Source organism: Serinus canaria, chromosome Z (genome assembly GCF_022539315.1).
Source record: "Serinus canaria isolate serCan28SL12 chromosome Z, serCan2020, whole genome shotgun sequence".
In the NCBI taxonomy this organism is placed as follows: domain Eukaryota; kingdom Metazoa; phylum Chordata; class Aves; order Passeriformes; family Fringillidae; genus Serinus; species Serinus canaria.
The window spans coordinates 13,432,569-13,720,926 of NC_066343.1; the positions used below are offsets into that span (position 1 = coordinate 13,432,569).

Sequence of the window (288,358 nt, forward strand, 5' to 3'; positions counted from 1 at the left end):
GATCCTGGCGTAATCAGTTTCCTGAGAAGTCTGCAGGAAAGACAATGCATTTTGGGGTGGTGGGGTAGTGGGGGGGAATGCTTTTTTGGGCAAGCATTACTCACTGGAAGTAACTATTCTTAGCTAAGAATCAAGACAGCCCTGTGAATTCAATCCTGATTTGGGCAAGCCATTCTTCTCTGTCCTTGGTGATTCCAGCTCTTTGTCCAGTGCTTTCCTACAAAATTCAGTTCCCTGCTTTTGTGCTGCTAGAACCTTTACAAAAAGTAAAGACATAGGGAAGGGCACCTCTTCTTTCTCTTCTCAGTTCTGCTTGTTTTCTCCTTCTCTTCCCCTGCTTCACTGACATGCGATGTTTCCAGTTTTCTTGCTTCCTTTTCTTGTTTTCTTCCTCCTCTTTTCTCTGGGTGCTTTCAGCTCTTCAGAACAAACTCTGCAGTGCACAGCTATTTGTATTGCAGTGAGATCTGATGCACTCTATCATTCCATCAAATTGAGAAGACAACCCTTCCACCTTCCACCCTTCCACCCTTCCATGTTTCTGTAGGTCTCACTAAAAGCCCTTCAGTGAGACCTACAGAAACATGGATTTATAGTCTGAATCTTTGTTGGAAGGCAAATTTAGTTTTTTTTAAAAGAAACTGCTTTTTCCAGTTTTCTGCTGATTACAGCAGAAATACGTAAATTCTAGACATGTTATGCTTGGTTTTCTTCCACATTTAAAATTTGATTGGAAACCCAGAGAGGAAAATAATAGAACATGAAACACTTTATTTGAGAGCTTAAAACTCTAACTAGATCCAGCACAGTCTTAAGTCCTAAAACTATGTATTTTTATTATTTCATGGGTTTAAATAGTAAACAATTTATTATATATATCCTAAACGAAAACTTCTAAGGTAGTATGTGAATTTAATCACAATAAATAAATTGAATAACACATCACAAGATCTTTTATTGATTTCTAGTTTCTAGAGCTCTCCTTCCACTGGCTTTCATGGAATTATTCGTGGGGAAAAATATATTGAATACTCCAACTTACTTTTTTTTGTTAACAATCTGTTCAATACAGTAACTTATGTACTCATATAGAATCTGACAACAGGTTGTCTTTAAATTTGCCTATTCTAGGCAAAATTATAATTTTTACTTAGTAGATCAAGCCAAGTATTCTTTGATGGTTCTTCTGATAATGCCTGTCCTTCAGCACAGTAATAATCAATGATTTAACGCTGTCATATTTTAATCACTCATCACTGACAGGAGTTTATGCAGTGTGTTATGAAAGACCTAGCAGCAAGGAAGACATTGTTTTGTGAACACCCAGAATAGAAAAAAAGAGCCAAACCCAAAATAAACATCATGTGTGGCACTGAATTTGATGTTAACTCATCTTTTCTGCATCAAAGAATCAGCATGAGATGAGGAATGGGAAAATCTTGTTACTGGCCAGCTCTGAATGAGTGCTATCCCAGCAGACTTGTGGCTCTTTCTGTCTCCAAGAGACTTTAAAATTAAAGAACCAGAGGAGAACTGAAGTTAAACATTCCCACCACTTTCCTGCATTCTGAAAAGGGATTTTCTACAGGGTTGATTAACTGGATTTTCCTTAAACTCTTTAACTCCAATAAAGAGACTAGTTTGGGTTTTTCCCTCTTTCTTTGTTCCACACAAAGATTTTTGATAGAGGAAATATCACTGGGTTCTCTGGCTGAAAGAGAAGCAACTGGGCATTTGTTTGCACATCCTCTCAGTTTCTGTCCTCGATTCCTCTCAAGACCCCTCTCATAAACCCTCCTGAAGCAGACAAAAGGCAAGTGCTACACACTCTTTACTCAGTGTCAGGTGAGGAGGGTCGCTGGCCACAGGGAAAGACTGAACACATATTCCTCATCTACACAGAAACTAGCACAAGCTTCCAATATCTGGACTAAGACAGATTAGCTGTGGCAGCTTGAATGACCAGAGCCTGCAGCTAAACGTGTGTGTTGCATTCTCTCCCTGGAAAATGGAATTATTAAAACTTTCTCCAAAATCAAACCCGCTTTTCTGCAGAAATGAGATCCTGTCTCTGAGAAGGAAAGAAAAAAGTGTCTCTGGTCATTTAGCTGGGCAGAAGCTTTCCCACATCTCCGTCCCTTGCTGCAATTTCTGCGTGCCCTCACTGGTACAATGCACAGTCTGTGTCTTGCAGGTCAGTATGACTTCTGAGGACACTGTGTTCACAGTGGTATTCCTGTCTATTTCCAAAAAGACCTGTAATTCCTCACCCAGGCTGGTCTGAAATATCTATAAATTAGGGAGCCATTAAAAAAAAACCAAACACATAATTCTTTTAAAAACAAAATAAAAGATTTTTATAGGCACTTTATTTTTACAGCATCTGTTCTGAGGCTGAGCTTGCTTTTCACCGGAAAATTCAGTTTAATCTGGAACTCTGATTTGGTTTATTTATTCTTTTGACTCCTTCTGAAGTCACAGCAGTAATCAGTAGCACTGCAGTTTCAGTTCCTTAAAGAAAATAGGTAAAGCACAGACTGGCAGGGACTGATGATTTGCAATTACTTTATTCAGTTTAGTTACTCTGAGAAGATTCCTTTTCATGTAAACAGACATCAGAGGTCCTGATTTATCTGAAACCCACTATGAAATCTCCTTTGAATTCAGAGAACACTGCTGCAAACATGACCTCCCCTGTGTTTCTGATACTATCACTATCACCAACAAAATGGATATTACGGGCTATTCTTCCCAGACTCAGCTCTGAGCTGTACTACTAGAAGCAATATCACTGTATTTATTTATGCTTCATGTTCCCTGGATCTTTTCCCTGTTTCATCCATGGGAAAATTATTAATGACGTTGGCAATCTTGGAAACAAAAGATAAAGTGCTTCTCTTGATACAAACATAAAAGGTGACAAGCCTTGCCTCAGTGGCATCAGTGCTTGTGAAGATGCTTTCTCCAAAATAATGAGCTGTCAAAGCTTCACTGCAATTTGCATTCGTGTTAGTAGTGAAGAAATCCAGTGGTTTGGTTTTTTTCCCTTCCTGAATGACAGTGTTAAATTGTTACTTTTGCTTACTGAGTGTGAAAATTTACTGAAATGACAGTAAAGTGGGAAAAGTAAACAGCATTTTTTCAGGTCACAACAGCACTTGGATATACTGTTAGTGTACATTAACAATTAAATTGCAGATATAAAATGAGAAAAGTGTGTCACACTTTACTCTCTGTAGCCTCCCTTGAAACCAACACACTCCTGAACCTCCAGAATAAGCTGTTGCTTTGTGGGCGAACGAGTGTAGTACCACACCTTGTGAGGGCTGTTGTCTAGTGATCGTTCATGTCATGGGGAAAGACTTTGCTCTCTTTTTTTATCCTCAGGGTGGTAGAATTTATTTAGAAACTGATTTTTAAATACATTTGAATAACCACAGACTTTTGAAAACAATGTCCAGGTATCTTACATGACTGCAGCTGCCCCTCTGTAGTGCTGTATACTTCCTTTCACCTTACACGTCTGAAGCATTACTGTCATCAAACACCACAGAGACAACAGGCAGTATGATTGAAATGTAATTAATTTCTGGATCTTTACCTTCCCTTTTATTCTAAGCATTGCTTTTTTCCAAATTTACTCCAAGATCAACACGCTTTTCAATTACAGTGAGCATTTGCCTGTTATAAACTTCTGCATGAAATAATGACATTCAGCAGCAGTACAAGACATTACAGGTCTATGTTCCTGTCCTGTTGAAGTGTGGAAAATGAGACTTTGCTAGACATTACAACCTTAAGATCACCCTAATAAAGGATTTCAATATTGAGGAGAAGCAGTATGACACAGCATCTAGTGAATATTGGGCTTGTTATGCTTGCCATGGTCTTCACATGTACACAGTACAAAATGCTCTCCAAGGGCAAAACAAATTTTGGGTCTGCTTCTGTGCCTGTGTGGAAGGAAGATACCTGCAGGCACTCCTCAGGGCATGCTGCAGTGGTTTTGTGGGAGGGAAGATGCTCTGTCCAAGCATCAGCAGGAGGGGTGACACCAGGGTGCCAATTCAGAAGCAGGGCTGGAAATCAGTCTTCTCTTCTCTGGATATCTGCATGCTGGGCCTATCAGTGAAATCCACCTTGTCTACAACGATGTCATTTACAGCTGCCTCCTCTAAGATGGCCAGGCAGTAGAAGAAGCTAATCTGCAGCTCCAGGTCTATAGAGACAGGAAGGTGACAGGTCTGTGGCGTGTTCATTTCATGTCAGTGCTGCTGTGGAACTGTGAGCAACACAAAAATCCCTGCCTGTAACAGAGACTGCCAACAACTCCAGGGACTCCTGGGTCCAATATGCTCTTGGAAATCCTGCAACTCTAGAAGTATGCAAGGCAAGGCTGCTGTAGCACTGCCTCCAGCATTAGCCTAAAAATGGTATGTAGAGAGTGAAAAGATGAAAAAGTGTTCAGAAAGATGCCAGCTCTTCCAAGACAACCTTGATAGACTAACACACTTGAATACAGGTAAGCGCCTGATGGCCTTTGAGTAAGTCTGAGTGGTTTTTTTAAATCCACATATCCTTGAAAAGTAATTTTTTTAAAACTCGGCCCAAAGGAAAAACTGAGTCTGTTCAGCACAGGTGCAGTGCCAGGCATTGGATTCACTGTCACTGAAGACAATGCCAGTTAAAGTCAGCCTAAGAACAAAGTCCTGATTTGGACAGACTCATCCTCTGGGCTCCCTGCTGAGAACAAACTGAAAGTTAAGCAGGACCTTTGAAGTCCGTGGAAAGCAGCCATGAAATCTAACGCTGTGCTGCATGTGTTGAACACATCTTGTGAACTTGGGCAGCTTTGGGTGAACTTAGACCCTTCTCTGAGATGGAAGATAAAATAATACTAACAGCCAGACAAATCCTGGGTTCAGGATTTGGCCCTCAGGGAGCTTTGGCTGTTTCCTCCAGCACCATTGTGACTGCAGCTGCAAGGCTGGTAGATGTAACAGCAAACTTGGATGCTACTGGCACCATCAATAGCAGAATTCAGCAGCACTGATCATCCCTGAGTTTCGGCTTAAACCCAGAGGGACCTGAGTTACATGGGTTTTGCTGAGGTAGAGAAGCCTAGCTGAATTAAAGGGGCTACAAAAGAGCTGGAGAGGGGATTTTGACAAGGACATAGAATGACAGGAGGAGGGATAGAAGCTTCAAAATACCAGAGGGCAGTGCTGGATGGGATATTGGGAGGAAATCCTTGACTGTGAGGGTAATGAAGCCCTGGCACAGGTTGCCCAGAGAGGCTGTGGCTGCTCCATCCCTGGAAACTCTCAAGGCCACGCTGGATGAGGCTTGGAGCAGCCTGATCTGGTAGAAAGTGTGGAAAGGGGTGGAATGAGATCGTCTTCAAGGTCCCTTCTGACACAAACCATTCTGTGATTCACACCAGGATACAGCAGTCACATCTTCAGTTACAGACTAGGAACTACCCGACACAGACTTTTTCTACCTTTTCTGTCACAATTCAAACACAGAAAAACTGAAAAAAAAACCCAAACAGAAATTAGATCCAATCTGTGGTCTGTACTTGTTTTTACAAAGGAAATTCACTAGGCAATGTTTTTTTCTAATTATATTTTGAAAGCAAAGTTGAGCTACCTCTTTTCACATAAAACAACTATTTATTTATCCTGTACTTAAAAGGCAGCTGTACCATTTTACTTATTCTTCCCTCGCACAGGGCTTACAGATTACAGCATTTTCTTCCAGCTCTTTTACCTGAAGATGATTCCTGACACCAAATGCAGTTTCAAAATACTGTACCTATCACCTTCCTCCAGAGTGTGTAACACTGTTACACATCTTTGTGTGATAGAAAGTTTAGCTCCTGATGCTACTTCTACTTGTGCCTAAGAGTTTTGCCAAACATAAAGAATTCCATTTCCACTATTTTAGGTACACAATCAAGTAAACAGAATGGGCTGATGTTTCCACTACTTTAGTTATGCAACTCGAATTAGCAAAAAATCTGATCTAGTACCAACGCATGAACTACAAGTGAAACTGAACTACAGAAAATCCCGGCGCTTTAGCTCAGCTCGATGCAAAGTCAAGTTACACTGAACAACTTCCCCAAGAAGTGTCACCTGGTGCCCAGCCTGCAGTGCCCATACACGGACCACAGCATTAAGACCCAAAACAAACACTCTGAAAGCCATTAGAGTTTTTTTTCTGTTTGCCTTTTTTTTTTCTTTCTCCCTTAACGACCTTTTCTTGATATGCAAAGCATGTCCTGGACCCCCCTCCTGCTCTCGGCTTCGCGACTTATCGCTGCGTATGGCTTCGGGCTAACAACTTCGCTTGTGCCACCGAGCTCTTGTCTTTCCACAGAGAGGACGCTTCTCCCCGGCCACCCCGGGGCTAAAGGAGGGAGGGTACGAAGAGCGACGCCGGCGGCCCCGGGGTCCGAGCGCTTCTCCCTCGGTCAGAATCTTCCTGCTGAGACCCCTGCCCGGCTCCGACGCCCGTCCCCCGACCCTTCCCCGCAGCGTCCCCGGGGCCCTGCCCTGCCCTCCGCCTTCTCGCCGTGTCCCCAGCGCCTTACCAGGCTCCGCCGGGGGAACTCGCCCAGCACGATGCTGACCACCGGGATGCGCAGCGCCGCCGAGATGAAGTCCAGCTCCAGCATCTCCCCACGGCTCTGCGGGAAGGCGAGGATGGCTGAGACCCCCTGCACCACCACGGTGTGGCACAAACTCTGCAGGAAGGAGACGGGGTCGTTGCTCCACGAGGCGCTGGCTGAAGAGAAGGGGAAGAGGGGCAGGTCGCCCAGCCCCGCCTCGATCGCCATCACCACCTCCAGGGACAGGTTGTACGGCAGCAGTCCGGGCACCCCGTTCAGGTTGGCCACGGCCAGCAGCAGCGCGTCCCGCGGCGAGGGGGGCGGCCGCCGCTGTCCCCCGCCGCCCCCCGCCAGCCGGCCCCGCGGCCCCTCGGGGCGCCCGCCCGACGCCTCCCCGGGCCAGGCGGCGGCGGCGGGGGCGGACCGCGGCTGCAGGTGGGTGGCCCCCACTCGCACCGTGTGCCCGATGCGCCGCAGGATCTGGCAGGGCTGCGGGTGGGACGCGGAGCCGGGCACCGCCGCCAGCACAAGGGCGCAGGGCGGCAGCAGCAGCAGGCACGCCCGGCCCAGGACCCCGCGCACCCCCGGCCGACACATGGCCGGGAGCCCCCCGCCGCCGCCTCCCCCGGCCCCGCCGCCCGCATCAAGCGCCCCGCGGGCGGGCGACAGCGGCATCAGCCGCGGCGGGCGAGCCCCGCACAGAGCCGCCCCCGCCGCCGCCCATGGGGCCGCCGCCGCCTCGCCCCCGCCCCGGGGCTGCGGGGAGGCTCAGCCCTCGGACCGCCCCCCTCGGTTCTGCGGGGCCGGGGACGCACCCGACCCCCGCGGCTCGCCCCGCCGGCAGTGGGATGCTGCCCTGCCCGGTTCCCCCAGGCCGGCCGCTCCTCCGCAGCCCGGGCGGGCTCTACGCGGTTCAGTTCCGCGCTCCCCGCTCCGAGCCCGCCGGCGCGTCCCTGCCCGGCTCCCCGCCGCTGCTCCGCGCTCCCGGCTCCGCTCCCCGCCTCGCAGCGTCTCCGCCCTGTAATCCCGACCCGGCTCCCTGCGCCAGCCCCCTGCCCTTGTCCCCCCGCAGCCCTCGGAGCGCTCCTCGCCGGCTCCGGAGCCGGGCAAAGTTGCCGGTGCGGCTGCGGGCGGTCGCTGGGCTGCGCTGCGCTCCCGCCGGGAGGGACGGCGAGCGCCGGCCCCGCTCGGCTCCTCCCCGGGCCGCCCAGGGGAGGAAGGGGCTTGAGGCGGCCGCCCCTTTGCACCGCCGGGAGAGCGTCCCGGGACGGCCCCGACGGAGCCCTCGGTCCGGTGCTGCCTCGGGGCACTCTCCTCACCCCGCCCGAGCGGCGGAGCAGTGACCCGAGGGCTGCGAACCGAAGGTGGGGCTTCGGTTCCCCTCGGATGGAGGGGGAGCTGTGTCTACCACTGCCGCTTGTGGAAAGCAGCGCTGGCAGTGCCCAGTGCCTTCCCGTGCGCTGCTGCTTCAAAGGAAACCCTTTTCCGACACGTGGGACCCGAGATCCTGATTCGGCAAACATGGGGCAGTGCCTAACATGGCTTTTAGGACAGAACACCCTTGTCCTAAGAGAAAACAGAGCAGAGCTGAAATGGGCGCTTGTGTCCGCGTCTGAAAGGATCTGGGGAAATTCCCGTCCTTGTCTTAGTTCTGGCAGATGGGTTTAATCCTGGGCTGTCGGAGCCGTGCTGACCCCAGGTCTGAGACTCTAATACTGTGCTTGGGTCATTGACACGTTGCACTCCTGTGGTGGACCGCCGGGATCTCAGAGGAATCCCTCTCCGCAGCCATGCTGGCTGTCGAGGGAAATCATCTCACGGGTCTCCTCGGCAGCGAGGTGTGGCTGCCGGCTTGAGTACCCCTGGATGTATTTTCTGCCCGTGGGTCTCCTGTCCTCTTTCCCTGTTTGAGTCCCGGCTGCAGTGCAGTGTCCTGCTATCCTGCATGGGAGGGTGGTTTGGGACATTCACTCCTGGAGTGTTTAGAAGTCTTTTGGCAGCTCCTCCAGCAGTTTACCCTGACCTAGTGTTTTAACTAAAGACCTTCTCTGAATATTAACTTTCTTTCCCCTTTCTTTGAGGTTTATCTTCAGAGATATTTATGAAGAAAAAGAAAATAATAGAATCACAGAATGGTTGGGGTTGTAAAGGACCTTTAAAGGCCATCTACTCAAACCCTCCTGGCACAAGGGGAACATCTTCAAATAGATCGGGTGCTCAGAGCCCCATTCAGCCTGACCATGACTGTTCCCAGGGATAGAGCAGTTACCACATCTCTGGATGACCTATGAAAATGTTTTACTACCCTTGCTGAAAAACTCTGTTGTCCTCCCCTGGTTTTTCTTCCATTGGTATACACAAAATCTGGATAGAAATATACACTTCCTATCATGCTGCATAAAAGAGGAGGTCACTGCCCCCCAGTATGCCTGAACTGTGTGTTTTCTGATTTAAAGTCATCTTTCTTGAGCGGGGGTCACCAGAGGTGTACAAAGTCTTCAAAGCAAGGTCTTACCCAGGTCTTGGGCAGTTGTGCTGCTGTGTCTTTGTCTCTAAGTCCTTTTCCCCATCATGTCCTTATCCCCAGCATGCTGACATCACACCTGCCTGCTGTTGCCTTCCCAGCGCCCTGCAAAGCTTAGTGCTTCTCTCACACTGCTCTCTCTAAATTGGTACAAGGTTGCAAAATTGGTTCCCAGCATGGAAAATACAGATGGCAGCACGGTGGTCTGCAGGCCGAGAGTGCACCATGTTCCACCTGTAGAGGTGAGCTGATAGTGTGTCTAATAGTTTGCAACAATTTCCTATTTCCCCTTTTCTTTTTCCTTTTTTTATCTTCTAGTCTTGTAATCACATTTTTATTTCTTGTCTGGTCAGCCTGGCTTCTTCCTGTCACTTTACCTTGTTTTCTTTGAAGGAATGGATGGATTGTGTTAACACAGGTGTTCCAAGTCTCCTCTGTTAGCAATGAAGAATTATTGGCTGGAGAATTGGCTTTGGGTGTAGTAAATCTCACACAGTGTGTAGAAAACTTGTCTTTTTTCCTGAGCTACAGGAGTTACCTTTCAGGTAGTGAGAAAGAGATCATTTGAGATTTGTGTAGCTCCAGAAGTGTTGTCTTTATTTGCATCCTGCTTGTCAGGTTGGAACAAAAATAACTGGTAAGCACATAAATTTCCTGATGTGTAGCTAGATAATTACTAGTTTTCAAATGAGAATTATTTTTATAAGAAATGGTGACTCTTCTGTGTCCTAAATTGTCATTCATTTAAAGCTTCATTATACGAGTAAACCTTTCTCTGGCTTTTGGTCACTAATTTAAAAAAGCACATGCTTCAGGAAAGGTAATCATCCTTATTATTGAAAGAACTCTGAAAATTACACTAGAAATCAATTAATAAAGTGAAACAATCCAGTGTATATTTTTTTCTTGTTTGCTTGCCATTTCTCTAATGAGTTTTTATTTTGTTTAAGTTTTGTTTTGTTTTATTGGGTTTTTTTTTTTTTTTGCTTGTTGGTTTTTCATTTGTGAATAATTTATGACCAGAATGTGATATAATTTTTTCTGGTCATCCGTGCTGCTCTGGGGATTATGGCTGTAAAGAATTTGTGCTCTGGATTCAGTTTTGAGCAAGTCATAGCAAGTTGTCACTGTTAGAAACCTGAACTGTACAGAGTGGTCAAACTTTTATTTGTAATGGTTGTGACTCAAATGGCTCTACATCTTCAAAGTATCTTTTCAGCTTGATTATTTATAGCAATAAATAAATTATGGTTTTGTTTTCTCTGACATTCGTGTTTATTTTTACTCTTTGATCAAATATTTCTGTTAATAAAATTCTTTGCAATGTGCCTGATATAACAAAGTGCTTGAACACAGGCTTTGTTTTTCAGAAGACATTAAGTAGTCCTTAAGTACTGCTGTGTGAGAGGCTGGAATATTTCCAGAAAGCGCCGTGAGAAAGGATATAAATGCCACCAAAGTTATATATTTGGAAAATTGTGTCATTATTTTTTCGGCTTTTTTTTTTTTTCATAAATATTCATGGGCAAAAGAGCACAATTGTTTTGGTCTTATAAAATAGTTGGATACTGCCGTCAGTTGCACCCTGCTTTTTAGAAGTACTGCAGTCCCTCTTCCAGCGCCAAATGAAATACAGAGTATAATTTTTGACAGAGTTGTTGACTTTTTTCAGCTTCATGCTGAGGATTGGCTGCCTTCAACACACCTCCCTCATTTTTGCCTTCTCACAGTAGTTGCTGTCACAGAAATGTCCATTCTGCTCTTTTTGTTTGTTTTTCTTTTTTTTTTTTTTTCTGTTAGTTATTCAACTGAAACAAGACCAGGCAGACCCAGGCAAGTGGATTCACCTCCTCTGAGCTGGTTGTCACCCTGTGTAACCATGAGCAGAGCAGTGCTGGTGACATTGATTGCTGGAGAACTGCGGCCACAGAATTTATCCATCCTTGATCTGTGTCTGAGCATCACAGTTGGAGCTGGTGAAAGCCCTTCAGCAGCAAAAAATGCAGCAGGGAAATGTGATTAAAATCACCACTCGTATTTCTCTTGCTGCTCTTTCCGCTTGCTTGGCTCACTGTCATTTCTTTGAAGTAGGGTTGGTTTGTTTGCTTTCTGGGCTGCAGAACATTTGTCCTGTGTGTATCACAGCGACCTTCTACAAAGCTTTTTTCCTCTGAGCAACGGGGTTTCTTTGGAAATAGGTTATCACAGTCCTTCTGTCCGGCTCTGTGTTCTCCTGCTCCCGTTGCTGAAAAAAAAACCCCAAGGCCTTGCAGAGCGTGACATTACTTAAATTCATGTTCATCTGCCTCTTTTTTGGTGGTTCACGTCTTCTAAAAGGCCCAAGTCACAAGCTGAGATGTAGGACACCTCACACTGTCTCTTTAGCCTTGGAGTGGGTGAGAGACTTATTTTGGGTCAGCCTGGAAGGATTCCCCCCCACCCCTTTTCATAATCATAGTTAGAAAATGAGAGGAAAAAATAAACTGTTCAAATAAAGTTAATCCTTTCATTTATTAGGAATGGAGTATTTTGTTTCTATTTAGATGTTCCAATTTATCTAAATGCAGTTTCCAAGATTTCAAAATGCTATGTTTTTCATTTGAATTGCCACTGGAAGGGAAAAAAACAGTAATCTGGATGTTCTTTACTTTCTGTCATCTACACTCTTCCACCAGCCAGGAAAAATAAATTTGCAAACACTTTCAGCTATCTAAAACTGCATTAAGGATATTGAGTGTTATGTTTGAAAACCTTCACGTTGCTGTGGTGGATCATCAGTGCACTGACTGCTCCAGCCTTCCTGTGGGATGGATGCTGATCCCTGAAGGAGTCAGGGAAGGGCTGAGGCTTACAGCGTGCAGCGCATGCTGTGCTCATTCTGTGTTATCTCTGCAGATGGAGATCTGCATGGCTGACATCACCAAAGGCTGAGCTGGCTGTGGGGGGACGTCCTGTGAAGAACAGAACAAGGCTGTGCAACTGAAAATTTGAAGGACAGCACAGCCAAAAAGTGACTTTTGCCTGTCTCTTAAAGTTCTCATCCCTGCATATGCTAATAATCTTCCTGAGCTAAGTGCTACCAGATATGTGAGTAAACTGCTCAGCTGTCCACCCTGATCCTGCTGTTTGTAGGATAGAGGAGGGGTTAAGTTTGAGCTGTAATCAGGAGGGTAGAAATTTCACCTAGCTAGGAGGGGGCCCCAAAACAAACCAGATGGAGGCAGATGACTGGTTACTCTGCTCTCCCTTCTCTCAGGGGAGGACACCTTCTTGGTAAGCTTCTGTGTAGGGTTACTATTAGCCAGCTTAATACAGTATTATGGTTCTTATTAGAGTTCTCTCACAGCTGGGATGTTAATCCATGGCAATTCTGAATCTGCTGCTTCAGTTCTTTCAGTAAACTGTACTATTTGTGAATCTGTGATCATGACTGTTCCTACTGAACGTGACCAGGCTGATGGTGCAGAATTGCTTTTAGCCAGAACTGAAGCCCAGGCACACCCAGCCCCACTGATCTGCAAGGGGGTTTATTTTCTGCCAAAATTCATACGCTTAGCACTTAATGCCTGCAAATATCCTTCTGTGGGCAGGCCTGGTGTCAAATTCAAGCAACTACTTTGAAGTCAAATGGATTTTCACCAGTGCGGGCTGTGTGCAGCTTTACTGCCTTACAAGAGAGGGTGAGACAGTTCTTGCTACCTGAAAAAAAAACTTCCACTTAGTTTATTTTGGCAGTGTAAATCCAGACAGAATGATCCTGTCAGAGGATGCTCAAGAAGTGAGTGAGGAAAGCAGGCAGTCAACCACGTTGTCTCTGTGGTCCCTTTTGGCTAGAAGAACAGCAGGGAACCTTGTAACATTGACAGGAAGGGACACAGAGCTCACCACCCCCTCTGGCTTTGATAGTCTCCTCTCTAAATCTAATGCTACCATGAAAGACCTCAATACATTCCAAGTACTCATAAGTTAAAAAAAAAACCAAAACAAAACAAAAACCAAAAACAAACAAAAAAAAACCCCTCTAAACAAAAAATCCCAAAACTCTGAATGTCCTTAGTACTCAGTCACAGCTTCATTCTCTCACTGGGACTGACTGCAGGTGCCTAAAGGAGACAGAGATGTACTCTGTGAGCCCTGTTTCCACTGCCAGGATGAGGGAGAAGTGTTCAGCTGCATGTGACAGCACCGTTCTCTCTGTCAGTGTGAGTGATCCAGTCGATTGTTTTTATTGCTCTCTGTCCAAGCTGGCAGTGTATATTTTTCTAAACATCTAGCTGTAAAACCCTCTTGAGATCCCCACTTGCCACACATTTTGTTCATGCTGTGTGTTTTGTGTTTGACACTTAGTCATGTTTTCCTCCTTGCCAGTCATTTTTAATACTCCCTCTTGTTCTCCTCTTGGAGATGCATTAATCCCAGCCAGAGGAACAAGTAGAAGAGAAGCCACTATAGTGACTTGGTTGATTAGTAAGCATCTGGCTTAGTACCTTGATCCTCCACGTGAAGTTTCTGTCTGTGCCTTTAGTTATTTTTACTTTTGAATCTATTCCATTCTGTCATATCTTATGTCTTGTTTATTCATGTGACAGTGATGGAAGCAGCTCCAGTAGACAGGATTGGTCACAGCAAGGTTTACAGCATCGTGGGGGGTGGCACAGAGAGTCTTTAGAAGGTCCTGGTCTTAGGCAGGTGGTGATCTGGGAACCCAGGAGATGCTTGGATATAAAGGCTCTCTCTTGGGTCTTGGAGTCTTGTGGAACCAACTGTACAGGAAAGAGCTGTCTGGATATTCCAGACCTGAAGGTAAAGCAAAGACCAGGCCAGAGCCCTGCCGAGGCAGAACCAGCTCTATGCCAGAAAGGTGCTATCCCCAGTATCCATGGTGAGCTGTTTAATAAGGAAACTCATCCCCACTGCTCATTCCCTGAGCTGGCACACCCTGGCCAAGGGCATGGAACTGGTTCCTGGAGTGGTGTGCTCATGTGGTTGTGTCTTTGCTGTGAGCACATCAATTCTTTACCTGATTTTTTTTCAGCAGGCAGGCTCTCAGAAAAAGATTGCTTCTCCAATTTTTTTTTCCAGTAGGAGATCCCCTATCATGGCCCTGCTCAGGACATCCCTCATGAAAACAGGATGCCATTCCATGGAAAAACAGTATGACATTCCAGGACCAGACTGGATTTAATGCAGCTTTCCCTGTATGTTTTTCATTCTTTATTTCAAGATGACAGTTTTAGTGCTTGTGAAAATTCAGGGAGGTGGGAAGGGAAAAATAAAAAATCTGTTTGAAGTCAGTGTCAAAATTGTTACCAGCATCAATGTCATTTGAGTAGTGAGGTCAGACAAATACCTCACAGAGCAAACATGGAATTTTGAAAAAAATATCAATGCTGCTTTGCTGGCACCATGGTGCCTCTGCATTATATCTCCCCCCTGCTCCGAATTCTGTGGCAAATATAAAATTATTATAGGCTGTGTGCAACCCTTGCACTGCTCTGGTTGGCTTCAAAAGGCTTCAAAAGGCTTCAAACCTCTTTATTGAGTGTTTACTTGGTGTAAACACTCAATAAAGATGAATAAAGACTGTTTAACTTTCAGGGAAAGGCTTCAATATACACAAGGCTGGGAGGGCACCCCACTGCTGCATCACTCTGGCAGGATCACAGCCTTCTTACTGTTTGTCCCCTTCTGGTCCCTCTGGCTTAGAGGTGGGGGTAAACGAGGGGGGAATGGTAAAAAATCACAAGGGCTTATCAAAGTTGAAATATGAGTGGTGGAAAAAAACAGGAAAAGATGGAACAAGCAAGCTAAGGGAAAGACCACAACAGCACATATTTAAGAAATAATTTACCCAATTTGTCCAGCTAAACAATTCTGTCAAGTGTACTGAGGGCTGCAAAATTGGCAAATTGCTTCATCTCCTTGGAGAAACATAGAGGCAACGTGGGCTTAACCCTTCTGTTTGCTGCTTTAGAAACTGACTTTGTCAACCCTTCCTCAAAACACCTGGGGTGACTTTACTGAAATTACTGGCTTTAACGAAGATTTCTGGTATAAGCAAAAATGGATTTGGGCAGGAGTCAGCCTCATTCTTGGAAGTCTGCAGGCTCTCTTGTGCCTCTGGGCACTGTCTGGAGCTGTGCAGCAGAAAATGCAGCTTGCCAGGGGTGCCACCTGCAAAGAAATGTCAGTCCCTGTGAGGATCTGAACCTCGAGCAGAGCTCTCTCCCAGCCTCCCAACAGCAGAAAACACCTCCTTGAATCCAGTGTGTCCATTCTAGCCTCCAGCCAAATGTGGTACCCACACCTGTGGATTGAGTCCAATATGGTTATGATGTTGAGGAGCAGGCTGCTGATCTCTTCAATAACTTGCTGTGTCTGCTGTGGTCTAGAGTACACCTAAATCCCCTTCAAGGTGGTATCAGAAAAGCATACATGACAAAGAAAATGTCTTAGAAGGGCAAATAGTTCGGAAGTCTGGAAGGATTAGGCTCACATAGGAGATTATGCTGGCAGAAGGAAAATGTGTAAAATGCTGACACATGAGATAAAGTACAAGTGAGAGTGGCACTCACCCAAGGTTGTGGTTTTAGGAGGAAATAAATGAACTGGATATGTGGCTTTTGTTCCAAGGAGCCTTTAAATAATGTGAGGCTGGATGCTCTCCTGGTAAGGTGGTGCAGGAGAAGCAACCAGACATGTAAATATGACAAATGGTTTCTGTCATACTCCAGAAGCAACCTGAGAACTGAAGAATTTACAGAGGCTATCTGATGAAAACAGAGCCTGATCTTTATAAAGTCTGTTTTGGAAAACACAAGTCCCCTTTAACAACACACTCACAGAATTTCCAGGCACAAACACTGGTGTCAGATTATTCCTGTTGTGCAAATGTGCTCTCTCGGAGCAAGCTCGGGTATTTTTAAAGTGGTGCTGGATAGCAGAGGATGGGTAGATCATGTGAAAAGAAAGAATAGAGACAGCTCAGGATTTATGATTCAATCCTGGGCTCTGAAATTGTGAGAGTGCTTTCCAGCTCCTTTATACATTCTGTGAGTCCTTTCTGAGTTTCCATTTCTTGCTGTCAAACGCAGAGCCCAGCACTCCTCTGGCCCATCACAGGGAGGCACATGGGTGTCACTGGGAATCAAACACGTCTGAGAAAAAAAATCACCACTTTTGCAGCACCAGAGAATCTTGAAGCCAACATCCTCTTGGCAATTTAAGCATCTGAGAGCTCTGTGATGAAGAGGAAGGAAGTCAAGGTTTTTCTCTCTTGTTTGCAAACCTGAAGAAAAGCTAAATGTCAGCTGTAGCTCATAGATGGAGATGATAATATGTGAATCTCCAGAAAAACCCCCAGAGCGTCAGAAATGAAGGCATAATCATAACATATTGAACTTACATTTTTGTGTGTGTTTATCAGAACCTTGGGTGTCCCTATCCCTTGACAACAAAGGGCTGTGGAAAAAACCTGCATTTTTGCTTTTCATTAGAGGTACTGAAAAGGAAGATAAAACAGTCCCTGCTCATTGCAGGGAGATTGAACCACATGACATTTAAAGGTCCTTTCCAACCCAAACTAATCTGTGGTTCTGTAATTATTAAATAAGGCTCCTCAGTGAGCTCACCCTTTTGTCTTCTGTATTTTAAAAGGATTTTTATGTGAGAAGTTGGTTGGGTGGGTAAGACCATGGGCAGTTTAGATGCCAGACCTCCGGAAGGAAGCAGTTTTCCTGGTCGTTTCCGCAGCAGAGCTGCTTCTGTAACTGAGCTGAGAGTGAATCAGCTACATGCCTCCAGGAATAAAGAGATTGCAGACTACTGGTACCCTGAGCTTAGCTGCTTCTCTCACTTCTAGAGAAGCAAAATTATGGTCAGTCCTTGCTGTGTTTTATCCCCAGCTGGCAGCCACAGCCACACAGCTCCTTGCTCACTCCCAGCCCTGTTGGATGGGAAGGAGGGTCAGGGTAGGGAAATCCCCCAACACCTCAAGGACTGAGATGAGAGCTGTTTAATAATTGAAACCAGGACAGTGCCCACCCCTTATGCACCATTTAGGTCACGCCGGGTCTCACACTTCCTATTGCACTGTTAACTTTTTGATCTTTTGATAGATTTTCTCACAGCTATCTTTCCCTTAGTCTATGGACCATCTCTATAAAAGTACACTGAGTTTATTTTTAAAATGCCTGGAATATTTAATTCTCACTCAAGTTTATTTAATCTACTGTAATTAAAATATTGCCACTCCATCCTGAAAATCCAAGATTAAGATGCAGAGTTTGTACAGTAAGTGGATAATCAGGGACTTCTTTTTTCTCTTAGTGGCCCCAGTTTGATGTTATTCCTGTGTAAACTTGTGTTTGTAGCACATTTAATGCTATTTTACACAAAGCAAAATTCACACTTAGCACACTTATTTCAGATTAAGGTAAGTCTAGCTTTGGCAGACTGAATGCAACAACTTGTAATTTTCAGGCTGAAAACCAGTCCTAACCACAGTAAATCATGGGAAAAGTGACAAACATCAGGGTTTAAATATATGCAATATGAAGCTTGGACAAAATTTTTAGCTTTTCGAGCTAAGGCAACACTTTCAGCACTCTTATCAGCCACAGGAATGAAATTATACAACTTTCCAATTATTTTTAAAATCCTCCTTTATGCCCAGAGCAGTGTGCAGTTTTAGCATGACAATCACATAGGCACAATAAATAAAGCACTGTAAAAAACCCCCAGTACTTTATTACTTCACTTGGTGTAGTTGTTAAATCCCTCTCATCTTCAACAGCCCTCAAATCTACCAATGCCCATTTCTGTGATGTTCCCCGAGCACAAAGGTTGTGAGTGCCCTGCTTATTTTGGTTTCAAAATTAAAAATACCAGGATTTTTGCTACAGCACAGTGCCAAAAAAAAAAAAAAAAAAAAAAAATTTACAGGAGTCAAGGCTAGGCTGCTCCATGTTTTTCAATTTAAGTTGTACCATATTTGGCATTTAATTTAATTTAAAATTAATTTAAAAATGTATGTACCTGCAGAGAGACTCGCAAAACACATACAAAACCCCAGACCTGGGTTTCTCTTGGCCAGGTTGTGACCCAACAGGTGCCACCAGCATGTGGGAGAAGACTGATTTTGAGTAGCACTTGTGGGTCACAGGAAGAGTTGGAGCATGCAAAGGCAACCAGGACCCAGAGTGGGGAAGGTAAATGCAGACATCCCATTAGTGCAGTTCTGAGTCAACTCCATCTCCACAATTACAGAAAAAAAAAAAAAAAAAAAACCAAACAAACAACAAAAAAAAAAAAAAAAAACCAAAAAAAACCCCAAAAAACCCCAGAATGTTAAAAATATGCCTGCAAAGTGCATTTTAAAACTGCCTGTGGTCTCAATGTAAGCAGCACTTAATTTCAGAGATGGAAACATTTCACACAGTCAGCCCTCCCCCATGCACTTTTTAGGCTATTGCTTCTGGCTGAGGCTGTTAGAGCAAGAAATAAGAATTTACTCAGGAAGGAAGCAAATGATTTGAGATAGGCTCATGTGCTGGTAACACCAAGGTTTGATCCCTGTGTGGGGGATTCCCTGAAGGGTTGGCCCCACTGGTCCCCATGGGTCCCTCCTAACTCAGAACATGCTGTGGTTTAGACCTCGCCCTTGGGAAGGTGCAGCAGGCTTCAAGGGCAGGAGAGGTGGTGTGTGCTGGTGGACTGTCACCTGCTGATGTCAGCCCCAATGCCATTTGCTGCAGCACTTGTCCAGTTTGGCCACAGCTCCTTCCTCATCAGCGTGATTTGGCTCAGGTCCCCAGCTGGGGAGTGGCAGAGATGGGCACTGCCAGGTGCCAGTCTGGTGATGGATGTACAGCTGGTGCAGGAAGACAATTCTCACTCAGAATCAACCCCACTGAGGCAGGCACCAGGGTTCCCTGTCCTCTCCAATTACCCACCAAGTACAGCCTGGTCCCTGTGCAAAATCAATCTCACAGATGGGTTTGTCTTTGCCTGAGGCAGGAATAACCCAGGCTGCTTTCCCCAGCATATTTTTAATGTGTGCTGCAGGAGCTTTATCCCTTTCTACCTTACATAAAAGTTTTGACTGGGCAGGAAACCAGCAGAGTCCTTTACTCAGTTTTCATAAAAAGATTCAGACTCCCAACAAAGGCCAAATCCTGCTGAATTTGTGCACTGCTTGCCCCCAGCAAATTGACCTCAGTGGGAGCAGGGGTGGAGCGAGGCACCACTCAACAGGAGCAATCAGTCTGTCAGTGACATTAACAGCTAGCCACCTGGGCATTGGCTCCTCAATTATTGGCAGAAGCATTTTTATAGCTGACAAAGGCTGAAGTGAAAGAAAAATTTTGGAGTCTGTTCAGATTGCAGATCGTATTTAAGTGCTCAGGGTCTCCTACCTCAGAGTTTTTCTGCAGGCAGCAGGAAACTCCTTGGGAACATCACTTGGGGAGATATTATTTTAGCTGCTGAATTTCAATATGAATGGGAAAGATGTTCTAGATTCTTAGAGGCATTTTTGCCGTGGAGGAGGCATCTTTAATTGCAAGCTGAATTATTTCCCACATGCACACAAGTTGTTCATGAACTGAACCTGAATAAATATCTAAGGATGACAGCACAGCTATAATATAGCCATACACATTAGTTAAATATCCCAAAGTCCCCAGCTGTTGGGAGTACCTCTTATGGATCTGTAAGCTGGCAGTGCACAGCTGCTTGGTTTGGCTAGGAGTCGAAGTAAGGGAAAAGACAAATGCAGGAATTTACCCACTAAAGAAATAATGATTAAAAAAGGAGTATCTGATTTGACTTGGATAAAATATCCATCTGATGATGAATCATAAATATTTTGGGGTGGAGAAAAGTGAGCTCAGGAAATCCAATATTCAACAGCCTCAAGACAAATTGACATGATCTGAGTCTACCAAAAATAACAGGTGGTTTCTTCAACTAGTATTTTGAGAAAGCATTTGTTTTGTTTTGGTTTGATTTTTGTTTTGTTTTATTTTTTAACTAAGATACTGGTTTGTTTGTCCAAGTGTGGATTCAGTTGTGTGTAGCAGAGTTCTTGTACTCCAGCCAAGTGAATTATGTGTATTTTGTCCCTTGAAATTACTTACAAATGTAAGTTTATTTGTCTTGGGTTTGCTTTGTTCTTCAGAAGAAGAAGAAGAAAAAAGAAGAAAAGATATCAAGAAGAAAAAATTCCATAAGGACACTAGACTTCTTTGAATACATTTTTAAAAAGTAAGTATTTAATCAGTTCAGATGTGATCAGAATCCTAAACAATATTGATTAGTTGGAAACTGCACAATTGTGTCCTGTGTTCTTAGAGTGGGAAGAAGAAGCTAACATTTCCTTAGTCTCCCTGCTAAATTCCCTCCTGGTTAATTAAATGAATAAGTTCTAACTCAAATCCGTGTCTTCCAGTCATAGTTTTGCAATTAGTAGAATAAGAAAGTTGTCCTGAGCCCTGTGTACCTGATGAAACCTACCACGAATTTGAATTCTGTCCAGCAGCTACTTACAATAAACTCCTTTTGGTAGATCTTCAAGCTGAGACTGCATCTGACCAACTTTTTTGGGCAACGACAAATTTTCCAGAAAGAAACATAAGCCGATGGCAGAGAATAAAAGAAACAAGATTCACTAAGGCTGCCATGAGTTATTCACTGATGACTAATAATAATTTAAAACCCTCAGAATTATTTGTCTGGATGTGCTGTCCCTGCCTTGCTAGCAACCCACAGCTGATAAGGAGCACTGCAAGCTTCTCAAGGAGCTGAACCTGTCTACAGGAAGAAGTTGAATCTCTTTAGCCTGATACAGGAATCGTTAGTTACAGTGGTGCCAAACACCCACGGAAACAATCATAATCCAAAATAAGCACTCTTCAGACTAAAATATGAATGCTTTTATGCAGTGCTCCAGACTGGCTTAAATAAGTCCTTTAGGGAAAAAAAAAATCACATTTTTGTTTAAAACAGTACTATTTGTTCCTTGTTCAATGTTTATATTCTTTTGTGAGCTAATCCACAAAACTCGAGGTTGTGATGAAAATGGCCATGTTGACAGCATTTTAAACAAAGACAGAACTACATTTTTCAGGGAAGTTATATATTGTATTTTCTGTGTGGAAAAAGGTCAAATTCTAGGCTGGTCATGAGCCAGAGATTGCTGTAAAAGGTGTTACTCAAAGGAAACCAAGAGGAGAGTGTGATCATTGTGTCTTTGTGAGCAGCAGATTGAATACTGAAGAGTCAAGGAAAGCAAAGAGTGTGACTGAGCTTATTCTGTGTGTTTAAAGTTAGCTTGGATACAGATGAATCATATGTTAATGGAATACTAGACCTAAATGAGTTTTAGAATACAAAGCCAAAAAGCATTCAGTAGAAACCAGGTTCCCTTTGACTGTTCCAGCAAGAAGTCATCAGCTGTGGGAGGAATAAGCATATGAGTGTAGTAATGCTTTAATCACACTGAACACATTAAATTATCTCAGCTGAAGGCCTTGTCATCCAACCACATAACTCGTACTAGCAGCAGGGTCCTGGCAGAATTAGGCAAAGTGGGGAGAGTCCATGATGGCTTATTTGCTGCTCTCCTGTGGTCCATGTGGTCCCACAGATTCATGGCATCTGCTGGGGACCGGGTAGTTTTAAATATTAGAACCCTCCAAATGGTATTCATACCCTAAATTAAGGGGAGGAAGAGCAAACATTGAGTTCTGCTGGTACCATGCCAGGGAAGCATATAATGTAGAACATTCTGCAGAGGACTGCCATAAAATCAGTGAGCATTTGCTGCTAAAAAGTTGTCAAAATACTCCTGTAAAAATAGACTTACTGTGAATAATGAAAAATACAGGTGAAAAGTGTATTCAGCTAATGAATGAACAGAAAGCCAAATGAATTAGAAGTGCTTTAAATGCCATTTTTCTTTTTGTTAGATAAGGAGCAGGTTTCTCACTCAATCAACAATTATAAATAAGGTGGAGATTTATTTTTATGTCCACGTGAGGATCAGGAGTTTAGAAAAGATAATAGTCTTTTGTTAGGGATTCAGAAGATTCTCAAAAGCTTTAGAAGCAGCTTGTTTCCAAAAGACTGCAAGTTTTCCTAGAGCAGACATTACTGGAAAGAAGTGGCATTTGCGGGGAGGCTCCAGACTCTGCTGGGGGCTTCTGTTGCACTTGAAAACTCACAGTGATGGGGATAAAGATTTTAAAGGGCGAGAGTTTGCAAGTGCTGCAAACCATGATGACCTTGAACCAATCCTGTGATGGCAATTAAGGGAAAAGTTGCTCTTAGGTCATCCCTTTTCTAATTGGAATGGCTTCCTTGAGGAAGGGCCATGGAGTTCCTGGTAAATGCACAGCTTTCTGATTTAATCAGCCTGATGTTTCGATGGGTGCCCATGTGGCTCAAAGGAAGGTCAGGTGAAAAATCCCACAAATCTGAAAGAGTAAAAAAATTTACTCATCCTCTGGTCTGTTTTTCTTCACACAGAACTAGAATAGACTGTTTTGCTCCCTGCTGGTGGCTATGCCTTTGTCTCCTGCTGCTAAGTCCTACAGGAGAAGAGAGAGCTCCAGAGAGGCTTTTTTGAGGCCATTTGGTGCCTTAAGGGGACCTGCGAGAAAGGTGGAAGCTGGCTTTTTAGTAGGACCTGTAGTGCTAGGACAAGAGCTAATGTTTTTGATCTAAGCCAGGCGAGATTGTTTATGAAGAGAATGGAGAAACACTGGCACAAGTTGCCCAGAGAGCTGATTCCATGCCTGGAAACCTTCTGGGTCTGGTTGGACAGGGGTCTGAGAAACCCGGTCTGCTTGTAGATGTGCTTACCCATGGCAGAGGGCTTGGATGAGATGACCATTAAAAGTCCCTTCCAGTCCAAACTCTTCCATAATTCTTCTCTGTTGACAGTTTTTTGCATCTAGATGTCTGAATGTGACATGTAGATTTTGCAGTTCAGCGGTGGAAATAAGAACAGTGGTATGAGCGAGTGAGTGAGCGAGCCAATCAATCAATCAATCAATCACTGGTTTCACAGGCATTTCAGAATATTGCCTTGTTTTTACCCCACCTCAGATAACTCAGTAACTCCCTGGGGGTGGGCAATTATTTTCTCACTTTATAGAAAGTATGTTGAAGCACAGTAGAGGCTTGCTGCAGCTGAGCTTGTCAGAGAGTTGTGTCCTTTCCTTGTTTCGTTCTCTCTCTTGCCTTGTTCTGTCACTGTCTGCATCTCCACACCCTGAGATCTTTCAGCACTTTGTCTAAAAACTTTCTGCCCCCTCCAAGCTCCATCAGCAGTCACCCCTCAGACAGTAATGTTTCTTTTTCTGTCCTTTCTGTAATTCATACATCCATTTTCTAGTGCGCTGCAAACCTTGAGCGAACTAGTAATCCTACTCCAAGTGACATGAGAGCGAAGTTGCACAGATCAGTATGTGCACAGTGGAATTTTTCAGCTCTGTGAGGTACACCTGAAAAGTTCTGGAGTATTTCTGTGTCTGAAATACACCACACAAATTATATTTGCAGTCTACTAACACATTGTGTTAGCCATAAAAGATATATGAGCAAAATCGATCCCAAGTTTATTGCCTCACAAAATGGCAAAAGATTTGATTCCTGATGTAAATGTTATTTATTTCTAGCCTATTCTGGGACCTGGTTAGGCTTATCTAAGCAATTTTCCCATGCTGTCTCAGAGTCTTCTTAAAACTCCAGTACTTTTCCTTTGCCTCACTGCCTCTCTTTTTATTTAATGATCTTCACAACACAGAAACCAATGGGAAAATTGCATGCCTTGAATGTATTTCTCCCACTCCTTATTTTCAAGCAGAAACTGCTTGAGAGGGTATTCCTTGTGCTGGGTTATTCAAGGGACTGAGGATCAAATTCCCCAAGGTGCCTTGAGTTACTTGTGCAGCTCTGACATCCCCAGAGACTGTCACCTAGTCATGATTGCTAGGACTGAAATGAGAGTCTCAGAAACAGCTTTCTAATGTCCCCAGAAGACTTTGTTTTCCCTCATTTTCATGACAACAACTGATGACTGATGGTTGTCAGTATTGGGGTGATGAACATATTTTTCTTCATTATAGAGAGGCAATAGTGGATATTGGGTTATTTAATAGGAGCAGGCCTATTTAATTGGCAAATTAATTAGAGGAATCATGACTCTGCAGGAACTTGACTTATAAGGTTTGTACTTTAGTAGCAAGAAAGGAGCTGCAAATGCTGACATTAGATGTTGCACTTACTTTGTGAGTGTAGGGTTTGTCATGAGAACAGAAAGCCTTGAGCCAAGAGATTGCAATCAGAATTTACACACCTGGGAGTGTGATGAGGCAACACTTTGAATTTACTGTTAAGTACATAAACTCTAAGAAAACTTCACATCTTTTCACAACAGCTTCTGAATTGGATAGAACCTTTTCCAACTGCTAAAAGATTTTTACTTAAAAGTGAGCTTTCAGACACTCAGATGAAAAAATGTCAATATTAATGTCTGGAATTTCATAACAGAAAAATGTTTTAAGACATCAGAACATCAGAGCTCCTGGGATTTAGTACACTGAAGATTTGAGATTTTTAGTTTGGGGGGTTTTGGTTGGCATTTTTTTTAAACTAATATGTTTTCTATTTAATTTATGGCACTTTGTGGAAGTATTTCCCAGTTATGAAAGGTTTGCAGTGGATTCATATTATAATACTTTATTTTTATCTTTTTATGTTCCAGACCTGATAATTTCACTTTCCTGTCTTCGAGTTTAGTGTTAGTGTAGCTAAGGGATAACATTCAGCCTCTAATCTAAAAAGGGGAATCCCCCCCAGGAGTTCAAGAATCAAGGTGGAACACTGAGAAAGCAGAAGTTTGTAATCATAAAGGGAATGAAATACAAAAAAAAAAAAAAAAAGAGAGTGAGAAAAAAAGGTGAGAATATAACCAGTTAAGAAAGCTGCAATACTGATATTTTTTACCCTAAGCTTGAAGACTGCAGATACTTGTGGGCAACAGAAAACTATGAAATGCAAAACAATTTTATCTAGACAACCCTGATTCCTTTTTTTTAGCTGAGGTGTTTGGTTGTAGCGACAAGGAAAGAGCAGCAGATGCTGCATTTCTGACTTTAGGAAGGAAACAAGTACTGGTGAAGGGCACAGTGACCATGTCAAGACCAGGAGTTTTAGCTCCTGGAGCCAGAGGAGTGAAAGGAGGGCAAAACCATTCCACTTCTGAGAAAAAACAGAAAACTTGCAAATCCCCAAGATACGTTTTGGTTGGCTTGGGTTTTTTGTTTGTCTGGGGTTTCCTTTTTTTGTTTAGACTTGTCTTATGTCCTACTCCTGTCCAACCTATATGCTTTAGTTCTTCTCTAACCACCTGCACAGGCACTGCTGGCAGAATTCAGGTTTGATGGGTAGATTAGATTTGCTCAGAACTGCAGTCAGGAATCTTCTAAATATACACCTTGTATAAGTTTAGGGCTTTTTGAGAGTTAGGTTCACTTTGTAATTTGAGTAAATTTAGCTCTTACAGAGCCTGAAATAGAGAGGATTATGTCTATTTCATAGGCAAGAAATACCATCAAAGCTGATTTGATCATGGCTAGGACCCGAAGCCTCAGCTCACTCCGGTGATTATCCTTGTCACAAGGATAATGAATATGGAAAATGAATAGTCCTGTGGGCTTCAATCACCCTCTAATCCCACCCCAAGGGAGGAGGTGTGCAGAGGAAGGGTTTTCAAAACCTTAAGTTTTGAACTGTAGCCTACTCCTCTATATAGAGTATGGGGTTTTATCCCCTTATAAAATTGTTTCAGCTATTTTAATCATCATGATAGTGCATTATGAAGTGGGATTTCTTTTCCAGTCTGAGGTGAACTTTTAAAGAGACACTCATATAATTTTGTTGATTTTTATTTCTCTCTGTTTTTTTTTTTTTTTAATAATATGAGAGGATTCCTGAATTATTCTCTTCTAAACAACAAAACAAGGAAGTTTGGAAATTTATTATGTTGTAATTTCCATAGATCTTTATTTAACTATTTGGCCTTCATCTGAACTCTGTTCTCTTGGGAATTGTGAATGAGCGGGATATGGATTCTTATTTCCTTTTGTCAACAGGGATGACAAAAGGTAGTAATTTCTTCCATCTGTAGGTGTGGAAATCATCATAATCCTCTAGCTTCTGCTAGTTCAACACTATTAACCATCAGATGACAGAAACTAATAAACTAGTTTTATTTGTTTGTAACAAATACAAGAGTTTCTGAACAGGGCTTCCTCCTCAATAGAACTTTCTGAATAAGGGAAGCTGGTTTATGCTTCTTTGCATGGAGTCCTTTTAATCTGTTGAGAGAAACACTTTTGTGGGAAGAACTGAGCTTGTTTTAAGGGTGAAGCTTGCAGCTTAGAATGCTCATAGTGAAAAAGGGTACTTACAATGGTCTGTGGTAATTACCTGAAGATCTAATTTTATTTGGGTCTCCTGACACTAACTTAGCATGGTTTTGCATCCACATAAATCATTGTAGATTGCTTTCATTCCAGGTTTTCTTTGTGGGCTCCATAAATATTAAGTAACAGAGTGAACTTTGCCATCCAAGTTTTTTGTGCTTTTGCAAATTATATTAAACCTACTACTGCTGATCCCTTGCTTGTCCTTCTTTAAGTCACTTGAACCACTCACTTGCAACAGATGCAAACAAAATGTGAGGCTCATTTAACTGTGCTTTAGTGGATGTCATGAACATGAAGCTCTTTCAGAACATTTATCATTGGCATTAAGCTTTTGAAGAACTATGATTATGATTGTGTCTGAGAGACACCAGGGTCTTCAAAGAAAATCAGAAAGTGCTTAGAGAATATTATATTCACCATGAGGTTTTGTCCATAATCTGTTATAATGCCTTCAGAGGTAATCACTATCATTTTCCTTCTTCTTGAGAATTCTAAGGAAAGTTCTAATTCCTAGTTTTTGCAACAGCTCCAGCTTGTAGGACAAACCCCAAATCTCATTCACTTTTCAGTATTTTCCATTTCCTCCATATAATGCCCTGTTCTAAGAAAGTCTCATCCCAGAGTCTTCTTCCCACCCTTCTTTCCTGCACGTTGGGTCTGGATTTGGCACTGCAGGAGGAGTCTGCCTATTAATACTCAGACCAAGTTCTTCAAACACTCTGTCAGCTCTCTACTGCTTCCTCTGGGGAGGATCTGCCAGGTGGTGATTTCCCAGGTCTGTTCTGGGGGAGGAAATCCTAACGGCTACTGCACAGAATTCTTCTAATATCCATGTGTCTCAAGTAATCTGGTTTTTTCTCTGATATTTTGCCTCGTGGGGCATTGGCAAATGGAGGGAAAGGATTCTGATCTCTGAGCATCGGCTCTTCCCTGAAGGTTGTACTCAGGCAGACACTTTTGCTCTTCATGATGGATCATGTTTCAGGATCTCTATTATACATAAAATCTATCATAAAACAGGCTCTGAAAGGTTTTAGTGGGTTTTGTTGTGGTATTTTTTTAATAGTCTATGTTAGTTTAGTTTATTTTATCTAAATAATGCAAAGCATTATTTAAAGATAACTTTAAGGTAATTTTTGAAGGTGAGAAAGGTGACAGCATCCTGACATGCTGTTGTCAAGGACAGCTCAGTTCCTTTCATTAATCCAGAGCAAGAGAAAGCAGGATCATCCTGCAAATACACAGCCAAAGTTGATGCATTACAACCCTATGACTCACCAGCTTCCTTTTCCTTCTCGAAACTGAATTTTGCATTGAAATCCTTTTAGAATAAAATTCCTGTAGGCAATGAATGAGGGTGTTCTTCATCAATCTGTGATGGGTGGGATTTAGTGGAGCCCTAACTCCAGACAGTCATTCCTTGCAGACTCAAGTCTGACTCATGGTTCATCGCTGCTTCTTGGTTTTTCCTCTTGTGTCTTGATTCGCCACTTTTTTTCCTTTGATGGGTAAATGAATATGTCAATGAAGAAACAAATCCAGTCTCTCTCTCTCATTGAAAAAGAGATTTGTGGCTGAGGGTCTAGGGAGTAAAATAAGAACTGAGGATTAGTGACTGGTTAACCTGAAGGTCCAATTTTCCAACTCTGAATACTGAGCTATTTCAGAAAATGAGGTAATATTGATGTATCTGATGTGGGACACACTAAAATGGAGAGTTCAAAATTACTAATTGATTTTGAAGAATTGGATCTTTGCTGAAAAGGCCAGCATCTTAGGGCCTAAAAAAACCAACAAAATCCAACCAACCAAAAAAAAGCCACACCAAACAAACAAAACCAACCGACCCAAGAAAAAAAAAAAACAACAAAAAAACACCCCAAACCAAACAAACCCAAAAAAACCCCCAAAAAAACCCCAAAAACCCAAACCAAACCAAGTGAAACAAACCCAAACCCAAAAATCTAAACTAAACCATCAAACAAAAAAACCCATACCCCAAAAAAGCCCTAAAAACATACAAACCAAGAAAAAAAAACCCAACCAAACAAAACCATAAACAACCAAAACTGCACAAACCCAAAAAAGCAAAAGAAAAAAAATGAAAAAAGAAAAAAAGAAAAGAAAAAAGAAAAATAAGATTTTAACTTTCCCATTGTACAGCACACTGACACATCTAGATTTTTTTAATTTTTTTTTTTTTTTTTTTTTTTTTTTACAAACAGACAAGAACAAGTTTAAAAATTCAGAATAAGCATGTGGAGTTTTTGTAGCCAGAGATGGGGTTGACTGCTTGCCTGTGGTAGCAGTGCAAAAGGGATGGACACCAGGGGAACGGCATGCTCTGCAACTGGAGAGGCAGGGAGGGCACTCCTGCTTTTTTGTTCAGAGTCAGGACCGAGGATTGCTCTGTCTGCTGTGATTAACTGAGTGAAATAAATGGTTCTGTGGCAAAGCGGAAACCCTCTGGGCAGTGCTGAGGTTTGCCCTGTGCCATAGGTGATCTTGAATGTGAGACAGCAGGTGAAAAGCAACTCTCAGATAATTTAGAGGATGATGACCTGTTGCATTCACCATACTAAAAACTGCTTGTAAATCAAAATGCCCCCACAGTAGATTTAATGGTCTGACATCCTTGTCTTCATTCTCAGTGTTTTGTCCTTTAATGTGTTGCCATAATTCATGGAATTATGTGAGAAAGGCATTGCAGACATCAGGTGTTACCCAAACTAGTGTTTCTTCCACAAGAAGCATGCTGCCTTGCCTACTAAAGTCCCCAGAAATGGTACTGCCTGAGTGTGCTGAGCACAAGCCTGGTGGCAAAATGATGGAAAAGCGCTGTAAATCTGTATTTTTCCATCATGAATTATTCATGGCTGTTACTCAAGTCACAAACAGGAAACTCATGTAAAAAGTCAGCTTGACACAGGCGTTCATTTATGAAGAGAGCTCAGTCATGTGAAGGTTTGCCATATGGTCCCCACCAGGAGAAGCAGAGATCCAGAGCCATATTTTCTCCTGGTGTACACAGGCCTGGATACACTGACTTTAATGAAGCTGCAGTTCACATGAACTCACAGTTTGCCCTCTTTCCTTTGAGAGGTTTTGTTGTTGTTTTTTCTCTACTGACCATTTTTTCTTCTTTGATTGGTTAGAATGTGGTTAAACTCAGGCTCATAATGTTTCCCCTACAATTGTTGTGGTTTTTTTTTCTCTCTCTCTTCTAATCCATTACAGGGATATTTAATGAAAGATGCTGAATATTTTGTGCTTGGCTTGATATTCAAGAGGATTAATATGTTTAAACAATGATAAGAAAAGGGGCTTGAAATTATTACTAATATGGTAGTAAAGGCTACTATAACATGTTCAGATTAGGAGGGACTTGTTTCAGAGGACAAAATATCTTTTAAATTAGCAGTTCCTGTACTAAAAATGAGCAGTAAGTTATGACAGTGGGTTCTCTTTGCCTCCCTCCTAATCTTCCAGCACTGCCTGGTGCCATGAGTTTATTTTTTAGAGGATGCTCCACTTCTGTACTTTCTCCCTGACACAGGTTTCCTGCTCTTTGTCACTTAAGCACTGTGAGGACAGGGAGGCTTTTTGGGGCAAATGAAGAGTTTCTCTCATCACCCCACAAAGGTGGGCAGTGGGCAGCGTGCTGAAAGCTCTGGCTGCAGGAGCCCTCCATGACGAGTCAGTGCTGCCTGGACCCAGACTGTGCCTCCAAAAGCCAGAGTATTCAGATTGTGTGAAGATTAGTGAATTGTAGCAATTTATGGAAGGCCTCATAATTTGGAGATGGAGATGCAATTATTAATAATAATAATAATAATAATAATAATAATAATAATAATAATATAATAATAATAATAATAATAGTAATAATAATAATAATAGTAATAATAATAATAATAATAATAATAATAATAATTTAACTTTCTTGGAATGTAATGGGACAATTCCACACATTTTTTTATAGCAAAAGACTGAAATTCCTTAGTTAGTCCTTAGTTAAACAGGAAGGGACATTAAAGAATAAGATGCATCTAAATGCATTGACTTGTGTGATGATGCACTACCATTTTTCCTGAGCTGCTGGTTGGACAAGACAGCCAATAGCCAGCCAAATATATTTTAAACCATATCAGGTACACAATTGCCAGGATGCTGATTTGCAAAGCAGACAAAAACTAGTACACATAAGAAAAATCTATGTTGTCTTTGAGTGCACCTTTTTAGTGTCAAACATTTGTGTCTGTTCTGCTCTTAGCAAGCAGTGGGCTTTAAGAGGAAGGTTTAAGATAAATAGAATGATTCTCACTGATAAGGTACTTTCTCTGAAGCACATCCAGGAAGGATTTTTGAGATGAGAAAAGCAGAACCACATGCAAACATGAGTCCTTGTTAGTGCTGCAGCCTTGTGCTGTGCCAAGTGTAGGAAGAGGCTGCAGGTGAGAAGGATGAAGAACTGAACTGCGTAAACCCCAGCTTTGATGCTGGCACCTGGAGAAGGTGAGACCAAAATGAATGGAGTCCTGGGGAGGGCTTTAAATATCCTGGAGGGATTTAAAAGAGGGGTGGATGTGGCCCTTGGGGACATGGTTCAGAGGCAGGCTGGGCATTGCTGAATTCACAGTTGGACTCAGTGATCTGAGAGGTCATTTCCAACCCCAGTGACTCTGGAATTCTGAGAGTTCTCAGCATTCTCTGTGGTTCAAATTGAACCTGCCATGCAGCACAGACGAGCAGGAAGGGCTGTGTGCAGGAGGGTTTGCTCCACTTGTGTGACGAGCAGGAGGCTCTCACAGGTGGTGGAGCTTCCCCAGGTCCCAGGTGATCAGTGGATCTGGGCAGGCCAAGTAAAAGAAAGAAAAGGATCAAAACTGGCATTAGTGAGGAACTGTCTGAGACTATTCCTGGCAGATCCATACAGATCCCTGAAGGGGAAAGCAAGGAGATATTTCAGATCTTGTAACCCTGTCAACATCAGCAGCAGGTTAAGGAAAACATGGAATAACAGACCTGTAGGTAGCTGCCACACTGCTCTGGTTTAACTGATGCCTCATACAGCTGGCACACCATCCATGCCAGGAAAACCTGACTTCTCTTGTTATGTGACACTTTGCAATCCTGAAACAACAGCAGTTTTGAAAATTTGCCTACAATTCCAGTTTTACTTTTCTTGTTTCTTTTTCATTCTTGAATAATGTAGCTAACCTAATAATTCCATTTTCCCTCCCAGAAAAAGTATTTATCTGGATGTGCAGTAATTCAATATTGTTTTTGCATCTTGCACAGCTTTACTATTAAAGTAGAAAGGTGGATTTCTTTTCCTCCTTGCTTGAATAGCATACCATTATCCTGATCAATTTTAGTAAAATCTAAATAAGTGGGGCCTGAAATAACCAGTTACATCTTTGTTCCTGATGTCTGAACTGGCTGAGAACATCATGGTTAGAAAATAAGTGAATTCCTCACAATAAAGCAGTGAAATCTGGTTCCTATACAGTATCTACCTGTGAAATCTGATTCCTATACAGTATTTTAGCCAGATGGATCTCTCTTTTCTTCTTTGACTACAAAAAAGATTTCCACAGTGCTGAGGTCTCGTTACTTCCTTTAGGCTCTTGATCTGACTTGGGCAGCTGTAAGGATTTGGAAATGAGGGCTCTGTACTTCCCTGGTGTGACAGGGAACCTCTTTTGTTTCCATGCCTCCCCTGTCATGATCCTGCTCCACCACCTGATCCAGGCTGGTAGGAAAGTGAGCTCTGCCACTCTGCTTGCCAATCAAACATCTCCATTTGTGGGGGAGGGTAAATCCAGGATCTGCTTGGAAAATATACTCTAATGCAAATTAAATACGACTTGTTTGAAGTTCCATGGCAGTATCTAAACTGATGGAAATGTTGCACATCATGCCTGTGTGGGTAATTCTGGGTCCAGCTTGCTATGAGCAATTGGAAGCATATGGTGACAGCTTTTGTGTCAGAGTTTTACTTAGGAATCAGAAATCACAGCAAAAGTTAACGAGGAACCTCAATTCACATCCAGATTTGGACCTAAATTTTGTGTCTGCTGTTTCCCTGCCCTATTTTCTTAATAGACAACCAAGTAAAATGAAACTGAACCATAAATCCTGGTTCTCTGGGACATCTGTTATTAGAATCAAATGCCATTCCTATACTTTAAAATGCTTTCCTATACCTAATATATCAAGTGTACCTGGACTGAAGAAAACTCTTCTGTGTTCATAACAAATCAAATGGGAAAACAGCAATGCAGTATATACTCAGTCATGAGCAGGTGAAACAAAGTGTGATGGCAATACATGAAAGAATAAACCAGAATACACGAAATAAATAAAACATCAAATTCTGACATTCAGAGAGAAAACAGTGGAAATTATTTGTCACCTTCTCCGTGCTGCGAAAGGTCAAATGCCAGACTGGGCACAAGACAGAGACTGGTGTTATTTGAAGGAAACCAAGAAGAGAGTGTGGCCATATGTTTTTATGGCCTGCAAATTGAAGACTCTGAAGACTCAAGGAAAGGAAAGATTGTGATTCAGCTGATGTTCTGGTAAAGCTAACTAAGGCCATGGTGGTTTAGGGAGTTTTCTGGTGGTATTTACTGGAAGCTTTCCAAGGCAAATGCCTTGGTTAAGCTCACCAACTTCTGACCACTGATGTGCTGCTTCTTTCAGATTTCATGCTGAGGCAAAGACACAATAGAAGCATCTCATATTTTAGAGTCTATTTAAGTAAACACCCTGCACATGGGTGACTTAAGTGGAAAAGCTGGACTGTGAATTTACAGCACAGTTCTGCATGTAAAATAGAACTTCCTGTATTCTTTCAGCCTGATCCTTCAGGCAAAATGAAAACTAAAAAATGTGGTGCAGCTTGTTTCCCTTGTTTCAGAGCCCCCAGTCTCATGAATGAGATTTTGAGTGAATACACAGATTTACTGCCTTTATTTCCTCACCCTTTTGGCTACAGACACAAAAAAACCTCATACTGTTCATTTCAGATATGCTCTTTGTAGATCTTGGCTAGATTTGTCTTGCTTTGGACTTTTTTCTGGACTAAAGTGGAAGAGTTGAGATACACCTTCCATGTGGAAAACTTTCCTTCTTCAATTCCCATGATTTTCATGAAGATCTTGAATGAGGTATGGGATTGTTAACCACAAGAGTCAGGCAAAGATGTGTTTCTAGAAATGCACTAGGAATGGGAACATATATTTTCATGTGGCTAATATGTCAGGAGCTGAAACAGCCAGAGGCCGCTGGCCTGAGCAAATGAGCAGTGACTCATGGATGTTCACTGACATTTGTCATAATGTGAACAGACTTCTTAGGAATCCTTATGGTAAAAAATCATCCAGTTTAAAGAAAATGAAGATGGAACTAACACCTGCTATAACCCATGCCATTGGCTAACTGCAGTCCTATAAGGAAATTCTGCAGTGCTTTGACAGGAATAAAAAAAAATATATACTCCCACAACAGACATAATATGTCTCTGTCTTACTGCTCATATCAACCCAGGAACCAAAGATAACTTCTGAAATCATAGGAGAAAAGGAATTTCTCATCACTTTGGCTTCACCTTTGATGTTTCAGTCTCATAATATTTCCCTGTCATAGTACTGGGATGTAGTAATGGTTGTAATGATCAGTTAAGGCTGATAAATACGCAGACCTCCGGATGAAAAGCACCCATAATCCTGAAACCAAATAAACTCACCACCAGAACCAGGGTCCACTTCTGGTTTTCTGACCTTCTGATCCCTAGTAGGAGTTTGTCTCATAAATGTAATTTTGATAACACAAGGTAGCTCTTGCTTCTGTTACAGCTGCAGGTTGTTAAACTCACCCATTTTAGCTCAGCAAGCAGCCAAAGCTTTGCTAGAAAGCCTTTCTGAGCAGCTCTGCTCTCAAAACAGATACAGTGGCTGGCCTTTTAACTGCTTTGAAGAAAAGCTGGAAGTTACCCATTCTCCGAGAATTATTTTGGTATTGGGGCTCCTTCCTTTGGGGTAGGAGACTGAGAGCGCTGAAAACCAAGATTTTTCTGAAGCTTACTTACATTTTTTTGTTGAAATGAAAAGGATATGAAAAGTAGCCTAATTTGTGAGCTTTCTAGTGTTGGTTGGGTTGTTTTTTCTTTTTTCTTTTTTTTTTTTTGCTTATTGAGAAGAAGCTTAGCTGTGGATTTTGAGAACTTTTTGAGAGGGTTTAGTCTTTCCAGTTTCTGCAGCATGAAAATGCAGATGGTGTGAAAGATTCTCTCTTTTTCTCTTACGTTCCACCAAGCCTAAATGTAGTTTCTGTTTGCTTTGAATTTCAAATATGGATACCATGAAAAAAGTACTTCTTTTGTTTTTGTCTTTCAGAAATCTTTGTCTTTCAAGACAAATAACTTTGTCTTGAACTGGCAGGCCCAGAAACCCACAGAAAACTTGAAGTGGCAGAAGTGAAACCAGCAGGAAGCCATATCCCTTCTTCTTTAATTTTCATCCCTTCATCATGCACCTGAGGATGTCACCTCACCTCCATGTGTTCTGTATGGTGACAGGTTAAAACAGAAGAGGAGCCTTGCTCTTTGTAAAGGTAAAGTTTTGCAGGACTGGAGATGGATGGCAGGAGACAAGGCATTTTTCTCCTCACCTTGCACTCCTCTCTCCCTTCCCATGGTTTTTGTGGACACAGTATTGAAGAGCTGAAGAGTTCACATAGGGGCAGGCAGCTGAGAGGCTGAGATGTGCTGAGCAACCTTGTGTGTAGCTCCTCCTGACCTCCTGCAGCTGCCCCTCTGCTGCTTTCCCTGTGTTTTGGCTCAGTGAGCAGTTTTAAGGGCTCGGCTTTGTTGTTCTCCTGTGAAATGCTCTGACATGTTGAACTGCTGCCCCATTCCCCAGGTTCATGGGAAGGAAGTGCTGGTGCTTCCTATCACCACACTGAACAGATAAACAGGAACAATAAAAGCAAGAGGGGACAATGGCCACGTTCACTTCAGGCAGGCTTTGTTCTGAGCATCATCAATTAGAGTGACTTATCCAGGAACGGCTTGTGCAGGCTCCTGCTGCTCCAAAGGCTCTGGCACCATTTGTAAATTTCTGGAGATTGAAAATATCCCATCAGAACATGTCTTTTCCTCTCCGCTTTAGGATATGACCTTTTGGCTCAGTGTGGTCCCTGATAGCAGCATCAATCCTGCCACCTTCAAAACAGCTGTTTCAAGGAGCATAAATAAAAGCTGGTCTCTTAGATTTAGTTATTTTGTCTATGTGCATGTTTTGTAAGGAGGATAATAAATAAATAAATAAATCTGGACATATAATATCTGAATGTCTTGTACAGTGATTACATGATTAAAATTCTCTCAGAATATCTGTCTGCATTTCTGACTTGCACAATGCAGCCTTAATGGCTTCTAAGTGCTGAATTTTGTCACAGATGAAACGAACACAAGAAGTGCAAAGCTTGTTAACATGAGCCAAGCCTGCCATTTATCTGATATTTTCAGCACACTGAATGTGAATGTCAGTTTTGCTGCCATTATGGAACTTATTTTAGACATATCAAGTGCCAATTTTCTTTCAGATCATGAAGAAAGGCCACAGAACAGGAATTTAGTTTTTCTGTTGATAAAGCTCCTTTAGATTGTCATAAAAAGTAGCTGCAACAAAGCAAGGCTGCTTGCTGCACACAATGCAGTAAATAGCAGTTCTGTCACAAATGACAGAATTAGAAACCAATTCCTGCTGATGCTTCCTATCTGTGCACCGAAGTGTAATTGGATCAAAGTGCTGGGGGCCATGGGGAAGTAGAGATACACAATATTGTGACAGGCTACTGAGTCTGGGGTCTGTGTTAAGGCGACTGGGATGAGGAGAACCAGGAGAAGACGGGGATGAACACAGGATTTTCATGCAGGTGTGGGACAGAGACCAAGTGTCCTTCTGCTTCAGTAGCGCAGGAGTACTCTCTGTGTAAAAAAATCATGGATTCCTGCTTGTTTTTGGATTGGACATTTATTTACCTTTTTGTCCTGCACCTGGTGCAGCACAGAGAGGGTGCAGGATGAGTGTTTGGGTACCTGTCTCTGAAAGTGACAGTATCAACCCACACAATGTACTCCAGACACTTCTCTTGCTGGTTTTGGTGGTGGAAGATCAGGACATCATTACTCTGGTGCTGTGGCTTTTTAAATCCAGGTCCTAGGAGAATTGCCAGGAGAATTTAGAACCCTGAGAGTGTTTCAGATGCAATGGCTAGAAGGTAGTTTTTACTCTTGGTAGTATAACTCAGGAAGCTGGCCTGGTAAATGACATCTTTGATCATTTCCTCTCTCTCAAATTTGTCTTCACTCTCTGGATCTGCTTGTGTGTCTGTGTGTACACTCCCATGCAGGTGGCTGAGGTTTGAATTGCCATCCAGTGGGAAGGATGTGTGAGCAGAAGGTGGAAAAGTGGAGCTGAGCTCAGCATAGCAACAACACAAACTACAGGTTGGTATTGACAGCTTCAGTAGGATTTTGAAGAGTAAGGAGGAAGAGAGATGTTCCATAAGGACTGAAATTCCTGCTCCCTGGGAACCTGCCTGAAGTTTTGTCTTGAGCTTTCCTTTTGAGTCTCAGGTGCAAAGAATATTTCAGTTTTTTGAATTCAACAGAAAAAAAAAAAAAAAAAAAAAAAAAAAAAAAAAAAAAAAAAAATTGGAGCTGAGCATAGAGGAACCACAAAGAACCAAATAAACAAAAACTACTCCAGAGACCAAACCAACTTCAGACCCTGCTAGTTTGATCATTCCTAAACTCTCTGCAGCCTTCCACGGGCTGTGCCTGAAGCCCTAAAGTTGCTCCATAAATGATAAGACCAGGTCTAATTTAAAGCTTTTTATTGACAGGGTACTCAGTTTGCTGTGTGCAAGAGAAAAACAAAATGTGATTGATTCCTGACACAGTGCTGTGGGGCATTCACATGAACTGCACCGTGGAGCCTGATGCAAAATTAGGGCCTGTCAACCTATTTGCTGTCTTATTCTGGAAAGGTGCTGCAAGTGATGTCATGAGGGTCAATTGCAGCAGGGAGATAATGTCTTGTTTAAAGACTGAAATGATAAAATGGAAATGTTGTGCCTATCCAGGTGGTGTGGGGCTGGGAAGGGCTGTGAGCATGATGGGTAATGGGTTTAAAATTAAATATGATTTTGATTAATTGCAGAAAGTGCATGGTATCAGCAAGATGAAATCTAGTAAGAGCAAATGCAATGTACTGTTCTAAATTGAAAGAAAAAAAAAGTGAACAAAGAAAAGTTGGGTGACAGAGATGCAGAGATCACAGACTGAGTCTGTATCAGCTGTGCTGTTGGGGACGATGGAGGAGGGGAAGGCACTTTTAATTACAATATCTCCTCAAAGGAAGATCAGACGTTGGATGGAGAAGGAAATAATGCCTGGGCACCAGTGAGGCCAGGGCCAGGCTCTGTGTCCCAGTGCAGGCTCAGGAGTGCAGGAATAGTTTTTGCAAACTGGAGGAGGGAGCACGAGGAGTGAGGACAGATTTATGGAACTGTGAGGGCCTGTGAGGGAAGGTTGAATGAATTAGCTCCGTTCACCTTAGCAATATAAGGCTGAAGAGAGATGAAGAGTAGCTGTTTTTGAGAACTAAAATACTCACATAAGGGACAGCAATAAACCATTCTGCATGACCTCTGCTTGGGGAAAGTTAAAAGAATCTTCCAGCTTAAAAGAAAAAAAAAATCAAGTAAGAGGCTGGGTGAATTTTTTTATGCTAAGGATGGGTGATCAATAAAAGGAGCTACCTAGGAAAGTTAAGAAATATATTTTTCTGGATGCTTTAAGGAAAAATAAGAGTAATATTTTGTAGATACTTAGAGTCTAAAATTACCAAATTATACCTCAGGAGAGAGAGAGAAGGGACTACCTGGAAATAGAAATCCTCTCCTGCAGAAATCTAGGGATCAGGGCAGTAGAAGCTGAGTGTACAGATCCACAGCCTCTGTCCTTCTGAAAGGACGTTTGCATTTCAAGAAGTCTTCTAGCTTTTCTGTAGACAGAGTGTATCAGTCACACGCTAAGGAATATTTTCCTGTATTAAGTGAGAATTCAGGTAGCCAGAAACACATAGTAGAGGCTTTCAGAAGTAATAAAGTAATGAAAATGTCGACATATAAACATGATAGATACAGCTTTAAAAGTCAATTATTTTCTTTTTCATTAGGAAATTGCTGATGTTTACAATGGGGGTAGTAGGCAAGACAGCCTGTAAAAGGCAGTTTGTATCCATCACATTTTTTATATTCTTGCATTTCTTCAAAGACTTGTCAAAATAAGATGTATTCAATCTTTTGGCAGCTGTGCTCTTCCACTCTCTGCATTATCTGCAATATTTTCATGCAGAGAAAGCTTTACTTTTCCCTTTTGGTGGTTTACAAGTCTGCTTTAATAGATCACAAATAATATATGGATTTTTAAACCCTGAAAGATGTTCTTGGCTTGAGGCAAAGGGTTGCAGTTGGATAACTTCTCTGAAATCCCTTCCAGTCCTACTTTTTCACTGATTCTATGTTTATCTTTTCATGACTCAAACATAAGAAATTCAGATAATATTCCTAAGCATGGGGTTTACAGTAGAGATGTATTGGTATTTTCATGTGCCACATGGTGGGATTTTAGGCCTAAATGGAGAAAAAGACAGGGGAAATGTTGCTTTTCTTCTGATTACCAAAAAAAAAAAAAAAAAAAAAAGAAAAGGTGACAGGAGAAAGTAAAGCAACTCTATTAAGGTTTACATTATAGGGGAGAGGAAAATTACTTCTGCAACAGTGCCTCAGGATACATGGGGGCTGGAGACTCCTGTTTTCACTGAACCTTTTCTTTTTTCCTTTTCGAAAAGTTATTAACTGTTAATCAGAAGGAGTAAACAACATGAACTCCTTGAGCACTACTTCCATGAAGGGCTCCTCTTTCAGTAGAAGGGTGTAACGGTTGAATTAGTTTTAAAAAAATTACATTTTGGATCTCTTTAAATGTACAGTTGTTTAATTTTCTTATTTAACTTGGTAGTGACAGTGAAGAGACAAGGTGTCAGAAATGGTTTCTGCTCTGCTTTTTTTGAAAGCTGAATTTCCTCTGTGAACTTTCCAGGCAAAAGCTCTAATTTCAGAAGAACTTCGGATTTCTACCATGCTGACAGAGGAAGCATTTGATCTTCTATTAGTTAAATCAGAACTTTTCATCTTCTTCTAAAGGCAGATTTAAAAGATCTTCTCTTTTGTTAAATAGGAAAGAGCTGTGAAAAAGAGAAATTTTATCTCTTGGCAGCCTCCTTGAAAACAATGACCTTTTTTGTTCCTTTCATGGAGTTAAGTAGCCTTTCCTACATTTTCAGGCAGGGAGGAGCCCCTGGACTTTTACACTTTCCTATACAAAAGGAAATGAGTGTGTTGGCAAATGTACATCTTTCTGGGGGAGTACCTGGAATACAGACAGGAAAGTGGTAATGTCTAGAGAAAGTGAAATTATCTCGCTGGTCTCTGCACCTTTTTCCTAACCAGAGATCTTCTGCAGACTCAGACAATTGTGCAAGTCATCATAGAAGGTTTTGTATGGACATTTTTATATGGATGGTCCCCTTAGCATAGGGACTTATATGAAAAAAAGAGAATTCAATTTATTTACTATTAATAATACCAATCCTTTTCTTTTATTTTAGCCCACAAGTTTTTTTATCTTTTGAAATCCTTGGATCATCATATTTTTATTTTAGGACAAAATGAGAAATTGGTGTGGTGTGCAAAGATGTTTGTTCTTTCTAAACAAAGGAAAATTGAGCTAAAATCCCTGAAATTATTTCCCAACAATCTCCCTGCTCGCTTATGTTAGCAGGAGTGTATGGATTTGTTATTTTATGGTTATTTTGTGGATCACTCTTCGATGCTTTCCTCCCCACTGTGGGTCTTGCACGTTCTCACCAACAGAGAGGCTCTGCCTGTGGCACAGCCTGGCTGCAGGAAGGGCACAGCTCCATCAAGCAGCTCAGAACAGAATTGTCTGGGGCATAATAAGAGGTTTTCTCCTTTGTCAAAGGGTGTCTGTGCCCAGCAGTCACTCCTGCAGCCCATAACCCTGAGCTGACACCTTCCAGTAGCCACAGAGAAGAATTTGGTTTTTTTTTTTTTGTGTTCTCTGCTTTATGGTGTGCCAAGACCCAGAGCACTTCCTTATCTTCCTGAGTTACTGTCCTCAATCCCAGCCAGGCCAAAGCAAATCTAATTACATAATTAAAAATAACAAACCCCTCTATTTGCAACAAATTCAGACACAGCTGTGTCTGCACGGCAGGCTCTTAGAAGGTAAAATAGAGCTCAGGATCAGGATTTATTAATTCCAATCTTTGCTATTAGGGCTCAGACTGAGGAAGTGGGTTGCTGAGTAGCTGAGCAACAGAGAAACACATATTCATAAATTATTCTATTTGCAAGGTCGTGCAGATACATTCATTAATACAGCAAGGGACATTGTGGCAAGAGATGCAGGAATCTTAGAAGTCATGTTTAAGAAGGATGGAAAAGACAAAAATAAATTGGTAACAAACTCATTCTTTTCTGTAGTTCACTTACGGACGGTCTGTAGTAGCATTTTTTTTTTCTTTGATAGTTCTTAGCTATTTTCCTCTGTTTTTTGTTTGCTTGTTTGTTCTTTATACTTGCATGTCACGAAGCTTTCGTCAAAAGACTGTTTTTTCTGGTTCATTGTCAAACAAAGCAAAAGAATAAGTTTGCCTTATCCCATCAATCTCTTAATGTTTTTAAGAACAGCAAGCACTTTTCTTGACAGTTTTAATAAAAGGTAAATGTTTCTTCAGTTGTTTAAATAGTGGGCATGTGGGGGGCGGTTGAGTAATTGAAGTGTGACAGCAAAAAGAAGCATCAGCTAAAAATTCAGCAGTTAGACCTTTATCTGCCCCAAATACACTTTGGATGAAGAGAAGAATGGTATTAAGTTGATACATTCTACCCTGAAAACCTAAAATTAAAAAAAAAAAATAGTGAAAACATAAACCCAAAGATGCAACTGTGAGAATTTTTTTTCTGATTGTGACAATGAAAGAAATACAACAGAAAATTCAATTCAAAATGGTCTTTTAATAGAGGGAAATATTTTGCTTCTTTTGGTCTTATTTCTGATTTTTCTCCTAGCTGAACTTTTCTACAGCAAGTGCTGGGTATAAATTAGCAAAATGCCTGATAATAATAGGTACAGCAAAGTAGTGTTCACACACTGACACTGCAGCTAACATTGGATTAGAAGGTTAAATCAATAAAATTTGAAAGGCGCAATTAAAAGGGAAATTTCCTCTTTAGCTGCTGTTGTGAAGGCATCATGTGAGGTGGAAAGTAGTAAGACAAAATGAAGGTCTGGTCTGACCATGGATCCATGCTTAAGAGAGAAAAAGGAGTACACTACTGTTCTTGCTTTGATATACACAAAAATAAATGTGGCTATTTTGTTATTCTCATAAATCAGTAATGGAATTTCACATCCCTCTTTTTACACTAGATATCCTTTTTGGAGAATCAAGTGCCATAAATCTGCACCATAATAATGAAAGGAATCAGTCCCTTTATTGGCTTGTAAAGAACTTTAAAGATATCCGTGATCTACCTGCGTTCAGGAAATTATGAGTGAATTCTGCTGAGACAGGGATTATTAGACAAGAAGGCCACTGATCTGCCACAGAGGAAAAAAAGAAAAGAAAAAAAGCTGGGGCTTTCCCAAAAGATATCCTGGAAGGAGCATAAAGGGTCTGCTGACAATATTAGCAGGATGCTAAAGAATTCCTGCAATTAATGGTGTTTCTTCCGCTCTCTTGGAGTGCAAGCAGCAGCTGTGGCTCTGCTCACAGGAATTCTGGGCACTGCAGCAGTGAATTCCAGGGCAGGGCTGCCAGCCCAAAGGCAGCACAAACACAAACTGAGTTTTCCTGTCAAGTCCAGGAGCCACCAGCTCCCAAAGCAGCTGTGTCAGTGACACCAGCAGGTACAGCTGAAAGAACTTCAGCCCTGGCAGTGACCTTCAGAAAAGATTAAAGGCCTCTCAGGAGCCCAGACGCTCCTGCCTTGGCATCCAAGCCCCTGTCAGGATAAAATCCAGCTCTAGCTGACCTAATTAGAGGACTAAAGTCTCGTCCTTTTGTTGGAAATAATATAACTTCAAAAAATTTTTAAATTTTGTTTCTCTAGTCAGGCTTGGTTTGCCTTTGCCTTGGGGAAAGGAATCTTAATGTATTTTTTTAAGGATTGTTGCACCACTCAAGGAACGTGACCTTAACATCTCAACAGACTGGGAATAGCCCAATAGATACCAAAAAAGATAACGACAATCCACAAAAGATCAAGGACTATCAGAAAACATCAGTGAATAGCTACCCCATCTACACTGCCCCCTGGCACACCTGGAGGCACCTGGTCTGGAAAAGGCTGATAAGGAAATCAAGGAATGTGAACTAATTAATATCAGAGGTGAAGAAATCCGGGTCCAACAGGAAACCAAATACAAAGAAATTCTCAACTTGGGACCAATGAACATTAAACCAATGATTTTCTACGATGAAATAAAGTTTGGAAAAAATCTAGTAAAACTTATGTGTGTATGGAATGTTCTCTGTGGCACATCCTGGACAGAATAAGTTAATGCCTGGCTCTATAACACTTCAAATACAGTGTTACAGGGTTTTTTGTTTTCTTCCCGAGTTTCGGTGACGCATTGAGATACCAGATTTAGTAGTGGTTTATGGTTTCATTCTGATTTCATTTCTCTTGTGGAGTGAAGCACCCATGTGAAAGCAAGAAGATAAGTGGCATGCCTGAAAGATGAACTGTTATTTCCCAAATTTAGGACTGAAGCTGCATACACAGTGCTCTGAAATCAGTTGGCTATGGAATGCTGCACCTAATTGAGGGAAAATAAGCACACCTGCCTGGGGCCTGATTATTTAACGATAGCTGCTGGCCTGAGATGTCCTAGGGACCAATTAGAAGACTAATTATAGTCTTTCCCTGACCCCTTGAATTTTCATGGACAAGCACATTTAAATCAATAGGTGTTAGGATTCATGATGGACAAGGCATCTGCCTTCCTGTTCCTATCTTCCTGTTCTTTCCTGCACTTCACAGCTGCTGTTTTTTGAAGTAAACAAACAAAACCCACTTGTTTTTTCCATCTCAAAAGGTATAACCTTATATCTTGTAAGATTAGTTTTACCAGTCCATACAGATGGGAGTTTTGTCACACATGTAATCCAGCGGGCCCCACCAGCCTTGAAGGGTACGAATTTAACACATTTATTTCCTTCTGTGTGGGAAGCATAAAAAACATAAAAAACAATCCATAATAATCATAAATGAGCCTTCCCCAGGGCTCTAATGAGTAGAAACTGCTCTTTGTTTTACGCAGATGTCAAAAGAGCTAATATAGCAAATTACTAGAATAGGCATGTATAATAGAATTTTCATAGTCTGTTTACCTGTCTAATTGAATAAATGGATAAATCCAGACTGAACATTTTGTAACCTGTCTTTGCCAAACTGCTGCTGGGAATAATCATCTGCACTTTATGTATGCTATGTGGTTTAGCCTCTTAAAATATGGTAAAAGGCTTGAGGTCAGGGGCTGAAAATAAAGAAATAATACTACTTTTGCGATTTGAAAATGATAAGAGAACATGACTGAAGAAAAAAGGGAATTAGCATTAATAGTTTGAACCTTCTAGGTAGATGGAGCTATTAATTCTGACATTGTAACTGATGCACTGTTTATAAAGTTTTCTTTGTTTATGTTCTGATGGACTATATTCAGCAAGAGCTATCATCCAAAATAATTTTCTATTTGTCTTTCTCTTTGCTGTTGTTTTTTTGGTGTCAGAGGCAGTGTGCTTGAATATTTGAGACTCTTTGTGTTTAATCTGAGAAAGCTGCATACGCTTCTTGGAAGACATGGCAAAACAGTGTGATGATTCAAATTCAACTGCTTTTGAGGTAACAGCTCATTTTTCTGACCACTGTACCATGTTTAGAGAAGAACAAAGGACAAAGCACTATGTGAAAACACAATGTATGAGTGCCATATGTGTTTCTTCAGCACAGTTATTAAAGCAACAATTATTTTTCTATCTAGGTCTCAAAAATAATATAAACCAGAGTGTTCTATGGAGGGCCACAGGTGAGGAGGAAGCATGGGACCTCCTGATCAGTTCCTCTTGGAGAGATCTTCTGAATAATTCCACAAAGCAGTGCTTTAGAACTGGATTACAATACAGTGTGACTGGGTACCAAAGTGCTCTGACTGTCCTGAATATTACTGTCTTGTTTGTGCAGAACAAAGACAGGCTGTTGGTTTGCATGCTGTGAGGGGTGACCTGGTCAGAGCTGAAAACGTAACCTTTCTCCAGCCCTCTCCTTCCCTCACCAAAGGGTTTACAGCTCCATATCCCGCCACTTTGGGGAGGCACCTGATCCTCACCTACTGATCTCCTGCTGGTTCCACCTCCTCAGCTTCGGGCTGGGGATGGATGGGTCCCCAAGGACACTGTAACTTCATCCTGGTGTTCAGCCTTTGCATTCATTACAAAAAACAGCCATATGTGGATTTATGGAAGAGAGTGAGCTCTCCTAAATTCCTTACTTTGACTTGCACTGTAGACTATTATCACAGCCATTAGTCTCATACCATCAAAAGGGTGAGATAACAGATGAGCTGGATTTTGTCTAATCTGCCTTCAAAGTAATGAGGAATAATGACACTGAAAAGAAAATTCTGCAGAGGATCTGCAGAGCAGTCTCAGCTTGAAATTGCTTGAGAAACTCATGCCCTAAAGCCTAACTGGCTACAAGGACTTCCCCAGCAAGCAGCCCCACTCTGTTCCAGGTAATTATTAAGTTACTTTTGGTTCAGTGATTAAAATCAGATTTCCCTGGTGAAAACAGGAGAGGGTTAAAACCTGCTGAGATATCTTCCTGTGTCATGGGGCAATGTGCCAGGATGTGGAGTCAGCACTGTGGTGGGAGGGCATCTTCAGGAGCCTGTGTGGCATCCAGGGTCGCTTGGACCTGCAGCATCCTCTGGTGTCACAGCTCTGAAGTCTGCCCCACCTCTGCTTTGTTGAAACCTGCAGCAGGATGACTGGGATTCAGGAAAGTGAGGCTCCAGCGTGTCATTTCTGCCGCAGTATTAAGACGGTGACAAATATGTTTTACAGAGCCAGCCGGGAGATTGAAGATGGTTTGAAAGTCATGAACAGAACATTAGGCTGAGTAAATAATGAAGTTGCTCTCCTACCTATACTAAATTGCAATCTTTTCAAGGTACACAGAAGGACTTTAACATTCATGTTTCTGGAGTTATAGTTTCCAGATGTTAAGAACTGAAACACAAACGATATTTCATTTGCTCTTGACCTTTCAAAAGTCTTATTAGACATCTGGTATGCTCTGCCTATCAAGTGTAGAAGAATAAAGTTGTCCAGCTAACACCATTGCAAAATGCAATAACTGTTGAAATTTTTTATTTCTCCTTTTTTTTTTTTTTTTCAGATAATTGGTTGCAGTGCCATCATGTTTCTGTTGCTTTGAAGCAGAAAGTTATCCAGCATTCACCTACAGACTTCACAGGATGAAGACTCCTTCATGTTGCTTATTCTCACAGGCCACATCTATTTTCACTTACACAACTGAGCTCACAGAATGTTTGTTGTTATGTCTCTTTATGCTTCTTTTCAAGGGCATTTTTATGTAATGCTTTTTTCCTCTTTTACTAAGGTTTAAAAATGTCAATTTTTAAAGAGGAGATATCTTTTCTCAAAAGAGAAAACTCTTCTCTTTTCATCAAGGGAGAGGAACAGAGGATTTGTCAGATATTTGATGATTTGCAAGATATCATTCAGTATCTGCAAGGCGCTAGTGACCTCTGATGTAGATGTAAGAACACACTAGATATTTTTACAAGTAAGTAAGTAAAAGCTTAAGCTATGACTTTATCGTGGGAACTTAACCCCTAACACTTCAAAATCCTTTGTTACTAACAACATGCTTGCTTTTCCTAAGTGAAGCTTATCTTTGTCCTTGGGACAATCAAGTCCTTATTTTCATTCCCTTATGCTCTCCTCCCATCCAAACGGATTTCTTTTTCTACTGTTTGTGATGCATCTTAGAAATGCTTCTTGCTCTGACATGGTGAAACAGTTTCTGGCTGCTGCTGCTGCTGCAATCTGCACGAGAGAGGATTTTGTGGTGGTGGTGATGTTTTTGCAACACCAGCAGATGGAAAGGAAGCTGCATTCACAAAACACTTTGAGCTGCATAATGGCTCTTGAAAGCCAAAGGAGGGTGAGGAAGGGAGGGCACTCTGAGTGCTCTGGAGGGGCACATGATGTCTCTGCCAAATGTCATGCTGTAGAGAGGTGCCAGCTGAGCAGGGGTCCGAGGAGTGAGTGCCTGTGGGACTCACTCTGCTGGTGCTGGCTGCTCTCCTCACCCCACTGTGCTCCAGCTGTGGCACTGAGTCCACTGAACTACTCAGCGTGTCTGTGAGCCCCAGCTCATCCTTCTCCTGGTGCTGCTGGTGGTGCTGGGAGGAGATTTGTGCCCTTTCTCCCTGTGCTGGGGCAGAAATGGATAGAAGAGATGAGGCTGCTGTCTTTCTCTCTGTATGCAGGCAGTGAAATTGCTGTCTTGCTCTATACACTCAGTGGAAGAGAGCTATGACTCATTTCAAATCACAGTCCTTGAAGCGGAAGAAATAGAGTTTTTCCATGATGGCTTCTTTGTCTTAATTCTTTCCTTTTTACTTGAAGAGTCTGAGAGTAATATGGACAGTCAGATGTTTCACCATCTGCATAATGAGAGGAAGGGAGAAGGGTACAGGGCTTTTTTACCTGTGGGGTTATTTCTCTGGTTTTGCTGTAGAAGCAGAGCTCTACTTAAGATTCTGTGCTTGCACAAGGTTTCCTTCCCTCTGGAGGAAACTGGACTCAGAATGGTATCCTTAGTGAGACAGACTTTCCCACACTATGTACAGATGGGTAATCTCTCCCTCTTTTAGAGTTTTCAGGCATATTCTGAAAAACCAGCCTTTCCTGCTTTCCTGATTAAGACCAGGAAACCAAACTTGCAGGTCACGAAAGTAAAACTATGAGAAAATTTGAGATATCTTTGAACAGGGTTGGTTTTCAACCTCCACAAACAAAGCTGTTTTTGCACATGGTAAATTCAAACTTTCCTTGTGTAGATACTCTGGTCTGGCTTGAGAAATGTCTTTGTTGCAAAGTGCTTTTGATTTGCAAAGGCCCTCATCTCTTTGCCTTGATGCTGGTTCTTTATTCCTTCCTTCTTTTATTTCTATATCCTTCTCCTCTTCCTGCCTCCCTCCCTCCTTTGCCACTTTTTCCCTTCTCCCTTTCTTTGTTGCATTAGCAGATGTTTCAATAATCAATAGATCAAATCCAATTCTTGTAAGAGCTGTGGTAGGTTTTCTCTTAGAGTAACTAGTGCCTCTTCAAAAGCTGGAATTGGACTTTCTCCATTTTGTATTTTGGGAACAGTGGACAACATTGCTGGTGTAATGGGTACTTCATTTTCACGTCACTTTTCTATTTCTTCATTAGAACTTATTTCTCAGGTGAATTTTGAATCTCCCTTCCCAACTGAAGCTTTTCTTTGAATCCATTTTGTTCTTTGAATCCAATCCACCATCAATGAATACCAGATTAATCACACAGAAATCAGCAGTGCCATGGTGACACGCTTGGAATAGATGGTGTCATGGGTCTGTCTGGGATAGAGTTAATTTTCTTATTATTAGTACCTGGTGCAATGCTGGTGTTGGGTTTCATACGAGAATAATGTTGATAACACGCTGCTGTTTTGGTTGCTGCTAAGAAGTACTCACCTTAAGTCAGAATCATTTCAGTTTCCCTGCCCTGCCAGTGAAGAAGTGCACAAGAAGCTGGGAGGGAATGTGGCCAGGAGAGCTGAACTGGCCTTAGGGATATTGCATACCACAGAATGTCATGTTCAGGGTACAAAAGGGAGGGAGTTGGCTGGCAACTGCTGATCACTGCTTGAAGATATTGTGGGCATTGGTTAGTGGGTGGTGAGCAATTGTATTGTGCATCACTTTTTTCTCTTGGGTTTTGTCTCCCTCTCTCTTTCCCTTTCTCCCAACCTTTTATTTTTTAATTAATTTTTGTTGTTATTATTATTATTGTGGTTGTTTTTATTTTTTTTTTACCACCATATTCTTATTTCCCGCCCCCCAGTTATTAAGGTATTGTTATCTTAATGCACAGTTTGTGGACATGAGTTCCTTCTGTGGTTTCCCTGCAAGCTGATGTATTTAATATGCTTCTGGGGAGTCTTTTCCACTTCCTGCTCTTCACACTTTCATCTCACTGTGCTCACATATATCACACCTATGGGTCTTGTGTACAGCACCTTATCATAATGTGTGGTGCAGGGGCCATATTTTAGCACCTTTGGCTTGGAAAAAGAGTACATGATTTCAACTGTTGTCTTGCGTTCATTCTTTAATCTTAATTTGGTTTTAACCTTTAAAATGCAGAAGCAGTGGGCTCCATTCTGCTCATGAGTACAAGGGAAGCAGCGTCTATGTCTGCTACTCCTTTCTTCATTGTTTCATGGATGTGGTTGAGAATCTCCATCACAGTCTGGGTCAAGAATACAAGAGGACTGTAGACTACCTAAATATTTGATGAAGAGAGGCCTCCCTCCTTTTAATTACTGCCCACCATACTAGTGTCTCTGCAGATGTGCAGGTCTCTGCACTGATGCACCCTTCATGTTTGTGACAATTCCAGGGCAGTTTCTCCCAGGCTCTGTGTATTCCCTGCCTCACCCAAGTGCAGGTTCTCACTGGTTTGACAGTGGGTCTTCCTGCAGTGACCTGGAGGAGAGCAGCTGTGTGCACAGCATGTCACCCCTGGCGCCAGCTGTACTGCCTTCTGCCCACCGAAGGACTGGAAAAACGCCAAGCAATTTTAACTTTTAATAAGACAAACCTGTGGCTTGTGGGTTCAATACAGGGCTTAGAAGCTGCAGTGGTTGTTTGCCCTCAGGGCTCTGTCCTACTTGCTCCAACACACGTTTCTGATTTCTCACTTTAGCAGCTGTTTGTACCTGGAGGGGTGTTAACAAAGCCCTTGTTGCAGATGATATCTTGAAATGGCTGTTGAATTGCAGTAAATAGTAGTAAATGGAGGTTACCTGTTTGGAAAATTTGTACATAGCCAAATGCTCAGTGAAGGAAATAAACACTTGTGTTTAAGAAAAGTGAGCCAAACTCTCATTTTAAGGCTGAAGACAGCCACATTTTGTCTATATTCGTGATAGACACAGTATTGATTTTTTGCCTATCCCCATTTTGGTTTTTGTTTTAATATTTAGCCAGGAAAATTTACTATCCTGAATATTTTTATTAAGAGTGTGCCTCTGGTACTCTGCTGTGCCTCTGAGATTTACAAATACTGCAGAACTCCAGCTGGGTACCTCAGGCTGATCTTGCACTTCCCATTCACTTATTTGACATAACATCAATATCAGATAGCATTAGGGTCCTCCCAGTAAATGTCTTGATTCTCAATTTTATTGAAACTAAGACATGGAAAATATTCTGGTGAATGGCTTATACAGGGTTTGGACAAGCAATCATCTGTGCAGTTATGAGCAGTCACTGCATCACTGATCCAAGTGAACACTGAGCTGCTCAAGTGACCTCCTTTAGAGCAGAGGCAGAAGTGTCACAGCATAACAGGTACACGCTCCCCTGGGATGTGGGAGTCTTGGAACAAATCCTCTTCTGCCTGATTCAGCAGGGTTGGCTCAGAAGTGTCACACATCATTAGTGACTGCCTTAAGTGGCATGTGAAGAACTAGGGAGCAAAACTTTCCAAAAATCTCAGGGCAGGGCTGTTCCAGGATAGGTCAAACAGACATTGGAAGTATAATTGCAAACTAGTTTTTCCATTCTTGTGGAGAGTCCTACTGGCTGCTGAGTTATTTTTTCAGTTTCAGGTCCAGCAGGTGTGTGACACTTCAGCAGACAAACTGAAACAAGCTATTTGCAGAGAACTGTAAATTAGGTTTATGATCTTACTCTTCTTGGAGGCTGCAAAAAGAATGCAAGGAAAGTTCTTTGCTTTTGTAGCAACTTGCACGACTTGGTTTCTTTATTTTACATATTAGTCTAAAAATCAGTGTTGTAGGGTTACACCATCCTTCTCTGATTTTATAAATTTGGTCTTTTACTTCTTAAATACGTAAAAAATTTTCTTTTTTACATGCGTGTTTTTTATTTCTGAAAAAAATATTAATCAAATTTGAATTAAAAATATTTAAGTGACTTAAGACAACTAATGCCTTCGCAAAATTAATGGAAGGCATGAACATTGATGTGCATCAGTGCATGATTTTTACCATATTTTTACTCATACAAGTGCAATAGATTTTGCATTGTGTATCTACAAAAAATTTGTTTGCATTTGCCAAGCACTTTGCCTGTAAGGAACATATGTGTTGTCATAAATAGAACAATGTTAATGACTTGGAAATAAAGAATGTAATTGCTGCTGTACATCCATGTGAAAGATCAGAGAATATGAAAGATAAAATTGTGACATCTCAGCATCTTTTCTGCATGGCTGTCAGCTGAAGAATTTTAAACCTTGTTGCTGTACACAGAAAAGAGTGAAATCTTGCCAGTTTTGTTGCCTTTGCTGTATCTCTTTTTTCTGCCTGCAGATACCTGGGTGACAAGAATCTTCCATCCCAGCACCTTAAGGTAGCTCTAAATTTGATAAAAATGAGGGGAGAACATAAATTCTTTAATCTTACATATGGTATCTCTTCATAGAAGTGAGAAAATGAAAGTTAAGCAATTAATCATTTCAGATTTCTATGGGAAAAAAGCATTTGAGGCAAACAGGTATTTTCTAAAGACTTCTGTGAAAGCTGTCTTGTAGGAAACACCTCTAATGAGCTAGGAAATGGAGTGAGACATGGCATGAGAATAATTGCAAGGAATTCTAGTGGACTTATTTGCTGCTATTTTATGCAACCCTTTTTCCCAATTTAAACTGGTCACTGGTTTCATATTTGCCTTTGAAATCATTGCCCTATATATGACTTCTAAACTGGCATATGCAATGTGTCTAAATGCACTTCAAAACATTGGGATCATTTTTGTTTGCCAGAGAAAATGTTCCTGTATCAAGTGCTGAATTACCCTAGTGATTTCTGAGTATCCCTTCCTCTTTTCTTTTTTTTTTTTTTGCATTTCTTCTTTCTTTGCCGTGAGCCAAGTCCATCTCTGATGTCACAAGGTTTAATCAGTGGAGTTATTCAGCATACTGTACTGAATTAGTCCCTGATAAGCTTAGATCCTGCTGGTATCCAGTTCTTCATGGTTTTCCTGTGCTGTCCTTGTTAAGGTAATTGCCAGGCTTGACCACGTGTGTAAAGGATGATTTGCCCTCACAGATATGCCAGAACAGCAGTTCAGCACTGATTGAATTTGTCATGGTCTGGTGTTTGGTGTCTTCCTGGCTGCACTCCTCAGAACTGAAGAGTAGAAAATTTATTGAGAAGAAGAGTTAAAACTGACTGAAATATTACATCAGGTCAGGACAGGGCTGCCTGCTGTGAGGGGACCAAGACCAGGTCAGTGTAGGTAGATTTTTGTGGAGGTAGATTTGAAATAAGGCGTTTCTGAATATTACCAGGAAGTGAAGTCTTCCCAGGGGAGAAAGAACAGTCCTTTCTTTTGGGCTATGTTGATTCACTAGGTAAGTTCTCATCACAATACAGAAGTCTTCAAGGACTCTAAGAGAAGAAGATTTCCCACAGATTTGCAGCAGGAAATTAAGAGGTTTCTTCCTTCAGCTCTCTTTTCTGTCCTCTTCCAGAGACCATCACTTTCAGACCAAAACCAGTAAAAAAACCTGGAATATCAGTAATCACAGATGGCTTGGCAAAGAGAAAAGCATGGACTTTAACTTAGGAAGTGTGTGGTGTAGCAAGGGTATAATTGCAATTGTTTTCAGACTGACCAGGTGGAAATTTTTGTGGTTTGGTGTTTTTTTGGTTTCTTTCTTTCTTTTTTTTTTTTTTAAGATATTGTTTCACTTAGCTGAAAAGAGTTAAACAAAATATTTAGACACTGGCATCCTTATCTCTCACCATAGCTGCCTTTCTGGGAGCAGTTTCAGGAGGATATATTGAGCCTGGGTGCAAAGGGAGTTTCAGGGACAGCGGTTGAAGTGGGAGGAGAGTGTATTTCCTGTCCTGTCACAGTGGAAAGCTCAGGATAGTTTCTTCTTGTCCAGTTTTACTCCACTAAATCCCTTGAAAACTGTGTTAGCAGACCTGACCTTGGGCTTAACCAAAGCAGTAGAAATCTGTGTCCCCTGCCAGCGTCCAGGGTGATGGATGTGCTACAGCAGGGTCAGCTGATGTGCGGGAGTGGTGTCCTCCTGCACACCAACATCTCTGCTACTTGGATATTTACTTCCCCTGATTTTCTCACAGTAGTTAATTTTAGGCTGAATGGTGAGTACTTTTAACCCTTTATATGCAGAGAAATTAACTGCCAGTCGAATAAGAAAGTAATGCATCTAGGTTGAAATAAAATAATCTTAATCTAACCAAAGTCCTAGTGATGTAGACATTATTCCTAGGGTGTTTTATGTTACCTAGTTGAATTGGTGAAAAGTATTTTTGCACAGCAGAACCCACCAAAAGGAACTGAAAAGTCCCCGGACCATTTTTTTGTATCACTTCTGGCTGTTATTCTGACCCAACATCCTGAGAATGTTTTTATGAGAGACATTGTGGAGTCCAAGCATCAGGTATACCTAATCCATGGAGGACCTGCAGAGGGTATGTAATGAGACACAGACTTCTTTGTGCCCCATTCACCATTAGCACATGGCCAGTGGGGCTAATCAAAATTACACTTGCTGAAAAACACAGATTCATTCTTCAGCATTTTTTATTTTTAATTCCAGTGCTCACCTACTTATAACAAGTGGAGCAGAGTTCTTCGTGCCATTAGAATTTAAAGTCTGGTAATAAGTAGGTAGTTTCAGAAAAAAAAAAAAAAAAAAAGATTGTCTAGTGAGAAATGCATCTGGTGAGAAATGCAGCAGGTGAAACTATATTTACCAGGGCCCATACTTAGCTCTAATCTTGCTTGCTGATTCCTTAATAATCCAGTGAGGGTTGTGGATAGTAGGAGCCCCACAGAGTGGGACCATTCCTTCCTTCTGAGAGCTCTGGAAGTCTTAGCCGGGCTGTCAGAAATCCCCGGCATCCACCCCAGTCCACACCTTGCTGGTACAAAGGCTGCATCATGTATGAGCTGTTGTTTCTTTCCTAAAATTTACCCCAATCTTCCCAAATCTTCTCTACACATATTCCATAAATCTGAATTCATGACAGTTTCACTAATTTGCCACCAAGGCTGCCCATGTAAGGGAATATCCCCATCCAGAATATGGATATGTTGGACTGAAGCCACTAGCTCTTCATCTGAGAGCAGGAAGTTACAGATTTGCAGGTTGATGCTTGATTGAGTAATGCTCTGGGAAATGCAGGCGTGAGTCACTCAGAACATGACACTTGTAAGAAGGAAAATATGGAACAAAGGATGTGTTGCATATTTTAATACTCAATGAAGGGTTAAAGTGAATGGACCTTGTAACATTTGGTGGGTTATATTTTTTTCTTTTCTTTTCTTTTTTCCTTTTATTTGCTGCCTCCTAAAAAGTAATTTTATTTCATTACAAGCCTTGATTTCTCTAGGCGTGCATTTTGGTGAATCATGAACTATGGTGCTTGCTGTACTTCACTTGTTTTTCCTAACGTTCCAAAAACACTCTGAATTGTTTGAGCACAGCTCTTACAAACTGCAGCTATTTAAAGATTAGGTGTTTTCAGAAAAGAATTCAGTAGTTGTTGGAAGCTTTGTGCTTTTGAAGGTCTGGCTCTTCCCTTTCCCAGCCCATTGTTTTGAGCAATTCTGCTGTCATCTTACATGCAGTATGAATTCTGGACTTTGACTACCCTTGGAATAAAATTTTAACTTAATGAGTATTACATACACAATATGAAGGCTTTGAGACACTGCCATCACAACCAAAATCCTACTGTGTGTGGCCCTGCTTAGGCACAGGGAAGCAGAGCCAAACAAAGAACACATAAGGGATTTTTGATGTTATGTGTCAGAATTAACACAGCATTTGCCAGACAATGTGAACATTAAGCAGGTTCCATTGCTTTAGTGGAGACTGAAAATGATGTAAGTTTCCAGAAGCAGTTAGAATTTTGCTGAATGCTAGCATGTGTTTAGATTTTTGTGGCATTGAATGGCTTCTGTGAATGTGATGGCCCAATTGAAAGTGTCAGAATGTGTAATTCTGCAAAGGTGCTGTGACTTGAAATTAGAGCATTCATGGACAGATATCAGATGTAAAGAATAATGGAGATGTCCACAAATATAATGATAAACTTTACTTACATATTTCAGCAATAAAAATATTGGATTTTTTGTTTCTCATTTGAAAAAAGAATAAAATCTGTCCATTTCTCTCTGACTTTGGTCTTTCATTTCTTTTAGACCCAGAATAATAATATCTTATGGTACTAATCCCTGTACAGAAATCAGGAATACAACTTTTCCTTGGAAAGGTGTCTGAAGGAAGCTCACACTCCAGGTCCTGTATATTGACAGCTATTGATAGCTGGTTTTGAGCAGCTGGTGGCTTTGTTGAAACACACTGCTACTTTCCTCTGCCTTACAGAGCAGAGCAGGAGCAGGCTGAGCCAGCTCCTGAAGGGAAAGGAGCGGGGCTACCCCCAGCATTTTCACCCTTTCAGGTGCCTCCTGCTCCCCGAACCCGTGCTGCTACAGATGCAGGTTCTCTGCACTGGTTTTATCTGGAATCATGTTAGTTTTCTTCCCAAGGTCTGGTGTGGGCTGTGTTTTGGATGTGTGCTGAACACAGCATTGAAAACATGGGAATGTTTTTGTTATTGCCCAGCAGTGCTTACCCAGTGCCAGGGCCCTGTCTGTCCCTCCCTCATGTTGTTCCTTCAGACAGGAGGCTGGGGGTGGACAAGGAGCTGGGGAACACAGCTGGGACACCTGATCCCAGCTGAACAGAGATATTCCAGAAGGCATCATGCTCAGCATGGGGTGCTGTGGGGAGGAGGAGGAAGAGGTTTATGTTCAGAGAGGCAGCATCTGTCTTCCCAAGTCCCTGCTGCCAGAGCCCTGCTTTCCTGGTGGTGAATGAGCATCTGCCTGTCCATACAAAGTGGTGAATGAACCCCTTGCCCTGCTTTGCTTGTGCACACAGTTTTTGCTGTAGTTATTTAACTGTCTTTATCTCAGCCTGTGATTTTCCTCACTTTCACCCTTCCAGTTCTCTCCCCCCACCCCACTGCCATGGCGGGAGAGAGTGAGTTGAGGCCGAGTTGCCCTGTGGGGTGAAATCAGATAACCTCTGAACTTGCCCTACAGGCAATGCAAAGCTTCATAAATCTCTTCTGGGTCTCCCTCAGAACCTAAACAGATGCTCTGAAAGGCTCTAGGGCACAGTGGAAAAGATGTTTCTCAGGCATTCAAAAGGAATTGTAGAATTGCTTGAGGGAGTGGTGAGCACAAAGCTGCATCTGGAGCTCTCTCTTCACAGGAGGTCATGGATTGGGATGAGGAGCTTGAGGACTTGGAATTTATGGAAAACAATTCATTTTATTTTACATCTTTTATAAAATAAAAGATGAAAATAAATATAAAATAAATATTTTCTCTTTCTGAAAGTAATCTTGATTCCCTTAGACTGCTTTGTGATGCTGTGTCAGAGTAGTCTGTGTATCATGAAATACTAAAGTGTTTAGCTTCCAGGATGTTCAGCACATTCAAATTTTATTATCTTCATTTTAGAGGTGAGGCATAACAGGATCAAAACTGGAGAGTATTAAAAACAGATTCTTGGTCAATCAAGTTCATGAGCCAAAATGTGAGGCAGCATCCACCAGTTCACAAACAAAGAAACAAACCCATAAAAACCAAAAAGCAAACAAAAAGAGAGAAAACCCAATATAAATTTGACAGTTTTTCCCCATTGGATCAATTTGTCTCACAGTTTTATGATAACCTGTAGTGCTGACCTCTGCAGCAGATGAAAGTGACTCTGCATTTATCTTTACGTAACACTGCTACTATTCCTAATTTTGGAAAGTCAGATAGTGATTGCACAGAAGCTGACAGGGAAGGGTTTATACAAAAATTATGATCTTTTGATTAAAACAGAATAACTTCCATACATGAAGAGGGAAGAAATTAACATTCTGACACTTCATAGCCCATATCTGACAGTGCAAGCCTCACTGGTAATTAAAAAATGTGTGTCCCTCCTGAGCTGTTCCATGTAGTGATTCAAATCTGGGTAAAACACTAGATAGCAATATTAGAGCAAATTTGTGTAAAAAACCAACCAACCAACCAAAAAAAAAACTCCAAGAACCCAAACCCCAAAGAAACACAATAAACAATTGCACAAACAACCTCAAAAACAACGACAAAAAAACAACCAACAAAAAGTCAAAACACCAGAGCAAACTTTCAAGAAGAATCCCTAACAGACAAATTTCTGATGTTTTTTATTGCAGGACTAGATGCTCCCATGCAGTTATCTGTAGATAAGAACATTTTCAAGGATACACCACACACACTGCGCTTCAGAGAATCAGAAAAGGATGAATGCTAACCATTTCCAAGATGTAATTTAAGTTTAAAAAAAAAAAAGCGCATTTTGTGTGCAGCTTTCACAACAGTAATGTGTTTGTTTTTTCAGTGTTCCTTAGATGTGCTCCAGCTACCAGCAGTGCCATAAACACTGCAAACTTGGGGAAGGGTTTTTGTGTTCAGTCAGGGTCTGTCATAGCAAGCAGATGTTTGAGATGTTGGCATGCAGGAGGGTATCACTGCCCTTGGTCCCATCACTTCTTTTTCTGTAGTTGCACGATTTAGTCTTGGGGATATTTGATGTAGAAATGCAGATAAGAACAACATAGGGCAAGCACAACTGACCCTTTCTGACAGCCAGCGATGGCACAGCAGCTGATGAGAGGAGGTTCTGTTTAAGCAGTCAGCAGCCTCTTAAAAAGAGCAAAGTTGACATTTCTGTGCTCAGCTAGGGTGGCTCCTGTTAGAAGCTGAAAGTGGAACATAACATAATCCATTATGGATGGATGTTTGAGAAAAGAGTTGTTCTCAGCATAGATATACTTTGAACCAAGCAGTCTTGGGAGGCTCCTGCATCCAGAGGGATGACTGACTCTGCAGAAGACAGGCACAAAGCCTGTGGCAGCATAACAGAAGTATTAACTGAAAGGCATTGCATTAACCTTGTTTTTTTTGATGGGCATAAAAGATAAGGTCAAACAGAAAAAAAACAAAAATGAGAAGAGATCAGAAATGAGCAAAGGTTCAAACAATGGAATGAAAGACAACCTCATTTTACAATTAAAAATCTTTTTCAAAGAAACCAAAATGAGACAGCAGTCAGACATGCCAGTCTTTCAACTCAGAACTTTGTTCCTGGAAAGGCATATTCCTTATGGAGAGGAGCTGCAGACCCTCTCCCACCACGGGTTATAGGACCCCAGGTGTGCACTCTTCCTGCTGGAGCAGCACCTCAGGTGGTTGTATTTTCTCTCTCAAGACCTTAATACACCGTACCACACAAAGAGTTTACAGAATGCTCTGAGGAAAATAAATGAGGAGCAAAGGAAATTTTGTCAAACTTTTCCATACACATATCGGCAAGTCAGCTGCAATTGCAAGCAAGAGAGAAAGCAGAAGTAGGAATGCCATTCTCTTTCCTGCCACAAGTTTCACTTTTTGTCTCCCCAGTTCTTATCCTGGTATTGGATGTGGGGCAGAGGAGGAGGTTGCTGCTCTCAGAAGTGGATGGTTTGATCTCAAACAGGTAAGGTAACAGGAACAGCCTAAGGCTGCTGCTGTATTGGACAGTGGGCTGAGACAATGAGACACACTTGGGCTGTCTAGAGATGGTCATCCTGTTTAATGCAGGAACCAGCAGAAGCTTGGAAGCTTTTTTGGAGATCTACAGCCTTTCCTCAAGAAGAAAGGGAGGTGTTGTTGCAGGCAGACATTTGGGAATGCAACAGGTATTTACTCTGAAGCAAGACTGTTATCCAGAACATTTCAAAATTAGCATGTTTTAAGTCAAGTTATGGGATCTGTTCCAAAATATCAATAAATAATTTGCAACAGAAAGGTTAGAGTAATCTCATTTTGGGTGCTTAGTGTTGTGTTTACTGACAGCACAGATTTAGCCTGTTTATCTAGGCAGTATATAAATAGTTTTTAGATCACACACACAAATCTTTTTATAACGAAAAAGTTTTAGAACAGAGGAAGAAAATCTAAAAACTGCACGTGTGATTTTCCTCAAACTGCAGGAACTCATGCAGTCCAGTCAAACTCTTCCCTCTTACCTTTTTATCTCTGTATCAATCTTGTCATGAAGGTGTCTGCAGCTTAATGAGTGTCAGAGTTAAGGCCTCAGGCAAGGAAAACAAGTCCTGCATAAAAATATTGGTTTATCTCCTAGATAATTTCTAGGTGTGCTAAACTAGTCATGAGCCAGTCACTTCATGAAAGCTAAAAAATAATTTATATTTGGCTCTTCTGACTATTCCTGATGCTCTACAGAGAAGGAGCATGATTAGCATTTTGCATTATCAGGTCCAAATGCTGTTAGTTGATGGTATCAGACCACCTTCCTCCTCCTCCTCTCAAGGTGCCAAAGGCATTGTAATCAGTTTACTGCTGACAAATTTCTTTAATTGATCAAACTAGCCCTTGGTGGTGGGGATGGAGGTGGTGGAACAGAAATTATTTCTTATGCCAAATTTGGAAAAACTTCCATTAGCAAGCAAAGTGTGTCAGCCACTCAGTTATCCAAGTACAACCCATATACAGGCAGATCTAGGAATTCCTGGAATTATTATCTGTTCTGATTAAGCTGGAACCACAAGGCTTGAACTTCAAGAGTGTTTGAAAATCTTAGACAGTGTCTTGCTTGGGAAATTGGTGAAGCTGGGAGAAGGTTTCTCTTATGCTGTTTCCAACTTGTTTAATTTTCACCATGGAACTCTGATGGGCTCCTGTGGAGAAATCCTCAAAGAAAAAGTTCAGCAAGGACAGATTTCCATGTGAGCAATTCCTCACCAGAAACAAACTGCAGCCCCAGGAGCAGGGACAGGGAGGGAGCCTGGTGTGCTGCCCTGAGAGAGGAAGGAAACAAGGGATGGAGTGGCACAGAGGTGTTGTGGCCATGCTGTGTTTAATACGTTGGAAATTAAGCCAAAGGAAGAGCCCAGCTGGTGCTTGAAAACCGAACTTTGCTTTATTAACTTGAAAATTCACACTGCTTTTCCAGCCAGGTGGCATTTACTGCTCTGCCATTCGTTAATGAAGACAAACCTGTGCCTGCTTCACAGATGTGGCCAAAGTCACTCAGGCTCCACCTGATCATGGAATGGCACTAGCTGGAAATTAAATGACTCTTTTATGACTCTTTCCTATGATTTGTGCCTCTGACAGCATCAGAGCACACCCAGGTGAAACTAAGCTTAATGAAGGGTGAAGTTAAGCTTAGTGAACAGAGTTTAGTTAGTCATTGGCCTCAGTACTTGTAGTGCTAACAGAGTAAGTGCATTTAGCAACAGCAATTTGGAACCTGCATAATCTGTTGCTTCAGTAAACCCCACTACTCTTGAATCAGCAATTGTGCAAGTCCTTACTGAGTGAAATCTGACTTACAGTGCCAAATTGGTCATAATCAGAAATGCAGCCCAGCCGTACCCAGCCACTCTGATCTCTGAGTACCAGCTGGAACGCAATTGGGTTTATTTTCTGCCAATTTTCATCCTCTAGTGCAACAGAAAAAAAAAAGTGTAGTCAGCAGGATTGCCATGAATGAACTGCAGCAAAAATATAACTGTCATAATTCTGAGACGGAATAGAATGGGCCCAAAAATTTTGGGAAAATGAGCATAAAGTGCTAGATAGAAAGTAGATGGAAAACTATAAAAGTGTGTAAAAAGTTTCGGAAAAAATGGCAAAAGAATTATTTGCACAGTATTAGAGACTAACTTGTTTTGTGCACAAAAGAAAACCAAAGTGTACTGTCTCCCCTCAAAAATTCCAGATTTAGAACATTCTGCTTTGAAATCCAAAACTGAAGTTTTGAAGACATTACTGACTTTTGAAAGAAAGTACTAAGAAAAGCTCAGTACATGAGTAGATCTCCTCACAAGTGAAACCCAAAACCTAAAAACAGGGAATGAGGAACTTGAAAAGGTATTGTCTGCAGCTGAAAACTGAGAAAAACAGCTGCAGGAAAAATTAGGCCTCTTACTGAACCTGTTGCCATTCTGGGTTCAGCTAAAGAAAACCAAAAACTGGAAAACTGTGCCCACCCCAAAATATGGCACAGGGACCCCTGGCATGGTGCTGATAATGATGAGATTGAGGAAGGTTCTGATTGCCCCAGTACCCATAATTTCCATCCCCATGAGGCTGAAGCAAGCTGTTTTAAACTCCCTTGTTGACACAAGGGCACAGATGCAGTAATTACTATAAAGCAGCAGACAACCTTAACAAAAAGGCTGGTCACCAAAAAGTGAAAACTGCAGGAATTGATAGAATTTTAAAGAATGGCTCACTGCAAACATGTCCTAATGGCTCCCTCCCTCTCCTAATGGTGATCAGAAATTAGCCAGTGCTGAAATATTGGTTGGAGCCACTAAAACCTGCATTTTAGGGTACCACTTGTTGTATGACAAAACCTGGAAATTCCTCAATGGTCAGTCTGGAGTTTTGCTGGACGAGGTGGAGGAGAAACAGGATCTTTCTATCTGGAACAACTGAGGAACAAAGTAATGGGATCTTACTTAATTAATGATGCCACTAAATTTCATCAAACACAGGTCACATTCTGATGTGAATATTTAGTATACCAGTTTGTTGTCAACAACACATGCTTAGCAGCAGCACCTTCACTACATTTGCAAAGCACTCCTTAACTCTGACAACCTTCAAACCATCCCTGGTTGATCATAACCAACCATTTGGCCAAGAAAGAAGTAGAAATTTAGTTCTGCTTTTCTCCAGCCAAGAATTCCAGTCTCACACACACGAGGAAGAAGGACATTGGTGTTTTGCAGATGTTGCATAATCCAACATCAAATGACTCACAGACCCAGTTAGCATCAAACTGATTTGTTGCAGGCACTCGATTGTGTTTCCAGAAGAGTTAATATAAAATACTTGCTCAGACCCCCAAAAGCTCCTGGTGCTCCTCTGATGTCATTAGCAGGGTGTCAGAACTGACAACAGCTTTCTGGCCCATGTTTGCTTCTGGATCTGCACCCAGGCATACAGTGGCAACTGATTTGGTGTCTTTGCTTGTTCCCAGCACTATCTCCAGAACTTTCCATCACTTCAGTTACAGAAACCTTTGCTTCCACACCTGGCAGAAGCTGTGATCTTCTCTGCGTCAAAGACAGTAAGGTTACAAAAAAGCAGAATATTAATATATGTAATTGGTCAGGATGACTCACAGTTCCATACACTTTCTAGGTCCATTACATCTTGTTCTTTGGATAATATTTCAGAAGTGCATATTTCTACCCATCAGCTTTCCATCAAGGCCTGGTGTGAAATGAATGTGATCTATTGCATTAGTTTTTCATTAAAATGCACTGCAAGAGATCAATTCATGGAGTATCAATATTTGCCCAAGGTAGAACATTTGGGCATGGAAAGATACCCAGGCTTGGTGGAAGAACTGGAGCTGAAATCGACAAAGAAAGTTTTCAATATTTGTGCATCCTAATATGTTAATTGGTGCTTATTAGTGCAGGCTGTTCAGCACAGGGACTGTTTTCTAAAGTTTAAGTTTCACTGAAATGCAGTTCCAGGTGGTATGCTTCCATCAACCCAAGATTCAGGGTCTCAACAGGATTCTTGGAGTATTTGATGAAAAGTCTACGCAGCATGAGTCACCCCTACCTTTTCTGATAACTACGCCTTTTTGTTCTCATTCTGATTTTCTGTTGTGTGCCTCAATCTTCTGCCTAAAGGTAGAGAGTGGCTTAATGGAAGCAATAACTTCCAAGGAGAGACAGAAAATTTGTTTTCCTTTTGATAGCCCTGACACTTATTGTCAGCATGCTGTGCAAAAAAAGGAAAAGGGGATTTTGTACTCAGAACTGAATTAATCTTGAGACTACCTTCTCTGTTGTAAGAAGTTTGATATAAATTAAATCAGGCCTTATGGATGATGGATTCAGGCTAGCTTAAAAGAATTTATATTGCCCTGTAGAGATAGATATCGATTGCTGCATGTTTCTCCAGAAACTTATGGATAACAAGGAGAGGAGAGAAAGGCTGGTCTCCCATGGTACTATTGTTCAAAGATACATAGAACTTGAAAAATTTTGTTGAAAGATAAAACTGATGCAGCAGATCACTGATATATTCACCCTTTTAAAATCAGGAATGTCCACTTTACAAAAAATTCCCTCCTGCTCAGTAGAGAACAAGGTGAAGTCAGGGTAGGAATAAACAGAGAAATGTTTCTAAACTTGTTGCCATTGGAAATTCACTTTATGAACTGTTTGTGTTTCTTTACTACAGAATCTTCAAAGTCATTGGAGGAGAGTGAAGTGAGCCAGGGAAGGCCCTCAGAAAAGGAGCAGTACCTGCAAAATCTGTGGCAGAACATTTTAAGATGGATCTACAGCTTGTGTTGTTTTCAGAGGGAATCTGTCTCTTGCAGCTGGTAGGAAGAAATTAATGTGGCACAGAGCAAGGGGCTCTGCTGTTTGTAGTGTAAGGCACCATGGGGCCACATAAAAATTTAGGAAAGAGACACCCACATGCTTTCCAGATTATCTACAGATTAGTGGGCCCAGAGCTGACTGGATCTTGCCCTTCTTAGTCTGAATGCTGTCTGTCTTCCTGGTCCTTGCAGGACCTTTGTGATTCAGAGTCACAGATAACCTTTCAGAGTGACCAGTTTGACACAATAAACCTGCTCATTTTAAACATGAACTTTCACAACCACAGGTTCACAGTGTGCTTTAGATTAAGTCTGAGAACACTGATGACCACAGACTCACAAACAGTGCAGTTTACTGATTGCTATAACAGAACAGGATTCAGAAATTGCTATTCATGAGCACGCTAGTTACCATGGAGTAAAGTTTACCTGATAGGCATCCTTATGGGGAGAGAAGGGCACAGCCTGTAGCTGAGTATAGAGGGGTGGCACACTTCCCCTCTGAAATTACACTTCTGTTATCTCCTTTTAAGGTGAGGGAAAGGTAAAGTTGATGCCATTTCATGTTCAGGGTTTGAGTGACTTCAGTCATATGTGCAAAGCACGTACAGGTTTTACTTCATTAGAGTATGCAGAGCATGAAAAGCAATATGTAATTTTGAGTTAATGAAGCAAAGTTCAACTTTTGTTCATGGTTGGGCCCTTCCTTGGCTTAGCTCCCTTTGGCTACATTGCTTTAAACAGAGCATGACCACAACACCTCTGTGCCACTCCATCCCTTGTTTCCTGCTTCTCTCAGGGCAGCACCAAGCTCCCTCAGTGTCCCTGCTCCTGGGGCTGCAGACGTCTTGTTTCTGGTGAATTATTGCCCACACAGAAGCTTCTCCTTGCTTTTTCTTTCAGTCTTTCTCCGCAATCTGAAGTGGCACACATACTTTTTCTGCCCCAAATTGCCAGCACTTGACAACAGCTACCCTTGAGATGGAGGTTTTTGACAGTTCTGAGGTTAGAGGCATTCTTCTGCCAGCTGAAGATCACAACTCCTTTACTATATAGGGGGGGACAATTGTATTGGTCAAAATAGGATTTTTATTCTTGACATAGTCAAAAAAAATGAAAGGCTGAAGAAGAAGAAAGTGACAAGAACAATTGCCACTTCCATCTGTTCCAGTTATGGTGAAATACTGCACTTACAGCTGTTACTGAGTATGTCTCTTGCTATCTTAACTTTTACTGTATTTACTGACTCTGGTACACTCACTATCTTCTAGTCATTCCTGAGATTTAATTCCTCAAAGACATTCTCATCCTGAAACAAAAAGTTACAGTTTTAACTAAAGTATTTTGTAGCTGCTTTCTCATACTTGGACCCCCTGTGTTTTATTTTCCCAACCAGATCAGTAAAGAACTAAGAGGCTCTAAAATTTTCAGTTTGCACTTACAGAAGTCTTTATGGCTCTGATATTACAGGTAATGATGGGTCTTATGTATCTTTACGACATAGCAGTCATAAAACTAAAAGTCATCACAGTATTTGAGATGAGCTTTTAATTGTGCCCATAACTCACTGAAAATTCCTCACTAGCTAGCCAGCATGTTGTTCAGGTCAAACATAAAATTTGTGTTTGCTAGCTGGGAGAACAGAGATAGCTTAGGACTAAAGTTGTGTTTTATTTTGTTTCTCCTAGCTAGATTTAAAACAAAAGAAAGCTGAAAGGTTTCAATTACAGGTTTTATGAACTTACCTGTACAGGTAATATCTCAGGGATAATACTGAGGTCCTATAGATCCCAGTAACTTTTCTGCTTCTCTGTTGCTGCCAAGTAACCCTTTTCATATTTCCTCTAGCGCATATTTCCTCCCTCCTTCTCTCTAGAGGGAGACCACACCATATTCTTGGCAGGTTAGGACAAGCTAATGTCTTCAACCTGAGAACGTTGCTTTTCCAAGTAATTTTTTTTAAACTCTAGCACTTACATCCTTCACTATTTTGCCCATCCTGGTTTAAATAGCCTCCTTCCAAGACCATTAATTTTCAAGCAGACCTAAGTTCCTACACCTCCCTAGAATACTTAAGCATTCATACAAATGTATGCAAACCTATCCTTAACATAGCCAGGAGAGTTTCTAATTAACTCCGACCAAATTATCTTCCTTTTCTCTTAATGGCTTCTTAAAGAATGATTTCCTGAATAGTGAAAGAACTTAGTCTTTCTGAGAGGCCATTAAAGACAAACTACAGAAAAAGACAGATGTTTGCAAAGCCTAAATATTCCTTCTGCTGGACTGCAGAGGTCCTGCGTTGTTTTGCCTTTTAAACTTTCCAGTACCACGGCTTAGCTTTTACAGCTCCTCATTTAGTGTGGAACCGAAGGACATTTCCAGGGTAACTGAGTCTAGCATTATGAATTTCCCAGAGGCATTCGTGTGGATGCCGTTAACAGATGGTGATTCAAGACTGAAGCACTTGAGTAACCCAGCTGGTCTTCAGAAAACAGGAGGAGGAGGGAGGATGGAATGGTTTCTGGCCATCCCAGGCATCATCTTGTCACCTGCATCAGCCGTACTTGTGGCCATGGCTAATGGGAGTCACCTTGTCTTTAGTTTCTAAGTGTCTTCACCATGAGAAAAGTTGTTTGCCAGAAAGGTGGCTGTGGGAAGTGGTCCCTGTGATGTGGGAGGTCAGTTTAGGAGGTGCCACTTTCTCAAAAGCACACCAAAACTTCACAGAATTCCACAAAAACTATGGGGAGCGCTCAGTAAGCAGGAATGCAAGTGTTTTACTTCCAGGAAGTTATTGGGTTAAAATATTTGCCATCTCAGACTGAATATTTTTTGTCAATTTAAAATAATTCTTTTCCTGTGGCAATTGCTTAAATTCTTGTTGCATACAAGCCTATCTGAAAACCAACAAACAAAAAAGCTATCATATCTCAGTGTGCACAAACATACCTGAAAGAGGACAGTGGGAAAGAACTTTGATCTTTGATCACAATTATATAATTATATACATTTACCACTAGGAAAAATTACTATTTTTATAAACACTTTATTTTCTTCTTCTATCCTTTTAGTCTATTTCTGTACTCTTGACTTTTCTACACATAATCTATCCTGTGTAAAGCAGGTCTGCTCATCCCAGACTTCAGACTATTAGACTCTTTACAGGGAATTGCAATCAAGACAGGCAGCACACTTAAAAACCTCAGAAAGTACCAGATGGATGAAAAATACACTGCGTTTTACCACTGTTCTTCGTTCCTTCTGAAACAAGGGAACTTGCTTGTGAGCAGCTGCATCTATTTCAGAATCTCCTTCCCTTTCTGGTACATTCTTTCCTTTTCCTGTATCATAGAGTAATTGAGGTGGGAAGGCAGCACTGCAGAACATCTGCTGAACCCTGCAAACCAAAGAGAGGAGGAGCAGATTTCTCAGTCATGTCTGGTTGGGTTTTGAATATCTACAAGGATGGAAACTCTACACACCCTGTTCCACTATTTGTCCACTCTCCCTGTAATAAAAGTGTAGTTTTTTTTTTTTCCTTAAAATTTAGAAATGGAATTTTCTGTATTTCAATTTACATCTATGATGGAATAACACTGATGAAAGCAGAAATGGGTAAATTCTGAATGCAAGAATTAGAATCCCTTTTGTTAAATTATTAAAGAGAAAGACACAAAATCTTTCTTCACATAAGTTTGATTGGTTTGCAGTTATTTATGTACGAATAGGGGAGTGGCATTCCTCACTTACCAGGTAGTTAAAAGTATCTGGTTGAAAAAGCAAATACTCAGGTGGACTCACAGGAATTTGAATTAAAACTATGACTTGTTCAGGGTGTAGGCACAAGCTTTTAGATAGGAAGAAATTTCTTTTGTAATTTTTAAAGTTTTTTATTGGTTGTCCCCTTTTTTTTCCAGCATAAGGAGTAGTCTTTTTAAATTTTGATTTTATTTTATTGTTATGGCTTTTTTACCTTTTCCATTTTCTTTCTTTTCCTTTTCTTCTCTCTTATGATTCTCTGGAGAAGTTTGAAGAGCATGTATTTGAAAGGCAGCTTTCATCAGGTAGCAAAATTCAAGAGTCTGAGCTATTTAATAGGAAAAATATGTTTTATTTTTCCCTCTCCACAGGATTAGGAAAGGAGCACCATGCTACTCTCATTTGTCTAGAAAATGAGAGCTGCACAGGCCCATGTCCTGCTGCATCTTCATGGGGAGCTGGAAACAGCTAGGAGCAGATAGGGATTGTTTTCTGCAGCTGGTGTGCCTGCAGAAAACAATCCCTATCTGTCCTTGGCTTCTTCAGTCCTCCCTGTTTGTAGGGAAAGAAGAGGATATGAGCTGCTCTAAGAGCAAATAGTGATATTTGCTTCCTGAGGAGCAAGGCCACAGATGTGCACCCCTGTGAGAGTTCTGCAGTGTCCCACGAGCGGGGCAGTCTCCTCTGCCCCCCTGCTCCCCTCATTGCAGGAGTCAGGCAGGTTCTCGCTGCCCCTTGCCGAACACTTGCAAATTGCAGCATTTTCGAGACCTCTTTCTTTGTTTTTGGGTGGGCTGCAAGGGAGGCTGCAGAAAGTCAGCTGCATTTTCACACCTGCATCTTTCCTAGGACTAAGAATTACATTTGCATGCAGCTCACCTGCTTGAAAAGGATACAGGTGCTTGTTGTCATAACCATGTTTCTGTGTAGCCACAAGTCTTTTCTGCATAAGTATCTATTTTTTCCTGATTCCTCCTGTGCTGAGCTCACCCAGGCACTGGGTGGGGTGCCAACCTCCTCACAGGGCTCTGCAGAATGTCGAGTGAACAGGCTCTCCTGACACAGCCCAGGTGCCAATTTCAGTTCCTAAAATCTGTTTTTGTGCCCCGTTTCATCCAGGAGCATTCTGTTCTCTTCTAACTGGGTATTCTTTTTCCACAGGAATTTGGTGATGAGACTGGTGTAGAAGTGGATTTCCTTCTTAAGTCTCAGTAGAGGATACTTTGCACCTCCTTTGTCCATGTCCTGCATATCTCTAATCAAAGTCACATATGTGAAAACCCTTTTAAAAAGAAAATTGGAAATGTGGCTCTCTTTTCAGTTTGAGTATTGTATGTCTTGTGTTTTGACAATCTACCAAGATACTGTGGTTTGCATAGCTAGAAGGATGATAATCCTGGTTTTTATTGAATCCTAGAAAACAGTGACTGCTACCTATCAACACATTATCTCACATTGATCTAAGCTGTCTGCCTTTTCTAAAGGCATGAATAAAAATAATTGTGCTTCAAAATCTGTTAGTTTAACGTGTTCCTAAATGATTTTAGTAATTTAGGTTCGATAACTTTCCTGTAGAACTGTTAAGTATTATTGCATTTTCAAGTGACTGGTTTCTTTTAATGCTTGGAGCCTCTTTTGATATTTTGACCTAAAACCTTAAAACTGTTTTATACTGTGCAAATTGTCCTTCCTTGGGGCAAATGTTGTATAAGTTTACCCCTACTTTGAGAAAGACTTAGGGTTAGGGTAAATATCTTTAAGTATTCAAGCTTATATAATATAAGCTTGAATAGAATCAAGTAATTAAGTAAAAAAATTACTTAATCAAGTAATCTTGAATGCCTGTGCTTCATAATAGCTGGCAAATTGTGGTGAATTTTCGGATTTGATCCAGAGTTGCCTTAAGTTGGTGAAGAGTAGATGAAGAATACCATGAGCTGGGCCCTGTGCTTATCTTGCACCTGGCTGAGGCATGAGGACTGACTCATATCTGGAGTGAAGCGAGCCCTCTCAGCTGATGTTGTTCCAGTGAGGCAGGACAACATCTGCATCTCCACACCAGCCGCTGGCCTCACTCCCCCTTCACTGTGAGAAACAAGCCTTGTTATAAATCTGGTTTGTTAAGGAGATAACGAAAAAACTCTCTGTTGAAGGTCAGAGAGCCTCTACTGCTCCCTCAGAGGGAGGAGGAGGAGGACCCAAGTGTTTATTTTACCTTTTGTATCAACTATAAATTCTGACCAAAACCAACGGAGACTTGCATTTGCATATTAGTTTTCACCCCCCTAAAAATACAAATGAAGAAAAAAAGAAAATATGCCTTACACGTATGACCATGGTCACCAACATCCCACCCTATAACAGGAGACCGTTCCACCCCTTTGGGAAGGGCAAAAAAAATGGTATAAAAGAAGGGCAGAGTTGGTGGCACAGAGGGAGAGGGGGAACATTTCTGCTTGCTTGGGATGGGTCCACATGTTCTGGCTCTTCTCTTTCCCTGAGGGGCCACTTTTGGGTAAGTTCTGCACTTCCAGCTGTGTTGGGGCAGATGCGGGAATATTTATATATCTGTGTCTACAGATAGATTATATATTATATATATATTTTTTTTTTAATATAAGTATCTATAGATAGATAATATATATATATACAGACATATATATGCATGTATAAAATATGATCTATATATATTTTATCATCTACATCCCTCTAATAGATCTCCATTACTTCATCCTGATACTCTGTAGCTAGTGCACCTCTCACTGATAGTTCTGAATCAGCCTTCAGCTGTTTCAATGAACTGATCCATGAATTTTTTTGTGAAATGCAGGTAGATTCACCTGGAAGTTTGTGATTCTGGGTTGTGCAGGCTCTTCATGAGCTCAGCCATGGCATGAGGAGAGGGTGAACTGCACTGTTTGTAAGTCCGCGATCACAAAAGTTCCCACTGAACGTGACCAGGCTGACAGTGCCAAACTGGCTGAAAAGGGAAAGGAATCCCAGCTGCTCCCAGCCCCTCTGATCTCTGAGGACCAGCTGGAATACAGGGCTGTTGGGTTCTTTCCCTGCCAAAGTTCTGTGCCCTTATCACAACACTGATTTCAAAGAACAGAGAAGGAAACATACCTTTAGAGTGATGTGGAGCGCAGAAGAAACCTTTTGTCCCTTTTACTCTCCTAACAATAGCTTTAGTCAGTCTCCTGCTTGGAGCATTTTCTTCTGTTACAGAACATTTCAGATGTAGAGATTTTGCCTAACACAGGGAAATATCAGTTATTAAAATTACAGTTCTGTTGCAAAAACTTTGAGCAGACACCTTTTAGGCTCTGCTTAAATTTCCTCTGAAACTCTTCAAGCCTGGCCTGCTTTGCATCATTTGAGCTTTACTGGAATCATGAAATGTGCCTGCGTACAGCCAGGAATTCTGTCTCTTGAAGGCAGCTGGCTCTTTGACAGAATTCCATGTTCATTTTGATGTGAAGTTTTCATTGTCCTTAGGTTGCTTATAGTACTGAATTTTCAAGGGAGTAGAATGCACAGCTCACACTAAAAATGTGATGTCCCTCTGCTCACAGGTAAAATCTCTTGGATAAATACTTGCCTAATATGTAACGTTTGTTGTCCAGTGACAACTAAGTTGCATATTCCTTAAAGAAACTGATTAAGGTCACACACACAAAAAATGTGAGCTACTTTGTCCAGAGATTTGCAGGAAAGAGGACAAAAATGGGAGGAAAAAACCCCAAAATCTTCTTTCCCGTAGGAGGGAGTGGTAATACTTTATTCCATGTTTGGGAGGTGCAGAATATTGGCAGTAGGGATTAAAGTGTTCTTTGTCAGCTGGGAGGGCTCATAGACAAGAAATATTGCTCAAAATTTATGTGGAAGACTGGTAAAGAGGTGCACAAAATTCTCCCCTGGTCCCTAAATACATGCTGTCTGAGGTGAACAGCTATTATTCACAGGAACTCTTGAAAAGTGAGGGTGTCAGTTAAAATTGGACTTTGAGGGACTTTTATGATGGTGGGAAGATGGTTACACTTTGTCTAATCATGTACAACTTTGTGATACCATGCTGTAAATTTCAGATGAGGGAATACCTACAATATCCTAAGACTGCAAAAACCTACATGTTATTAAAGAGAGTATTTTTACATTCCAAATACCCCTTTACCTATTGCAGAAGGCTAAAATCATGCTGATTAGAAGAATCTGATTTCTATTAAGCTGTTTCCCAATACACTGTGAGTTAGCACGTGACACAAGACAAAATGCCAGTTTTTACTGCAATGCTGTTTATTGTTTAATTACATTTTAATAAATAGGGTAACTAGCAGTCACCCTCAGAAGTTCATTTTATCTATAAGAGAGCTTATTCTGATTGTAGAAAATAACATTAATTTACATTTTTTTAGCCAAGACTGTAGCCCCTGCATGCTATACCATGATGAAAATAACCAGAGCTGGATTTACTTACTAAAGGGCAGGGAGGAGGGGGAATAAAAAACCACAATAAATCACATTGGACTACAAAACTATCAGAGTTATCTGTACTGTCTGGTTCTGATGAGAGTATCAGTTTCCAGCCACAGAGATAACTGGTGTCAAACCACAGCAAGGGGTCCTTACTGGAGCACACAAGTTAAATGATAGAAGTCCAGCAGTTCCCTTGTTCCCCTGTGAGTCGCAGGGGCTTTAAGATCTCAGCAGTACAAGAGGGCATGAGGAAGGATTTCTCCCTAGGCATTAGCACAGGCACCCTTAGATGTCACTGTGCTGAAAGAACAGGCAGTGATGCCTATTGCAGGTATTTTCTGAGCACCTGGCTGGTCTCAAAGGAAAATGTTCTTTGCTTCTCACACTGATCTGCCTTTGTCCTTCTTCCTTGATTACTTCAGGGATCAGGTGTGTGGCTTTTCTTCCTTGAGCTTAATCCCTAGGTTCTGCATGATGATCTGGTTCTGCCTTGCACTTTCTTTTTATTGCAAACAGGTGCTGTTTCTAAACTCCAGGCAGGCAGCTCTGTAAACTTCTGTCCTGCCCATTCAACCAAGCACTCTTTTTTCCCCCTGTAGATGTGCCAAGAAAAGAGGAGTGTCCAAATTTTATCTTGTAAAGTGCCTTCAACTCCAGTAAACTGGCTGAATGAGAAGTGAAAATTGTCTGTGTGGAGCTGGCTGCACCCAGCAGACCAGCTGTGCAAAAGCAGGGCTGGGCTGTTTCAGTTCCGTGGATGTGCATTCAAGAGATCTGTGTTCTAAAAATACCCAAAAGCAAAACAACAAAACCAAAACCAAAAAAGACAACAAACAAACAAACAAAACTAAACACTTCCCTCCCCCCCCCAAAAAAAAAAAAAAAAAAACCAACCAAAAAACCCCAAAAAACCAAACAAAATACAAACAAACAACAAAACAAAAAAACCCCACAAAAATGCTCTAACATGGGGTAGGGACAATCTGTATTTATGAATCGTCCTCTTCTTCCTGTAGCACTTGATTCAGAGGTTAGGGTGCCCAGCTGTAACTCAAAAGACACAGAAATGAAGTAACTTAACTTCTCCCTCTTATGTTCTTTTTCCCCCCATAGAATTGCTTATTGCTTGATTAAATGCAAACAACTTTCTTACCTTATGAAGGATTCCCAATCTTTTTATGCTTCTAGAATCTAAGGATATAGCTGCAGAAATGGAACTGTTTTGTGCTGTTGTTTCCATCAGAAATTAACTGAGGAATTATCCTGTCACTGGAAATTTAAAAAAAATAAATTTCCATTTCAAACAGGAATTAAGTTGTTACCCAGAAATAAGAGAGTTCTTGTAGAAAGGCATTTCTGAGATTAAGGAATCCTCCCTCTTACAGAATTCAGGTGAGAAAAAAGGTAAATTGGAAATATGTTCAATGATGATCAATCCTACTTTGGTTTAATGTTTTTTGGATGTGCAGAATGTTAAAAACAGGTTGGTATATTGAGCAGATGCACTGCTATATGTATGCCACGGGGCAGATAAGAAGATGGTGATGTAATGACAACTTCTTCGACAACTTCTTCAACAACTGATATTGGAATTTGAATAATAATGAGAACTCTGTACCTTTTTCCCTCCAGATGATTCTGTGCAGTACTTTAAGATCTCCTGATTAACTCTTAAACCACTCTCAATACTTTGGGAAACTTGGTTTTTTCAACCATTAAAACATTTGGAAAATATGTGTGAAAAAACAAACACCCCCCCCCCCCCAAACCACCACCACCACCACCAAGAAATGATGACAAGGATCCATGACATTAAATACATAAAGTTCAGCTATGGCTTTGATGATTGTGCAACTCTAATATTATGTTGTCCTGGGTGACAGAAATGCGTTAACTTCATCCTCTTCCTTAGGATTGTAATGCAGGGTCACTCCAGAGAGAGCAAAGTAATCCATAACTGATGCTTTCTTTCTGTTTTCTCCCCCATGGCAAAACATTCAGTAGGATGAGGTCTAAGAAGAAGAAGAAGAAGAATCTTGTTGCATCAGGTGTGTGCAAATAATCTCCCTCACAGAAAAACTGTGGTTCATTGCTGACAGGCTGTGCTTTCAGGTTTCCAAGTTTCTTCAGAGAGATACTGTATGTCTAGAGGGAGTGTGATACAAATAGAACTTGGGTTGAGCTGTTGTGCTCTACCCCCCTTATTTTCACTTTTGCTAAGTAAACCTTCTTCTTCTGCAAGACAACTTGAAAAGTATAATTTATTTAATCACTTGTTGCTTGGATACTGTTAGTCTTCTTTGACCTAGAGCTGCACTCCTAAATCAAGCTTACACAAGTTGAATGAAACTCTAAAGCAGCTTTAGATTAAAAACAACCACAGCATTGCAAAGGCATAATTTGTTTTTTCTCCAGAATTACAAAATCTGTCTTTGTGATGAGATTTTTCTTCTCTGTTCTTCTTGTGGTACAGTTAACAATCATAGCAGCTAGAATACAATACAGATTATTTTGTCAGAAATAGTTTTAACTTTCTTTATAAATAACTATTCTAATGACTATTTATTTTCTTTTGTGCTCTTGGAGAGCACCACAGAGACACAATCCCTTAGGAGTGTTGTACACACTTCCCCAAGATTAAAATTTGGATAGCAAAGAAAAATTTCTATTTCATAACCAAGTTATCTGCAAACATTTGAGAATCACTTCTGCTAGAAATAATATTGAGCAGTTAAACCATAATTTGTTATATAAGAGTCTTTAAAAAAAGACAGATGTCTCTTTGAGAGAAAAGTACTAATTGTTGGGAAGCTTAATATATGCTCGACTACATAATGTAGGTAATTTTAACACTGAGTATTAGATTTGCCTAACAGCAGGTCGAATGGCAGCAGTGCTTTACATTCACCACTGACTGCATCCTGTTGGACAGCTAGAACATGAAATGAAAATGAAAAAATCTAGAAATTAAAGAAGAGGGACTTCACGTGCATCATCTAATTAAACAACTTCATTATTTCCTGGGTTACTTATTCAGTTCAGGGTTGAAACCTCACACATTTACCAGCTGGTTGGTGATCCATCCAAAGAAAGGGAAGAGGCTCCCTTACGGAAAAGGGAAAAAAAATCCATCCAAACCTGCAGAATTTTTCATGCCTTTCTTCCACCTTTTCTCCATTCAGCAAGACTTTGAAAAACAGCAGGAGGGGAAAAAGGGAAATTTTTTCTTGAAAAACTGGGAGCTTTACTAACATAGGGTGCATGAATGAATGTGATAATGTTAAAGCAGTAATTAAAAACCTCTCTCACATATAAAGGATGTATTTTACAGAAGAGATTGCCTTCAGGTTGGGGAAGGTGTACGAAACAAACCATAAACTGGGATACAGGGTAGTTTTGCTGAAAATTACTCACAAACTTTCAGTGCCAAAGATTTTGGTGAGTTGGGGCTTTGCCAGAATCCTCAGGTTGTTGTGTGGCCAGGTCACCTCTGCCCAATACCTGGGATAACCCTCTTACCCTCCCAGCCTCAGCAAGGCCTGGATTTAGGGCACTTCTTGAAGGGGACCTCCGCCAGCCCACTGAAAAATTACAGGGTAAATGAGCATGAAATTTGGGTTCCCTGAAGCATTAACAGCAAGCTACATTCAGGATAAGACACCTGGCAGAATTGCCACCTAAGCAACTGTGAAATAATTGCACAAGGATTGAATTTGAAGCCCAGGTCCTAATTCCTTCCTTTCAGGGATCATTGCTGACTGGCATGCCATCCATACATTGTTGTCAGCAATTTTAACACTTTTCAGATGTCCTTGCCTCTGTCTGCAATCCTTCATGGCATGACCTGGAAGAAAAACCTTTTTTTTTTAATAGGTTCTTCCCTGGATCACTGAATTGGCCCTTTAGCTCGAGTTAAAACCGAATTCTGTCTTTGATGAGCATGACTCTAATCATCAAAATAAAACAACTGGTGAGTGGTGGATCAGGATCACAGGAGATATATGTGGAGGGAGATGAAGTAAATCGCTGCCGTCAATCACAGCAGGGCTTTTAACCCAACTTCTCTCTCTCTCTTTTTATTTTTTTGTGTCTAACTGTGTGCCTCCTCCCTTGAGAACCCATGGCAAGAACTTAGTGACTCAGATTTAAAATCTTTTCATCTGTACTATGCAAAAGGAAAATGAGGAAAAAGGTATTACTTTCATCTCTCAAAAAATTTCACAAGAAGGATGCAGATCATCCTAACTTTGTATTTTAGAAATGTTCCTTCCAGTTTCACAAGCAATGAAGTATTCTTAGCTAAAAAGCTGGCAGAATAATTTTGAGTTTTCAGTAATTCTAACTCTAGATTTTTTTTCCCTCTCATTCAGAATCTATAATTTTTTTTTCTGGAGAGGCCTTATGTTTTCTTCTCTTTTAAAGATTGACAGAAAAGCTGTCATGCCTTTGGCAGACTATCATTCATGAGATCAATATTAATCCAGTTTTTAGTAGAGCAATTAGAAAGTCAAATATCAGAGATAGTGTAGTTTCTATTAACTTGAACTGAGCTGAATATAGAAGCCAGGAAAATGAGGAACATTTTATTTTTAAATTTATTAGAATGGCATAGATGAACAAGTTCCTCCATTTGTGGGCCCTCTGCATAAATGGCATGTTAACTCAAAAAACAGATTTTTTACAGAAAAGAAAGCAAATTTCTCTTGTTTGAATCTCTCATTGTGTCCTGAGAATTTCAGACTAATGAATTTGCATTGTAAGTGACTTAAAGCAAATAAATAACATGGTATTTCTCACCTTTAGGGCATATTCTAAGGGAAGATTTTAATTTTTCTGTCTGTTTTTCTTGACTATTTACAACTTCTTTGGAGGAAAAAAGGCAGCTTTTATCATATCAGTGTTAACAAGGACTTCTTGAAGGTGTAATTGCTCTTGTTCTTCCTCATCAGGAGTTGTTTCCCAGAGTAAGGAAGGTGCTGGAGTGTTATGTGCCTCCTGCCATGCAGGAATTGTTTTATTAATGGACTTAGGCCAGTTTCACTCAGAAGTGCTGGCATCTGGGATGCCCTTTCCTACCCAGCTCCCCAGCACAAGCCTCTGCTCTAGGGATGGTTTCAGAACAGGCTTGAAAAAAAGAGAATTTTTATGTGCAAGAGCCTGTAAAGTCTTCCCAGGGCTACAAAAATTTTGATCAATTGTGATCACGTGACAGGAAAGTTTTACAGATCTCTGATTAATGTTTTTACTGTGCTTTATTCAAAGCATTAAATCACTGTTGCCCATGCATGGGAACACACATTATTGTTGTTTCAGGTCCCACTGACCACAACATGCACCACTCAAACATGCTGCAGCTCTACTGAGTAAGGCTGGCTGAGTCCCAGCTTTACCAAGCCAAGGGAAAAGGAACTGTTTGCTTAGAAACAGCACTGTGCTACAGCTGAGGTACAATTTTGCTTTATAAGCTTTACAAATTAATTTGGATTAGGATGAATTGAGACAGCCTTAAAAATTTACATTTTATGCCACAACTACTTAGCTCATTTTTATCCATCATGGTATATAGGCCATGACATCTTTTTTATGCTGTTCTTTAACACTAAACAGCTCTGACATAGCCTTTTGTTAGATATGTGTACAGCTGAGACAGAATAAAGTCTGATGGGCTTGAAACAAAACAGACAATGAAAATTGGTATCCACTATTTAAAGTACATTTTTTCTCCTTATCCACTGTTTTCTTTGATAGGTGTTTGAAATTACAGTTTCTGTATTTCTGGTGCTGAACACAAGCACAAGAGGAAGCTTGGGCTGTCCAGTCTCACCAGGGGATTCTCCAGTTTGCATTCCCAGAATGGGGAGAATGTGGAGAGTCAGCAACCCAAAATAAACACTCACCACTTTCACAAAGGGTTGGACAAAAATGGACACAAAATGCCTGGAAATAATTGTGACACACAGTCAGGCAGTAATTGCCACCTTCCTGTACCTTTTGTTTACCTTAGTGTTGCCTCAGGGGTGAAAGCAGGAGGCCCTTGGGTGAAAAACTGCTAATTTGTATGTTGGGGCTTTTCTTTTTTTTTTTTTTTTTTTTTTTTTTTTTTTTTTTTTTTTTTTTTTTTTTGTGGGCGGGGGGGTGTTTGACCATAGGTGCTTGAAGGAAGAACAGAGGATTTTGTTGCTCTTCCATTCCCCAGAGTTCAGAAATTCTCTGAGAGTGCTTTGATGCTCAGTGTCCAAGTGGGAAGAAGGGGAAAGCTCCAGGACAAGGAGTTTCCTTTCACCACTAGAGAGGAGCCCTGCTTTCCATCCTACCCGAGTTCGTGGTTTAATTTCCCACTTATCTGATTTCCTGATTTTAAATCTGCCCCAAGGCAGATTGTGTGAAGCCACTTTCTGCACCAGTGTTTTGCTCTGTGCTGACAAATTAGTGATTGGTTTCCCTGTGTGCTGTTAAATGAGCTGCAGAGTGTGCAGCAGCTGAATTTGACTTTTGGGTGCAGCTTTATGACAGCACTTATGGAAACAGCATTTGTGGAAATCAGCTTTTAGAGACTGCAGTCCAGAAGGATCTTTATCACTATCATTTGCTATAAAAGATGTCCACATTTTGCTTTTTAAGTGAATTAGTTGGCTGAGAATGTCTTTTGTCATTCTGTTTTCCTCGTGATTTTTATCTTGCTCTGGACATACAGTATGATATTATTAGGATGCCTTGTCACTAGCAGGTTATTTGGTTAGTACTTTAAAATACAGGAAGGAAAAAAAGTGGCCAAGAATGAGAATTAGAGCAAGAAAATGAACATATATTCAACAGATAAATGTTGTGAATTGGTTTTAACAGGACTACTGACAAAACCCTAGATACAAAACAATTTTCTGGAGAAAATAGTATGCTCAATAGTGGAAAAAATATATTTATGGCTTTAAGACAGCTTTTCAGAGCATGCATCCAAAGAGAGACAAGGCTCTGCACAGATGCAGCATTGAGGGTTCACTCTGCACTGAGATGAGCTGAGCTTTGAGTTTTAATACCAGGCTTATAAAATAGAGCACCCTGACAAAAGGAGGAGCAAAGTAGCTCTTGTTTAGCAAAGTGTAATTGTTTATCTTCATTGCTGCTGGAGCTGCAGCAAGGGGATGATTTACAGGCTGTGATCAGCCTGGGCTTATTTTCTCAGTCATGCAGATGACTTCTGTGTCAATTGGTCTCTGAGTACATTGTCAGCTTCTACTTTCCCAACTTCTAATTAGCTAAGATCATTAACAAGGAGAGTAAGGCCATGAGACAATATGCCTCTCATGTTCCAGGATAAAAGCTAATTATCTGAGTTCAAGAGAAAAAAAAAATCAACATCATGATGCAGTTTGAGATAATTGCTCAGTCTACACAACTCTGGAGCAATTTTCCCATGTTTTAAGACTGTTATTCTGTTCTCTAGTCTAAGTGACCCCGATTTTTTTCAATTTTTATGTAGTGAGTACCAGGGGTTTTATTTTTTTCTGAACTCCTTCAAGGAGTTGAAGGTATAGTTTTCACTGCTTTGGTGTGGACAGTTTGGTTTGTGTCATCCACTGTTTTGCTTCCTTGTTTTGGAGCAGTAGAGCTTTGCTGACACATTCTCAGACAAATTAAGCCCCTTTTTACAGAGCTATTGATTGGTCAATAATTCCTTAAATTAATTTATGGAGTTGATTATCTCTACTCACACAAAGAGGTTAATTGTATCACATTGGTGACTTACTTGCTCTTCCTTTCTGCTGCTCATTTATTATTGTCTCTATGGAAAAGCTTGTGGATGTGTGGATTCCAAGTGTGTGTGTGTGCACACTTCTGGGGAGAAGTCACAGCAAGGGTTCTGTCCTGGGGTCAGGAAATCAAGTAATGAGAAATACTGTGAAACAACTCACCATTATGTGAGGTCTTCCTCCTTATTAGCTTTTTGTAAAATTACTTCTTAAAACTGCCAGAATGGAGGGAAGTTTGCATGCATCCCATATCTAAATAGTTTTAAGTGAGGCTTAACTGACTTAGTGTCTTAAACTGTAAAGAGCAAAAACACAAACCAGATTTTTCAAGAGGCCCAACTCCTTAAGGACACCTGGAGATGGGATCAGGGTCAAGGACGGGGTTGTCCAGAGAGGCTGTGGAGTCTCCCTCACTGGGGATATTCCAGAAGCACCAGGACACAATCCTGTGCCCCATGCTCTGGGACAGCCCTCTTGGGGCAGGGAGGTGGGACCAGCTGATCACTGTGGTCCCTTCCAGCCTGGCCCACCCTGAGGTTCTGTGATACCTGATGCTAAGAAAATTTTCTTTGGTTTGGCTTGTGCCAAGCAGCAATGGTTGTCATTTGAAAAGGGGAAGAATCTGATTAAAAAAAAAAGGCAGAAGAAATGCAGTGTAGCGAGTCTGGCAGAGAAGCAGGGACCCAAGGCAGCTGTGAGAAACAACTGGTAAAATTTTCCCTCCTGTCTCAGGAGGTTTTCAAGACACATCTGGGTGTTGTGTGATCCTGAGCTGTCACTCTGAATTTATTAACCTGAGTAAAATGTGGGTGAATTCAGTCAGCTGGTATTTTTCACCATTTCTGGCAATTCGCAAAAATGATCTTGAAAAAAATTTTGGTGTATTGTCTTCACCCCCAGCGATGCAATTTAAAATTTTCCAGCCATGGTGTCTTGATTGTTGTCTGAACCAAGTGTATACACACCATGCTACCAAAAGCAAATGGTAAAGGGAGAAAGCACAGACAAACATTCAAGCTGAAAAATGCTTTCCAGACCTTTCAAATACCAAACACTTTGCACAGGGGAGGAATGGACAAGTTTCCAAACTATTTGCTAAACAAAACAGAGGCTAAATTCTTTATGGATAGGATTAATAATTGAATAGTCAGTCGGCTTTAGTTCTAATTTTCTTTCCCTCTGCTGCATTCCTGTGCTTACTAAATGATTTCAGAACACAAGTTCCCAGGTGACCAACTTTTCTCACCCCTGGCAAACCTCTAAAACTCAGAGAGGGGACAGGCACATCTCTTTGGAGGTCAGGTTCCTGATTTAGCTTATTATAAAGAACATTCCCTACTTTGCTCCTGGAGGAGAGGGAGTGAGATGGAGTGTAGAATAGTTGAACAAGGAGAGAGGGGAAAACAGGTGAAGGGAAGGTAAAATATGAAGTGGTGTTTGCAAACAAAAACTTCCTCTGTTTTCAGAATTAATTCAAACACAGGAACGACCGAAGATTTTGATGGGAAAATAGGATGTGAAGAGAACACAAAAAGACGCAGCAGTTAAGAGAAAAGAGATGGCTGGATTTTTGGATGCAAAGAAAAAAAAACACAAAAAGAGAAAAAAGAGCTTTGTTTTTGACAAACAAAAAGGAACGGGGAAACTCTCCATTTCAAAATTCAAATTCGCATTGTGGCATTTAGAATAAATTAAGAGTTAGGTAATACAAATGTGCTTTGGTGTGAATTTTCAGGGGATCTTTACATTCATAGGGAGCTGCAAAAGAGAACATCTCAACTGCTGCACAAAATGCAAATAAGTATTTGCCAGTGACTGGGAATTGGAGGATGGGGGGGTGGGGGAAGGAAGGGGAATGCTGCCACTGCTGCCCATGCAATTGGTGACAGAGACATTTTTCTTTGACATTATGCTAGGAATAGGCTGAAGGGAGCTCTAAGTATTTAAATAACAGAGAAATGTGCCCATTCTTTCCCATTTTGTATGTTCTTTTCTAAAATTTATTTAGAATAGAACATTTTTGTATTGTTTAGCTTGTTAGTCTGTCTGAATACCTCAATGTCACCCCAGCCATTCTGATTTAGTCTATCTAAGCCACTCAAATTATTCCTTTGTCTGACCTCCTCAGTCATCCCCTTTATTTTTTTTTTCTCTTGCACTATGGTGTAAGAAAAAGTTTACCTGATTTTATTGCCCATGATTCCAGGATTTCTGGATATTCCCATTACACATCTTTGCTCCTGTCCCTCCTGCTCCTCTCCAAACAGCCAGCAGCTGCAGGAACACTCAGTCTGCTGAAATGGCAAAATGTTTCCAGCCACAAACTTCATTGGCCTGCTCTGGACTTGGGAGCTAAATTCCAACTAGGGTTTGGCCTTCAGTGCAACAAAATGTTGAGTCAAGGGGAAAATGTGATCTTTTGCTGGGGCTTGTTTCTTCTACTTCCTTCAAGCCTTTGTTCCTTAGCAAGTGAGTTAAATTTAACATGTGAATGCTTTTTGTACTACTGTAATTGTATTGCAGATTGTCAGTAACTTTACAAATAGCATGCTGTCACTTTCAGCCAGCTAGAAGAAGCCTTTTACTGCTCTGACTCTTTCCTTTTCATCCTCTTTGCAGAAAGAAAAGGCGTCCTACTGAGCTCTTATATCTGTTTGTTTTTTTTTTTTCCCCTGCAATGACAGAAGAATGTTGAGGATGTAGGCCTAATTTTTGTGATAGAGCCTAAATTACAGCTCAGATTCATTCCCTAAAAGGGGAATTCCTGATGAGAGCATGTAGGAAACAACAGCAGCTCCCCAGGTCTCCTTTGCTTCTTCCACAAACTAGGATTGTGTCACAGGAGTCACCCAGCCCCAGTGGAGAAGTTCTCAGGAGGCAACTGGGCAACTCTCTGGGCTGGTAATGAAAAGCAGGTGAAAAGAGGTGATGTATCCCAAAATGCCACACTTTTGGTGTCAGCAGGAGTTGCCCACCACAGCACTGATTTTCCTGCTTACAGCAGCGACTTCTGCTCGGCTGTGTCCAAGGAGCTGGGTCCAGGCTTGCCGGGGGTGAACGGGGAAGTGCTGCCCAAGTAACCTGCAGGGCTCCAACCATGGGAAGAAGCCGGTGCTGGAGGCTCGTTCCTAGAACGAGTCCTGTGAGATGTTCTGTCCTGCTGCCTCTGACTGGGAAGAACTGGAACTGAAGCCCCAAGTGAGTGCCTTCACTCCTGTCTTCCCAGAGACTGGGGGCATGGTAGTGTGTGAATACCTTGCCTTGGGAGGTGGTCTCCTCATGGCACATCACTTGCACAGGAATTGCTTTTCCAGTCAGCCCTGACACTCCTCAGATTCAAGAGAGGATCAGAATATAATTCTCATTTTCCACCAGAAGAGATGAAATAACAGACTGCAAACTCTGCAGCTGAATCTGTGGACAGGGGCTGATGGCAGCAGTATCTCCCACAGAATTGCCGTTGTTGTTAACCTATTTAGGAAGTTAGATTTTATATCAGTCATAAATTAAGGCATTTCCAGTAAGTGATGCTTGATACTTCATAAATACTTCATCAATTAAATGCTCCTTCTGATGCCTGCAAGCTCAGATGTTACACTTCACATCATTAAAATCCTCATTTATGACCTTTGCGGCAGATAAGTCATATCCTCTTTCAACTGATGGATTTTATTATTATATCATTATATGCAAAATTACTGTGGGAAGATATTTGCTCTACATGGTTCAAAGACATGCAGAGTTACAGACCAAGAGCTTCCATGAGCTCTGACAAGAAGCAACTTTAGTGTCTCCTTTATTTTCAGGAATTGAATGCAGCGTGTGCATGGGACAGGTTTTATGTGCAGAGCTGCCACATGGCTGAAAAAAGAAGGAATGAAATAATGTTTAAATATTCTGTGTGTTTGCAGCAGAGTGCTAAGAACAGGTCAGGTCTTGCTTCCAGCACAATAGAAAGCTCAGTGGCTATGAGAAAACAGAGTTCTGTAGCTCAAGTCTATTCAGAGTGGCAGCAGGCCAGGAATTCTTGTGAAGTCATGAAGGATAAAAGGGTGGGAGAGAAGTCTTACTAAAAGCAAAGGGTCAAAATAGGCCTGATATTCTTTGAGAATATCAGGAGTTGCTTTGACTTTAGCAAAAGAACACTGTGGTACAATTTCCGTGCACTGTGCAGAGGTTTCAAGTTTTTATTTTACATCTGAAGAGAAGATGTTATGAGATGTTATTTGCATTTAACAATGCTCCGATTTGTCACTCAGTGCTGACTGAAGTCAGGTTACCATGAAACTACTTTACAACAGGCTCCTTTTATGAACGCTTCATGGACATGAATAGCACCAAAGGCACCATCAAGTGTCACAAAAATTAAGTAGCAATGCACCTCTGAATGCAATTTTTATTTGCTGTGCTTTCCAGTCAGCAAAATATAAGTTAAAAACTGTGCTGCCATTGAACGTTATTTTATTGCAGTGGCACAAGAATTTGTGTGGTATGATCACCTTGCACAAGCTGGAGAAATTATAGTTATTAGAACACTACACTTGGCTTTCTAGCAAAGACCAGCAGCCTGTGGTTTGGGAGCTTCAGTGTGAAGCAGAACAGGGCTGTTCCCTGCTGTGCCAGGTGTGTCAGCAGGTGCTGCTCACACACATCGAAGTGAGGTTTCTGACACATCACAGCATGGTGTGAGGGAAGACTTTTGCAGGAGTTTCTTCTGAAAGTACTCTTCTGAACCCGTGGACACTCACTGTACGGGCACAAGAAAATCCTGTTTTCTTTCCCTTGTGTCTTCTACCTAAGTAGTCCTTGCCCTTTTTGTGAGGCTCTCTGTTTAATGTTTTCAGATCTGATTTTAGTATAGCACATACTTTTTTTTTTTCCCCTGAGTCATCCATTTAGGAGATGCTACTCCCCTGCAGTGACCTGAACAGCTGAGTTTGTGTTTGCATCCACCAAATGAGGAACACCCTACAGAGACTCTTACAGCTGATGAGGCACAGCCCCACTGTAGGCCTGTCTTCTTCAAATTCACATTAGCAGCTGGCTATGAGCTGGCATTACTCCATGGACTTAATAGTTTCATAGATTTTAGGGAGAGAAGGAGCCATTATTGCAATCAGCAGGCCTCTCTTCCCATGTAAAATGAACTTCAGAATTTCAGCAGATTATTCCTGTGTCAAGCCTGATGACCTTTACTGGAACTGGAGCACATTACAGAAAAATACCTGTTTTATTCAGAGGATCAGGAAATGGGGTAATCTTCAGTGCCATTCCACCTAGCTAGTGTTCTAGTGTTTGATAACACTTTTCTGATAAAAGATGTGTGTGACAAGCAGCTTAAATTTTCAACATCTGAAGCCCCTGTTTTCATGTGCTTTTGTCAACCAGATAATTATTCAAGGTTTTCTTACACAGACAACCAGGTCAGGGTCTAGTCCCTTCTGGCACTGCACACATTTCATAACAGCTAAGGAGCTGGCCTGTTGTGTCTTAAGAAATGCTAAATATACACAAAGGTGTAAAGCTTATGTCTGTGAAGAAGGCAAGCCCCAAACCACACACCATTAACTCTGCAGGTGGAAATGAAACCTGACATGTGGATTGTGTGGACTGATATCAGCAGTGAATTTATCTGTGAGCCTCATGAGCTTCACACATGCCTGACAGCTCATGTGCCTTGGTCCTGACCCACGGCAGAGATACCTGTCAGTCAGGAGCACAGCTCTTCACAAGCTGACAAGTCAAACTCCAGCTGGTTTAACTTCAAACTGTCTTCACCCTGAAAGGGAAATATTGCAAAAGATGCTGTTGAATTGCATCTTCTCTCTACTTATTTCTGTTTTGTAAATGTCTGCAGAAAACATCTTGAAGGACTTGAATTCAGGACTGGAGTCACGGAGTTAAAAGACAGTGCTGAGGGGGACAAGGCTCATGGCAGAGGGCAGGTTTGTTCCCCAAGGTAGCTTTGTAAGCAGCAAATTTACTTGCTTGAGGAGGAGGAAGCCCTGGGGACTGGATGTCTTGACACAAACTAGAGGAGAGTGAATTTATCAAGAAACTTAGGGATTTCCTCAGGCAGCTGAGTGGTAGCTCCCAAGGACTCCCGAGGCAGAAGAAGCTCTTTGTATAAAAAAATGGAGGGTAACAAATCCCAGAAAGGAAAGGAATGGAGGACGGGAAGAATGAAATGGAAAAGAGCTTGGAGATAGAGCAGCACAGACCAGTGTCTGCAGATATGTTAGATTTTAATTTACTGTTTGATTTAAACAAACTTAAAAATGGGAGTTGTTCTCAGACACAGACAGGGAACACACAGCTGTGGTTGCATTTCTGAAAGCTGCCCTTAGCTGTAACATACAGATTCTGGTTAAATGGTTCTTTATAATGAAAGCTGTTTAAATTTTCATTCTCATCTGGGTGGTTTTTGAGTCATATTTTGTTTTGAATTTGAGTTGGTCAAGAAGTCAAGGGTGCCCATGGTAAAATACTGCTCCAGTTGCCCGTGGATAAATCCAGAGTAAAGTGAGTGATTCAAACTGAGTTAGTCAGTACTTATAGAAAAACAAAGATGAAGCCATAATTATACTTTTAGAAAGGTTCTTCTCTCTCATGGCCTGTTCTCTTGTGGAGCTGGCTGAACAGGGCACCCACCACAGGTCACACAGGTAACCCCAGAGAGCTCACAGGGCTGTGGGAGGAGAAGCTCCCTGCAGGGGCAGCCTGATGATCTGGGGGGCAAAAGGGGACAGAAACACACTTTCCTGACTTTCCTCTTTTGTCTGTGGCACATCTCACACTAACAGCTGTTGACCTCGCCCTGGGAGATGAACAGATCTGATATTCTGTCAAGGAGGGAAACAGTGGTTTGTTACTACCAGTGTTAGAAGCACGAGTCTGCCCTGAAAGTGTTTGCTAACTGTGGACATCATCAAGGCTTCTAAAAATGGTCTTGTGCCTTTTCTCACAGAGTTGGTAAATTTGTAGCACTTACTGTTCTACATTTGCTTAAAACTTTACCTTGAAGAAAAACTCAATGTAAATAGCATAAATCTTCCATGTATTTTGCTGCATAGAGAGTCTCATTAGTTCCTGGTAGTGATGCTTTTAAAGGCTTATGAACACCCATCCTTTTTATAAATGATTTTTTTTTTCAAGTTATATTTTTGAAAACAATGTATTCCCTCTAATTTCTCCTATTTACAATTTTTACTAATTTAGATGGCATTTATTCACAAAAAAGAACACTTTTCATCTTTTGCCAGAGACATTGTCTTTGCACTGCCCTAACACTTTCAAATACTGACATTATATGGACAATTTCACAGCACTTTATCACATAATGCTAACAGGTTCCTTTCCTTGTTGCCTTTGTCAGATCTTGGTTCTCTGCTGCTCCACACCCCAGTAAAAGCAGAAAACATATTGTGCAGTCATTGTGCACTGGTGGCACCCTTAAGAGCTTAGTTTTGGTAACCATGTGGGTTACAGGAGGGGGCCCACTGAAAGCAGTAGAATGTTTTGCCATAAAATCTCCAGACCTTTTTTTGAATAAACCTGCTTTTCCTAGTCATTTATTTTATTCTCATTAGCACACGGATTGTTCTTCGTCTCATAATTATCAGGCACCTTGATGGCAAGGCAAAATTCTTCTGCAATTTTGATTCAGTTTATCAAATTCAAACATTGGTGGGGGACAGGGAACTTAGAGTACCAATTTCTAAGTGAGTGTTGAGAACCTGCTTTAGTTGCTGGCATGTGTAAACTGCCTCTTTTATTGCTTGAATCATACTCAAAATACCCACATTTAAGCTTAAACTTGTGATTGCATCAACAGTGAAAACCTTGCAGCTGTGCCTGCCTGTTTCTGATTAATTTGTTTTAGACATAATCAAAACCTCTAGATTTTATTCAGGAATGAAAAAAATTAAGTTCTGAAATATGAAACATCTTACGATATGGAACATTTCCTAGCCAGACCCAGACAGCTTCAATAGGTCTCATCCTAGTGAATCCAGTTTTGTACTCTTTAATTTACCCTGGACAGTTAGAATGTATCTGGGGTTTCTTTTTGTCCGATTTTTGGGTAAGGAGAAAATCCAGGTCCAAAATGTATTTGCATGAGGAAAATCTTGCACATAAGTAGAATTATGTACCAGTATGAAAAAAGTCTCCATGGATTGATTGCAGCTCTCAAAATTAGTGAAGCAGAAAATATCTCTTGTAGGTAGTGTCTTTAGGTAGATGTCTGCAGTCTTTTTCTTTATGAATAATCACTGAGCAGCTGAGAAAATTATTACAATATTATTATTATCAATCCCCTGCTAAATCCTGCAGATTTTTTAATATTCTGGCATTAGCTTTTTTTAGGTTTAATCAACAATTTTTACTCCTCTAAGCCATGATATCAAGAAGTATGTCAGTGCTCTGCATTTTAAATATTTTAATAATCACTTTACTTCAATGGTTGGAAAATAATTTTTAAAAATGAAGTTAGGAAATCTGGTAGAGAGATTTTAGATTATTTTTAAAAGCTTAAACCTTGAAGGTGATATTGCTCCATGACTATTTCGGGAGAATGTTGGCTGAAGTATTTCCATGCCTTCTTTCAGTATTTACTCATATGTTAACCAAGGACCTGAACTATTCAATTTTCTGTGTTAGATGCCCAAGTTGGACTCAATGGTCTTAGAAGACTTTCCCAATCTCATTTGATTCTATGAGTCTGTTATTCTCTGTTTTGTCTTTGAATAAACTAAACACATATGACTCAACATTATGCTTCCAACTTCCCTTTGCTACAAGTATCCACTGTAATATTTTGTAGATTATTAAAGGACAGTAATTAATTTTAGCCATGGGTGAGCTCAGTGTATTAAACACCATGAAACAATGCACTAGAAAATAGCTGTCCAGTTTTAAAATAATTAGCCCTACAGCAATCTTTACCCCTGCAGGAAAACTTGTATTTTTTTTTCCTACAATGATAAATTTCAAAGTTTTCCCCAAGGAGCTTTTTAAAATATAAATCATTTTTTTCTCCTCTTTGGGTACATATAGGATAATTTGCATTTATATTATCAAATGAAAATACAATGAAAAGTCAACAAACTATTTCTGATCAAAAGCAGACCTGCAATGTGCATGAGTCAGATAAATCTATAGAAGAAAAAGAAGATTCTGGTCTTCTTGTAGATTCCCTGGCAATGGAGAAAATTATAGTAAAAAAAAGTTCTGTCCCATTCAAGAGAACCTATTAAGTTGATCTGGTTTCACTAAAGATATTAAAGAGAACCCACCCCATAAACTACCCATCAGTGCTTCCAATTTCACGTTACCTGAGTATTTGCCATCCATGAAATAGGAAGCTTTATTTTAGAAACAGCAGCATGAGGTATTGCTGGAGCAAATCCTAATTTGTGAGGTGGAATGTTACAAATTTCCACCCTGGAGATTAAAGATGAGCCCAGTCCCAGCATGCTCAGTCCATTGAGGGAAAAGGGAAAAAAGGCCAGAAAGGGAAGGATCTACACCAACCAGGTTTTAGATCTTTTCTTAGGAGGACAAATTAAGAAGAAGTATTCCCACTCAGAGTTAGCAGAGACACTGAACTTCCCCCAGGGCATTTCAGAGATGGACTCAGGCATTGTTGTTTCCTTATCCTGCACATGGGAGGGTTGACTCAGTCCATGGACAGCTGATGGGGAATTTGGGATGTGTAAACTGGGTTAAAGGACAGGGCAGTCACAGCACCAAATTCTCCTGCAGGATGGGTTTGGATCTGTGAGTCTCCCGTGAAGGCACCAAGTGATTCACCCACCTGGCATGCAGGTGTGAAAATTCCCTACATTGTTAAGCATTCAGGTTTTAAAAATTATTTTTACTGCCTTGGAATTTGTGTTTCTCAGATTCTGTTTATGTAATTTTCAGATTTCATGAGTCAGGAGGGAGGGAGAGAGGAAGTAAAGGAAAAGGAGGAGGGGAGGGAAGGGTAAGGTAGTAGTGAGAGGGGAGGGGAAAGGGAAGACAGATAGGAAAAGGGAGAGGGAAGAAAAGGGAGTGTAAAACAGAGGAAATCAATATAAAGTACAAAATTACCAGCTTTGAGCATCTTATTATAGACATCCTGAAACATTACTGTTTAGTCAGAATTGGTGTTATGACAGAGCTGCTGTAGCAGCAGCAGTGCTTTAGAGAAAGCTGTGGCCAAGCTAATACTGTTCTACTAATTCATTTCACAGCTACCCTCTAAATTACTCCTACTTCACTGGTAGAGTAGTCACTGAGGTTTAATTAAGCACACAGGATATAAGTGAAAACGTTTAGTTGTGCAAAAGGTGTATTAGATGCAGATAAAAAAAACACAGCGAACTCAAAGCTCATTGATTACTTTGACCAAAAAGAGACCTGATGTTGCCAATCTCTTGCAGAAATGGATTTTGAGCATTGTTTGCCACAGTGTTTTAGTAAGCCTGCAACTGCTTTCTGATTCTAAATAATAATAATTTAATAATAATGATTCTAAATACTTATTGCCTTATTGTCCAGTTGTACAGTCAGTGGCAAACCTGGCACACAGAAAGTTCTCTTCCTTAAAGCACTGAGATAACATGCATGCTGTGGAGAAATGTGACATGTAAGCACCTTATTTAATGGGTTGCTGTCCTCTTTGATTAGAGAACCAGTTTTGAGTAAAAAAAGCAGACAGGCATTATCAGTTTCTGCACTCTGCAAGAGTCCAAAGCACAAGCAAGCTGGAAGAGCCTTATGGAGTGGAAGTTTAAAATTCAATGATTTCAAGGGTAAATAAACATGTAATGGCCTTTCCCAAGCATTGTTTGGAATCTCTGGCTCAGAACTGCTGTCAGAGGAGTCAGAATGAAATGTTTTGTTGTGATTCAAAGTGGGCTCAATATGCTGACAGCATCTTATCAGTGAAGCAGTTCACAGGACACAGCGAGATTCTCAGGAAACTGAACTTTCCGATACAGCAGGTCCTGTGAAGTTTCTTCAGTCAGCCCTGACAAGAAGGACGTGATTGCAGCTTGCACTCCTCTTTCCTGCTGAACTCCTCTCTGTGTCCCTTGCTCCTGGGAGCAGCAAGGTGTGATGCTATGAGTCTGCAAAACACACTTTGTGTCAGAAAGGGGCCTACAATATTTACCTGCAGCTTCTACCCATGACTGTAAACAGAAGATGAGAGCAAATAAGAAGTTAAAAATAATTTCATATATGTAAGTTCTGTTTTCACCTAAGTTCCTCTTTTTCAAGGGTATTTAAGCACTTGGAGGGTAGGACAGATTTTGAATGCCTGAGATGAGACGCCTCTTTGAAAACACATCCTTCTGGATCATAGTAATGCTTCTGAACAAAGTGCATATTCAGAGCTGTGAAAGTGCCAGCAGACAGGTGATGCTCTCTTCTGTGCTGTTCAGAAGGCTCACCTTTCTGAAATTGCTTACCTGCCTCCACTGACTGCCCAGAGAGCTGAATTTCCATTGCTTGGCCTGCCTGTCAGATTGGTTTTAGAAGCAGCCATTTCACGACCAAATCTATTTGTCCTGAAAAATTTACTCTTCTTATTACTGTCACCCTATGATGAGTTGGAAACACCTCTTTACACAGAGTCTCTCTTGATGCCAAGCCCTCTGCATCATCTGTGTTTCACTTTAAGCTGTTTTCATTGATGTGTGGAAGAGAATACTTACCTTTTTCTGCTTTCCTAAATTACTATCACTAAACCCCCTGGGGCTTCTATGAAATCTGATCTCTTCTGCAGAACTGCTACTATTCTAAGAGATTGAGACTGTGTATTCTATTTACTGACAGTGGAAATACAGAGGGTTAGAATAACTTCTTTTTGTTGTTGTTCCATCTGTTTGGACTCAAGGACTGAGCAAGGAACAAATGAGAAGAAAATATGGAATAATATATAAGTTATAGCTCAGAAGTTTTATTGCCAATAAAAAACCACTTAAACAAATAACCAGTTTAGGGGTTCTCAATGACTCTGAGTTGGAAATGGAGTGGAAAGCTGCATTGCTCAGGACCTGCTTGGCTTCCATTAGGTAACTGTTAAGTCATCTTGTTCAAGTCTAGCACAGCAGTGGGTTCAGGATATTTTTCTGATGTGTATTCCTAGTGTGCTGTAATGTTAATTTTTTAATTGACTTAAAACTTACTGGAGGTTTCACAGGACTGGCTCATATTAATGGCATGTGGGGTATCATGTAGCAGTAGTCATGTTTGAGTCTCAGCTGCTCAGTTATTGCTGCTGTTAAATCTGAACACCAGAGTTTTGTGACTATGGTTTCACAAGCAAAACCAACTTTTCTGGGGGTGTGTACAGACATTTACTGATGTGTATTAGTTCCTGCTTCTGCTTCCAACAATAGTTAAGTTTAGAGCTCCCAGTTATGAAATGGAGAGGGGCACATCAAAGCAGTTAGTAGGTATTTGCTAAATGTATTTCACAGGCATGGGGTTTGCCAATGTTAAGAGGAGCTTATGTAGCATTAGGAAATACAACATTTTCTATTGATAGTAAATTAAGTTACTTCCTTCTTTTTCGTTAGTGAAAGTATACTAGATTCATTTATCAAGGAGGAGATGGAAGGATGGAAAAATTAAGGAAGAATTGTTGCCTCTTACTGAAGTACATAGTTCTTGTGGAGAATTCCTCCTCTCACAAGAGCCTTTGTAAGAAAAACATACTCCCTGAAACTACAGATTTTATTAAAAAGACATTGAATCTCATTCCCACAGGTTATATGCCCAGCACACTATATATTGTTCTAAGCCAAGGCTTTGTTTTAAAGCAAATATATGTTCACTTGTATACTCACACAGCGAAGCTGTGTCAGAATGAGCATTCCTTGCCAAAAAACCAAGTGCACAGGCTGAATGCTGAGTGAAATTCAATAGAATTTCTCTCTTGGAGGTGAGTAGAATGGGAACTTTCTGTAGCTGATAGCTCACCTTGTGATGAAGGTGAAGTTGTGCCATTTTCTCACCATTCTGCTGGTGAGGAACAGCCAGTGGTCTGCCCCCAGGTCAGAAGTGGCTGCGGGCTCAGCTGCAGGGGAAGAAGAAAAACAGACACAACCCAAGCCTCCAGAGGTTTTCCTGTGAAATCATGGGGAGATCCAGGTGGGTTGGCTTCCTGTACAGCGAGACGCTTTTGGAAAAAATGGTTCTTTTTAATGGCATATTAGGTGAGAAAATGCAAGGTTACTCTGTGATTTCTGAAATGGGACATACTGAAATTGTTATCTAGCAGCTTCAATAAATTCACCTAGGCCAACAGGCAAAATAGGACCAGGATCATGGCCAATAGGACCAAATCCTAAACTTCAGTAAACCAGCCTGCCAACCTCAGAGTCTCTGGACCTCATTATTTCACATCAATGAGAAGTCCTGAGGGAAAACTTGTCACCGCTTTTTTCTGAGAGATGGTCATGCTTGGGTGGTAGCATGTACACCTATTTAAAGGCTGGAATAGAAAAGACTTCAGAAGATCCATGAGTGAATACAAGTCCTGAAAAGAAATCCCATGGTAATAAATCTACATACAGCAAAACCCTTGCTCTAACTATAATTTGAAAAATGACCAAACCCAGTTCAGAGCAGATTTTATTTTACACCTTTGGTTAAAATATTGTTCAAGCTACATTAGGATCTGTTTAATGTGAGTAGAAGTGTTGAGGCCTACCTACTGAAAGGTCAGTTTCTGAACATTATTTCTTTTCTTTTCAAGCCCTGTTGCTAGAAGTTATTTGAGGATTGGATTTTTTTCTCCTTGTGGCTAGAAACCTGAACAAATGAAAGGAAATATGCAAGTGAGATTACCGTAGAAAGTTTGACATGATCTGTCTTCACACAATCGCTTGCAGTCTTAACTGGGTCTTGGATGCCAAATTAATAGATGAGGAATGCATCTGGAAGCTGCAATATTTTTGCCCAGTTTTAACTAGCCCAAGCGTTCTTGAGAGATCTGTGTCTGTTTTCTTTGTTTTCACAGATAATTTTAAAAGGAACACTGTGGTATAATAGGGTGTAACTACCGGAAGGATCACTTTCCATGCATTTAGACAAGAAAAAAATCCAACCATTATTCCAGATCAAGATCTATTGGTAGAAGGGGATCACTGAGTCTTTTCTCATATGAGATTTATCAGAAAAACAGCTTTGCATTATGCAGATGGAATGCAAGACTTTTCACACTGGTCCCTTTTTTTCTTTGGGAGATCCTGTGTGTCCTCTAAAACACTTCTATCTATGTACAGTGTTGCAACAAAATATATGTGCACATTATCATCTATCTATCTATCTATCTATCTATCTATCTATCTATCTATCTATCTATCTATCTATCTATCTGAGGGAATTTGGGATTGCTGTGATGGGAGTGTTTAGAAGACTGACAAATCAGGCCACTTTTAAGCTTTATTGAATGAATTCATTAACAATGCCCTTGTTGCTGGTGGCCAGTTCTCACACCACCTTAATCAGCACTTGTTATATACTCAACCATTAATTAAACAATTGTATTCTAAATCAGCTGTGCCTTTTACAGCTGATGTCAAGCAGGGAGCCCAGAGGGCTGGAGTCCCTCTTTGGAGCTTGCCCTGAAATCAAGGTGAGTGGGGGTGAGAGAGCTCCAGGGAGCAAAGTCAGAGCTAAACTCCATTTGATTTCCTTCTTCTCAGGTCCTCCCTCCTCATGCCTGTATTTATGCTCTTGTCCTCCCTGTCCACAGCGGGAGGGTTTCTCTTCTGCTGCTCTTCCATTTATTTGGATTTTTTCTTCACATTCATCCTTCTTGTGTAAATTTTCTCTCTGCTGCCTTTTGGAATGATCACACCAGTCACATCCTTATCCAAAACTATGCCTGGTGCAGAGCCTGTTTTGGTACATCTGTATCCAAGTTCAAGCCAAAATGACCCTAATTTCATGCAGATTGGTCCTTCTGTGATTTGTAGGTGAGCCTCTGCTATGGCTGGAGTGCTGACACACTTGTGAATATCCACCCCTTCCTCACAGAGCTGGAGGAGTGCAGAGAGGGCAACAGATTTTCTTCAGAATCCAGAGTTTCATTCCTGAGGAATTCAAGGAGAGGGAGCAGGTGGGAAATTATGTTTTTGCAGCCTGGAGGAAAAAGAAATACTCTAGTGAACTCTGTAACTGTTTAGCTGGATGACTGTCTTGAAGAAAAGTGAAAAATATTAGTTTATTAAGCTGCATTAAATTGCTATTGCCATTTTTATGTATACAGTTAATCAAAATGGATTAATTAATCATCTACAACTACATCTTAAAATTGATATTTCAACATAGCCTGTTGAAATTTGTTCAAGAATTTGTTCATGAGTAAGTCTGCTATATCTCCTAGTTTTTTCTCCCATTTTTACGTCTGACCATCAGACTGAAAATTTTTTTCACAGCCTGGTAAAGTGTAAGCCAATACAGGCCAACTGATCTGTTCCTTTAGCAAACAAATTCTACTACATTATACATGACCAACAGTGTGTTTAATGACGTGCTTATGACAATAAGTGCAGTGTCAGCTCATGTTTTATGCAATAGAGGATTAAATATTTGCATGAGTTGAGCATAAACTTTGTGGAGTCAAAGATTACTTTATATGTATTGCATTTATAGGGATATTTTTGTGAAAGGAAAAGCCAGCCAGTGCAGCCAGAGTGTAACCCAAAATACGTGCAGTACACTGAGTTCTGCAATAAGGGATGACCCTTTGTGTCCTCTGCTGTTTCCTAAAGATGGCAATGTTTTGAATGGGAGAATCAAGGCAATGAGTTAATTAGTTTGCCATCTATTTCTGCCTTCTGCAACCAAAAATATTCACGATGACTGAAAGGCGAGATGGGAGTTGCACTGTAGAAATTGACAGGTTTTCTTTGTGGGCTATAAATATGCTTGCACTACTTCAACTTCTCACCAGGGAATAAAGTTTCATCATTTTGTTCAAGTCAATGAACATTGCACAAAGTGATGATTACATACTATGACATGGTGACTTATTTGTGTTTCCCTCAGCAGTCTTTTTTGTCACTCTGGTATTTTAGGATCATGTTTTCTTGAAGTTGAAACTGCCATAAGACATAGAAGGTTCTGCAGTATCCTCTCCCCCCTTCAAATGATCTCCATGGCGCAAGAAAAGGATGCCAGGTTGTCATTCTGAATTGGCTCTTTGTCTGTTATGACTTAATAGTAATCAAGAACTGGGTGTTGCTGAGAAGCCTTTCCTGCATTTATTTGGCCAATCCAATGAAAAATGGCCAATTGGGGGGGTCTATGTGTCAGAGAGGACGGGGCAAGTCTGGAAAAACCTGATTTTAAGTCCCAGCAATAACTGGGATAACAGTTTCTGTGGTAGGTCTGCGATTGCCTGACTTTTTGATTAATGTTTCTCATAATTTCTCTGACACATGCTCCCTGTCACCACCAGCGTACCTGACAGGATGCTGCTCTGCAGCCCCTGAAAGTCCAGCCAGAGAACAATCACGAGTAGCTCCCTACAAGGATGATGTGGCATAAATCAGAACACAGGAGGAGAAGATGAGGCAAAGTCAGATTGTCTTTGAGAACACACCCCTCCCTTGGCTGTGTGAGGACTGAGCCTGTTCTTGTGATTTGTACAGGTGAAGTTTCAGCCTTGACTGGGAAAAGAGGGAGAGATCAATGTGATTGCCAGCACCTCATTAACGAGCTGTGAGAAACATTCATTAACTGACCGCTCTGTGTTGTTTTGCAGAAACACACAGCTCCAGGATGGCATGCCTCTGGTGCCTGTGCCATCCACTGGCTGTAGTAAGACTCACGAGAAGAAGAATTATTTTCCATTTATCACAGTCCTGAGCAGGATCTTCTCCCTCAGCCCTCGGTGAGGGAAGCTGAAACCAGAGCTCAGGGAGGGAGGTAGTGCCCTCTTCAGTGTTACAGGATGGTTTTCATGCAAAATTCACTGTCTCCATCTGAAGTTTATTGTATCATCATCTGATAACATTTTTTTTCTGGGCTAGAGAGAAGAGCTGGGTATTTTAACAGCTTTCACACTCCCTGAGCATTACTTATCAAGCTTGCTGATGAGTTTAGAAACTTAATTAGTCCTTACTGGAAATAAGTTGGAAGTTTCAACTGACTTCTTGGAAAATCAGAAATTTAATTAGTACTTACACTGGGATAGCCTTAGGATCTGTGTTTCATAAAACCAGCATTTAAGGACATGAAACCCTACAGCCAGTCTGAGCCACTGGTCCTTTTCAGAAGAACCAGGGCTTTGCTGTTCATACCCACTGCTCCAGACTTTCTGAGCACCCTGATGCACTGGGAATCTTTCACTTGCTTTGCTCCTCTGCCAGGGCAAGTATCTGTGGGTCTGATAAGTCAAAAGCAACAAAAACAAGCAAAACACGGTGATGTCCCATACAGTATTTACAATTTGCATGAAACTCTATGGGAAACATTGGGTAGGAAAAACGTCCCTGTGTTACCAGCACTGTTTTTAGCACAAATCCTAAGCACAGTCCCATATTTGTTACTGTGAAGCAAATTCACTCCATCCTAGCTAAAACCAGCACTGTAATGATCTGAAAGCATATAAAGGCAGTGTATTTCCCTTTGGTTTTGACTGCTAAATTACCTGCAAAGCATCTTTACTGATGCTGTGCTTTTTTTTCCCCCACATATGAAAGGATGCTAATACTCCCTGTGAGACTGTGCCCTTGTTCCTCAGACTGGCTGCCCTCTGTCCATGTTAGTCTGCCTGTCTGGCTCGTGTATCCATTAATACAGGTGTTATACAGCTGTACTTCCACATGTGTACCCACTGGAATGCATCCTGAGCCTCACCACCCATTGCACCTGGGCCACAAAGTTGTGATAACCAATCCTGTCATTAGTACCACCTAACAATTACCTTTTCCACTTCCAATTTGCACACACATCTCTCTCTTGGCTCTTTTGTCAGTTGTTCAAATTTTCAGGCATTTTCACATTTGGGAAAAGAAAACTTTCAGAGCCTGACCTCTGTCTTTGCAGATTTTGACTCTGTGGAATGACTCTGCTGCCTGCACTGCAGTGCTTCATTCTGAAAATCTTACGTTGTGTCCCCTTTGCATTTTGTAGCGTGCAAATCTTTGATTACGTTTTGTTCCTTAACATTTTTTGATCCCTTAACAAGTGCATTCTACTGCTTAAGAAATGGTCTTGTGTAGTTGCTTGTGGGCTCAACACGAATTATTGAAGGTCCAAGTTGCATCTGAGGTGAGACCTTCCTTATTGTGAACAAACATATGGGGGGAAGTTTTTTTGGCTCAAATCAAGTGCTCAGAAGAGAAAACCCTGTTGTGATCCCGCTGACTTTTCCCATAGTTTGGGTAGTAGCAGAGTTTAACATGCCTTTGCTAATAAAGCTTGTGGGGTGTACAAGCCAGGGCTTTTAAAAAGAGCTCCTCAAGTCACTCCAGAAGAAATGGCTCTAGTTGCTGGTTTGTGATCATGTCTTCAGAATCATTTGCTTGGTTTTTTTGCTTTCAGTTTGATAACCTTCCCCAAGGTTCCTCTGACCTGGTTTCAGTTACCCTAAAACTGTTCAATTTTACTAGCTAATTTACTTTTTTTTACTTTACTGTCTTTCATGCTTTCTTGAAACTGTATTAGTAAAAACCATTTAGTTAACAAAAAACTCAAACCAAACAAAACCAACCAACCAAAAAAAAACCAAAAAAACCAAAAAAAACAAAAAACCCACAAAAAGAAACAAAGAAAAAAAAACCCAAAAAAGAAACACCAAAAAACCCAAACAGATCCCCCTTTCCCCTCCACCAAAACAAAACAAAACGATTAGGATAAAAGCTCATTTTATCCATCATTTTGTAAAATGTGATTCTTACAAAAACCAATTTGTAAGAATCACATTTGTATCAGTTTTTTATTTTCTTTCTCATTTATCTGCTTTGTTTATCTCCTAATATCTTGATATGATTGCAGCTTTTTCCCCTGACTTCACCAACATTTTTTGACTTCAGCACAGGTGATCTCTGACTTCTCTAGCTTTTCTTTATGGAAAAGGCTTCCTAATTTTGACTGACACTGCATGTTACTGAATATGGGTGAAATGCCTGCTGTTGTTACATGAATGCTTTTTAACTCACTCAGTACTTGCAAACAATCAGATGGTTCTTGAAAAACCTTTTCATAAAGAACTCGCAGTAGGTTGACCTGTTTTCTGCAGGCTGATCACTGTGGCTGCATCTTTACAAGCCAGTATCTCCTGGCTAATTTGCTAAGTGATATGGTCTGAGGTCAAGGTCAGTTTAAAAACTTTCATTCTTTTTTGTGTGCCTCACAGGAAAACCTTTTCAGCTGTGTGACCATACCTTGTAGATTAGTTTGTAGGGTGGGACAGACCTTTGTGTCTGTAGAACCACCCCTGGTTTTGACTGATTGACTTTGTTGGATCTGCGTCAATCAGTAACTGTCTATCAAGTCACAATCTTAAGTAAGCAGAACAGCCCTTTGAAAAGTGTGATGGGGATAAAATGTTAAAATTAATTAAAACATATTCCTGTTCCTCTCTCCAGTCACTTTGGTCAATCAGACTCTCGCTCTGTGCTGGTATAAACCTGAAAATAGCTGAAAAGAAGTCCAAGGATCAGCTACAAAGATCACTGAAAGTAATGGAAAAAACTCTCATGATTTGAACTGTACAACTTTTGGAGTATGCAATTTTATTCAGATTTGAATGGAGCTGAGCATGAGGAATCAATGATGGCCTCAATTCCTTGATGCCGTGCCACAGGGCACACAAGTAATTGGTAGCTGACGCTAGTGGTGTAAATGCTTCGGTTCAAGTAATAGAAGAGAAATTATTATGGGGGGTGACATTTAAGTTCACAGTGAAATTTGTAAATGTCTTTGTTTGATGAGGATTACTTTTCTTAGGCAATGTGAAGTGCAAACATAAAAACTGGAGAGCCGTGGTAAGATTGGCACGCTGAATGATCAAAATCTTCAGTTCCTACAGATTGAACTTGCACTTACATCTCACTGACTCAGTAACCTTTTAATATTTTCCTTGATATTTGATTTAGTGATAAATAATCACTCTTAAAGAGCTACTTGGAGGTAACAGCCTGATTTCAATGACATTGTTTATCTTCATGCCTTTCTCTTCCAAGGTTTTTTGGCACTCATAAGCAAGGTACCTAGGGATTTAGGGTTTATTGATAAAGCAAATGCAGATAATTTGATAGTCTGTTTTTAACCAAGACAGTGATGAGAGTCCACTGTGGAAGAAATTTTTTCCTTCATTCTGGGGTCTTTTTGATGCCCTCTAACTGGATGACAAAAAGAAAATAGTCACGTGCCCTCTGAAGAGCAAGAAGGACAGACCAACTTATCAATAAAGGTTTTGACTCACAGGAGAAAGTTAAATGCATTTTGTTTGGACCATAAAAGATTACCTAAAATACATATATTGATAGAGAAGGAAAGCAAGTGTCAGTTTGTTCTGACTGTATAGTTTCAGATCGCCAAGAATGCCTGACAAATTTAACAGAGAGCAGGAACTGGAAATTCACTAGGATTTTAAATTTTGTTTGAAATATAGTTCCCCTGTTCTGGGATGTCTCCAGAGGATTTTGTGTATGTTTGTCATAAACAAACATGGAACAATCCTTAACAAAGCAGCAGAAATTGCTGCCTTTTCCATGGTCCTCTAAAGGGCATTTCTAAAGATCACTCAAACTGCAGCAGCAATTGTCTCTGCTGAGACACCCATTCCTCCAGGGCTGGAACTGCCCAAGACAATGGAGCAGGTCCTTCTCTGGCTGTGATCATTGACCATTTTTGTTGTAATGATGTTTAGGAGCCACTGAGAACAACTGATCTTCCTCCAGTCATGCTTGCTTCTCTGTTTTTTCCCCACATGTTATCTGTCATGCTCCTTCATGACTTTTTTCACAGTTTGTCAGCTGCCTAGTGGATCTAGAGACCTTCCCAGGGCATCCCTGCTCTGGGATACCTAGTTTTATGATTTGTTTTGCAAAAGTGCTCCTCTCTCTTTACATTGACCTGACCAGGTTTCGTGCACGTCAGGAAGAAGCCTTTGTCAGATGTGACTCAGAGCATGCAGCTCCAGGTCATTTTAAAAAAAGCTTTAAAGAATGTATCTAAAGAGCTTTTCCACACATTATTAACGATATCCTTTTGCTGTCTCAGTCTCTAGGCAGCCCTGAGTCTGATGATGAGGTACTGCAGACTCGCATTGCAGGAATGCTGCCTGGAGACGAGGTCTGAGAGCTTGGACACACTGAACATGGAAAATGGTTGGATGGGGAGCAGAGACAGAGAATTCAACCAGTTCCATTTACATCAGGAATTAGTTGCTGCAAGACTGAGATTTCATTTTAATCTCTTTCCCTGTTTCATAATTTCATTTCTGCACTTGTTAGGACTACAAGGGGGAAAAATATGTCTCTTTTTTCCAGTTCTTCAATGGGACTTTTAGCACCTTGTGACTGTCACAGCTGAGTAAGAGCATGTATACTGGTTTCAGAATTTAGTAAAAGGCATTTAATTCCTCTGTTTTGCATGATATTCATCCTCTTCTGGGCCTGTTTTAGATACAGTCTTTAAGATCGTGGGGTTCTGGCTTGTGTGAACACTTGTTTTTCTCTGGGCTTAAACCTAAGATGTAAAACTGGCTGGAAATTCTGAACATAAAGCTCTTCTTTTCTGTCTGTTAATTGTTCCTTATAAGACTTTCATGAAGGATGGGTAGTTGAGAGGGAGCCACCTTTTCTTTTGAAGCTCTCTGTCAGTGGAAGCATCCAATACATATAAAAAACTCTTTACTTTTAATTGTTCTTTTGAGTTTTGCCAAGGACTTCCCTGTTGCCATGGAAACTTCTGAGCATGCTGAGATTAAGCAGTCCCTGTACAGAAGCCATTTGTCAAATAGTAGCCTTTTTTTTTTTTTTTAACAAATGATAAATAATTCAAAAGTGACAAACACAGCCTGCAGCTAGTGATCCATGTAAGGTTAATTAGGGATGTAGGAGAAAGGAGTTTCTTCATTCTCCTGTGGTAATTCCCCAGTTTTTCTCCTTCTTTCTTCAGGTTATTCTGATTTCATGAACGGAACATGTAGATACCATAACTGACTCCACTTCAGTGATATATTCTACCTTCAGCTTTCATTCAGAAACAAGACAATTTCTGTTTTGCTCTGTCTAGTGTTCTCTGGCTACCAGGACATAAAATGTCACAGAAACAGCCAAAGTTTCAGGTAGCTGTGCTCTGCTAATATGTCTCTGTTTCCAAAACATTAGTTTAGGTGGAAAATCCTGGATGTTTTCCTGGAATTTGGGCTTAATCAATCATAAGCTACATCTGGGATCTTGCCAGATTGGACTGGAAGCTGCTGAGCACAGAGCAATTGAGAAGGCAGCTGTGGTGTCTGAACACCTCTTTGATTCACAAGACAAAAAGTCTCTTCCCTGGGGAGCTCCACAGCTTCTTGGACAGTCCAGGCAGCAGGAGGGATGGAGAGGCAGGTGATTCTGTCAGGAGATACTTAGAACATTGATGCCTCTATTTGAAAACAAAACTCCTGTAATGCAGTACTCAAAGTCCCAACTTTGATCTGGGCTACATGGAAAATTTTGATTTTAAAAAGTGCTGACTTGACTGGTTGTCTCGTGGCTCTTAGCAGCCCTCAGACACTGATTGTTTGGGGAATTGTTTGGAAAAAAACTGAGAAGACCTGCAGGTTGTCAACTAAGTATTAATAATGTATAATATACTAATAATACAAAAATAGAATTATCTTTTTGTTCTTGAGTAAAGGAATGGGTTATCTCAGAGCTCATAGAGCCATAGAGGAAAGATGCTTTTCAAAGTGCAATAAACCTGATTTTTATGAGTCCTACAATCAAGAAAATAAAAAATTGACAACATCCAATTCCTCTTTTTAGAAGCTGTTAGTAACTAGTAGTGGTAATATGAAAGTAAAGAGCACAGAAAACACTAAAGACAATTCTGAAATACACATTGCATTTGTCTGCAGAGTGGAAGTAAATCCAAGTGTGAAATGTATCATACGTAAAGGCTCAACAGGGAGAATGTAAACCCTATCCTTAAGTTATTGAAGTTTAATCAGCTATATCCATAGAAGACAAACTGAAATAGCAGAGCGTGGGGAAAAAGTCTATTTTGTAATAAACTGAAACAGTATAATATGAAGAAAACAAACTGTATGCTTGCACTGTATAATTTACACTTATTTAAAATAAATGTTTCAGTTGAACCTGTTCAGAATGCTCAGAATTCAGAGAATAAGTCCATTAAAACTAAAGTCATAAATTCAAGATTTGAAGGAGAATTAGAGTAAACCCATTTAGAAATGCTTAGTAGATTAACAAATTCTATAAAGGTAGCTCATTTATGGGTGCAACAAAACCTCTTGGTATCATACTTCTGTTTCCTGATGCAATTACCCATTCCCAATTGATTCTGTGCAATCATTGTTTTGGATTGTTAAACTCACTGTAGCTCTAAGCTGTGACTGTGAGGCCTAAGATCTGGGCAAAAAAGAACACTTGAATACCTGGGGGAGTGAATTCAGACAGCAGGCTAATAACCAAAATTTGCATTTGAAAGTGAGTAGTTTACCATCTACTGAGCTAAATACGGACAGGGTAGTTTTACTGCACTAAAGAGAAAGCAGAAAATCACATTCTTCCTCCATTCCAACTGAGTTCTGTGTTATCAGTGAGTGTCATTGTTTTCATTTGGATGAGGAAACAAAACTTTGGAAAATGAAGTCTAAAAGAACTGTGACAACATATGCATCATCATTGCCCTAATAAAAGCAGTACATACCAGGATCTTCTCAGGCCTGGGTATCTGGAGGAATTGGATTCAGATGTCAAAAACCAGCAGTGATAGGACTTCAGGTTAGAGACAGTTGTGAGATAGATCTGTCTAGAACTGACCCAAAAGACCAGAAAAACCTGGATGAGCTGTGATTTCCAATTTGCTTAGTGAAAAAAAGGAAGACTCTTTGGTGATGAAATCAGCAGAAAACAGAGAGCAATTTCCACCTAAGTTTCCACTCTGTCTTTGGAAGAGTCTCAAATTCAGGAGAGGGAGCTGCAGTGAACCTTGAGCAGCTCACAGTAGTTCAAGGGATATGGATTTCTCTTCTTTAATGAAGCCTGAGTCTATGTTTGTGGTTTCCTGACACAGTGTTCTGCTTTATTTATGTGACCAGCAGGTTCCCAGAGTGGTTACTCCATTTTCTTTTATGTGACTGCCATGTTTTGCAGCGTGGTGCTTTTGTCCTGGTTGGGCTGGCTGCTACCTGAGAGAAGGAAAAAAACATATCCCTTTGTAAAGGTTCTGCTTTGCCCTGCCCCCAGAAAGGGGCAGAGCCCACACTGAAAACCTGCAGACTGTACATACACCCTCTGTCTCACGTGGAAAGGAAAGCTGAAGTGGTCGGGAGGCCAAAAGGCTGCTGCCTAGGAAAACTTCAGAGCAGAGCTGAAGCAGACACAATGGGCCCAGAGGCAGCAAGATCTTCCCCTTCTTAGCTGTATATTACCTGTCTTCCCAAACACCTGAAAGAACTTAATCATACACTTTCACAGAAAATATCTTTCAAGTAAGAAATTTGGCAGACCATACTCCACCTACCCTGTGCTCCAGCTGGGCTCAGAGATCAGAGGGGCTGGTTGTGGATGGGCTCCACTTCTGACTAGAACCAATTCAGTGCTGTAAGTCTGGTCATGTTCAATGTGGTGTTTCATGAACAGTGTGATTTATTGATTGCTGTGGCAGAATATGGGTCAGAAATTGCCATGGCACTGGTATCAGAAAGGTAAGTCAGTGGTACACCAGAGAATGGAGCTTATTCCACAGGCCTCTTTATAGGGGAGGAGAGGGACATAGCCCTTCAACAGCCCCAGAATAGAAAGGTGGAGTCTCCTCTGACCTCTTTTCCCTCTTAAGTCACATGTCTACTGTTTATTTTGAGAGTGGGAAAAACGTCAAGTTCTAACTGATGTAATTTTATGACCAGGTGAAATTTGAGGGACTTTATTCACACTTGTTATGCATATGCAGGTTTTATTTTGTTGGCATATGAGGGAGTGTTAAAAACAATATACATTTTTGAGTTAATGAAGCAAAGTTCAACTTTTGGTCACTGTTTGGACCATTCCTTGTCTTAGCTCCCACTGGCTGCATTACTTTAAACACAGCATGGCCACATCACCTCTCTGCAACTCCATCCCTTGTTTCCTGCTTCTCTCAGAGCAGCACACCAAGCTCCCTCAGTGTCCCTGCTCTTGGGGCTGCAGACGTCTTGTTTCTGGTGAATTATTGCCCCCACAGACACCTCTCCTTGCAGCACTTTGTGTTTCAGTATTTTTTTCAGTATTCTCTCAACAACATTCCTGTTGTGAATTTCAGCAAAAAGGACCAGAGTCCTTAGGTTTGGCACCAAACCCCTGCCTTACTTGCTGAAGAATTGTTTTTCTAGATTTCCCCTGTTCATTTCTGAGCTCATAAGATTCACTTGCCTGTTGCCTTTAGAAACCACTGGGATCTCTTCGTATTATGTATCAATGCCCTCACTGGAACTCAGTGTACCAGGTTGTCTTCAGAAGAATGTCATCAGAAGTACGTACAGTCATGCCAGACACAGCGCTTACTCCTTTTTCTGTATGTTGAGTAAGCAAAGCACGGTCTGGGGACTGTAACTTACGTGGGTTGTAAGGGCATGAAAACCATTTCAACATCAGCTCTGCAGTTTGCTCCTTCCTTTGCAAACCAGTGCTTAAGCCATCCCTCTATTTCCTAATTCTAGGCACTAAGATATGATCATCCAGCTGTGAAGATCTCGGGATCCAAACAGCTGCGGTTGGAGTCCAACACGTTGGAGAACAGGTACTTAGCAAAATTCCCCCCAGCCCCAGCTTCGGCATAAAGAGTCTCCAGGTACTTACTTGATTCAAATGTGGTCTGTAAAAACCTTCACCCTTTTCATGCCTCCATCAGTCTGACTTCTGCCGTGTTGCCCTCCTTTGTGCAACACGATTCTGCTGTAGTTCTGGGGCCTCCCTGGGAACTGTCTGGAACTCCCATGAATTTTTGCTCTTTTTGGTAATTTTTTCAAAGGTGAAAATCACCTTTTGTTATCTTTGTGTTCTGTACCTCCTTCTGTCTAATTCTGCCATTCTATTATTTCTTTAGGATGTTTTGGTAAAACTGATATGAAATACATGAAATATAGTAATTCTGAATTAGATGTTTTTGGATTTGTTGTTGTTGGTCTGTTCTTTTTTTTTTCCTTTTCTCCTTTTTTTTTTCCCTCAAAAGAAGGCTCTGAATAACTGAAGTAAAAGGCTTGTTCTAGAAGTGGAGGAGCTCTGGAATTTTGGAAGCTTTCAAAATTAATGACTGATCATATGCCCTAGAACATTTCCTTTTCCAGACAGTGTAAGTTTTTTGTGACGAGCATGAGAGAATTGTGAGAAAAAGCACTGCTATGGTTGTCAAGCATTTCTGGATGCAGATATGTGTCTTTTTGCTACAGTGTTATACAAGTTACTTTAAAAGTGAAGTTTAAACTGCTCATGATGATACTTTTGCTTCACATTCTGTTGAGGTTTGACAAAATTCCTGTTAATCTGTAATAAGCACAGTTCTATTGATATGTCTGAGTAAATTTGCATAAATATGGATTGATTAAAGGCATCATGAAAAAAAACAATCACACAACAAATTCATCTAGAATTCACAGGCTGAGAATTTTTGTGCTTCATCCAAATCTCTAATTTAAGTTTTTTAATGACCTATACTAATACTTGCAGCAGCACACTGTAGGTCAAGATGTGCTGAGCAGCAGCTGTGAGAATAAAAAGATCTTTGCTCTTATCAGGGACATGGAGAGTGGGAGAGGAAAGCACTGAGGAAAAAGACAGCAATTTGCTAAAACCTGATTGCTGAGGTCCCCCCCCCGCCCCAATTATTCTTTTGAGTGGGACAATCAATGTGCACACGTATGCCCAGATATATTAAACTAGAACCAAGCTAGAGCAAATAATTCTTGCAAATCTTTTGTAACAAAGAAAATAAGATTAAGTTCTTATTGAAATACCATCCAAATGTTTTTCCTCTCAAAATGTTCTGAAAAATACCTATCAGCTTTGATTTGGAAATTTAGAATTATTACGCATCATTCTTTCCTCACTTAATAATTGTCATCTATTAATTTCCACCTAAATTCTCCTACCAGGCAATTCTAAGCAGTGCCACCCTTTCCCCTGACAGTAGTTACCTCTGTGTTTGTTGTCTGAAAATGCCATTTTTGCCCCAGAGCAGTTCTCTGTGTTTTAACGTGCACGTGCACCAGCAGAACCCACCACACTTGCACTTTTATTATCCATTCTGCAAGACTCTCAGCTGCTGCCTGTTCCAAGAAGCAGCAGCAAGAGTGGGACAGGACTACCCTGAAATGTTCCTAATTACTCCAAAATGGCTCGGCTGGGTAAGTCAGAGCTGGCAAAGTGCCCTGTCAAAGGAATTAACTTTCTCTAATGGCTGAAGAGGCAGTGAGTAGGTCTGCTTACTCTTTACTTCTCTGAACCTCCTTGTCAGAAACTCTGCATTATTCCAATTTTTAAAACTTACTTTTAGCACAGAACTTCCCTTTTGCGATTGTGAGCTCTTATGAGTTATCCAGCCAGCACACTGGCACAGAGTTGACCAAGTTGGTTGGTAGCAGAAATTTTAGCACACTGATTTCTAATGCCTTTGTGCTCCTTACTCAACTCTTGTTTTGGTGAGTTGCTTTTTCTTCCTCTTAAGCTGCTGGTGCTTAATAATATCTCTGGAGTTTGTCCTAAGGGCATGATGGACTATTTAAAATCATCTCTTCAGTGACCTTCTGCTTCCTCCCAGCTACCCAGAGCACTATGAAGTCTATTAATTTTCAAAATAAGGAAAGGGATATAGGAAAAGAACACTAATTAGGCATGAGCCACAGGGCATAAAAGATTACATTCTTCAAGACAGAGGCACTGCTCCTTTTACAGTTAAAATTGTTATATTTCCATAGAAGCATAATGTCCTTTAACACACCTGAAGCTCGTAACTCTCTTAAGAAAAAAGGTAACATAAAAGCCAAGAAATCAAAACAAATGTGATGGTGCACAGGTACCATTTAGTAAGAAAGAAGGAGAGGCAGAAATGGAAGATAACAAGAAGATATTATCTCTAAGAGTGGCTGATATTATCTCCGGCTGGCTGAATTTGAACCTTTAGGAAGACAACAACTAGTGTACCTCATCAGTGATATTCTGCCACCTTCTCTGAAGGAATGACCCTTCTGTGAGGGAAAATCAGATGTGGATGACAAAAGGGCCATGGAATTCTGTACAAGGAGTGGATGTTACATTTAGTGTGCTCAGATATGAGGTGTTGGGGGGGATTACCCCAACCACAAGTGTCCTCACAGACTGATTCATATGAGGTTTAGCAGCAAAGACACTTCCTAAATAAAGATCTAGGAGACATTACTAAAAGAAGAGATTTGTTGGGTGAGAGAGTTAATTAACCAAATACAGAAACTGACACTTGGGTTAAAAAGTGATTTCCTGAAGGAAGTGGAACTATTTCAGCACAGAGGAAAAGCCAGATAATTTCATAAACATGATAGAATGGCCAAGGTTTGTAAACAAAGATTTAGTCTGTCTCAGCCCTAGGTCTTCAGAAGGCCAGGTTGTACAAACCAGAATGGGCCAAAAGAAATAGACTTTTACTCATTAAAATAAGTAAGTGGAGATTCTCTAGCAAAGTGTTAGGAAAAGTGATGAGTCAGTCTGCCAGTGGGGGAGCAATATACCACTTCTGATCGAATTTAGCCATAAGTAGTTTAAAAGTGCCTTTTCATTCATTCTTCATTTAAGTCTCTGTAGCTGCTTCTCTACTGAAAGCAATTAATGGTTTTACTTGTATTTTACTTCAGCGTGGCTTCAGCTAAGAATGATTTCACAGTAAACTGGCTAGCACAAGATTTTTCACAGAGCAGCACAGTGAACCTAGTCAACCAGGATGGTGGGACTCTGCCTGCCTCCCTCCACACTGCACAGAGAATCCCAAGGTACCAAGATATGTCCCAACAGGAGTGATTTAGCAACTACAGCAGTGGCCCCAATGCTATGGGAGTAAACAACTTCTTCTAATGACTGAGAGTATCCAGGAAAGCTTGCTGCTATTTAGAAAATCACCTGGTAGCACTAACTTCTGCAATGATTATTCCACAGTGACATCAAAATCTTATATAACAAGAACCAGAGAACAACAATAGAATGTTGTCTATTGTGGCTTTGGCTCTTTTTTCATACAGGAGCTCAGATGTTGCATAGTGCAGTCCTGCCTTGAGGAGACAGAGAGTTGGTGTTGTACAAAGGAGAGGCTAGCAGAATTAACACAGTTCTCTGGTAAGGTCAGGGGGATGATGTGCTTCCAGGGCCTGGGTTTCCTTTGGAGCTTGATTTTTTTTTCTGTTTTGAAATATTTAGAGAGATTGGATAAATGATGCTTTGGCTTATAATTTTCTAGCAATAAACAGAGTTTATAGTCTGTGATCTACAATTGATGGCTGCTGTTAGAGCAGCATATAGAAATTACATCCACACTAGTTCAATAGGTGTCTGTCTTGCAAACATTCTGGGTGGTGGGGAGAGCCTCAAGCATTGACATTGCATGCTCTCATGCAGTCGTGAGGGCAAATTTAAGGGCAGATGCCACGCTAGTGAAGAGATATCTGATGGAAAATCCAAGTGTAAACAGAACTTTGAAACTTAATTATGATTCAGAAAATATTCATACTGGTTACAGTAGCATAAAAGTCTTTAAATTTAATCAGCAGACCTTAACTCAAAGCCTATTTCTTCTATAACTTGGAAGGCATCAACAGCAGAGCAAGGGCAGTCCCTTTCTTGACTGCAGAACTTCAGTCAAAATGACCTCAAGATATTTGTGAGAGATGAGTTTAAATTACTTTGGAACACAAATGAATGAAGTATTATGAAGTGGAAGCAATGTAGTAAAGAAGCGATGAAGTATTTAAAAAAATTGCATTTTTTACCATGTTTGATGGATGCTTACACTTCAGTCTTGGAGGACAGCAGTACCAGAAAGAGCTGAGTGATCAAGGAAGCTTGTGGTGTATGAGACAGTGAGCCTGACTTACTGACACATGTTCCATGCTCACTTCTCCCCCTACCTACAGAAACTGAGAACATCTCACCTCTGGACTGCCACTAAATCAATAAATCACGATAAATTTAATAATTTAATTATTAAATGTTTAAATTTGATCATGCATATTGGCCTCAGAATAGTTAGCTTTCAATTCCTCTGCACAAGGAGACTTGAAATGGAATCCTTACTGTTCTTTCTTTATCATAGACACACTGTGTGTGTCAGGTCAGTAATCTGCAGCACATATCTTCTAATCAGGTTAAAACATTCTCATTTGTTGTTCAAGTTGTATAAGATTTTGGGTTTGCTTTCTGCAGAAAGAAAATTATCCACGTCATGTTGACATCACGACTGTAATGAAAATTGTTACAGTTAGATTATGCGTGCTTCCCCTGCAGGTATTTTTTAGGTTAACTACAGCTGGTTTGATTTTCTTAAGATTTACACCAAAAGTGTTCTCAACTCTCTTATTACTGGTATCTTTTTGGAGTCCAAGTTTACCTGAACCGGAGAATGTTGTTTCCTTAAGTCAAAATGAGGACTTAGATTTAGATCCCCTTTCTCAGTGATACACTTTGTCCTTTCAGCCTCATATTCCTCCTGCATCACTGAGTCTTTAAAACACAGATATAAATATAAGCATTACAGACTAACATAATAGAACAAAATTCTGTTACAATAATAGAATATCTTTAAATCACCATTTTATTCAGTGAAAGGAATCTGTGACACAGTACCATCTAATGATACCTAAAGGGGAGCACTTCAAAAGAGTCTTCAATGCATTAATACTGTTTCAGTGCTAGTATGCAGTGGGAAAAAAAAAAAAAAAAAAAAAGGAAAAATATTTCATCCTTTTAGAAAAAAACCAAAAAACCTCCCCCCAAAAATTCAACAAATTATCTTCCTATCCTGATACCTTTACTGTTAAAAAAAGGTGTACAGTTCTGGGTGAAAGAAAATTGTTTCACCCTCAGTTATGATCACTGCTTCTCCTAGATCTAATTTATTTGCATGACAGATAAAAAAATTCAAATGCTTGTGATTCATGATTTAAAACACAGACTTTGATTTTCAGGGTTGTATATTTTCAGGTTCCTGAATACCTGAGAAATACAACTTTGTAGTCCTTCAGCACTTTGGAAAACAATGAATTTTAGCATAAAGACTGACTTATTTTACATTCAAACAGCCAGCATACTAATGAGAGAAGAATTTAGCCTGCAGCTGTCCTGATTTTGTACATAGAATAAGTGTTAAGGTGTTGTTTATAAACCTACTTATTGTTTTTGATAGTAATCTTTTCATTTTAAAAGGGACCTATACATTTAAAATGTATTTGAATGCTATGCTGCAGGTTTATACTGCTATTAAACAATTCCCTGAATAGAGTACAAACGTAATGCTAGACTTCATCAAAACAGTTCTCTTTCACCAAAGAAAGGACTGGCAGTATTTAGGCATCTGGTCCTCAGCCTTAAAGCAGCAACTGTTTTGGTTTTGGGTTTTTTTTCTTTGATTGGGTTTTGGCTTGTGGGTTGTTTTTTTTTTTTTTTGCTTGTTTGTTTTTTGCTTTTTGTTTGATGGAAGAAAGCAAAGGGATATCTCAATCTACTCTAGCAGTAACAAAAGAAGAGAAGTAATGTGATTCAATCAGGTGGCTCAGGGTGATTGCTGGGCAAAGAGATAGGCTCTGGTGTGGAGGACAGATTCCCTGCGACTTTCACAAACTCTCACTGGGCCTGTTCAAAAAAACCTCTCACTATCCTTCCTTCTGGTCATTCCTGGTATTTTAATTTTGAAATGCCAACAGAAACTTGCAATTAGCCACTGATTTCCTTCAGCTGCAAAAAATAACAGATTGTGTTTCATTTCTTGTTGTGAGGCTTCAGTTGGAAGATTTCTTTGATGTTTACAATTAAGTCCTTTAGCCACACCTTAGGTGAACTTATCTAACAGGCTTTCTAATGTATTTCTCAGTCTGGCTTCTATGCCTACAACAAGGGTATTAAATTAGCAAAATCTGAGAAGCACAACTAATTTCCCGAAATAATTAGTTATACCATGACTGGTCTTTGTGAAAGTATCTGCAATGCAGTTGCAGCAGAAAAGGTGGAGGGAGACAACATGCTGTCCATGAAGAGGTGACACAGAGAGCAGGATGTATCTGGCTTCTGGAGAAAAAACACCTTTGGTAGTTTTATTTATTTCTCAAAAGTGATTGCCTGAGGTTAAGGTGAGACCACCCCTCCTGCAGTGGCTTTTGTAGGGAGTTGTATGCTGTTCCAACAATCTTGAGGTCACTGATCTGCTCTCTAACTACCTCAGAAGCACATAGAAGGAATAATCAAAAAAGGGAGTGGAGAAGGATGATTCTAGACACAGTTAATTTATTACTCTTCCATCATCTACTCTTTATTTAATTGCTACCTGATGAGGCTGGACATGGAGTTTGTAGGGTCAGCAGGTTACCTGGTCAGCCTGGGATGGGTTTAAGAAAGGTAAAAGGGGTAACTTACACCCAGAATTCACTAGCACATATTAATTCCACTTTCACTTATAAGGCCTTTCATTACTCATTTTCAATAAATGACAACACAAAAAACCTAAAATCTCCAAGTGGGAATTTTAAACAGGAGTGAGGTAGAGGAATTAGTGTTGTCCTGATCATCTTCCTGGCAGAGAGGTGCAAAACAGTGGAGGGAGAGTACATAGACAGGACACCTGGCTGGTGCTGGGACTACACAGTAGGTAGGAGTTCTGTTCACTGTTCGACTTGGGAAATTCCTACCGATTCCATCTTCCTTCCATCCACCTTTCACGACCCCATGCTGAGCTAGGTCAGAGAAATCCTCAGGCGTAAAAATGAACTCTATTTAAAAAAGAAAAAAAATTTAAAATAAATTTAAAATTAAAAAAAAAAAACAACCCGCCTTGTTCTAGCAGATCAGCTGTGCAAATGTTGGTGCAGGGAAGAGAAGATGAAGAGATGTGGAGAAATTCTTTTCAGAAACAGTTTGAATCTGTGCTACCTTCAGTTGAGTGCCCTCGATCTAATGTAGTTTATTGCACATCATGTTCAAGCCTGAGAAGATATTTCTGGTTTTGGATTTGTGGGTAGGACTTAGCCTTGGACATCAGTGAGTTGTCATGCTGAGGACTCAGGTCTAACACCAGCAGCAGGACAGCTTTAGGCAGAAAAGCCTCAGGCCTCTCATTTATGCAATTTAAGAATGCATCTTCAGCAAATGTTTCTCTTTTGGTTTTGCCAGCAGCTGAGCAAGAGCTCAGGGATTTTACTAAGGAAACCTGGTTTCTGAAAGCTGTTACTGCATACTACAGAACCTGCAGTTATAGCTGCAGTTATAATGGGACAGAGTAATATTGTTTGTTTGAAATCTGTCAAAGAATCAAAAACCCCCTGAGGCTGAATGGCTCCTCTGGAGCTCTCCTAATCTGGTCAAAGAAGGACCAGCTCCAAAGATAGTTACACTGGTCCCTTTTCACTTACTTGATACTTATCTCTTACCATTAGGACATCTAACAAGAATACCACTACTTTAAAGAATCACAGAATGTTCTGAGTTGGAAAGGACCCACAAGGATCATTGAGTCCAACTCTTGAGTGAACAGCCCACAGAAATGAAATTAAAGCTCAGCTTTCAGTCCCTAAAATGTCACACACTATTGTTTCAAGGACTATACACAGCAGGACAAGCGTCCATTGTGGAAGTGTCCAGTGAGCTGAATAAAAACCATACTGCAGAAATAATGAAAGGGATCCATCTGATAGCTGAGTTCTGCTGTAGAGATGAAACACGTTAAAAAAAAGGCTGAGAGAGAGAGCTTGGGGGGTCCTCTTTGAATTATATCCTTAGCAGTCCTGCTTTCCTTTCTGCTGCAGTACTGCAGCCTGAAGTCCTGCAGGGCACTGCAATTCACCAGCCTGTTATTAAAGCTGACTTGAGGGTAAAATTGACTGGGAGCCCTCAGAAACACATATGAAAAATGGCCTTTTGTTTTTTTGGTATTTTTCTTCCCATAAAACAGCTCATTTTATAAATGATTTCAATGAGATTTTATTTGGGAAGGGCTTCTTCTCAGACTCAGGCTTATCCTAGGTGGAGATTGCTGGCAACCCCCCTGCCTCCTCCCTGATACAAAACAGTATGAAGCCAGTCCCCATCTCCACACTCTGCTGAGTTGAATGATTTTAGGAGGGGAAGGACTGGAAACTAAATCTTTCCTGTCCTGCCGGGGCATTGTGTTTGATAAAAGAATAAAACTCAAAACTGGTCAGTTTAAATGAGCTTTGACTTTCTTTATTATTTGGGATATTAGAAGAAAAGGTGTAGTGATTTTGTTTTTGCAGAATTACTAGCATTTTCATTCTAGAAATAGTTGCTATTGCTTTTTAAATTAAAAACTTTAAAGATCACATATTTATTCTCATTAATACCTTGTTACTTCTGAGGTCCATGTATTTAAATGTGTTGAATTCTCGCTTTAACCTCAGGTTTGTGAGGTATAGCATACATTTTGTAGCAATGCCGTGTTGAAGATCTCTTGCTTCCTCCTATCCGAGAAGGGCCCGGACGGCCCTAAGAACCCCTAACCCCGGCCCCGGCCCCTGCCCTAGACCCCGAACCCGCAACCCGCCCCCGGCCCCGACAAAGCCCGGCCACCGACCCGGACCCCGCCCCGACCACGACCCCCGACCACGCACCGACACGGGCCCGGCCAGGGACCGTGCCCGGCCCTGACCGTCCCTTGCCCATCCTTCCACTTCCCTTCCCGTGCCCGGAACCCGGCACTTACCTTCCAGGCCTCCTTCCTTCCCTGCCTTACCCTGCCCGGCCCTGCCTCCCGTCCCTTCCCGTCACCTTCACTTCCCTTCCCGTCGCCTTGCCCCTCCTTCCCTTCCCCTAGTTCTTTGACAACATCTGTATCTCCTATTAACATTTGTATTTCAGGGGATTTCAACAGATTCTTACTTTCAAAACCTTTTTACATTGACTATGCTTTGTCTGTTCATTTTACACTTACCACCTTTCTCACAATGCAGGGAATTTTCAGAGATGTCTTGGTCTGTGCATTAACACATCCCTCCAAAAGGCTATCTAGTGACAAATCAATTCTTGTGTTAAGCATTTCTCTGTTGGCTTTCAGAGGGACTACAAAAGTATATAGGATTGATTTGTAGGACAGAATTTATTCCCTTGAATCCCGTTACAAAGATATCAGCAAATTTCTATTGACAAACTTACATTACAGTGTATCAAAAAGCTCTCAAGGGAAAACACGTTGAAAATGTTAAATAATAGGAATTTTACTCAGTCTGTCTCCAACAGCGATGTCTTAATTACCTTTTTTTCTGCAGAACAGCAGGTTGTGGCAGTGGTGCTCTAAGAACCGTGGTGCACCCTGGTGAATTTGTGTCGGGATTACAGGGATTGAGGAAGCTGGTCCTTGACACAATCTTTAATGCCAGGGAGCTAGTTTGTCATGTTTCTGTGGGCTTGTGCTGGTTCTGCAGGACAGCTCCATGAATAACAAAGCTTATGTGGAAGTTTCTGAGTTTAGAACTATTTTCAGTTTTTTCAGTTTCCTTAAATGCCTTTGCTGCCTTAGGGCACTAAGAAACCACTTACATTTCAGTCTCTGGGAGAAATGATCATGACACATGGGAAGAGAAAAGGTTATGGACTGGAGCAAAAATAGTATTTCAGTGGTGGTGGGTGTGCCTACAGCTGTGTGCAGTACAATACCATGTGGAATGACAAAATGCTGTTCACTGGTGAAAATCTGCAGTGGGTTGACCATGGCTGGATCAGAGGCGCCCACCAGAGCTACTATATCAAGTTCCCTGTTCAGTTGGTCTGGGGGAAAGAAAATATCAGAAGAGGCTTGTGGGTCAAGAGAAGGGCAAGTAGAAATCACTCACCAATTTTCTCATGGGCAAAATAGACTCAGCTTAGGGAATTTGCTTATTTATTACCAGCCAAATCAGAGTAGGATAATGAGAATTAGAAGAAATCTTAGAAGGTCCTCCCACCACTTCCTGCCTTCTTCCCACACTTAATTTTATACCCAATTTCTCTACTTTTATCACAGTCACAGGGGGATGAGGAAAAGAGGGTTATGCTTGGTTCATTATACGTTGTTTCTGCAATTGAGGCTATGCAGTTTTTTTCATCTTTCTTATATGCTTCCTTCCCCTTATGGGCTAGTCATCACATCAACACACCCACCCAGCATAAATCAACCGTGCCTCTGGGTGTACTGGACTTGTACCTCTACTTTTATGTAAGTTTTATGCCAATGTTTGGTTTGTTTTTAAACAGAACATGGAGAGCTACTCTTGTAATAGGTAGCAGCCCTTCATGAAAGACACAGTTTTGACATCTATTACTTATTACAATAATGATGAGTTAGTCTGAGGTCTGTCAGGGGTGTGGCAGTACTTCCACTAGTTTCCACTAGTGGAAGTACTGTAGGAACAGAAGGTCCTTGTCTTTCCCTGGGAAACATGTCCCACGGCTGAAAGCCAGCAACAGAAGCATTCTACACTAAATTCAAAAGCCTAATTCAACAGTGAGCTCTTGATTATAGCTGAGCAGAGCTGAATGTGAATTCAAGAATGCCACTGACATGGTGTGTTTACTGCCTTTCTTAAGAGGAATATAATTATATCATGTGTTTCATAGGGCTTACAGAACTAACGTGCAAACATGTCTCTGAGATACAGAACCAGATCTGAAGTTAAATGGGTATTTTCTCAGGGCTTGCACACAGAGGTGATCTGACTACTTCAGGAAGTTAACATAGGAGCTTAAAGGGCAGAGCTATGTACACTTGATTTAAGACTCCCAGGCACAAAATACTTATGGCCATTTCTCAAGAGAAAACTGTTGCCCACACAAAACTTGGGACATGGTCTGATTTGGCAGTTTGACATTTCATTTAATGCTGGTCAAATGACTTCCCTGATCCCAGTAGAATCTTCACTGTGCCTCAAGCATATCCTTAAATTGTAACTCATATTTACATGTTATTAGGGCTAATTAATGTACTAAAAATCATAAAATTATCAGCTTGGTAACAAAAATAAGAAGGAAAGAACTTCCCTTGATGAGTACTTTGCTTAGGAAGCAAAGTTAGCGTAAAATTACCTAATTCTGGCAATTATTTACTCAAGCACAACTTCAGTATCTAGATATATGCTATGTAACTCCCATTTTAGGACTAGCCACTTTTGTAAACCACTATACACAAAATGCTACCTGTCCCTGAGGCTCTTGTCTCAAAGGCACACCTCCACAGCAAAATGAGTAAAATACCACTGTTTCATGTTGCAGACCTGTGGTTTATCCTGAAACTTTTAAATTATTGCTGTTTTGAAGAGCAGGTTTGCCATCAGTTTCAGTCATCTGCAAAGACTTTTCAGTATGCTTCAGTACACTGCCAAATCAAAACCCACTAATCTCGATCTCTCACCATGCTAGACATATATCCCTTCCCCTGGTAAAATGTTATCCTCACTCTTCCTCCACCCTCACGCTGGTTATTTGGAATTAAAAGGGACTGAAAGTGAGGTTTCCTCTGGTGCCGGGTGGTTGCCATTGGAAGCTCCCAGTGCCAGTCCCGGGGCCACCACTCGTGTTTCCCCACCCTGCCTGCTTTGGAACAGGCGACTGAAGGTGAGCTGTGCCCCTGGCTGCCCTCTGGGTGGGTGACAGGACTCAGCGAACCGGGAGGATGGCTTGTCCATGGGGCTGGCCATTCCTTCCTCCTCTCCCTGGGACAGCAATGACCATGGCCTCTCTCTCTCGACAGCGTGCGACAACAGCGAGGTCGAGCAGGTGGCGTTCCTCAGCTGTCCCCAGCCTGCCCCCACCGCCAGCATGGCCACGGCGGCGGACTGGAGCTGCCCCATCTGCCGCGAAGCCTCGGGCAACATCGCCTACGTGCGCTCCTGCCTGCACCAGTTCTGCCAGGGCTGCATCCTGCGCTGGGCCAGGAAGAACCCGTCGTGCCCGCTGTGCAGGCAGACCGTGCACACCATCATCTACCCGGCGCCGCACGACCAGGGCTTCATGGAGATAGCTGTGGCTGTAGCGGAGCTCTCGGTGTTCCGGAGCGCCGGCCCGGAGGAGGAGCAGGACGCCGCGAGGCCGCAGCCCCTGGCTCTCGTAGCGGGGTTCTTCCCCGAGACCTGGGCATTCTTCTTTAGCAACTTCACCGAGATTCTGCGCCCGCTGGAGATATGGCTGAACGAGGTGCTGTGCGGGGCCTGCTGGTGGGACGTGGCCTTCGCGCAGGGCAGGATCGTGGCCAGCCTGTGCCGCTACGGGCTGCACGAGGGGGCCCTGGCGCGGGAGCTGCAGCCGCTCCTGATGGAGCAGACGCCAGCCTTCGTCAGGCAGCTCATCCAGTTGGCCGCCGACCGGTGCGGCGAGCTGGCGCGGCTCCGCATGGACATGGGCCCCCAGCAGGCCGGCCGCGGCGCTGTCGCCTTGCCGGGCACCAGCGGGGTTGTCGCCTTGCCCGGCAGCAGCGGGGCGCAGGAGGAACGTCGTGAGGGGCGGGGGCAGGCCGGGGCCGGCAGCTCGGGCCCCGAGCTGAGCGGTGGCTGCGGCGCCGGGCCCTTCTGGCTGTCCGGGCGGCGCAGAGGCGGCGGCGCGCAGGAGAGCGGGGCCCTCAAAAAGGCTTACCGCCGGCAGAACTAGGGCGCTGTGGCAGCACCGGGAGAAACGTGTCCGGGACAGCAGCGGGGATTGCTCTCTAGTTCAAAGTAGAGAAATTTTGTAAAGAAGCCAAACCGAAGCAAAACAAAATCACCAAAACCCCCAGGAACAATTTAAAAACCGCGTGAAAACCCTTAGTCTCTCACTACAAGCCTTGCACGTGGCACTGCCCGCGCTGTCAGCCTCATGCCTTCTTCTTCTCCCGGTGCTGTGCGCACCTTCCTGCAATTCCGGCGTTGTCTGCCATAGCTTGAAGCCCTAATCTATCTGTCTGAGTGTATTTGTCACAGTTTCTTCAAGAGATTGTATTATTACTGCCTCAAGTCTTACTTCCAGTGTGTCTCAGTTTATTAGTAAATTGATGAAATTCTCCATTGTACTTCTGTTTAACTTCAGTTATGTTTGATGATTTTTTTAAATGGTTGTGATCAAGGCATTTAAATATGTATTACCATTTAGGTTTGTTTTCGTTAAATATTTTACATGAATTCTTTGTGTAGACATCCTGTGAGTGTGAAGACTTAATTATTTCTATCAAGAGATTGGCATATTCTAATGTTCCAGCAAGAGGTCTTTAATGTTTTTCTCATCTGAAGTAGAAGTCTCTGTGACACATGTTTGAAATTGAGTTTTTATTCAATAAAACAGCAATAATTCTGAAAAAATAAAAAAGTTGTGAGCCTTGATTTGACTGTATGTGAAAAGATCAAAGCAAAGCTGTTCCTCTCTGTCTTTTTTCCCTGAAGCACTGCACTTCTGTGCTGCTCCCAGCTTTCAGCAGCTGTAACTTGTATATGCAAGCCTCAGTCTGCTCAAATCAGAGACAAAATTCCCAATTCCTCAGCACTGGAGGACTGCGCTCACAGTTAATGAAATCATTCTCTTCAACAAAACTAAGAAGTCACAGAAGTGTTCACAGGTCACCAGCATTAAATTAAAAAATACCCATACAGAATTTCACTAGTAATTTTTGTTTCATTTCTGCTCTTAATCTTTTCCTACAAGTTCATATGCTTTCATACTATCTTTTTTTTATTATTATTATTTTTGTATGTTAAAGCTGCAGCATCATTCACAGTTGTGTTGCTTGCACTACTGAGAGTCACTTAAACAATTTTCTTAATTGGGTCTTTCTTTAATAAATACATTTTGCATTAGCACACTTAAATGGTAGCAATAACAGAGCACTTGTAATAAAACTGCATTTCTGTATAAATTCCCGTTTTCCTTCTAGATACTTTGAACATCTGTTCGGGGTTTTATTACTTTGGTTTCCATTCTCTGTCCTCCTGTTAAGGAATATAGTATTTAGCAGATTTACTTGTCTCTAAAAAGTGAAAGACTGTGATCTCATTGACTGCGTAACAGTGGAAGCCACTGGCTCCTCCTCCCTTACTGCTTTTCAGTGGAATTTGCCAGGCTTTGAGAACTACTGTAAAAAATAATCCAGCTATTCCCCTTAATGATGATGATACTTGGAATGCTTAAGTGAGTGAAGTTCACTTTGTGCTGTTAGTGTTCTCTGTAATTTTAAGGTTCTTTAAATGGTGCATTCATTGTATAAATAATTTTATGAAATTCCAGGGCAGTAAGGAATCATGCTTAAAGATATTAGATCTACATTCCTCACACCGTACTCCTTCTGCTGTCTCCCTGCCTTATTCACATTAACTAGTTACACAACTCGCAAGCAATTACATTGCTGCTGCTTCTTTGGAGTGCTGGGAGTTGTGTGGAACTCTTGATAAAAAATGGGAGGCTGTTTCGAAGAGATTAATCAGAATAAAGTAAGTTTCAGGAACAGAACACTTCCAGAGAGGACACGCCTGGTACAAGGAGTGTGATGTCTGAAATGGGTACAGCAAATGATAATGTATTGAGGTTCATGAGATGAAATGAGTGGTGAAATTTATAAATTTCCTCTATTAGCCTAATTAGGAAGGACACATCTAAGTAAAAAATAATCTTCAAAGCCGCAATAAGGCAAAAATGTTAATGCCTGTGCCAGGGATGTGTGTCACCTTATGCCAAATTAGGCACATGAGCAGTAAGTAGGGCAGGGGCAGATTAACAGAACAGGCAGAGAAAGCAGGTCTGGCTTTCATTTTTCGGTGTGTTAAAAAAAAAAAAATCAAAGTGGAAGGGACATACTGCATGTGATAGCAGGTGAAAATTACAGCACCACCACATGTACACTGCAAAAGAGAAACATACCCACAAATAATTAAGTGACCTAATTATGTTTTAAAAAACTTTATTTTGATGACACTACTCTGAAGAATTTCGACCTTGCAAGAAAGAAGAAATGGCACAGAGCATTGAAGAGCAGAGTTGATTCTGATATTCTCACAAGGGGGCTTTCCAAAGACCATAGCAGCTCCCCAAGCAGCTTTCCGATGATGACAGTGGTGGGTGATACCTGCCTGCGAGTTATCTGTGGTGAACAGAAGTTTAAGTGGGAATTGTTTAGGAATGTTCTAATTAAGAACAGTAATGTGCTGTGAAGGAGAAAATTTTTTTAAGAAAATTGCTCATTAAAGAGAGAACTGGAACAAACATAAACCAATGGAAAATATGAGGAACAGGCCATATGCAGTTACATTCTGCCCTCAGGTCTGTGCTAGTATAAAAACTGCAGTGCTCTTCTTATTTGCAAAAAATGTGTGGAGGAAGCAAAAGGATTTGCTTGGCTGTAGATTGGGAAATTTTCCTTTAGTGAAGGTAATGAGTGTTTTACCCGTTACTGGTTAAATGAGTGAAAGGAAGTTGTGTGGCAAGGCTACAACTGTAAGGTACAGGGGCTTTTGTCCTCTCCTTAGACCTGGTCAGACAAATTGCTTCAGCATTCACCACTTCCTTTGCCTCATTTTTGAGCTGCAAAAAGGGTGTGAAGGCACGGCTGCTGATAGTCAGCCCAAGGACAGGTTTTCTCTTTATGTTCTTCTCCCAGGGTGGTCTCAGGAAAGAGTTTCCATCAAGCCAAGTTTGTTAAAGTTTAGAGAGCATGGAGAAGTCTTTGAAATTGAAGAAGTCCTAATACTCAGACAAATAAGTGTTGTTATTCTGCACTACTGATGGCTGAGACTGTATAAAAAGCCAGAAATGGTTGTGGTCCTCCTTTGGGAAGGAAAAGCATGCAGAAAAACAGGGTTGCACAGTGACATGCCATTTTCAGTTGTTAAATGAAGAGGAGGACTACCACATCAGGTTACTAACAGAGGATCATAAATCCTTTAATTTTTGCCTTCCACTGGCCTTCAAATGAGAAAGAGGAGCAAGGGGCAGAGCTTCTTGGTTAGCAGGTGTGGTTTTTACTAGCACATTACCTGAAGTTCCCTGGGATAAAGCTTGTGGAAATTTTTCCATTACTGAAAGCTAATGATAGCCCTTTGTTCTGTGCTGGATTCCACCACATCAGTGAAGGGGTCAGGGCTGCCTGTCCTCAGCTGCAGTGTGGTGATTCCTCCAGGATGGTGGTGCTGATGCTGGCTGTTCCTAAAAACACAGAGGGGTGCTGTGGGCTATGTGTCTGTAGGGTGCATATACAGATACTGCGTGAGGTTTCCATGGTCAAATGTGGCAGAAGATTCCATATGCTTTGCTCAGAAGCTTCCTGACATCCAGCTCAGCATCTGAACTGAACTCCTGACTTGATGAACTGGGTCTAATGACCTGTCATTTAATTTTACTGCAGATTAAATATTGACGACCCAGAAGTGTTGCTCTCTGTTGACACCTTGATAAATGTTTATGGCATAATGTGTGGAATGTGAGAGCAGCTGTCTTCCTTAATGTTACTTTGGAGGCAGAAAATAAAGTCTTGCAAAGATGTTGTGGTGAACAGGATATGAGTGTGGTTGTTGCCACATTGTGCTAATTAGATGGTGAAGTTGCAATGGTTTTTGTGGTACATATCCTGCCACTAATTTGTATGCTTTTCAAAGCTTTTGTGGAACAATATGCTGCTGAGGTTCAACCATTAACACAAAATGCAGAACAAAATACCTTGCTCTGGTTTTCATTTCACAGTTTTGAAAGCTAATTAGGCACCTTTGCATAGCATTGGAAAAAAAATAAATCTCAGATGCATTTTGCTGGATTAAATGGCAAATCCAGCCCTTGGTGTGGACTCATGGTATCAATCAGCATCCTGGAAATTCCAGTGATATGATGTAGATGGTTATATTAATATCAAATGCAGCCAAAAGTATACGGGGATCAAAGTCTCACAAGAGGAATGATGACAAGGGAATGAAACAATCCTGGAGTAAAATAGCTTGTCTTGAGAGCTAGTCCCCAGTCTGCAGAAGGGGGAGAAAGATAATTTGATTTGGGTAATCAGTTATTTGCATATTCTTGGGAATGTTGGAAAATGTATGTGATTTCTTCTTTTAAGACAGGCTGTGGAGAAGTTACGGAAGGAGGGGAACATTTGCGCTCTGCTGAAAGGCAGCTACTTTGATCTGACACCAACTGTTACCTTTAAGACCAGAACTTGTGCTTCAGTGACAGCTGCCGTAAAGATGTCATTCTGGAAAGCATGAATGTCTTAAAATAAAATTTGCAATTTAAAATTTGGTTGAGTTACATACAGAATATTTCACAATATTTTACTCTGAGTGTGTGTGTGTTTTTACCAGCTGTGTGTTAGGGCTTCTCTTTGCTTTTTCCTTATCCCTGAAATTAGGCACTTCTGTTCTTTGACCTGCAGCGTTGGCTTAGTTCATGGTGCTAGAAGTGTCTTTCAAAGATCCAGACTTTTGAGCATTGGGTTACATGCAGTTCTTCAGAGATTTTTTTGTTTGCTCCATAAAATAGTATCATTTCTATGTGACATCTTTTTTACTGACAAATCTTACTCAGATGCAATGTAAATATCTCCAGGAAAGTGTGTATCTTCCTACCATTGCCCTCAGATGCTCATCAGCATCCCTGCTTGTTCTTAACCATGCGTGGATCATGTAATTGATTCATAACATATGTTCAATTACGTCGCCTTTGGTGGTTTATTTCATTTTTTTTTAAGTTGTTTCACAGAGATAATATTTTTCTTATGTTTTTCTTAGGCAGCAGTCACTGTACACCAAAGAGGTAGCTTTGCAAAACCTTCAGTCTGTCACCTTCAGCGAAACAGCTGGAGTTCACTGAGATGTGATGACAATCCAGACTTTGACATGTAACTTTGCATTTCTCAGAGCTGATTTTTTAAAATTTTTTTAAAAATTTTTGTTATTTCTGCAACTCTGTCCAACTTGCCACATCTGTGGCTACAAACAATTGAGACAATTTTAACAAAACGTAAGCCAATGAATGACAACACTGCCAAATAAAAATTGTCTGTTTCATCACACCTCCAGTTTACAGCAGATACTTCAATGGACATGTCTGGGTACTTTGGTATGATCCAAACAATTGCTTTTTCGGGATCAGTTGGGCAGCTGCACTATCTGGGTAGGTATATCAGCTGCACTATCTGGGTACTTTGGTATGATCCAAACAATTGCTTTTTTGGTATCAGTTGGGCAGCTGCACTATCCAGGCTATCTGGGTAGCTGCTGCTGTAGAAGCTGGAGGCACAAGCTCCTTTACCAGGTCAGAGTGCATTAGGAACAAGGCACCTTCACAAGGAGACTTACCTTCTTTTCCCAGCAAGAAGCAGTTCTTCATTGCAACAACTGACATTTCTCCAGGTTTGATGAAACAAATATGCATAATCTAATCCAGATCTGCATGTGGAGACAATTTCAGCTGATGGTTGCAACATGGTAGTGGCTAATAGCTTTCTTAGTTCAAGGGCTGTCCTTTTTTAGGTCAGTAGGCTTTGGGCTGTGCATGTGAAACTTCTTCCCAAGCAGAGGATGTGTAGAATGAGAATTGGTAAAACATTCTGCATTTTTTCCACTGGAGATGTTCTATCATCAACAGTGGCTTTCACACTGCTGGTGTTTCTGTTAATGAGTAGCACCTGACAGTGCTTCATTCCTGTCTGCCTGAACATTTGGGCAGTGCCAGAGTGAGAAAGAGCAGAGAAAGTGGTATGCTGTGGTGCTGTATGGCTGTATTTGATGAAAAGGAACAAGATCTCTCTGTACCGGACCCTGAGATCCCAGAGGAGAGTCCCCTTGCTTGGCACACTGAGACAGAACAAAGGGGAAAAACTCAGGAGAGTCCTGATGGGTTTTTTGCCTATGGTACGCAGGGAGTGTTTCAGGAAAGTGGTCTCTCGTCTAATTTTCCCCAAAACTGCTAGTTTGGAGAAAGGACCACTTCTACTTCTTCCAAAGAAGGCTGGTGCTCAGGGCTCTTCATCATTTGTACACAAATACTCCAGTGAGGCTCCCCCTCAGGAAGGAAAAGTCACCTTTGCTGTGCCCATGAGGAGCCACAACAGAGCAGAGAGTGCTGGGGCAGCAGCTGGGGGTGCTGCACTTTTCTGTGGGAGGAGACCCCAGGGAATGCGGGGAGGAGATGCCTTGGGAAGGCACTCCCCTGTAGGTGCCCGTCAACCAGGGGTCCCTCCCAAAGGTCTGGAAAGTTCTGTCGCTCCCTCTTCCCCATTGGCCTGCATGCCAACTCCGCCTTCCTTCTCCCTCCTCATTCGTCCTTCCCCGATCACCCCACTTCTGCTCCTCCCCTGGCCCCTTGCCCCATTGGATCGCTGTACCCTGACCCCTCCGACCTGCCACCTCCTTATAAACCCTGTCCCCGCCCCTGCTCGGGGCTTCCACAGCCTGTCGCTCTTCGAGCTAGGTTGTCTCCCTGCGCCTCTCCTGCCCACCCCACCTTCGACCCCTTGCCTACCCTTCAATAAACCTTCTTGGACCCTCGACTGTGCCTGTGAAGCCCTCCTTCCGCCTGGTTTGGATTTCGTACTAGCTAGCCGGGATCAGGATACGCGTGGTTGCAGGACTGAGGAGACCGCTCCTCTGGGAGTTGGAACACCCTCTACTGCCCAGGACGACACCTTCCCGCACTTTTCCTTCAACTTCATCACTTCCCAGAGCTGCTGAACCTCACTTCCACTGGTGCCTCATTCTCCCCATCGGAAAACTGTGGAGAGTGATGCCATTTCCAGAGAAAAGTACAGTGAAAGAGATAGTTAGTTATGTGCTTGTGATGCTAAATGCCACCTGCTTAAAATATGCTGCAGGAAACCCCACGGTTTCAAAAAGCTGCATTTCTTAAGAGTTACATTTTTAGTGCTGTGTAAGTTGGGAGAGTGGGAGGGCCAAGGATAACAGGAAACAAAGTGAGGAATAATATAATTTTGGGCTTGCAAGGTCCAGGTAATATCCATGTTTCTTGGTGCACATCACCATGGGGGACTGATTATTGACCTGCTCCTGCTTGTCTGTCTGTGCACAGTGAGCAGGAGGGGTTGGAACATGGTCAGTGTAATTCACTTATGACATTCATGTGGAGAGCAAATAGAGCATTTCATCCACTGAGATTTTCCATTTTCTGCTTTGCGAAGGAGAACACAGGGTTGCAAAGCTAATACAGTTTTAAGAGGTAAACAGCTCACAATAAAAGATTATCTTTCTAAAGATTCAGTGCTGATGGCTAGAAAAAAAGCAAGGTTGTATGCCCAGTTAGCCTGCTGTAGTCTGGCAGAAAAAGCAAAGCGCAATCTATTTATTTATCTTTGAAATCATTTGGTCTAATAAAAAATATAACTTTTGCTCCTCAGTGGCATTTTTCAACAACAAAAAGCACACATACAGGCAAAATGTTTGGACCAGCTCTACTTGAATCTATCTTTTTACCATTATTGGGCTTTTGAATTTAGAGTGCAATTTCTGATGTCTTATTTCAGAGTCTCAGCTGAAAATAGCTTTTGCTGAACTGATTTCCTGACATGAGATGTTATGAAGGAATTACTTCTAACTGATGTTCTAAGCTACAAAATACAGTGTTTAATGAAATGTCATCATATTCTTTATGTTTTGAGAACAGTAACCTTTTTTTGAACTGCCAGTTTCACTGTATTTGTAGTTTGTGCTCGTTTCAAAACATTTGGAGAGAAAAAAAAGGAGAAAGGCATATATGCACCAAGGAACAGATCAGATAAGATTGCACAGGAGATTTCTGCTTAAAAGTAATGTTTCTATAGCATGACAAATGTCTTGAGTATATGATGACAGGCACAAATGAACAAGTTATTTGTGATTTCTGAGCTGAACAAAGTGAATAACCTAGTCGAGGTCAGTGACAGTGATGGATGGATCTGCTCAAGACTGCCATAGATTCATGGCATTCTGCCATCTCTGTCTCTTAAGAGGGCCTTCAATCAATAAATGAACGGCAGTAGAATGCACTAGAATTGGGAGCAGAAGTTAACAGAAATTCATGCTCTTTCTGTTGGGCCAGAAAGTTAACTGTGCAGCTAAATGGCTCTTTTTTGTTCCCTCCTATCAGTATTTTGATAACACACCTCTACTTCCATGGTTTCTATTTTTTTTTTTTGGTTTTTTTTTTTGGGGGGGGGGGTGCGTGATAAAGGTTGCACAGTGAGAGCAGTGCTGTGGTTTCTGAAGAGCTCTCCCTGGAGTGACTCACCCTGGACAAATGTTCCATTTATATAAATGTTCCATTTTAGTGGTGCCGTCTCACCCAGAGTTTGTACCAGGAGAAAAAGGGTTATAAAATAAAACAAGAGTGTATCTATCAAAATAGCTATACACCTTAGGTCACAGGGTATTTGTGGGAGGAGACCCCAGAGGCTGCAAGGAGGAGATGCCCTGGGAGGGCCCTCCCCTATAAGTGCCAGTCAACCAGGGTTCCCTCCCTGAAGTCCAGAATGTTCTATTACTTCCCCTTCCCCATTGGCCTGCGCGCCAGCTCCTCCTTTCTCCTCTCTCCCCATTTGTTCATCCCCAATCACGCCACGTTTGCTCCTCCGCCGGTCCCTCTCCCCATTGGATTGTTGCACCCAAACCCCTCCTACCCGCCTGTCCTTTATAAACTCTGTCCCCGCCCTGCTCGGGGCTTCCAAAGCCAGCCTCCCTTCGAGTGTGGTTGTCCTCCTGTGCCTTTCTGCCCTGCCCTGCCTTCTTCCCTTCTCCTACCTTCAATAAACCCTCTTGAAACCCAGACTGTGTTTGTGGAGCCCTCCTTCCTCCTGTGGTGAGCAACGTTAGTGATAGCCGGGACCGGGACACGACCAGAGCAGTCTGAGGAGACCTCTCTCCCAGGGAGTTGGATCCACCTGAATGCCCAGGGACGACACCCAGGGAAGTACCACCCGCATCTCGCAGCTGGCGCCCAACGTGTGGTCTGGGCAGTCTCCAGACTCGTCCAGGTCCTGAAGAGTGACCCCTCGGCGCAAGCCTTCTGTGAGTGGCGGTGTCAGGGCAAAAGCACCCGTTTGATCCAGCTCCAGGGAGAGTAACCCCCTCGGTTGAAGCGAGGACTGCTCTGCCTGGAACTGTCGGCACCCCTCCGAGCCCCGCAGTAACATCATTGCCTTGAGGAGCAGCAGCAACCGAGGAACCGGCAGGAGCCACCCAGCCCCCGCAAGGCAACCCCAGCTCGCTCGGGTGACTGAAAGAAGTGCCAAGAGGCACTCCACCCGGGCTTCCCATTCTCTCTGCCCTAGCCTTGTTGTGGGGAGTTAATCAGGGAAATGGGATCCAAGCTGTCCTGCCCAGAGAAGGAGTTTTACTACCAAGTTAAAGCAACCCTTATTTTGGGGAGTGTTTCTTTTAACAAAAGGGATTTGAAGGCTTTTGTTAAGTTTCTGTGCAAACATTTTCCCGAGACTTCTCGGCAAGATGTGGTTTCTGTTTCTTTTTGGGGGAAAGTTGGGAGATGTATTTATTTAGAACAAGTTAAGGGGAATTTTAAGGTGGGAAGATACAACTCTTTGTTCAATCCGATCATTAAGTTGCTGAAAGAGAGGGAGAAAGTTGGGGTCCCCGGTTCTCCTCACCCGTGTTCCTCCCCTCCTGTTCCTAAACCCTCTTTCCCGGTGAGTGGGACCTCCTGCCCCACTCAGTCCCTTTGCCAGCCTGGGACTGGCCACCCCAGCTCGGACCTGATCCCAACCCACAATCCTAACACCCTCGTCCCCAGTTCGCAACCCAGTTCAGCCCCCAGGTCTAGTTTTATTACTCAAGATGGCGTTCACCCCGTGGTGCCACAAAATGGCAACTCCACAACCCCCCATAGTCTTTGTGCCCTTCCACCGGCACCCCCTTCCTCGTGGCTCCCCTCTGCTCCCCCCACCGCGTCGTGCTCCGCCCCTCCGTCAGGTCCCACCCACACCATCGCGTCGACTACGCAAGCGTCGGGTCCCGTCCCTCCCACTCCTCTTGCGCCTCCCCTGGGTGGGTCTTCGTGGGTGGTGTTGCTCCCACTGAGGGCTCCGCCCCTGGGCGTGACTCAGGCCTCCCATCCGGCCACGCCCCATCGAGTCACGCCCCCTGGTCTCCTATCCCTTCCAGTCCCCACGACACCGGGGCCGGAAGTGGGCCTGACCGGAAGGCGGCCATCTTGGCCTGACGGGGTCCCAGTCACCGGGACCCACCGGTCAGCCGGAGACCCCGCGCCCTGGCCTGCGCAATCTCCTCCTCTGATGATGGGGGGGGCCTGCGGTGCTCCTAGCCACACCATCAGGCCAGGTAGCAGCTGGGCGCAGATCAGGGAGGAGGCAATGAGGGAGGGAGACCTTGACCTTGCCAGGGACCTTGACCGGTTGGTAGCTCCTGTGATCCTGAGCCGCAATGGAAATGCGCGGTGGGAGCAAATCCAATATGCAGAGATTAAGGAGCTGAGGAAGGCCGCAAAAGACTATGGGCGAGGTTCCCCCTATTTTAAGTCATTACTAGATTTGACCTTTTCCGGCCACGTACTGATACCACACGATCTTCGGTACATCATGACGGCTTTGCTGTCCCCCACTGAGTTCCTCCTTTGGGAGGATGAGTGGAAAAAGCTTTTGAGACCTTTAGTAGATAAGCACAAGGCCGATGGGCTTGGCGACGACGCTCTGGAAGCGTTTTCAGGAAGCGGCGTGTTCGACCGGCCAGAGGACCAAGCTGTGGTCCCAGTGGAAGTCCTCGACGACATCAAGCAGGCCGCCCGGACCGCCCTCCTGAAGTTGCCGGACACTGCAACACCGCTCCAGAGCTTCTCCTCGATCCACCAAGGGGTCGAGGAGTCGTTCATAAAGTTCTTCGGTCACCTGCGTGAAGCCATCGAGCGGCAGATCGACAACGTGGAGGCAAGGGATGAATTGCTGCGTAAGATGGCTATGACCAACGCTAACCCTGACACCAAAAAGGTGCTCAGGGCCCTCCCCCAGGACCCTGAGCCCACAATCACGCAGATGGTCACCGCCTGCGCCAAAGCTTCGTCCATTGAGCATACGGTCGCAGCAGCGGTGAGCAAAGGTGTCGGGGAAGCCATGCTGTCGATCCAAAATATGCAGTGTTACAACTGCCGAAAGTACGGCCACTTATGCGCAAATTGTCCCTACCCCCGTCCAACGCCCGGATCTCCTCCTCCATGCCTGCCTCCTCGGTGCGCCCACCTCTCCACACTCCATCACCCGCCCCTGGGCCCCATCATCAGCCTCGGAGGTCGGGAAATGAGTAGCTGAGTGCACCGAGGCCCGATGCGATGACAATAAATGGCAGGCCAACTCTCCCATCCAGCCAGGAGAGCCAACCACATGCAGAGTCATCGCAGAGGAGGACAGATTCAAGCTCCACCAGCAGACAGAGGCATTAGATCAGAGCCTCTGTGGGACCCTCTTCAGCACCCTGCTGCTCCACGACGAGGAGACCATGAGGGTTCCGGCTGGGTTCCTGCCTCCACCATTCCACCGTGTCTTGGTTTTGGACTGGGCACATTGCCAGTGCCTCCATGAAAACACATCCACGTAGTGCCTACTGTGAGATGTGACCAGAAACAGAGCAAGCAAACACCAATTTAGGAATAAAAGGAAAAAAAACTTTATTAACACACACACACACACACACACACACACACACACACAAAGAACAGAATGGAAATCTTTCAAACACATTTCTCCTCCCCCTCTCAACCTACATTACAACATACAATACGAACTCAAATCTTCCTTCAGTCCCCATCTCCCAGGTGTTAATTCTCAGTCCATTATCCTTCTTCAAACAATCAATACATTCTATTAAAGAGGAAGGAGTCTTCTCCTTGTGCCATTTCTTGACTAACCCCTTTCCATATTCCATGCTCTCACCATGGAAATGGACCAGAAGATTGCTTTTGGGGTTTCTCTTTTTAAGGATACTTTGGTCAGTTCCACAAAACGACAGTCTCTCCATTTTTGGGATAACAAAATCCCCCCCATTTCCCCCGGGGCAAGGGCTTCACGACAGAAATCCTCTCATTTCTGATTTCTGCCTACCACTACTCTTCACTGCCTTTCTTGGGTCTGAGCCATTGCTTTCCCCCCAAAACCGCAGTCTCTGTGTTACAATAGAAAGTTAGTCCGTCCACAGCCGAAAAAAACTGCTCCTCCGTTTATCTCTTCCCAAGTAAATTCTTCTCATTAACTCCACTACTCCCTACTCACACAAACCTCTCATTTCACTTGTCCATTTCTTCTTGTTCTTATCTCTGTCCTCCGGGAGGATCAACGTCTGGAAGGTTTCCATCGTGAAGGAAAAAAAGTTAAAATCATCTCTAGGTGCCGGACTCTCTTCTCACTCTTGGCCGACTTCCAGGAGCTGCCCGGCGCGTCTTATCTCTTTTCTCTCTTCTCTCTCTCTCTCTCTCTAGGAAGCGGGGTGAGGGGGGGGGAATTTGCTCGGTGCTTTCACTACTTCCACCCCTCCATCCTTTCACTTCCCCCCCCGGTCTCTCTCGCTCTCTCTCTCTCTTTCCAAGATCCAAGGCCTGCGGCCTAGCTCACGACGCCTCGTGGCCTTTTCCCCTCCCCCACCCGGCCTACAGCCGGACGGGGAGAGAGAACTGACCTGATCCCTTTGCTGACCGACAAGCAAGAGAGCGTCCCTTCCTGGGAGTTCTACCTTTATACCCTGTGTTCTCAGAGGCGGAACCATCTCCTCATTGGTCCAAACAGGTGCCAATATTCACACCTGAGCCCCCACTGGGCTAACCACTGTCTCCAAAAAAAACCACTTCCTTTCAAACCACGACACACCGTCAGCCAGTCGAGATCCTCATGCTTGGGGACAACAAAGTCACGCCGCATGAGATATCCATCGTACCGGAGGTCGTGATGGTTCAACCTGGGTCTGAGGTGATGGTGACAGTGACTTGCACATCTCCACCTTTCACCTTGTGCAAGCACTCACCGCTCGCCCAGATGTACGTGCTGCCCGGACAGGACTTGGACACCACCGACTGTGACGTTTGTTACACCAGAGTACTCACTATAGAGAGGCCCAATATAACAACACTGCTCTCCCTGAGAAACCAACACCTTGAACTGGAGATGATGGCAGACACGGGTGCAGATGTCACCATCGTCCCCAAAGCAAAGTGGCCCCACGACTGGGAGCTGGTGCCGTCCTGCGGCATTGTTTCGGGGATTGGCGGAGCGGTCAACTCGATGAGGAGCTGGCACCTCGTCGCCATCGAGGGGCTGGAGGAGCAACTGGCCATGGTAAGGCCGTTTGTTACACCATCCAACATCGCCTTACTTGGCCGGGACGTTCTGTCCCAATGGGGGGCCCGCCTCAACATCCCAAATGCCACCTGGGATTTTTAGCATGGGCCACTGCTGAGCGCACCGCCCTACCACTCGCCTGGAAATCACACAAGCCGGTGTGGGTGGAGCAGTGGCCCCTTCCGGAGGAGAAATTAAAGGCGCTCAATGAACTGGTCGAGGAGCAGCTGTGTTTGGGGCACATTGTCCCATCGCAAAGCCACTGGAACACCCTGGTCTTTGTCATCAAGAAACCCGGCAAAGACAAGTGGCGCCTGCTCCAAGACCTGAGAAAAATCAACAAAATCATCGAGGACATGGGTCCCCTCCAGCCTGGCCTGCCTTCCCCCTCCATGCTCCCTAAGGATTGGCCACTTGCAGTCCTCGACATCAAGGACTGCTTCTTCACCATACCGCTAAATCCTGCAGACGCTCCCAGATTCGCCTTCTCCATTCCATCAATCAACAGGAAGGCGCCATTCCGACGGTTTCACTGGATCACTTTGCCGCAGGGGATGAAAAATAGCCCCATGCTCTGTCAAACATACGTCTCCAGAGTCCTCTCTCCGGTGAGGAAGCTCCATCCCGACACCATGATCCTCCATTATATGGACGATATTCTTATCTGCGCAAGGACAGAGGCTTACCTACGGAAAGTTGTGGAAGACACCATCTCAGGAGTAGAGGAAGCAGGGTTCCAGATTGCAACCGAGAAGATCCAGCTGTTGTGACCCTGGAAGTACCTCGGCTTCAACATCACCGAGAGGACCGTTGTTCCTCAGAGCCTGACCATCCACAATGATCCCCGCACACTCCATGACCTGCAGCAGCTGTGCGGAACCATCACCTGGATCCGGCCTTACCTGGGACTCACCATGGAGGAGTTGTCACCCCTATTCAACTTGCTGCAAGGCAACCGAGACCTTGCCTCTCCTCGTGTGCTGACCCCAGAGGCTCGGCTAGCGCTGGACAAGGTCGCCGCTGCGATTGAGTCCCGCCAAGCTCACAGGATGGATCGGTCCCTCCCTTTAGAAGCCGCCATCCTAGGTAAGCCCCCTCAATACCATGCCCTCATCTTTCAATGGGACAAACACTCAAAAGACCCACTCCTTATAATCGAGTGGTTGTTTTTACCACATCAACCGCACAAAACAGTGACCACCCCATAGGAGCTGGTGGCACAGCTCATTACCAAAGCCAGGAGTCGCCTCCGGACCTTTGCGGGCTGTGAGCCGGCGTGCATTCATATTCCATTCACACTAGACCACTTAGACACTCTAATGCAAACCAATGAACACCTCCAAGTCGCATTAGACAGCTATCCCGGCCAACTTTCCACTCACTACCCTAAACATAGGCTCTTCAAAGACTTGTTACAATTGGCACCTCGCCCCGTCAGGAGCAGTAACGCCATCAAGAATGCTCTCACAGTGTTCACTGACAGGTCTGGGAAATCCGGTAAGTCAGTGATCACTTGGAGAAACATCGACACTGGAGAGTGGGAGTCCAATGTTAGAACTGTTGAAGGATCTCCCCAGATTGCAGAGCTTGCTGCGGTCGTGAGAGCATTCCGAAAATTCAAACAACCACTTAATCTGGTAACAGATTCGGCCTATGTAGCCGGGATAGCAGAAAGGGCAGAACACGCCCTCCTTAAACACGTCCAAAACAAAAAATTGTTTGACTTGCTCTCTGAATTGATCTGGCTTTTATCCCACTGAGAGCAACCATATAATATCACGCATGTCCGGTCCCACACAGACCTGCCCGGTCCCATCACTGAGGGCAACCGAATGGCTGACCACCTGGCCATGGCAGCCACCACAAACTTCAAAAGGTGCCCCAGCAACCCTCTCAGTCCCAAGAGCATCCCAAGGACCCTTTCAGTCGGAAGACCGCGAGCCAAGCGCACGGTGTTGCCATTCACACTCTTCCAGACATCTTTCAGCAGGCTCAACTGAGCCACAGATTCTACCATCAAAATGCTCCTGCCTTAAGACGGTAATTCAAGATTTCAGTAGAGCAAGCCCTAGCCATTGTGACAACATGCCCTAACTGCCAAGCTTTCTCCCTGCCCTCAATGCCAGTAGGTGTTAATCCTAGAGGCCTGGGAGCCTTAGAGCTTTGGCAGACCGACATTACGCACTACGCCCCCTTCGGGAGGCTCAAATACATACACGTGTCAATTGACACCTTTTCTGGTGCCGTGTTCGCTTCTGCCCATACGGGCGAGAAAGCTAGAGACGTAATTAAACATTTCTATGTGGCGTTCGCCACCCTGGGAGTCCCAAAAGCCATAAAGACAGATAATGGTCCAGCCTTCACCTCGCAAAAGCTAAAAGAATTCACCCAACAGTTGGGAATTTCACATACAACAGGCATTCCTCACAACCCCACCAGACAATTTATAGTGGAGCACACAAAGAAATTAAAAAGCTGCTAGAGCAGCAACATGACCCTACCTCTAAATCCTCCCCACCTGAGCGATTGTGCAAGGCACTTTTCGTAATCAGCTTTATGAATTGCTCCCAGAAAGAGCCAAACCCGCCGATCCTCAGGCACTTCTACAATAACACATCCTCACAAATTAAAGAGAGACCTCCAGTGCTCATCCGCGACCCCGAGTCCAAAATCATAGAAGGACCGTACCCACTCATCACGTGGGGAAGAGGTTTCGCTTGTGTCTCCACAGGTGCTGGACCCAAATGGATCCCGGGGAAGTACGTCAAGCCGTACCTTGACAGCCCAGAAGAAGATGACAGAAAAAACCAAGCCGCCGATTCTGATGACTGCCAGACGGGCAGTCCGTCGCCTGGAAAAGGAGGAAGCGGAAGGGGACACTCCCAAATATTGTCGCCCGCATACTGATCACGCGCCGTTATGTCCCCTCCGTAGAACAAACACACACTTCCTATACAGACATAATTCCTCCCTTCCCAAAATATTGCTTTCAATGAAAGCCGACACCCTGCCAGAAAACCCCTCTTACCCTTAATGTCTCCTCGCATGCCCCCGTTCCCCTCCTTTTCTTTATTTGTTTTATTTAAAGAAGGGGGAGGCAAGCTTTTAAAATTGTGTGTAAGTCTTTTTGTAAGGCTTGCGCACTTACAAAAAGACTAACACCCAATTTTATTGCAGAAATAGAACCCATGGCTCTCCGCGTGAAGACTCTGAAGAACCCCCCCAACAACAACTGTCCCATCGGAGATGCTGTCGCGATCGCTGAATTTCTCCATCTGCTACTGGCTGTCCAGGTGCCCAGCGGCTGGATACTACTGCAGCCAAAGGAAAATGTCTGGGTCACCTTGGCAAAGTCCTTCCAACAGGATAGCCTCTGCATGGCCATGGGAAGCGTGGACAATCCACTCTTCCACGTGCCTGTGGAATCCCCCTGTCACCCAACGATTATCCATACACTGGTAAGAAACCCAACCCGGCAGACACCTGGGATGACTGGACGAGGATTTTTCCACATGCAACACAGGAGCCCCAAGAATTAGATCTGCTGGGCTCCACTCAGGCCAGTTACTGTATAACTTTCGAATACAGGGCGAGACAAAATTGGCTACACACCACCCAACCAAAAAATAACATTCCCATGGACTTCTCACCCCTCGACAAAAGATACAACGTGGCCGATTGGTGCAATTACACCAGCACCACACCATCTGAGTCCTTGTCATATCCCAGAGTGCTCCCAAGGGGAGTGTTTCTTGTCTGCGGTGACACGGTCTGGGCAGGGATCCCCTCGAACATCAAAGGGGGCCCCTGCAGTCTTGGCCAGCTTACTACCCTCACCCCAAATTCCACCCTAATTGGCAACTGGAGAAAAACCAGATTGGCTCACCAAAAAAGATCTTTTGAAGAATTTGATGAAAATTGTGATAGCCTAATTTATAATTGGGGCAAGACAAAGAGGGTCGTGGTATCCATCTTTCTTCCTTGGGTTGCCGCTGCCAAAGCCCTCGGTGAGCTTTCTCACCTTGGGTGCTGGCTTAGTAAGCAGGCCAATGCCATGTCCGCCGCCTTGTCCGACCTCCTGGCAGACGAAGAAACCACCAGGCATACCACGCTACAAAACTGAGCCGCAATTGATTTTCTCTTGCTCGCCCATGGCCATGAGGACTTCGAGGGACTTTGCTGCTTTAACCTATCCTCGCACAGCACCTCAGTCCAATTCCACATTAAAGAACTCAAAGGTCAAGTAAAGACCGTCCTGACAGAGAAGAGAACAGCCGATTGGATCGACAAGTTATTCGAACATTGGGGGGTCCCTGGATGGCTAAGCTCCATCCTAAGGGGGATGCTATGGATCATTTTGATTATCGTGATTGTTTGCACCATTCTAAGCTGTTTTAAGAAAGCCCTTCAAAAGAGCTTAGGGGAGGCCTTTTTAATTAGTAAAAAGGGGGGAGATGTGGGAGGAGACCCCAGAGGCTGCAAGGAGGAGATGCCCTGGGAGGGCCCTCCCCTATAAGTGCCACTCAACCGGGATTCCCTCCCTGAAGTCCAGAATGTTCTATTACTTCCCCTTCCTCATTGGCCTGCGCGCCAGCTCCTCCTTTCTCCTCTCTCCCCATTTGTTCATCCCCAATCACCCCATGTTTGCTCCTCCCCTGGTCGCTCTCCCCATTGTTGCACCCAAACCCCTCCTACCCGCCTGTCCTTTATAAACCCTGTCCCCGCTCTGCTCGGGACTTCCACAGCCAGCCTCCCTTCAAGTGTGCTTGTCCTCCTGTGCCTTTCTGCCCTGCCTTGCCTTCTTCCCTTCTCCTACCTTCAATAAACCCTCTTGAAACCCAGACTGTGTTTGTGGAGCCCTCCTTCCTCCTGTGGTGAGCAACGTTAGTGATAGCTGGGACCGGGGAGACGACCAGAGCAGTCTGAGGAGACCTCTCTCCCAGGGAGTTGGATCCACCTGACTGCCCAGGGACGACACCCAGGGAAGTACCACCCGCATCCCGCAGGTATTTAAATTAATTTGTTTTCAAATGCATCTCTAATTTAGCTCTGGACTGAACAGAGTCATGGCTGTGGGATAGGATGTTGGGGTTTTTCCTTTGTCAAAGATGCATTCTGTAGATGTGAGAGCATCTAAACCAGGGAAGGCCTGAGCTTTTATCTGCTTCTGTGAGGCTGAGGGGAGACCTCATCATAGTCTACAACTTCCTCATGAGGGGCTATTGGAATAGTACCAATATAACTGGATGGGACGTGCCTGGGCTTGTCTGGCCCTTGCTGCTTGACCAAAAGGCAGCAGCTGTGGCGATTTCACCTCAGAGACACCTTTGGCTAGCAGGATGCTGCAGCTGGGTGCTTGGAGGCACGTCCAGGCTTGCAGGAGCTCAGGTTTACCTTGGCAGAGAAGCTTTAAGGTGAGGTGAAGGAAAAGGAGTCGGTTCTGATGGAGGGTTTCAATCCAGAACTTCATTCCTGGTCCACAGGCCTCTGAATCCAGCAACAGCTCCAACAGAACTGCCCAAACTGCCTGGTTGCTGTTCCTTTTAACCCCGGGGAGAAGGGGATGGAAGGGTAGGGTAGATACATGTACCAGCCAGGTACATGAGAGGAGGTCTGAAGGGACAAAGGACCCCTGGATGACCCAATGCCCCCCCAGGAGTAGAAGGCATCCTTTGAATCTGCCAATCACTCAACACCCTTCTGGAATGCCAGGATTGACAGAGAGTGCTCGGCAGGGGTCAGGGTGTGGAAAGGAGGGATGATTGACACACCTGGCCGAGAACTGTCAGGGAGGAACCTGGGGTATCTGAGGCAAACCGTGGCATCACACCGCAGCAAGGGGCAGCACTGATCTCTTCTCTGTGGTGACCAGTGGCAGAAATGGGAATGGCTGGAGCTGTGTTAGGAGAGGTTTAGGCTCGTTATAAGGAAAAGGTTCTTCCCCAGAGAGTGGTGGGCACTGAAGAGGCTCCCCAGGGAATGGTCACAGCCCCAAGGTGAACAGAGCTCCAGGAGCATTCTGACACCACTTCCAGGCACAGGCTGGGATTGTTGGGGTGTCCTGTGCAGGGCCAGGAGTTGGACTGGATGATCCCTGTGGATCCCTTCTAACTCAGGATATTACTGTGTGATTCTTCCAGATGTCTGTCTCCATGCAAAAGAAATCCAGGCACAAAGCCCAGACTGGCATGTTGGTGGGCATACACTCTTAGACAGATTTAGAAACAGGCTGTAATTTTGCAGACTTACTAGACTTGTGTTTTCTTTGGGCTCTATATTTTCTTTCCTGTTGGGCTAGTATTGAGGTAAAGCTCTAAATTTACAGATTGTTTTTTCTCAGTAGAGAAATGCCATGTTGACAGGGTGATGGCTTCTCACAGGAGGGATCTGTTTCATGTAGATCTCTAAGCTGCTCTGGAGTTTACAGGATGAAGAAGCAGCAGTGTTACTTAGTCAGGCTCTCCCAGGAGGTGATGTTCTGCCCCCTTGGCCAGAGTACAATGCAGGCATTTGAAATCACTCACTTTATTTTATCCCATCCAAATTTATTTCCATCTGTGTGGAAAAAGAGGAGGACCAGGACGCAAAGGTGGGAAGCACTTTCCTGAGGAGCAGAGTATATGATCTCCAGAAATCTCTTTTAATACTTCCAGTCATCACTCTGCTTCTCTGAATTTGTGGGTCATTAGTTGTATGAAACAGATGAAGCAACACTGGGCCCAGTGCTAAAGACTGGAATGTCTACAGGCTTGTCTATTTGCTGACTCTTCTTTGACCTGCAGTAGGTGAGACTGAAATTTTGTTTTTTGTTGGTAAGCAAAACTATCAAGTTTCTGCAGAAAAAAACCCCCGAAACAGCTGCTTATTGAGCCTTATGGATGGCTATGTAACTAGTTATTTTCCTGATTCTAGAGAAATAATAGCAACTTCACAAACTGCAGTTGTGACAGAGAAGGCTGGAGGGTGTTTAAGATGTCATAAAGCCAGGCTCCTCACCTTCCTCTGGAAACAGCAATCCTACACACTCTCTGAGTAATTAAATTTTACATTTCTCCTTAAATTCTCTTCTAGACCTTCCTTACTCCAGTTTTAGCTCCTGATTTCTTTGCCAATAGTCTTCAAGGAAGTTTGTTACTTTCTCATGAGGAAGTACCTCCTGTGGATTGGAAGACTTGTATTCTCTCTGTGCACAAAACTACTACTTCTCCTTCATCCCTTCATCAGAAGCTGCATTTTGCAGAGCAATCTGTGTTCTGTATTTCCATCAGGTCGTTCACCATTACCAGTTAAAATTGTGTCAAACTGAAATTTAACAGTACTGGGTGGAAGAGGAGCTTCAGGTATCTCACAAGGTCTCATTCCACCCAGCGCAGTTACGAAATGGATCAGTGACCTCAGGACCCTGCCTTGCTGACTCTTGTCACATTTTATTATTCTATTTAGCAATGTAGGAAAAAAAAAGTCTCATGTAACATGTAGGGTGATTAAAATAATAAAGGACTGTCTTAGCCAGATAGGAAAGGTATCTGATATATCACTTGTAAGAACTCTCTAACCCTTTTAACAGACAACACACAGACTGCAAAATGGCTGCAGTAATACTCTTCCTGGCAATGTAAATCTTGAACTAGAATCAGGAATTCTTCCCAGTTTTTTTAAGCATGGTGGGCTCCACCTTCAAAATGAGTGTGTGAAAAAACGCAAATTCTACATCCAGGCACAGAAGAGTAGGTCTGGACAAAAAAAGAAATGCATTTGGATCTGCAGCATCACTGTATGTGGGTCAGTTTCCAGTATATTCAGTACACCAGCTAGGCAGTTGTAAACTCACAGGTCATTTTAGAGAAATTTCTTTGAACAGTCACAGTTCTGCTGAATTTAAAATAAATTTATTATCTTATAAAAAATACAAAGTTCCCCCCCTCCATTTTCTCCTCCATACTATATTATTTGTTTTTCAGAGAAATTGGAGGACAAACTTTTATTTCAAGAGGTTGGACTAAAGAAATATGCAGCTCTTACTAAACAACAAAAACAAAACAAAATCAAAACCCTGGGGTCCATAAGAATGAATAATACATGATGTAATTTTCTCCATTAGAAAATATGAAAATATGGGAAGCAGTCCTGCATTTTGTGCAGTGTTACAGGCACAGATCAATACCAAGCATAGTACAAAGCCAGCAAGTGGGTGCATTATTGGGGTAACTTTCCCTCGGAGTTGCCTGTATGAATGGCAGGTTTTCACTAGCACTGCCAGAGCCAAGATGTGCTCTGTCCTTGTGTGTCCACGCTGCAAGGGAGGAATTGGAGTAGCTGGTATCTCTGTAGTCATTTCATGGAGTGTGAATCCTCTTTAAATTCTCAACACTTGAAGCTCAAGGCTTGAAAACCTGAAGTAAGTTTAAACCTGAAGTAAGCTTAACAGGAATGTCACAGAATCTTTCCACAATCCAGCCCTTCTGCCCCTTCATCCTGCACAGGCATCAATTACACTGCCTGGCACCATCTAGAGTTCGTTTTTCTGCATGGAATTAAACAACAAAAAATGTCTCTGAAAAGTTAATGAAGGAATCATGTGGATAAAAGTAGAATTCCAGTAATGTGTGGAACATGGGTTGGTAGGCATGAAGGATGTGGCCACTTCAGCTTTGGTTATTTTCACCTTGCTGAGAAGGCACTACAGCTTCCCCTTCACCTTCCCCTTCCCTGCCCTCCCCTTCCCTCTTTTTTTTTTTTCTTTTTTCTTTCTTCTGTACTGCTCCTGAATTGTCATAAGACATCCTTTGTAAGGCACAATTCAATTAATTCCATTGAACTGGGAATGACTATTATATCTCTGTTATACCTGTATGTGAGTATATATGGTGTATATATCTGCTATGGTGAGTGTCTGTTATTTGAGTTCACGTTTTTTAAATGTGAACTACAAAACATCCTCCAAGGGAGACTGAGAGAGGTGCTTCAAAATTTGGTTCTGAGTGTCAGTCTTCTAACACTTCCCCATGGAAAATAGTAGAGTCAGTCATGATGCAGTTCAGAAATCAAAGTGACAGTGGAAAGAACTGAATATTAAACATGGTCCATTTCCTGAGAGTCACTTTATAATTTGAACATTCAAAGTGTTTCTGGAACAGTTATGTTAATGAGCATTGTTTGTGGTAATTCTTAGCAATTGGGTGACTTCTTTTTCTCTAAAGACAAAAATGGAAGTTGTGAAATTAATAACTGGAGTAGGAAATGTCATATAAGAACTAATTGCAACCTGGAATATTTTTTTAAATAGTGATATTTAAAAAGTAGGTAGATGTGGCTCCCTGACTATGAGATGTAGCACTCTATTCTTTTCAGTTGATAGTTTCTGTATGTGATTAAATCTTACCTTTGGTGACACTGTGGGATGTAAACCTGCATCTGTTACAAAAAGTAAAATCTGACACCTTTTTCCTACTCAGATTTTCTTTTTTTCTACAGGCCAATGCAAGGAAAGCAGAGGAGCCAGAAACACGTTATGTATGCCCTGGCCGCCTGCCGGCCTCGGGCAGAGCTCCCGCCTGCGTCTCCATGGCCACGACTGCTCAGTGCAGCAGGCTCAGCCCAACACCAGGAGCACCAGGAGCAGCTCTCCATGAGCCCAGGCTTGTTATAAATGATCCAGACTCCAAGTGGGAATGAGTTATAAATCTTTTATTGAGAACAATAAAAAAAGTCAGCAAAGCAAAAGGGACAGTTCTGGGGGTGTGTCAAAATGCCAGAGGCTCATGCACAAAATGGCCTTTTAAACCCTTGATCTTGCATCAGCTTTATGCATTGTGAGAAACAGTGTCTCACTTCTTAAAATTTTAAAAGGTTTCTTGAACCACAAGAAGGGACTGAATAAGGAAAAAGGGACAGCAGTGGGTGCTTACCAACCAGAGGCAGACCCCCCTCACCTGTAACAATCCTTATATAAGTTATTGCCACACCAACCCCTGGTAAGCCGACCCTCCCCGCACTGGTGCACGTGGATCTCTTACAACCCAGCTCCTCCTCCATCCCGCCTCTCGCAGTCTGTGCAGTCTTGCTTTGACTTTCCCAATGGGCAGAGATCAACTTTCAACATTACAAAACTCATAAATAAAACCACCAGACCTCAACAGAACATCTTTGAACCTTATAACATATATTTAATGTTCCTGAGAGCCAATATGGCACTATCTATTTATTACAAGCATATTTATTTTTGGTTTTAGATAGTCTTGCCCTATGTCACTCTTTTCAGCACCAATATAGTTTCGTTGCTGTGGTCATCACAGTCCTCAGTGGATCAAATTCTACTCCTTTTAAGGTCTCAAAAGTTTGTCTAGGAAAAGTCTGTCCAATACAAACTCATAAACCTCTGTTACAACACACGAAACCATACTATCCTTGTGAAAGCCAATTCTACAACTAGACTATTGTATGACATTAACCACTTTATAACATATATTATTACCTTAATATTAACAACACTAAACACTTTATAACATATATCATGATCTTAATATTAACAATTTTATAATATTTAATATAAATTCATATAATACTCTGTGAAATCCAATTCCCGCTAGCTTGTTTCTCACAGGCTCAAGGCAGTCTGAGCCCACTCTCCCCTGAATTCGAGCCCTGAGGGGCTTGGTGTCACAATGCATCCCCTGGGGACAGCAGAGTTGGCCAGTGACGTCAGCCCATTATGACCGCACTGAGTCAGGAATGGAAGATTGACCACACCTTCATCAGAGAGCAGAGGAGATTGCAATTGTTCCTGACAACCTGAAACTACAGCCAATTAAAATTCATTCAATTGACTGTGGAAAAGAGACTTTTGCATGAATGCAGAAAAGAGTGATAGAAAAGGAGGGCAGGAAGAAAGGGAAAGGAGCATGAAACCAGGCAGAGGAGGAGGAGGCAACAGCAGAATCAGAGTTCATATGGACACTGATCATACATAGGGATCTAGCAGCTGTGCTTAAAAATAATCACTAAAGAACAGAACCAAACACAAAAGAATCCCCAAACCCAGGAAAAAATACACAGATGACACCAGGCTGACTGGTGTGGTTGACACATTTGAGGGCTGAGATGCCATTCACAGGGACCTGGACAAACTCAACATGGGGGACAATGAGAATGTCACCAGGCTCTACGGTGCTGCAGCTGTAGCCCACAAATCCAACCATGTCCTGGGCTGGCCTTTGACATACCTTTCCACCTAAAACTGACTCTAGAAATCCATGATTTCAGTAAACTGAGCACCTCTTCCTACGGAGGACTTGCTGTGTGTATGGCATGTTTCATTCTCCAGGCCAACGGTTTGCCAAGAGACTTAAAATAATTAAGCTCCTCCTTCAAAATCTCACAAGGCATTATAGAGCTTCAAGGATTAACTGTTTATTTCTTTAGAGTATGAAAATACTGACATCATGCATGAAAGCAACATTACTTACCAGGCTCACCCATGCAACCTGACGTGAAAATAGGGATCCTGTATTCCAATACCGCAGGCAAATTTATCCCTTGCACAAAATGCAATTCTAACACAAAGTTAGGTTCTTTTTAAACTCAAGAAATTTCTGGACCCTAAATCATGCTCCAGTTTAAAGTACTCTTAGTATTATGCTCCAGTTAATACTCTTCTTTGGGTCAATGCATTTATTTGGAAGTTAATTACTTACCAGGGACGCCTAAGTAACCTGAGATGGCAATAGGAATTTTGTATTCCATCACCAGCACCGCAGGCAATTTTATTCCTGCACAAAAACCTTTTCTGACACAACTTTTAGGTTTTTTTAAACTAAACAAGTTTCTGGACCACAAAACACACTCTAGTTGAAACACAGCTGTCACTCTGCTACTCATAAAACTCAATACTACTGCATTTAGTTGGAAGCTTAGATAGCAGCAGTCTTTTTAACTGAATTTCACATGAATCTAATATTTTCTGTCATGTCCAAGAAGCAGTTGTTGTGACTCATGTTTCTTGTGTCTGTTAGAAAGGCCAAGAAAATGCAATCTTTGCTCTTCTGACACAGCTCTCTCTGTTCATGATGACAGACAGTGAGTGCTGATGTGCAGGAGTTGCAGCTGATGGAAGGGACAGGGACGAGGATGCAGCAGGCACAGTGCCAAGCTGACAGAGGGATGATCTCTGGCAGTGGCACTGTAGGAGAAGAATTTGCAGGCAGGACGGAAAATGGCTCTTTGTTTCACCTCTTCTTTCAGTGCTGCTAAGAACATAGCTTGGAGCAAGTTGGGAACCCCAGAGCATGAAGCCCTTTCCAGGCAGGGCTGTGTCTGCTGAAGGGGCAGAGGGAGCCCAGTGGGGATCAGACACAAACCAGCAGGGGACTGAGGAGCCCCTGGAGTGGCAGTGAGCAGCTCTGGGCTCTGGTCACTGCTGGTGACATTTTCTATTGAACCATCTCCGAGGTCTTCTGTTGTGCTCTGTATTTCTAAGTGTCTTCATTCTTGGTGCTGGTTGTCTCCTGCACCTTTATTTCTCCAAATTACTGGAAGTTTAAGCTGCACTAGACAGGAAATGTTGTGGAAAAAGTTATATATGAATTCAGTCCCCTTAACTGTTTTTTTTGCCTGAGGATTTTCTGAGCTCTTTAAGTCCTGAAGCCTTGATCGCATTAAGTCAGATTAAAATTGAGAGGCAAGAAAGCTTTATGAAGTATTTTCATAGCACTGAAAAGAGGAGAAAAACCCTGGAAGTGGAGATGAAGTTCCCCGTCCTTCCTAAGTGGAACCATAGCAAGCAAAAAAATTATAGAAAGAGGGAGGCAGTATCTAATGAGAGCCTAGATCAGCCCATACCTTGTCAATATTCTGCTTGGCAAACCTATATACGATGATGGAGATGTTTTTCATGGCACAGCTCACATGAGACTGTGCAAAGGGCCAAGTTTGCCTCCCTAAAGGATGAAATTGGAAAATGGAAAGCCCTGGGCCTTGAAGAATTGCTGGCCAGAAAGCTGAAAACCTAAAATCACCAAAGCACAGATGTTTAATCCAGTGTAGATCTGCTGTGTGAAACCAGGCTGGTTTATCAACATCATGCCAGTCAGGATCTGAAAAGGCATCTATCCACTATATCAGCAGGCAATGATGCTCAGGTGAATTGAACTCACATACACAGTCTGACTCAGAAGGTCATTTGGCAGGCAGAATATCAAACATGGCACACTGTTAAATGTGGCAAGAGTTGGACTGAAGCTGTTATGTTCATGGTAGTAGAGGTGAAATTTCACAGAGAGTGAAATTTCAAGAGTTGTATGTATTTGAAATTTGATTTTACATGATGGTTCCTTCATTGGGCTTAATTTTCTTTTTTTTTTCTGAAATAATTCAGAAATTTAAGAAACTTTTAATTATAAATAAGCCTGAAATTAAGGGATTTTTTGGGAAAGTGGGAGTGTTCTTCCCGTGAATGTACGATTCCTATGCTTTAACTGAGGTCAGGTGGGGACTGTCCAAGGACTGGAACCACTTGAGTGTCAAGCCCAGGATCATGCGTGCTGTGAAGAATGAACCTCAGCAGTCTCAAGTCTCAGTGTGTGGAGTTGGTGCAAATAAACAAAAAAGAAATGCTACGAGGAAAACATCCCTGTTCTCCCAGGAGCCTGGCAGTGACATTGCACCAGAAATCAGCAGGGCACTGCTGAGAACTCCCCAACACTCAGAAGCTGTTGATTTGCCCTTTGGTTTGCTGCTGGGTGCTCCAGCCAAATTCTACAACTCTCAGACATGAGGCTGTGGCTGGATGAGGATGGGTTTCTTCTCCCAAGAAACAAGGTACAGGAGGAGAGGAAATGTGCTCAAGGTGCAGCAGGTGAGGTTTGGGTTCACCCAGAGGGCAGTCAGGGGTGGTGAGCACTGGAAGATGCAGCTGCAGTCCCCATCCATGTCCCTTTCCATGGTGGCTTTAGGGTGTCTGCAGCCTGGATCCAGAGCGCCCTGGGGGCTCCTTGGCTGCCTTTGCACTCAGGGTGAGGATGCCCTGGAACTGCTGAGGTCGGCAGTGGGGACCAGGGCTGGGGCTTGTGGCCTGGCAGGTGTGGCTCTGGGGGCTGTGACATGCCAGGGCATGGGTCACAGTGGGAGCTGTGAGCAGGGGCATGGCCAGCTTGGCAGCTGAGTGACATGGTTCAGCTGGCTGTGACATCACAGAGGACAGGTCATGCTGGCATCTGTGTCCAGGGGCAGCACCGGGCAGTTGGATTCTGGCAGCCAGTGAGTGCACATGCAGGGGGAGAGCTGGGCTGGATGGGGGCTGGGAAAGGTGCCCTGGGGGTTTAAAGCCAGAGTGAGAGCTGGGACCCTCAGGGCAGGGCACTGTCCCCAGGGCTGGGGGAAGAGGGGCTTGGGGCTCTCAGCATGACAGGTTCCCAGAGAGGCTCTGGGGACATTCCAAGTGCCACCAGCCCCCTGCTCCCTCCCAGCCAGAGGAGCTGAGCCCCCTTTCTTCCACCAGGCCATGTTTCCAACACTGGCCTTCATCCTGGCCCTGTTAGCCACCCCTGCTGGGATGAAAATGGAACTTCCAGTTGACATACATGAAGTGAAACGGATGCTGGAGCGTGAGAAATATCTGCACCAAGAGATGGCTCAGCTCCTGCAGGAGATTGAGGGCAGCAGTGGGACCATGGAAGCCCTGTTCTGTTCTGCACTGGAAAAGCAGTGGCTTCTTTGGGTCAGTGCAGCAGCCCTGGTTCTGGTTCTTGCTATGGCCTGCTGGCTGGTCAGAAGAGGAAAGAGTGGTTCTGCCAGCAGGAGGAGGCAGGAGGGATCCAGCAGCGAGGATAAGGTCAGTGAGCATGAGAAGGTCAAGGGTGCAGACTGGGGTGGCAGCACGTTGGCTGTGCCCAGCCCATCACCACTGGGCACATCCAGGATAAGGCTGGAGTGGGCTGTGAGCAACCTGATCTAGGTGAGAATGTCCCTGCTCATTGCTGTGGTTCACACTGGACAGCCTTTGAAGGTCACTCCCAAGCCCAACTGTTCTGTGATTCTGCAGCAGGGCCTGCCCAGCACCAAGGTGCTGCAGGAGCTGGTGGACGAGCTCCTTGGTGTCTGCCGAGTGCTGTCCCGGAGGAGCTTCATGCCGGAGCTGCACCCAGCTGTTGGGACGGACACCAGTCCTGCAGCCTGCGGCATCCAGGAGAACATCAGCACCTACCGCACGCTGGTCATCCTGCGGCCACCCCCCGGCCACTCCTTCAGCCTGGAGAGCAGGAAGTGGCCGCCAGCCAGGTGCATCCGTGTGGTGCTGGAGTGCCTGTGCTCTGGGGAGCGGCTGCTGGGGCACACGTGCTTTCTGCACGCCCCTGGTGGCCAGCGGCCCACGGATCAGGACTGGTACCTGATGGACACCCTCTGCACAGGCTCCTACTTGGACATGGAGAAAGTCGCCTGCTGGGTGCAAACACTGGTGCTGTCGGCCTGGCTGCTCCTGCAGCAGTCGCGCCGCTGCCAGCTCACGGCGCTGCCCTGCGGCAAGTCCTGCAGCTTCCGGCTGAGCGGCGCCTCTGGCCTGCACTGCAGCATCGAGATGGCTCTGGCCGTGCAGCATGGCAGCTCAGGTGCCTGCCCCGGGCCTTGAGTAGGCAGCAGCCAGCTCTGCCAGCAGCACCGCGTGGGCCAGAGAGCTGTCGCCTCTCTTTCCTAAATTCAACCCAAGGTGTGCAACAAATGGGATGAAATTTCAGTCCTTCTGTAATGAACTCCTTTTCTTTTTGTTTTTTTTTTTTTAATAAACTGAAGAATTTCTGGCAACTTTTGAAAACAGGTGGCATAATTTGTAATTTTTTTTAGACTGGGCTCTATCTCTGCCTTTTAACTCTTTTAACTTTCATGGCTGGTGGAGCTTTTTCTGCAGACCTGGAAAGGGCTCCAGAGGCCCTTTCCAGAGGACAGGGATCAGGGCTCAGGGAAAAGAACTAAAGCGCTCAAGGCTGTGATAAACAGGGCCAGGCGACCAGCTCCTTTAAAAAGGCCTTTATTAAAGACAGCTCTGGGTGGGGAACCCGAGGGCTTGGGCACATTGTTGACTTATAGCTTAGGGGTGTCATCCAAACTGGGTGCTATTTAAATTATGGTGGCAGGACGGAATCCGGCTCTGCTCACTGCTGGGTGATCTCGTGTGGTTCTGCTTCGTTAAAATCAGGTTATGTGCTGGTTTGTTGTTTTTGAGAGCATAGCACCATCAGCCTGTCATTAAAATTCAGCCCAGGTGCAAGTCCTTCTGGGAGCAGGGGAAGTGGTTTCCCATGGAAAGGGATACAGCTCCGGGGTAAGACGGAAAGGGGTACAAATACACAGTATGACAGAAAGGGATACAAATACAGGGTAAGACTGAAAGGGGTAACTTAAAAGTTTAGCATTTAAGAACAATTTAAATAAAATGACTTGTAACAGTTTCAGATTAACACTAATAACTCCAACAGTATTAACTTGGGAACTTGTTCACAACAACTACCCTCTTTATTTCTTTGATTGGGCTGATGCCCGCATCAATTTGCAATTTCTGTTTCTTGGACATAAAACTTTCGTAACTTCTCATACTGGTCATAAACTCTTTCAGCTGTTTTGTGTTTCCTTTCTTGACTTTCAACCATCATTATTTTGGTTTGGGCTTGAGTAGTTGTTTCTGAAACGTGTGTACCAGCCTGAATTGTAGATGATATAATCTTAACTAGACATGGGAGTAGGCAAGATAAGAATATTAAAGTCATTAATGCTGCTGCCACCAAAAAAATTACTTTCTTCCACCATTTCCCTTTAAAAGACCAAAAATCACCCCACCAACCGGTGTCCATTAGGGGAGTCCACTCTTGATTTCCCACATATGCTATTTTTCATATTTCTGTTGAGATGTTTATTACCTCACTTCTATCATCGATTTCCAGGCAGCACACTGATGAATTAAATTTTCCACATATCCCTCCCTAACTGGCTAATAAATAATCAACCACAAGTCAAATTTGGTAGATGACAGTTCTAGTTTGGGCCAATTGGTAACTAATATGGTCAAGGGCAAGTGATGTTCTGTTGGAGACTATTTCTAGTACTGCCTGGAATCCAATAATCCTATTGAGTATGTAAATTGGGTATGATGTCCCCAGGATCCATCCTGGGCCCAAGTTGCAGGTCCATATGTGTTAATTATCTCTTCTGGAGTCCAGATTTTCCCCTTCCAGTTTTGTTTCCCCCCAGGTCAATTATATTCCTCTTTTTCCGGTTAGTCTTTCTTAAATTGTCATACAATGGAACTCCTAAGCTTGACCCTGATTCCTTTGGCAAGAGGAAGAAAGCAGGTTGGATGACCCACTATAATGCAGCTTCCCATCCAGTCTCCTGGAAGAGTAGTATAGGCTGTGTTGCCACAAATCCAAAATAGATGATTGGGGGCTTTCCAAAAGATGTCTCAGACTTCCCAAGGGTATTCCCAGTACTTAGATATTTGTCTTATTCCCCAAAAGGGAATATCCTTATTCTGCACATTTGTGCAGCCTATACCCTTCATTATAAATGCGCCACTTTTCCTTTTTTCCCAGTGGACCAGTATTGATTTGGCTCTTGGGGAGTCCATCTAGCATTTAAGTCTTCAATCTTTAGATACCTCTTGCATGCCATGTTTCCTACCAGGGTATTATATCCCTTCCCTGCCCTTATTATGCATTCTTCCCCAATTACATTAGATTTTAAGTCCCATTGTTCTTTTCTTCTTTGTCCTAGAATTTTAAGTTTCTGTCCTGATTGTTCCCACCTTAGAATTTCTAGTGGTCCTAAACTAATTCCTTCCCATGGTCAAATTTCTGTCATTTTAGTACTCCCCTGGACCCAGCAGTTGGTTAGATTCAGTTCCTTACTAATTCTTTCAACTAGGTCTAGGAAGAGGTTCTTCCCTAAGGGCATTTCTAATTCATCCTTTTTGGTGGCTACTGATAGTTGTCTTTTCTTTATGAGATCATTCAGTCCTTCCTGATTACTTTCCTGCTTGAAACAAAACCAAGTTTCTCCTACAGGGCACTCTCCAAGTAAGTGTTGCATTAATGAGGCAGTGCTTCTAGCAATCCAATAGACTTTCCCGTCTTCTTGACAGGTAGATAACTGGGAGTAGTTAAAACAATTAGGGTTTACATTGGCGTGAACCCTTATGAGTGACCCAAGGTTCTCCCCATCGTATAGGGGGCGATAGCACTTAGTACATGCATTTTCCTGACTCCCATAAACTGGACTAACACCAGTCATCCCAAGAGTCTGGTATGAACCATCACCGTGATCTCACCTGGCCTTGCCTCTTAGGATTGGGGAACTTTCTCCCTTATGATGGGCAGCAGGGTCTTCTCTTTCCTCCCACTTCCCATCAATTTATTAGCCCCTGAAGAATGTTCTGTAGGAGAGTAGATTTGACACCTCCGGGGGTTTTCTTTGGAGAAAAATAGATTATTAGAACTCTATTGGTGGTATAACCTTCTAGTAACTTTAATTAACAGTTAATTAACAGTTAATTCTTATAACTCTTCAACTTGTAACCTTAAGCAGTTTAAAATAGATGGAGGAACCCATTCTCTATATTCAAAATAATATATAAAATCTTTACACAAAACATTTAACAGAATGTTCACTCTAATCTCTAATCCAATAACATCATAATATACTTCAAAACAAACGAAGGCTTCAACATGAAGTAAAAATTCTACATTCATAAGTTAACAACAATAACAATAAATAATAATGACTTGAATGAAAAGTATAATAATCTTAATATATTAGACTCCTGTACTTTTATACGTCTTTCTAAGCAACTTTTGGTTTCCTTCTAAAGGTTACTTTGAGATTGTTTGAGTTTGGGATTGCAACCCACGTGGAAGAGTCTGTAGTTGGTGCTGTTGGATCTGGTCTGCTGTTTGGGGGGGTGGTACCAGTCCTTTGACTCAAGTGATGTGAGTACAGCCTCTTTCTCATGTCCTTACCGCTGTGTGTGTCATGAGTAATACCTGGAAGGGACCTTCAAATTTTGGAGTTAATAGCGTATTGCTCCATGACTTAATTAGTACCCAATCTCCCAGACTTATTTGGTGCACATCTGTATCAAGGGGGGAAGTTTGGGGAAGATATCCTCTTTTTCTCAGACTCTCTAGGGTCTTTCCAATGGTTTCTAGGTACTTTCAGGTTGTCGTTTTTCCTTCTAAATAGACCCCAGTACTATAGGGAGTCATTAAAAATGGGACTCCAAACATCATTTCTTAGGGTGAAACCCCTATGTCCGATTGGGGTCTTGTCCTGATCCTTAGAAGGGCCAGGGGTAGACGTTTGAGCCAGTTCATCTGCATTTCTATTAATTTTTTTAATACATTTTTGAGGGTTTTATTCATTCTTTCTACCTTCCCAGAGCTCTGGGGATGCCATGGGGTATGCAATCTCCATTTTATTCCTAAAGCCTCAATTACTTTATGTAATACTTGGGTGATAAAGTGTGGTCCCCTACTTGAATCAATATTGTTCACCAACCCGTATCAGGGAATGATGTTTTCTAAGATAATTCTGGCAGCTATTTCCATGGTCTCTTTTCTAGTTGGAAAGGCTTCTACCCAATGACTAAGGCGGTCAACTGTTACCAATGAGTGCTTGTAACTCTGTACGGGGGGCATGTCAGTAAAGTCTATTTGAATGTTTTGGAATGGTCTTTGAGTTAATTCTCTTCCCCCTGGTATGGTCTTCCTCATCACCTTTTGATTGACTTTTTGGCAAATTAAGCACCCTTGAGTTACTGCTTTTACTAACTCATGTATTCCGATACATACGTTTTCTCTTAAAAAGTGATCACATAACCCTTGGAACCGCCCCCCCCCCAGGACCCCCCCAATGGGTTAATTCATGTATCTCTGTTAACATTTTCCAGGCTAGGGCTTTATTTAAAAATTTATGCCCATCTGGTGTCAACCATTCCCCTTTTAGTTCTCTCTCATTGAATACTGGTTCTCCTTTCCTTTCTTCACCTAACACTTTGTTTAACCTGAGTAATTTCACTGGCTCCCTTGGATCTAACGCTGTCTTGTTTGCCACTTTGTCAGCTAACTGATTCCCTTTTTCCTCTATGGTCTCCCCTTTCTGATGTCCCAGTGGTGCCCCTGGTCTCTTGTTTGTATCCACCTGTGGAGGTAGTATAGGTTTATCTTTGGGTGTTTAAAAGGAGGACTTTCATCCACCTTCACTGATTCCCGATGGTTGTCCCTGCTGATCGCTGTTTACCCCTAGACTTTCCCTGGCTATAGCAACCATGATTCTAGCTTTAGCTTTAGTTTTCTCTTCCTCTCTCCTTAAAAATATCTTTAAAGCCTCCTTTAATAGTTCATTTATTCACTTCTCCTGCCAGTCCTTCATTTTCTCCAACTTTCTCTGGATGTCCGGCCACGATTTTGTAACAAATTGCACTTTTAGGAGTACTTGGCCTTCAGAGCTATCAGGATCTATATTGGAATATAATTGGAAATTCCTCTTTAATCTATTAAGCCAAGTAGCTGGGGTTTCATCTTTTTCTTGCATGCTATCAAAAGCTAGTTTTGCGTTACTACTTCGGGGAACTGCTTCCTTTATTCCTCTAACCATCAGGGACCTATACTCTTCCATGTTCCTTCTATCTTCCTCTTCATTAGGGTCCCACTGGGATTTTTGGTCACTGGGATCTCCTGAATGATTTTTTTGCTCCCAGATCCGCATTCCTGGGGTCCTAATCATCCTCACTTCTTCAGGGCTGAAGAGAATTTTAAAAATAGAGTTCAACTCTCCCCAAGTGTCAATATTGGGGCCTAGACATTGGTCTACTTGGGTCAATATACCCACTGGATCCTCCACTAAGTTCCCTAACTCCTTTTTAAAACCTTGAACTTCAGTAGCTGTTAATGGGGCATTCACAAACCCAAGTACCCCACGTATCCCACCCAAGGAGACTTCTCTAAGAGGAAAAAGCTTCTCTGCTTTGGATGTTTTAGATCTTGTATTACAGAAAGGTTCCTCTGTGAGGTTACCCTTCTGGGAAGAAACAGGAGTGGGGGCTAGTTGACTTACACTAACTGGGTTAGAGATGGAGGTTCTCACCTCTCAGTTAGGAGGAGGTAATGGTATAGTAGTAGGTAAGGGAAGGAAACTGAATCCGTAGGAAGGGACACTGGGGGTGGAGCTGGAGAGACAGCTGAAGAGGTTGAGAGGGAGACTGGGGAGATAACTGGATTAGAGGGAGATGGGACAGAAGTATTTGCAGCAGATGGGGAAGTTGAGGTTATTGTAGGAATATTAATCATACGAGTGTTAATTGGAGGTGATATTGGGATTGGGGCGACTACTGGTTCCAGGGATGGAGAGGCCAGAGGTAAAATCGGATGATCTGGGAAGAGGAACCTGAGGCATTGCTGGGTAAACAGAAAGGAAAGGAGGAAGAGGTAGGTAATCAAAGGGGTCCCACTTATCACTAACTTTTTCTCTCCTCTCATTCTTTTCTTCCTGTTTTTGTAGTTTATGGATTTTTCTAACCTCATTGCGGGTGGTATCCCTCTGCCAACATGCAGCATATGTTAACTGCTCAAGATTGGGACTTTCTTGGGTTTTTAGGTGTTGGTTTAATTGGGAACCCATTCATGTATCTCTAGTCTCATACCATGGCCACTCCCCCTGCAGATTCAATTTAGGCCAGACTTTCATACAATAGTGAGTCATTTTTATTTTGTCTAAGCCTTTCGTGGCCTCCCGAGTGTCCCATTGATCTAGCATCTGTCCAAGAGGACTATCGAGGGGATATTTTTCTCTTTTTTCTCATCTTCCCTTCTGAATCTTCTTTTACTCAAATGCTGTCCCATACTGACTACAATTGGGCTCTTAACTGAAATCTTAAGGTGCCCCTACCCAAACGAAAATACAGATGGGCAACACAACACTTAATACTCTTTTACTCTTCAAACATTCTTTCACTTTCACACTGGTAAGGATGGGGAATTTACTCACACACTCAGGACAAGGAAGGGAAACTCACCCACACTCCTGGGCTCGACTCTCTCACTTCCCTGGGGTTAGGTCCCAACGGGGCTCCCTCTTGCCCTTCCCTTGCACCCCTGCAGTATGTACTAGGCCTAGCAAGGGGGGAAGCCTACCCCTTTTTGAGGCGCCTCAACCACTGCTTCCACCTGCTTCCCGCCTTCCCAGCTGGCCCCCTTGTGGGAGTTTGGAACCGTGGTACTAGGGGGTCCTCACTCGCTCTGCGGCTCCAAGCTGCTGGCCCCTGTCTCACTCACTCCCCACTCGCTCGCCTCCAACTCCTGCCACTGGTTCTTACCGGGTCCCGGTGCTCCTCTGTGTCACGAGTCCCACGCTGTCTTTCCAGGTCCAGTGTAGCCATTTGTTCTCTGGAGGCCCAATAGGGTGGGCGGCCGTCCTGTCCCCAGTCCTCTTCGAGTGTGGCAGATCCTGGACGAGTCCCCAAGCTGTGATAAACAGGGCCAGGAGATCAGCTCCTTTAAAAAGGCCTTTATTAAAGACAGCTCTGGAGAACCCCAAGGGGTTTGGCACACTGCCGCTGCTCCCACAGGACGACGCTGAGGAGGAGGAGTGCAGCTTTGTCTCTGGGCAGAGCTGGGGCTTCCATTTTTGTGAGAGTGCTTAGGAAGACAATGTTGACTTGTAGCTTAGGGGTGTCATCCAAACTGGATGCTATTTAAATTATGGTGGCAGGATGGAATCCGGCTCTGGTCAATGGTGCGTGATTTCATGTGGTTCTGTTGGGTTAAAATCAGCTTATGTGCTGGTTTGTTGTTTTTGAGAGGGTTCATATAGTACCATCAGCCTCTCATTGAAATTCAGCCCAGGTGCAAGGCCTTCTGGGAGCAGGGGAAGTGGTTTCCCATGGAAAGGGATACAACTCCGGGGTAAGACAGAAAGGGGTACAAATACAGAGTATGACGGAAAGGGATACAAATACAGGGTAAGACGGACGCGGGTAACTTAAAGATTTACCATTTAACAACAATTTAAATAATTCACCTTTTTACAGTTTCAGATTAATACTAGCAACTCTAACAGTATTAACTTGGGAACTTGTTCACAGGAAAGGCGAAGGCCGAGAGGACAGAGCTACCACAGCGTGGCCCAGAATGAGCCTCATGTCCTCCTCCTCCTCCCACACCCTCTGTGCTGCCATTTCCAGCACCGGCAGCTGCTCTCTCTGTGGGCTGGGCTCCATGGCGTGCTGGGGGCCGGGCCCCTCCTCTTCGGGAAGCTCCGGAGCCTTGGAGGTGAGCGGCTGCTCCTGCGGCTGGGAGGGGAGGGGCCATGGCTGTGGTCCTGGGCACGGGGAGCTGTCACTATGGCCGGCTCCTGCCACGGCTCCTGCCTCTGCTCCGGGCTCTGCTCCTGCCCTTTGTGCACAGACATGGCTGAGGGCTGTCTGGGAACTGCAGCGGGGCTGAATGCTTTCTGCGCTTCCACAGCATGGCTGGCCGGGCTGCTGCTCTCTGCGGCCTGTGCCCGCTGCTGCCAGCCAGGCGCATCTGTGTGTTGCTGGAATGCCTGTGCACTGGGGAGCAGGTACTGAGGCACACATGCATTGTCCTTGCCTCAGGTGCCAGGTGTTACTGTGTACTAGTTGGTTTTTGATAGGCAAACTAACCAGCTCCTGGCTTGACTGGCTTTGGTGCACCTTGAATCCTGGGGCGTGGGCCCAGGTGAAGCCACTGCAGGTGCACAGATCTTGGTGGGAGTAGCAAATATTCAAATGAGAGCTCTGAAGGCTGAAGTCAAGCAGGGTTCAATGTGGGGCTAAGCCATGATGAGTAGAAAAGCCGCCGTTGCGGTTCATATTTATTTTTATTAGTTTGCTGTTAAATAGTTTGTCCTGTTATCCCTCTATGTTTTCCCCAAATTGGTTTATCCTTAAGTAGTACTCTCCCGTAAAGCTGTGTTGTGATTCATCTTTTATTTTATTAAGTTATTGGTAAATAGTTCATTCTGTTATTTCCCATGTTTTCCCTAAGCTGGTTTCTTACTAAGTTGTGCCCTCCCTTCCATCTGTCCCTCAAGGTATCCCCTGCCTTTATTCTAGACTCTTCCCCGCCTGTCAAGGCAACCCTGCCCCTTCTTCCAGAATATTCCCTGCCACTCATTGCCAGGACCAATCCCCAACCAAGACTTTTCTCCTCCCCCTATCCAGGTTGGTCTCTGCCCCTAAACTCTGCCTCTAGTGCTACCCCCACTGGCTGTCATTTTGTGTCCACCCAGTGTTTTGCTGTGACTTAAACCCCCTGCACACAGGTGCTTGGCGGGTCTCCTCATCCTGACCCCTCCGACTCCAATAAAACTTATTGGAATTTCATGACCAGAGATTCTCCTCTTCCTTCTTTGCTCAGTCCCTGCCCCGCTGCTTAGGAACACTGTCCCTCTGCGCAGAGCAGTCCTGTCTCGAAGGTTCTGCCTTTGGCTTCATACCCCAGCCAAAGCAGTTCCCCACACTCGCTCCTCCAGCAGAGCAAAAAAGAGCTAGCTCAGGTTCTGGTGTGCAGTGGCAAAGCTCTACCTCAAGTGATTCCCCATCCTCTGTTCCAGTTACTTCCCTGCCTGTCATGGCAACCCGGCTGGCCTCTTTTGCCTGAACCTTCCCTGCCACTCTCCCTGTGGGGCAATCCCTGATTGCGACATGCCCCTAAACCCCATTGGCCCCTGTGACCTGCCCTCTCCTCCCACCTACCCTGACTGGCTTTAGACTGTTGATGTTGACGTCCCCCTTATTGGTCATTCTTTTGTGTTGACTGCCTGATTAATTAGTGTTATTAATCCCATGCATTGAGGTGCCTGGGGGTCTTTTTTCCTGCACCTTTCACCTGGAATAAATCCTTCTCTATGGACGTTCAGAACATAGAGCGTCCTTTCTCCTTCGCCCAGTCCCTGCCACCACCTGACATCCTGCACTGTAGAGCAGCAGCCCTTCAGATTCAGCTGTGGGCAGAATCCACTGTTCCCAACTCCTGGCGCAGCTCTGGAGTGTCTAGTGAGCTAGTCCAGGCTCTGGTGGATTGCTTCAGACTGCTGCAGTGTGCCTTGAAGCCTGGGTTGTGGGCCTGGTTGGAGCAGCTGCAGGTGCCAGACATCTTGGTGGTAGTAGCAAATATTCAAATGAGATCTTTGAAGGCCAAAGCAGAGCAGGGTTCTCTGTGGGGCTAGGCCGTGTCGAGTAGGAGGGCGGCTGCGGTGCCCCTTGAAGTCTGGGGTCTGGGCCTGGGTAGAGCTGCTGCAGGCAGCTGCCCAGGGATCAGGACTGGTACCTGATGGACACCCTCTGCACAGGCTCCTACTTGGACATGGAGAAAGTCGCCTGCTGGGTGCAAACACTGGTGCTGTCGGCCTGGCTGCTCCTGCCGCAATCGCGCCACTGCCAGCTCAGGTGCCTGCCCTGGGCCCTGAGTAGGCAGCAGCCAGCTCTGCCAGCAGCACCGTGTGGGCTAGAGAGCTGCTGCCTTTGTTTCCTCAATACCACCCAAGCTGTTCAACAAATGGATGAAATTTTAGCCCGTCTGTAATGAACTCCTTTTTTCTTTGTTTTAATAAACTGAAAAATTTGTAGCAACTTCTAAAAACAGGTGGAATAATTGTAATTTCTTTTAGACTGACCTCTGTCTGTCTTTTAACTCTTTTAACTCTGATGGCTGATAAGAGCTTTCTTTGCAGACCTGGAAAGGTCTCCGGGGGCCCTTGGCCGAGGACGGGGATTAGGGCTCAGGGAAAAGAACCAAAGGGCTCAATGAGAAAGCCGAAAGGACAGAGCTGCCACAGCGCGGCCCAGAGGAGCCTCATATCCTCCTCCTCCTCCTCCCGCGGTCTCTGCGCTGCCGTCTGCGGCGCCGGCGACTCCTCTCGCTGCGGGGCTCCAGGGCGTGCTGGGGGCCGGGGTCCTCGTCTTCGGGAAGCGCCGGAGCCTGGGAGGCGAGTGGCTGCGGCCCTGGGCACGGCGAGCTGCCGCCATGGCCGGCTCCTGCCTTCCCCGGGCTCTGCTCCTGCCCTGTGCGCACAGACACGGCCGAGGGCTGCCCGGGAGCTCCCTGCCGGTCCGCAGCGGGCCCGGCCGGGCTGCTGCTCTCTGCGGCCTCTGCCCGCCGCTGCCGGCCCCGCCGCGCTCCTGCCTACCTTGGCACAGCCGGGCCCCCACGGGAGGCAGCACATTGCGGCCGGCTCGGAAAAGCCCTGCCCGCGAAGAGCCCGCCACGGCCTCGGCCTCAGGGCACAGCCTGCCAGCGTCCTCGTAGCTGCGAGCTGGCCTTTTCTTTTCTTTATTTATGAGTTTTCGGTCCTTGTTTTACCGTGAGCAATATTAATCTTTCCAAGTGATATCTGCAACTACTGCATTTCCTTCACCACTCTCTTCACTCATCCCGCAGAAATGCCCAGCAGCCCGCTCTGCGCCCTCCAACTGAGCACTCACGGGCAGCATCGACCTCATTAATATTCATGAGCAGTCCTCGTGCGTCGTTCCGTGCCTTTCATTGGTGGAGCCCTTCTCGCCTCTGATTGGTGCTGCGGTGCTCCCGGCCAGCCGTCCAGCGGCGCGTGTCCCCGCTCCGCGCCGCCCTCAGCGGCAGCGCCGGCCCTGCCCCTCCTCGCCCCTCAGGGCCCCGGCCGGAGCCGGCCGGCACGCACCGCCCTGCGGAGCCCTGGAGGGACGGCGGACGAGGGTCCAGCACCATAGCGAGACGACAAACGTACGTGTCAAAAGAACCGCCAACCCCAACAGAACCTCTCCCCGCCACACTCAACAGCTCCTTCTCATTTGCATGAGGCAAGCTCTACACCTTACTCAAAAAACGCACATATAAGCGATTCCCAAGGTAGTGCTTGGAAGGTGTGCCGTCCTTTGTTTCTGTGTTCTCCGACTTTGTTTCTTTTCCTACGCCTCTATAACACCTAGAGCTTTTCCAAGGAGTTCTCTGGGTGCCGTTTATGTGTGGCATAGTCGCACCATCCGTGGGGATTTTGTAGGATGCAGTTTTAAAAAGAATTTGCTGCTGGCCTGATCTTGTCCTCACTGATACCTCTGAGAATTTTCCCACTGATTTCCAAGTAGGAAGGAGTCTGGCTTCGTAAATGCTGCTTCTTGTCCTCTCCTTGGAAATCATCACTGTCTCTGTGGGTATGCAGATTTGCTCCCAGAGACTGTTTTAGCGCCTCTCAGAAGGTTCTTGTTGGAGCAGCATTCTGTGTTTTGCATTAAACTGAGTAATTTTCTTCTTCCATCTCTTCGCTAATAGCATTGAGGAAAAAAAAAACCCGCACTTCACCCCTTTTAGCAATGCTAATTGCTCAGGTGTCTTTTTTGCAGGTGTCTTCAAGCAGACATTTCATTGGACTGACGCTGAGGCAAAAGGACGCCCCTTACTAGCAAAAATACTACTTTCATGAGAAGAGGTTTCCTGTATTTATTCTAAAGCTTCTCTAAGATTTAAGAGTTGAAGGAGTTGATTTTTTTTTTTGTTGTTGTTGTTTGAAGGAAATCCAAAACTCCTGTTCAAAAGACAAGTGTTTTGACCCTTAGAGATGCTATGAATTCTGGCTTCTCATACTGTTAATTTTGCTTAGGTCTGGAAATGTGAGTAACATTTATGAGATCTCTGTAAGTGTCTGTAGTGTCCAAACCTGTCTGTTACATTAAGAGGAGAAATTTATTTCTGTGAGTCTTGATTATTGTAAAGATTTAAGATATAAGAAAATTATATTTTCCTGAATTGGCAGCCAAACTGGACCAAGAAGATTATCCAAATTATTTCACCATCCTAATTTTTGGATACCTTTCTAGTGAATAAACTTGGGGTTTCAGATCCTCTAGAAATACGTGGTCTACAAATACTTAATTATAACTGTTCAATGCAAAATATCTGTGGTCAGGATCTGTCTGATCAGACATGCTTCTTTCCATAATCATCTGTATTATTCCATGGGTTTCCTAAATTCCTTTAATCAGGGGTTGTATACAAGATTGATGAGAGAATCCACAAGTCTTATTATTACCTTCTATTATTGCTTAGTCAAATATATGTTTAAACTATGAATACTTCTGAGAATTAAATTAATAGTGATTTTAGTGCAGGAAGGGATCATTAATTAGCAGTCTTCCAGGGATTTTCTGATCATCTTCTCATTTGTTTTTTTGATTAAACATAAATTGGGCATTTTATTAATTCAAAGATTTGCAGAACCGGAACACATTTACCTAGTCGTCTTGTACAATTAACCTTTGATATGCCTGTAGTAACTGCCCATTTAATATCTTTGTTGTATGCAGAATTGTGTAACTCTTGTTCTTTTTCTAGGGAGGGAGCCAGGATCACCAGAGAGAAATTGATCAGAGTTAAAGTAGATATGAAATTTCAGAAGTCATAAAAGAAAAAAAATCTCTTTATATGCTTGTGGGCACTTACTGTTTTATGTCAATTTATTTTAAAATATATAAACAATAAACAGAAAACTGGCAAAACACGATTAGTCATGTAACTCTTGTTTCAATTGGGTGACGAATATTCTAACAATTTAATGGTTTACACCAGGATTAAGGGAAAAACATAACAATGATATAGTAATTGAAGACACACAAAACTGTTAGGAATCCTTGCTTTGAGTAGGCTGTTTTCCTAGATCAGAACTTTCATTTATAACAAATGTTAGGAAAAAAGTTAACTGTTGTATTCATTTCTCTTCTGTCACTTTTTGGATCTCAGCAGAAGGATAGAGTTTTAAAGATTTCATAAAGTAGCAGAATGGTTTGGGTTGGAAGGGAATTCAAAAGGTCACCTAGTTAGAAACACCCAGCTCTGGTTCAGGACACCTTCCACTTTCCCAAGTTTCTCCAAGCCCCATCCAGCCTGGCCTTGGACACTTCCGGGGATCCAGGGGCAGTCACAACTTCTCTGCACTACCTGTGCCAGGCCCTCACCACCCTGAGAGTCAAGGATTTCACTGTCAGATGCTTTGCACTAGTCCAGGTAGATGATGTCAGCAGCTCTCCCCTCATCCACCACTGCTGTAGCCCATCATAGAAGGCCACCAAATTTGTCAGACAGGGTTTGCCCTCAGTGAGGCCGTGTTGGCTGTCCCTGTGTCTTAGCACAGTTTCCAGGATCTTGCTGGGCACAGGGGAGACTGTCTGGTCTGTAGCTCCCTGTGTCTTCCCTATCCCTTTTATTATCAGTGAGGGTTATGTTTTCCCTTTTCCAGTCAGTGAGAAGTTCACTGGGCTGCCACAACTTTTGAAATGTGATGGAGCGTGGCTCAGCCACTTCATCTGCCAGTACCCTCAGGATCTCATCAGGTCCCATTGGTTTGTGCACCTTCAGGTTCCATAGATGTTCTGGAATCTGATCTCTTCCTGCAGTGGGCATTTCATTCCCCCAGTCCCTGCCTGTGCCTCCTGTGACTTGGGTGGTGTGGCTGGAGACCTTGCTGCTGAACGCTGACAAAAAAGGCATGGAGTACCTCAGCCTTCTCCATGTCATGGGTAACCGTGTCTCCTGTTTCCTGCCAGGGAAGGCTCACATTTTTCCCAGCCATCCTTTTATCGTCGATACGTCTACAGAAGGTTTTCTTGTTGCCCTCAACATCCCTAGTCAGGTTTAATTCTTTTGGGGTCTTAGGTTTCCTATGCTGATTCCTGTCTGCTCAGACAGTCTCTCTGTATTCTTCTGAGGCATTCTGTCTCTGCTTCCACCCTCTGTAGGCTTCCTTTTAGTGTCTTGAGTTTGTCAGGAGCCTCTTGTTCATCTACACAAGCCTCCTGGTGTTCATGCCTGCCTTCCTTTTTGCTGAGATGCATTGCTCCTGAGCTCAGAGGAGGTGATCCTGGAATATCAATCAGTTTTACTGGGCTGCTCTTTCCTTCAGGGTTTTATCTGATGGGACTCTACCCAGAAGGTCCCTGAAGAGGCCAAAGTCTGCTCTTCTAAGTCCAGGTTACTGAGCTTTCCATGCCCTCTCCTCTCTGCCCTAAGGATCTCAAAATGCAGCATTTCAGCTCAGGCTGCCCTTGAGCTTCACATTCTTCACCGGCCCCTCCTTTTTGGTGAGAACAAGATACAGCACTGCTGCTCTACTTCTATCTTCTTTATTCTTTGGAGAAAGAAGACATCATCAGTGCATTCCAGGAACCTTCTGGCTTGATTATTCCTGCTGTGTTGCCCCTCCAGCAGATTTCAGGGGTTTGAAACCCCATGTGACAAACAGGGCTTGAGAATGAGAGGCTGCTCTTATCTGTATGTAGAGGGAATCATCTCAGTCTTCCTTGTGGGATGGCCTGGAGCACAATGCAATAAAGTCACCCTTAATCGTGGTCACCTCCCTTAAATCCTGATCCATCATCTCTCAGACAGCTCCTCATCCATCCTCAGGAGAGCTCCCTTCAATCCAGCTGGTCATTGACATGGAAGGTGACCCCTCTTCACCTTCCCTGCCAGTCCTCAAGAGCCTGTGTCCTTCCTTGCAACATTAAAATTTTATTGCTAGTTTTTTGTTTGGTTTTTTTTGTTGGTTTGTTTGTTTATTTGGTTGGTAGGTTTTTTCTGTTCACTCTGCTACGAAGACTTGGGTTGTAAAGATAATTATTTTTCAGAAGAAGAAAGAATTACATGAGGACAAAACTCGACTAATTTATATGTATTGTCTTCCTTTTTGAGTCCTGAAGAAAATGAAAAGGAAATTGAAAGGAAACTGATAAAAATCCTTAAGAAATGAGTCACAGAGAGCAAAAAGGGAAATGTAACTTAGTAGTGTGGGTGATGTGGGATCATCCCAGCATGTTTCTCTTAAAATGGAATAGCTCTAAGTTGCCTGACTCTGCCCTTTACAGCAAAATAGTCTCATCAATAATGTGATAATCCTCATTGTGTTAATCCTATTGCTATTTTCAAGCACAATGCACATTTTTCAAACACAATCAGCTCTTCAAAGATATAATTGGGCAATTTTGTTGTGAATGGCATTTGATTTCAGAATCTTTGTGGCACTCACTGGATGTGCTATGTCCACAATTCAGTAAATGAAGCTGTGCCCTAGCAACTGCTAACAATGCAAAGACATGCAACGACCAGAGCAAACATGTACCTCTGTAAATCAATATTTTTTTTGGTGTCTGATAGTACTATGATTTTAAACTCTTTTTCTAGTGGAGTCAGGATACAGTAAAGTAATTATAAGGCCTGTGCCATGAAGAAGGTACTTCAATTTCCTCTCATTTTACTTGATATATGACATCTCCTTCAATATCCTTTGATTATGGGATGACTGTTTCAGAAGATCAGCCTTGCAAAAAGGTACCCTTCAGTTACATCAATAGAAGCACAGCTGGCTGAATAGTTTTCAAATTACTTTTTCAGAGGAAAATACTTGAGTCATTAAAACACAAACTGGTTGAGCATGAAGGTCCCTTTCAATGAGACTACCAGTACAAAAAAAAAAAAGTGAAAGCAAACATTTCAATTTAAAGAACAGCTTCGAGAATTTGCTTATGTGGACACTAAACATGATCTATAGTATGTACTATAGATGAAATGTAACAACTCTTCAGAATTATTGAAACAAAGAATTTGATTGACTCCCTTGTATTTGATTTGAATGAGATTTTTGCTTTTCAAGCCTTTTTTAAGGTTTGAAACTTAGATTTGATTCAAGCCAGTGAAAATGTCAAGAACTCTTGCAGAGTGGCAAAAATGTTTTCAGTCCCTTTTTTTAACAGTCTGTTCTAAATGCAGAGGAGAAACGCTTTTCCATTCTTACTTTAACATCCTTCTGCTTGTTTATACCACAGCACTGCACATCGTTTAACCTTGAGGCACAGGGTGCTAATGGAGCTTATTGCAAGTGTGGCTTTTGATGAATCACTGCTTGATTGCCTGGGCTAATGAAGAGTCCCTATTAACTATTACTAGTTATACAGCCAATTTGACAAGTTAGATACAAATATTGAAGTTGGTCTAATTGGCTCTGCCAAAATCCAGTGGTGCATTCACCCACTACTCTATTCATTGTGGATAATGTAAGTATGCCATATGTTGGAAGATTTTGAGTATAACCTTGTTCTAGAGTAACCATAAGGCTGCTTATGCTGCATTTTCTTACATTTCCTGTTGATATCTACTGTTTTTTTAAATCAATACAGGGTCTGGTGAACTTGTGGAAAGTTAGATGCAGTAGAAGAGGTCACTATGAAATACAAGAGAAAATACACCCTTTTAAGTATGGTTAATCAGCCTGCTTTGGAGTCTGGATGATAAACTGTAAGCAAATTTGAAAGAAGGAGCTGGAATTTGGAGGTGCTTTCCAGATCTGGGCTGAAGTCTGTCACAAGTATTGCAGCTGAGGTGTTGTGAGTGCAGCCCTACAACTGAGCCCTGGTGAGGCTGTGAGAACACTGCCTGCTCTGAACATGTAAGCTTCTGTGCTCTGAGGCTGGATGGCTTCCTGTTGCCTTGTCTTCCGGAATAGATTGAGCTGTTTTGCAAAGAGACCTTCTGTGTCAGAAAATAATTATGTCAGTGGGGGAGTTACTGTGATAAAAGGTTTTTTAAAAATTCTGCGCCTGCAGTCCAACTGTAAATTGTGAATGGGCCCAATTAAAGTCACTCACTAATGGGTGAGTGTGGAAATGTCCAAATTCTCTAGCGGTATACAAAACAGAGGAAATCCATGTAGTGATGCTTATGCTTTTTTTGGCAGATCTTGAATCATAGAATCATAGAATGGTTTGGATTAAAAGGGAACTTGGAAGACTTGTTTTGTTGAAACCCCCTGCCATGGGTCGGGACCTTCCACTGTCCCAGGTTGCTCCAAGCCCTGTGCAGCCTGGCCTTGGACACTTCCAGGGATGGGGAAGCCACAGCTTCTCTGGCACCCTGTGCCAGGGCCTGACCACCCTCACATGGAAGAATTTCATCCTAATAATGGTCTAAACCCTGCCCTCTTTCAGTACAAAAAAATTGCCTCTTGTCCTGACACTTCAGGTCTTTGTCAGAAGTACATCTCCACCTCACTTGGACCTCCTTTAGATCCTGGAAGGAGCTCTAAGGTCTCCACAGAACATTGTCTTCTACAGGTTGAACAGCCCTTACTCTATCACCTGTCTTCATAAAATAAATGTATTCCTGCCCTCTAATTATCTTCGTGGCAGTTCCTTGAAAGAGGATTCTCTTTCTCTCCCTGAAATAATTAGGACTAAGTCCAAGAGTCTGGAATTCCCTGTAGAACTGAAATAACCTTAATACCAGTATAACATCTTTTTGCAAGTGAACCTCTGAAATGCTTGTTTCCCATGGCATTTTTAGCAGCAGCATTTTCCTAGCCTGGCTTCTCACTGTGTATACTTTAAATTTTTTCAGTGTTTGAATGTTGAAGACACTGGGTAATCGGAGTAGTTCTCCAATGGTGAGATAAAGAGAGTGGAATAAAGGTGGTCCTCCATAAATGCTTGCAGGATGTTTAAAGTGTATCCCTGCTGGGCATACACTTTGAATACTGTACCTGCAGGGACTGATTGCAAGGGGGACAGGAATGAGAATGGGAAAATTTGCAGGTGAAATGTTAATAAACACAGTAATATTAGATTGAAATAATTGTGGGCCATGTCTAGCAGTAAGATATCCAAAGAACCCTTATTTCCACTACCTCAGGGAAGGAGTCACCCAGCATCTTGTACTTTGATAGCTAAAAGGGGAAGCTGTCTGCTTTACTGAATGTTTCTCACAGCTAGAGATTCCCTTGTAACTGAACAAAGATAAACAGTGAATATGAGGGTATAGGGGAGATTCAGGAGTGAAAGTGTCCTTGTCTACCTCTCCCCACCTTCCTTGGTGATGATGTAATTGGTGGAAAGGACAGTTTTAAGCTGCCACTGGGAAGAAATCCAAAGAATTAAAAAGAAAAAGAGCTTCTGAACTACTAAATCTACAAGCTGCGCTCCTCAGGATATGTGACACGTGCTGTGGCTGGTTTGGACATAAAACCCCCAATGCTCTCACATTGATGAATGCCTAAGTTCTTTAATTTTTGCATGCACTGTGTAATGCATTCTGCACAAAGCAGTCTCTTGGAAATCAAAAGGACCACCCTGTGAGAACAGATGCAGTTTTCAGTCCCATTTATGATTCTCTTGCACTGAACACCACAGTGATATTGCCAGACAGGCAATCACATCGAGAAGAGATGGATTCTCATTATGGTTTAATTCATAGAGCAATTATTGTTTAATGTGTGATATACAGCTGAAGCTCTACAAAGTTAACTTTTCAAATGTGGGCAATGTTGAAGAAGCAGGATGTAAAGCTGCTTTGCCTCAAAGCCATTATGTTCCATTTTCTTTCCTGCCTTTGGTATCTCAGATACACCATGGAAAGAGGAAGAATATTCAGCAGAGCTATTATTCTGGGAAGATGAAAGTAAGCCAGCAAAAGAGAGTACCCTTTCCTGTATTCAGGACAGGGTAAAAAACTCCCATAAATTTCTCAAGCTAAAGCACATTTCCTTTGAAATGTTTCTACCAGGGCCAGGAACAAAACTCCTACCACGTTCAAGAGTCAGTTCTGGCTCCGTAGTTGCCAGTTCAGCTGGTGTGTGCAGAGAGGGAAGGGTAAGGTGAAGCATAAAAAGGGGCTCGAGGAGAAGGGCAGGAAATAATAAATGAAAGACAGTATTTTCATGAGTTGTCATTTTGAACAGCATGATTTTGTGAGTCCAACACAGAGGTGTCTGCCTTTGTGGATAGATAGGAAAACATTTCAAAAGTGTTGTCTCTGTTATTTGCAATGACTATGGAAAACACATGCCTAATCAAAATAGGTTTGAGACTATGACTTGAAACATTATTGAAAGGAAGAAAATTTTCTTTAAATAAATACCTCTAATTTTCTTTAAATAAATACCTCTAAAATGCTTTAGAGTGGCCATAAACACAAGTGTTCCTGCATTTCTATTAGAAAACACAAATGTAATTGACTTGGTATTTAAACCATTTAAGTACTGGTAATCAGGAGTGTTTGAGAACATGTGAAGAAGACTTAGTAGGAAACCACATCCTTTAGCTTTAGAACAACCCCATTCTTGTTTTCTTGATTCCTCTCTTTCATTTTTTTTTTAATTGTGATACCATTGCATTCATGGTGATCTCACATAAGTTTTACTCAAGGTGTTGTGCACCTGTGATACCTTTCCAAAAAATATCACTGTATAAACCAGCCAGAGCTTTGAAAGTGTTTCGAAAACTGACTTGAAGTCTTGAAAATAGCAAGGTGTTCAACTGTGAAACGTGATGCATCTTTAACACTTCTCAGCTATTAGCTGTACTTGGAAAATTCACGTAACACTTACTCAAAAAAAGTCTTTTGAAGTAATTATTTTCATTTATGAATTGCAAGGTCCTGTAAAGTTGAAATATTTTTGACAAACTGTCAAAGGAGCTTTGACTCAGAGCTCAGACTTAATTTGTATGCAACACTGTAAAGTTCAGATCCATGTGTTTAGGCTAGCTAGATAGCTAATGGCACCAAATGCAATTAAAATAAGATACTTTGTGGGACAGAAGCCGGCATAGTACTTTTTGAAATGAGGTCACATACCTAAATTTCCAGAGCTTTTCATGAAAAGTTGCATTGGAATTATAGCACATTTTGTGGAATAAAATAAACAAAACACCAATATCACAAAAGTTGTGTTTTTAAATGAACATGGTGGGTTCTGAGATGGTGCATTATGGCTGGGACAATTCAGAGTATGCCTGATCCTGACTGCAGTCTTCCAGCTTGCTCTGTAGGCAGTATTTTATTGTACCAGCTGGAACATGTTTTCATTAGTAGCAGATATTTTTTCATGCCGACCTAATGGAGTAATTACCTGAAAGAAAGCCTGAGTAATTATAAAGTTACATACTCCTGCAACTACTTTTGTATTTATTACTCCATGATATTGCTGCTCACCCCTGTTCTTTGATATGGAAGGTTCAAGTCAGTTCTTAGGACATAACCCCTGACTCCTTATGAAAGCATAAAATGTTTCAAGATGGGTGTCACACTAGAGTACAATTTTCAGTCTCTCCAATTCTTGCTTGTGTTGAAAGAATTGTAAGGAAAAAAATAATTCAGTGTTCAATTACCTGTCATGATTTCTGCAAAATAATCTGTTCTATTTCATAAGAATGGTAAAACTTTCAATTAATTGTAGAGATAGTGTAATGAAAAGAATGTAAAAAAAAATGCAGAGTGTCATTTTGAAAAATTTAAAAAGATTTTGCTTAAAATAGCAAAATATTGGGATTTCATTTGAAAAAGAGTGTAATTTGTAATTTTCTACCATGTACCTTGCCCCAGTTCCTGTTCTGGTGTAGATGCATTTCCATTGGTGTAGTAGAAATTTCTCCAAAAACATTCCAGCCTATCTAGAACCCAACTTTCCTTTATGTGAAATGTATTTTACATTTGCTTCAGATCATTCTTACTTTAAAAATAATTATATGTCTGTTTTTCAGAGAGGCACTCCTTTTTTATATGGATTTCAGGGGTCTATTTCCTTGTTCAGCTCATCAGAACTGACCCCCTCTGCTAGAAGATAGGAAATAGGTGTAAATGTTTGCAGTTACTTTTATTCTTAACTGCTCTGTGCAGAACAAATTAAATATGAGGAACACCAATGCTCATATGCTGTTTTGTCACTGCCAGTGACGTTCATTCTCATGTATCCTTTGCATTTCCCTCATTTGCATAGGAAGAGTATTTTGTATTAATGTCACTGGGATAATTCAGGCTAGAAGGGATCTCAGGAAGTGTCAAGTATGACCTCATGTACAAAGAAATGTCAGAGCTGAGATCAGACCAAGATGCTGAGGGCTTTTTCCGACTGATTCTTGAAAATCTCCAAACAAGGAGGTGATGCAACATCTCTGAGCAACTTGCTCCATTGCTTGTCTATTTTCAGGATTCAAAAGCATTATTTAACTCCTGATTATGTCATTCAAAAGGTGTTTGCATGGTTGGCTGTTGCTGTCTTGGCTGGGTCTGCATTCCCAGGTCAAAGCTGCCCATTGCTCTTCCGTGAATTTTATGGAGACCCTGTTGGCCCAATTTCCCCTGCCCTGTCCTGCCCATCTGGATGAGAGTCCTTGAGTGGCATTCAAATTTGCTGTCATCTTCAAAGCTGATGAATGTGCCCTCCAGTGTGTCCTGCAGGTCACTGAGAGATATTAAATGACTTGTCCTGCAGTAAAACCACAGCAGACCACTTCTTGCCAGGCTGTACTGTCCAAACTTGAACACAATCAGATTGTGGCATAAAGTGTTTACTAGCCTTGGAAAAATCTAGTTAAGTCCATTGCTCCCATGCCTGACTAATCCAGTCGTTTTGTCAGAAGAGGTAAAATGGGTCAGGCGCACTCCACCTGTGATAAATCCATGCTGACTGTACTCAGTCCCCTTCTACTTTTTCATATGCCCAGAATTGTGTTATGAGAGGACTGCATTTGTGATTTTACCAAGAGTCAAGACAAGGCTGACTGATTTATAGGTCATCCCTGTGTTCTTTTTTGAAGGTGTGTGTGATTACTGGCCCTTCTGCTGTCCTTGCGCTGAGTTCTGGCTTGAATGACACCAGCCCTACATGCCCAGGCAGCTTTACTAAATTCCTCCTTTGTGCTCTGTCCCTGCCCCCAGCCCTGTTTGCTGCATTTTTATGCTGGAGTTCTGCCATCATGTCCTTTTTAGCCAAGCCCTGACAGAATGGCTTGTCTGCCTTCACACCAGAGTGGTCTGTTCTTTAAAGGCCTGCTAGCTTTCCTGAGCTCCTTTGCCTTTCAGAGTCCTTTCAGGTCCCCACTCCACAAGTTCAGCCCAGCCCCCCTGAAGTCCAGGCATTTCACTTTGCTAAAAGATTTTAATTTTCTCTTTTCATTAGTTCAACTTTGATGTGTATGTTCCTCTAGGAGTCACTCTGCAGGTTCTTGCCTCTTAACTCCTGATGACTCCCTACCACCCCATTTATACTCTCCTAAACTGGCCGCTCTTTTGGAACTTTCTTGCAGTTCAGTGTGACCTAGCCTTCTTTACTAGATTTAACTGTATTTGCACTTTCTTCCTGCCAGCTTCTCTGATGTCAAGATTCACTGGTGTGTTTTATTATGAAAAAGTGAAATCCATTCTTTTGTATTGTGTTTTTATCTCAAATACACTTGTGTTTCTATTTTTAAAAAAAGCATCTTCCTTGAAGTGATAACTCAGGTGAAGTACTTTCACGACAGTAATATCTAATTTAGTATTTATCCTCTTTATTATTTTTTTTTTCTATTTCCAAGATTTGTTTCCCCTCTTAACCTGACTTTTTTGAGTGGCAGTTATGAAGAAAAGTACTTTCCCTCAAAAAGAGGAAATTGGAAACTGAATATTTGTAAGGATTATGAAACTGGATAGTATTTTCACATTTTCTTCAAACCTGGCAATTTTTTTTTCAGTCTCACCCAGTGTTTGCAATCAAAAGTGAAATAGCATGTCAATTTTTAGTTTGCAGGCACGTTTGCTCCCTAGCTCAACTACAGCAAATTGAATTTATTTAAATGTGTGTGTTGGTTTGGTCTAGGGTAAAGTTCGTTTCCTTTCCAGGGGAAAGGGGCTGTGTTTTGAATTTGTGGGGCTGTGTTTTGAATTGTGCTGAGCTCAGGGGTGATGATACAGAGATGTTTCTGTTATTGTTGGGCAGGGATTGAACAGAGCCAAGGCCTTTGCTGCTCCTTGTGCTAAGACCCAGCCAGGACAGGGGACCCCAGCTGATCCCAGGGATTTTCCAGACCATGTGGCATCATGATCAGTGTAACAAGTGGGGGGTGAAAGGAAGGGGGGACACATGAAGTGATGGCATTTGTCCTCCCAGGTCACTGTAATGTGCGATGGGACCCTGGGAATGGCTGGACACCTGCCCGGCCATGGCAAGCAGGGAATTCATTCCTTGCTGTGCAAGCAGCTTTTGCTTCCCCTCTTAACCTGTCTTTATCCCAACCCACAAGTTTTACCCTTCTGGTTCTCTCCCTGAGGGGGAGAGTGAGCAGCTGTGAGGGGCTGCTGGGAGGGGGAGTGAGTGAGCAGCTGTGAGGGGCTGAGCTGCTGGCTGGGGTTAAACCACAATGTGTGTGATGTCTGGCAAGTGTTGGAAATTATCAAATACATACTTTAACACAGTGTTCTTAAGTATCATGGTGAAATATATTTGTTTTAGCAAATATATATATATATTAGCTTTCAAGAATCACATATTTGAAAAACAATCCTGAATTTTGAGGACGCACTACATGAAAAAGTATCCAAGACTTTATCATGCACATGATGAAATAACTACCACGATTTCTCAGAATTCTGCCTGATTCATTTAGAGAGCAAAAGGTGAGTGTTTCCACTGTATTCTGAATAATGCTTTTATTTCCCTTGTTTAATAGAAGGGAGAAATGATGATGCTGCAATCAAGGCATTCAGCAAGGACGGACTAGAGAAATGACCTGACTAGATATGTGTTTCTTGTGGAGTTGTAGGTGAGGACATCTTGCTGTGGTCTGTGCACACCAGAGCTTAAAGGATCTTTGTAATTCTACCTGATAATTCAGAGGAAGAAAAATACTTCCACCTCTTCCTTTTCTCCCCCTTTTTTTTTATTTTTCCCAGCTGAAGCTATCAAGAACATTTGAATGGAATTTGGGAGATCTTCAGGACTGGCTGAAACTAAAACTTCTCTCTGAATAAAAATTTTCTCTGAAATAATTTACTAACTCATCATCTCATTAAAAATTTGCTGTTTAAACCGAGTGGACTTGTGCATTTTCCAGCAGGAATTCCCTTGCGGCTCATTACTGCAATCAGAACACGGATGGTGAAGGTAAGCAAGCTGGCACTTTTATTAGCAGTTTCCAAAGCTCCTGTCAGAGTTTGCCACAGAAGGCTGTTTAAAGATGTATAGATGAGATGTAAAGTGCTTTTATAGATTCAAAGCTAAGAGACATGAAACAAAACAAGAAGATAGATGGCTGGTTTTTAGCTTGGTTACAGCTGAGCAGCAGCCACTGAAGGCTGTGTTAGGTCTGGCTTTTCTTCTTGAATACATTAACACTTCCCCTACCCCAAAACCCCCAGGAATTGATGAGATGGGAACTTCTCCACATTCTCTATGTTGTCCAAGACAAGACAAAGCCAAGACTTTGATCACAGCATGGTCACTGGGAAACTCCATACCCAGAGTAATTCAGCACTGGTAAATTCAGTGCAACATAATATGCACTAAAATGAGACATCCAGGGATGAATGATAGAAGGAGATCTAAGCTGTGGATAGCGCTCAAGGCCAGATAGTCTGTGCTGAGAATAAATGCTAAATCTTCTGCCAGAGCAACTGACAAACCTCCCTGCTCCTCACCTGTGTTTTTCCTCAGTGGAAGTGCAGTTCCTGGGTGGTGCCTTTGCTAGGGTGATGCACAGTTCACTGGTACTGATGTTCTGCATGCTCCGTTCATACACAAAACAAGCTGGTAATTGCCTTCTGGTGAATGAAAATTGTCAAATGTTCCCTTCACATCATCCCCTGCCCAGCTTTGCCTGGCTCAGCAGTTTATTCTACTCAAGAAGCCGCTCAAGGATACAGAAGTTAGATTTCAAATGGCTTGGAACTGCCTGCACATCATAAAAACAAACCCTCTAATGTGGTACCAGTGGCATTTTCTTTTGGCTGTTTTCACACAGGTTAATTTCAATCTATATGTGTGGATATTTTGCTCCTTTTGGATGTAAGGCTGTGGATACTCATACCTACCATAGAGAACCACTCTCACCCTCAGCTGAAACCTGGGGACATGGACACAAGAGTTGTACAGAACTTTGGACAAAGTTGTACCAAAGTACAGGAGAAGTTACTCAGAGAAATTTTGTTGCAATTGGTAATTAAATGTATGTTTATTGTATACAGACATAGGTATATTAGTAAGAAATAATAACAGGTAATTATATATCTAAATTGTCCAAGTATGGAAATACCTAGATATGAATATTAATTTAAATGTGCATTTATATCCCTACATATGTCTAGATACAGAGATTTGTGTTAATTACTACAGTACTAATATGTTTACATGCATATAGAATTATTTGTATTTATAAACACAAATGTATATATGTAGTCAATTATCTTGATACCCATCTATTTGTTGTAAATGTAAACATGTATACATGTATATGGTTGCTCTTTTGCCATGAAAATTTCATTATTTTTTATACTCTCAGGATAAAGAGGAGTACTGTTCCTGTGCTCCTTTGTGACTTTTTTTTTTTGGTCTGTTTTTTTTACTGTTTTAATCTCCAGCAGATATTTTAAGAATACTTGAGCCTAATTCTACTGCAAAATAGTTTCAAGATCCAAGATGGTATTTTATCACCAGGCCTGGGCAGATATATTTTTTTATATCAGTGTTTAGATAATGTGCATTTTGATGGGAGGAAAGAAGAAATTTCTCTTAGGGGGCATGTTGTATTATTCAGTGATATTGACCTTCGGGCTTGATAATCAGCTTGAGGCTGTGCCTTAGCTCAGAAATGTTGCTTCCTACAGCAGGACTGCAACAACAAAAGCTTCTGCAGACATTGTGCCACACCCTTGCCTGTGCCGTCTGAACCTGAACAACTGCCTAACAGGAATTCTTTTTCAACATAGATTTAAATCATTGTGGAAAAGGTGTAGCAAAGGTTGACTTGAAATTCAGTTCCCACTAGGGCTTTATTGTGGCTTGTTTCCAAAAGTGCACTGGACGCTGAAAACCAGAATGCAAATACTATTTCAAAGTGGTTTTGGGTATTTCATTGAAGAAATATATTTTTGAAACAGAATCTGTGGTAAAACCTGTCTTTTTGGAATTTTTTAGAGTGCAGGTTTCTGACACATTCAGACAGTACTGTTTATGTAATCATCAACTTCAACTTTTTTCATTGATTTCACCATAATTTTTCTGTGCAACATCTGCCTTTCTCTTTGCTTTAACTCTTAAAAAAATAGTGAAAGATCATATTTAATAAGAAAGTTCCACAACTTAAAATATTTCCAGGCTAAATCCCCCTCTCCACCAACAAAACCCCTGGAAACCAAAAAGCCTGATGCTTCAAGTTTCCACTTATAGAAATGAACATTCTCAAACACACCTTGCATCAAAGTCACACAGGGAACACAGGTACTTAAGTTGTGGTATGGATTGAAAATCTGCTTTCACCAAAGCTCTTTGATTACCTGTTTTGATATCTTTCATTTCAAGTATAGCATCACTTTTCCTTAAAACTTTGTAATCCAAGTTAAAGTTGCTCAGATTTCTTTCTTCGTTTGTAGGGTTTTGTTTTGGTGGAGTGTTCTCTTTTTTTTTTTTTTTTTTTTGGTTGTGGTTTTATTTTTTTTTAAGATGGAAATATCACAAAACCTTAAAAACCGTGTATTAGCTATGGGTTTAGTGAATAATCTTGGGTTACACAGGGCTTATAAAAAAAGTCAGATATCTACACTGAAAATAGTTTTTTCACTTTCATGTCTTAAGAAATTTTGAGTATAAAATATACTGCAATTCCTGTGTATATCCTATACACCTGCATTCATTTTAAGTTTTGTCTGCAAAAATAAGAAAGAAAGAGTTTTGAAACAGAAATTTGTGTTGTTTAGTAGAACTTTTGATAGTATTGATATATGCACTCTGGAGTGCATTCATTTAACTAGAAACATTTCTTGTTTTTATTTTTTCACTGATTTTGTAATGAAGTGATGTCTTTTCACCATAGTATTTTTAAAGACTTTAGAAACCTTATAAAAATGCTTATCACTGCATTATTTCTGAATATCCACTGATTCTAACATTGCTTTTGAATTATTACAGCCAATGGTGAAACCTCAGTTTGGTGATGGCTAATTAATTTCATGTTTAGGAGCCTCTGCAACACTTCTAGTTTCAATCCAATAGATAATCATCACTGCCCTTAGCCTTTCCCTCATGCACTTAGTTGTTTTTTTTTATTACTCTCTCCCCTGGATCATCTCAGTTCCTCAAACTGGATTTAAGGACACTGGCAGCCACAAAACATGAAGTAAGATTAAATTACTTTGGAGTATTGTGCATGCTCCTGTGTTCCCTGGCTGTGATGAAATTGATAGCCTGAGAAGGAGACGTATCAAGGCAAATTCTGTCTGCTGTACTTATGCAAGAGTTTGCCCTGTAACTTTGCTTCACAGCAGCAAGAGGTGCCCTGAGCTGCAGCCCCCGGGTTCTGTGGGTCAGTGTCAGGACAGCCCCAAAGGCATGGAAGGCTTAGAGATTATGTCACCTACCCTTAATATGCCTTTTCACATCCAGCTGGCTCTATTGATCTGTGCAGCAAAGACAGGCTCCTCAGGAAATGAGGAAGTTCTGCCATTTCCCTTGTGCTCCCTTGCACCATTACTTGCTTTGACAGACAGTTCATTGTATAGTTTCTTTTCTTGTGGGTGCATTGAATTTCTGAGTCGTGGAACAAAGAACTGTGTGATCTCTCACGATCTTGTGTTTTTTTCTTGAGGTTTAGCTTACCAGGAGGGCGTGATACCCTCCCAGCTCAGGTAAGACTTGCAGAGATGGACATTCCAGACACCACAAGTGGTGCAGTTCACACAGATAAAGAATGGGGATACCCTGAGAGATCTGGGCGATCTACAGAAGTGGCTCATCGGAATCTCATGAGATTTAGCAGGACCAAGTGCTGGACCCAGGCTAAAGATGAACAGATGTAAAGCAATCCTGCCAAGAAGGACTTGGGGGTGCTGATGGATGAGAGGCTGGACATGATCCAGCAACATGTCCTGCCAGCCAAACATGTCCTGGGAAGCATCCAAAGCCCCATGGGGAGAAGAGGACAAGGGGATTTTGCCCCTCTGCCCAGCTCAGGTGAAACCCCATCTGCAGTGATGCCTACAGCTTGGGGACCCAGCACAGGAGGGATCTGGAGCTGCTGGAGTGAGTCCAAAAGAGAGCCATGAAGATTATCACAGAAATGGAACCACTTCGCTGTGAGGAAAGGCTGAGAGAGTTTGGGCTGTTCAGCCTGGAGAAGAGAACCTTCAGGGTGAACTTATAGGGGCCTTCCAGTGCCTGAAGGGGCTACATGAGAGCTGCAGAGGGTCTTTTGACAAGAGCATGGAGTGACAGAACAGTGGCAATGGCTTTACACTGAAGGAGAATAGGTTTAGATGTGATATTAGGAAGAAATTCTTCTGTGTGAGGGTGGTCAGGCTCTGGCACGGAGTGCCCAGAGAAGCTGTGGCTGCCCCATCCCTGGAAGTGTCCAAGAACAGGCTGCACAGGGCTTGGAGCAAGCTGGGATAGTGAATGTGTGCCTGCCCATGGTGGAATAGGTTGGAATTGGATAATCTTTGGGATTCCTTCCAACCCAAACCATTCTATAATTCTGTGGTTTAAAACTACCCAGTGTAAATACAGAGATGAGGAAGGAAAATACTTTCCAGACTAAAGCAGGGAAAATACTTTCCAGACTAAAGCCCTAAGTAGGAGCTGATCTGTTTTAGAGCACTGAACTGGACCCAGCAGTGCTGAGAGAAGGATTTGCTTTTGTCTGATAGATTTTTTCTGTGCAGAGGATGGGGAAATGCACTCTGATCCAAGCAAAAGTTGGGACTACTTGAATGCATTTGCTTTGTACAACGGAAAAGCCAGTCCCTGGAATGAACAAATGTTCTCAGTCTCCACTGGCTTTAAGAGGTACCACAAGATCTGCTGCTGTTGAACTCAGTGCTGTCTTCAGGTACATGGCTACCTGGGATTCAGGGAACCATGGAGAGGAGAACATTTCCTGGTGCTGCTGGTGTGGTGTCAGCAGGAAATCACAAGGAATAAAAGCGCCCTTGCTCTGTGCAAAGCGAAGAATTTAGCCTGGGAAACTCAAAGGATAGGGGTGTGGAAGGAAAGTTTTCTGATTATCATAATTCTGTCAGTCTTTACACTGGAAAGACTTAATTGACCCTTCCTTAGTAAAAGCCTTTTCTGATCAGAAATATGTCCATTTGATATTAAAGGGGATTTTGAGCAGGAATTCTAGGGTAGTACAGTCTTACTATTTATTTTACTTGCAAGCTTAATCCCTTTTTTAATCCAGAGGAAATAAGTATCTGTGCTTTTTGCCCATACCCTTTGCAGGAAGAGTATTGTGTTTGTGTGCCTTTTTCAGCATTATTTCTCTGCACTAATTCAACTTGTAATATTCAGCCCTTTTGTATTTTATATAGATGTATTAGGAAGAAGAAAAAATTTTAAAAAGCCCCTACTTCCATCCTAAAGAAAATTATTTTCCGTGAATTTCCTCTACAGCTAATGGAGAAAAATAAGTCTCTCCAAGCAGTCATTCCATAGTGGGCAATGGACAATGTGTGGTTTCCAGGGAGGAATTCTAGATTTAGAAAAAAATAGCACTTCTTTTTTAAAGATGAGTTGCTTGAAACCAGCTGCTCTGTTAAAAAGCCCTGTCTCACGACACAGAACCAAGGCAGTTTATTGAGACTTGTCATGATATACCAGCCTGTCTGGACATTTACACCTAGTGATAGAAATGGTTCAATTTCTCTCCCTGCCTAGTATATTTCTGTAAAAATAATCTGCAAGAGACAGCAGGTCATTTGTGTATTCAGATGCAGATATGTATTTTCAGAAGCAGGCAGAAGGGTTTGTGAGAATGTGAACAGAAAGTACATATTGGATACAGCCAGTGCCTATAGACAGCACTGCTGCTTTCTACATTTTAAAATAAAATAAAAAAATAAAACACCTACTGAATGCCATATGCTCAGACAACAGGTTAAGGAAGCTGCACAAAAGCATAGTACAAGTACAATGAGGTGCCTCAGAAGGTGTGTTTTTTGTGAAAAACAAAATAAATTCCTTTGAAGCCAACTAGTATTAATTGAAATAATTTATGGATAGTGCATTATTCAACAATGTGTTGAAATATTTAGTTAATATGAATATAATTACCCAGTTTCACTGGAGAAGTGAGCTTTTGAAGACTAAGTATTTGAAATATTTAGAAAAGGATTATCAGGATCCAGTGGAAAGCTTGATGGAGGGGAGGGAGAGGCAGAGGACAGTGTAACTTCATAGTTTCTCATACCCATCCCTGAAATCTTTGAAGCACAAACTGGAATGAGATAGGAGGATGGAAAAAGTCTGAGGAATGCCTGTAACAGCACTGAGTGTGCCAGGTTCTTCCAGCAGCACCCCACGGCCACCACTGCATCAAGGAGACAGATTTATCTGAAAAGGTAAGTCAAATCTGGAGTTCAGACCATTCTAAACTTGAGCTCATTTTTCATTTTTCATGCTCCAGTATGATCTGTTGCACTCACCTTAAAAAAAAAGGTTTGTGTTTGTGGTGGTTGGTTAATATTTCCCAGTGGTGTTTTTATCACTAGCTGTGTTGTGTTTCACTACAAATGAAAATGTTGCAGACACCAAGACGTGGCTGTTCATTCCCTTTAATCCACAGGTTAAAAACCAGTCCAAGTCAAGGAGCTGCAATGCTCACACTCTCCCTGTTTGCTGAATGTATTTTTTTCTAATAAAAGCAGCAGAACCTGTTCAGAAATACACCAGTATATTATATGCAAATATAAAACCGGTTTGGAAATAATGAAATTAATAACTTGTGCATAAAATGGATATTATTCTTGTGCAGCTTGCCTAACAGAGAAAACCAGTATAAGGAACACAATGCAAATTACTTGCTAAAAGTGTTTCCTGTGCTGATTCCTGCCAGGTTCTGGCAATAAATGTCAGAGTCTGGACTTGATACTGAATACTTGAGACTTTCTTGATGTGTTTCTCTGTCATTTCCCTGAAGCTCTTTTCCTTCACTGTTTGAGTGGAGGTGATAGGAATTGCAACTACCATTAGCTTATGTGGAGGAGAGGGAAAGAGCAGGAGGTGAAGCTGTGCAGCCCCACTGAAGAAGAAAGTTTCTTGCCTGCAGAAAAAAAAATGAACTCTTGTCAGTGTGACTGGCAAAGATTTTTTTCCCTGATCCATCCTGTGTGTATTGTTAGCCTACCACCCCCAGAAACACTCCATCCCATCCAACCTTGGGCATTCCATGGCATGGAGAGATGCGTTACAGAGCAATCAGAGATGACCTGATGAGTTTAATACAGCATTCAACTGCTGCTCCTGATTTCAGATTATTTATGGGGAGCACAAAACAAATTCTCCTGTCCAGACTGCCAGCTTGGAGGGGCTGGTAAGAGCCATAAAATCAAAACATGCAAATCCCAGATATTTTGATAGGTTTTGTTTCCACTCCCTGAAGGCAAATTTTCAACAACTTCCAGTAAAATGAAAAATTGTTTCACTGGATAATTTTCTTGTCCTTTGGACATGTCATGTCTTACAATCAAAATCATGAAAATATAAACTCCACAATTTAGGCATTGTAATATCGAACTACAAAGCAATATCACTTAGAAGGCCTTGGTGTAGATTATTAAACTTTGTTGAAATGGTAAATCTACTCATTTAAAGGCTTTCTGGTGAAAAGATTTACGTTCCCTGACTCCATATTTTTTAATGGAAATAAGTCTTTGGAGATGAACCCACAAGATCAGCTTGCTGAGTAGTATTAATTCACAGGCAGTTGCAACATAGACTGGCCACACTATTCTCTCATTTCAGTCAATGAGAACAGGGGCAATGATTTGCAACTACAGTTACAGCTGCATTTGTTTATTAATACTTTTAGGATGTCAGTTTAGTCTCTGCATTTTCTGACAGCATTTGTGACATCAGATTTCAAGGTTGTGAGAGACATAAATTGTAATAACCCATCCCTTTAATTTTTTTAAATGCACAAACTTCTTCAAAGGTATTTTCTGTATTCTCCCTGGTAAAGATGTAGGGGGACTTTTTGATTGTCAGGCTCTCACCTATGATTTGCATACTTCAAACATATAATTTCTGCATTATTGCAATATGATGATTCTTGCATTTTACTGCTGCAAAAACACTGTTTTATTTTGGAAATGGACCATAAAATAGGAATAATCAAGATTCAGTGCTTAAATGCAGCTAATTTAGGGTTGCCATGGAGGAATTTTGACTAATTCCCTCTGTAGTTTGTGCACAACCTGATGAGTAAAGGAAAATGAAAGTGGATAGAGGATAACTGTATCCTAATAAAAACTGTGTTTTCATGCCCTGCCAGTTCTCTGCCTGCCTTGTCATGGTAGAGAACTGCTCCTGTGTTAATGAATTGGTTGCATCCCATCAAACACCTCAGCAGTGTTTTGAGTGCTCACACTTCTGCTGATGTGAAACCTGTCCTAGTTAGAGATAAAGGGCTGGCATCAGCAGAATTATAATCACCTGCAAGAAATCAAAGCAATGGGTAGCTTTTCTGAACACTTTAACTTGCTCATGTTGTGGTTTTATTGTTGTTAAAATTTATTTCTTTCCCGTGCCACCTCACCAGCACAGTACCTAGTAAAAGATTTTGTAAATTAATCACTGATTTCCAATATCAGATTTCTTGCTCACTGTACAGAAACTTCAGCACAGACTGTTGGGAGATATTTGATGCAGATTTCTGTGAAGGTGTTCCATCTTTCAATGCAAGAAAATCCAGAGACATGAAGATTGATTTGAAATCCACTATTCACATCATTTCCTCTAGAAATCAGAGGAGTTTAGATCCAGGGGTAAAACTTTCATTGTAAATGCAAAAGCAATTTTGTGATCTTCTGGGGTAATAGTGTCTTCTAAGACTACATCTGCACCAGTAGTTTTTCATGTATTAATTGTGGCCAAATATTATCTAGGAGTTAAAACATTCCAGATGATCAATGGCTTTATGGATTTTGGCTATACTAATATTTTTATTCTGTATATTTTATGCCTGTGCAGCAGGAACAATTTGTGAACGTGGGAAACTCAAAGAGAAACTCAGAATTCTGGGCTATGTCAATCCCTGGCACATCTTGCTGTGTTACAGCAATTTAGAAATGATCCACATGACACAAAAATTGCCAGAACCATGTCTATGTCACAAGAAGCAATGGAGATGTACAAAAATAATGTGAAGTCCCCATTCCAAAGGGCATACCATTCCAAAGGCCAGTAGGATAGGATGGAATTTGGTAGAGAGGGAGTATGCGTGAGAGGTGTCAGGTTTGTAAAGCAATGGGATATTTAATCACAGCCAGTCAGCAAAATATTGTTAATTACACTGAGTAATAGTTCATTTACATTTGGCAATGTGGTATTCCTTTTTCTGTATTCAAATTAGTAAAATAATCTGGACAATGATGCGCAGATGATTTTTGAAAAATTGGTGATTGCAGTAACAGTGCAGTGCAAGCCATGGCACTGAATATTCACTGGCTGTGTTTGATGCTGGCAGCAGTCAGCAGTAGCACCTTCAGGATGAATGCCAAGGAGGTCTCTCCCTTCTGCACTCTGGCAGTATAAAAAATGCTTTGCTGAAAGGAAACACTTTAAATGGTGGCATTGAGCTCTCTAAAAGAGCCTGAAGAGAAACCTAGCAGGACTTAATAAAAAAGACAGGTGGGACTGTGTCATGTGGGAGGGGGAGATGTCCTGACCCTTGGTGTCAGATTTGTCTGTCAGCACCCCAGGAAAGCCGAGACCCTTGCCCCCCACCAGTCGGTGTCCCATTACAGGGACCCTTCACTGGACAGTCCTGCTGGATTGGAGGGGCTTTGATTGACTTTCTCAGGGTCACATCCCAACAGCACTGAGGGGTCTCCCCACTTGGTTCCAGTCTGTTCCCCATGGCTGGCACTGCCAGCACCCGAAGGATCCCATGGACAGTTTATGGAACAAGTCTCTATAACACAAAACTCTGACAGACCAGGGTTTGAGGAGCATCACTGACAGTATCTGACTGCAGAAACCTGATCAAAGCACAGACGAGCTCTGAACCCCAATAAAGGTGTTCAGCACACACAGAGTTCTCACCCAACAGGTGTCCCTGCAGCAGAGAAGGCAGGTTCAGCCTGTTGACTGATCCCAGCAGTTACAATGCCATCTTCCCTAACTTTCCCTATTCTTGGCTTATTTCGATACTATATATTCATATTTAGGTGGAGTTGGAGTGGCTCAGGTCATATATGCCCTTGTTACTGATGATGTAAATTTCTGATTACTGATTACTAAATTACTGATGTGTAAGTTTCTCTCACCTGGCTGAGACACAGTTGATGAGCCACAGGGCAGGTGCCCAGTGAGGGGTGGTCAGACCCTGGGGCAGGTTACACTGGATGGAGGGTGTGTTAATATCACAGTTAGCTTATCATGAACCCAGTTCATCCAAGGAGAGTGGCTCCATCCCAGCTGCTGGCTCAGCAGCAGGACATCTCCTCCTCTCTGCCCTGGCTGACAGGTGCTGTGGGGTTCATCAGCTGCTGAGAGCCATCAAGTTCCCCTCCCTGTGAGGATTCCAGAAGAGCCCAGCCACCCACCCTCCATTCCATCCCCCTTAGAAGGTGCTGTGGGAGCAGATTTTGGGTGTGGCAATCACCATGGGATGGGTTTCAAACACTCCAGCCACATTCCATCCAGGGATAGCAGCTAGATTTTACCCAACAATTACTGTACCTTATGGCTTCTGTTAGGATATAACTTCTCAATATCCACTGATTTTACTCTCAGCCATTCTTCCACTGTCAAAGCTCTCACCACTGGCCCAAATCTTTATGCATCTAAATTGATAATAAAACTCCTAGCTTGGAGAAGGATCTGCAGGCTGAGGCAGTGGAGTATATTTATGCAGTGCTTTCTTTGCAGCCATGGCAGAGAGCTGGAAGTGCCAGGAAGGGGAGCTATCCAATTTCACTGTGGTTATCAATCTGCCTTCCCTCTGGTGGGACCTGTCCTCACATTGCCAACTGAGGGGGACAATCCAGGTGAGCATCCTGACTCTGAGCAGCAGCAGTTCACTGGAAGAAATGGGATCTGGGTAACTGTGGGGCAGAATAGAGGCTGATGTAGCTGAAAAAGACCATCAGAGACAGGGGGCTTAGGAGAGAGGGAGAGAGGGAGGGGCCGAACACCCTTCCCATCAATTTTCACTGCTGTTTCAGTCTTGCCATTCCTCTTAACACTGTTTTGCCTTCTTATACCTGTACCTTTATTTTACTTTATTTTTCCCCATACTAGTGGTGGGAATAAAAGCAGTTAGTATAAATTATAACAGTTTTTATTTCCTAGCAGCCGAAGCACTGGGGAGCAACATTCAGGGACCAGTTGGGCTGTAAAGCAGCACAGCACAAGCACAGTCTCTGCTCATGACAATTTACAGCATAAACAGGCAGAGCTGCTGCTTCATGATAGGGCTGGGAGAACCACAGAGACCTAAATAATCCTTCCCCAAATTAGAAAAACTCCAACACTGCAAAACTGGAATCATTAGCTTCACCTAGTACAACCAGTTGGATAATGGGTAGGACACAGTGCAGCACTTCCAAGTGAAGAAAAACTCCTGCATTTCTGTGGATAATACATTTTAACACTTAATAGCTTTCTTGCATAGAGTCAGAGCTTTACTTAAATTTTAAATGTTTTCCATTTCAGTTTTCAGGTCTTGAGTGCTGATGTGTATTTTTCTGCTTGCATAAGAAGTCAGTGGCTGCAGATGGGACTTTGCCATGGGACACAGTGATCTATTTATCTATTCAGCTTTCCTGGAGGTGAATGGAGGTTATATCTACAGTGCAATCTAGAAAGCAATGGCAAGTTAGTTAAGCATTAGTCTTGCCCTATTTCAGGTCTGACCCTGACACTTACCTTAGGAGCACCAAATGACAGATAAAAGGCTCACAAGTCAAATAATTTCATGCCATATTCTTATAACCAGAATTACCTATGGTGACATCAGTATAGGGTTACACCAATCCTGAGATTATGAGCACCTACCATGCTCCACAGGACATCACTGAGAACTTTGTGCTCTTGATTTGGAAAGTGGCTTCCAGACACCTTGTGACTGCTTTGTTTCCATTTTAGTTCAGAGTAGGACTTTAAAAATCAGTGCACTTAAAATGTTAGTTTCATGATTAAACCTTGCCTTTACTCATAATGCTGCACAGGGCAGGTTATCATCTTCTTGGCATAGACTGGTCAGGAAGAAAAGGGTTTGTAGCTAAGAGTTGCCTCACTTGCCTCACATATTTCTTCTCCTGTGAAGTCCTAATCATTGTAAGTGTAAAATGGCAACTTCCAGCCATATCAAAGGCAGCCCTTTAAGGGCTGAACCCCCATTTTGGTAAAATCAATGAATCCTGCATTATGTGATAGTTACAATCTTCATGCTGTTTGTAGGACAGATGGAAGTTAGATATCCCACCCAAGGCAGCAATTTAAAATGCTTTTATGGTAACCAGAGAGAACCATGGTGCTCCAAAAGCAGTCTCATACTAACAGAATATGAGAAGAACTGGTCCCTGGAATAACCTCTCTGTGGTCTGATTCAGGGAGCTTACAAAAACCATGAAGAAGATGATGTGAGGCACCGTTGAAAGGCAGGACAGTCAGCATGGGTGTGCAGAGGGAAAGTCCTTTTTAAATGATGTGATCTCACTGTAAGACAGAATCATCTGTGTGGAGGAGGGCAGCACAGCCAGAGACAGGGAATGCCTGTCCTCAGAGGGGCAGCTGAGCTCTCTGTCTTGTCTGGTTGGGAGAGAAAGAGCCTGAGGGGCCACTGCTCTCTGCATCTTCCTGAGGAGGAGCTGTGGAGTGGGAGGTGCTGATCTTGTCTCCTAGAATCAGAGAGAAGTCTGGGCTGTGAGGGACCTTCAAAGGTTTCCTTGGGATCCAGTGACAGAGCAGGAATGAGTGATTCAAAGCTGCACCAGGAGATGTCCAGACTTCACATAAGGAAGCATTTCTTTAGGGAGAGTGTGGTCAAACACTGCAGCAGGTTTCCTCAAGTGGTGGTAAATGCCCAACACCTATCATTTTGTCAGAGGCATTTGGACATCGTCATTATTAACCAATTTTCAGTTCTGTTCAGCCCTGAAGGAGTCAGGAAGTTGCATCAGATGGTCTTTGTAGGTCCATTTTAAGTGAAAAAAAATTAAGTCTATTCCATTGTAGTGGGTGAACTGTTTTCAGTGTTAGAAAACTCATCCTAGGGGCACCTAATGCCAATGATGGTATTGTCTGTGCAATGCAGATCCATTTTAGGGTATGACAGCCATGCTCTGGGATTTTGACTGCAAAGAGTTAGTGGATTTAAACATTAGAATTAGTGGGATTAGGAGAAGGAGTAGAGGAAGAACTAGAAAAGTGAAATGAGAGGTGTTGTAGTTTAACAGTAAAAAATCAGCTATCATCAGTCAGTTTGGACAAGTCACACCTGGAACCAATGAAAAATCTCCATGAAAATCTCTCTGAGGACTTTGTCATTATGACTGTTAGCAAATGCTTCCTCGAGGTATACCTAAAACTCACCTGCTGAAGTTTCTGTCCTGTCCTTTTCCCCACAGAAATGGCAAAGAAATCCCTTTCTTCCTTTTAGCAACCTTTTACATATTTGCAGGTAATTTTGTTGACTCTGTTCCTGCTTCTAGGATTCCTTAGCTGTTTGAATAAACCAGGGCTTTTCAACATAAAGGGTCTGGGCAGCAAAAGAAAAACCTTCTCAGCTTGAGTAAAACTGATGACTATCATTGTTTCAAGTGGTTCTATTTCCTGTGCCTCTTTGGAGGACTTTGTGGATGATGCTCTCCTTGGGTAAGGCAGGTAGAGATGAAACAAGAAAAATGTCTTGAATTTTCTGAGATCCTGCTGATTGAGGGCATAGTTCCTAGAGTCAATCACTTAAATCAACAAGGAAATATCTATGTTTAGCTGAATAAGGCAAGGAGAAACATGAGCTGACCTTTTAGATTTTTGTTTTAGAGAGCTTCCAGAGGCCCTGCTGAGAAAATCATTCTGCTCATTTTGCATCTTTCCTGTGTTTTCCCATGAGAGACGGAATTTAGGACCAAAAATTCCTTGGCTTGATATCTGTGTCAGATGAGGGCACAGACATTTAATTCTTTGTCTGTGTTGCCTACATTCTTGTGCATTTTAAGAACCTTACTTTGCCCTGTCTCAAGTCAAGACCACTGCACAGACACACACACACACACCCTGCCTTGCTCTGGACAGTTTGATATATAGAGCATTTAATCCAATTTATGATTTTTTCCCTTGTCTCTAATGGACTGAAAATGGTTCATGTTCTGACATTAATTATATTGTTTAATATTTCATATTCTGTGCAGAGAGAAATCTAGTCTTACATGTGATTTTTCAGCTTTCTAGCTCATCCCCTGTGCACAGGTCACTTTAATGCCAGGATCAGCACTCACAAACACATACACACAAAGAAAGGAAATGTTTTATCAACCATTTTTATAAATGCAAAGATCTAGCATAATTTTACAGATTTCTTGCTAGAAACATAGGAAATTAAGAGAAATTGGTACCTTTAGTATGGATTTGCATCTGTGTAAAGGAAAAAAAATACCTCTAGATGTCAAAAGGAGAACAAGGAAACACTTTTTGTGTGGCATTCAAAAGGACAAATTGAGGTAAAGCAGTTGAGGTAAAGCAATTGAGGCAAAGCTGTAGCAGGAAAATAGCAGTTGATGTGGCAGCAGTTTTATAAATACTTCCCTTAGATGGAGTCTGCTGAACCTTGCAAACGTGGGATCTTGTTCTGTCAGCAGTAAGTGTCCCACCATCACAGACTGTAGCACTTCACAGCAAGTGAGAGTTAGCTCTAGCCCTACTTGGGTATGAAGTCCTAAAAGTAATAAAATCTTTTTAGTAAAATGATAAAGCCATAGCAAACAGAGACAGAGAGAATTCCCCTTTAATGCAATTCCCCTTTGGAAGGCTGCAGGGACTGGAGAACAATTTGGCTTTTCTGAGAAATGCAGCATGTGTATCCATGGCAGAATATCTGACTGGATAAAGTGGGATTTTGTCCCAGTGTCAAAATTATGTACCCAGCTTGCCACTGTGACTTCCATGGAGATGAAGGCTATTCCACGTGAGTCTCTCCTGGAGTTATTTGTCACAGTGACCTTCAAACAGTTGTGATGAATGTACATCTTGAGATGACCTGGAACATCTAAACTTTCTGCACTGCCTCCCTCTCTGCTGCAACTTGATGAGTTTTGTTGACTGACCTTCTATTGGTCAGATACAGGGATATCAGCAATGTTATTATGCTGCAAAATCTGACATTTTCACAGTTATTTCAGCCTTTTGGGGACCATCATCTGAGCCGGAGCTGACTTTGCTTGACACCTCTATCCCTGAAACGCCTCAACATCCTCTCTAGGGTGGTGAAGCTTGCAAAAGATGCAATTTTTTAACAGATGGTAACGTATGGACAGCATAGACTTCATCCATCACCACTCCCAGAGTCACCCCTACTCTTCAGAATGCTTAACTTGTGGTTTGGAGCAGACTGTTGTCTGAGGGAATGTCAGTGGGGTGGGAGGAGTGTTAAAAAAAGCTGTCAAGCTGTCCTTCACTGAAGAGAAGTTTGGCTTGAGCAAGGCTGAGGACAGCTGGTGTTTCCAGCTCTGCCAGGAGTTATGGGAGCATCTTTACACAACCTGAGACTGAATGCCTCTTTTTATCAGTAATTTCTCCATTTATCAAGCTCAAGTATAAAGTTTCTTGAGCAAGGAGCTGACGTGAAGAGGTTGGGGGTCATCGAGCTGCCAGAGGCCAGGCTGAGAAAATCATTCTGACTCATTTTTGCAGCGTCCTGGGGGGCCCAGGAGAGACGGATTGAGGACCAAAAATTCCCTTGGCTTGTATCTGGGTCAAGGAGGGCCACCAGGGAAGTCTGTGCTTGGGGGCGGGTTGCATCAGTCTGGTGCATTTTTAAGAACCGTACGTTGCCCTGTCTCAAGTCAAGACCACGGCACTCACACGACACACACACCCATGCTGGCTCTGACATTGATATAAGAGCATTTTAACCAATTTATGATTTTTTCCCTGGTCTCTATGGACGGAAATGGTTCAATGTTCTACAGTAATTATATTGTTTTCCTATTTCAGTATGCTTGGCGAAGAAATCTAGATCTTACATGTGATTTTTTTCAGCTTTCTCTATCCCCTGTGCACAGGTCATTTATAATCCAGGATCAGCACTCACAAACACAACACACAAAGAAAGGAAATGTTTTGTGATCACCCATTTTTTAGAAATGCAGAAGATCTACATAATTTTACAGAAAAATATTGACAAATTGCTAGAACAAGGAAATTAAGAGAAATTGGGTACCTTTAGTATGCATTTGCATCTTGTCAGGCAATAAAAATACATCTAATGTCAAAAGATAACAAGGAAACACTTTTTGTGTGGCATTCAAAAGTGAACAATTGAGGTAAAGCAGTTGTAGGTAAAGCAATTGAGGCAAGCTGTAGCAGAAAAGACATTATGTGGCAGCAGTTTTATAAATACTTTCCCTTAGCATGGATCTGCTGAACCTTTGCAAACGTGGGATTCTTGTGATGTCACAGTAAGTGTCCCCCCATCACAGACTGTATCCGTCACAGCAAGTGAGAGGTTTAGCTCTACCCTACTTGGGTATGTAAGTCCGAAAAGTATAAAATCCTTTTTAGTAAAAGGGAATAAACCCATAGCAACAGAGACAGAGAAATTCCCTCCCCTTTAATGCAGTCCCCTTTGGAAGGCTGCGGGACTGGATAGACATTTGGCTTTCTGAGAAATGCCGCAGGTGTATACCATGGCAAATATGATGGAGAAAGTGGGATTGTCCCAGTGTCAAATATGTACCCACGCTTGCACTGTGACTCCATGGAATGAAGCTATTCCACTGAGTCGCTCCGGGAGTTAGTTTTCACAGTGACCTTCCAACAGTTGGGAGAATGTAAATCTTATGATGACCTGGACATCTAAACGTTCTGCACGCCATCCCTCTCTGCGGCAACTTGAGGATGGTGGGTGCCGGGACCTCGATTGGTCAGATACGGGATCAGCAATGGGATGAGCTGCAAAAGCGGAACATTTTCACAGTTATTTCAGGCCTTTTGGGGACCATCATCGAGCCGGAGCTGACTTTGCTGACACACCCAACTCTATCCCGGAAACGCCTCAACGATCCTCTATCGAGGGTGGTGACTTGCAAAAGATGCAATTTTTTTAACAGATTGGTAACGAGGACAGCATAGACGTCAGCCAGCACACGCCCGAGTCACCCCTACTCTGCAAATGCTGAACTTGTTGGTTTGGCAGACTGTTGTCTGAGGGAATGTCATGGGGTGGGAGGAGTGTTAAAAAACTGTTCAAGCTGTCCTTCACTGGAGTGAAGTTTGGGCTTGAGCAAGGCTGACAGCTGGTGTTTCCCAGCTCGGGCCAGGGGGCTGTTGGAGCATCTTTACCAACTGAGCATGGAAGCCTCTGTTGTATCAGGAATTGCTTCCAGGGAGCACAGCTCAAGTAGAAAGTTGCGTGAGCGGTTATAAAAGAAAAATCAGGAATTGGGAAAAGGACACTACCCAAAAGAACGGGAAGGAGGGACGCAGGTTAGAAAACTATCATTGAGTAGCTGGAGGGGGGGAAACACCATTCCCACAACGTATGGCTGGCATTCCATCAACTGCTACCGCCAGAAGATTTGAGTCCTAAGGGCCCAACAGGACAAACATGGATAGGGGGGCCCTGCGTCTTTTTCCTGGTCCGTTTCCTTTCCCGCCTTTCCTTTCCTTTCCCTTTTCCTTGCCGGGCCTTGCCGTTTCCTTCTCCTTCTTTTTTTTCCTTTTCCTTTCCGTTCCGTTCCCGTTCCTTTCCGTTTCCGTTCCTTTCCTTTCCTTTCCTTCCTTTTTCCTTTCCCTTTCCTTTCCTTTTTTTCCTTGTTTTCCGTTCTTCCTTTCCTTTCTTTCCTTTCCTTTCCTTTTCTTTCCTTTTCCTTTCCTTTCCTTCTTTCCTTTCCTCCCTCGCCTCTCCTCCTCCTCCACCGTCTCCTCTCTCCCTCTCCTCTCCTCTGCCTCTCCTCTCCTCTCCTCCTCCTCTCACTCTTCCTCTCCTCTCCTACTCACTCATCCTCTCACTCTCCTCTCCTTTCCTCTCCCTCATGCTCCATCTTCCTCTGCTCGCCTCTCTCCTCTCCTCGCCTCAGTCATCCTCCTCCTCTCCTCTCGCTCTCCTGCAACCTTCTCTCTCTCCGTCTGTCCTCCTCTCCTCCCCTCATCCTCCCCTCCTCTCCCTCGCCTCCATCGGCGTCCTTTCCCTCCTCTCGCGCTCCGCCTCTCCTCTCCTCTCCTACTCCTCTCCCCTCGCTCCTCCCTCGTCTCCCCTACTCTCCTCGCGCTCCCCTCTCCTCCATCCTCCATCCCTCTCCTCCCTCCTCTCCCACCTATCTCCCCCTCTCGCCCTCTCTCACTCTCCTCTGCCTCTCCTTCTTCCCTCTCTCGCCTCCTCTCCTCGTCTCTCGCCTCAGCTCCCTCCTCTCCTCCATCGCCTCCTCCTCCCTCCTCTCCCTCCCCCTCTCCTCTCCTTCACATCCTCCTCTTCCTCTCCTCTCACGTCCTCCTCGCCTCCCGCTCCTCCCTCCTCTCCTCTCCCCCCTCCCTACCTCCTCTCCCCGCCCCTCCTCTCCTCCTCCTCTCCTCGCCCCTCCCTCCCCTCATCCTCTTCCTCTCCTCCGTCTCCTCTCCCATCTCCTCTCCTCTCCCATTCCTCCTCTCCTCTCCTCTTCCCTCGCTCCTCCGCTCCTCTCCTACCGTGCCTCTCCTCTTCGTCTCTCCTCTCTCTTCCTCTCCTCTCCTCTCCTCTCCATCTTCCTCCATCCTCTCCTCTCCTCTCCTCTGCTCTCCTCTCCTCTCACTCTCCTCTCCTCTCCTCTCCTCTCCCTCATCCTCGCACTCTCCTCTCCTCTCCTCGCTCTACCTCTCCCTCTCCTCCTACCTCTCCTCTCCTACTTCCCTACCCCTCGCCTCATCCCCGCCCTCGGCATCCCGCCCCCTCTCCTCTCCTCTTCCCCCTCCAGCACCGTCCCCTCACCTCTCCCTCCCCTGCCCCTCCCCTCCCCTCCCCCTCCCCTCCCCTCTCCCTCTCCGCCTCGTCCCCATCCCCTCTCCCCTCCCCTCTCCTCTCTCTCCCTCCCCTCCCCCTCCACTCTCCCTCGCCTCCCCTCCAACCCTACCGCTCCCTCCACTCACTCCCCCCCTCCCCTCCCCCTCCCCCCCCTCCCGCCTCCCCTACCACCCTCCCCCCTCACCCCCCCTCACCCCTCCCCCTCCCCTCCCCCCTCCCCCTCCACCCTCACCCTCCCCCTCCCCCTCCCTCGCTCCCCCTCACCCTCCCCTCCCCCCTCCGCCCTCCCCCCCTCCCCCCTCCACCCCTCCCCCTCCCCCTCCCTTCCCCTTCCCCTTCCCCCTCCCCTTCTCCTCCCCTTATTTCCTCTTCCTGCCGTTTGTTATCCCCTCTTTCTCTCTGTCATTTTGTATGGTCCCGTAACTAAACGAAGAACGTCTTGACTTTTCTTTTTTTCTGATGAAGTTTGGAATAGGGGGTACAATGCAACCAGACATCCATGAACCATACAAGAGGAGAAGTAAATCCTTAGCAAATGAGCCAGACACAAATTTTTGTCCTTTCTTCTTAAGCACCCAAAGTGTTGCCAGAGAGAGAGAGGCATCTTTGGTGGTTCAAAAGCTGCTTATGTCTGTCACAGAAATCAGCCTAAAAGTCGTATTTTACTTTGGCTTTACTCTGTGGCAGAAAGGGAATGGCAAAACCAGACAGGATGAGTGATTTCAGGGGCCCAGTTCAGCCTGGTACCACAGGTTTGCAGACTCAAGCTGTGTCGGCACTTTTGTCAGTTTCAGTGGATTTATTCACATGCTGTGCACTGAATTAATGGATTCAGTGGATCTAGTCACTGTGCATGTCCCTGAATGAATGCCCTGGGGAGCTGGAACCACGATCTGCAGGTTATCAGACTGAGAGTTACAGAACAGCCAAGTAACACACAAATCTGAGCGTGACTCTGGATTGCAATACTGCTAAAAGAATATGTCTTAGAAATCCAAGTTTTAGCACAGAATGCAGGGCAGGGTGCACAGAAATAAACCCCCACCCTGTAGCAATGGCTATTAAAGATTTATTAAGGCTAGTAAAAGTTTATTTATAAGGCTATTAAATATATTAGATATTTTAATACCTCTGATCTCTGGATTCCATTTCAATTTAGAAATGAATAACTGAATTTGAATCTAGTCTTTCTGTTTGATGTTTTTGTTAGAGTGAGAAACTTAGAGTTGTCTACTCTCTCTTCTTACCCAGCAGTTGTGATAAAAGGGAAGAATATTCACTGTATTGCATTAGAAATGACGCAAGAAATTGGCAAAGAATTTGAGTTATTCTATCTCACAAAGGATAGGATAAGGGTCATCATCAAACCCACACAGAGCATATCTGTGTTCATTAACAGATTTTCCAAAACAGTTATTAGTACTTGTTCAATGTTCTTGGTTCTTCTTTTAAAGAAAGCCAGTTGTTGAAAGGTCTAGAGTAAATATTTGAACATTAGAACATTAGGATTTAAACATTAGAATATTTAAGCATTAGAACTATACAGGATTCCCAGAAACCCAGTGGTGAGAGTGGTAACTTTGTATTAATGCTGATTAGCAGCTGAATTTTTCACAAAGGCATACCGAGAAAACTCTGAGATGGAATTAATTTAAATGAAAATTGCAGACACAACTAGATTACAAAAGACAATGAGCTAGAAACTCAGCTGGTACAAATCACTACAGAATCATTGAATTCAAAACCTAGCTCAGTGCTTGCTGGAGGACATCCATGTCCTGGTTCCAATGTGTCTCAGAGAATTTGTGCTGTGCCATTTTAATGGTGCCAGTGAAAATTATGGTCTTGTTGTAATCAACTTATTAATGACTACACAGCATAATTACTGGATTGTGTGCAAACCACAGGGTTGGGGTATTTTCTCATTTAACTGCATTGTTTCTGTTTAGCTCAGATATCAACAAAAAATTTAAAAAGATGTTTTGTAGAAGGTACATTTTAATTGCTGTGTCTATGATTACTTTTGAGTAATATGAGCCTTATCTCCTTGCTCAGAACATGAATATCCATTGCAAAACAGTGACATGGGGTCTTGTGACCAACACAGTGAGAGCTGAAATGACATTTTCAAGAGGTGAGTCCAAGCTGACAGCATGCAAAAGTGTGAAATGTCTAGGTCATGCTCTTTTCCTTCAAGCAAGCTTCTCTTGTCCCAACAAAGCTGGTCCCTCAAACTATGACATATGAATTGTCTGATTTCATTTTTCAAAAATATATGAAGAGAAATGTATGTAGTTTTTAGTTGTCAAAGAGGGAAAATATCTACATTCTGTATGTAGAGAAAACAGACAATCCTTTTTGTGTGTTTGTTTTTATTTTGAAAAAGGGCAAAATCTCTGAAATTTTGGTAAGAAACAACTGTGAGTACTGAAGCAGTTAAAACGGCTTTTCTCTTTAAATTGTTTCTATACGACTAGCATAAATTATGTTCAGATTGAAGCAGCGATGAAGAGAGGTCATTAGCCTGTGAGTAATTGTCTAAACTTTGTAGCAGAACTTCATCTGACACAGTGATACAGCTACAGGGATTGGTGGAGGTCCTCTGGCATTGTGCATTTATAGAGCAGGTCCCTTCCCACACGGGTCAGTCAGGAAGAAGCTTCTCCTGCTTTGTCCAAAGGAAACTGATAACCAAACACTGTGTCATCAGTCCCTTTTGGAAAGAAGGGGAACTGGATGACTTACAAACAAGCTGCTGAGTCTGAATGGAGCCTGAGCAGTGGAAGACAGAGTGGGGACAACAGATAAAGTTCTCATTGCAGAAATAATTGCTCCTGTTTCTCTGGTGCTAGCTGTAACAGTTCTCCACTGTCAGAAACTCTTGGGAGAAAAGTGTCATTAGGGATCATTTTCTTCCTCTCTCTTTTTAATTTCAGTTTGCTTTCATTATTTTATTATTTATATTTTGATTTAATTTTGTTTTTATTGCTCCATTTCCATTTCCATTTTTTCTTCCTCCAAACATCTCCTGACCTGTTCCAGCAACAGCCAAGGTCACATCCACTGAGTGTAAGTTTGTGCTTCCACTGGATTTGGATGATGGCTCTCCCTGCAGTGCTTTGTTCTCCTCTGCTGCTTTTACAGACTGGAGAGGGTCCGAAGGAGGGACAGAGATGACCAGAGGGCTGGAGGACCTTTGCTGTGAGGGAACACTGGAGCAGTTGGGTCGTTTCTCCCTGGTGAAGATAAGGTTCATCACATGATTCCAGCATTTAGAGCAGAGGTACAAAGAGGACAGAACTTCTCTGCTCACAAAGAGACACATGGAGAAGACAGGGAGCAACAGTGCAGGCAAGACTGGGAGGGGTATTGTGTCAACAGGAAAAAACAATTCTTACAGTAGGAAAAAGCCTTTGCTGGAACAACCTCCCCAAGATGTGGCAGAGCCCCTTGCTGGGGGTTTCCAAGCTGCAGCTGGACAGGGCTCCAGGGAATGTCACCAAGACTCCCTCCCCTTCCCACAGAAAGTTTTACCTTCTGAGGTGCCTCCTGCCCTGGGCTGTTCTGTGGCTGTGTCCTTGCAGCAGAGGGCCACACTCACTGCTTTGTTTCCCAGGCTGATTTTCAGTTCCCTCAGTGCCCAGCTGGGCTCACACCGATGCAGATCTAGTTCAGGGGAGAGAAGGCAGTGAAAAGCTGGCTGCAGGGAAAGCACACAGAGCCTCCCCTTGTGTCCCACCTGTTGGTCACTGCTGGCTGCTGGCACCTCTCAGCAGTGCCCACCTTGCAGCTTTGACTCCCCCGACCCATGGGGAGTCATTCCGAGGTTCCAGGGAAATTCCCCCCTGCTCCAGGTGCTGCTTTATGACTTAGATGCTCTTCCACAGGTTTTTGGTTGCTGTTATGGTTATGCTGCACTGGATTCTGAGAACTGACATGGCTGCAGTCAGAATTGCAGCCAATTCCCCCAAAAAAGTATTGGGGAACTCCCTATATTTAATAGTTGGATAAAGTTTTGCTGATAGCTGTTGGACAGTGGGATATTTGGTTGACAAGTAAGGAAACTTCCCTTGGACAGTCAGACTTCCACCAGATAAGTTGTGAGGACACATGAAGCAGAATACTGGTCACCAGTACCACCTTTCCAATAAGGAATTGAAGCCTTAATGCTTGCCAGCAATCAGTGGGCTGTTCTCACACACCAGTTTTTGTTTTCCTTCAGCTGCTAGGTAGAACTCAGAGTGCGCTGAAAGCAAGATGTATCTCCAGATCAGCTGTAATCTTGTGTAGATAGTATGGTTACAAAACCTTCCGGGGCTTGAACTGACATTCTGTTTATCATAGGAGCAAATTACAGAAGTACAACTCGGTCTCTGTGATTATTTCCTGTTACAGCAGTCAGGACTTGCTTATGGAAGGCATTTACCATAAATACATAAATCCTTGACAACACCGGAGTACAATAAAGGACTTTGTAATGAGCTACTTTTCAAAAATGTATTCCTTAACTTGGATGACTGTGTGATAATAAGATTGCACTGGGCCATTTTTGAAAAATATTTTAGGTGCTACCAGCTTAATATAGAATGTTGCAAGATATATTAAAATGTCTCAACTTGCTACCAGGCATACAGCATGAAATATCAGTCTGAACTGGTGTGAAACCTCCTCCGGTTTTTGCTGTGTTTGGTTATGTTTTCTTCAATATGGCCAAAATGGTGCAGAATCATAGGATCATCAAGGTTGGAAAAGGCCTCCAAGATCATGGAGTCCATCTTTCCATTAATTAGAGCAGTTGACATTCCCATGACGTGGATCCACACTCTGCCCACTTTTCCAGGTGTGTTCCTGGCACACGGACACATCTCTGTCGAGGTGAGGTGAGCACAGAGGCACTGGCCAGCACTGACGCGTGAGGATGTGTAAATGCAGCCCCTGAGGTACCCTGGAACTGGTGTCTCACTGCTTAAATCACCATTTACCATGTGGGGGGTCAGCCCTCCAGGCCAACAAGCCCCCAGCACAGCCTGGGAAAAGCTGATCTTGGCTTTTGTTGGGAAGTGCCCTTGGAAGGGGAGTTGGGGTAAACGCTCGGGCTCAGGGCGTTGGTGACAGACATGGTTTGAGGTGCAGCCACCTGTCCCTGTGCCTGCATGTCTCTGGAGGGTGGAACAAAGGGTCAGCCCTCATCCCCTTTCAGTTCCAGCACACTGTGTGGGCTGCCTTCCCAGCACTTTGTCCAACGAAAAGCCGACGGTCACGCAGCAACCTTGGATTTGCTCCATGGAAGCAGCACATGGCAGAAGGCTGAGGTTCCTTTGGAGAACATTCCCAGTGCTGCACTCAGCTCTTCCCAGAAAATGCCAGGAGAAACATGTGCTGCTTACAAGTCACAAATAGCCAGGCTGGGCCCCAAACCCAGACAGAGCCAGGTTCCAGAGAGGAGGAGCTCCAAGTCCATGGAGGTGTACCAGCAGACAGGGGATAGAGAAACGAGCCCGGCCACTGAGGGGGGAGAGAAAATGCCTGGCTTCTTACAAAAAGGCAAAAAGATTGAGATGAAAGAGATAAAGGAAAATCTGGCCAGTTTGTTCCCCAGATTCATGAACTGTTCAGATATTCCCTTGACAGAGCCATGTTCTTTCATAGTATGAAAGGGCTGCACACTCAGCTGTGCTGTAAATAGGAGTAAAGTGCTTCTTGTCCATAAATTTGAGGTAACATAGAGATAGATAAGACTGAAACCAGCACTTTTTGCGTGTTCCTAGTGCCTCTGCTATCTGAACATCCAGTGTTCTCCATTGCACAGCCTACACATTTCCAGTTCCTGTAGAACATGATTTTGTGTTCATAATCACCAGAACAATGACGAGCGTGCCTATTTGTAAATTACACATTTTATGTTGGTTTAAACAATTTCTGGATTTGTGGCAACTGAATTAATGTTACTGCTCAATTGTTGAGGCAAGGAAATGTTAAGCTTGAGTTTGCAATTGCCATGAGCAGTTGACAATGATGTGTGTACAAGTTTTACACTCCCCCCACCAGTCTGCAACTCCACAAACTGTCTATAGTGGTGCACTGAATGGTGATTACATGATACCTCTGAATAGGTCAGGTTCTTAGAGGTGAGGGTGCAGTCAGAAAAAGATAAACAAAGCTCAGACGTGTTTTACTTGGAATTTAGATGTGATGTGATCTAAAATGCAGAATTTTTTTTTTTTTTTTTTTTTTTTTTTTTTTTTTTTTTTTTTTTTTTTTTTTTTTTGGTTCAGAAGGGTTATATATTTTGGTCTCAAAGAGAAGATTAGGTTACAACTGAAAAGACTGGTAAACATTGTTGATAAATCTTAAGAAGGCTTGGAAAATGTCTCTTATTTTGCAATAAATGGAGTGCAAGTCAAATTTCAGTGCAAGCAATGGGAGTAGAAAATAACAGAAATTAATTGACTTCATTTGGGAACACATTCTATAATTATGGTATCGATTCAAAATTTAGTGCCAACCTCTTACTTCAGTATGTTTGTTATAAAATGTCTAAATCAAATAAATCACCATTAAACCCTTTAAATTCATTAGTATCAAAAAGAAAAAAGGAAGTGCCTGATAAAATGCCATGCATTTGGGCTATGAGTATGTGCAGGAGCTGCAATGACACACAGCGATGGTGTTAGCCCCGGAGCACTTTGTGCCAGTCACACACCCCTGGGATGAGTTGATGCTGAAGAGCTCCAGCAGAACTCAGTACAGAAACAGCCCCAGCACCTCTCTGTGCTGTCCCAGCCCTTCCAACCCTTCCTGAGGTCCCACAGCTCAAAGCCACAGCCTGGGGCTCACAGAGAGCCATCGATGTCCTGGCTCTCTTGCTGGGAGGTTTGTGATGGTATTGCTGGGGGTTTCCTCCTCTCCCTTGGGAGAAGGAACACACTGATGTTGGTAGCCCCTTTCTACCTGGCTTTGGGTCCACCTGAGTTGCTTTTCAAAGTTTTCTCCTCAAAGTCTGCCCACAAGCTCCCTTTTATTCCCTTGGTTCCCCGTTCTGCAGTTTTCCTGGGGTTTTTTGCTGTCTCCAGAGCTGTCTGTGGCCGATGAAGCTGAGGGACCCTGCAGTGCTCTGTGCCCAGACTGGCCTCTGTCCCCGTAGTGTCCCCTCCTCTGCCCCAGTGCCGGTGCAGCCGTAGGGCGTCACCCCCACACAAACAACTCCTGGCACCATGAGCTGAAGAGAAGCTGCACTAAGCCGGGCTGTGCTCTCCTGCTGGTGAGAGAGCTGCCCCAGGCTGGAGTGGCCAGGGCTGGAAGAGCCTGGGGCAGCCTGGAGATGCTGCAGTGTCTGGCCAAAGCAGAAATGGTGTCCCTGGTAGCACCCAAGTGTCACATTCCTGGGCTGGGGGCACAGAAGGTGCAGGATAGGGACAGCATGAGGGTGAGGCCCATGGGACTACCCAGCCTGCTGCTGTGGGAGAACCTGATGTCCCTGTGTGCTTGGAACAGGCGTGGAGTGTCCCCGAGGCATCCTCAGAATGGGCTCAGCTGTGAGCTTTGCTTGGGCTGCTGCAGATTTTGGACACAATTGTGCATGAGAACGGGCACTAGGACCAGAGCTGGGGCTGGCATGCTCTGCATTTCCAGGATGGCTCACAGACAGGGTAAGGTGGTACCGGTGCACTCCAGATCAAGCTGTGATTCTATGGATACTTCAGCAAGAGAGGGTTTTTTCAGGGTCATTCAGCCTTCACCCTTGCTATACTTGCTGTGACATTTGAATCTCTCTTTGGTAAAACTTCAGAAACCTTCATCATCTTTGGCCCTGTGAAATGTTACAAACATCAGAAAAAGTCATCATAGTTTGCAGGCAAAAATACATAAGTTTTGACCTTTTGGAAACTGGAAGGAACTAATTTCTATTGGTGATGATACCAAAGAGGGCAGGTTGGTGCCTTGGAGCCTATGTCTGCTACTGTTGACTGAAAAATACCTTTTGAAGTGGCACCCTATGGCCCTGGATGGCCAGAACGGAGGTCCAGGAGGCTAGACAGGGGTTTACTACTGACTCTTTGACCTTTAAAGCCAAAGAAAAGTTTAGAATTCTTAGAACTAGTTATTTATAAAACAAAAGAATAAAGGAGAGATATTGTACACTCTCTCTGTGTGTGTGTGTGTGTATGTGTGTGTGTGTGTGTGTGTGACACACCTTGAACATACCACATTATAATAACACACTCTCCAAACATCCATTCTTTTTTATGACCATTATCCATTAGGAAATGCCATGTAAAACTTATTTCTTTGTTCAGAAGTACCTCACCTACTGACAACAATTAGAATTGCTTACAGGGCCTCAGCTGCAAATGCAAAACATTCAAAACTCAAACTCATTGGTTACATTAGAAAACACACTTTGCTTTTCTCAAGAGGTTGATTGTGAGCTGTTTCCTGAGCTATTCATGAAAACATCCTGGGGCTGTTTGCATCAAACACTGGGATTTTCTTAGCAGTGAAAGAGGGAAAGTGCACTATGTGTGGAAAAGTAATTCCCTCACAAAAGATGTGCTTTGGGGCTACTTAGGTCAAAAGAATTTAGTTTTAGTTCCATGGGCTGCAGAACTGCCCATTGTCTGCTTTATCAGAAGAGGGCTGAGTCTTTGGCCCCTTCCAGAGCCTGAAATGACTAAAGCTGAAGGGATTTCCCCCAAAAAGCAAGGAGTATTTTGAGGAGCGTGGCCATACCTGTCTGCAGAACTGACCATGGGCCAAGGGAAGGTCCTGCTGCCCAGAGCCAGCCCGAGGTGTCCCTGAGGATTTGTCACATCCTCTGCCTCCTCTGGCAGTGCTGCTACAGAGCACAGCAGGAGGGATTCCAGGGATTTGTCAGCATGGGGAGGCAGAGCGTGAGCTCCTACTGATGTTTCCATCCAGGGCTGGCACTTTCAGGCCAGCAATGAAATTCTGCAGCTCTGGCTGCACAGTTGTGGTTGGCGGTGCTGTGACAGCCTCTGCCACCAAGCAAGAGCGTCTGCAGGGGCAGGATGGTGCAGAGGTGCCTCTCAGAGAACGGAGAGAACACCTTTAAACAGCATCTGGCAGATCTAATGAAGGGGTGGTAAATCCCTTTGAAGGGCATGGGTTACAAAAACCTCTCTCTGTGAAAAAAAGAGACCATAGGAGTGAAGAGGGAATAGGAAAGGGGAAGGGAAAGGTAAAAAAAAAGAGGAAAAAGGAAGAGAAAGGGAGAGAGGGAGAGGATAAAGTCCTTGGAATTCTGATTTTATCTAAAGGACATTTTCTGACAACACAGATGTTTGCTACAATAAATAGCGCTTTCCCACAGGCTTTGGCTTTCTAGCTCTTGATAGTAACTGAACCCAGTTTTAAAGTTTTAAAAGAGGTAGGAAAAAAACTAGTACAAAGTTTTCCTTCAAGACCAAATATCTGCCAGAGACTGAGTGCTATGGTTAATGGTTTTGAATATTCACAGGAATGATTGAAGCATTAAAGTAATTGAACTGGGCTCTCAGAGTCCAGCATAGGTTGTACTGGTGAGGAGATTAAACAGAGATTCACATTGCACTGTGTGTTATAGTCTTGAAAACAGAGGCTTAGTAACAGTATTTCATGCACACACAATAATATAAAGAATGACAGCTCATGCCTTGTTGTCCTGGTAAGTATTTGCTGCAGCAGCCACCTTTCTTCCAAGTAAAAATGCGTTCAAAGGCTTTTTTCCCCGTTTTCTGTTGAAAACTGTTTCGTATCAAAAAAAGGATTAGTCCCATATGTAGTCTTTTCTTCTTGTCAAAGAACGAGCTCAAATCTCCAGGCAAATATAAAAGGCTACAATATTGTAGGAGTATGTAAATTACAGTGTAATGAACCTGACTAGAATTCAGTTTTGACTTCTGAAGAATTAAAAACCCAACTGAGAATGACACAGCCTCACCTTTCCTTAGTGATATGTGAAAGGCCAGAACAAGAAGAGAGAATCTGACTTACTCTGCTGGTGCCTGCTGAAATCAGCATGTACTGAGAAATTATTGTTGTTATTGAAAGACCAGTTGAAATTACAGGAGGGTCTCTTGCCTTGGTGAGCTCTTGGTCCTTTGTGATCCACCGCACCTCAATGCAGACTTCAGGTGGTTTGTTGTTTTCCTTTTTGTCCTCCAAAACACCAAGAGATCAAAATTCTTGGTAAAAACAGGACTTCTACTTCCAGTCAAAGCCAAAGACAAGCTCTGCAGGGCTTCTTCCTGGACACAGATAAAATACTCTGGTGATCTTATCACACCCTCTTCTCAAACTTTTGGCCCCAGATTCTACTCTGGAACACCATGACTTCCTTTTACTCTAAAAGAGGGAACAAATCAAACCTCACCAGCTGGTCCTACCTTTAAAACCAGTGTTCCTCCCACCAGAAATTTCTTTTCCTGTGCTCTGCTATCCTCACTGTTTATTACAATAACATGCATCTTTTAAAACTGGGTTTACATCAGTCACACATGCTTTGATGAGCTTGTATGCCTTTGTATCTATATATTTTAAATACCACTATCTGCTTATTGCAACATTCCAGGAATCCCTTTTGACTCTTCTCTCCATATTCCTGCAGAAGATCAGGTCACTCTGGGTTTATAAATCCAGGTTGTTCAGGTCCTAGGTGTGATGGGCAGGCACAATTTCCCTGCTGATACAGAGACTGAAGACAAACCCCTCTGCTGTCACTGAAAACCAAAGAAAGGAGGAAGTTTCTGCCCATTGGAAAGTCCCTGCTGGCCTGAAGGACTCTGCCTCTTCTTTCTCAGCAGCAGCTCAGCAGCCGGACGCCAAGAAGGACAAGAGAGGAAGGGGTGGTTGATTGGTGTGACAGTGCAACAGCACTTGCAAACGAGAGCTGAGTCTGTCAGTAACATCTCTGCAGAGGCAAGTCCTTGCTGAGAATGAGGAGCTGGATCACTTGTGCTTAGCTTGCATTGAGTTAAGGGCACGGTGGGTTTTCATCCTGCAGGTGTGGCCCCTGTGACAACAGCCTGCTCATCCTTCAGGGGGTTTGTGCCCAAAGGGACAGTGCTGCTCTTGCCAGAACACCACAGTTTGTCCTCATGCCAAAGAGTCCAGGCAGAAATTACTTCCTAAAGTAAACATTTTCCTTTTGCTCTCAAACCAAGGATTTAGATGTAATGGCATAATAGAAACAAATCTTTTTCCCTGTTGTCTGTCAGGACAGGAGGAAAATCCTATCACACCAAGGTAGCAAGGCACTGATTTCACTTTCAGTGTGGAAATGACTTGCACGAGCAAGTGAAATAAATTCTGTGCTGGAACAGTGAAGTCCTGCCACTCTAAATCAGTGTGGTGCCTGAAGGGTTTTCTAGCAGGTGTGCACCTAAGTTGCTGCTCAAGAAGTTTATAAGGTCCAACATAGACCTAAGATTTGCATAGCAGAGTTTAGGAGTTTAGGCTGACAGCTAAGGGAGCATAAATTAAATGGTCTTTCCAACCCAGAAGGCTGATAAGAAATGTTGGTATTTGTGCTCTCCTTCCTTGTTTAAAGGATAGCAACAAGTTTGATGAGATCTGGAATTGCAGCTAAAAATCACGGCCAGATTAAGTCACATAAGTGGTTGTTGTGCATTTATAATTGTGGAGGTCAATATCAGTGTAGCTGCTTCTGGCAATACAAAAAGCTCTTTCAAGACACTTCTTAAGAGAAATGTCTCTTTCCTTTTCACTCTTAACTGCAAAGCCCCTCCAGGATGGACAGCAAACAAGTGATCTAGATGTCTTTTCACAATAACAGAAAACTTCTCCTTTGATCAGCCTGAATTGCACAGTTCTCGTCTGTATTAAGGAATTTCATTTAGTCTCTGCTGTAAATGAGTGATGTCTATGCAACAGGGTTGATAAAGGACAGACCCAAATTAACAACAGGGGTATTTGTTACAGCTACCATTACTCATCAAACACTTTAAACAACCCATACCATCGAGCCCAAAGCTAACATGGCTCCGTGTTAAACATTTCTGATGGATTACACATCCTTGTGTGAAGATGGAATTAGGATTTAAAGCCAGTATTTCTGCAAATACAAGCACTGTGCAAGAACACTGCATATTCAAAATGGAAACCAAATATCACCTGTACAGGGTAAAGGCTGCAATAACATGAATACACTTCTCCCATCAGGTTCACAGGCAGCTTAACCAACTCTGTGCTTGCAAATAATTTGTTCTGGCATCTTTTGGGCCCTGAGCCAGGAAAGTCACATCAAAATTCTGTGGGACCATGAAAATTTCTCCAGAGACAAACCAGTCTCCAGGTGACACAAGTGACTGCAGCAATCTTCAGTAACAGTGGGGGGCCAGGTTTCCTGTGCTTTCTTTGTCATTGTGGGTTTGTAATTCAGACTCACAGAGGGGCTCGAGTTGGAAGGGGCCTTAAGGACCTCTGGATCCAACCCCTCTGCCATGGGCAGGGACACCTTCCACTAGACTCAGAGCTGGCGGCTCAGAGCTCTCCAAGCTTTGGCAAATACCCAAGGACACCTTTTTCTCTGTTTTGCAAGGTCAGATTTCCATGCTCACCTTCACAGATGGCTCCAGTCTCACACACAGCATTGCTGGTTGGCCACTCTTATCTCCACAGCCCAGCAGAGATCCTATTTTGGATGGCTCTCACTGCTCCCAAGGGCCCAAGGGACCGGCCACTGCCTCTCCTCCTTCTGCTTTCCATTCCAGGATCAGAGATTTCCTGCTGCTTCCTGCACGTCTGAGACAACTGGAGGAGATGAGGGGCTGAGGATGTGAATTCTGACAGAGTTGATAACACTCAGCTGAGTATTTTCTTCTGCCACTAAGCTGCCAGGCTGCTTACACAAATTCCTCCTGCTTGGAAAGGGCTGGTGTGAGCAGCAGGAATTGTTGCCGGCTGGAACTTTTGCAAGAGCTGGACAAAAGAAGCATTTTGTGGAAGGCCACCAGCTGCCCTTGGTCAGCAGCACGAGGTGAGAGGTCCCCTTTGAAAGCCATCCCTGCACAAGGACAAGGACTGGCCTTCTCCAGTACCCAGAGCACCTTCCAGGCTTTCGGGCCGGCCTCGTCCCTCCCCCTGCCGAAGCAGGTTGCTGTTGGAACTCTCATATCCACAGATTCCGGCTGGATTGCTGTGTCTTACCACAGACAGCCCTGGAGACAACAGTGCAGACTCCATCTGCAGTAAAAGGGGACTTTGTTCCAGCTTTTCCCTTGGACCAGCGTGCAGAAAGCCCACCTGGGCCCCATTCAGGTCTGTGTGGGCCGGTAGTCAGCTTCTGCTGGGAATTTAAAGCTTTTCCCCTACTTTCCACAGGGAATAATGGAGCAAACCCAGCTGCACCAACCCCAAATTTCACTCTAAAAATGACAATTTTCATTTTCCTCTATTCAAGCCTTGAAGAAAACAAACTTTACTTGATGAGCTGGAGGCAGTGTGCCCTCCAAGATCATTCTTGAGTAGGACAGTATTCCAGGGGAAGATTGGCAAACCCAGAGTTTACTGGTGCTGAGGAAGCCTTGTAAAACCTTCCCACGGGCGGTGCTCTGGCACCCTCCTGAGCTCCTGGAGCCCTCACTCACCTCAGGCACAGTTTGGACAGCAGGGGAGGGTTCCCTCTGTGAGATGTGAGGACAGGACGAGGGAAGACTTTGCAAACACTGCCAGGAGGGCAGGGCTGTTTTCAATTATGGTGCCAAGTTGTAGTACATAATCTTTGATTTAATGGGAGGTACTGAAGGGCAAAAATTCTCAGTGATAAGGAGAGAATGTCTCCCATCACACAGCAAGGGAAGTGAAGGGGAAAGTGCAATCTGTATTTCATGGGAGGTGTTCAGTTTTAAACAAAGTATGTTTCCAGAAGACGTGCCTAGGCAGTGGCGATTCAGAGCATTTCATCAGACTCACAGAGTATCCCACATCTGCTCTGCCACATTTTCTCTCTTTTTTTCATTGTGAATGATTGCTCCTGCAGGGTTGCTCCTGCTTGGAGTTCTACTCTCAGTTGAGTCCTGGAGTTTTCTCAGGAGGCCTCTGCAGTGAGTTCTGAGCCAAGGCGTGGCTCTGCTGCCAGCCCAAATCTGCGCTTCCCTTGCCCAGCCTGAGTGCAGGTGGGGCATGTGCTGGCCATGGCCGGAGATCTAGAGAAGACACCAAGTAAACGCGACGTGCCCCCACGCTCTGACCCTGGCTTATGCCAGAGCTGGGAGAAATCAGCCAGCAGAAAGCCAGGGGCTCTCCCTGCTGCCAGCACGGCTGCCAGCAAGGACAGAGCTTGCTCCCAGCCCTGCCCAGGGCTGGGTGCTGCAAACCCCCACACAAAGCACACATTTCTGCCTGGGAGTCTCACCACCCCCAGCCAAGCACTCACACAGCCCAGCACGAGGTGGTGCTTTCAGGAGCCCTCTGCTGCTGCCCCATGGATATGATCCAGGCAAACATTTATGCACCCAGAGCATTCACAGGATCATATTTGTGACCAGTGGCAAAAATCTGGACATTGGGACAGCAAGAAAAATAACAACGCAAAAGACAGAAAAAGCCAGACACCCAAGTAGTGTTTCTGTTCCACCAAGGAAGTAAATGTCCACAATGAAGCACCTGCAAATTACCTTTGGACACAAAGATATTCTCACTATGACCAGTTCCAGAATATTCATCTCTTCTGCGACAGCCCGGGCATTAGAACCCCCTAGAGATTCTAAAGGTGGTTCCGAACCTGCAAGATTTCCTTTTGTTACAGAATAAAATGCTTCTGAAAACGGCTATGTCTGACTTTACAGAAGACAAAAGTCATGCCACTTGAGAAGAAGGCATTGGTAAATCCAAAAAAAATCCCTCTCCCCGCCTTGAATCTGCCCTGCCTCACAATCATAAATGTACTGCAGGCAATGGGTCAGCACATGAATAGAAAGAGAAACATTCTTTGGCCAACACGCATAATAATCTGCAAAAGGACAGAGAGCTGCAGCTCCAGCCCAGCCCCACCCACGGCTCTGGGAGCACCTACAGGCATGGCTGGAAGGAAGGAAGGCTGCAAGGCTGTGCAGGGTCAGGAGCAGGCACAGCAGCTCCTTGGTCTCATGTAAAACTGCTCACCTCTCTGGCCTGCGTTGTGCCAGGCTTTGTGCAGCTGCCACACCTCTGCTGTTTGGGCTTCCAGCCTCTCTGCCATCTTCTTGCTGGACATCTGGCAGAGAGGAGAATGCATCAGGATCACTTCTTGCCTGGGGCTCCTCTTCTGCTCTTTCCACAGGGTCACTTTGCTCTTCCTGTCCCAACTCTAGAAGATAAAAGCATGTGCAGCAAAGCGACTTCTTGGAAGACAAGGACACTGAAAGAAAACCCAGAGGGGAGCCCTACACTGCTTGTCTTCTTGATGCTGAGATTTCCTGGGACCCTGACTCCCAGGCTGGGACAAGCCTCTGTACCTGAGGCTTGTCCCACATACTTGTGGATGTGTCTGTGGGCACTGGGGTCTCCTCCAGGCCAGCCACCTCCTCAGCAAAGATGTCATCCATGTTCTCAATCGAAAAGGCCTCCAGCAGCTTCACCTGCGCACAGAAGAGCCTTGGTCTCAGTCCAGGCACCGACAGTGTGCCAGGCAACCCTTGCCATCCCTGCCAAGCCTTTTCCTCTGCACAGAAGGCTTTGGCTGTGGGCAGTTCTCGCAAATTTTTCTTGGAGAGAGGGGGCTGCCAGGCACAGGCACCTCTGGGCAGCCAAGTTGGCCAGCAAGGCTACAGCTGGCTGCCAGCATTACCTTGTCCTTCTCTGCCAGCATGGCCTGGAGCTCCAACTGCTCCTCCAGGGGTGGGCTCAGCAGGTTTGACCCCAGGCAGATGGCCGGGTTGCTGCAGGTCATTCTGCTGGTGGCCCTGTGCTGGCTGATGTGTCTCAGCAGTGAGAGCAGCTGCCTGAGGAGGAGCAGGTTCACTGCTGGCACTTCTTGGCCACCCTGATGGAACAGAAAGGCAGTGTCCATCAGCAGGCCCATGTTGCCCACAGCCACCCCAGAGCTGGCCCCAGGCAGGGGGCAGCCAGCAGCTCCTCTGCAGGCGCTCTCAGGCAGTGGTCAGGGCTCCTGCAGGGAAGAATGCAGGGCATTGCTTCCCAGCTCCTGATTTCCCCCACACCCACGCAAGGAAAGGCTTCCCGTGCATTGCCCCCAAATTGCATTGCCAGCCAGCAAGAGTGAGCTATGTAAAAGGAGGAGAGCATCCTCTTCCAGGTGGGTGCCAGGCTTCCAGCAGTGCCTGCTGCAGAGATGGAAGCTGCTGCCCACGCTTCCCCTTTCAGCTGATGGATCTTGTCCTCCCTGCTGGCCAGCTGCATCACAGCCACCCACTCCTCACAGAGGTCAGAACAAGGAGCTTGGAGGGGAAGCTTCGCAGGAAGTTCTGCAATGCCAAGGGCTACTGGTGAGCCTTGGCCTTAAGGGTCTTTTTCAATGTAAGTGATTCTATTCTATATCATCATATCCTGCAATGAGAAATATCAAGTGCCTCAAAAACTACCAGTTCAGTGGGATTGGTAGCTCTTGCCTTAGTGCCTTGTTCAAAGCCTGCATGCACAAGTCCAGTTTGTTTCGTGAAAACAGCCACAATTCTGCACATTATTTTAGCACCTGCTAGATAGCAAACATTTCTGTGTGACAGAAAACATTTCTCTTTGAAAACAGAATGTTCTGTGCAAACATTCTGTGATTCCATGCTTTGAAAGCACACTCCATTGATTTTTCCCCTGTGGACTGCAGCTTCTGCAGCTCTCTCACTATTGAATGTGTTGGCAGATGGCCATTTGATTTAAGTGGCTTCCTTGTGTTTGCAGCAGGAGGAACACCCACAGCTGGAAGCCCTGGACCAGTATCTGCTGCTTGGACATCCATGTAAGAGAAAGGGCACGCCAGGAGAGCCTGTGTGAGGTGTGAAATTGTGCGTGATGCAGAAAATGAGGAACCATTCATTAATTAGCAGAGTGAAGTAACATTTCACTGAGCACAACTAGGACAGCCACAGAGAAGGAAACTGAAACACTTCCATGTATTTGGATTTTTATTCTGTAATAGTCTGTATCACTTATGTGTGTAAGACAGGACAGTACAGGCCAGTTAAACTGGTCCAAGAGAAAAATATCCCTTTTAACTTCTTATTTCAGATTAACTGGTTGTCAGCAGTTTTCCCAGGGAGCATCCTACAGACTTTCTGCAGTGCATGATGCTGGGTTACAGTCTTCTTCCAGGGAATAAGGAAAACTACTCTGGCAGTCCTTGACAGAGCAGGGTCAGACCTTTTTGTTTGGTGGGACTTACAGACATGTCCTCCCCAACATTTTTGATTTGCTGTCCCTTCCTTATGTTGCTAAAAAAACCCAGAGTGGTGGTTTAAATTAGGTCTTCCAGCAACTTCTGACAGAATAATATTCACTGAGCATATGAGAGCCCAGAGGACAGATGACATATTTCCTGCTGGTCTGGTGGGGCAAGAGCCTTCTGGTGTCTCAATCTATTTGTGTTAACCCCTTCCAGCATGCTGACTGCCAACAGCAGCAAGCCCATTTTTGTTAAGGAAAAGATATGAAAAGGCTTGAAGGGGAGCTGCCAATATTTTGTCAGCATGACCAGAGATTTTGCCATCCTTTACAGTCTTCAAAGGGCAGATGAAAATTTTTCTCCTTCTATAGTGGTTATTGCAATGGCAGTGACCATGACAGTGGCAAGATCACCTCTGAAAGGAGGTTGTAGCCAGGTGGGGCTTGGCCTTTTCTCCCAGACAGTGACAGGGCAAGAGCACACAGCCTCAAGCTGTGCCTTCAGAGGTTCAGGTTGGATGTCAGGGAGAGTTTCTTCCTCAAAAGGGTTGCCAAGCATTGGAATGGGCTGGCCAGGGCAGTGGTGGAGTCACCATCCCTAGAAGTGTTCAAGAAACACTTGATTGCCACAACAGGATGTGGCAATTAATGCTGTGGTTTAGTTGACAAGGTGAAATCAGCCAAAGGTTGGACTTAATGGTCCAGGAGGTCTTTTCCAGGCTTAATGATTCTCTGGTTTTCTAATTCTCTGATTTCAGAAAAAGGTTTCCCCGTGTCTGGACTATCAACACCTAATCCACAGAATCATTTGCAGTTATTTTCAGCTTGGACAGTATCCCTGTGCATGTGGGGTACGTGCATAAAAAGAAAACATTCCTCTCTCACTCACTTTGAGCAAGGAGTTTGTTTCCATTCCTTGCACATTCCTACAGAGCCATGAAATCCAGAGTGCAGCTGAGCCCTTTTTGATTCCAACAATCCATTTTATATTCTGAAATTGCTAATTCATTTCCCCAATACACCTTCCCTGTCACATCCTATTTGCTTTACTGCTGCCGGCGCTGCTCTCTCAAGTGATGAATCTTTCTCTGCTGTCCAGGAAGTCGGAATCAATTCCAGAGCCCCAAACAGGGAATTCATTTGCCATGACTTCAGTAAGCCCTCTGAGCTGCCCTTAGGCATCAGCTCTCTTCACCAGATTGAAGCTGTGGTGCCTCAGAATGCTCTCACGAAGGACAGAGGTGAAGTGGTGAGCAATATTCCTCTTGTGATGTGCTGTGGCTGTGTCTTTCCATGTTTAATTTTGTTTGTGTGCACAGGCGGTGGTGGCAGAAGAACTCTGGGAATTAGTTCTCATGTAGACATTCTGGTCCTGCACTGGACTATCAACTACCTGCTCATTTGGTCCTGTTGGATTTGAGACTTGCACACAAAATGTCACTTTTTAATTTAAACTGTCAGTTAGTGTAAATATTTTCCTTTTGTTTCTTAAATAACCTTTCCTAGTAGAATTAAAATAGTACTGACCAAGCAATACTGCCTGAGGAGCACAAAAATAATTTGGAAATGGAATCTTAGAACAGTTAAAGAAAACCTGTTAGACAAGTAGCTGACGGAATGAAAAAAAAACAAGTCAGAAATTATTTTGAGTTGCATGTTGGGTTGGGCCTTAGTGACAGGTTCTTCTGACACAGAGTTAACTCTGGTTGCTTTCATTTTGGCAAATTTTGGGGAGGATATGGACAAACACCTATGAGATGGGAAAACCAAATGGATTTAAGTACTTCAACAATGCAGACCTCTACCATCTGTAAAATTTTCCTGTAGTGCCTCTGCATATTAGCACAAATATCTGTGTCCCTGAGTCCCATCACTGCTTTACTGCTTTCCTGAAATACTGCCTTTTTCCTGAAGTGCTTCTTGTTTCCCCAAATACTTCTTTTGCTTCAGGATAAGGCGTATTGGTGAGATGTTACTGTATGATTTTCATACTTCATCCTTTTAGAACCAGACACTGGATCTCTGTCTTCATCATATATGCAGCTAATATGAGTATTTCTTCTATTTCACTTTCTACTGGACAGGGGCTAATATTATATTGTATTAAATTTGTATATAACATTTTTGAAAATATAGGGAGGGAACAACAGCTTTTGTGTGTCTCTCTCCGTTTATTTATCTACACGATCATCCATGCTTTTGAGAACACTAATCTTTCCCTTTTATACTACTTTTCAGATATAAAGCCAAGCAGGCATTTGCTTAAAAATAGGTGTTTAGTGCTGATTTTCCTGCCAACAATTCCTGCAGGCTAAAACAGGGAGAAGATTGAAGCAGAGCAAGAGACTCACTTTGTTGTGGTGTTTGGTTTATCAGAAAAGGTAAGTTTTATACTTGTTACTGCTTTTCTAATTCTCTACTTCAAAAGAAAATAAGAGGAGAGAAGAGGAGAGAAGAGGAAGTGGAAGAAATACATCCAAAGCACCATTCGTAAAATGTGGAAAGGAGTGTAGAAGGGTTTGTCAGAGGCCCCTGTGAATAGAGCCAGGCTGTGGCCCTGCCTCCCCTGATCTCCAGTTGCACATCTCTTGCTCATGGTCATTATTTCCCAGTGTTTGACCTGGTGACCCCTCTCAAAAGCACTCTTTTGCTCCCAGTCTGTACAGCTTTTAACTGCTTTATCTAGGAATCCTGAATGTGCTCAACAATCTTTCAGGCTGTTTCCACAATGGATCCTAAGGAGCTCAGCGAAAGCTCAGCCATTTGGCAGATGCTTTGGCTACTGAAGGCATTTTCTGCTGAGATGCTGATGACTCCTCATTTCAGTTTATGATGGCTCAGGATTCTCCAGCCCAGGCCCTTGGCCCTCAAGGCCAAGCTTTTGATTGAACAAAGGTCTGTAATCACGTTGTTGAGGATTTTATTTAGGAGTCTCTTGGGAAGTAAAGAAAGAACAAGACAGAGCTGGAAAAAGGCAGCTGGGTTAGACATAAAAAAATAAGTAAAAGGGATGTGCATCAGTGGGTGCCCTGTGCTGATTCCTGAGCATTTGATGGTAGAAAGGTAAAATACAAAAGTACTAATGCCCTAAACAGGCTAAACAGAACCAGGTGTGCCTGAGCTGAAACCACAGAAGCAGAGAGGTCATTGGAAGAAATTTCAAATACCATTGCCATCGGTCTCTTAGCAGATCACTGCAGAAAACCACTTCAAGTGTTTGCTGTATTTATTGTCTGTACTTATTTTACATTAAAACAGGGAGAAACCTGGCTCTGAAGCTGTACTCTCAAAATACACTGACTGCTCTCCAAACCTGAAATGTGAATATGTGATAAAGAGGCTACAAAAATAAGGTTGGAAATACAGATTGGTTTGTAATTGATTGCTTCTTGAAGAGCTGAATTTACATTTTGCAAGGCTGGTAAAAGTTCATCTGTCATTTGAATGTGAGGCAGTAAAGGTGAAGTGAAAGTTGCATAACTGATCTTTGAAAACACATGTGAAATTTGGCAAAAAGGAGTCAATTGTCAGGAACATTGTGTTGTGACACTGTAGTTATTACTGAGAAATCTGAAAATGGAGAAAAAGTAGAACAAATGAATAGGCAGAATTCTGAATCAACAAGATAAAGAAACAGATTCACCCTGACAAGAACTGACAGTCAGCACAAGGCCCTGCATTAAGGATGAATTTGTGTAGTATTTATGAGAACTGGGAATTAATGGAGGAGAGAGATTTAATCAGAAAGGCTGCTAGAATCTTTAACAGAAATCATTCTTTCAGAAGGCTGAGTTTTATGACAAACCTGTGCCCTCTTATCTTTGATTGCTGCAGTTAATTAGATATTGCATGGTGGGCATGGGGTGGACACTGGCTGGGTAGAAGGCACTGAGATAAAATGCTTCAGAATAAGCAAGATTTTTCTTAAAACTAACTGGGTTTTGTTTTTTTTTTGTTTGTGGGTTTTTTTTTCTTTTTTTTTTTTTTTAATGAAGTGACAGCAGCTTTTTATCAATTTGCAGTAACAGAGTTATCTTCTGGTCCATCAATATTTAGCTCACATTTACTCACTCCAGTGAATCTTGGGGGTTATAGTTACTAGTTGGTGACAGATACTGCACTGAGAATTAGACTTGTGTTCTTGCTCTCAGCTTCTGAATATTTTTAACAATTATTACAATATTCTTTAGCTATGACGAGGTTTTGCTTGCTTTTTTTAAAATTGAATGCGACCTTTTTTTGTCTCTGAAATCAACATCACAACAATTCAAGGGAAAGCACGAAGAATGATGGACCTTCAGAGTAGTGAATGTGAACACAGATTTCAAATATGTGATCACTTTACAAAATGAATTTGATGTTAGTTGATTTGGGTTAGGGGAGAAAAAGAATATGATAGGACAGACAGTCTTTATGAATCAAAAATGTGTGAAAAGAAATGAGAGTAGTCACTATTAATGAAGTTCTTGGACTAGAAAAGCTATGACATAGGGCTGCTGACCCCTCTGAAATGGTGATAGTAGAGCTGCAATGAGATTGCACTAGAAATACTGTGTGAAAACACATCTGGAAAGTCTTTCAAGTAAAGGCAAAGAAAGCAGCAAGGGAAGAATAAAACCCCAACCCAAGAGACTGAGGTTACTACTCCTTTTACTGGGGTCTCTAATGATAAGACAAGGGCCAAAAGTTCTAAACCAAGAGCAGGTAGATTTAGATTGGACCTAGGGAAGATAATTTTCATGGTGAGAGTGAGGAGGCCCTGGCACAATTTGTCCAGAGAAGCTGTCGCTGTCCCTGGATCCCTGGAAGTGTCCAAGGCCAGGCTGAATTTGGCTTGGAGCACCCTGGGATAGTGGGATGTGTCCCTGCCCATGGCAGGGGTTGGGACTGGTCTTTGAGGTCCTTTCCAACCCAAACCATTCTGTGATTCTATGTTGCTAAACAGGCAGTGTATCTGGAAAGCTGTATCCTGACAAAGAAGATCAATAAAATTGTCAGAGAGGGATAAAAGTGTTTGTTGTGGCTCTGCTTTCTTTGGAATGCAATACACTGACCAAAACCCAGTGATTTGTATTTGCCACTCTAATGTCTTCTCTCAATGGATCAGATTCTACTGAATCTGCTGCTCTCAGGATGAGTTGTCTGGAATTGGTATTCTAACTCATTTTTCTCTTCCATCCCAGATGGCTTACATTCTAAATTGAGTTGTTCATAAATGAGAACTGTGATGCACTTAAAAGAAAACTACTTTATTTGTGCTAAAACTCCAATATTACATGCTCATTGTGCCACTGTGCAGCTAATTAACCCTTATTCTGCTGGTCCCTAAGACATGATGGATGTATCTATGGATTGGCAGAGCGACTGAAAGTCGCAACTCTCCCTGAGACAGTTTTCAAGTTACTCACATTGCACAGTTGTTCTTCTTTTTACTGACAGATGAAAAAGGCTGGGAAAAGAAAGAGGGACACCAGAAATGAAAGTAAACAAGATACTTTTATGGATATGATTTTAGAAGAGTTGAGTTTCAGAACAAATGATTCATTACTGTTCTCTTACTGACTGTACTGCAGAGTCTGAAACCTCATAGTCAAGTCTCTGAAGCTACAAGTGTCTTCAATGTCCACCAGAGTTGTAAAAGTCCAGAGAAAACATTGCATCTTGGATATTCCCTTTTCTTTCATACTCCATAAATACACCAAGGAAGAGGATTATGAAAATAGGGCATCTGAACTCGTACTGTAGCCAAATTATAGTTTCATTCTGAGCTTATTTTCAAAACCTTTTTATTAACATAATGAATTTGGTTTACCTGGCAAGTTATTTGGGGGTGGACCACAGGTTTAGGAAAGGACAAAAATCGCTGAGCAGCAACTGGGAGAGAGAATATGTGAGAGGAGCAAGCACCAAAGTCAAAGAAGAGCCAAGTCTCTGTTCCAGGGGCCCAGGCTGATTCCCCTGTGAGGAAGAGTGTGAGGAGGCAGGCAGTCCCCAGCTGCCTGGGAGGTCTATGATGGAGCTGACATCCACCTGCAGCCCCTGTTTGTCCAGTGCAGGAAATTGCAATATACTTTCCATAGAAATGCTTTCTTCTGGTCATAGTTCCTGCTGCTTCTGAGGATATTTTATGGAGCAGAGACGTGAGAGACAGAGGTGGTTTACACACGTGACATCAAGTGACAGAGGAAGGAGCTGCAAAAGGACACAAGGGACTGTCTCATGAGAAGAAAGTATTTGCTCAAGTTCACTGCCCTTATGAGAAACAAAATTAAAATTAAAACAAGGTAAACAAAACCCTTGGGAAGTGCTATGAGACAAAAAGCTCAGCATTCCCGAGTGGTGGGAGAGAAACACAGAGACACCTCAAAGCACACAAAGTGCTCACATCAAAGGCCCTTTAAGATGTGATTCCTCACAGACACTGGAATCTGACGACACTTTTCCCAGCTGTTCTGCATCCCTGTTGAATTTAGCCCTGAGAGGATAGAATAAAGTGACCTCTGGTTTCTGGTGGAGTCAGCCACTGTGAAACTTCCAGGATGAGCAAATTACCGCAGCCTTCGGGCCTTCAGCTATGACTCCAGAACCTGAATTCTGACCCTCGGGCATTCTCCCTTCAGAGTTTCCCTTTTCTCTTAGGGACATTTTCTTTCTGGAGAGACACAAATTTCTGTTCCCTTTGCATTCTCTGATACAGACTCTTGGCATGTGACAAGAGTCAATATATGACAAGATTTCTTCAAACCCTTGAGCAGTATCTCAGGAACAGTTATAGAAACAAGCACAGGGGAAGGGGAGGGTCAGACTTGGTTATTTCTGAGCAAAGGGAAGGTTTAGAGATATTTATACAGAGATGCTGTCATGATCGCTTTTCCTAGTCTCATCTCATTGTAATGGTGAGGCCCTGTTAGTCTGGAGTTTTCGTGGGTCTGACATAATGAGAATCTCATCTCAGAAGAGAAACCTACACTACTTGGTCCTGATTTCCAATGAAGAAGGCCAAGTTACGTAATTATTCAATTTTTAGACCAAAGTAAGTTTGAGGCTCAGTTCCAGCAGAGCTTGGCATTGCATTTACAGATCTACAGATACTACAGTAAGAACAACTCCAGGGAGAACAAATCTGAAGAGCCCAAGACTAGGTGACATCCCAATTCCTCTATCAGATAAACTTGCTCTTGTTTGTAGCATTATAGTGGTGCTAAAACAGACAGCACCTGCTTTAAATTCTGTTTTGTAAGGAACAAAACATCAGTAAAGCTGTACACCTTGTTGCTGTTTGTTAGCAGAAGGAAAAACACTTCTTTTGTCTTGCTCATAAACGATCCCTGACTAAATTTGAAAATCTGAATGGTTTTCAGATTTTAATAAAGAGAAAACCATTGCTTAGCAACCAGAATGTTTCCTTTAGGCAATAAGAATTAAACAAACACATAACTCACATCAAGGTCAATTCAGCAAAGAGAGGGAGAAGTTGATACTGGAGTGGAAAAATGGAGACAGCTGTGGGGGGGGAGGGTGTGGTGAGTTAAAGGAGTGGAGGATGAAGACCAGAGCAAAGAAGCAAACTCAGTCAGGGTAAAGAAGAGGTGTGCAAGGACACTGACAAATGTGCAGGGGTTATGGTGGGGCTTTGTCAGAGAAGTGGAGTGTGAATTCCATGGAAGCAGCACTGGAGACAGGAAGAGCTGCAGTCACTGGAGCACAGGCTGGGGACAGCCCTGAGACAGCCAAGCACAGGCTGAGCCAGCAGGCAGCAGAGGGATGTGTGTGGGTGAGGATGGACCTGCCAGAAAGCAGATCAGCCACCCCAGCCAGTCCAGCATTGCTGATGGGAGATGACACAGGCAGGAGGTGATACTGGTGAGCCTGAAATGAAAAATCAAGAGAAGACAGAAAAACATGTCAATAAAAAGAGAGGGAACTGCAGTCAAACAAAGTGTGGATTTTTTTGAGAAGTGAATGTTTACAGCCAGCTCTTGGAAAATCAGCTGAACCAAGGCCAGCATGGAGATGATGTAAATTGGCATAAACAGTGCCTGGGTGTTAACATGCAGCTAATTTTCCAGTTAGGCATAATCACACTCGGTGAATAGAGGTGGATGACATACAAGTGCTTCAGTGTGGACAAGTCCCTCTCAGGTTGATCTGCTGTCAGTGGGGATTTCTTTCATGTGTTTTGTTTTGCTGCATGCAATCTGCTGTGCAAGCTGACATTTCATGCATAAAGAGGAGAAAAACCAGGTGGAATTGAGCTCTGTGACAGATTCCAAGGGGAACACTTGTTCTTTGTATCAGGGAGTGAATTAGCCACAGATAACTGTGGTGAATCAAACAGGCAGTGCTGGTGTCTTTTTCTTCATCCTGACCAAACTTTGGCCTCTGAATTCAGCTGGTGAGCTCTGAGTGACTCCCTTTGTCCTCTCTGTGCTCAGAACAGAAGGAAACAGAACAGTTCCTCCAAAGGCTCCTTGCAACTGGCTGTGTCACCACCCCTTCTCAATTCTCATAAACCTCATGCCCAGTTAGGATGGGAATTTCTACATCTTATGCCTTCCCTGCTGCAGTTTCCCACTGAAAGAGGATTTCAGAAGCAGAGTTGTCATCTGAGTATCTGAGACCCATGGATTTCTTTCTATGCCAGGACATTGGTCAAGAGCTCTCACAAGGGACAGAGGAAATGTCCCCTTTGCACTCTGGGGCTTTCAGAGACAGACGGGGGATGGATTGCACTGGAGATCACAAACCCCCAGCAGCTTCCACATCTTCAGCCCTCAGCTCTGGCTGCACCCTTCAACCATAAGCAAGATGTGTCTTTTTTATTGCCTTCCCTCCCGTTTTTTCTCCCAAGATTTGACACAAGTCTCTCCTTATTCCTTCTTACCACATCCTTTGTTTACTCCATTTGCTGTTTCCCTCACTGTACCTGTCTCGTTTTTCCAGGGTTCCCACTTTTGCTGCCCTTCTTGCCTTGCCTCTTGTGAACAGGTGGCAGATTTTGGCAGACTTTGGCACATTTTGGGCTTTGCTCCCTCCATGAGCCTGTTTTGGGCTCTGCCTCACACACAGGCTGGCACTGGCAGCACTGCAGCAGCAGCAGCAGCAGCAGAGCATCTTTGCAGCTCTGTGCTCAATCCCAGACCTGTGGCCTGCCTCTGCCAAGGGCTGAGCTCAGGAGCTGACATCTCACTTCAGAGCTGGAGGCAGCAGAGAGACCATTTGCCAGTCATGTCTGGCTGAGCTGCAAATGCTGTTTGAGTGTTCTTTTACCCCTTCCACATCGTGGCTTTATCCTTTATGCTGCACTTTATCTTGTGGAAAAAATTACTTTTTCACTCTTATGCATTTTTCTTGTTTTCCTGTAATGAAAAAAGCATTCTCCCAGGAAGGCTATTGGGCCTATTCCTCATGGCTTGTTGGCTAAGAAGAGTCTTTAACGGAGCTGTGCCTCCATGTGAGTGCACCTCTGCAAAGAAAAATCAAGCATGTTGCTTTATTTTACCTCTGAATCTGCTCTGAGAGTGCTGTGAGCAGCCACAGAGCTCTGACTGTCCCTGAAAAGTGGTGTTTGGGGCGGGGAGGCTCTGCTGGGAAGAAGAGCTATCAGGAAGGCTCACTGGATAGAGGGAACTGATGGATTTCAGGAGAGAACTGCTGTCTCTGCAGCCTCTGTACCTGCCTGGTGAAAGCTCAGCTTTGTCAGTGGTGCCTGTGGTGCAGAACTGCTCCCAGATTTGCAGACGTACCTTTAGCTGGATCATTTCCTATCACTTTCCAACTTTTTCACTCCCAAGGCTCATGCTGGGGCCTGTGCAGCCTTATTCATATGACTGATTGCACAGAGTTAGTGCAGAAAGAGTTAATGGGGTTTTGGAACAGAAACCAAGGTTTTCAGTACTGCAAACCCTGTAACAAATACTGCACCTTCTTCCATTGCTTTCCCTTCTGGAGGGAGAAAGCATATTTATGTGCTTTTTTCTTGCATTTGAGAAATTTAGGATGGGCAGTGAAAAAATTTCACTTTTTCTTCCCTTCCCTTCCCTTCCCTTCCCTTCCCTTCCCTTCCCTTCCCTTCCCTTCCCTTCCCTTCCCTTCCCTTCCCTTCCCTTCCCTTCCCTCCCTTCCCTTCCCTTTCCCTTCCCTTCCCTTCCCTTCCCGTCCGGTCCCTTTCCCTCCCTTCCCTTCCCCTTCCCTTCCCTGCCCTTCCCTTCCTTCCTTCCCTTCCCGTCCGGCCCGGCCCGTCCGCTTCCCTTCCCTTCCCGTCCCTTCCCTTCCCTTCCCTTCCCTTCCTCCTTCCCTAGTTCCCTTCCCTTCCCTTCCTTCCCTTCCCGTCCCTTCTCCCTTTTCCCTTCCCTTCCCTTCTGCCTCATTTGGCTTAACTGTGCTTCAGACAAGAGCACCTGACCCCTGGCTCCCTCCTATCCTAGGTAAAGAGTGGCACGTGTGAGTGACTTCCTCAGAATGGATGGCATTAGTATCTCTATCTGTCCGCTTGGTGGAAAGGAAAACATTTGCTTGCAAGATGTTGATTGATTTTTTTTAAATTGGGAAAACTGACCTCAGTAACAGTTGCAGAGCAAGGCACCCATGGAACAGGAGCCCAGAGCTGCTGGCAGTGAGGGTGACCCAGGCCCCAGCAGCGAGCAGGGCATATGGAGAAAACACGTCTGCCTTTATTTAAAGTTTCCTTTTCCTTGTTCCCATGTCTTTGCTCATTCCCAAGTGTTCTCCTTAACCTGACTTAAACCACGACACTATCTTGGTCATCACCTTTTGGAAAATGGGGACAGGAGCATGGACTATGTTGTCTCTTCTTTTGTTTGACAAATGCTTTAAGTCCTTTCACAATGTAGAGAATCTGAGAGTGCCACAAGTGTTTTAAGGCTCTCTGTTTTGCTGGTTTTAGCAGAGTTTTTGAGTGTTGTTTTGAGTTCATTTGCCCTGCAGGTGTACAGGAGAAAAATGGCAAAGGAAGCGCAACAGAAAAGAGAGTAGCACCACAGAAAGGCCAGGGTGCACTTAGGCAGCCTGTGCTAGCTCAGCAGGATGAGGAACGGGAAAAAAATAAACAAATTCATTGCATTCAATGGCATAAAAATATTCAATTGCATTTTGAATGAGCCTATGCACATGGTGAGCCTAAGCACTTTTTATAAAATTGCTGGGTATTGACATGTTGGTTGGACAAGGGAGATAAGCCAAAAATACATGTTACTGCAAATTAACCAGTGCAGCATAATAAATGTCTGTGCCTTATCAGTGTACATTATTTGTGCTACACAGCTCAACAAGTGAGCTGGTGGGGCTGATTCTGAATGCAGAAAAGCTTCTGGAGTCAACAAAGTTTCAGTCCAGAAAAGGTGCAGGGTGCTGAGAAGGAGCCACAGCTGCTGTGATTAGTATTTTGCTGGAGGTATAAATAGTCAGAAGAGCAACCTGTTCTAAATGCAAATTAAATATGGGGATATTTCAGCTGTCCTTTGCCCCCTGTAACCACAAAGATCAGAATTTCTGAGCTGTTGGTGCAGTCTCCCATTGCACTTTCTGTGGGTGTTCCCTTGAGGGCTACAGCACAGTTTCTATAGTTGTTAAACATTTGCTGCACATCGTGTCCACCACAAACAATTGGCTTTGCAACACCAGTAAATCCATCTGCATACCTTATGGGAAACCTGTTCTGTATAACAGGCTTTTCTCCTGCCTGGGAATTAAAATCTACATCTAATTTCAATAATTATAGAAACCGATATTAATAATTAAATGACCCGATGCTTAATTATCTGCTAAGCAATGAACTGCAACTAGTCCATTACCCTCAACACCAAGAAATGTAACTGAACAGATGGCTTAGCAGTAGTTTTTCCTTGTGCAGCTGACAGCACAACAGCTTTTCTTCAATGAAAGGAAATAAAACTTAATTTTTGGAAATTCAGCTCCTCAGAGACACATAGTGTTTACATATTTTATAGAAGTCTCTGCTCCCTTCACAGCTTAGGAAAATTAACTAACACCTTCCTGTAGCTCTTAGTTTTCCTTTTGGTGCTCATTTTGTTTTGTTTTCTTTCAAAATAAGAGACTTTATGTCAAAAGAAGTAGCATGACAAACAAATTTCTTTTAAAAAATAGGAAAAATTTCCTCTATTTGACCATCTCTTCATTCTTTTTTTTAATTTGCATTTTATTAATAAATGGTACTAATTTGATTCTCAAATTTTAAAATATTGAATTTTTAGCAAGATGAGGGTCTTACATAAGTTATAATGCTGTATTTTGGTACAAATTCTGGCATTTCAGACTCAAGGATTGACATGCCATGGATTACCTGGAGTCAGACTGCTGTAAGGACAGAGTGACATCATTCTGACCTGTAAAAGTTAAAAATCAGAAGAAGGAACAAATATTTAAAAATCCAAGAAAGAAAGAACACATTAAAATACATTGCTGTTATCAAATTAAAACGGCTGAATTGAGCTTAGCATTTTTCCCCATAATAAATGTGAAATAGATAATTAACATTCTTCCATAGTCCACTAATGACATTTTTATGGACCTTGATTTTTTTGAGCCCACAAGGTGTGCTTCTTTCAGTTGTTCTGTGCAGGGATGGGAGTTAAGACTTTCCTCATGGATCCTTTCCAACTCAGGGTATTCTATGATTTTATGACTCCATGCTTTTTAACAAGTTGAGTGTATGGTGTAAAAAAATGCAAAAATGTGAAGGAAAACCTGCATTTCAACTTCAGTAAACAGATCTGAAGAGGCTCCAGCACAGTATGTAATGACCAAGGTTTTGAATGCGCTTCTGAGTGTGATGTGGGGACACCCAAATTCCTTCCTTTTGCACAGCATCCTGACAAACCCTGCTGACAACGCTCCTGTGAAGGTCTTTGGTAGCCTCGGGCTCACCAGCCTGGTTAAGGTTAGGTTTTGGACTTTCTCTTTCCCCTTCTCTCACATGAAGTTGTTGAGATCCTACTACAGACAAGTTCTACCTCCCGAGAAGTCCTGGGCATGCAGGGATAGAAAACCAGGATTTTCAAGGAGGGTGGAAAACATTAGAAAAACATAACATCTTAAAAAATTACTAATCATGTTTTCAAACAGAGGCATAAATTTACAAATTTTCAGCCATAAAGTGTGAAAATTTACCCTGACATCAGCTACTGCCTGCAACATGAGGCATCAGGTGGCTGGCTAGTGAAGCAATGGTGGAGTTATTCCACGAGCACTCTTAGGCATAAAGAAACTGATAGAAAAGATTGGAGGAATTCAGAATTTATTGTTCAGAATCTGGAAGTCAGTTAAGGTTTAATTTGCTGCCTTCAGCACAGACAATCCAAATTTATCACCATGTGATCCAAGTGCTGTTTCATGTGGGGCTTCCCCACTGACTTCTTAAATTCACAATTCCTGAACTGCACATGATGGGCTTGCCCTGGGGTCCTGCATTCCTTTGGGGATGGCTCTGCTCCAGGTCCGCATCTTGCAGAGGATGCAAGTGGATTTTGTGCTTCTTTTCATGCAGGTGAAAAATAAAGCATGAGTCAGTGCTCCCTGCCCATGTCCAGCTGTGTCATGGGGTGGGGGAAATTTGGGAGCAGCCCTAGCCCTGCTCCTTGTCCTGGCTGGGCACACAGCTGCTGGGACACAGGTGTGTCTTGCTGCCCCCGTGGACAAGATTTGGGGCACCTTGGAACCATTTTAGGGCTGAATTAGGCTGGTTCAGGAGGGCAATCTGGGGGGATTTATGGCATGTCCTTGTGCGTCCCCCCACCCCAAATGTCTCCCCTCTCTCTGCCCCATTCCTACTGGTCCCTCCTGTGCCCCCCAAAATCCTTTGGGAAGGGGAGGTACACTGGCCCATCACCAGCCACCCACGAGAGTCACTCGCTCACCCTCCCCTGCCACAGCTGGGCAAAGGAGGGAAAAGGGGGAATAAAAAGTTAACGAAGGCTTCATGGGTAAGGTAAGGGGCAGAGAGACATTTCAAGGGCAAAACAGGCTCAGCTTAAGTTGCAAAGTGAATTTATTAGTACCAGAACCAGAGGAGGATAATGAGAAGTAAAATAACACACCTTTTCTTCCCCCATCCCCTCCCTCCTTCCCACTGACAGAGCAGGAGACAGGGGCCGGGGCTTTGGTCATTCCATCACCGAGATTTCCTCCCGCTGCTCTGGGAGAGGAGCCCATTCCCAGTGAGGCCGTGGGTCCCTCCCACGGGAGACAGCTCTCCGTGACCTTCTCCAGTGTGGGTCTACTCCCCAAACTGCAGCACTGTGAATTCCCCCCATGGGCACACAGCCCTCCCGAAGTGCTGAGCGTGGCTCTCTCCTTCCACAGGGTGCAGTCCTGCAAGGACAGGCTGCTCCGGCCTGGGATCAGGGTCCTCTCCCCTCCGGCTCTCCCTGTGATCACAGCCTCCTCCAGGCATCCACCCACCCCACGGCACCTACCCCACGGACTGGGGGTGGATCTCTGCATCCCTCCTGGACCTCCAGGGGCTGCAGGGGCACAGCTGCTTCACCATGGCCTGCAGAGGAATCTCGGCGCCTCCTCCCCCCCCATGGAGACCTTGGTGTCTCCATGTTGTTTTCCCTCACATGTTCTCAGCTCCTCCTCTTCTCTGGCTGGAAGCAAAACCCGTGACTTTGATTTTCTTCTGAAATTCACCATCACAGAGGCGTTACTGGCCTTCCTCACTGGCCCAGTTTTGGCCAGCAGCTTGTCCATCTTCAGAGCTGTCAGCCATTGGCTCTGTCAGGCACGGTGGAAGCTTCCAGCAGCTTCCCACAGGAGCCATCTCCGTGGCCCCCCTGCTCCCTAAAACCAGGACCAATCCACCCCAATATTCGCAATCCTGGGTTTGTGGACAGGACCTCCACCCCTTCACGCTGACCCCACCACTCCAGATCTGCTCTGGGGATGGCGGTGAATGGGGGAAGGAGCACCCCCATGGGACATTTCTGGGTCAGCTCTAGACAGAGGGGTGGGGGGCGAGGGCTAAGGTCAGGGTTATACACTGCAGGAATGCTCCCCTCTCACAGTCACTGAGAAAGGAGCTCTGCACACAAAGGGCCTGCCCAGCTGAACATCTGCAATTATAATTATCCCTTTCTCATCTCATCTGCATCTCATGTCTGCATGTCCTATTCAGTTTCCATTTAAATTGTAAATAAAGAGAAGAAAATGCTGTTCCTATTTACTAGTTCTTTTTTTCATTTCCCATTTTGTTATTTTCAGTTGAAAATCCACTCTGAATATTTACTGTGCAATGTTAGAACATTAAAGAGATGTAAATATTTGATAGAAAAGAAATTATTCTCTCTTGTCATTGATATAAATGTACCTACACTGCCTCTGTATTTCTACCCAAGAGGTTAGAATAGGTTACCTAATTAGACCGTCTGACCTCAAAAATTTATTAACAGATAAAACCCAGGTTTCTCTGCCTCAAAATATCTGGTAGCCTCCAGTGCTATAACTATACATTTACAAAAGTATCTAAGGAAGCAAAAGCTGTGTGTGTGGTTAAAAAACTTGAAAACATGTCTTTCCCAAAGCACTGCTGTAAATGTGCCCCAAGGCAAAGGGAAGATATTCACTATGCAAGAACACATGTTGGCTAAACATTTTCCTGGCTTCTCACAGTGTTTTGTGAAAATTATGATCACAGTATGTCATTCACCCTTTTTTCCTCAAGAAGCAGAAATTTCAAAGCCAGGCTGTCTCACAGGACATGGTCTTTTTTCTTTTTTTTTTTCTTTCTTTTTTTTTCTTTTTGGAGTTTTTTTTTTCTGGGGTTTTGTTTTGTTTTGTTTTGTTTTGTTTTGTTTTGTTTTGTTTTGTTTTGTTTTGTTTTGTTTTGTTTTGTTTTGTTTTGTTTTGTTTTGGACTCAAAGGCAGAGGGTTTTTTTATGTGTATGAAACAGCCAGTTCCCAGTTCTAGGAATAAAGAAAAATTGGTCCATCTGGAATATTTAGTTTTCGTGCAGAACACTTGACACAAGAATAAACACCACCAACTGCTGATCAACTTCTCTGTAATTGCTGTATTAAAAAAACAATTACACTGCACCATCACAACTGTATGAGCATCACCAGGATCTGTGCTGAAACCTGTGCTACCTTTCATAACTCTCCATCATTAAAGATACCTTTGTGAGGTGTGGCTTTGCTAAAAATTGTTAACATTTTGCCAGGAAAGAAGGAAAGGAAATAGGGAATCAGGTTTTCAAGAGTAAATCCACATAAAAGATGTCATACTATGCCACAGAATGTATGGCAGATGCCTGGTGTGACCAAAACCCATCAGTTTTCACAGTGGAAACCTTTACTGTCAGTGCAGTACTGAACTGAAACTGCTTGGTTCACTCAGATTTTCTTCAAATGTTACTGCTTATTTCACACTCACAACAGGATCCCAAAGGAATATGTAATGGACACTGCAAAGTTTTAGGGCTACATCATCACTGAAGTACATCAGGTTGCTTTTGAAGGAAACAGTCCTATGTAACATCAATTTTGTGAGTAACTCTAGGGAAAAAAAAAAATCAGACAAATGCTTCTGTATTCGCAAAAAAGAATAGAAAAGAAACAAAAAAACCCAGGAAAGATAAATGCAGAAATGCTGCCAAAGAGAATGCTTTTGCAGAAATAGGCTTTTCCTAAAACTACTTTAATGAAATTTCAAGCTTTTTATAGTCGGTGGCTTTCATTACGCAAAACCACTGATAACTACTTTATCAGCTAATTCCTTTGCTTGTAAAATGCACTTTCAGTGAAAAGCAGTGCGTGACCCATTTGTCAGCCTGCAAAAATCCATCACTAGCTTGTAAAAGCTGTCCACTCCCTGGTGATTGATGGACTCAAGGATGTTGTTTACAGAAAAGCCAAGTAGATGATCATGTTAGGGCAGAATGGCCAAGTGATAAAGATAGAAAGTTAAAGCATCTGACAGGGGTTGCATTCCTGCTCCCCTTTGCTATCACTTCATTGTTATTCAGTGACTATTTTATGGCCCATGTCAATATGCAAATTATCCTGGTTTCATATTTTGCAATGCATAAATTGGAAAGGAATTAACTTAGAATGTTTGAAAAAAGAAGATACTGTTTGCAAACAGGACCCTGGTAAAGTGAAGCACTTGCAACATTGCATTGCATTACAATGTCTGTGCCAAATTTAATGTTTCAGAATTACACATTTTGTAGGTGACACAGGTTATCTCTTATTGTATGCCTAAAAGAGTGGAAACTCTTGTCTGAATCCTCTCCTTCTTCATATGTCCCACTCAACTTACTGTGTACACCTTCTGGATAAAATACATATAAACCCTAATTCTGCAGCAGCTTTACCCTACAGAAAAAGAGAAATCACAATATTACTGTTTAATAAACCCTGTAGTGCTACCACTTCTGGGAAAATATTTTTGGAGTTTTCTATAAAAGGACTGTAAGATCAAGTTATACTGTGTTGACTGCAGAAAAAAAAATATTAAGCAATATATACAATGAACAGGTGGCAGTAAGGGTTTAGGAAATTTTATCAGTAGAAGGTGAACTTTTTTGTCTTGCTTGACTATTCATCTGAGCAAAACACCTGAAAATATTTCTTACCCAGAATTATCAGAGAAAGCAGAGAGTAAGAAAGCCAGAAGAGAGCACAAGTATCCTTAATTAAAATGATTTCCTGAGGAGTGTCAGAATTGAGTCCATCCATGTACAGGTCCCAAGGGCTGAAGGTGCTTCTGTGCGGAGTGTGCAGGCTTCGACTTAAAATATCTCCAAAGATCTGCATTCATGAATCAGAGAGGTTTCAGGCTACATAGAGGAAGAGAAAGAAACACTGAGAGCTCACTTGACTGCTCATGGGACAGTGAAGTGTCCCATCCTCAGTAAGTTTTCCTCAGCTTGTGTGCCCTAGCAGTCAGCATGTTAGGATTAGGTGAGTATGGGAAACTGAACTTTAACATAACATAACAAACATAACATATGACATATGATACATAACATAGCATAGCATAGCATATCATAACATAACATATGACATATGATACATAACATAACATAGCATAACATAACATAACATAACATAACATAACATAACATCATAACATAACATAACATAACATAACATAGTGAATGTCTTAAAATGCATAGGCACTATATTTTAAATGTATAACTATATTTTTAACTGTATAACATACAGTTTCAGTCTCTCTTCCAAGTTCTCTTTGTGACACAAGGCACATCAGGCTGACAGGAATAAACAGATTTTACAGCTGGTTACCCTTTCATGACTAAGGAGAGCAAGCATTGCTTGGTTGCCTTCTTGGGAGATAAAAACCATAATTTTAAATACCTCTAAAATTGAGGAAATGCTGTGAAATACTGATTTAGACTTCCTGACTGTGCAGAAGCAACCTTGATCTGCTGAACCACATGGAAGGAATGCCTGCAGGACACTGAACAGAGTGAGCTTCAGGAAAATCAAATTAAACTTAACCTAAAAGATATTTATGTGACATACATGAATCTAATTGGATTTAGTCCTTTCAGCCTCTGTGTAACCATGTCTTTATGGTTTTGCCCCCATTTTTGCCATGTTCTTGACTTCACATCTCTTATTTCCTTGAGAAGCTATCTGCAAAGTAAATTGCTTGTGAAGGTTTTGAAGCTTGAACTTTTGCTCTCTGGGAAGCAATTAGGAAGAAGAATGTAGATATTGAAAATATTATCTCTTTGGTTTTCAGTAATGTCTTAGTCCAACAAAGACATAACATTTTCTTAACAACCTGACTTTGCTGACTCGAAATGTGGGAAATAATTTTATGCTGGTGCCATTCCACTGGACACCCCAAATCCTAAATTATCTGTAATAATTTACATGAAAAAAAAGAAGACTGCCTTTTAACACGATGCTGGAGGAGACTGAGGAGCTCCAAGGGATTTTTACTCATCCAGATCCACAGACCAAGTGAAGCACAAACACAAAAGTGGAGTGCATTGATTCCCTGTTACAACACAGCAGGTTAACATGACTGTTTCAGGAGGTTTCTCTCTCTCCAGCTGAGGACTCAGGCTGAGCTCCACTGGGGGTTTAGATGATTAGATGGATGATTCTGCTTCACATCCAAAACAGTTACCAGGTGCCTAAAGCCATTATTTGACATTGTTTTGATGCAGTGAGGCGTCTATCCAGGTTTTTCTAGTCAGAAATTTTTTATTATTGTCAGCAGAGAGACACCATACAGAAGATTTTGGAAACAAAAGGGATATGGCTTGTTCTAAGGAGTTTATTCACCCTTTAGCTCAAATACTCCTGGGTACTTATCCTTGCAGAGAACAAAAAGCCTTGACTAAAAAAGAAACAAAAGGGTGCAGAATTGCCCCATTTTCCGTTCTGCCAGTCACAGCAGGGTTGTATCCCACACAGTGGGTTGTAAGGCAGCAGGGCTAGAAAAATATACATGCCTCATGACAGAGGAAGAAGTTCATATCAGCAGAAATAAAGGCAGGGAACATGAGCAGGGCATGAATGGCAGTGATGAGAGTCAGCATGAGCCTTTATTCTCTTTCTTGTTCCACTAAATATACCCAATCCAGACTGCCACAGGCTTCAAAAAATTATGTACATCATCAAGAACAACTTTTTCAGCAGCTTCTCATACAAATATTCTTCCAAGGTGGTCACACTGCAGAAAAGTACACTGAATGCTACTTCTTGTTCAGTCATGTTGGCATCTTCTTCTTCATCAGACCAGCTGCAAAACTGTGCTTCTGTGCTAATAAAGTCTTTCTCTCTCTCTCTCTCCCCCTCTTTCTCTCTCTCAACAAAACTTTCCCGTGGTTTTATTAAGAGTAGGAAAGGAAATCTGATTCATGGCATAAGTATAGCGCGCCTAAAGAAAGCCTGGAGTTTGATTTAGAATGACCTGAAATGAAAGGCTGGAATTCATAAGGATTAAAAAATAAGGGGGTGGAAGAGAGAAATAATTAGAAAAAAGAAAGGAAGTAGAAATTTGTAAGAAGCTTGCCAGGATTCATTGCTTCTTGGTGATATTTCAAGCACTCTGTGGTTACCCAAGAGGCTGAGGAAAATTGACTGTGCACATACATATATTCCCTGTGCTTCCCCCATAGCTTCCTGGAGCTGAGGGGATTCAGCCATGTGAGAATAAAGAAGAATCACTTGCCTTCAGCAAGATCTGTAATCAGTACAGATAAGGCACTTTAAAGAGACCCTGGCTTTCCATGGCTGCTGTCATGGCCTGTAGTATCCCACATGGATGAAGGAGAGGCCGAGATGTCTTGGGAATATAGCATGGTTTAGGCTAGAGTGACTCTTTGCAGTTTTTTCCCACAGTTTTCTGGATTTTATGTTAATAGTACTTGTGACATCACCCTTAATTCCCCCTCCCCCCCCCCCCACAGTCCCCCAGTTCTGGAAAGTTCACTGTTCTCTACCTCCCCATGGGTCCACATTGCTGCCACTGCTCCCCTGTTCCCTCATTGGTTGTTCTCCCCTTATCCTTTCACCCACTGGCCTTCAGGTTGGTTAAAACCCCTGGACTCTCCCCTGTTCAGGGCTTTTTTGCTGTCCCTGGACCCCTTCAGTGCACTTTACAATCAAGTCACTGGAATCCCACAGAGAGAGCCTCTCCTGCTTCTTTCTGTCAGTTTGACCTGAACAACGGGCTGTACGAGCATCTGGTGCTCGTCTGGGCTGTCCATTTTCTCGGGGAAGTCACTCTTGGGAAGGTGGCTGTCCTGGTGACATCTGCCATGCGGCCGCAGTGGCCCTGTCCTCAATGCTGAGCACAAATTCAGTTTGGCTCTTCCATTCCTTCTCACTGTGGTCTCAGCATGGGGTGCTGGTGCTCAAATACTGCACAGAGAGGCTGAGAGGCTCCAGAGCATCTTGATTTTGCATCAGGCTTTTCATTACCTGTAAAGATAGCAGTCTCTGGGCAGACCTTTACCTCAGTTTCTGTTCCACTCACATTAACATGACTGAGCAGGGATTCCCATGAGTGCCCAAGTGTTTTTGACAAAGATGTTGTTGCTATGGAGGTGGAAATGAGTAGTAAACTGGCAGGAACTCCTTGGGTCAGGAAATAAGATCCTATAATCCCAGTCATAAATCACATCAAGTTCTGTCTAACAACAAGTTTTCTGTTCTCACCTCTATTAGGAGAGCTATTCTATAATCTCCTTTCTCTGACAATTAGAAATCATCTTCTAAATTGCATCTTAAGCTATTTAATAGCCAGTTGAAACCCATTTGTTCTTGTGCCAACACTGTACTCCAGTTTGAATCACTCTCCTGTTTTCCCTCCCTCCCTCCTCCTTGGAACAAGTGACTAATTAATATGTTGAGAGAAGATGCTGAGAAGTCTCAGCCAAGTCTCTTCATGCTGAACTTAAGATTTCCCTGTTTTCTTTTCATTTTCTCATCAGACTCAGTGTGTTGGGGAACCAGTCATTTATTTGTGTACTGTGTCTTGCCCTTTATCATCAATAATGCTCCCTTGGGTCTTCTTCAGTCTGTTTAGAGTTGTGATTATGTTTGCAGGGGAGCTCTAAGGTGTGTGAACTCTGGCAACTTTCAAAATGCACAAGGACTAAGGGCCAGAGAAGGAGTGGCATTTCTCTCTTGAGGTGTTCTTTTTCTAAATCTGTGAAACTTTTCAGTGATGTTTGTGCTCATCCAGGGTCTGCAACCTTCAGGATTTTCAACATCTTCCTTCCTTGGCCTTTCCCTAATTGAAAGCTTGCTGGCTCTTGGAAGGGTTGTGGGGGTGGGATAGACATAATTATCTCACCTCATTAGCTGTGATATTTTTTGCTAGGGACAGGCAGGCTGTCATTTAGAGGACAGCTGACAGCTCTCCATCTGCACTGAGTCTGAGTCAGATGAAATCTGTGTTGATACAGAAGTCAAAGAGAAAGAAAACAGCATGTGACCTGAAAATTTAGAGAAAATGGTGACCGAGCATGCAAATCTGCATAATTTCATTTTTATTTAAGCCCAAATAAGTTATTGTTCCTGACATGGGTATCCTTTCACTGTGTTCCACAAGTGAATGTATTGTGCCAGTTTCCATGGGTGCTGAACGTCTGCCTCTTTTCTCTGGTGCATTTCAGAGAAAGCCAAGGAACTCAAGTCACAACTGGGGGATGCCATTGGAGAGCTTTATCTCCCCTGCATCACATTCTGAGGAATAAGGCTCAACACTCCCTGTGCTAATGCTCAAAGCAGAAGTAACAGTCCATTCCTACCCCTTAGTCCGTTAGCCTGTGGTACCCGTAGCACCTCTTATACTAAGTGCTGGTGTGGCCAGGTGGGCAATGGGATTTCTTTTCCCCCCTTATTTGAGTATATTTCTAGATTGATCTGTGACCTGAACTAGTTGAACATACCCACAATAGCACTTGGCATCAGTTCAAGGAAAGCACCATGGAGCTGGAAGAGGGATAGAAGGAGATGCATTTGGGCAGCACCTCAGTTTCAAGCTAAGTAATGGGTTCTGTGAAACTGTGTGCCTGGGTTCTGAATTCAAGTTAGATGTGGCCCTGCCTTGCTTTGTGTTTAATTTTTTATTACAGAAAAGGTGACAAGCACTTTCCGTCTCCGAAAGAATGTGGAGAGAATCAGGGAGCATTTCCTGCTTGGATGGGAGGAGGATGGAGGATGAGTGTCCGTGCGAAGAAGAGGAAAATGCAGAGCTCTTACCTCTGTGTGTAGTAAGAGCTGCTCTACCCTGGTACAAGGAATCCAGAGAGGCAGACTGGGGAGGAAGAAGGGGAAAGCTTCCAAAACAATGCATAAAGCCTTTGTCCCTTTCAGCGGGACACAGATGCACCTGGAGCAAGTGCTGCTGCACTGTGCTTACACAACAGTTCCTTTCTTCAGAAGGAGTTGTGCAACCCACTAAGAATGCAAAGAGTTATGGTGACCCTTGTTTCCAGAACACAAAGTTAAATCTACAGATGAAAAAACAAAACACCAATTTTTTTTCTGGCATAAGTTATTTCAAAACAGTGGCTTTGACTTTTGTATGATTGTTAGTGACTCACATGTAAAAGTTTCCTGTGTACTCTGCATTGAAAGTAATAGTCCTTATGAATCATTGAAATCACAAAAAGCCAGGAAGATGTGATGGGCCATAAAGGCAAAAAATGCTTTGAAATGTTAAAAAAAAATAAAATTGAGAAAACCATATAAAAATTCCCTAAACTGAAAATAGACTGTCATGTGATTACCTCAATGTGGGATTCAGCATCTACACAGTGAAAGGGCATCATATTTAGGTCCATTATGGTATAATCAGGAAGAGAGTGGTATTGGTACCCATCAAGGGCTCTGACTTAAATCAGTAATGATTTAAGTTCATTTAGCAGCAACCTCTGCACAGTGGCTTGTCCTTCTTTCCCAGTATACATATACCCAAGTCTGACGTACTTTAAAAACTTGTCACTACCCTGGAAGAAACATAAATTTCCAGACACAAATCAGTAGTACACAGGTCCTCTTTGGATCAGGGAAACACACATCATGCAAACTGAAAACACCAGGACCTGTTCCACAGCAAGGTCACCTACCTTTAATACAGCCTCTTCCCTCTGTAGGAAGTGTTTTATCAAGCAAGCAAACACCACCAGAATAATTTTTCTGCTGAGGAAACAAAATTCCAGAGAGGTCCCTTTGCCAGCTAATGGGGGTGATCCTTTAGAGTACAGGTCTCAGTCTGGTGCTTTAACCTTGAGACCTCAGTGCTTTGTCACTGCTGACACACAACTGAGCTGCTGCTGCACAGCTTTCAGCCCCTCTGAAAGCACCTAAGGAGCCTTCTCCTTCCCACACATCAGACTGTTAGTGAAATAGGACAGTGCAAACCCATCTCACATGAACTGCAGGAGTTGTGTGACTGTTTTCACTGATGGATAACTAAAATAGATGGGGTGTGTTGCCCTCAGCCAAACACACAGTGATGGGGGAAGAGGCAGAAAAAAAGGGCGCAAAAGGATCAAGAACATGGTGGGGAAAATTGGAGAGTTTGAAATAATACATATTAAGAAAGTAAGTGGAAAAAACTGAAAAGGTCAGAGTTCCAGTCATTGTTGGGGGAGCTTGGACTGCCTTCTTTCTTGGGTGACATCAACACCAGGCAGGGCAGTTCCCCTACCACCAGGAAGACTTTCCTCACCTCTTTGCACATGTCCACCATCTCCTGCTGCTGGCATTGCCTCTTCAGAGCAGGTTGAAATCTGTCACCTTCTTGTCCTTTCTTGTATTAATGGTCTTGAGCACAGACCACACTGAACAGCACCCAGCCTCTGGTTTTTGAGGTGGTTTTCTTCTTTTCAGCACACAATTTGTTATATTCTCAGATGCATTTTGAGTTCCTAACTGAGAAGGCTGAGTGCAAAAGAGAAAAGGGTTAAAAACAACCCAGGAAAACATTTGAGGTCTTTCTTTACCATAAACCAGAAAAGCAGAAGATGAGTCAGAGGAAAGCCCCAATTCAGAACAGATTTATGTCCTGTGACACTGTCTTTCATGAAGCAAGTTTAAAGGGTATTAATTCAATACGAGCATTTCCCAAGATCTGTAAAAAATAATGTTGAAGTAGGAAAATATATGAGGAGATACGAGCTCATATATATTCACTGAGTCAAACACTGGGAAAAGTTGCCCAGGGCAGTAGCGTAGTCACCATCCCTGGAGGGGTTTAAAATACTTGGAGATGTGGCACTTAGAGACATGGACTCCTGGTGGGCTTGGCAGTGCTTGGATAAAGATTTGGCTTGATATCTCAAGAATTTTTTCCAACCTAAATGATTTTGTGATGCCATGATTCTAAACATACATGGGGGGAAACCCTTTCCCAGCAAAATTTTGTGTGTTTGACTGCTCATTACAATATTTATTAGTAATCACTCAAGACTTTTCACAGAAAGGACATTTACTAAAAATTAAGAAAACTGAGGAAGAAGGTAGCAGTAACATTCAGTCCATTTGGGAGAGACTACTACAATTTGTCAGTGTTTTCCTGCAAAAGGGTAAAAAGGAAATATGTTTTGTTCTGAAACAGCACTGCCAGCTGGCAATTTACATTCCTTTAAAGAAAGAGGGGAAGATTGTGTGTAAGTTAAAAACAAGACTGTTATAAGAGGTTTGATTTACATGCAGTCAGTCCAAAATTGTGCCCCTTTATCCCCTTTTTAAGAAAACAGTAGAAAATAAAAATTCATGTTAGTTCCTGTGGATGCTCTCTGTTTTAGAATTGTTTTGTGTATGTTTGTATGTAATTATCCATTCATACCTTTGCTAACACAAGATGTTATGGTCCAGCAGTGAAGCTGCATAAAACAACCTGGATGAGAAAAAAATCCAAGAATGTACCATCTTCCTTGTTCTCTGAATTTAATTTAGTTCTCTTTAGGGAGGAAGAGAAAAATAATGGTGGGGGAGAAGGAGAAAGGCTCAGGAGAGCAGGACAGTCAAGTACAAGTGACTCTAAGAGACAAGAAGCCAAGAGAATTGCCCAGAGCCTCTTGAAAACTGATGGGTTTGGCAAACTTGAAAGCTGTGCCAATGAAAATGAAGTGCAATAAACTGAAGTGTTTATAGAACTATCAGAAGCAGATTAGGGTACTAATCTAATAACATTAGACTAATAACATTAATGGCATGGTTTTATGGCACCTACAGCCTAACCAGTGCTAAGTTATAGGGGCACAGCCAGTTTGCCAGGAGCTCCTGGAGTGTCCCCGATGTTTGGGTGTCACACAGGGAGCCCAGGCTCAGAGAACAGCACCAAACAGGCCGTGCTATTGGAAAGGTTCAGGGTGATCTCTCTGCAAGAGGACAGTAGGAACACAAGAAACAGAGAATGAGAGACTCACAGAATATGATTCTTTAAGAAATGACTGGATGTGGCACTCAGTGCCATGGTCTGTTCAGTCATAGGCTGGACTTGATGCTCTCCAACCAACCTGGTTAATTCTGTAACTCTGTGATAGCCTGAGTTGGAAGGGACCCAGTAAGATTATCAAAGTTCAACTCCTGGCCCTACACAGGACACCCCAAGACCCACAGCATGTGCCTGAGAGCATTGTCTGAATACCACTCCCACTCCCCTGGGGAGCCATCTCTTGTCATTTCTTCTTTTACTGAAGGGTTAGGGTCTTTTTTAATTTCTCCTAAATTTGTGGATTTAAGGCAATATTTGGAACCTTTCAAGTCACTGTTTCAAACTCAGTCTGTTGAATTCACAAACTGAGTGGAAGTGGGAGGGGGACAAATATGAACAGTTTATTTTGCGTTTATCCCAAGACCTCTTTTTTTCTTTTCATTGAATTCTAGCCAGCAATTCCAAACTAATAGTTTGCCACTGAAGGCACCAGGCTGCTTGACATGATTTATTTTTTATTCTGTAAATAGACTGATGTTACAGGTCATGGCTTCCCACAAAACAAGAAGTAAGGAACTGGAAAAGAATCAGCCCTGAAGAAGGACAGGGCCATGCAGAGGTCCAGGGGATGCTCAGCAGGCTTCGCAGGAACCATCAGGCTCATTACTAGGAGACCTGGTAAGGTTCAATCAGTGTAGCTCTAAGTAAGTTTCTTTGTTTAGGCTGCACTAATTGCATCCAATTTAACTTTCTATTTCAGACAATTTTAATTTTTAAATTAGGGTGCCATTGCTGTGCTTGTCATCCAATTGCATTCATTTACATAACTATCCTCATGTGCATATTTTGAAAGGGAAAAAAGTTAATTTAGGAAAACCCACTAGAAACTGTTTTTGCCTATTCACTTTATCTCTCAGGTTGCAAATTTTTACGATTCTAGTTGCATCTGCTGTTCCAGGGACAGTCAAATTACATCCCACTCAACAGCAGTTAAGGCAGGTTAAATAAAATCTACATAGATTTGCCTGGGGCTACTTTTGGAGAAGGATCAAAACACAGAGGTTTCAAATCAGAGTCTAGTACCTCTGTGCATGCAAACAAAGGCACCAGGGCAGGGAGGATTGGCTGTGGAGGGGGTCAGGGCTGCACTCCAACTTCAAATTTTAAGGTTTTTACATCCTCTGGGATGCTGGTCCTCCTTCTGCCATGTGTGCCTGAGGGGAGTCCCATCAAAATAAGCACTTTTCAGGGTACTGAAAATGCCACAGTCTTTATTGGCTGCCCCAGGAAGGGGCTTTAATACCCTTTAATTACCTGCCCTTAAACCTTAGCTATAGCCAGTGTGTTTCTGGTCCTCCTCCAGATCTCCAGAACACCAGAGAGAAGCTTTCTGCCTCATGGTGACCTGTGGTGTTATTTCAGTGTTTCTGTAGCAAGTAGAACAGAGGCATCTGTGTAGTTTTCTAAATCTGTGGCAAACCATGATATTTAATTGGCCCTCCTTTGTTCCAAACCAATCTTTTTAAAATGTTTTAGTCATTAGGAGGTTTAGTGGTTTGAACACCAATTACTCATGCGCCTGCAGACCCAGGAAGAGCTAAGAAATACCCAAATAAACCACCTTGTCTGGCTGTAAGAGCTGTTTGGCAGCAAAAGCCAAGTGGTTTATCAGAACATTAGGGTATGCAAATGAGCAACTGGATCCACCTAATTTCACTAGGCAGGCAGATGCAGCCAACACAGACTCAGTGTAAGGATATTGATGGGAAAAACATGGTTTTTTCAGTTATTTAAAGCTAGCATTATGCACCATAATTGCAAAACACTTCCACTGCACCTTTTATTCTGTTTTTCTGCTGGTGGAGAGAAGCAGTGCAATGATTTTAATAAATGGGTGGCCTAGATGTACCACCAGCAATTTAGTTATCAAATAATTCTAAATACCTCTCAGCTCATGAAAGTTGTTGATGGCACGCTGATTGCATTTGTTCTGGAAGAAGGTATAAAGGATTCTTTCTGAATTTTTACTGTAGCTTGGGGCTTTTTAAAGCAAAAAGCATTGCCATGGAAGCACATAAACAAAACTGCACTTTGCTGAATCTCCATCTACCCACAGTGCAGTGAACACACCTGCACCGAAGGCAGAGGAATGCCCTGGGTTTGGGGCAAACTTGCAACCAAATCTTAAAAAATTAGAAATTGCACAGTCAGGTTTGTTTTGCCTTCTGACAGTTCTGCTAGTTAGAAAATAAAGACAATAAATGAAATGCTTACCCACCTCTCAGTCACGAACAGTGACACAGAGATCATGTATGGGCTTTTAGTAATGTTGTTATTTTGGTTTTCCTCTTTCCTCTGGGTGCAGGTCCCAGTACTCAGGTCCTCAGGTCCCAGTAACCAGGGAAGGTCCAAGAGTGAAGGGGCCTCTCAGTTGTGGAGAAATTGGTTTAACCATGGGAGAGGGATCTCAGGGAGTTGTGTGCCCCCTTCCTGGATGGCACATGCTCAGGATTCCCCAGGCTTGTGGTCCTGCCCCACCCTGCAGCTCCCCCAGCCCCATCCCTGAGGATGGCAGGAGGGCTTTGCTCAGGAACAGAGAGAGGGAGTGAAGCTGTACTTTTCCTGGGAGTGCTGCCCTGAGGAGCTGCTTGGCCAGAGATGCAGAAAATGAGAACTATATTGAAAGGAAAGACTTGTTTCTGGGGGCAGAGAAATGAGCTGTGGTTGAAACAGGCAAGCCAAGATGGCATTTCCACAGCAGGTACTGTCTGTGGGCTTTGACACTTTGCAGTCTTATAAAAACCAGAAATGAACCAAAACCCTTCGACTTCTACATCTACCAATTCATGGACATATCACTTAATACCCCAATTCCAAACCAAAGCTTTTACTGCCATCAGTGAAAGCTTGGATCTAATTTAAAAAAATATTATATTAGATATATACTAAAAAATAATATACTAGAATATATCATCAGCATTTAGTTTAGCAACTCACAAAGGTGTAGACAAATGACTGCACATAAGAGCAACTTCAGTCATTGTTTTAAGAAATTTCCAAGTAATTGGTTTGACAATGGTCCCTAGAGGTGTATCTAATTCTTCCCAGTGCATATATACATATAAAGCCAAAATGATTATGCTGTTATTTCCAGTGAGATTTTTCAGCATGACCTAAGGGACTTACCAGTGTCTTATTAATAGTTTCTAGGAAATTAGTACCTACTAAAGACCACTGGGAGCTATTAGCCAAAAAACATTGATAAGAAATATAATGCCATTAAAAAATAAATTCCCCAAGCAAAATGGTTAATTTTAACTAGAGAAGAATTTTCATTGGTCAGATTGATCTGAACTGAAACATTATGTTGGGAGATTTTTCTGGTATTTTTACTTTTGCCTGTGCCTGAGATTTTTCCTTTCAATAATTTACACAGTTCATGTCCCTTTCAAAGCAAGCCCCTTGAACACCTGTGCGGCTGTCTGTACATCTCTTTTTTTCCAGGGGAAGTGACTTCGTCCAGCTTTTTCTCCACTTCAGGCACCTCCTGACACAGGTGTGTAGTGCAGCAGGGAGTCACCTGCTAGCCCTGTGTCAGGGAAGCAGTAAGTTATTCAGGGAGCTCAGCCCACAGGAGACAATGAGGAGATAAAGCAAATGAACTCTGATTCCTATCTTCCTCACAACATTGTAGAGGTGTAATTTGAGGTGTGCAGCAAAACAAAAGAGTGCAGATCTTGGTACAGGTGGTGTGGTTGAACTTCTTGTTTAATAGCTGGTTTTCCTCTGAAGATTTGGCTTTTACAGTGACACTACCAATGTACTGGAATTTCTGCTCCATGGAAAAGCATCCGCTCTTATGCTGAGACCCTGCACCAATGCACCCTGTCTTGTACAACCCCCCTTACTTTAGTTTTACTTCAGCATATTCTGAAGTTTCCTTCTTTTCCTAGAGTCTGGGGCACATCCTTTGCTGCTTGTCCCAAATCCTCACTCTCCCTGGACCCTGACCAGCACTGCCCCATGACTGCTGTAGCCAAGACAGCCCCTCCTTGCTGTCCACCAATAGGTCCAGCTCTGTCTGTCCCTGCTTGCTTCAGGAACTGAACACACTCTGTCCCCAACACGCTCCAAAACTCCCCTGGTGGCTCCTGTGCTGCTTCATTTCCCTCCCAATCAATGCCAGAGAGGTTCAAGTCCCACAGGAGAAACAAGACACAAGCCAGAGGCTGGTGGTCAGTAGCAGCCCACATGGTGTCATCTGTTTCCTGCCCTCTTTTCCAGCTCTGCCTCAGCCCTGTGCCACTAAAGCAACTCAGAGAAGTGGCTGTCATGGAACAGCACATCTGTGTTTTGGAGAAAAACCACTGTTCTGCTCAGATGCTCTTTGGGCTTTTGTGCAGGCTGCTGCTTTTTCCACCAGAGCCTGCCGAGTGCTGTCACCTTCACAGCTCAGCACGGACCAAAACCCTGACAGGAAAACACCCCAGGTTTGATGCAGCACACATCCCTGCCTCCCCTGATCCATCATAAGACACCCAGCACATAGGAGGGGAACATTTAATTCTGCTCTGGCAAAAGGATTTTGAAACTTCCCACACCCACACTCCACTGGGTTCATCAATTCCTACAGGATTACAAGATAGTTTGAGGCCTTCCCTGGCATAAGGTGGGGTGCCTGTGCCATTTCTGATGACAAGGAACAAGGACAACTATAATTCCTTTTCACACAGTTACCTCAAAGCCACTTGAAACGCTCTTCACAATTATTGAGACACAGTTAAAAATACAGAAAAATTATCACAATTAGTTAAATGACAGTGTTTCCCACCAATTATTTGACAAAAAAAAAGTGAATGAACCAATATAAATATCCCAAATTGTTATTATCAGGCACTATTGGTAGCAATTCTCATTTATAGAATTCAAACTATAATTTAAAATTTCATTTTAAAATGCTGCAAGTTTACTGTATAGATTATGAAGTTGAGCCTTGATTCTCCTGAAGGAAGAATGTCAGGGATTTTCCCTGTAAACAAGGCTATGATATGTTTTCTTGGGTGTCCCCATGGATCTAATCAAAGTGTATTGAGTTGTTTCTTTTTGGAAGTATAAATCAGGAACAAAGAACACAACATCTGGCTACAAGTGCTCCTCTACTGCCCCATTCAGGCTCTCTGCTGAGCCAAGGTGTAATTTCCTTTTCATGAATTCCCTGGACAAAGCCCTAATGGCTTTGTCTCCAGCGTGTGACTCTGCCTTGCACCTTTCCTTCAGCAGCTGGCATCCACTGCTCCTTGACACTGTGAACCTTCTCTTTCTGTGCCTAAGGACGACACAGTCTCTCTTCTCAATGCAGGGCTGTGTCTGGGTGGGCAGTGAAGGGATGATCCATAAAAAGTCTTGATCTGTACCAGCCAGTGACCGTCACCAAGCCCTGAAGTTCTCAGTGTCAGAAAGGACCTTTGGAGGTACCTGGCAAAGCTGCTGTGTCACAGTTAGGCCAACAGGAGCAGGCACCTACCCACGATCAGGGTCCCACAGCCTTTCCAAGCAGCCTTCCCAGGCGGGAGCAGATGTGACCTCTCTGCCCAGCTGTGTCCCTCCTGCCATGATATGTCCCTACGATGTATTGTGAAAAAGTCCAATTCCCTCATCTTTCTCCTTAGCCCAGGAACAGCCAGTGCCTTCCCCATGTGCCCACCTCTGACTCCCCACCAGACACCAGGGCACGTGGCTTAGTCCAGGCTGGCCCCAGGCACCCAAAATCCTCTGCACTGGGGGAGATCCAAGCCAGACCTTGGACTGCCAGAGCTGTCAGAGAAGTGATAGGAGCGGGCAGGGACCTCTCCAGGAGAGGGGGAGTCCAGGAGTGCGTGCCTCAGGCTGTACTCCTGGTGCCACAGCCCAGCTGACAGTGACTTGGCCACCCTTGCCACATCACAGCCACCCCCTCGTCCTCATCCTGGTGCAGAGCCCCTCCAGCACGTCTGCCTTCCCAGACTGGCTGCCCACAGCCAAGGCTACAGCACTGCCCATGCTGGGCTTCTGCCCATCTCCTCCTCCAGCCTGTCAAAGCCCCTGAGGGGACAATGGGCCCTGGGGGAGCCACCCAGCTGCTGCTGGGGTGCCTCTGCTCCATCAGCACCGTGTTTCAGAGATGCTGCTCCAGCACAGACCAGTGACAGCCTCCCAGAGGGCGTCATGGCCATGTCGCACTCACCACATCTCCCTGGTGACTGCCACCCCTGTGACTGTCACCCACCCTGCAGGGTCTTCTAGCTTCTGAGTTACTTGCAGTATTTTCTTACCCATATTTGCCACCAACACTCTTGCAAAGCCTTTGTAACAGCACACCAAGAGCCAAGTTCTGCTCTTGCCGCTCCCAGATATCCTCAATGTAACTCCCACATTCAAGGAGGTCATCCCAAGTTCTTCCTTCAACCTGCACCATGAAGTTACCTCGAAGGAGAGAGAATCCCACCTGGTAGAAATGCCAAGTGCTTTTTTTCAGAATAACACCAGAATCTCTGGGTTATTTAGAGACTTTCACCAAGTGGAGAAAATCAGCCCTTGATTTCTCTTTGCTTCATTGTCCATCCATGTGCGTTCCAGAAGGAGAATTACTGTTAAAAATCAGAAAATACATAGTTTTGTTCTCTGCAACAGCATTTGGGGCTGCTTTATTATTTTAATTTTTCTACAGAATATACCATTGCAAGTAACAGCTTGCAAACATTCAAAAACATCAAGGCTGGCAGTGCTACCTCACCCCCTTCTGAAATACAGTTGACAGGATAAAAGTTGAGTCAGTCATCATTTGCTCCAGTCATAGACACTGAGCTGTAATATTTCAAGTAAGTATGTCCTGGACCATGCAGTTTGATAGACTGACATCCAAGAACACTGATGCCTTTGAAAAATAAAAGAACCAAAATTTTTTACTAACTTTACTCCTCTTCTAATGTTCCATACACTAGTCAAAAAGCTGTTTGTTTATAAAGATCAAATTCCCTGAAAACCATCCATGTCAAAAAACAAGCAGCTGTGGAGATCAGTGAGAAACATGTTTCAATGGGAGCTGTTTGTTATAAAACCCAAGGTATTGTAATAAGCATACCTTGGAAATATATAAGAAGTGAAGAAAAACTCTAGTTCCCCCTCTGTGAAGCAGCAATTACTGCAGAGTAATGCTCTGGAGCCCCAGGCACAATGTTACTATGTTGGGAACCTGAAATAAAAATTTCTGTCCACATTTTCTGTGATGTTTGCTATACAGGCACAGTAAACAGGATGAATGGTCTGGTACATGAGCTCCTCTCTGCAGTTTAATAGCCTGAGGTATATCAGCTGTCTAACTGTGTAATCCAATTCCACAAAACACCCAAGAATTATGAAAGATCCAGCCTGTAGTTGTGGAAACTGGTGTGAAACAATTTAGGTAGCTGAGGCTGGTCTGACTGTTTTAAGTATAGTTATGTGCAATATTGCAATACTTTTTTCTTTTCCCATGTCTACCAGCAGTAATAACAAAATATTTCCATTTACAGTACCCTGGATCAAATACATTTCATGCTTACTTGGTTTTGATTTGCTTAGGAACTTGGCAGCTTTTTTTTATAATCTGCTTCAGTCAAAGTGAGATTTCCTCTCAAGTCAAAAAATCTTGGATCACACCTCAGCCCCTGAATTTTGGGAACATTATCTGAATAATTCTAAAGAGAAACTTACATGCTTGCTTAGAACTTATTTTAGACAAAACAGGTTAATTTTATTTTAGACAGGAACATTATTCAAACAGAATTTATTATTTTAGAAAGAAACAGGTTCATTTTTAAAAACCCTAAAACAAATTTTAAAAAAATGAAGCAGTTCTACCATGTTTGGTATTATCATCTCAAAAATGATTTTCCACTATCATTTCCAAAACTTTTCAAAATAAATACTACATTGTGAAAAATGCATATTATATTATTAGCTCTTCGCAAATATTAAAAATAATACTCTATGTATTATGTTGGAAAGTTATGTTCTATTAATTGTTTTGTTATCCTGTATTAAGTACAGCACTAAGTAGTGTAGCAAATATAGTTTTTTAGGCTATAAAATAATGCTAAAATAGAAATTGTATGATTTAAGATACTTTTTGTACCTAGCTCAAGGAATGGGTAAGATAATCAAGAAATTCTTTGCATAGAGATAACAGCAAAAAGACACTAAGATTGTAAGAGAAGAATTATTGCCATATTGGGAAAAGCCAGACTTCATGGGGACGACGGTGATTGATTTACAAGATGGGGAGTTGAAGTTGACAATAAACAGAAAAATCCCTAGTTTGAAAGGAACGTTTGCATCATGTATGAGGTATATGAACATGCAACAGACTATTGCTTTTAAGGATTAATCCTTTGTTTGCAAATCCTGTTCTGTGGCCTGACATGTGTAATTCTTTGTTTTTTATTTTCTTTTATTCTACCTGTTTTGAAGAGTGGTCATAAGTTCTCCAGTTAATTGAAAAAAAAGAAAAAAAAAGAGTTCATTAGGGAAGGACTAAAATTTCATCCCATTTGTCACAGAGCTTGGGCCCAATTTAGGAAAGAGAGGCTTTTCCATAGTTTTAATAATGGGTATGGAGTGGCCCAAAATTTCTCTTTCCTCCTTACAGAAACCTTCCTAGAGTTGAGATGGAGCTGTGGGAATCAATGAAACTTTTAATTGCCACTGTAATCACTTGCATTGAATATTTACTAACGTTTGTGACTTGTCTGCATTCTCATCACAAGTGACTTGCTGAGAGACCAAATATAAGTCAAAGAACTTTATTTTATTTTTGAACAACAAAAAAGCGGTGTAAGAAAACTCCTATGGATGTGTAACTTTTCTCAAAAAAACTCTGACATATTTGAAATAGTGTTAACCTTCCCAGCTCTGCCTTGGGAGGTTTTAGAAGTATTATGATCTGACTAAATTTTTTGGAGTTCATAATAAAGGAACTAAAGAATCCTAACAGAATACAAAAAAATGTCCCATAAGGAATGGTTTACTTCACTTCCCTCAGCTCCTTTTTGGCTGCAAAGTTGTCACCTCAGCATCAGTGCCATCACAGCAGTGAGTCTGAGAGGCAGCAGCTCTCTGGCCCATACGGTGCTGCTGGCAGAGCTGGCTGCTGCCTACTCAAGGCCTGGGGCAGGCACCTGAGCTGCCATGCTGCACGGCCAGAGCCATCTCGATGCTGCAGTGGAGGCCGGAGGCGCCGCTCAGCCGGAAGCTGCAGGACTTGCCGCAGGGCAGCGCCGTGAGCTGGCAGTGGCGCGACTGCGGCAGGAGCAGCCAGGCCGACAGCACCAGTGTTTGCACCCAGCAGGCGACTTTCTCCATGTCCAAGTAGGAGCCTGTGCAGAGGGTGTCCATCAGGTACCAGTCCTGATCCGTGGGCCGCTGGCCACCAGGGGCGTGCAGAAAGCACATGTGCCCCAGCAGCCGCTCCCCGGAGCACAGGCACTCCAGCACCACACGGATGCGCCTGGCTGGCGGCCACTTCCTGCTCTCCAGGCTGAAGGAGTGGCCGGGGGGTGGCCGCAGGATGACCAGAGTGCGGTAGGTGCTGATGTTCTCCTGGACGCAGCAGGCTGCAGGACTGGTGTCCGTCCCAACAGCTGGGTGCAGCTCCGGCATGAAGCTCCTCCGGGACAGCACTCGGCAGACACCAAGGAGCTCGTCCACCAGCTCCTGCAGCACCTTGGTGCTGGGCAGGCCCTGCTGCAGAATCACAGAACAGTTGGGCTTGGGAGTGACCTTTAGAGGCTGTCCAGTGTGACCCACAGCAATGAGCAGGGACATTCTCACCTAGATCAGGTTGCTCATAGCCCACTCCAGCCTTATCCTGGATGTGCCCAGTGGTGATGGGCTGGGCACAGCCAAAGTGCTGCCACCCCAGTTGGCACCCTTGACCTCTTCATGCTCACTGACCTTCTCCTTGCTGCTGGATCCCTCCTGCCTCCTCCTGCTGGCAGAACCACGCTTTCCTCTCCTGACCAGCCAGCAGGCCATAGCGAGAACCAGAACCAGAACCAGGGCTGCTGCACTGACCCAAAGAAGCCACTGCTTTTCCAGTGCAGAACAGAGCAGGGCTTCCATGGTCCCACTGCTGCCCTCAATCTCCTGCAGGAGCCGAACCATCTCTTGGTGCAAATATTTCTCACGCTCCAGCATCCGTTTCACTTCATGTTTGTCAACTGGAAGTTCCATCTTCAGCCCAGCATGGGTGGCTAAAAGGGCCAGGACGAAGGCCAGTGTTGGAAACATGGCCTGGTGGAAGAAAGGGGGCTCAGCTCGTCTGGCTGGGAGGGAGCAGGGGGCTGGTGGCACTTGGAATGTCCCCAGAGCCTCTCTGGGCACCTGCCACGCTGAGAGCCCCAAGCCCCTCTTCCCCCAGCCCTGGGGACAGTGCCCTGCCCTTAGGGTCCCAGCTCTCACTCTGGCTTTAAACCCCCAAGGCACCTTTCCCAGCCCCCATCCAGCCCAGCTTTCCCCCTGCATGTGCACTCACTGGCTGCCAGAATCCAACTGCCCAGTGCTGCCCCTGGACACAGATGCCAGCGTGACCTGTCCTCTGTGATGTCACAGCCAGCTGAACCATGTCACTCAGCTGCCAAGCTGGCTGTGCCCCTGCTCACAGCTCCCACTGTGACCCATGCCCTGGCATGTCACAGCCCCCAGAGCCACACCTGCCAGGCCACAAGCCCCAGCCCTGGTCCCCACTGCTGACCTCAGCAGTTCCAGGGCATCCTCAGCCTGAGTGCAAAGGCAGCCACAGGAGCTCCCAGGGCGCTCTGGATCCAGGCTGCAGACACCCTAAAGCCACCACTGAAAGGGACATGGATGGGGACTGCAGCTGCATCTTCCAGTGCTCACCACACCAGACTGCCCTCTGGGTGAACCCAAACCTCACCTGCTGCACTTTGAGCACATTTCCTCTCCTCCTGTACCTTGTTTCTTGGGAGAAGAAACCCATCCTCATCCAGCCACAGCCTCATGTCTGAGAGTTGTAGAATTTGGCTGGAGCACCCAGCAGCAAACCAAAGGGCAAATCAACAGCTTCTGAGTGTTGGGGAGTTCTCAGCAGTGCCCTGCTGATCTCTGGTGCAATGCCACTGCCAGGCTCCTGGGAGAACAGGGACGTTTTCCTCGAAGCATTTCTTTTTTGTTTATCTGCACCAACTCCACACACTGAGACTTGAGACTGCTGAGGTTCATTCTTCACAGCACACGATTCTGGGCTTGACACTCAAGTGGTTCCAGTCTTTCGACAGCCTCCACCGGACCTCAGTTAAAGCATAAGAATTGTACTTTCTGGTATTTTCTGGTGTTCCCCATGGCAGGAAAGAATGAATCTTACTCTATGTTCTTAGAAGACTAATTTGATATGATACATTATATTTTATTATATTAAGGAATACTATGCTAAAATTCTATTAAAGAATAGAGAAAGGATACTTAGAGAAGGCTACAAAGAATAATAATGAATCTCGTGACTCTCCAGAGTCTGACACAGCCTGACCATGATTGGTCATTAAGTGAAAACAATTCACATTAAACCAATCAAACAATCACCTGTTGGATAAACAATCTCCAAAACACATTCCAAAGCAGCAAAACACAAGAGAAACAAATGACATAATATTGTTCTCCTTTTTCTCTGAGGCATCTCAGCTTCCCAGGAGAAGAATCCTGGGCAAAGAACATTTTTCAAAAAATATAACAGAAACAGTACATTTCTGGAGAAAACTCCTCCTCTTTACCCCAAAAAACCCTCAAATTTGGGTTTATTGGTAGTGAACAATTTATTAAAACTCCCAATGATCTTATTTAAGGGAAAAAAAAAAAACCAACAAGAAAATTAGCCCAATGAAGGAACCATCATTAAAATGAAATTTCAAATACGTATAACTCTTAAAATATCACTTTCTCTGAAATTTCACCTCTACCAGCATAAACAAATCATAACAGCCTCGGGCCAACTCTTGACACATTTAGCAGCGTAGCCCAGCCACCATACAGTCCTCTGGGACATTCTCATGAGTCTCCTTTCAGACAACTGAGAATTAATCACTAGAATTTATAATCCCATTTATCAGCATGTTTGATACTCTGCCAAATAATTTCCTGAGTCAAGACTCTGTGCGTGATCTGAATGCAGCTGAGCATCATTCCCTGCTGCCATGGTGGATAGACACCTTTGTAGCTCCTGACTGGCATGATCTTGATAATCCAGCCTGGTTTCACACAGCAGATCTGCCCTGCACGAGACACCAGTGTGACAAAGCTGGGTGTAGGACAGCTGGAAGAAAGATGTTCTTTTCCACCTGGGGACAATGAAAGGAAACTGCCTGAGGAGAGCACAGGGAAATCTACAGCATCAGTGCTGAAGCTCTGTCAAACTGCTCTGCAGATCCAGCTCTTGAGCTGCACAGCATTGTCATGGCTCTGCAGGAGGTGGTGGCTCCCAAGCAGCCTGAGGGCTCAGTGCCAACAGAGCAGGGATGAAGAAAGGGCCTTTTCCTCACTGCTGACCTTCAACAGGAACTTCATCGTACCTGCTGTACTGTTCCACTGCAGCTCTCCCAAGCTCCGTTCCTACAATTTTTATTTGCCCTGTTTATGTCCATCCCAAAGCTAAACGAAGAATTAATATAAGATAGAAAGTTTTTAGAGGTACTCTGTTGATATTCCAGCCCTCTCTGTCTCTCTCCCTCTCTCTCACACACACACACACGCACCTCTCACACCTCCCACATCTCTCACCTGTCTACCATCCATCTATCTATCTATCTATCTATCTATCTATCTATCTATCTATCTATCTATCTATCTATCTATCTATCTATCTATCTTTCTCATAGGAGAAACTCTCCTTACTTGTGCAAATCTATCAAAATCATATCCACACAAGCAGAAATTTTAGAGGTCACTAAGGAAAATAATGTAAAATATAATTGGCAGAATGACTGAAAAGGCTGCAGGACCCATTCCTGATGACTGACCACAGAGTTACTTCAAGAAAATAGTTCTTGAAGATGATCTCCATGTGAGCATGCACACAGTTCTGGGAAGAGCTATGTATCCGTAACACGGTCCAAATCCTGCTCCAAGTTCAGACACCTTCAGCACACAAACATGAAAGAAAATAATTTCAACTTCTATACGTAGCATAGGTAAAAAACAATGATCTATGGATATGGAGAACAAAAGCAGCAGAGAAGTTTTACTTTTGATATTGTAATATGCAATGAAAACTAAAACATTCACAGCCTGTTTTAAGAGTATTTACCAATACGGCTAAAAATGTGGTAGTTTGGTAGTTGAGTTTTGGGATAACCCCCAGACTGCAAGCTCCTTCCTAGTTTTTCTTCCCCCACACTTCTTCCCCCATTGTAGCACTTAAAAGCTACAATTAGATCAGGCTTTTTTAAGAATATAATAAGAATTAATCAGTTTTATTACGGAAGTTTAAGGATTTTTCCCCTTGATTAGAGCACTTCAGAGCAGTTTTTCAATAGCAAGCATCACAGTCTATTCTCACTGCTAACAAAGAAAACAATCCTCAAGACATGCTCAGTGAATTCAGCACTCTCTGTCCCTGGGATGTTTGAGTGTCCTAATGAGCTGAACACCATCCACTGACAGCTCATGACATTATTTGCCTGCTCTTGGGGCTTCTGTAAGGTGTGAGCCCTCTGTGTTGAAGACTTATTCTTTCTCTGCTGGGATACAGTGATGAGGAGATTTTAGTCACAGCTCTGTTCCTGCTACCACGGTCAGGGCAGCCCTGCCCAGCAATTTTAGCAGGTGTATTTTAGACCTGTATTGGTTAAGTGGCAAAGACAGTTACCCAGGGAAATAACCATCTTGCTTCTAAACTAAATATGCACGGAATTTCCCCAATCCTTATGTGCCTAAACACGGCAGTTCTTATCTGAAGTGAAGCCACAAGCCAGTGGTTTGACCTCAGAAACTCTAGTTTCTGCATTTCACGATATGACAATGGGGTTTTTTTGGGTTTTTGTTTGTTTGTTTGTTTGTTTGTTTGTTAAAGTTTTTATTGGTTTGGTTTGTTGGTTTTGGATTTTGGGCTTTTTTTTGAACTTTGGACAAGTTTAGCATCAGTTTTTAAATCAGTTATCTCTGGTCTTCCAGAGAAAAATGGAACGAAATAGAGAGTATTTGGGTGTATAATGTGTGGTCAGAAGCAGTGAACAGCTGTTCTCCCTTACACCTGGCTCAGCTGCAAAACTCCTCCCCCTCCATGGGAAGGCCACACACAGGACATTGGCATGAGAAGCACCTGAGAAAGAGTCATAAACCATCAAAAACCCAAGAGTGTCCCCCAAACTCATTCCTGAGGCTCCCAGAGCACTGCAGGTGATGCAGACCCCCTCTGTTGCAAGAGACTCTGTCAAGCTTCCCCTCCTCAGAGGAGGTAACTGGGCATTCCCACCTGTGTTTGAATCCATTGAACTCCATGCTTTGTGGGACACTGACCACTGAGAACACCAGGATTTTATCCAGAATCCTGGGGACTCAGGCCCCCCAGTGTATTCGATGTATTTTGGTATACTCCAGGTAGTTTTTATTTCAGTGCCAAACTCTTCCTTGGTGTTTCTTGACTCTGTTGTTTTATTTTTACAGAGTTTAGGTATAGGTGGCTTCCTGCCACAATGATTTGCACTTTTAAAGTTATCTCTAATATATTTGAGAAAGTTGTCCTGTTTCCCAAGAACAAATACCCTGAGATTCCAAAACACAATGTAAGCATCAATCTCATTGTCTAATCACATTGTTCAGTATTCACCACAGAGTATTTGCCTCCAGCTGAGCATGCAGACCTTCAGCTGAGTCAGAGCACATCTGCTGTCTAATAAAAATTTCACTTCTTAATATTCTGCTGATCTGGACTGGGTGCCAGGGAAACACTGGCAGTGAGCAGCAGAACCATTGGAGTCAGAGCAGCCAAAATGCTGCTTCAGGACACAACTCTGTCTATTTACTTTAGACCTTAATTAAGAGGCAATTCTAGTTCATAAGACATTATACTACAAGGCTGCTGATTTGTTAGGAAGACATTCAGTAATGCGATTGAGTGTTCTCGTACACAGTTGATTAACTGCAAAAGTGTTGCACCAGGATGATTGAAAATTTGAAAGCTCACCTATTACAGCCTGCTGCTGGGGTCCTGGGTGAATCTTTTTCAGGGGACTGTGCAGGTTTCTGAACTACAGGACTGCAATTTTCTTCAATACAGTCTGTCACAACAGTATTGTAATTTTTTATGCATACTGGCTTTCCTTAATGTCTCTACTTCAGCTTTTAAGTAATTTGAAATCCAATGAAAAGGACAAGAAATTGTCTGTTTGCTACAACATGTATGAGAAGAAGAAAAAACAAGTCCCTGAATACAAAGGTCACTCAAAACTTAATTCTTTGTTAGAAATCAGTTTCCATTGTGGCTGAAGCTGTATTTGGCCTCATAAAGCACCATTTTTTCCCTTTCCCTGCCTGTTATATCTAGTCTCGGTGTCGTGGTTTGAGAGGAAACGAAGTTTTTTGTGATGGTGTGGTCAAGCCAATCGGGGTTCAGATTTTAATATTGGCACCTGGTTTGTCCACTGAGGGCATGGATACGCCTATGAGAACACAGGGGGTTAAAAGCTGTGAACACGCCGAGGAATTTCCTTTTTGAGTTCCGGTTTGGAACTGAGCAGACCCTCAAACCCTCCCTGCCCGGCTCCAAGCTGGGCAGGGGGGGAGGGGAGCCATGCAGCCAGAGGGAGGTAGGCCAGGCCGGGGCCGAAGGGTGGAGGAGAACATTGCAAGGGCTTCGGGCAGCCATCCCCCATTCCCCCCCCATGGAGAGAGGGAGAGAGCCAGAGCCTCTGCCTGTGATAGCGTGGCTGGCGTGAAGGAGAAGGGGGGGATGCCCAGCAGGGCAGCCAGGCGTGGGAGTTCATGAAGCAAACCGGCAGAGCCTGGGACTTTTAACCCTTCTGGGGAGGATGGAAACCTTGCTAATGCTGATTCCTCCTGAAGTTGATGAGATTGAGAGGATGTTGAGAAGAATTCTAGGTGGGAGGAGATGATGGAGTGGCCTTTGGCTGGACTTTTCTTGTATAGCCACAGCAGAACCACTTGTGTTCCTGTGACACGGAGACTGCATTTAGGGGGAGGTGATGGCTCAGAGCCAGGAGAGTGCGGTGATGTGGAGGTGTGTGAACAGAGACGACGGGTGAGGAGGGTGGTGGTGGTGCCCTCTGTCTTCGAAGAAGAGGAAGAGGAAGATGATCTCTGTTCAAGAGACCCCTCGGCCCCAGGGGGTGAAATTTGGGGGGGACAGGCATCCCAAAAGGAGAGGGACTGTGCTGTTTTTGGAACTGGACAAAGTATCCTCAAAGGGAAAAACCCTAGGAGCAGCTCTGATCCATGTGCAGTGGTGAGAGCACTGGACATGGAAGGAAGAAGTCACAATGGCAAAATGTTCTCCGGGCGGTGCCACACGTGACACGGCAACACGAGAAGTTTCGACTGTTTCCTGGGGAAGTCTGTGGTGCGAGAGGGGACTCCTCAAGGAACTGAGAATTGGTTATCTAAAGGGTGGTAATGGAGTTGGAAATTTGGTGGGTGGAGGAGGAAGAAATTTGGAAGGCTTTCATCTTGTGTTCTATGTGTTCTGTGTGTTTTTCTTTGTAGTTTTAGGTCAATAAAGTTTTTTTCATTTTCAACCTCAAGTTGGAGCCTGCTTTGCTCTGTCTCTGATCACATCTCACAGTGGATGCCAGGGAAAGAGGTATTCTAGTGGGGGCACTGGCATTGCGCCAGGCTCAAACGATGACACTCGGCTTCAAGGTGTCAAAGGATGAAAACTCTCATGGGTTCAAGAGAAAGTCCAGAAAATAGTTCTCAAGCCTCAGTATTGTTCTTTACTAAGTAGAGACATAAACAAGCATTTTCTTATACGGAAAGAAGAGGATTTGCAGCAGCTGGTGTGCAGGAGGTGCTTCCCCAGCAGACACTCCAGGCTCCAGCAGAAATGGGCTTCAAACCTTCCCAGCCTTTTATCTCATGCTTACTGCTTCAGTGACCACAGTCTAGCCAAGGGTGGCCTTTGGCAACTCCATCCAAACTCTGACCTAGCCAAGACTTGGTGAGGAAAAGAAATATTGAGTACTTTTCACTCATGGGAGGACATATGCACACTAAAGTAAGAAATAAAGGACAGTTTCTGTACAACATCTGTGCTCTTCTCTTTCCCTCCTAACTAACCAACCTCAGAGTTTTTACAGACCATTTTTGTATGAATTGCAGCACTCAGCTATGCAATTCTTCTGAGAAATCTCTGTAGCCATCTCTGCGGCCACAGGAGCTGGACAATGCCGGCTAGCCACTCCCAGAGCTTGGCCTGAGGTGGCCACAAGATCGGCCACCCCCTGGTTTTCCTCGGAACCCCTGGCAGTGGTGCCATCTGCGGAGTGGGTGGCGCAGGTGACAATGAGACTAGGAAGTCCCAAGGTAAAGGAGGGAAAAGAGTGGACTCTTCTATGGGTGTCAGGGAAGCTTTATTGCCAGACGTGTCCAGGGACAAGTGTTGGAGTAGGAAGGCTTGGGGAGGCACTGACAAAGGGAGTGGGCGTGGAGGGAGGAGATACAGGACAACCAATAGGCAAAGGGCAGGGCAGGAGTGTAAAACACAGCTGAACCTATGGGGATTACACAGGGGAGGGGAGAAGCCCCGGAAGCAAATCATATAACAGGGTAGGGATGATTGATACAGGAAATTCTCAAATAAAAGGGGGGGGTGGTTACAATAACTGGCAGGGGGAATGGGCAGCACCATACAGAAGGGAAGAGGCTTATTAGGGCGGAAGGGGAGGAGCAGAGGAGCAATCCCTCTGAGGGACAGGCCACTGGCGGGAAAGTGCCTGGGAAACAGCTCAGGAAGGAACCATTGTGAGGGGAGAACATGGGGGGAACCGAGGACCAGACCATTTCCAAACAGAAAACAATCAACATAAAACCAACATTAACAATCTTTTAAAACGTGTCACGCCACAAATCTCCTCTTTCAGAGACAATTTTCAGTCGCTGCTATGCTAATCGTGTTCCATCAAATAAATCTCTGAAAGTGCCAAACATTTCTGAAATAGCAGAACCCAGGTGGAGGAAGGTCACTTCTTATATGGGGCAAAGAGGTAGTCTGTGCTTAAATCCGCATTCAACACAGGATTCTTAATGGAATTTGGAAAGAAAAAATGGATGTGAACACCACTTGATGGGAAAAGAGAGAGAAATGAACTCTGTTGGACCTCCCAAATTTACAGAATAGGATGAAATCGCTCCTGCTCTTCCACCTAACCAGTGGCAGGAAACCAATGTTGCACTAAATTTGCTGTCCAAAATTCATCCTCTGGTAATGGGCTAAACTCTAAGCTGATGTTATTCTGACTGAGACACTCTCTGAGACTTTAATTCCTTATTCCCTTAATCAGGATATCAGTCCTGGTCCCTGTGGAATAATATTTTTGTCCAACTTGCTGACCCAGGAGTTAAAAATACCTATATCCCCCCCCCTTTTGGGTAAGGTGAGCTGCTGCAGCAGGGGTTGTGTGGGGATTGTTTACAGGATGGGCTTGGCTCAGCGGGTGTCCTTCACTTGACCTAGAAGATGAAAAACCACAAGTGAGGTACCCTGATGAAGAAAAGCTGTGTAGAGCAAGATGATTTGGTGAACTACGAGGAAATCTGCAGGTGTGAGATGAGGTTTGATGGTGAATTTAAATTGTTTGAAGGGTTGGGCTGACATCTCTGACAACTCAGAAGAGCTCACAGCATATCGCTCTGAATCCTCCCCTGGTCAGGAGGAAAGGTTTGGCTGAGGAAAAGGATTGCTTTGTTGTTCCCTGCAGGGAAACATTTGAACACCCTCATGGATTTCTTGTTATTCCTCTCCTGCTGGAGAATTTGGCAGGGAGGCAAAGAGACCAAGCCTGCATGGCTTACTGCAGATGGCTCCACAGAACTCAGTGAACAGAGGGAAGTACAATCATTCAGACCACCCAAAAAATCATCCAAACTGGCTGGTTAAATTTGGTTTGGATTACACCAGAACATCAGCCAGAGAGTGCAGCTCTCTTCAAAACTCAGCATTTTCCTAGAAATGGCAAAACATTGGTGACACTGTGGGGAATGGAGAATGCTCAGAAAGAGGGGATATTTCATTGTGGAACAAGTGAAATGCAAAGATTCAGAACTGGCTGGTGTGCAGCTCATGCTGATCACCCAGCCCAGCAGAGGCAGTTGCACTTTTTGAGAAACAAATGATTAGCAAAAGCTATCCCTGGAAGAGAGGGAATTCACAAATACACTGTAAGGGCTCTGGAGGGGAAAGGGAAAGCATCTTCTACAGCTGGTTGGACATAGAACCCAGTGGGAGCAGTTTCAATGAGAGCAGCACTGCCAGAAGGGACTCACTGTGCTCTACAGGCTGAGCTTGTGCTCTGAACAAGATCTCCAGGGGTGAAATCTGTGGTAATAAACACAAAAGATTTCCTAATTTTCACAAGTGAGGGAAGAAAGACACAAAAACTGAAAAGGGTAGAAATTGAGTAACTCTAGAGGCAAATTCAGCAACCACTGCTTTGTTTTTGTCAAAGAGACATGAAACAAACCAAGCAGAAATAAACAAAAAAAAAAAAAAACCAAAAAAACAAGCTCACAGATTTGTTTAACAATATCCTATTCAATGGACTGAATTTAATTAATGCCAGATTTTGTCAGCTAAGAATCTGGCAGCAACACCAACAGTGATTGCATTTGCTTCAGAAGTACTTGTGTGCAATGGGAAACCTAAACCCTGGAGAACAGTTTTGTAAACTTCTGCCTTCTGCCTTGTGTTTCTGTTATCATCCTTTGTCAGCACCAGATTAAAGGCCATAATTTTTTTTTTAATTTCTATGAAGTAATATTCATTTAATTCACACTGTTCAGATGCTTACCCTAAAGTTATGGCTTTACTCAGGAGATAAGTATGACACGAGAGTGAGCAAATGATCATGATGGTTACTGTCCTGTCAAACCACCAGGTTTCATTTTGGAAATTTTGGATTTACTTTATTCTAGCAATAAACAGCTGTAATGTTAAAACTTCTATTACTATGGATTAGGAATGATGCTGTGTGGTTTAGAAAAACAAATTTTCTCCTGATTTCTTGCCTCTCTGACCTGCAGGGCGAAGGAATATTTTTTTTTCTTATGAACACTTTCTCACACTTTTGAAAAAATGTTGTAAGGAAAAGATTAGGGCAAAGATAGGAGAGGAGATTAACTCAATATATTTGAACATAACAAAAACTTCTCTTTCTTTCCAAATTGCCTTTATCTTAAGCTACAAGGAATCTACACAATGTTACTTTTGTTTCATCTGATGTCTGGACTTCATTGGTACAAGGAGGGCTATTCAAGTGTTAAATATTGGTTTTCTAGGGCTATTTAAGATGCCCTTGCACAGTCTCTTCTGCTGCACTGCAGAAGGGTGTTTGTAGTTGTCCATTCTGTGTGATCCTGAGGCCATTTCAGCTGACTGGGTGAGGAGAAATTGAACCACTGAATTACACAGCCCCACAACTTCCATTTGGCTGAGGGGTCATTTCCATTCTCCAGTGTGACCAAACCACTCAGATGTCTTTGCCAAGACAAACACAGATTTAGACTGAATGCACAACAGCTCAAGTTTATTATTTATTATGTAGTTTTCCAAACCAGTTTTCCAGTTACAACCCATTGGGTGGATTGTTTCATTCTCTGGCTCCTTTCCTCCAACTTTCCAGTGCAGAGTGTGGGATTCAAGCCTTGCATTATGGAAACAGCAGGTTCTCCATCTGGGAGCACGCACACACATGCTGATCAAAAGCATCCACAAGTTCAAGAGACAGAGACTGGGACAGAGACTGTTTCCTTGTCTTTCAGTCCTTCCAAAGCCCATATCAGCAGTCTGTTGCTCCATGACTTTACTGAATGCAATCACATTAAACAGTAATAGCCTTGTGATGGATGCCGTAGGCAAACTTTGCAAAAAAATACTTATTGTTGTTTTCCTTTTCTCTTCCTTGCCATACACATCAAGTGGGGAAAAATCCCATTGCCTTTCTGCCCCGTGTTGAAATCCTCCTGCCAGTGACGTTCAGCTGATTTCTGGCTCAGAAAGTCCATCCCAGCCTTCAAAGCTGACCCAACAACCTGGGATCTATGATGTGAATATTCTGGCAGTGATGCTTTCCTTTGAAGGGGTCTTGTTTGTTTTTATTACTCTGTTTTCCCCCCATCATCTGATGCCAGGGTTTTTCCATGCTGCCTCCAGTGAAATTTCATCATCAGCATTTGAATGCCCCACTGACAGAGCAGTCCTTGCTCACTCTGTGCAGTGGGTTGGCAAAGCTGAAGGAAGAGGATTGGAACAGAGCAATACTGAAAATACTGCCAGCATTGTCATGCTACTGTCAGGGGCTTAACAGGGTGGTGAGGAAGAAAGAAAAATTAAAAAAACCAAACATGTTCTAGGTATTTATGGATAGGTCTGTGGCACAAGTGGTGTGCCAGAGACATGGAGTCAGAGTTGCTCAGCTTGGAAAAGACCTCTAAGACCAAGTCCAGCCTTTAACCCAGCACTGCTGTCTCAGGTTCACCACTAAACCATGTCCTCAAATGCCCCAGCTGCACACTTTTTGCACACTTCCAGGGCTGTTGACTCTACCATTTCCATGAGCACTCCATTCCAATGTTTTTCATTACTTTCTCTTTCTGTGGAAAAAAAAAAAAAAAAAAAAGTTTCCTAATATGCAATGTACAATGGCACAACCTGAGGCCATTTCCTCTCATGCTGTCACTTCTGTCACTAAGCTCACCACACTACCCTATCAAGGAGTTGTAGGCAGTGAGAAGGTTCCCCCTGAGCCTCCTTTCTCCCCCACAGCTCCTTCAGCCTCTCCTGGTGCTCCAGACCCTTCCCCAGCTCCATTCCCTTCTCTGGACTCGCTCTAGCCTGTCAATGCCGTTTCTGAATTGAAAGCCCCAAAACTGAATGCAGGATTTAAGTTTCATACCAGCTGAAAGGCAGGCCTATGTATGCTAGGAAATAACCCTAACACTGGCATGATTTCTGAGCACTGAGCCATCACAAGCCAGCTCCACACATCTGTATAGATAAAACTCTGAGAAAATTCATTCCTGGGTATGGAAGTTAGATGTTGTAAACTGCCCTAAGGTTAGGTCCTCAGGACCAGCTGCCTTTGAACATCCTGTAGACTGTAAAAATGCAGTTTGGTGTATCAGAAGTAGTAAATGGTATTCCCACTCCATAGCTTTAGGAGAGTTTAGGAAGAGGCTTCTGTAAGCGCAAGGGCAGAGGTGTGTCCTTTCCAGAGACTGTGCCTTTTAAACCTAATGCTTTTACTTTTTCCCCATTTGCCCCTCACCCTCTTCACTGAGATGTGGAGATCCTAAATTGTCTGCTTGGTCTAGGCAGCATCTTGAACTGTGTGCCTCCAGTCTGTGTGGTGACAACTCCTCCTCAAGCAATCAGGCAGAATATAGTCTCTTTCCTGAGAGAGCTCTCTGTATCCAGTGGCCAGACCTCAATCTGTTGATTTTTGCATTACTTAACAACTCCAGAAAAAAATTGCTCCTTTATTTGAAGTGGCCAGACAGCACACTGGTAGCACCCAAAACGTGATGTTCTGAACTGCAGAGACTTCCCACAACACAAAATAAATGTCTCACATTGTCCAAGAAGGAAAAACAATTTCCTTGCCCTGCTAATAAACAGCACGTGTAGCTCTAAACAAGATGGTCAACTAAGTGGAACTTTATCTCAGTCCAGAGCAAACATTGTTACATCTGTAAGAATGCTGGAGGACACAAAAGATGAGAAAATGGACATTTGAAATGATAAAAATTGTAAATGTGAGGAGTAATATTTGCCTACATTAGATAACACGACCATTAGAAAATCCTCAAATGGATTTGATCTCGGTCTGTATCTATGTATTTTATCGCTGTAAAATGTAGCTACAGTGCACAAGGAGTTTAATTCATTCCTTAATGCTGTCATGATTGCAATGGAGAAGATACCTTTAATTAAAGGGGAAGCACCTTGGTAATTCTTCCTTCTTAAGATACACTTATTCATTGAAACTCTATGAAACTTACATTGCTTTTGAAGGCTACCTGGGAGCTCTAAATGAAAACTGTGAAATAAGTGTTAATGATCATACTTTGCCATTTTTTTGCCCAGCAGTGCCATGAGCCTTTCCTCCATCTGACTGTGATAGAACTGAGCCATTTACTGGGCTTTGTGACAATTCAAACACAAACAAAAGCAACCACAACAAAAAAGGCATTTTTGCAGCTCCCTATAGATATGTTGGTTGCTGGTCTTGCAAGGTTTGATTTCAGCTCCAACTTGTTTACTTGCTTGGTTCAGATCCTCTGGAATGAAAAGTAGCAGGAACCAGACTGAAAGATCTCAGGGTTCACTGAAGTTTTGCATTCCTCCTTACAGCTTATGGGAAAGATTCTACAATGAAGAAACTGAATAAAAAAAAAATCCATTATTAAACCTCTACTGATGAGTTAAATAATCATGTCTAGCAACATCTAACTTATTCTTATAATCAATAATTCCCCAAATAAAAGATTTCCTGTTGTAGTATTTAACTATGTGAAGCTAAGTAAAAAATGAAAAGCAAAAGCTGGAAGGAACATCTGTGTTTCCAGTACTCTTGGGAAATGGGATCACAGTACAGAGTTTTAACTGTTGCTTGACACTATTCTGCCCTGTGCTACCTGCATCCCTTACATACCCATGGTAATGACACATTGTGTTTCATATCCATTTTCTTGACATCCTTGAATGTGTCTTCCATGATCATTAAAAATGAGGCACAGATGCAAAATTAAATTCTGAAATACCAAACAGATCTGTGCTATGGCAAGGAAAGAAATGTCAAGGAAGCTGCTATTGCTAATCAATCAAAAAGCCTCTTGTCAAATGAATTTTCAGTGTCAATGCAGATAATGTGTCAATGTCAGCCTTAAGTGAGCATTTTTTTTACAGAAGAAAGGAGGAGAGCACCAAGATCTCTCTGCCTGGAGATCCTTACCTAAAAAAGAGCCAGAGTTGTTCTTGAGTTATGTATATTAATTGCCTGCAGAACTGCAGGTGGGGGGATACGATGCTTCACTGACTGAAACAGCAACAAATGCAATTATGTTGCAGTCACTAGTTCATTTTTCTCAGTCCTGATTTTTATCATCTCCCTTTACTCTTTTTTGTTTCTGTTAGGAGCCATATTTTAAAGTATAAGAGTTTCATTCACCTCTTCCAGTAAATATTTATTTCCAGGTGATTGCCGTATGCATTGTCTTAAGCTATTGATCATAGTAGTTCTTTATATTACTATTTTATGTGTGCAATTTAAGCCAAAGCATTAAAGAATGGCATATGTAAGCTGAGAAGCTGCAAATGTTTGAATCTAACACTTCAAGGTTCAGACTTCTAAAGTCAGGGCAGGTTCATGCAGGCTCATTGTAAAGGTTGGATTGGAGAATGTGGGCATGAGGCTGTGACAGTCTTTGGAGATGAGCTTTTACTTTAGTGAATAAGTAGAGAGCAACAGGAGCAGGCCCTGATCTTGATGAATCTTCAGCTACAAGGGTTTTTTTTCTTATTTGTAAGAACAGTCCCCTTACAATTGTCCAAGGGAAATGAGCTAATATTTGTTCACCTTTCCAGTAATTTAATAATCAATGTTTTTACCCTTCCTTCATCGCTATTCACATTCATGTTGAAAGGTCATCTCTGCAACTGCAGGTTGGCTGCTGCTGCACTGCTGCTTCGAAGACCCTCTACTCCCCACACGGTGGGGAGGAGGAAGCGCCGGCTAGCGGTGGAGCACAAGCAGCTGCTAGCAGCGGGGGGCACTACCTAGGTGAGCCAGGGGCGTCCAGGCAGCGCCTACGGCAGGCTGAGGAGCGTTAGAGGAGCAGCAAGAGTCGAAGGAAGCAGGGAGAAAAGAGGACCTCTACCCTGTGGATGCAGTCCAGGGAGAGTTTATTCATCTCCAGGGGAAATTCCAGGGGGCAAAGGCAAGGGGGGACAGTGACAGCAACTTATAAAGGGGGTGGAACATAGGTAAAGATACATTACATGAACCAATGAGGGAAAACTGAGGAGGGGTATTGAACATAAGTGACAGTAGAGGTAACAAATAATATACGGACTAGGGAGGGGCCCAGAGAACCTGCCCAATCACTCCCTGGAGAAGGGAGAAGTCTCTGGAAGGATGGGCAGGGCCCCGGGAGACGGACAGGGCCTGGGAGGGGAGGAAAATGTATCAAATGAGGTAGTTACTAGGGGAACGGGGGTGGAGACAAGGGGTTGGCAGCGTTCCCAGACAGGGAGGATACTCTCTGGGTAAAGGGGGAACCAGGGCTGAACCATCAAACTGAAATGTGGGGTTGAAACTGGGGAGAACATTACAAAATGGGGGGAACAGTACAAAATAGGGGAGAAACATAACTGGAAATTGGCCGCGCACCGCAACAGGCTGCCAGTTCCCTTCTGCACCTGAGCACCTGCTGCCTGGCAAAAATTTCCTAAAATGTGGTTATCATCCCCAGCCACATTTATGGGGCCCAGATGGGAGAGGAGGTCAGGTTTCCTGGCATTGCTGGACCCCCTCAAGGTGTGGACAATGCTAAAATGTTCTTCAAGCAGAAGCAGGAGATGAGGTCAGAAATGTGAAACAAAGTAGCTGTTTCTTAGGCCTCTTAAAAAACACAGAAAGTGTGTATGCTTATGAGATGAACAGGTTTTGCATCCCTGCAGTTTCAGGCATGTTGTTTCTATTTGACTTTCAGGTGAAACTGAGGTTCCTCAGCCACCAAAGGAAGCTGTTCTGGTTGAGATGAGTGTGGCTCTGCCCCATGGGTCTGTGTTTCTGGTGTCTCACTGTCCCTGGTGACCTGCTAAATCACATATTGATTTCAGCTCTTTCTTATCCCTAAGAAGTGTGATGACTCAGAAGATTTCTTAGATGAAGCAGTAAAATAATTTCTTATCTTTCAGAGCTATGAGGTAGAGAGGGAAAAGAATGGGCAAAGAGGCAGAAAGCCCCAGTGGCAAATTTACACAGTGCTCCGAGGACACTGCCCAGGGTCTAACCTCACATCCTTCCCACCAGCAACAGACTCTAGCTGAATAAAAGACAAGACAATAATTACAGATAGCAGAACTATTTTTGGCAAATGCTGTTTTGTTTGGAAAGCACGTCAATAATTTAATTTATTCCAGTACTTGTTTTCGTGCTGCCTGGCTGGTTTGTAAACCATTACACACCAACTTCTTCTTGTTTCCAAGAGCTAAAATGAAATCAGGTCTCTTGTGGTTTGCTTCACAAAATAAGAATTTAAATTAGAAGAACAATTTTTACCTTTCCAAAACCCTTTCATAATTGTTAAATCAGATTTATTAATGTGTAGTGTTAACAAATATAGAATTTCCCTATTCCTGTGTGTATTGTACTGAATACATACCCACATAGCCCCAAGTATATATTGAACAAAGAAAACAATACACAAGATGCTTTGTGGGCACAGCACTCTGTCCCTGGGATGTTTGGGTGTCCTAATACACCTTTTAGATGTAAAAACATCCTCCCTTCCCCAAAATTTCTTTTGATAAATCCAGCAATGTATGTACAGGCTCAGTAAGAGGGCTGAAACACCTTGTGTTTCAAACAAAATTAAGAAAACATAAATAAGCCTTAGTCCCCTAATCAAAATCACTTTGAGACTTCTAGCTATGTTTTCACAGTGCACTGAAGACACAGTTTGAAGCTTATTACAGGATTTTTTGAGTTTTTAGGGCTTGGGTTTTTTTTACTTTCCATTCTTTCCATTATTTCAGGCTATGACAGGGTGCTCTGAAGTGGTGCTGTTTGCCTTTCACAGGAGAAAACCACGCTAGAAGAGATTTACAGGAGGGGTCTTGGTCAGAACAACCTGTCAGACTTGATAGAGCTCCTTCAAGACTCTGGATGTGATGTAACTGCAAAAAAATCACTGAGCCCACTGCAGCAAATTGACTTGAGAATGGAATCAGTGGTGCACTAACTAAATAAAGCAGTCTTGTGGAGGGAAAAGACCTGAGAGAACCCAGAGAGAAGACAATTAGGGATAAAATGGAAAAGAGAGGCTTGCTTACTGGTGGTTTCGCTGGGGGCTCTAAGGGTTACAGCACCCACTGCATTAGGAGTGAAGGCAGGTTTTGAGGGACAGAGACAAACTGAAAAGTTGCCTTACTGGAGATTGGATCAGCTTTCCTAGTCAGGGAAAAGGAAGGAAGGAAGGAAGGAAGGAAGGAAGGAAGGAAGGAAGGAAGGAAGGAAGGAAGGAAGGAAGGAAGGAAGGAAGGAAGGAAGGAAGGAAGGAAGGAAGGAAGGAAGGAAGGAGAAGGAAGGAAGGAGGAAGGAAGGAAGGAAGGAAGGAAGGAAGGAAGGAAGGAAGGGAGGAAGGGAGGAAGGGAGGAAAAAAGAGCAAACTGATTTTTCTGTTTGTATCACCTCTAAAGTCTTAACAGAGAGAAGCACTCTTTTCCCAGGAACTTTTGGACATCTCCTTACAAAAGAGACAGTCACCTTACACTGTCTGCTGTCCTAAGTTTATTCCTAATGAGAGGAAAACTAATGCATGGAGGTGGTGATGCTTGTGTTCCATGAATGGATCCAGGAGCTAATACTGTGGTGCACTTGAGAAAGAGGGAAACTTATTTCAAAGGTCATGTGAGCTATTTTCCTCCAAAATTTACTTGTTGTGGAAAAAAACACACAAGTTTCTGTAACAACAAGCATTTCCTTGCCAAAGACTTGTTCTCCGAGAACATTATGGAATATTTATCCCATTATTTCTGTGCAAGACAGTGATAACTAAAAGCATTCATTACTGCTCCGGCCCTACATTTGCATATTGTTTTTAGCTCTTGATTATATTAACAATAACACCCTTAATGGAAGATAGTGCAAGCTTTTATTGCTGCAGTTAAGGTAGCTTGGCAATGACAAATGACAAAAATATATTTAAAGTACTAATGAATCTTTTACAGAACTTCTGTCAAGACTATATTTTTTGTTGTAACCTCATAAAATAATGGATTCAATTAGCATTCTCTTATTCCTTCTAGCTCTGTGAAAGCATTTCACAACATTACTTTATCTGAAGCAGTTATTTATTTCACATTAGAGATAAGCAGTGCTTTTTACCCTGCTAACAATAACTAATAGATGTCAATGTTCAGCCAAATTATTTTATAGACTTGGAAATTAAATATATCCAGTCACTCTCTCTGCTTTTTTTCTCTGTGAGAGAAGGCCTATTAGTAAATACCTAAAGAGGATTTTTTCCTCAGCTAAGCAGGAGCCTTGGCAGGGTGGCTGTGGGACTATGGAGAGACAGAAGCCTTGGCTTTATTTCCCAGTGACTATGTCCAGCCTCTGCTGATAGGTGTCTGCACCTCTGCACAGACATTGCTGGAGCAGTCTGCTCAGGCTCTGTGCTCTCCTTGGGCCCCCACACAGCAGCTAAAGCCCTTCCAGGAGCTGGCAACGGAGTTTGTAGTTGTGAGCACAAGGCAAAAGTAACTTGCTTTATCTTCAGAATGCACTATTTACCCACCATATCAAAAGCTTCAAATGACACTTGTGTAGATGTTTCCAGAATGGTTAAAAATGTGTAGTGGTTTTACAGCAGGGGGAAAAAGAATGTCATGTTTTTCCAATAAAAGAACCTAAAAGTAGTTTATACCATCTCCAAGAACTTTCATATTTTTCAATGATGATGAAATTTGCGGAGGGATAAAATATAGGTTTGGGACACACCTGGCCAGGAAGGGAGATTTTTGAGGGAATTTTTGCTGAAAGCTACAAATAAAACTGTTTTGTATTCATGATTAAAGAATTTGCTAGCAACGAATACTTAAACAGAAAATTGGTCATGTTAGCTTCGTCTGGATAAAGAAGGAAAATCGATAGGTGCATAGCTTGTTCTTTCTGTGAATGCAAAGCAAATTTTGTTGAAGGGCTCCAAGACTCTCTTCTCCAGTGGAAAACTTACTAGAAGACAAAATTCAACATTTGCTGTCAGAGAAAATCATAACTTTAGAAATTTTATTTTGGGTCCAGTCTGAGAGGAATATATTTTGAAGCAAATGTAAAAGAAACACAAGATCTGGAGTGGCCGTGGCTGCCCCAAGGGATCAGTGCTTGGACTTCATTGTGGCTCCTCATGAGGCTGGACCTGTGCCTGCCTTAGCAGTAAATATATTTTGAAATCAAATATCTCAGGAAGAAAGGAAGCTCAGTCCTACAGTCATCATTAAGGATTTTCAGTCGTCACAGCTTTTTTGCCTTAGTTTTAAGAAACCAAAAAGAACTAAACAGGAGTGAGAAGAGTCCTAAATTCATAGGACTTACTGCTTTTGTTCAGAGCACCTGCTTTTCATGAGGAAACCACTTTCATATGATGGAAGGCAAAAGCAAAAATATTTTACTGATTTATTCACTAAAATCTCAAGCTCTTTGAAACAATCCTGCAGGGAGTGTGCATGGCAAAAGCAAAAGCAAAAGCAGCTGGTAAGTATTACACATTTCAGACTGGTAAAAGACAAAGAATCCACTCCTGCCTTGTACAAAGGCAGGGAGAAATGCAAGAAGAAATGCATGAAATCACTCTGTGATCTTATAGGGCAAGTCTTGCCTCTGTGCATTGAAAAGAGCCATGTCTGTGATCTGTACCAGCCACAACTCCACAACAAAGACCAAAAAACAAAACAAAACACCACAGACAAATGAACAACAACAACAAAAAAAAAAAAAAAAAAAAAAAAAAAAAAAAAAAAAAAAAAAGAAAAATAATCCATTTATAGTTAAGAGAAGGCAGGGGGAAAATTATTTCATTAAAAGATCAGTGTCTTATTTCTCTTTTATCTTTTTAACATGATGTTCCAAAATTAACTGTTAACACAAGCATGTAAACTTATGAAAAATAAAGAAAAAAAAGGACAGGAAACTCAGATGTGCCACAAAAAGTTACATTCTGTGTCTTCAATTCACATTCCTGTAATTTAGTAGATTCCACTGTGGCTGGATAGCTGCTACTATTTCTGCTCTATTAACATGAGTAATAAAAGTATATTTAGGAAAATTTCTCTGCAAGTGCATCTGACCTCACATTGTGTTTTGGAGCTCTTAAATGTGAGGTTTGTTGTACTTGTGATGTCTGTTACAGCTGGCAGCAAGGGTAGAAACTATTGATCATTTCAAGATTTGAAAAGCATAAACCTGTGAAACTGGTTTGGTTTTTAAAATTTTTTCTTAAACCAGATTTGTATCTCCTTTAAGAGGGAAACCCGTGAATAAAGAAAATTTCCTTTAATACAGGGGGACTATAGCAATTCTTCAGTGTAGCAATGTATAAAGAAATTCTACACAAACCTGGGACAGCATCTATGAAAAAAGTTCCTAGAGGATGCTGCAAACTGATCCACAGAGGGGAACAACTGAGTACTGAAAATGAAAAAGAGAAACTAAGAGGTTTTTTTTTTCCCTATCTGCTGAATTTTGCCGTTTATGCACTAGTAATTAGCAGGAGATTAGGTTTTTCATGAAGATTGGACAACAAGACCGCGTTTGATAATTTTCCTGACATTTATAGTAAGTGAAAATTTAGACTCTAAATTATTGAAAAAAATAATTCTGTTCACAGACTGTTCACAGATTTGCCAGTCTCTTTAATACTAATATTAATAACAATATTAATTCTTAAAAAACCAGCTATACACTAAATTATTACTCAAGCAGAATTAAGGTTACCTCATAATTTTGATAAAGGTTGTTCTCACTGAGATTCCATGCTCAATCTTTGATAGATTTAAATGCCACCCCAGATTTTTTCTTTGTATTTGGGGCTTGCTTTTGGTTTGATTGTTTAATTGTAGTTGCTGTGTTGGTTTGGTCTTGTGGTGGCTTTTTAAAGTTTTTGAAATCCTTATTTTGGCACAGGAAATGAATTCACCAAAATATTTGTGTATGAAGAGAGTATTCTGTCCAAATTTCTTTTTATTTGATAATTGCTGCATTAAGTACTTTGATAATTCGGATGTCAGAGAGCTGTTGCAGTGAGAGCAAAAGCAGAAAGAAAGAGTGGATAAGGAGGGACTGAGCACTGCAGGCAATGAAGGTGAGGAATGTTGAGACTGAAGGTGGGGGAAGAAATGTTTGAAGTTGAGCATGTGAAGGAGAAGGGAAGATTTTTTAATATTATGTTATAAGGTCCCGGTTTTTTCCCCCCTAATAATCAAAATTTATGTTACTTGACATTTAAATAAGTAAATTAAACCAGGGATCAGGCTGCTCTGCCCATAACAGCACAATGAGAAATTTTTGTTTTGTTTTATTTCTCTGATTGTCCTTGTCAGGTTCACTTCTTTCAATTGCTCTCTCAAATCTCCTCAGCTTGCCCTCACTGTCTACTGGAAATGTTCAATCATTTCATCACAATCAGTTTTTAACAAATGCAGTAGCTAATGTTTTCCTTGTGAACATTTTGGTTCACAAAACCAAAATGTGAACGTTTTGGTTTTGCTTTTTCCAATTTGCAACATGAATGTCCTGTCAAGGTTTTAGGAAACAAGAAACCCACTGTAGTATGACCTTAAAATAGATGCATATTCAGTGCTGGAAGACATCTAAGTCTGACTGAGGCAGTAGAAGCTTTAAAATTTTCACAAGACTCCCAGTCAGCAATGCAGATCCATCACTTCTATCTGCCCATCACAGGAAGTGAGTTGAAAGCCTCTGTCTGGAGGAGGAGACTTGCTCGTGGATATTTGTCACTTTGAATGTGATTGGTGCTATCAGGGTGTTAACCTTAGTACTTGACAGCAATTCAATAGAAAGCAATGTATTTCCAGGCAACAATTTTATTTGTAGAAAGGAAGATATTTTCTTTTTTTCCAAATACAAAGTCTGAATAGAAAGATTGAGGCTTTCTGGAAGTGTCACTGGAATAGAATGATAAATACAGGGACTTGTACCAGTTGTCAAAAGGATTGAAGTGATTTGTGTTGCATCTGCAGCTCCCGGGAGCTTTGGAAATGACAGAAAGAGCAACTGCTCTGAGAGCTGCTAAAACACATCCCTGCAGAGCTCTTGCTCCTGAGCTTCTTACAGCCCAAATAGATAAGTCAAGACAAGAAAATATTTTTTAACTATTTTATAGATGGTAATTACAAGCCAGATTTTTAAGGCCTGCAAACTTTTTATTGGTTGCAGAGTTTAAGAGGCTCAGCTCTGCTCAGGTTTCAAAGGACTCCAAATTGAGTCCTAACGTGGTCTGCAATTAAACTGTGATTTCACACCTCTTTCAGAACTAAAAGTTCAGAGAGATTGTCAGAGACTTTATCCAGTATCAAAAAAAGAAAAAAAAAAGTAATCCAGATTACTTTTTCCTAGGTTTGGCCATGAAATTGTGTGTGTTTTTTTATATATATATTTCTATTATTTATATTTATATTTATATTTAGTTTATTATTTATATTTTATTTATATATATTTTTACTCTTTATATTTATATGTATATTTCGATTTCTATGTCATACTTTATATGTATCTCTAGTTCATATTTATATTTCTTTTTATTTTATTTTGATTTTCTATTTTGATATATTATTCTTATATCGTATATCACCCTATACACACACCCCTATACATACACCATATATGTGGTGTACTGTACATCTATTCATATATATTCTATATTATAGAACATATATTTACAAAACTTAATTTCTAACTCCCTGCGAACATGTTGAAGTCACATTTCAGTCTGAGGTCCATCTGTAAGCATTTATAAAAGAAAGTCATAAGAAATCCAGCATTACTTTCAGCTTGTCTGTATAAAAGACTATATGTCTAAAATACTTCAAAACAATACTGAGATGACCTCTATTTAATTATCCACTGGAAATCTGCTTTTGACAGAGCCAAAATGTCAAGACAGTCAGAATCTTACTCCAGAGTCAGGTTTTGGGGAAGCAGCAGCACCAGAACTGCATAATGAGAAATGCTCTGAAACTGATGGTTTTGTCTATTGTATTAATAATAACAAAAAAATCAAACAAAACCCTGCAAACAAACAAACAAAAAAAACCAAAACCAAACCAAACTAAACCAGAAACAACAACAACAAAACCCAAAAAAACCCCAACCAACCAACAAATCTTTAATATGCAATATTGGTTAGATTTCTCCATTACTATTCCCTGAAGCAATTTCTGTCTTCTATCAGATGTTGGGCTTGACTTCCTTTAAATCAGAGATCACATTCTAGACAATGATTCTAGTAGACATGAGAGGTTTATCTTATTTTATTTTATGGGTTCTGATCCTGATTCCATTTCTGTATCCACCTTCACACTTTGTTGTGGAAGAGAGGTACAGAATTTTGTTCTGCATTCTGTAAAGCAGTTATGTTTATTTCTCTCAAGCCAGCTACCTAAGTGATTACTGTATTTTCTGATATGTGCTCTAAATCCACCCAAATTACTGAGTTTTTAGTTATTTCTTTCTAGTTGTTAACTGTGATGTTCAAACACTCTTCCATTGCTGGTTTTTTTCCTATTAAGACAAAAATAAAGCTAATAGGCACTGTGAAAAAAGAAATAAATAGTTGCCGTAGGAGGTCTTTCTCTCTGGTTTCTTTAAAAAATAGTAAAAAATCTGGCAAAACCTTCAAATATGCTGCTTTATTTGTGAATGTTTAGCCCAATTATTTTGAGTGCAGTCCTTCAAAGGGTTTTAACTATGATTGCAGTGATGTGATAGGAATCTAAAATATATCTCTGTATGTGCAGAGAATATAAAGATTTGAGAAGTTCTGAAAATCACAGGATCACAGAAGATTTGGGGGTGGAAGAGACCTTGAAGGAAATCTCATCCCCACCCCTGCCATGGGCAGGGACACCTTCCACTTTCCTAGGTTGCTCCAAGCCCTGTCCAGCCAGGCTTTTGACACTTCCAGGGATGGGGCAGCCACAGCAGCTCTGGGCACCCTGTGCCAGGGCCTGACCACCCTCACACCCACAGGAGACTTGTAAAAAGGAGGAATAGGGACTCCTTACACGGGCAGGCTGTCCCCTAAATGTACCATGAGGCCCCACAAGGTGTTCCCTTTCTTCAGGCTGAATGACCCCGGCTTTTTCAGACTGTTGGCTGAGATGGTGAGATCAATAAGGACACAATTTTTATAATTTCAATAAAGTGTCTTTCCATTTCCAGTGCTGATTTTCTCACTACTTACCTATCTCTAGTGGACTATGTATTATTTAGCTGTTCTACATTGCCCTGAAAAACATTTTTTTTTTCAGTGCTAGATAAATACATGGCAAAAAACCCCAAAAACCAACAGGTATATAGATAGAAGATAAAATCTTTGCTGCATTTTATATTTCCTCTCTTTTTGGAATGTTCATTATTAAGGAAAAAAGAGCATAGTTTTCTGAGCAAATCAAAAGCCTGACAGTCCAGTAGATTAACAAGAATATGGAATGAATGGATTGTTTTGGTTCTTATATTGCTAGTTTAAGTTAACACCACACTATTCAAATGTTAGGAGCAGGTCATGCTAATGGTGGGATGAATTTCTTCTGGAGTACCAGGTGCAGGGATTTCTTGGAGATAATTCCAAACTTAAAATCAAAGTGTGCATAGACTAAAAGCGCATGATATCCATACTGAGCACATCTTGACACAAGGGAAAGAAAAAAGAAGGGCTTTTAATTCCCCGGTTTATGTCAAAACTGCTTTCAGCCTTTTTACTTTTTCAGACTACCTCAGGCTTTTTTTACCTTTAAATAACAGTGAAGACAAGGACTTTTGAACATCTGGGTTTTTTTGGTCTTTTATTTAAAAGTGTTTGCGAAGTGCTGTCTTTCCTAAAACCCATGCCTTCTGAAACTCTGGGGTTTAGCATGCCTGAATACAGTACCCAGCAAGTGCACAAACTCCATCAGCAGCAGTCCCAAACTCAAAGGCAGACAGCTCCATCTTTTTGTGGTTCATGAGTGCCCTCTCAGCACACCCATTCCAGCTCCAAGGGAGAGGATTCGGAATTGCTCTCTCAAGGATGAGTTCAGAACAGTCTCGTGTGAATTCAGACTACTGCCACCAAAATCAGCAGTAAAGCCAGCACAGGAGGTGTCTGAGCAGTGGCGGGAGTGGGAAAAATCCCTGTGATGACTAAAAAGTCTGTTTCAGTGTCAGCTGCCTGTGGGGAATGCTGCTCCAGCCTTTTAAACTGAGGTGCTCAGAATGACATGGAGAGGAACGGGGGAAAGGGGAATTCCTGGGGGCTCCACTGGTACCTCAGGGCTACGGTGTCCCACTCCCACTTCCTCCTGGAGGAGGAGATAGTGAGTGGGAGATAGATCAACACTCTTGAAATGATGGTTTGTTCAAGAACTATCCCTAGGAAATGTAACTAACTTTCTCTAGGAAACGTAACTGGACAGAGGCAGGAATTCTCCGTGCCATTTAGAATTAGGCAAGGATACACCTCTCTCTCTAGGAGGTTACAAGTTGTTCCAGCAGTCTGGAGTAAGGCTCAGCTGGTGTGAGTTTTCTGGCTGGTGGTACAGATTGCTACTCTGTTCCACTTCTTTTCTGGTAACAGTTTTTTTTTTTCCCCTTTTTTCTAAAAATGAGGAAATGTTTTTTGTGAATGGCACATTAGAATAAAAATTGAACCTAAAGGTGTTAAAGTCTAAATTTAAAACTGATGCATAGACAGTCTGCTACCAGGAATATTCCTTTTGGCTTCAGCTTTAAATCCACATTAATTACACTGAAATGAGTAACTGCTTCTAGAGTTGCAGCAGTGGAAGATTTTGCTCCAATCTTTGCCATATTTTGACTGAAAAATCATAGCCTTGAATATAAGTGTTAAATATTAATATTTAATTTAAATATACATGAAGGGAACTGCTTCCATATGTTCATATTATGAATCTAATTCCGTTTTAGTAGAATGAGCCACAAGGAGTGGGTCTGTTTCACTGTACCATTAATCTCAAAATGCTGGTAGTGGAATTTAATTGCCTGCATTAAAATTTAAGGCTCACTTTCTATTTCTGTCTTTCAATGCAATTGGATCTTTTCCCTGAGTTGCAAATGCCAGAACCTATTTACATTGCATAAGTAATTTGACCTTACACTCATGTGACATCTGCATCAAATTTCATGAGACATTCCCAAAGAAACAGCTCCAAGGTCTGAAATGGAGAGATTTTAAACTGTAGGCATAGGAGAAGGAAAGGAGAGAAGATGTATGTTCTGTGTCATTAAAGTGAATGGAAATTTGAGTTCATCAAGGAGGGGCTCAGCATTGAGTCTGAAGGTAGGCAAAGTCCCCAGACATGGACAGACATAAAGGAAACCAGCTGTAGACAACTAATGGTGGAATTAAAAGCACAAGGAAGGATAGCAGAGATGTACATTTCTCATTTTCTGAGATGGTGGAGAAAACCAGGCTTGATAGAAAAATACAAGAGTTGCCTAATTAGCTGCTAAAGATTCAACAGAGTATCAGGTGTTGGGGAGTAAAAATCTTGTCACCTGGGATAGGAAAACCACCAAAAGTCTCAGAGTCCTCCAGATTCTCCAGTTTTCTGTCTTTTATGGGTTGGTCTGATAAAGCTCTCTCCTCTTCCAGCAAACTCTGTCTCTCCCATTTCCTCAGCCCATTCAGTCCTCAGGGGCTAAAATACTGAGACATGGGGATGGAAACAGAAAGGAAAAAGGTGCATGAAATGTTAGTACGCTGTGCCTGATGCAATTCCAACAGCTTCATCCTGAAGCTTCATCCTGAATTTTTCCACTGACTAGCATTGTCATACTGGATTCATAAAAAAGAGAGAAGAGGAGGGCATGTGGGAATAGAGAAATGAAGAAGAAACATAAAAATAAAACATAAAAATATTGCACATTTTTTTTATTTCTGACCATCAATGAAAGCCAAATCTGCCTATATTTTGAGACAGGTAATATGTTTTCTCAACATATTTTTATAAAATATTCATTTTTCCCATGCTAGCACAGAGTCTGCAAGCTGTAGGTTATTAAAAATCCTACAAGTAAAAAATAGCAGTAATGAATTTTTAAAAAACTGTATTCTCTCTGAAGATGATCAAACAGAGTCTACCAGGCAGAAAAATAATATTAAAAATTCAAGTAAGAAATCAAAATTAAAATCAATTAAGCAAACAAATCTAAATGGAGCTTAACCATTTTTTCTCAGCAGTAAAACCGATCAATGGGCCCAGTTTATGCTTTTACATGGTAATTTTGCTTATTCATGGAAGAGGCTGGGTTTTTTTTGACTCTTATCTTATTTTCAGTTTGTAGCTCCTCAGTTTGTAGGCTGCCAAGCAATGCAATAACATGTTTACAAACAGCCTGTCTTGGATCCTGGCTTGTGTCATTTTTCCTGTGCACGGAAGGCAAGGGAGGGAGCCTGAGGAACAAAAATAAAACAGGGTAAAAAAATACCCTTCAAACCCCATCCCTCTTTGCCAGGGACTCAGACTGACTCCCTGGACATGTGGTGCCAAAAGTCTTTTTCTCTGTGCTCTGCTGCTGGAGAAGAACGGGGCTCTCCCTGACACCAGAGGGGATTTCTCTCCAATGCTCCTGTTTCTGTTTTAGGGAAGCTCACCACAAGGACCAGGTACGTGCCTGGTGCAGATTACGAGAGAAAACTGCTTTCCAGAAATAATAGCACTGCTTTTATGGACACGAGTGTTTTACCACATCAATGAAAAATGTTTGGAGTCTTGATTTTAGGTGCTCTTGCCTTCTCAAAAAACTCTAACACCCTCTAAGAACACAGGGCTGCTCAGATCAGGGGCAGGACTAGGGAGAAAAGGGCTTTGACATTGGTTCAGTTGCCTACTCAGGCAGATGGCACAGCAACAAAAACATCTAGGATCATCCAGCAAAAAATCATCCAATTAATTTCCAACAACTTGTCCCTCATATATAAAAATTGCAGTTTTGTGGACCCTTTTGCTTTGTCAAGACAGAAAAATAAGAAGTAATGTGGCTACACAAACAAAATTTGGGTGTTGGTTTTTAGTCAAAAAGATTCACTTCAAACCTTACTGCTCTACCACTGAATCAGCTCACAGAAAATTTAAGAATGGCATTGCAATTTTGGCTTCAATGGATACAAACATTTAGGAACTTCAGAGAAAATTATTCCTGCTGTTCTTGTCTTTGTATTGTGAGAAGGTTGCATTGATATCTATAGCTAATAACAGTAGCTCCCACTACTTTACTTACAGTCAGAATTACAGAACAAGAGAAAATAACCACAGTTACATTAATGTTTTTTAAAAGGCCTTTGGTGAAGAAAGGACTGTGTGATTTGAATATGAATATTCAGTGACTTTCACCAGTTGAAACAGCCCATCCTGTTGATTCTGGTGGTGACTGTGTTCTGCAGTATTTGTATCCACAATGAGCCTATGAACCTGCAGATCCAATAGCACTACACCTAAATCAAGTTTTCACTTGTGCTGTAACACATATTTCAGCCTCTATTGGACTCACACACTCACCAAAGCTTTACAATAATGTCGAGAAGGACAAAATTCAAAGGACAAAAGGGAAAAATTAAATCAAAATGCAGGAATACTTTGGTGGGATGAAAAATTGTGAAAAACAGCCTTTTGATTTTGAAAACTAAGACTGCTAGTGTAATCTTTCCCAGCTAAATGTCCAGTATAGAAATGCAAGGGGGTTTTATGCATTGAAAGTGAAAGATGACTGGTACAATAAATATGTCCAGTACTTAAATCCTGATTATCAATGAAGACAGTAAAGCTTTCACTGAGCATGAACCGCAGGCAAGGAAATCAATCAGTTTACAATAACTGAAAAATATGTAAATACTCTTGCAATTTGTGCCTCCAATGCATTTGAACATCTTTTTCTAAAGCATAACAAAAAAAAATTACCAAACCACCTCTTACTCCAAAAAGAATGTTATTCAAACTCTGTAGACACATGTGTAGCATACCTGCCTATGATAATTAGAATTTCCACAAGACCATTATGCCCATGCAAACAACTGTACTCATGGAATATTTTATCCTTGCAAGTAATATTCATTTGTGTCAGCATCCTGTATAAACTGAGCACTTCAATAATATTCTGATTATACTTCCACCTACTAATTTGGATACTGGGGAAAGGGGAAAAAAAGAAAGGGGGGGAAAAAGTCTTAAATAGAGTTAAAGTGATTCTTTATTGGACAAAGAAATTAGGACTTTGACACTTAATTTCAAATATCTTCCCCATTCTTCCTGCATGAAAAACTGTATTTCTGAAAATTTCGTACCATTTGTATTTTATGTATTTCAGCCCATGAACACAAAGAAAACTCTATGTTTGCAATACCTAGTAACTAGTAAATGGTATTTTTGTCTCAGTAAGATAGAAGTCCTTCTCCTCTTCATTCTCTGTCTTAAACTTGATTTGCAATTTCCTTCTCAGCTGAGCACCAAACCCATTTTTCCTCCTCAACTCCATTCCCTGAGTAAGTGCTGTTCATTATTTTTAACAAGTTAAATTGCTAACATCAACCCAGACACAGAGGGAGACAGATAGTCCTAGTCTTCTCAAAGTATCACTTGCTTCTGTTCTCTAATTGAGAAATATACTTCAATGTCTCTTTTTCCTACTGCTCTCTGAAGGTACAGTGTTATTATGGTCCTGGGAAACCTCCTTGTGGTCCTTTGGTTTCCTGCTCCAGGAGGCTTCTGTGGTTCACAAGACATTTCAGTGTATCTGAATCAAAAGTGAGTGATTATTACATAATATTTTACCTTTCTGGTTTTTAACAATATTTGTCTCCTAGCCCCAGTGAAGAATTTTAGCCTCAACCTGTTGAGACATCACAGCCTCTTCCACTGGCAGCCTATGGAATTCAGGAGGCACCGGACACAGTATGGGCTACTGAAGACACAAACCTCACAATCCTCTGTGGTCTGTAACTACAGCAAGGCAAAACAAAGGCACAGCTATGTTTAAGTACTCTACCTGGATTTAATATTTCCAGTTAAAAACTTGGTCTTTCTGAGGAAAGGAAACAAGAAGTTGAGAGCTTTCTTTGTTGTAAAACTTTCTACCAGCCAAATGTTTTTTCCTCCTCTCCCCACTTAATACCCTCGCCCATCCTCCCTACCTCTCTCTTTTCCTCACCCCCACCTTCCTTTTTCCCATTCTGTCAATATCATTACAATTCGTGCTTCATTTAACCCAGCATATTGCATCAGGCTTCTCCCAGGACCAAGAAACATAAAAATTAAATCTCAGGCCTAGTTCATGCATTGCCTTGCCTTCATTTTTTCTGTAAGTGAAGCTGGTGCCCTGACAGGTTTCTGTCTGAGTTGCAATGCTGCAGAGCACAGTATCTCATTATCCACCCAGCAGGTTTGCCTTCTTTACATCAACCTGCTTACCAAGTAGCAGTTCCCTGCAGTGACAGTTTTGGTTCAAATCTATGGTTGAGCAAAACAAGTATAAGCAATTTTTTTTTTTCTTTTAAAGCTAGACACTTTTCAAAATCATCACCTCAGTTTCTTTAACTATTTTATATACAGGCATCTGGCAAAAAAAAACTGAACTCCTTTTACATTGTCAAAATTCAGGGCAGTCCTTGCACAGGCACTCAATGTAGAATTATGAGGTTATCTACTTTAGAACCGCTAAGAGTACAAATGCTTTATAAACTGTTGTCAACCTCAGTGCTGCTTCTCCAAAGCAGTATGGCAATTAAAGTGTATTCCACTGTGCAATCTCTACTACAATTTAAATATAAAAGCATTTGCAGCATGTAGCAGCATTTGGGAAATTTATATCTACTATGATGCATTATTTAAAGTGTCCTGAACTATGGCACCAATAACGTTTTTCTATGGTGTTAGGCATGAGAGTTTTCACAGTCATGGAAATTGCTGGTTTGCTCTGATTGTGTAAGTCTAGTGCGTGCCCACAGCAAACACAAGAAATAGGAAATATTTCCTACATATTTCTTTTGTGCCTTCCTACTGCTACAGCCGTTTCTCTTTTCTAGCTTTGTTCATAAGCTGAGACAGCTGGTGCACCTCAATCAACACGTATGTCTTGCTTATATATTTTAACACCTATTCCTAATCTTATTTGACATATATGTTTCAATTATTAAACAACACTTTCACATTGGTGGTGGACAAGATAATAATATAATTATCATGTCTGCGTTTATTACTGCTTGTTACCATCCCTACATGGAGCATCTCAACATCACTGTGCCCTGCTGGTGCTGCTCACAGAGCTCACACTGTTCCTGCAGATCAAACACTGACCAAGACCCTGCAGCTCCTGCTCCCTTTCGCTCATAGAGCATCACCCTGACAGTCCCAACACCAGTGTCAGAGCTCACCAGACCACTTTCCCCTCTAAAACCCAAAATAGCTGCCAGACTGGCTCACAACTCCCGGGGAGGAATTCTGAGGTGGAGTGGTTGAATACATGCCTACACAAAGTGCATCACAGATTAGTGGTCATGGAGAGAGTAAGATGTCAATATGTAACTCTGTTTTCATAACTAAATTTCATATGTTTTAAATCTATTTCAAATGAACTTGACAACTTGTAATTTTTTAAATTGTACTTGCTAAATTTCCAGTTTTTCTTGCAAATTGTCAAGTGATAAAACCTGCTTGTGATCTCTTTTTTTTACCTATCTTACCTATTCTTTACCTCCTTTAAATGTGTTTCTTGTGTTTTTCACCCCAGAAAGAATTGATTTTTAAAAATTCCTTTTAGCAAAATCAGGATTTTCCACTGTCACACAAAGCATGTCACTGTCTTAAGGCTGGTTACCCTTTCAGCAATTCACCACTGTCATACAGCAAATTGTTCTGCTCTTTTCATCCACTATTTCCAGAACATTTGCAAACAGAAAATGAGCCATTTTGCTTAAATGCTTTTCATGAAATCCATGATTAGACAATTTGATGGCGAACCTATTCTAACACATATCTGACGTAAAAATGTGCAGGATTTTAAAAAATTTGCCTGGAGGGATATTTTTCCTAGCAGGGCCTAAAATCCTTTAAAAATACCCATAACCAATGAAGTATTTTATAAATTTTTTGGTTTATTATTATGATATGTGCTTGTAAGGTTGAAAATAGGTAGGTTTTAATAAAGATAAAGAGCATGTAAAAAAAAATAGGAGACTGAGCTGTATGTTTTGTATGTTTTGTGCAAGTACACCTGTGCTGCATGTTCACATTTTACAGGGCAGTATGTCCTTGCTGGAATGTAGTAAACCGGAGTTTGACCCAATATGTTTCCACACTGAAGATCTCTCAGACAAAGAATGGCATTAATGTTACTCCCTCCATAGGCAAATGTGCAAAGATCTCCCTGACAGTAACAGAAAAAGGGTTCATGAAACCATTTAGAGTAGTCTTAGAGTACTAGAAACAAAGGCAAAGATGTCTTGATTGCTTGGAAGAGTTTTCAAGATACAAGTTGAGAACTTAACAGACAGGAACAATTAATTTGCTTCTGTCATGGGGACACTGAGATTAAAACTAGGCCAATTAGGCAAACCCCATTTTTTAGGGTAGGTTGTGTTTATTTTAAAAATTTGTTTGTTTGTTTGTTGTTTTGGTTTGGCTTGCTTGTTTGTGTGTGGTTTTAGTGGGGATTTTGTGGTGGGCATGTTTGTTTGTTTGTTTGGTTGTTGTTGTTGTGTTTTCTTTTTTTTTATTTTTTATTTTTTTAAATGTTTTAGTTCCTTTTGAATTTGGGGTGCATTGGCTGTGAATATGGGTGTGCAAAGCATCTGACATGATGAGATGTAGGAATCAGTTCGGGGTTCTGTGTCCTGGCAGCCCAGATGTTGAGCTAAACCCTGACAACACTCACCCTTTTGCTGAGGAATTACTGCTGCTCCCTGGATTTTGGCTGCATCTAAATGCTGCTGGCAAAATCAGTGACTCTGATTTGCCTTTTACAGTCAGCAAGAAGGAAAACAGAAGAGGAAATAAAGCTTGGTGATACAGTGTTGTGCAAAGGCTCTGTTTCTGCTCATCATTTAAGGGCAGGCTGATGCACACACAGCTGGGCTGCTCTTAGATGCCTTTAATTCTCAGCCTAATACAGCTTCCATTGCTCCCTCAAAGCCTTTCATCAGGCATTATCACTCACACCCACCATCCCCAGGTGTTTGTGGAGGGGACTGCTGCTGGTGGTGAGGCTGTAAACATTGTAATTTCTCAAGTATAAAAGTCTCAATATACATTGTGCACAAGTGTTGGTGAGGGTGGTTGTACAGAAAGCCTCAAAAGACAAAAAAGAAAAGGTCTAGTTCTGACGCCACTATAGTTCTTCCCATAAAAGCTAGGATCCTGCCTAGAGTCTGCCTAAATTTTGCAGCCTAGCTCTGTCTTTCATGTACAGTTCCCAGGACAGATGAATCTAAAAAATTATTCATTAGAAACACCATCTTCTGTGTACACTGCTGAATTAATTTTTAAGAACAAGGAATTGAAACTTATCCAGGTGTCAGAAACACAGAACTTATCTTCTCAATGTGTTTTTCTCCCAGAAGAAAGACACTCTATTGAGGAATATTTTAGCTCTGGGAAGTGAAATGAGAGAGAAGCAATTTGTGGGAGTGTTCTGTTTCATCAAAAAAGGCATAAAGGAGTTAACATTTCCAGGCTGTAAATGCTGTTCCTTTCTCAAAATAAAGTCAAAAAAGAATTAAACTGATAATTGAAAAGCTTATCTGATTCAATGCTTTACAATTCAGTTTAATTAACATGATCCTCCTTTTCTGTTGTTGTTTGGATTGATATATAGGTTTATATCTCTTGTTGCAAGAACAGAACAGGCAATGAGGCAAAACACCACAGTGTGGGAAACCTACATGCTGCAGTGGGACAGAGTTATCAACTGATTGGGGTGGGAATTCAGGCCAGTGCTGAAGAGAGGGAGGAGCACAGATCCTGCCTGACTGGTGCTAAACTGGCCCCAGTGTCTCAACCACCAAGCTCTACTAGCCCAGCAGCTTCTGCCAGCAACCTGTCATTGGGTGAGGCTAAAGGACACTCAGTTCAGAGCCCCCAAATTCTTCCTTATCAGAACAAGGGCTGGCATGCATTTCCTCTGTCGATAAACGTATGGAATCCCACACCAGTCCTCCAAACATCAATTGACTGTGGCAGCTGAAGTGGAGAAGTCACAGTTATTCTAGGGAGATCTCAAGTTCTTACCATCTTGATTAACTTCTGCTTCCACATTCTTTTTTGCATACAGCAATTTCAGATCCCCCTAAGCCCTAGGAATAATTTACTGTGTGACACTCTGTGATCACTGCCACTCTAAAACAAAAAAAGGAGGGGAAAAAGGAAAGGAAAACCTTAAGGATACTACAGACATCTCTACATTTCTCCAGGCTAATCCACATAAATATTGTGGCAGGATTACCAGGATTTGTAAAGTTATGATCATAATATCCACCAAGAACAAAACAATATAATACTGCTACTGTCCTTGTCAGAAAAAAAAAAAAAAAAAAAAATTCTGGCCCTCAAAGAAAATGTTGGCTTGAAAAACTCTGCATTGGGAATTTCATGAACTGTTTTCTTATGCAGTCTTTACACTCAGTGTATTTGGAGGGAAGGTGGAAGCAAAGGCAATTAAAGGAGGCTGCAATCCATCTTCCCTCAACAAGAGGGGACAAATCTGTTCCCAGAGCTCCTCAGACAACTGCTGTAAGGCAAGCAAGCACAGGGGCTGAGACTATGCTGCTCTCCTGTGGAGATTGACTTCTGAGCTCTTTAGCCTCAAAACGCCATCTTTTCTGCTCCCAGGGTTCCTCACACCCACAAAATATTTTTATATGGCATTGAAATACCTATCAAGTCACTTTGCTGCAAAGACAAAAACTGACTCAAAAAGTATCTCAGCTGGACGGGCTGAATCTGCTTCATTCAACACAATTCCTGTAGTAGCACAACACCTGTAATCAATTAAATGTTTTACTTAAGTGGTGTTGAACTCTAAATATTAGTGATATTAATCTGAACCATAAACTCTATTAACATATTTCTGCTGGTAATCCATAGCCTTAAACTTTGGCAATAAATTCAAAATTGGTTATCTGGTTACTATTATCTGGAAGTGTTATAAGCTTGCTATGTATCATAACAAAAACGTTGATTTATTTCTCAAAAGTGATGCAGGTCTTTTTCAGATAAAAAAAGATGTGCTGCACATCAATTCTTAACACAGATAAATCTCCAAATGTTGCTGGCCTAAACCAAACATGAAGGGTTTCATGCATCTGCTTACTGTCAGTCAGGTAGTGCTGATGTTTTGGATAGCAATTATCACTACAAACATGAAAATCTTGCTTTGAGTGACTCCTAATTAAATGACAAATTACAGTGCATTTTAGTGGGCAAAAAAAATTTGTTTTGTGGTAAATACCTTGGAGGTCTTTATGTGCAATGCGTGTGCTTTATGTGCAGTATGTCCTTTATTTCTCAAAGTGGTGACACTATAAAAATGATGCATGTATTAGAAATGTTTGGTGGGGTTTTTTTATTCCAGACGAATTTTTCTGTGACTGTGGAGGGACATTTTTGAATATTAACCTCCTTGGGAACAAAAATAATGATCTGGCAGGTAAGTACTCCTCCTCTCTTGCCCTGGCACTCAAATACTGACATAAGAGCCAAATTTACGGAGGTTTTCAGATGTGTAAAAGAGCAGATGGATGCAAAGAAGGGGAAGAACTGAGCTCATTTACTTATGTGCAGAAGCTTTTAATTAAAGTAATGAATTAACCTGTTATGTATATAGCAGAACTAAGGCAACATTAGATGTTCATTATTTACCAGAAACAAGCTTTAGATATTAACCTGTGTTCTAAAAGTATATAGCACGCTCACAGTTAGAGAAATGTATCTATCTGATGTTGCAGGACTGTATTGGGCTGGAAAGAGATATGTAGCATGTGTTTTGTGTTGAGATGAGGTAGATATCCTGGATTTGATGCAATAGTAATTGCCCACAATTTTACTTGTATCATCACAGTTCCATGAGCTGTTGTAGGTAGGACCAGCCCAGATGTTCCCACATGCCACTGGAACTGAAAATTGCTGAGGCTTGGAGCAGTTATTAGTCTCTTTGGGTATTTATTTATATTTTTTACAGCTGCTCAGAGAAAGCTCCAGTTTCCATCTGTCTTTGCATCTGGAAATATGAGCTGTAAATCCTTTCTTTGCTTTGCACTGCCAGACCAATCCTGAGAAGTGCTAAGACCACATCACTGGAAACTTTGAAGAAAGGAATTGAGAGAATGAATCTCACTAAGGATTCTAGGGAGAGTACTGTGAGAGCAAGCAGCGGCTTTACCAGTCCTGTAATAGCCTGTGTTGCTAGAAACACAAACAAAAGCATTTGGTATGAGCTGATTTCCCAGGAGCTGGTGGATTTCATTTATAGATACAATCCATTGCTGTAATTGGAGCAGCTGTTTCAAACACAGGTACAACCTAGGAAAAATCCTCATCCACTATTATAGTACAATTTCCATGCCAACCTGAGGTGGTGCATAATATTCTATACAACAATTGTTGTGCAGAACATAAGATAAGCAAATATGCCAGAGGCAATGAACTGGCATTTAATGTTCTTATGTATTTTTATTTATTAATATTTTTCTTTATCAGCTTACTTTTTAAATCTACATTAAAGTCTTCAGCTTTTCTCTGCCTATCAGTGCAACGACAGAAACAATATTTTGGAACCATTTAAGTGCTCAGTGCAGCCCTTTCATTTATATCCCAGACATGGATTTCTTTAGTGTGAATCCATTCCTATTGTCCCTGAAAAGAACAGCAACTTTTCCATGTCAGAAATGTGAGCAGAAATGCCTTTTTTATAAAGAACTGAGGTTTCCTGGGAGTCAAAGATGATGTATGGGGCAGCTTTAAGATTAAAGCACAACAAATCAATTAAAAAGCAGATTGAGGAACTTTGCCTATTTTTCACGGTAAGGCTGGGCATTAAGTTATTCTCCTCTCCACAGCTCTTTAATCATTCTTCACAAAACATAGGTAAATATTTTTCACATATACCCTCTGAGGAGGTGCAGGTCCGTGTAGATCTTATAGGAAGGATCAGGCATTTCCTCTGACATGACATTTTTTTTGCTGAATGAAGCTAGAACAAAATAGTGGTAAATGTGCATAAACATTTACACCCAAATTCTGAGCTGTGATGGTTTAGGGTCAAATAAACAACAATAACTAGTCTGGCGATCAGTGCTTTTAAAAAAATATGACCTTGATGCCATGATTTCACTTTCTGACTCTTACAAATCCTGCACCAGAAGTAGGATCAAGCGATGTTTAACATGAAATCACATAATCTTATCAGTAGAATGAAATGAAACAGATATTTAGGTTAATAGAAGACCCTGTTCTTTTTTTTCACCAGTGATAAAAGGATTGCTCTGAGCAAACAAGGGAAAGCAGACAAGGATAAGTTTTCTCTTTGCCAGGTAAAAATTTGTTTCCTCCCAAAATTATGTATTAGGGCATTGGAAAGAAAAATAGCCTACTCTTCTTTTTACTGGATATAAATGGGCACATTTGTATTCCAGCAGAAAAGACTAAAGTTGATTAATTCAGCAGGGCATAGACTAAACAAATCACAGTCTGTGTAAGAAGAAAGCAAACAAAAGGAATAACAGTTTCCAAATAAATGCACACGCACAAAGGCCGTGGATGCCAGACTGATACGTGGGACACAAGAATCAATCCACCTTCATGGCTGGTGTTTGTCCCACAGCTGCCAATGTCCAGGATGTGATGGGACTCCAGTATTGGTGGATGTCTGTCTCCATCTCTTGAAGTCTCTGGAGTCTCCCCCAGGAACTGGGAACACAGCCATGATCCAGGAGCACAGCCTGAGCTTGTCCCCTGGCTGGGGACACAGTGACCACTGCAGTTTTTGGCCCTTTTAAACTGAGGGTGGTTTGGGGTGGATTCTGTAGCTGGATATGCCACCTGGAGCAGGGGTAAAACAACTCCAAATCTGTTATTTGCAAAGTTACCAGGGTGGATGGAGGAGGGGGGCATGCTGTGTTTGGTGTAGAGAAACCTGACTCAGCCTGACTCATCATTCCTAAAGTTAAACGTCCTGAGGAAAAACAAACTACCTCCTGAAGTATCTGATAAGGGAACCAACAAGTTATCAACAACTTACCTAAAAGCTACTGGGAGGGCATAGCAGGCCTGGAGACATAGAATTTAACAGTTCCCACTTTTTAGCATTAGGGATGTTTAACACACTCCTTTCAGTGTGGAGATTCCTCCTTTGAGCAGGGATGTCACTCAAGGCTCCTCCCAGAGTCTGAGATTGTCCCACAGTCACTGGTGTGGGTGAGTGGCATCAATATCTACTAAATTATTGGTTTTGCTAGCTTTAATATTGCTTCAAAAATAGTGCATTACACTAGAAGCTATAGATACCTATGCTGTGTAGTAAATAATCCTGATGATCTTTTAGTCTAATAGTCACCATAATCAATTTAAATAAATTATTTTTATACAAATATGTTTGCTGTTCAATCCTTAATGCTGAAGGACAAAGTCACATGAAGACTTAATTATACATGTATAATTCTTTAAATATAAACTGTTGCCTAAATCTGGGGCAAAGATTGGATGTAGCCACACCCAGGCTTGTATGTGAGGAGTTTAGATAGCCAGTGGGGGTCCTTTCTGCGCCTTATGTCCCAATGGAAGATTTTCTGATGAATTTCATCTGCAGCAGCTTTTTGCCTTCATTTCAGGTTAAACTTCAAAGAATAGTTTCTGCCACTGATGGACTGGGTTTGGGAGCTGGGCTCAAACAACTCAACCCTCCTGGTGTAGGGAAGGGTTTGTTTTGTACACAGAATTATAGAGAACTAAAAGAAAATGAGTGGCCAAATGCAAGGGTAATAGAGTCATAGCAGAATCACAGAATGGATTGTGTTGAAAGGCACTTTAAAGGTAATTTAGTGCGGCTTCCTTGCTGTGACTGGGGACACCTTTCACTATCCCAGGTTGCTCCAGGCCCTGTCCAGCCTGGTCTTGGACACTTCCAGGGATGGGGCAGCCACAGCTTCTTTGGACAACCAGTGCCAGGGCCTGACCACCCTCTCAGGGAAGAATTTCTCTGCAGTATCCCATCCAACCCTGCCTTGTGGAAGTGGGAAGCCATTCTCCCTTGTCCTGTCATGTTGTCCAGGCCCTTGTCCAAATTCCCTCTCCAGCTCACCTGAAGACCCTTTAAGCACTGGAGGGGGCCATAAGGTCTCCTTTGAGCCTTCTCTTCTCCAGGCTGAGCACCCCTATCTCTCTCAGTCTGTCTTCATACTTGTCAGAGGGCTGGATCTCCAGCCCTCTGACAACCTTTGTGAAAAATATCTCCTAGGCACCACAAGGATGTATAGAATGACAAAGATCCTAGGATTTTCTCTTGTGTGATGTCTTTTTCTAATCCATAAAAGAAAAAATCTGCATGAGTAAATGGCATTTATTCATTGTGCGTAAATGGTGAGATTTCACTTCCCTACAATTCTGGAATTGAAACTTCTTTCACAGGTCACTAAGTGCAAATATCCTGGCTTTTTCCTTTCCTCTCTGCTACTGAGACAGATTTCTATCCATTCACATTTGCTATTGCAATCAGGTTTACATTTACCAAGGGAAAACTTGCTGCAGTAGTGTTACAGACAAAACTTGAGTTTTCATTTAACCTCAGAGATTAAATATCTCACACATCACAAAAAAAAAAAAAAAAAACAAAACAAACAAAAAAAAAAAAAGCTGAAAGAGGGAGCCATGTTTTATATAATTATTTTTTTACCAATAATACTTATAACAGATGAGAGAAATTAGCTCAGATACTATTCTGAAGTTTTACAAGAAATCTTACTGCCTGGGGAAGGAGAAAACCCCAAGAAATACAGGAAAGCTGGAGGAGAAATGCTCCTGAATGCATAAATAATCAGGGCACAATTTATGTCCATTATATCCTTATTTTAATTACAGCATAAGTGACACAAAAATAGAAAGCATAAATTGGAACAGTTCTTAAACACCCACATACTTGCTTAACTGGCTTCTCCATTAGGAATCAGAATTGGGTTAGTTCATTCTTTCTGAGTTTCAATGCACAAAGGGTACTGAATCAGATTTAAAATTGAGTGAGGATCCCACAAGCCCTAGCTGGCTCTTTATTTAGCAAATGCATAGCTTATAATTAGGGATGTTTTCAAGTGCCTGACTGAATCATTGTCCTGCTGCTCAGCAGTATCAAATATTCATCCAATCTCAACTTAGGGGGAAAAAAAAGAGGGGAAAGATTTGAAAAATGTCATCCTTCTTTTAGGCTTTACTTCCTGTAATTAAAAATACCCTAATTTAACTTATTTTCCTTTTATGGAATCCAAGATATTCTTGGATTCTTGGACAAAAACTTTCCATATAAAATAGAATAGGAGTCTAACACCCCTTAATAAGCTGAAAGTTTTATTCGGAAATTAATTTTCACAATTTGTCTTGAGAAATGTACCAATCAAGAATCTGTTCTGTGGTTTCTTCAGGTAATTAGCATCAATTAAAAAGCAAAATAACTGGTTATTGCTGTCAATAGCATAATTATTATATTCATATTGCCTCTATGATTATTAATATTTACCTCTTCCTCTCTCACTGTCTAGTAAAGTCCTGTTCCTCACTACGTATTTTGTGCTGTTTCCAAGGGTTGTCTATATTCTGAAATTCCTTGAAACAGAATTAGCAAATACCTGAAGCGATTATCTGTTTGCCTTTCCATTTCCAATACAAATTCAGCTGTACTTAACAACTTGCAGAGAGATAAATATTTAACCTTTTGAAATAAGCTTTATCAATCAGGTATAGAATTAACACCAAAACCAGCTTTACAGATTGAAGCAGGAAAAGGAGTGTGGTGGAGCCTGATGTTATTTTGTGGGTTTAATCCTTGCTGTTTGTGGCAGAGGTGTTTAAGGAACAGCTGGATGTGACACTTAGTACCAAGGTGTAATTGACAAGGTGGTTGTTTGGCCAAAGGCTAGATGTCTTGGTAGTATTTTCGAGCCTTGCTGATTCTATGACTCTATGTCTAACTTGTGTATAAATTTTGAAAACAAATACTGAGGAAAAAAAACCCCAGATATAGAATTATTTTTAATATAACTGCTTTACACCTGGATTTCAACGTGTTGTTTTTAAAATCCAACATCTTGCTAGAGCAAATTAAAATCTACAAAATTTCCAGCCTGCAATCTATAAAGAATTATTGCAAGACAAGTGCTTTTGAAAATCAAGGCCATAATATTGATAATAAAACTGGAAATTTTGGTGTTAAGTTCCATAAGTTTCAATTTTTGATGTTAAGTTCCATAAGTTTTCCATTAAGTTTCAAAAAAAACTTAATTCATAACCTAAAGTCCTCCCTTAATTCAAAGAGCCAAGGTCCATCTCTCACAGTACAGAGAGGCTCTAGGGACATGCCTGCTTTGCTTCAGTGCCACAGTGCTCCTCCAGCAGCAAGAAACACCAGCCATGACACAGAGACCACCTGGAAATCATCCAGACAAAGGGCAAAACTCAGGCACAAGTTGTTATGAACAGATTTTCTTCAGATCTGTAAATCACTGTTAGGACTTGAGTTATTCAGATACTAATGCTCCAGTTTTCATCTCTTTGGAGGACTATAATACTACAGTCATAACATGTATTAAATAATATCTGTGTAAAATACTGAATAGCATCTGTGTAAATAAGCAATAAGTAGTATCTGTGTAAAATAGACACTATATATATATATATATATATATGTATATACACAACACAGTCAATAAGTTGGCATGGTACTATATTGCTATAGATGTAATAGATAATACTATAGTAATAGTATCTTGTTATTTGACAGTCTTCACTCTAATGCATCGATCAAAGCATTATTGTGTATTATTGCCCCTCTCTGTGGCACGCTCAGGAGAGACATACTGCTCATGACTGAGTTAATGAAGAAACAAAACCTTATGAAATGGCAGGAATGGAACAAGAAACAAATAAAATCTGCTCAGAAAGTGATTTGACAGGATTAAAACATCCCTCATGAAGTATAGGTCCTCTGTGGGCAGTTATGGCAGTCACAGGCAGTGGCCTTGATTTATCCTCTGGGATAGGGAATGTCCAGATATTCATAGATGAGTTAAAAGTGTCACCAGGAAGCTGCAGCACCAGGAGATTTTGAGAAATTGCTCTGACACAGTCTCATCTAGGAAAGAGCAAAAGCATATGTACTCCCAGCCATGGTGAGGGATTATGTTTTAGTGAAAAAGTTTCCTTCCATGTGGAATGAAAAGTTAGGGAAGGAAGGTCTGGGTCTTCTGTGAGACTTGGCATTTCCAAACATCCCACATGTAGCATTTGAACAAAGTTTTGCTACCTGATCTCTCACGTCCCTGTTGTCCTTTCCTGAGGGATGAGTAAAATAATGTCTTATACCATGTCTTTCCATTTTCCTCTCTTCCCACCACTGTGATCAAAGCAATTCATACGTAGGGCAGACTCCATCCAATTTCTGGCAAAACTAAACCTATTATTAAAAAAAAAAAAAAAAAGAAATGCAGACCTTAAGTTTTCCAGAAAGCCCTTCTCAAATAATGCCACTTTTCAAACATGAGCTGCAACCTCAGGTGAAAATCCTGCTGTTTAAGGAGATCTTTTAGTGAGTTGCAGTGTAATGACTACAAATGTCAATATATCAGATGCATTCCCAGCAGATTCTTAACTATGATGGATGTTACCAAGAAAAGCCTCCTCCTTGTAAGAAAATAGAAAGTTCTAGCTGAATATTTCATTTAAATAATGATATTTTGAAGCTATGAATAGGTTTAAGTGAGTTGCATCCACTTTTCTCATTTTTAATGGCATTAGTAGCCACATCCAGGAGAAAAGAGACAGTGTTTAGTGTGGCATTAAAAATGTTGGAATTTGTTGTTGCTATAGAGTACAAGGAGAGATGTTAAAAGTGATTTTTAAAGGTTATTCACTCAGGATGATGACAATACAAATTCTATTCTTGTGATACTCCCTGATTCTTATGTACTTACCTTTTTGTGAGCCCTGAGAGGAGTTTTGAAAAAGAAATCAGTATTGAACAGGGTCCAAAATGGCAACACTTTAGAAGCACAGTTTCTTCTCTAATGTTTTTAGCCTTTAATTTACAGTCTTGTGCAGCCATTATTTTCTAAAGATACAAGTAATATTTTAACTAGATTAACTAGCGAGAAGAAAAATAATCGCATTTCTGATAAAACCAATGCTTT

At 42.6% G+C, this 288,358-nt stretch overlaps 1 protein-coding gene across 1 annotated transcript in view; it reads right to left on the minus strand.

The window, feature by feature from the left end:
• GRIN3A (glutamate ionotropic receptor NMDA type subunit 3A) overlaps positions 1-7,291 on the minus strand; it is a 384,347-nt gene extending 377,056 nt beyond the window's left edge. The window contains exon 1 of the mRNA XM_050987067.1: positions 6,599-7,291. Coding sequence (XP_050843024.1) covers positions 6,599-7,291 — 693 coding nt within the window. The remainder of the gene's footprint in view (positions 1-6,598) is intronic.
• Positions 7,292-288,358: the final 281,067 nt, after the last annotated feature.